Source organism: Oncorhynchus mykiss, chromosome 18, assembly GCF_057628025.1.
Source record: "Oncorhynchus mykiss isolate SJ-2025 chromosome 18, ASM5762802v1, whole genome shotgun sequence".
Lineage (NCBI taxonomy): Eukaryota > Metazoa > Chordata > Actinopteri > Salmoniformes > Salmonidae > Oncorhynchus > Oncorhynchus mykiss.
The window spans coordinates 48828091-49116448 of record NC_143039.1 but is presented as its reverse complement, the minus strand read 5'-3'; the positions used below and the strand labels follow the sequence as shown (position 1 = coordinate 49116448).

General features: G+C 43.7%; 8 protein-coding genes across 28 annotated transcripts; 2 read left to right on the top strand and 6 right to left on the bottom strand.

Moving 5' to 3' along the window:
- The first annotated feature begins 13878 nt into the window (after positions 1-13878).
- LOC110496267 (semaphorin-6D) lies at positions 13879-109949 on the top strand. 4 transcript variants are annotated; one of them, XM_090208687.1, is made up of 20 exons: positions 13879-14110; positions 31072-31242; positions 66109-66251; positions 80427-80630; positions 82283-82397; positions 82609-82666; positions 83243-83299; positions 83493-83594; positions 85247-85337; positions 85675-85797; positions 87584-87672; positions 89742-89959; positions 91952-92083; positions 92262-92417; positions 93764-93937; positions 94566-94706; positions 95914-95991; positions 99327-99385; positions 100066-100116; positions 107336-109949. In XM_090208687.1, the coding sequence occupies exons 4-20, from the start codon at positions 80501-80503 to the stop codon at positions 108658-108660; spliced, it is 3099 nt and encodes a 1032-aa protein (XP_090064813.1). In that variant the 5' UTR covers positions 13879-14110; positions 31072-31242; positions 66109-66251; positions 80427-80500; the 3' UTR covers positions 108661-109949. The 4 variants fall into 4 exon arrangements, with proteins under 4 accessions (XP_090064813.1, XP_036808734.1, XP_036808736.1 ...); XM_036952839.2 differs by having other exon boundaries at positions 100063-100116; XM_036952841.2 differs by having other exon boundaries at positions 80423-80630.
- Positions 109950-130265: 20316 nt separating this feature from the next.
- Positions 130266-151932, bottom strand: tmem65 (transmembrane protein 65). 5 transcript variants are annotated; one of them, XR_016488511.1, is made up of 9 exons: positions 151551-151897; positions 151021-151258; positions 142620-142694; positions 138668-138712; positions 136686-136760; positions 136127-136181; positions 134416-134458; positions 132962-133067; positions 130266-132730 (listed from the first exon to the last, which is right to left on the bottom strand). XR_016488511.1 is itself a non-coding variant. In XM_021572059.3 (9 exons), the coding sequence occupies exons 1-9, from the start codon at positions 151569-151571 to the stop codon at positions 132611-132613; spliced, it is 771 nt and encodes a 256-aa protein (XP_021427734.1). In that variant the 5' UTR covers positions 151572-151897; the 3' UTR covers positions 130266-132610. The 5 variants fall into 5 exon arrangements, 3 of the variants coding, with proteins under 3 accessions (XP_021427734.1, XP_021427735.1, XP_090064811.1); XM_021572059.3 differs by having other exon boundaries at positions 136693-136760; XR_016488512.1 differs by lacking the exon at positions 142620-142694.
- Positions 151933-157019: 5087 nt separating this feature from the next.
- On the bottom strand, positions 157020-161901 carry rnf139 (ring finger protein 139). The gene is made up of 2 exons (XM_021572054.3): positions 161433-161901; positions 157020-159859 (listed from the first exon to the last, which is right to left on the bottom strand). The coding sequence occupies exons 1-2, from the start codon at positions 161593-161595 to the stop codon at positions 158010-158012; spliced, it is 2013 nt and encodes a 670-aa protein (XP_021427729.1). The 5' UTR covers positions 161596-161901; the 3' UTR covers positions 157020-158009.
- A 1087-nt stretch (positions 161902-162988) lies between these two features.
- tatdn1 (TatD DNase domain containing 1) lies at positions 162989-166315 on the bottom strand. 2 transcript variants are annotated; one of them, XM_021572055.3, is made up of 12 exons: positions 166204-166315; positions 165651-165716; positions 165399-165448; positions 165063-165126; positions 164794-164937; positions 164597-164639; positions 164379-164464; positions 164247-164287; positions 164045-164121; positions 163870-163940; positions 163640-163766; positions 162989-163417 (listed from the first exon to the last, which is right to left on the bottom strand). In XM_021572055.3, exons 1-12 carry the CDS (start codon positions 166268-166270, stop codon positions 163315-163317), a joined length of 939 nt encoding a protein of 312 aa, XP_021427730.1. In that variant the 5' UTR covers positions 166271-166315; the 3' UTR covers positions 162989-163314. The 2 variants fall into 2 exon arrangements, with proteins under 2 accessions (XP_021427730.1, XP_021427731.1); XM_021572056.3 differs by having other exon boundaries at positions 166111-166227.
- A 189-nt stretch (positions 166316-166504) lies between these two features.
- Positions 166505-170091, top strand: ndufb9 (NADH:ubiquinone oxidoreductase subunit B9). Its single transcript, XM_021572058.3, has 4 exons — positions 166505-166658; positions 167025-167217; positions 168966-169079; positions 169711-170091. Exons 1-4 carry the CDS (start codon positions 166570-166572, stop codon positions 169840-169842), a joined length of 528 nt encoding a protein of 175 aa, XP_021427733.1. The 5' UTR covers positions 166505-166569; the 3' UTR covers positions 169843-170091.
- Positions 170092-170220: 129 nt separating this feature from the next.
- On the bottom strand, positions 170221-221500 carry LOC110496261 (MTSS I-BAR domain containing 1). 8 transcript variants are annotated; one of them, XM_021572049.3, is made up of 16 exons: positions 220965-221495; positions 215776-215837; positions 213467-213540; positions 186824-186908; positions 186470-186561; positions 185799-185873; positions 185251-185262; positions 180547-180704; positions 179626-179733; positions 179343-179440; positions 178615-178825; positions 175785-175913; positions 175168-175419; positions 174625-174780; positions 173255-173411; positions 170221-172969 (listed from the first exon to the last, which is right to left on the bottom strand). In XM_021572049.3, exons 1-16 carry the CDS (start codon positions 221034-221036, stop codon positions 172332-172334), a joined length of 2379 nt encoding a protein of 792 aa, XP_021427724.2. In that variant the 5' UTR covers positions 221037-221495; the 3' UTR covers positions 170221-172331. The 8 variants fall into 8 exon arrangements, with proteins under 8 accessions (XP_021427724.2, XP_021427727.2, XP_021427726.2 ...); XM_021572052.3 differs by lacking the exon at positions 175168-175419; XM_021572051.3 differs by lacking the exon at positions 175785-175913.
- Positions 221501-239321: 17821 nt separating this feature from the next.
- On the bottom strand, positions 239322-248376 carry LOC110496260 (secretagogin). The gene is made up of 11 exons (XM_036952835.2): positions 247889-248376; positions 247637-247707; positions 247206-247298; positions 246602-246691; positions 246382-246438; positions 242819-242896; positions 241740-241795; positions 241591-241636; positions 241377-241436; positions 240258-240326; positions 239322-239979 (listed from the first exon to the last, which is right to left on the bottom strand). The coding sequence occupies exons 1-11, from the start codon at positions 247956-247958 to the stop codon at positions 239851-239853; spliced, it is 819 nt and encodes a 272-aa protein (XP_036808730.2). The 5' UTR covers positions 247959-248376; the 3' UTR covers positions 239322-239850.
- A 1356-nt stretch (positions 248377-249732) lies between these two features.
- carmil1 (capping protein regulator and myosin 1 linker 1) lies at positions 249733-287086 on the bottom strand. Of its 6 annotated transcripts, XM_090208679.1 has the most exons (40): positions 286980-287086; positions 286806-286843; positions 286628-286657; positions 283044-283141; positions 278884-278934; positions 272450-272509; positions 272233-272354; positions 271087-271184; positions 270907-270977; positions 270570-270643; positions 270384-270459; positions 269718-269806; positions 268805-268899; positions 268502-268588; positions 268321-268424; positions 267945-268022; positions 267459-267535; positions 267196-267300; positions 265303-265372; positions 263408-263489; positions 263216-263315; positions 261642-261696; positions 261365-261537; positions 261180-261248; positions 260976-261069; positions 260723-260821; positions 259277-259405; positions 258682-258816; positions 258131-258306; positions 257604-257691; positions 257271-257423; positions 257087-257153; positions 256749-256939; positions 256474-256592; positions 252533-252923; positions 252069-252111; positions 251610-251762; positions 251323-251439; positions 250837-250989; positions 249733-250490 (listed from the first exon to the last, which is right to left on the bottom strand). In XM_090208679.1, the coding sequence occupies exons 8-40, from the start codon at positions 271175-271177 to the stop codon at positions 250306-250308; spliced, it is 3789 nt and encodes a 1262-aa protein (XP_090064805.1). In that variant the 5' UTR covers positions 271178-271184; positions 272233-272354; positions 272450-272509; positions 278884-278934; positions 283044-283141; positions 286628-286657; positions 286806-286843; positions 286980-287086; the 3' UTR covers positions 249733-250305. The 6 variants fall into 6 exon arrangements, with proteins under 6 accessions (XP_090064805.1, XP_090064804.1, XP_090064806.1 ...); XM_090208678.1 differs by having other exon boundaries at positions 286806-286999; XM_090208680.1 differs by having other exon boundaries at positions 267459-267557; positions 286806-286987.
- Positions 287087-288358: the final 1272 nt, after the last annotated feature.

Genomic DNA, 288358 nt, shown 5'->3' with positions numbered 1-288358 from the left:
GGCCTAAGCCAATTTGCGCTCACTAATAGCCTAAATTGACTATCCAATCTACTCATCACATTAGGAATAGTAGGCTTACATTAGTCTGCAAATGTGATGATAGATGTATGCAATCCTTTGATATAAAGGTGCATTTATTTATATGGTGAAAAAAATTGCTTCCCAAAACTTGAAACTCAAGCTACACATGCTGATAGCTAGACTACAAGCTATCTAGCTGGCTAATGTTGGCCACAAGCTATCTATCTGAATAATGTTGGCCACAAGCTTTCTAGCTAGCTAATGTTGGCGAACTTAGTCTTGTTGTTGACACCTGGTTAGCATAACAGCCAAACTAAACTCAACATCAATTAGACTTACCAGTGATGAAATGATCGGAGCAGACCCTGAACTGAAAGCTGTCTGGGTTCAGGTCTTGACGGAGCAGACCCTGAACTGAAAGCTGTCTGGGTTCAGGTCTTGACGGAGCAGACCTTGTACTGACAGCTGTCTGGGTTCAGGTCTTGACGGAGCAGACCCTGAACTGAAAGCTGTCTGGGTTCAGGTCTTGACGGAGCAGACCCTGAACTGAAAGCTGTCTGGGTTCAGGTCTTGACGGAGCAGACCCTGAACTGAAAGCTGTCTGGGTTCAGGTCTTGACGGAGCAGACATTGTACTGACAGCTGTCTGGGTTCAGGTCTTGACGGAGCAGACATTGTACTGACAGCTGTCTGGGTTCAGGTCTTGACGGAGCAGACATTGTACTGACAGCTGTCTGGGTTCAGGTCTTGACGCTCAAAAAGGTGTCTTCCCTTTTATGACAGTTCTTGAGTCTTATCTCCTTGGGGTTTCATGATTGCGGATAATCTGTAAAAATATACAGTTGTCTTTCCTGCCTTGTTAGAGCAACCAAATACAGCACAGAAATATACTGTGGTGATGAATCAACTAGTTTTAGGAACTGCTATCATGCAGCTTGGGGTAGCCACTCAGCTGTTGTTGTCTAAATAATTGCGGTGGTCTTCCAACATGGCTGCCAGGAGTCATCGTACATCAACTGGCAACCCTCTTTAATGCATGCCCAATACATTGTAACATTCTAAGTGGCATGTGTGGATATTGCAACATAGCCCTAGTTAAGCCATTTGCTACAATGACCCTTGCAATTTACCCCTTGAAATGGGTTACATTTGCACTATCCCCGGTAAAAATGTATGTAAAAAATGGAGGAGAATATTAAAGGAAGAAAGACACATTCCCCTCAGTGATACGCCCTTCAGTGTGTCCACCCAACTGATCCTGTCTCCGCATCACACCATATGGATAGCTGGTGGGCCGTAAGAAGAAGAGGAAGAAAGGGCCTGAGCCTTCCATTCTGCCTCACCTTGAAAAGTTCCTCTGTTTGAAGTTCACCCCCTCTGTCTGGTTATCATAGAAGCTAGCCATGTGGGGCCTCATTACTCTGAGAGCAGAAATGCAAAATAGGACTAATTATCATTCTTCTTACTGCTGAAATAATGATTCTCCTTATTACATGTCGTCCCTAATTAGGATCGAGTGAGTTCCCCGGCTTCACCGGTCTTATGTGATGGTATTGTTATGGCAGCGTCACACTGTTTTGAAACGACTTTCCACTAGTGATATTCCCCGAACTGTCCTCGTGTGTGTGTGTGTGTGTGTGTGTGTCTCATGCTACTGTAGCTGACATGGCAACACACCAAGAAGCCCTTATGATTATGGTTGTGCCTCATGTGAAGTTTGTAATCTCATGTAAGTCTTAATGGATAATATATGCTGATGTTACCAAACCTAATTTCTCCCTTTGGGTTCAGTTCCTAACCGACTCCCCCAAACTCTTTCTGATGTCTGCTATATGCTTCTCTCATCACCTTCACACGTCCCCTCTGTTCAGTAGTCATTAACTCCATTTCTCCTGGTTTCTGTATTCTGTAATGATTCTCTCTCTCTCTCTCTCTCTCTCTCCCACCCTCAGTTATTTCCTTCTTTATTCAGTCCAATCTGGCTCCCTACAGTGGCTCCTGTAAATGACCCATGAGTCCTGTGTCATTGTGGAGTAGGCCAGTCACATCCACAGTCAGCCACTGGAAGTTCGGTGAGGTTAACCTATAAATCCCACTCACTGCTACTCTCTCCCTCTTTAAAAAAACAAACATCAAGGGATGAAATGAATGAGGGATGAAAAGTAAATGAAAAAGGGACCAGGAGGACGATAGATAGGGCAGATAAAGAGAGGGGGTGAATGGTATAGCCTATCACTCTAATCCTAAACGCTGTTAAAAAACAGGGCACTTTAGAGCTATACAGCGTGTTTGGCTCTGATTATAATCCATTGTCAATACTCCCATCCTCCCAGAATTATGGTAGTTAGCGAGAGAGCATAGTGTAAATGTTTTGAAATGATTACTTACTGATACCAGAGGCTTATTTAAACCTTCGGTCATTAGTCCCCCGACCCATTTGTAAGCTCTGACCCATTGGTAACCTTTGACCCATTTGTAACCTCTGACCCATTGGTAACCTCTGACCCATTGGTAACCTCTGACCCATTTGTAACCTCTGACTGACCCTTTTAGCATAAAGTTCCCCAAACCCATATGCTTCAATGATTTATCTCCAAAACCAGGGTGGTTCTGTGCAAGATGTTTTCTGGAATTTTCTGGAGAAGTTAAGTACGATTTGGTCAGTTAAGCCTCATCCGGTCACCTGTGAAGCCTCAAAATGGTAGTGGGTGGTCACTGGTCAAGCGGTTGGCTGTGGTCTGGACAGGTATGGTGGATTATTGTGACATACTGTAACATCCAACATGATGTTGAAAGAGTGTGCAAAAGGAAAATAGGTTAATAGTGGGAGATAGAAAGTAATACTGCACGTTTGACCCCGAGCTAAAAAAAAAATATGCTGAGGTAGCTCCGTTGCTTGCCCTCTTGAACTTAAATCAAATGCACTGAAAGTGGCGAATCCCTTGAGCGACGCATCTCTGTGTGAATACTAAGGGGACTACTTTGGTCCGAAGAGTTTTACTTCTCTCCCGCCCTTTCTCACATAGAAACGCGTCACACACGAGTGCGTTTGAGTTCGTGGGGGTGTTGCATGTCTCTCCATTCTTAACGGTCATAGATCGGGAATGCCTTCAAATCCCCTCGTTTTCACTCTGTTGAGGTTTGGAGGGCAGGAAAACAGACACGCACACAGTCACACAGTCTCATACACACAGTCACACAGTCTCATACACACAGTCACACCGTTTCACACAGCCACACAAACAGATTCAGTATACAAATCTCCCTTAATTATTTTAGACATGTCCAGGCATTGGTTATATTTTGCTTCCTCTCCTGTACTGTCAGGGTGTCACGATCGTTTGTAGAAACGGACCAAGGCGCAGCGAATGTTGAGTTCCACATCATTTATTAATAGTGGAAACTTAACAAAAACAACAAACAATAAACGAACCGTGACTACAGAGTTGCTACATACACTTACTCAAAATACAAAAGCCCACAAACACAGGTGGGAACGAACACTACTTAAATATGATCCCCAATTAGAGACAACAATTACCTGCAGCCTCTAAATTGGGAATTATGCAAATCACCAACATAGAAACATGAAAACTAGAACACCCACATAAATAAACTAGACTAATCCCACAGTCACGCCCTGACCTACTGCACCATAGAAAATAAGGACTCTCTATGGTCAGGACGTGACACAGGGGCAGTGGTGGATTGAAGGATTGAAGGATTAGGTCAACACTAAGGGTCGGTAACAACAACCCTGGCCTCATTTACAACACCCCGCCCTAACCCCATTCCTGACCACCCCCCACTCTGTTGCCACCCCTCCCTAGACCTTAGCTAATCACAAGTAGAAACCATGTGTTTGATGTATTTGATACCATTCCACTTACTCCGTTCCAGACATTACCACAAGCTCCTCCTCCCCAATTAAGGTGCCACCAATCTCCTGTGCTAATCACGTAGGCCCCAATCCTAACTGGAGATCTGTCTGAGTAACTTGAGTTGTCGCACAGATCTTCCATTGACATCAATGCGTGATTTATGCTAAAATCCGAGTTAAACGCATGCATCTATAGCCTTTAGCCCATATGATATTGGCAGTGAGAGGGACATGCCCTCTTAGGAGAAACACTGAGACCCAGCTAAGAATCTTACAATACAAGTCTTGCATGGTGACCCTCTTTCAGAGGGCTTTGAGCTGTACTGTGTTTCATAATGTTGTTATAAAACCCCATCAACCTCCTCCACACCAAATGCAGATGGCAAACCCCAATTATCGTCACCTTAAATGTCATCGGAAAACCTTTCCTTTTGGTTGAGTGTTTGTTCCATTTGAGGCATGCTCTGGGTTCAAGGTGACCCCCCCACCCAGTACAAGTGCAGTGATTATGAGAAAGTCAGTAAATAGAGAAACTGATCTGGAATCTGATTGGAATTACAATAAAGAAGCAATAAAGGGGCCTTATTCGCATATGAACAGGGAGAACCTGGGGGGAAATGCGGGTTGGTTATTGCATATGAGCATCTGTGAGATATTAAAACAAAATAGGATTTGGGGGGGCGTGTGTGTGTGCGTGCATGTGCTTGTGAGTGCGAGAGCGAGACAGAGAGAGAAATAGCTGGGCTCTGTATATGTATGTGAAAGGGAGAGTGTGCATTAGAATACATATTGCCGTTGTCAACGATTAGGTGAATGGATAAGGCGGAGTCAGGCGCAGGACACAGGTATGAGTAATAATCAGAGAATTTACTCAAAATTGAAGCAATTTTCCAACAAGGAAATACACAAATATCCAGAGCACAAAATAACGAAACCACATGACAATGACAATCACACACAAAACAGAAAGGGAAGCCAGAGGGATAAATAAGGAACATTTGATTATGGAATGGAAACCAGGTGTGTATAATGAAGACAAAACAAAACGAAAATGAAACATGGATCGGTGGTGACTAGAAAGCCGGTGTCGTCGACCGCCGAACGCAGCGCAAACAAGGAGAGGGACCAACTTCGGAGGAAGTCATGACAGTACCCCCCCCTTGACGCGCAGCTCCAGCCGCGCGCCGACACCGGCCTCGGGGACGACCCAGAGGACAAGACGCAGGGCGATCCGGATGGAGACGGTGAAATTCCTGCAGTAAGGACGGATCCAGGATGTCCTCCACCGGCACCCAGCATCTCTCCTCCGGACCGTACCCCTCCCACTCCACGAAGCACTGAAGGCAATTCTCCCGACGCCGTGAGTCCATGATGGCTCGCACAGTATACGCCGGGGCCCCCTCGATGTCCAGAGGGGGCGGAGGAACCTCCCGCACCTCAGACTGCTGGAGTGGACCAGCCACCACCGGCCTGAGGAGAGACACATGGAACGAGGGGTTTATACGGTAATCACGGGGGAGTTGTAACCAATAACAAACCTCATTTAGTCTCCTCATGACTTTAAATGGCCCCACAAACCGCGGACCCAGCTTCCGATAGGGCAGGCGAAGGGGCAGGTTTGGGGTCGAGAGCCAGTGGAACGGGAAGGGGTTGTAATTTCCCTCTGGACAGGTGTCTAGGTGCCGTGCACTGTGCGCACACCGAGCAGGAGGAAACATAAACCCTCACATCCTTAGCTAACGTGGGCCACCAGTGCTTCCCAGCAAGACAGCGCACTGTCCGACCGATGCCAGGATGACCAGAGGAGGGTGACGTGTGGGCCCAACAGATCAACCGATCGCGGACATCAAACGGAACATAGAGACGCCCAACTGGACACTGTGTGGGAGTGGGCTCCACACGTAACACCCGCTCTATGTCCGCATCAACCTCCCATACCACCGGTGCCACCAGGCAAGAAGCTGGAATTATGGGAGTGGGATCAGCGGACCTCTCCTCTGTGTCATACATCCGGGACAGTGCGTCTGCCTTAACGTTCTGGGAACCTGGTCTGTAGGATAGGGTGAAAACAAAGCGGGTGAAAAACATGGCCCACCTCGCCTGGCGATGGTTCAGTCTCCTCGCTGCCCGAATGTACTCCAGATTGCGGTGGTCAGTCCAAATGAGGAAAGGGTGTCTAGCCCCCTCAAGCCAATGTCGCTACGCCTTCAGAGCCCCGACAACAGCCAACAGCTCCCGGTCCCCCACATCATAGTTTCGCTCCGCCGGGCTGAGCTTCTTTGAAAAGAAAGAGCTGGGGCAGAGTTTTAGTGGCGTACCTGAGCGCTGAGACAGCACAGCCCCCATCCCAGCCTCAGATGCGTCCACCTCAACTATGAAGGCTAAGGAGGGATCAGGATGAGCCAGCACGGGAGCCGAGGTAAACAGAGCCTTCAGGTGACTAAAAGCCCTGTCCACCCCAGCTGACCACTGCAGTCTCACCGGTAGTCAATACATGGGCGTAAACCTCCATCCTTCTTCTTCACAAAAAAAGAAACTCGAGGAGACAGGTGAAGTGGAAGGCCGAATGTATGTCTCTCCCAGAGATTTGGTGACATATGTTTCCATAGCCGCCGTCTCCTCCTGTGACAGAGGATATACGTGACTCCTGGGAAGTGCAGCGTCTACCAGGAGATTTATCGCACAATCCCCCCGTCAATGGGGTGGTAATTGAGTTGCCTTCTTTTTACAGAGTGCCTGATCGGCATATTCGGGGGGAATGTGCATGGTGGAGACCTTGTTTGGACTCTCCACCATAGTGGCACCTAAGGAAACACCTACACACCTCCCTGAGCACTGACGGGACCATCCCTTGAGAGCCCTCTGTTGCCACAAAATAGTGGGGTCATGAGTGGCCAACCAGGGATGGCCCAACACAACAGGAAACGCAGGAGAGTCGATCAGGAAGAGACTAATTCTCTCCTCATGACCCTCCTGCGTTATCATACAGAGTGGAGCTGTGACCTCCCTAATTAGCCCCGACCCCAAAGGACGACTATCTAAGGCATGTACAGGGAAGAGAACATCAACAGGAACAATAGGGATCCCTAATCTAAGTGCAAAGGAATAAAGTTCCCAGCTGCGCCTGAATTTACTAGCGCCTTATGCTGGGAATTCTATATATAACCACATGTGTGCAACAGGGAGCTCTGGGTGAGTTGTGTGCCTACTCACCTGGTATCCAGGTGAGTAGGCACACTGACGGACCCCGATTCGGACGGAACTGACGGACCCCGATCCGGACGTCCGCGGGAGGCCAACAGGTTATCCAGCCGGATGGATAGGTCCACCAGCTGATCAAGGCTCCCTACGAACGTCCTCGTGTAAACTACACATGTAGTGGTTGATCAGGGCCCGCTCATTCCATCCCGCGCCGGCGGCCAGAGTTCTAAAGTCCAGCGCAAACTCTTGAGCGTTCCTCATCCCCTGTCTTAGATGGTATAAGCATGTCCCTTCAGGTGGATGATCGAAAACCGCCTGGATACGGTGGGTGAAATCCTCGTAATTGTCCAACAATTTCCCTTCCCCAGATGGTGCTGGCCCATTCCAGTGCTTTACCAGTCAGACAAGAGATGAGGATGCTCACTCTCTCGCGTCCCGAAGGGGCTGGCTGAACAGCTGCCAGGTAGAGCTCCAGCTGGAGTAGGAACCCCTGGCACCCGAGAGTCGTTCTGTCATACTCACCCGGGAGAGAGAGCCGAATCCCACAGGATTCTGATGAAGGAAGTGTGGACATCTGGGTCGGTTGTTGTGGGAGCTGGAGAGGTGCTGATGGGTTGACCGGAAAGCCCCCTCTCTCCCATCGGTCCATGGTTTGCAGCATGCGATCCACGGCTGTACCGAGACTCTGTAAGATAGTCACGTGCTGCTGAACACGCTCCTCCAATGGGAGAGGAGGGCTGGCTGCACCTGCTGACTCCATTCTACAGTGCGCGATTCTGTCAGCGATTAGGTGAATGGATAAGGCGGAGTCAGGCGCAGGACACAGGTATGAGTAATAATCAGAGAATTGACACAAAATTTAAGCAATGTTCCAACAAGGAAAAACACAAATGTCCAGAGCACAAAATAACAAATCCACATGACAACGACAATCACGCACAAAACAGAAAGGGAAGCCAGAGGGTTAAATAAGGAACATTGATTATGGAATGGAAACCAGGTGTGTATAATGAAGACGAAACAAAACGAAAATGAAACATGGATCGGTGGTGACTAGAAAGCCGGTGACGTCGACCGACGAACGCCGCCCGAACAAGGAGAGGAACCAACTTCGGCAGAAGTCGTGACAGCCGTATACATGCAAGAAGAAGGAAGTGTGTGTCATTGTGCATGTGAGTAATGGCATTCCATGTCTGTGAGAGAGAAATGGTGTGCATGTGAGCAAGTATCTTTTTGGCTGGATATAGGGACCCATGTTTGTAACTACATGCAGGTCTCAAAGCATTAGATGGAGAGTCAACTGATCCACATCCAAGGGTTCTCACACACTGTGAATGTTGAAAAAGGGTCCACTAAGACACTTTTTTGTAACAGTTCCATGCATTTTGAAGTGATATGTTAAGTTTTTCACAGTTGGGATGTGGCAAATGGCATGGCTTGAAAGACAGTTTTAGTTCAGCTCAGACCTTTATGGTTCCATTTCTGGGCTACAACACTCCTGATGATATAGAGTACCAGTCAAAGGTTTGGACATGCCTACTCATTTAAGGTTTATTATTTTTACTATTTTCCGCATTGTAGAATAATAGTGAAGACATCAAAACTATGAAATAACACATATGGAATCATGTAGTAACCAAAAAAGTGTTAAACAAATGGTCCATATATTTTATATTTGAGATTCTTCAAAGTAGCCACCCTTTGCCTTGATGACAGCTTTGCAAACACTTGGCATTCTCTCAACTAGCTTCATGAGGTAGTCACCTGGAATGCATTTCAATTAACAAATGTTCCTTGTTAAAATTTAATTTGTGGAATTGATTTCCTTCTTATTGCGTTTGAGCGAATCAGTTGACAAGGGGTGGTAAACAGAACAAATCCCTATTTGGAAAAGATCAAAAGATCCATATTATGGCAAGAACAGCTCAAGAAGAGCTTCGTTAGCCTTATTTAGCTCAGGACGGCTAACGACACTCAAGCACACTGACATCTCTGCTAGGGTGACGGGGGGGGTGATCCTGTCCCTCTGATTTGTGGATAAGGGACTCAAGGGGGCCGTTGGCCAGCGTGATTTAATTCACACCGTGTCACCCTCCGCCTGTGGTCTGTCTGATGTTGTTATTCTGGGGAGCCCAATTCCCTTCTTCTCTCTAGTGTCTGACTGTGTCTTATTTACATTTTAGCCTACAAGTGAGAAGACATGAGGACTGTATTGGGTTAAAGTGGTTCTATAAGGGGTTGAGGTCAGTTACTGAACAAAGTAATGTCCACAGTCGGTCATGCACGGAAGTCTATGCAGGCTATAGATACTGTGTGTGTGTTTCTGTGTGTTTGCTCGTGCATTCCCTACTTGTATGTCTAAACGCATAAATGTGATGTGTGTAGATGTGCCTTCTAAAAAAAAAAATGACGTTTACGCCCTTGACTCCTCTCCACTACCTTTTTGGGTGGGACATGGGGCAAATCAATTTAAATTTCATTGTAATCCATCTGGGAGTTGTGTGTCGCTTCTCTTCTTCGGATTGTGTGACCCTCCCGAAAAATGAATTTGAACCTTCTCCCTGCCTTCTGTTCATGGCCTCCTCCCGCCTCCCACAGGACAAACAAAGGGACCCATTAAATATTTAGTGATTGCTTTCTTATAAACATATAAACACATAATTGAGAACATTAATTTCAATTTAGCAGGACCTCAAGGACAGTTGATGAAAATGGAAGTTCCTCTAGGTTCGTAGAGTTGGCTGTTATGTGCTTTAACTTGTGTTCTTCAACACTTAGTAACGTCATTCATTGGGAATAAAGTCAACTGCGTAAACCATAAACCATTGATCTGTTCCAAACCACGTTGATCATGTAGTCATCTATTAATCAATAAACGTACATGTATCTTGATTCATTATATTTATTGGCGGTTTCGCCCTTGTGAATTTAGATAGGAACACTGGTGATTGGTCGCTATCTTTAGGACAACTATAAGGAGGCAGATAATTTCCCCTTGAAAGATCCTCAGAGGGCAAGTGATGCCAGTCGGATGGCAGGGGGGCGGGGCAGATATGCTGTCAACTCCGATGCTCTTGGTCCAGAGAAGCGCTGACTGAGTGACCCACTGCTCAGGGAGAGACTCAGCGTAATTCAGTCTGTCTTCAAGTAATCACCATCTATTCCTACTTAACAATCCCAGAAGATACAGACAGGGAAGTTACCAAGTTGTTTGGCTCATGATGATCAAGTCCCTTTAGCTGTTTGGCTAAATGCAATGGGGATGTTATTTGTGCAGCTAGATTCTAGTGCCCAGTGTGTGGTGAACGTGAAACTCGCCTGTAGCATGTTTGGCTGGAGTATATCGGTGCTGTCACCTTCCTTGAGACCTACTGTACTGTCATTCATGGAGTGGCAGAATAGTCTCTTGCTCTGTTGGCTTAGATGGTTGGCTTGGAGTAGCCTGCACTGTTGTGCAGATGGCTCTGAGTTTGAGCATCACTTGATGCAGAACAGAATGCAGTCTATGCATGTTGAGGGCATTTAATTTACTTACTGAATCAACATAAATGATATAAGAAACATGGTCTAATGAGGCCAATGCACCACAAGGCTGTGTTAGCCTGCTGAGCTAAAGCTAAGGCATTAGCCCAGGGAGCTAACACAAGCCTTCTCATCAAGCAAGGTTACTCATCATCACATGAGCATAGTTCACCGAACCACCTCAGTTACACTAACCAGTAACCAATGTTCGATGCATCATTCACTCTTGGGGTGCTCTACATATGTGGGATGTATTTGTAATGCTTATTATAATATGAGGATGTATTTAGTATTCTTCTGCTTATGAGAATGTCCTGATTTTGTTTTAGGAGTGCCCAGCGGCTCCCCCAGGTAACTGTGCAATTATAACCCTGGTAATAGCTTCCCTCATAAAATAGTGCTTTTCTAAATAGACTTTGCAATTATGGCGCTTTAATTGTTAAAATACGGGCCAATTGTAAATACAAATGTACACTACAGGGTTTCAGTTTTTCATTTTCAGAATGCATTCAGATCATCAGATATTTACTCTCTTTCTCTGTCGCTCCCCCTTTCCGGCTGCTGCTGATAGTTTATGGTCTGGTGGCTTTGACGAAACACAGTAATTTCTCTCATGTCACTGATATCATTATTGCCGCCTGCAAATGGCTCTCCATCCTTAATGGCACTTGTGTTGAGTTTACACTCACAAACTTGTCCATCAGTCTGAATAACTCAATGATGAAATGGACGCCGATCCTACATGCTTGGGTTAACAAAGCAATGCAAAACACTGCATCGGTGTCCACATAACAACATGACCTTTTTATGAATAGGCAGCACCATGGCGAGAGGAAGGAAAAATAAACATCAGGCTACAGTATAATCATGTAACAGTAGCTTTGACTTTGACAACAAAAAACAATTTCCCATGATGCAACAATTCTCATAACAAATAGGCCTATAATTTAAAGAATGTGGCTCATGTTAATAAAAAATAAAAAAATAGGTATTTTTCTCACTCTGGATAAACCCATTGTGTCTTTACTCCTAATTACCCTGTATAAAACGGCATCTAATTTGAATGAATAACTTTTGTTGAAAATAAACGGCCGACTTTGAATGACACAAAGTGGGTTCAGCACGCGGCTATTTCTTGCTGTTTCACCAGAGGTTGTTGTGAAATGGAAAACGGCGGTTGCAGGAAAATTCACCGGGGATGTTGGGACATTGATCCCCGAGATTGAAATGTGAGTTGAGCGGTGTGCTCGAAATGCTTTGATTGCTGGCAAAGCAATGTTTGGACTATAGCTTAAAATGTAGAATAATACCACTTAATGACTTAGTTCGCAAGGTGAGTGCCTAAGTGTTTGATCAGAACCCTCCAAGTGAGACTGTGTAATGTCTCACATATATTACTGATATAGGGAGAGAACGCGTTATGGTCAAAGTAGACCGGATTTGTATTTGATCCATAGAGAAGTGAGAAAGCCATGGCAAACTCTATGCAATGCACAACTAGGCATTTTTCTTTTCCCTAATATTGTTGCTGGTTATTCCTACTTGCTTGTGACTATGCTTATACTTATATCAAAATAAGATGATATGGTATATCATAAACTCAGAAAAAAAAGAAACGTCCCTATTTCAGGACCTTGTCTTTCAAAGAGAATTAGTAAAAATCCAAATAACTTCACAGATCTTCATTGTAAAGGGTTTAAACACTGTTTCCCATGCTTAAGACACTAACAGCTTACAGACGGCAGGCAATTAAGGTCACCGTTATGAAAACCTAGGACACTAAAGAGGCCTTTCTACTGACTTTGAAAAACACCAAAAGAAAGATGCCCAGGGTCCCTGCTCATCTGCGTGAATGTGCCTTAGGCATGCTGCAAGCAGGCATGAGGACTGCAGATGTGGGCAGGGCAATAAATTGCCATTTCGGTACTGTGAGACGCCTAAGACAGCGCTACAGGGAGACATGATGGACAGCTGATCGTCCTCGCAGTGGCAGACCAAATGTAACAACACCTGCACAGGATTGGTACATCTGAACATCACACCTGCGGGACAGGTACAGGATGGCAACAACAACTGCCCAAGTTACTGGACTGAGGGCTTGTAGGCCTGTTGTAATGCAGGTCCTCACCAGACATCACCGCCAACAACGTCGCCTATGGGCACAAACCCACCATCGCTGGACGAGACAGGACTGGCAAAAAGTACTCTTCACTGACGAGTCGCAGTTTTGTCCCACCATGGTCAGATTCACGTTTATCATCGAGGAATGAGCGTTACACCGAGGCCTGTACTCTGGAGCGGGATCGATTTGGAGGTGGAGAGTTCGTCATGGTCTGGGCCAGTGTGTCACAGCATCATCGGACAGAGCTTGTTGCCATTGCAGACAATCTCAACGCTGTGCATTACAGGGAAGACATCCTCCTCCCTCATGTGGTAGCCTTCCTGCAGGCTCATCCTGACATGACCCTCCAGCATGACAATGCCACCAGCCATACTGCTTGTTCTGTGCATGATTTCCTGCAAGACAGGAATGTCAGTGTTCTGCCATGGCCATGGAAGATTCCGGATCTCAATCCCATTGAGCACGTCTGGGACCTGTTGGATCGGAGGGTGAGGGCTAGGGCCATTCCCCCCAGAAATGTCTGGGAACTTGCAGGTGCCTTGGTGGAAGAGTGGGGTAACATCTCACAGCAATAACTGGCAAATCTGGTGCAGTCCATGAGGACGAGATGCACTGCAGTTATTAATGCAGCTGGTGGCCACACCAGATACTGACTGTTGCTATTTTGACCCCCCTTTGTTCAGGGACACATTATTCCATTTCTGTTAGTCGCACGTCTCTGAAACTTGTTCAGTTTATGTCTCAGTTGTTGAATCTTGTTATGTTCATACAAATATTTACACGTTAAGTTTGATGAAAATAAACGCAGTTGACAGTGAGTGGAAGTTTATTTTTTTGCTAAGTTTAGTTTATAGTACATAGTATTTATAGTACTTATCTATAATAAGATGCTTCATGTTTGCCTTAATATTTGACTTAATTCTTACCAAACGTTGCTTTTTTTGTGCGTCAACAATTAGACATTTTAATTAAGTGTTAAAAAGAAAAGTGGGGTGGAAAAAGCTCAGAATATTTTTATGCTTACAGTCTGGACTGGAGTCCAAAATCTGGACCATGGTTTGAACGGGGTGGGAGGTGCCACCTGCATCGTCTACCGTGCTGCGCCCCCTAATTGGTCGTAAAGGTTCTTTCATGCAAACGAGGAGGGTGTGTCCTGGGCGAGACAACAGCAGCGCGTCTGGGAAGGTCTTCCGCTGCTTTAGTGTATGTAGTGAATGCAAACACAACAGCGTGCGTTCTGGGAATTACGACGTTCTATGAGTGAAATAGTGATTATTTTCTGACTGTTCCCTCTTCGTCGATACACTTGCTGGAATTTTGGATTATTTCTCTCGGAAATATTTTGCGGGATTAATTTGTGAGAAGGTAAATTCTGTGTTGTCGCCCCTGTGCGGTGTGTGTCGCTGACAATCTGTGTCTGCTCCCTCTGTACATTTCGCTTGGTTCAAATGTTTGAACGATCGGTCCTCGTGCAGAACATATGTTGTGGGTTCTGTGTTTTCTGTCTTTGCAAACCCACTGAACTGAATTTACGAACTAAAATTTTGAAAACCTTCAACCCACGGCGCTCTGGTTTGACACGTCTGACATATCAATCCAAGTGAGACTGTCACACAAGGTGTCAAACATTTGAATGAGAAAAACATTGCATTTATTCTAGTGTCCGGTTTTTGTAGCTTGCAACCTTTCATTTTAGGCTATATGACAGCCTATTTTATTAGGTTTGTGTTTTCCAAGTAGTCTACATCTTTATTATAGGGCACTTGATGACTTTCCAGATTGATGGTCACTCTCTTGTAGTTTGTGATTATAATGTATGTACAATTCTTTGCCCAGCTATTCAAGTTTTATAGGGTGCGGGGTCGTCAATGAAGTCATCAATGAATATCGCTGGGGACAACTTCTAAGGATTGTCAGTGTATGACAAACTATTTACAAAAATATCGAATGCTTCAGGGATGTAAAGTTGCCAAGCCTATAAAGTCGTCAACTTGAAGTGACATATCATCCTACATATAATTGGTGTGTATTGTAGCCAATAATCATTAATTATATTGAGGCTTTCAAAGTTATCATATCAGTTACGAAATGCTTTGTTCAGGCTGTGTAAATTGTGTACCTGTTTCTTCAACAAAAAACAAATGTCATGATCTAATCATAGAATACCATTTAGAATAATCTTTTCACTTAATTTTTGTAATAAAAATCATGTTTCAACACAGGGGGCGTTGTAAAAATGATATTACATGACGATCATTGAAATATTTTCTGCTAAACCCACGGTTGTCATTGCCTGTTATTTCCCCTGAAATCTCTGCCGCGGGACTCGCCTTTTGTCCTAATCCGTTTCCCTCACCGTACTGGTTTACAATCAAAACCCGGATTTAGCGATTTAAATCCAGTCTGGCCATCTGCAGTTGCCTGCGAAAACAGTCTAAATTAGCTCGTTTTATGCTTTTATTCAAACAAAGCCTTTACGCAATAACAGATTGTATGACACACGTTTTGGCAGATATAGGGCAATATAATCGAAGTTGCTTGCTCTCTTCAGGTGGTTAATTGCCTTGCGCATTGTCTTTTCCTCAAATCTTTTGTCCGTCTTTTGTTATCGTGCAATTATGCCAATGCTTCAAGTCCTCCCTCTTTGTATTTGGGAATAGGCCTATATAGATCTTATGCAATTGTAACATGGAAAGACTTGTTACAAGCTCAACGAAGTTATGTGAAAATGAAGTAGGCAGCAGGCTGTTAACGGAATGCTCACTCGCACAGAATTCTGCAGTTGGCAACTTGAAGTGCAAGAGAAACGTTCTCTATTGACAGAGCTATCTGAAACATTTATGCACTGTTAAAATTGTATAAGATATTTAAGGCTTCAATGCACACAGTGTATAGGACAGGCTACTGTAATCGACCACACTGCCCCACTCTCTGGAGAAGAGAGCTATCGTGTGTCAACCCCACGTTTTTCCATCATCTCACCTCAGTTTAGCCATCATATATCTCACCTCAGCAGGATGTTGTTGGAGCCTGCAGACTGATGTGTATGTGCGACTTATACAGTGACATTTCGGGGTCTCTATTTTTGAATGGGACCATCCCATCTGGGCCTAATAGTAAAGGTAAACTGTAAAAACGTGGCATAAACACAACCAGTCATGTTTTCATCTGATTGTCAAACAAATCCCTTCAACAAACAAGTTACCTGTGCAAGTTCGTCCACTCAAATAATTCAAGCATGCAAACAGTACTCTCTGTGCACACGCCTTTTGTTAAATGAAAAGAGGCACCGTTTAACAGAACACAGTGACATTCGGCGAGTATCTCGTAGCCCGAATTAATTGACGCGTCTTGCTGACACGTTGACCTTTTTTGTAAAAACCTGAAAAGGGACTGAAATACGGGACCGGGATGATGGGTGCAGCCACATGGAAATAATAAAAATATAAAAACTGACTGATGTGGGGGTGTTAGTTTCATTTGGAATAAGATTTTTATTTTTATTTTTTTACCGCTGTTGCAGTAAATTGCATTATTTAGAAGTTTGACTTTTCTTGCATTTAGGGGAGGGTCATATTTCATTCAAGGGGGGTTTAGACCCCCTGCCCCCTGGTAATTCGCACTGTGTGTGTATGTCAATGTAAGCACACGTTCACTTTTTGCATGCATATGCATTCGCTGTGGGCGTGTGTCACGTGTTTCATGACTGACGAAGTCACTGATGCTGTGAATAGGTGACCTCGCTCTAGGAAGATCACTCCCTCCCTGCCACATCCTACCACACACGTCTTTCTCTCTAGGCCTCTCTCTACCCACCATTACAGTAGACCTCAGGTGCCCAAAAGGGTGTGTGTGTGTGTCAACCAGGCAGTTGATTTGTAGATCACTGAATCCGTGTTACAAACAGCTGATCTATCTGAACTGAAGCCAGTTTTCTGGTATGCGCTCTCGGTTTTGGAGACAGCCTTAATTGGCTAACTGATAATAACGAGTTTGGGTTCACAACCTAAAGGGCATCGTTAGCTGGCGCCACAACAAAAGCCTCGGTGTCATCGGCCCACATCTCTTTTAACGATTTTATTTTTTTTATTTATTTTTACAAAAGAAAACGAGCCTCATTGTTTTGCCTCACTTAAAATAGAACTCAAACGTGAGCGCTGTCTTTAGTCGGTGTTATGTTGATGCCTTTCCCCCTTAGTGAGAGTCGTATCTTTAGCCTGTTGGCTTCATTAATTTCAACACCTATCTATCTCGCTGGGAATTGTTCGTTTTTTTTTTCTTGAACTATGACACATCTGCTTGTGTATAATGTTTAAATCTATTCAGTGGGCTTCTGTTGACATACGTTTTCATATCGTTGGACCGGGTTGTGTATGTGGCTGGACTTGAGCACACAGATCATGCCGTATTCTGTCTATGCTGAAACATGGCTTCGACAAAGTTTGAAAAACATCAGCACTGCATTGAATGCGTTTGCACGTACACAAAGTCTAGTCCTAATCAGCATGGAACCCTACAGTGTTTTGTCCATGTGGTTATAAAAGCATTAACATGCACAGTTGTATCTGCCAGCTTGAATTTCCAGCACACAACTCCCAACAGGTTTATCTCAGCTTGGATGTGAAACCACCCCTCTGTGCTGAGTGCAACAGTCTGCACATCACCTTGGGATGTCATCGCTGTTTTAATAGTGGCACTATTGTCTGTACAGTGCAGTGTCTTTTTATTTTGGTTGGGACATCTACACTTGTGGACATTAGCTCTCTGACACACCATCTGTCTCCCCGACCACTGGGATGCACTGCCGTCTCCCCGTCGCTCTGCTGTGACTGAGGGTGACACAGTGGGAATGGTGAGGTCATGGTTGGAGAACCGTAGCACCATGACAGGGGAACTGTCTCTAGCCAGTTTTGAGATGAGGGAATTAGAAGAGCAGGATGTGGGAAGTTCTCAGTGGGAAGCTGAGGATGCTTCTGATGAGATTGAGGGGGGAGGGAATGGGTGTGTGTGTGTGTTCTTGAGGGTGAAAGAGAGAGCAATGCTTGTGTTGGATTTGATTCATGGCGTGGGTAGTTTGGGTGAGTAGCCAGTGTGGTCACTAACAAGTGAACATATGCCTGTGTGATTGTCATTCTGCCTGATGTGTGGTTGCTTTGTGTGCATGTGTCTTTTTGGCCTAATATTTGTATCAGTCTAACGTCTAGTCTGTTGCTCCACTCTGTAGCTCCAGAGGGTCTGGAAAAGATCCACTTCCTTTGTTTGTCAATACTAATCTCTCCATTCACCAGCCGGGTTGGGTTCTGCTTGCCAGCTGTGATGGCTTCAATTGACCCTGCCCTCGTAGCTTTTTTTATTTTGCCCAAAGATTGTGTCCCGCTCACTGATGGGCCTGCAGATGCTGAAGCACCCTGGGAAATGGTCAGTTTTGTCCAGGGTGTGATTATCCCCCCCCCCCCCCCCGGCTGTCTCTGTCCAAACGTTGGCTGCTGAATTATGTGTCGCCGGTGGAGAGGTCCTCAAAGGTCTGTTGCGCCTAATGCCCCCAGAGGTAATGAGCGCTGAAATTGCCTTCCCCCTCAGGTGCCTCTAGTCTCTGCGCCACATTCCTTATTACTTCATGTTTTCTCCTCTGTCTCCTTTCCTCTCTTCTCAAATGATGGGGGGAAAATAGATAGTTACAGTGCCTTCAGAAAGTATTCATACCCCTTGACTTATTCTACATTTTGTTACAGCCTGAATTAAAAATTGATTTAAATATTTTTTATCCATCTACACACAAAACCCCATAATGAAAACATGTTTTTAGAAATGTTTTCAAATGTATCTTGGGTATCAGCTTTGCTCATTTGGATTTGGGGAGTTTTTCTCTATTTCTTTGCAGATTTTCTCAAGCTCTGTTAAATTAGATGGGGAGCGGTGGTGAACAGCAATCTTCAAGTCTTTCCACAGATTTTTGATGCGATTCATATCTGGGCTTTGGCTGGGCCGCTCAAGGACTTTCACATTCTTGTTCTGAAGCCATTCCAGCTTTGCTTTGGCAGTTTGGTTGGGGTCATTGTCCTGTTGGAATGTAAATCTTTGCCACAGTCTTAAGTTTGTTTGCACTCTGAAGCAGGTTCTCATCAAGGCCTGTTTGGTTCCATTCATTGTTCCCTGTCTTACCAGTCTCCTAGTCCCTGCCACTGAAAAGCATCCCCATAGCACAAAACTAATTTGAATTCAGGCAGTAACACAACAACATCTGGAATAAGTCAAGAGGTACGAATAGGTTATGAAGGCACTTTACATTGCAATATTATTTTGGACAATATTATAAAGATACTTTGACTCCAAGTACCGATTTTGTAAAATACATAGTTTTTTTATAGCTAGGAAGCTTTAGCTAGCGCTAGTTGGCTGTACTTGCGCTAAAACAGCGGTATTTTTCATCCTAAAGCTTGTTCGCCATCTTATTAAATAGTGATCCAACATGTTTTCCATGACTGACCAGAACACATTTTCTCATGCTTTCTGCAGCAGACATGTAATGAGCAACGTTTGGAACATCAAATTGCAGTATCAAATTGCAATACATGTTGCTTATCGTGAATTCCCTGGTATTTCCCAGCCCTACTCTTCTCACCCATATACTTTTCTCTCTCCTCTCTTCCCCTCACCTCTTTTCTCCTCGTCTCTTCTCATCTTTTCTTCTCTCTTGTACCTCCAGCTTTTCAAACGTTCTCCCACATTTTCCTCATCTTTTCACTCTCCCCTATTGCCCTGTTGTTGGTTCTATCCACACAGTTTCATAACACTATCTTTACTGCATCACGTGGGAGCAACATAAAACCAGGTCTTTTATGATGTTTTGCTTTTTTAGGGCTGTATTTGGTAAGAGACTATGTTGAGGCGAGGTGATTAGTTTTCCCAATTCGGAAGCAACGGGTCTCTTATGCCCAGTCATGTCTGAGTATATAAAAACCACAAAGCAATTGCCTCCTGTGCAAATGAAGGATCTGTGAAATGCTGTAGCAGTCGTCATTGTCGGGGGGGGGGGGGGTTGACGCCTCGTATTGTAGCTCAGCGGTAATCCCAGCATGCTCGTGTAGACTCCCCATGATCCTCCCTGCTGCTCCTGATTAAAAAAATGTCAGCAAATCTATCGGAAAGACTCCTTTCACAGTTTCCGGCTCAGTAACTAGCTTTGGCCTAATGTCACCATCCATGAACCCAGCACACTCTCCCCAAATGACTTAATTGTCAACACATCCCCTCCATACAAGCTCTTATTTGCTGAGCGCCTTTAGAAACCGTCAGACTTTTGAAGCTGTGTCCAGTTTTTCATTATGAATGAGGTTCAAAGGGGCTTGGGGCTGCTTGTGCCAAATTTATCGCTATCCCATTCACTTAATGATAGTGCATGTCTTTCCTCCTTCCATTGATTAGATGTTGGCATATAAAATGGCTGAAGAGTCCTTTCTGCGGCTGGCCTGCTTCACAGGGAGATTGGGGTGTCGCTAAATCAGGTTAATGGTTGATGGTGTCTGCCGATATGCAGCACAGAGACTGTTTTATGAGCTTGTTTGGTAAGGCGTGGCGATAAAACAAGACATTGCTTGGAGGAACGCATTTTCTGTAGGGGTGTTTTTGTTCTGTGCATGCCCTGTCACTACGCTGGTACTCGCTTAAAGCTGCAATATGTTACTTTTTGGGTGACCTGAGCAAATTCACATAGAGATGTGTGTTATAGATCTCGCAATCTGTTTTGAAAGCAAGTCTAAGAAGCGGTAGATCTGTTCTGTGTGCTATTTCTACGCATCCCGTTCTTAAGTTTTGCTTTTGCATATTTTACTTTTGGTTTTGTACACTTGGGCCAGTAATCGAATCCCCGAGCTGACGAGGTAAAAAACTGTTGTGGTTAAACCCACTGTTCCCCGGGCGCCGAAGACGTGGATGTCGATTAAGGCAGCCCCCCCCCCGCACCTCTGATTCAGAGGGGTTGGGTTAAATACGGAAGAAACATTTCAGTTGAAGGTATTCAGTTGTACAACTGACTAGGTATCCCCCTTTCCCTTTACCGGCTGAAAATACAATCTTTTTGGTTATGGAAAATATATCAGTGGTTTAGATGGTACAATGATTATCTACACTATACTTTCTTGTTTTGTCACAAACTGAAATTAGACTAACTATTCAAATTGTATTAACCAGAAAATGGCGGAGCCATTTCTGTATAGTGCATCTTTTAAAAATCATTTCCGCTGAGATTTGTAGACGTAGGCTGCCAGAGTTGTCAACTTCTTTCTTCTTGCGAGCCCTCTTTCTTTCCCCCACCTTCTTTCTCCTGTTTTATTTTTCTTGCCACATTGCTTGTTTGCTTGCTTGAAGTTGAAGTGCAGGTGCTGGCAAACACAACAGTCAAAATTCCTTAGCGCAAGCGTCCCAGGAATGTAAAAGTATAAGGAAGCAAAGTGGGGTGAAGGGAGTTTGGGGAAGAAAGATCCCGCAGAATTCCTAAGTGTGCCAAAATGGGTCTGTTTGACAGAGGGGGGAGAGAGGGGGAGGAAGAGAGGGAAAGGGAGGGAGGGGAGGAGCCACGCTGAAGAAGGCTTGAGAGGCCACGGACGCTCAAGATCTTTAACTTTGTCCCAGTCCGATGAGGCTGGAGAGAAGTCCAAAAAAGGAGAAGAAAGAGCTTTCCAAAACGTACAGCTGCAAGCTGTCTCTTCCAAGCACTTAAAACGTTGCTTGGCTTTGTGCAACACATGGAGCTGGGTGAAAAATCTGGTCTCTGTAATTGTTCCAAGGGCTCTCTATGGCAATTAATGGAACAATAATTACAGTAGCGCGGTTAGACAACGGGAGAAATTGATGATTTGGTGCTGCTAATTTGCCGGCTGAAGTCATTTTCGAAAATTATTTCTGTAATCAGGTTGAGAGATGAAATGAGGCAGAAAATGGAAGGAACCAGATATTGGATTTCAGAGCTGTTCATTGGGTTTCATATTCATTCATTGCTCCCCTATAGTATCTCCTCAACCCTTACCAGCATGTGTTGCACATCACCTCAAGGACTGTTTCATTCGCTGGTCCAGTTTCAAGCTATCTTTAGCAAATAATAGCGTCACCAGTAAGAGATGGAACGGCAGTTGAAAGCCTGGCGACTGGAAGGAAGACAGGAAGCAGGTGACAGATGGAGTGTTCCATGTCCTCTTCTCTCTCTCTAGCTCAGGCTGGACCAGAACCAAACATCTGGTTTGTCTCTTAGGACTTGGTGGTTTGGGCAGTGTGGGTTATATGCGGAGAGAGGAGACTGACTGGTGTTCAGGCTTTGGTTTGGAAAAAGGGTCTATATTTAAACCTGGGAGTGTGTGAAGGGGGACAAAGGTCAGGGGGTACAGGGCGGTTGCAAAGGGGGTTTGAAGCACTGCCTGTCCTCAAACCACCCCCCCCCCCTCCTAAACAATTTCCCCCTGTGTTCATGTTTGGGAAAAGACAAAGAGAAATAACCAAGGAGAGAGAGAGAGAGAGAGAGATGTAGAGTTTGTCAACGTCAGTGGTGTGCTGATGGACAAAGGGAGGCTCATTCTGTGAGAGATGATGACGCATAGCTGTAAGAGGGAGAAAGGGAGAGTGATTTTGCTAGCTCTGGATTTCAACGATGGTAAACATCATTGCCATTATTTCACCTGGAAGCAGGTTGCTTGTCGGTCTCAGGTTCAGACATTCACAACCGGTTTGTTAATGGTGTTTGCATGCTCAAATTGATGATGGTAATTTGCTGATTGACCTAATGTTTTTAACTTCACAGTATTCCCTAAATATCTATCTCTGGCTCTGTGATGTCACCCTTCTGGGCCTGACTGCAGTGAATAATGGGTTGATCATATCAGTAGAAGGGAAAACATTAAATAGAGGGCGAGATTGACAGAGCGAGAGAAGGGGGAGAAAGAGCGCTTTGAGGAGAAAGGGAGATTGGGGTGAAATAAGGAAGGAAGGACAGAGTGAGGAATTCGCATTGTTTTTGTTCTTAAGAGAGTATATTCAGAATAAACTCTCCCCTTTTACTATGCCAGGAAGTTGGCAGATGTAAATGTTGCCCTATGACCCAAAGGGTCAAAGTCTTTGTGTGTGGCACCTTTTAATACAATGTCTCGTCTTTAAAATTGTATGGAGGATGCATCCAGGAAATAATTTGAGCAAGGAGAAATACTACTCACGTCACAAGGAGCAGTACAAGGCCAGAAAAACGAACTAACCTTTGGGAAATGCAACAGGCAATCGAACAATAAGACTTGACTGGTTCGGTGAATGCTCTTTGAAGTGTCAAGGTGGGTATGGCAGTTACAACGTAGGGTTTAGCCCATCGGCCGTTGTCACGTTTTAATGTAAAACATATGACAAAACGTTAAAAGACAACTCAAATGTCTTGCGGGAAAATAATAGTCCTAATAAATTGCGACAGAATACACTTAATATAAATCATTAGTTTTAGAAGTAGTACTAAGTTCACTCCGGTTATTTTGCCGGACTCTAATGAAAATGATGGTCCAAATCATGGCTCCATCCTTCCATACACGGAGCGTAATGTTCTTAATTAACAGTTAGCGCTAACGTCTGTCTCTTTCCATACACTCTTGGCTGTTTCCGAGTCATTGGGGTAGATGGCTGTATTGGTTTAGCAGAGCTTTGATTTCCCTGCCAGTATGAAAATCAATGTTCGGCGGGGCCAGTGTCTTTTATGGCCTAGATTAGCATGCTAATGTCAGAGTAGCGGGAGTAGCTAATCAGATTCTCGTAGTGCTCGTGCAGCTAATATCGTATGAAACACACCATTAGTGGAGAATGATTTTCCGCCAATCCCCCACCCTTCAATTATTTTAACTAGCTTCTTGGAAAGATGTGCCAGAAATGGGAAACAGTATGGGGTAAGCCGAGATGGAGAGCTTATGGAAGACTGCCTCAAACCGCTATATGCTGTTACCCGCTGTGTTTTTCTATTACTCTAAACCTCTGTGGAGGCTGGTCGCTCAGGAGCACGTGGCGTGGGTCTGGGCTCATGTTTGTCTGGCTGAAGTGAGTCTGGTTTGGGCTAAAGTGAACCAGAATGGACAATACTCTACAGTGGCTTGTTCTTGTCCCATTCCTTCATCTGCACTGATCTGAAAAACAAAACAAGTCTGCCATTTTAGACTATTGAGGTACAACCATGGAGGCAGATGTGACTTCAAAAAAGCTCAGGTTTCTAGAAACAATCTGTTATTGGCCAAGTTAGTTTGATAGAGACTGTCCAGATATGAGCTTAGATGGCCTAAACGGACAAAGCTGACCTCTGATCTGACATGTTGGGGGAAAGATTACAGCGTACTTTGTGCCTTCTGTTGACTGATGGAGAAGAGTCACTTTGATTCCTTTCTGAGCAAGTTGTCAAGACAGTCTGATTGAGCTTCTCTGCTCTGACACACTAGCCAACCACACACACACACACACACACACACACACACACACACACACACACACACACACACACACACAAGAAAAATCCCTTTTCCACCATAGGGCATCCGCACCGTGCTGGGTCAGCTAGGTCATGAAGCAAGGAGGGGGGTCAAGTGATCTGTACATGGCCCAAATGGAATGTCGCGATTTTATCCACGTCCCACAGTGTTTCCAAAAACACGGAAGAGGGTCTTCTATGGCTCCCGCTGTGGTTTAGACGATACAAAGCAATATTTGATAGCAACTCCTTTTGGTGTGCGAAACGTTCTGATACGCTCATGGAATATGTTACTCTGTAGCTGTAGGAGCTCACTCGGTGCCCCTGGTTTGTAGCTGTAGGAGCTCACTCGGTGCCCCTGGTTTGTAGCTGTCCCTATTAGTGCCGCGCGGTAAACTGAAACTTCAGTACTTTTTCCGATACAAACGAAAAACACATTTGGTACCAGAATATTTGTTACGTTCGGTACTTCTATCAAATGTGCCTCGCGGGATGGAGAGGTTCAAGTCTAACAGCGCAGCCCCTTTTTTTATAGCGAGAAGAGCAAATAGCCTGATCCACTGACTCATTCATTGCTCGAGCTGTCGGGCCTGCATTGTTAGCTCCCCTCATACTGCACAGAGGTTAACACACCTGAATAATGCAACGCAGCACGTTGAAACGGTTCATTACTGTTCACAACACAATGTCCACAGAACACTTGCATCGCAAGACGATACCTGTAGATTCCAGCTTTAATTGTAGGCTAGCTTTTTTTGCCAGCTAACAGCTGAATTCACTACCCTCGCACTTTGTTTGTGACGCCATAATGAAAAATATGCACATTTCAGAAAATGTTACTTAATGTTCAAATTCGATGATATTGAACTCAAAAGATGACCTAATGATTGAACAGAGCAGTAGCTGTGTTTCTGTCTTGGTCAAGTGCAATTCTGTGACTTTGGCTAATATGTCTTTTTTTTTTTAGCTGTGGTATTGTTTGGGATTGAGTATACATTGTATTGTGATACTAAACCTGATATTGGTATCAAAGTCAAAATTCTAGTATCATGACAACATTTGGGAATATGGGTCCATTTCTGTCCAGAGGCGCTTGTCTGGCCCATGAGTCAACTGTGTGGGTTTATCGTCAGGCCCTGACGTCTCTTTGACGTCTCTCTCCTTTTCTGCCTCTTTCTACTTTCTCTGTTCTCTCTAGGCTTTTCTCTCTCTCTTTGCTTGTTTTTTTCCTTATTTCGCTCGCTCTCGCTCTCTCAGGGCATACCTAGGTAAACTCTTGTCTAGGCGAGAGGAGGTTGTGGTATGTTGAAAAGCTGAAGAGCCTCTCTGTCTGTAGTCAGGTGTTAGATTGGGCTGGTGATGAGGGAGTTGGATTGAGTTCACATGAGGCAAGGCTACGCTGTTCATTATCTCACAATCCTCTGGGATGGGGGTGGAGAAAGCGTCTGTAGAAAACAAGTTGCTTTGTCCTTCAGTCCAGCATAGCCAAGGCAAGGCATCTCTCTTTCTCTTTCGTTCTCTCTCTCTAAAATTCAATCTGCGTTTAATAGCATGAATGACGAGGCCGATGTTGCCAAAGAGAAGTGATATACAGTAAATGACAATTATAAAAACAGCGAGAGCAATAAGATTAGACGCTATAATGCTAAAGATATGAACAGTACCAGTTTCACCTGGAATGCTTTTCCAACAGTCTTGAAGAAGTTCCCACATGCTGAGCACTTGTTGGCTGCTTTTCCTTCACTCTGCCGTCCAACTCATCCCAAACCATCTCAGTTGGGTTGAGGTCGGGTGATTGTGGAGGCCAGGTCATCTGATGCAGCACTCCATCACTCTCCTTCTTGGTCAAATAGCCGTTACACAGCCTGGAGGTGTGTTGAGTCATTGTCCTATTAAAAAAACAAATGATAGTCCCACTAAGCGCAAACCAGATGGGATGGCGTATCGCTGTAGAATGCTGTGGTAGCCATGCTGGTTAAGTGTGCCTTGAATTCTAAATAAATCACTGACAACTTTACGGTGGGAACCACACATGCAAAGATCGTCCGTTCACTTACTCTACAATGTAGAAAATAGTACAAATAAAGAAAAACCCTTGAATGAGTAGGTGTGTCCAAAATGTTCACTGGTACTGTAGATGATCAAATAGATATCCAATACAGAAATGTAATAACGGTCTACCTTCAGAATCATTCTTTCTCTCATTCTCTCACAGTCTCTTTTTTTCCCCCTCTTGCTCTCCCTCCCCTCTGAATTTGAAATGCTACTGTTCAACCAGTGGCTCTCTGAAATGTCAAGGGGGTCATCGGCAAATTGTATCATGTAGCTGATGATGAAATTCCGAGATGAGGTCAACTGCAACCTTTTCCTGGCCTCTGGAACTTAAATTTCACACTTTCTAACCTATTCGATCTCGTTCGAGAGGTGTAAAGCTCATTTCCCCAACAGAAGTAGCCTATTATCACGTCAGTCAGATATAAAGGGCTAATTGGAATATTAGTTTGGTGGCTAATATTGTATTTTTGTCAAATAAAATGGGTTTGAGGTTCGATTTTTATTTTTTTCTCCCAAGATGAACAGGAATTTTCCTCACTTTGGGTTCATTCTGATTTTGAATGGGACACGCAAGACGTATTGGATCTTGAACATCCTTTCAAATGTTGCATTTAAGGCCATCTCATTCTTTGGTCGTCTGGGTTCCTAAGTCTGAAGCCTTTTTTGATGTCACTCTACACTAAGACCATCGGGGTCTTGTCGGGACACAGGTGGTCGACTATTCCTTTTCGCCAAGGTGATGTCAGAAATCACCCCTGGATACCCTGTCTTTCTCCCTCCCCCTCCCCCCAAGGTCAGCATCTGTTTGATTAATCGCTCATTCCCTAACGGGGACATCTTAGCTATTCATCATCTTGGATCAAGCACCAGGAGACTGGGTCAGGGTTGGGTATGAGAAGCAGGAATTCTGATAGTCACACGTAGGCCTACTCCCTGTACTCTCGGCTCTATTGAATGACGAGTACGTTTAAATGCAGTGTTGTGTTTGGCGGTTTCTTTCAGGATTTTAACGTGTTCCCTTAAGTTGTTTCCCTTAATTAGGAAGATGTTTATGGACTTCGTAGCTGCAAGTGCTAGTGAAAAGAATAGCTTTGGTTGGTATGACATGTCTCGCCACCTACTGGTGTTCCAATTTTTTTGAGATCCCACTCTCTGAACTAAAATGCACAATGGACTCTGATGCTTCTGGTGTTGTCTAAACCAGCATGATGTATTTTCATATTTTTGTCCCGTGTTATGTTTTGAGTGTCGTTTTTTCCCCCCATCACTATTTGTCCCATTCTAAGCCTAAGTCCACTTGGCGTCATGTGACTTGTGTTGGAATAGGAGTGGTTGCTGAACAGAATGTGAGATACTGTAAGCTTGAGAAAATAAAGCTTTTATTAGTAACTTGGACCTTTTGACGATTCACCCCGTGAGAAGCAGAGAAAATAGCCAACTAATTGTAGGAAGAAATCCCAATTCCAGCTTTATTTTAATGTTCATTAAATAATTTGCCATTATATTTGGCTTTGTAGCAATCCGAATCTTCAAGTATTTAATTAAAAAGGTTTGTCAAATACTTTCAAACTTGGTCCACAGAAATCTCTAATTTATCCTTCACTGTTCTGTTCTTTAACACTGAAATCCCACTCATTGTTGCAATCGTTTTTTTTGGCAAACATCTGACTAGTCCTAGTGTTATGAGTAGGCAATTCGGTCACGACCCAGATATGAAATGCTCTTAAACGCCGGACCCGCTTGGCTGACCTCCTGCCCAGTCAGCCTACAGCAAAACATGCTTTGATCGTATAGCGAGGGAGGAGGGGTCGGGTTTCGAGAATCATATTTTCTTGTTTTCTGTGCTGATCTGAGCCACAATGGACACACTTAGGACCCAGAACAAGTGCCAGATTCAGTTAAACTAGAAACGTCCTGCCCCAGGCTAATTCCCAATGACAGGTCCTTTGTTGACGGGCAAGCTACTTTTGGAGGGAAACACAAAACCCCCTCCTAACAAAGTAACAAGCCATGACAGAGGAGGAATGTTTTTTTGGGGGAAAAGGATTTAAGTTGACCTAGGAACAGATTAAAGGGGAAAAACAAGGACTTTGTGGAAATAGGATTCTTAAAGTCATGACAATAGCTAATTTCTCCTGCTAAAGGTTTTCTGTGTCTCCCCTTAACCTCAACCCTCCCCCAGTTTTAGAGGTTGAGGTTAGCTCAACTGTTAGCACAGAACACGAGGCCAGGGTTTTGATAAATCTCAGCTAAGCCCAAAGGCTCTGGTTTGTGTCTTGGGGCACAGGTTGCCAAATAAACTATTCAGGGACCACATGTTCAGCTGCCCTCACCCTCCTCAGCACAAATACAGTATTATTTTTTAAATCTCTCTCTGTACTCTACCACTTTGATTCCTCCGGCTGTGGCGTTTTCCAATTTCAGAGGATGCATTTCGGCCCCCACAAAGAACTTTCCAGTAGCTTTCCATTTTAGATCACATACCAACCTGTGGGCTAATAAGGCCTGACGTATAGACTCCCTAAAAGGGCCAGTTATCTGAATCATGGGTCCACCCTGAACACTGATGACACTATCAGTGCCACCCAATGTGTTCAGAATGTCCTTTCCAACATTTCCTCTTTGTACCAAACTCCCCCAGACCATGACATATTGGCTGGCTTCAACTCTTAACAGCCGTGCGTTGGGGCCAACCGCCTGATATCCGAGTCTGGCTGGGGTGCCCTGCTTGGGGAATAATTTCCTCTTGCGCTCAGTAAGTGTGTTCAAGGGAGCGAGGGGGGGGGGAAATCATCCCGAGCAGCTGTGCTGAAAGCCTGTGCTAAACACAATCAGGAAGTCGATGGGAAAGGCAGCGTGTTTCTGTCAGGGAGAGGGCAAACGCCACGGCACATTGAAAGGCCTCTGGAACTTCAAACGAGGACGCTCCTGCCCCCCTCTGAATCCAGATGGCAGTTAGCTGCGTTAGACTTGGCCCGGGCCGCACATGGAAAGAGGCCTCTGTTTCTGTATATATTATGTTAACTAGTGGCGGTTTAGCGAGGAAAAAGAGGCCCATGCTGTATAAAACAGATCTGGTTCACTTAGGAAAGACAACTAGTTGGTTGGATTCCAGCACAAACGCAACCGATCCAAAAGATACAGACCTGCTAATTGCCCCAATTTCCCCTCGTTCTCTTCAGAACATGGAGACATGTTCTGCATTTTTGGGCTGATATGTACATTACATGACCAAAAGTATGTGGACGCCTGCTCTTCAAACATCTCATTCCAAAATCATGGGCATTATTATGGAGTTGGGTCCCCCCTTTGCTGCTATAACAGCCCCCACTCTTCTGGGAAGCCTTTCCACTAGATGTTGGAACTTGCTTCCATTCAGCCACAAGAGCATTAGTGAGGTTGGGCACTGATGTTGGGCGATTAGTCCTGGCTAACAGTCGGCATTCCAATTCATCCCAAAGGTGTCCGATGGGGTTCAGGTCAGGGCTCTGTGCACGCCAGTCAAGTTCTTCCAAACCAATCTTGACAAACCATTTCTGTATGGACCTCGCTTTGTGCATGGGGGCATTGTCATGCTGAAACAGGAAAGGGCCTTCCCCAAACTGTTGCCACAAAGTTTGAAGCACAGAATCATCTAGAATGTCATTGTATGCTGTAACATTAAGATGTCCCTTCACTGGAACTAGGGGGCCTAGTCCAAACCATGAAAAACAGCCCCAGACCATTTTTCCTCCTCCACCAAACTTTACAGTGGGCACTATGCATTAGGGCAGGTAGCATTCTCTTGGCATCCGCCAAACCCAAATTTGTCAGTTGGACTGCCAGATGGTAAAGCGTGATTCATCACTCCAGAGAATGCGTTTCCACTGCTCCGTAGTCCAATTTCAGCGAGATTTACAACACTTCACCATGCGCAAGGGGCAGTGTTGTAGTGTGGGGCTGCTCGGCCATGGAAACCCATTTCATTAAGCTCCCAACGAATAGTTATTGTGCTGACGTTGCTTCCAGGGGCAGTTTGGAACTTTGTAGTGAGTGTTGCAACTGAGAACAGACTATTTTTACACGCTGCGTGCTTCAGCACTCACTCGGCGGTCCCGTTCTGCGAGCTTATGTTGCCTACCACTTTGAGGCCGAACTGTAGTTGCTCCTAGACATTTCAGCTTCACAATAACAGCACTTACTGTTGACCGGGCAGCTCTAGCAGGGCAGAAATTTGACAAACGGACTTGTTGGAAAGGTGGCATCCTATGACTGTGCCGCATTGAAAGTCACTGAGCTCTTCAGTAAGGTCATTCTACTGCCAATGTTTGTCTATGGAGATTGCATGGCGGTGTGCTCAATTTTAGCAATGGGTGTGTCTGAAATTTGACGGGGTGTCCACATACATTTGTGTATATATAGTGTAGCTGTGCTCCTGGGGAAGCTACTCTCAATATAGGAACTCCTTCGCCTACATCTTTGCAACTGACCTACGCAATCAATGAAGTGCTGAACTGATGGAAATAAAACAAGACAGGGACTCCATTCAGTGGCAGAATTTCCCACCTCTGAGCTGTGTTTATTTGGGCTGTGGTTCCTGAAGGAGTCAGGCTTTTTAGTAGGACGATGGTAAAGCTGACCGCTACTGTTCTCTGATATAAACAACCTCGGAGGAATCTGACTCCTCTCGAACAGGGCTACTGAAAAACTCTTAATGAGTTTGGATAAGGATTAATGTGGATGTGTCGCCTCTTGGCATGCTCAAGCCCTCTCTCTAATTTGCTCGCTCTCTTTTCTTTACTTTTGTTCCCCACAGGTACTCAGCCAGTTGGAAGGAAGAATTCAGCCCACACCACCTCCATCTCGGAACCATTCAGAATCTTGTTCTGATTTGGATTTCTACTCAATCTCCTGGTTTGGATGTTCACTCTGTACCGGTTTGGCTCATCGAATCCCACCGCCTTTGTTGGATGATTCAGAAGCTGAGGTAAGAGTGATTCTTTGTCCTCCTCTTTATGTGTTACTAACAGATCATTTTAAAGTTATGGAGAATGACAGAGAGAACGCTAATGTGATGGAAATCTGAGGAGATGCCTAAAGAATAGGCCTACAAATGGAGACTTGCGGCTTAGTGGACCAGAGGCCTCTGGGTTTCTTTGTACAAATGTGTCCTGTGACAGCCAGATTAATGAGTCCCAGTGCGAAGCTGGCCAATTTGTTTGATGCGGCCACCCAATAACGTGTGTTTTGATAAAAATGCTTGTCTCAACAAGCCTCTCTTTCTCCTGTTATTGGGTTGAAGATGTGCTGCGTCTCCGAGGTTGCCTCAGGGCGCCACAAGGATCCCATGGGAAAGGCTCTGACCTGTTTGAGTGACCGCATGGAACACATCCAGCAACATTTGTTGGTTGAGCAGGGCCGCTTATCTAGGGCATCACATTTCAGATCACATTTTTCTGCACGTTAGCCGTTTAGGCTGTGGGGGATTTCGACTGATGTGAACCGTGTTAGCCAGGTGAAGTACCTCTCAGGTGCGGTGTGTGGTCACATCAAGTCAAGCAACAATTCCCATATTGCAACCGTAAACTGTTCTAAATCTGTTACGGGTCGTTCCATTTCAATCATCTTTTGACCGAACCCATTTTAGATTTAAAAAAAACTTTCCAAAGGTATTTGCCCATGTTAGAAGGGTCAGAAAGGGAATTTTTGGACCTGAATGCCAAAACATTTATGCGAGAGAGTTGCTCAGAGTTGACTTATTTAGCATACCCCACCCTACCATGAGACCATGTCTTCATCACTGGAAAAGATGCATCGTTGAGTTTGAGATCGTTTAACAGGGTTGTCAAACTTTGTAATCATTTCTTGAAAAAAAGTTATATTTTTTTATCCTTTTAACGTCAATTATCTAAACGCATAAACTAAAAAAAAAAAAACGTTTTTGCATATGTTGCATATTTTTGTATATTTGACATAATCTGAGGTGTTGTACATTGGTTGAGACATTTCAATCAGAAATATAATTCATAGAATGAACATATCCCTTCAGACCACTGCGATTTAGCTGGTACATTCAAAGACAGTTTAATTTAATTGAAATTTTCACTTCTAGTTACTTCCACAAAATGGCTGCTGGTCCACCCACCATCGAATGTCTATTCTATTATCTATATTTCTATGATTTCAATAGGTTTCCTATTTTAAGTTTGACAGTATCATTTAATACAACTGATTATTCCCGTTCGTCAACAATCTCTGATGTGTGGACCTCCAACCATCTTTGTGCTACCATTTGAAAGCGAGTACATTTATCAGCCAAAACATGACACCCATCCTGTATTCAATAGCATGCTCTGTCTCAACCGATGGCGGGCACAACACAAACATCTCAGTTTATGGCAAATAATGGCAAAAAGCTACAACATATGCAAAAATGAAAAATTATCAGAGTTGACATGTTTTTAAATAATTTACATTAAAGGTTAAACAATTACATTTTTATTACAAAACTTTTTTTTTTAAATAAATTATTAAATACAGTACTTTTGACAATCCTGTCTGGGGGCTTTTAAATGATGTCCAACTCAACCGTTTCTCTTTTCCTGTGAGGGAGACATGGATGTCTCATGGTAGACTGGGGTGTGCAAAATGGCTCAACTTTGAGCACCTCTATCTCCTAAATGTTTTGACATTCAGGTCCAAAAAGTGACTTTGACTACTTCTAACATGGACAAATGATGAATAGAACATTTCATTCAAATCAAAAAAGTGACTGAAATCAAATAGAACTGCAATCCTTTTTTGGCGGAATTCGGGTTATTCTGAATGTACAAATTGTAGAATGTAGGCCTAATTGCTGTACACTTGATGATAATTGTGAAATAGCATAAGAACCAAAGTCACAGGGATCCTTTTGAACGGATTCCTTTGAATCTAACATGCCTAACTAGATGTCTTTTAGACCCATTACTTGTGGCATTTTATAGATGTTCTCTTATCCAGCAGCTCCTCAGGTAATGCTCCATTTCCTCATTTCCTCTCACAGATGAAAGGGCTGAAGCATTGTGGCTTTATGCTGTGGAGCTATTACCATCTGGAGCAATTACTGTCAATCGTTGCTGCCTATTTTACAGTTATTAGCACAAAATGTTCCTTTCTCCCTGTGTATCACTTTCCAAATGGGATTTGGATGGACTGCTCATTTCAAGATGTCCAAGGATTTCTTCAGTGAATTTCAGATTTACCTCAGATACTCCACATCATTTGAACCAAAACTCGGGACAAAACAAAATTGTCTGATGTTCTACTGTACCTCCATTCACAAACTTTTGATATTTTACATTTTAGGTATAAGTATTAATGAAATTGAATACCTGAAAGGGCACTTAATGTATTCAATATCTATAGGTCATTATAGTGCTAGCTTTTGCGCAGCAGTTGCATTTTTATAGGGACAGACATAATCAAGAACATGCCTTTATCACAGCTTAGAGACTGACAGGGGAAGGTGGGGATTGGGGGTACCAATGACTGTATATATGAATGGACAAAGCCATCGATCACGTGAAACCATTCATTCCTACGTGAAACCTCAACAGCGCATTGCAGCCAAATTTAAGTCGCTTAAGATGGTGTCTCATGGAGACATAACATGCAGAGTTTGTGCAATTTTTAAATAATTGATTCAAGGACATAAATCTGGTTTGTTAGACGCAATTATTGGTACCATGATTGTCTTCAAAATGTGTATTTGTTTACATGTAGATCGACAAGGATCGATTCACTATAATAGGGGATCCTGTTTTCTGCTAACAATGCCTGCAGTACCGCGGCAGGCCTTGAACCTCCGTGGCTTCAATGAGAGGGGGCCATCGTTCTCCCCGAGGGATGGGCAGTTAGTTCAAATGCTTTGACCTCCTGTCGCTCATCTCCTCCCTTTCTGTTCGGCACATTGCTCCCGTAATGTACAAGCAGGGAGTGGGGGTTAAGGGGGTGGATGCGCTTTGTTGACATTTTCAGACTAGTCATAGCCATCAAAATCATGGGCGGTGACACGTTAGTCCCACCCACTCTGCCCTAATCTGATTTAGCAGGGTCTAGGGAAGATGGAGTGAGTGGGGGGAAGGGAGGATGAGAGGGAGAGGCATGCACTGCATAGTTGGGGTGACTTGATGCTCACAAGGAAATGGAGAAACACTTCTAAGCCTTTTGAACTTTATTCAGGGGAAGATGGGTCTAATACTCCTTCTCCCTTAGACATCCATTTTGACCATTACTCAGTGGAGATGGAAGAAACCATTAACCTTATGGTTGTTGCTTGTGTTTCTTCAAATGTCAGTCCACAACTCTTTTCTTTCGTCTTTGTGTGCATTGCGTGCATCCTTCTGTGTACAGGGGTTTGTAGACTTTTGAAATATATCCTTTTGAGTGACAAGTTGGTAAGTTGTGGCTGACTCAGAAAGGAGTGTTTGGTGAAAATGCAACAAAAAATAATTATTTATTGTTTCTCTAACAAATGACTTGTTTAGATGGGTTGGAAGTGTAATTGAGGTAAAGGGTCAAGTCTGGGAGAGCCTGGCGTCCATGGCAACAAGACTTTTACCATGTCATGTGACCTCACCTGTGAGAAGGGGCTTTGGAGAATTGGGGGATTCTCAGTCTGAGGAGTCAGAGAGGACATTACACTTATTAAAAGCTTGCGTGGGTTTAACTGCAAGTAGTCAAGTTGTTTCTGGTGTGCCGCCTCATACTTCCTTATCAATTTACCATTCCTATTTGGTTAAAGTATATGTCTTACCAGAGGAAGCAATCAACCACCCATAGTCTCCATGTTTTTGCTCAGAACTTTTTAAAGCACATGGTGGGTTAAGATCTAAAAGTCTTTAAATGGTGGTATGGTAGAAGAAGGGGTTAAGCTGACAGTTCTGGCTCCCTGGGCAGGGCTGTACTTGGTAAAGGGGGAGATAGAAGCTTGAGCTGCTCAGTCCAGTTGTCAGGGAGGGTCTACATCCGTCTGTGGATTAAACCAGATCAGAACCCCCCCCCCCCCCCCCCTGTAAAGTGCTATAAGCCCCCCCCTCCTTGAGCCCAGAAGGGCAGATGAACTGCCATGTGAAGGTATTTCCCCTCAGTTAAATTGTCACTGCAGAGTTGTGGTGGCACAGATCAATGGGGTGGAGGGTATACTTGTCCTGATTTAGCCCTTAGAGACTGCCATGTTTGGTGGAAAGCGGGCTAGAGAGGGATACACGTTTTCTGAGGTATGTATGAAGGTCAAAGGTATGTTACCAGAGCATTGACCAGTTTTACTGTGTTCCAGAATGTTATCTTCGGCTATACCTTACACTATAGAACACCTTATTACTTTAATTTGCCCAAAAAAAGAAAGCAAACATGTCTTTGATCCCCCTACAAACCATTTTTAAGAAGCGTACTCCATTCCTCCAAGCTAGAACCCTTGATATGAAGCGTCAACAATTTTTAAATCTATTAGCAAAAACCCCAAATAACAATTTCCTCAAAGGCTCAGAGCGATGGAACCCCACTTGCAGCGCATGTAATATGATGACTCAGCTGAGAAATTAATCTCCACACCCTATATATCTACTAAATGACTCCAAATATAGCACTATTTTCTGGCTTTTACACCCTCAAGTAAGCCTCCCATTTAATCCTGTGTCACGTACCTTTTGCGTCCTTTAGCGATTCGATTCTAGTTCTTAATGTGCCATGGCATAGTGTAGTCTATGGCTCTTAGCTTCCTCTAGTACATATCACAGTGCTGTGCCAGATACTGTATCAAGCACCACAGAGTACCAGCTAGCATTTTCCCTCCAGTCTGAACATAGCCTAGACCTTCTTGATCCTGTGAACTTTAAACGTTTGGGGGTTTTTACTTTGGAGTTTTGGGACGACATTTTAACAGTGGAGGAAAAAGCACCGCAGATATCAAACTACACATGTTGCAATCTCTTTTTTTTTACTCCCAAAAACCGAAACTCCATTATTCAACCTGTAAGCTTTTACTATATTTTTGGGATTATGATGTGATCTTGAACCAATCTCCGTCTCATCGGACTCCTCAGACGTCATCTCATCAGACATCATCTCGTGTTTTCCTGGTTAGGGGAAATACCTTCACATGGCAACAATGCACCATGACCTCTAACCTATAGTCCTTGACATCTCACCATCCTTATTCTTGGAAGCTTTTCCCAGACAATTTGACATTTAGTTCCGGTAGTGTTCTCCTCCAATCAAGTAGAGCATGACTAAGACGAGACGAAGCACTGATTTGACGTCACCAGCGTAACTTATAGCGTAACCCTTGTTTTGTGACCCATAGGAGCTACAATATCCTCTGGGAATCTCTGCGCTGACACCTGGTGCTCTGCCATATCTGCCAAGATGTGCCAAGAGTCTCATGATTTAAGACATGCCAGAAGTGCCCTGGCTAAGCCTATGCAATATTCACACTCCACAGTTAACATGATTGGATTAGCATGTTTGGATCATGGCACAAAATGGCTGATGTCCAAACCTTGGTTCGTGCATATACAGTTCTCTCTCTTGACCTTGCCCAACGCCCAAACAAGAAATATCATAGGTCTGCCGAATGGCTGATTTTTGATAAAGCATCTCAATTTAGCATATGCAAATTACACAACATCAAGCGGTTGACTAAGACAAATTTGACTTCCAAGATTTCCAAGAAAAGCGGGTTCATGGATAGCCCTGCTCTCTTACCTGATCTCAGCCCTATTGGCCTGCTCCCCCTATAGCTTTTAGATCAGTTCTTTTAATTGAATACAGCTATTCTGTTTCCTGAGCACAAGCGATTGCTTGTTCATTAAAGAAATCCTGATTAGAATGAAAGAGTGATTACGGTGGGGTGGCCATTACTCCCCATGTGAAAGCTCCCTCCTGCTCATTTGTCTAATGGAAGACTGCTTAGAGCTCCCCCAAAAGCCATTAATTAGCTTAAGTGGACCCTCAGGGTTCCGGCCACTCTTACTCACCCCCCCTTCCTCCAGGAATGTGAGTGACCACATTGCTCGTTGTCTAGTTGTTCTCCTTTGGCTATAATGTTGTCAATGTTAATAATAGGTACAGTAGGGAGGCATAGTCATTTCAGTTGTGTTTTGTCTCCTTAGACTGTAGGTGCCCACAGGCATGTGTAGAGAGGAGAGAGAGACAAATTCATGAGGGATTTTACTTAATTGTATTGTCTTTAACACGAAACAATTGACATTTACAATGACCGAGCTTATTAAAAGCAGTTTCAGGGGAGTTTCTCTCAGTATGTCCCATATGATAGGGCACGATGGCACCAAAACAAATGTGAGATACTGTGCCATCTCTCGTTGGTTAATTCATATCTAAACATCCCTTATCTGTCTGTGTCCTGAGGGCCAACACTTCTGGGGTTCATTCCTCAGTGTCTCCGCGCACAAAGCTTCGACAGATGCAGGTTGAATGCAATTAGTGAAATAATTAACATACAAATAATGATAGCAAGCTTTCCTGGGGATATTCCTCAAGCTAATTGACATTCAAGGCAGAAATGAGGGTCTCCTACCTTCCCTTTCTTCTTCTCCATGCGTACACAATCCACTTGGCTACCATTTGTGAGGTCATATATAATATTCCCATGTCTCAAGGACAATGGAAGTGTATTGCCTCTGTGTGTGTTTCGTTTAACAACGGATTCCTGCACACATACAGGCGTGTGTAGGTCGGACGCGCGCGGACACGGGCCAAATCCCTTCGCAGTAGGGACCTGTTGGCTCTGCTGCAGTCGCAGTCTGACTGTGCAGTTTTAGCCGCCCAGTTCGCAGTGTTGAACCACCCGAGTTTCTAAACATCGTGAGACTCCTGGGAATGCTTGCGAAACGGACCAAACCGACCAGGCAGGGGGTTTGAGAAGTCAATGAGAGAAGTGAAAAATGTTTCCTTTTTAGTTGTTCATTTAATCTTGAAATCTACAGTCACAACCTAGATTGGAGACGACGTCTTTAAATAGTCGAGCATGTTATTACGACCAACCTCGTGAAAGTGACAAACCGACACGTTGACATTTTCATTAAAAAAAAACTTTGCCTTTTGATTTTACGGCCTGCACGTGAGCTTAGCTAGCCAACGACATCGCCTGCACGTGAGCTTAGCTAGCCAACGACATCGCCTGCACGTGAGCTTAGCTAGCCAACGACATTGTCTGCACGTGAGCTTAGCTAGCCAACGACATCGCCTGCACGTGAGCTTAGCTAGCCAACGACATCGCCTGCACGTGAGCTTAGCTAGCCAACGACATCGCCTGCACGTGAGCTTAGCTAGCCAACGACATCGCCTGCCCGTGAGCTTAGCTAGCCAACGACATCGCCTGCACGTGAGCTTAGCTAGCCAACGACATCGCCTGCACGTGAGCTTAGCTAGCCAACGACATCGCCTGCACGTGAGCTTAGCTAGCCAACGACATCGCCTGCACGTGTGCTTTTGCAGCGGCTAATGGGGATCCTAATAATAAATACCAAAAGTATGATCAGGGATTTCTATTGGAGAGGCAGTTTCTGCCCATCTTCATACTGTATTGTCTTTGGTTAAACTGTGGAACATTGTTACTAAACACCCACACTCACCTATTCTACAGCATCAGGGAACCTGTGCTGTTCACTCGCTATGCGTGTGGCTGGGACACATAAATCTTCATCTTCCTTCACAGTAGGGCCACCTTCGCTCCCTCTGTGTGTGTCTCTGTGTGTGTCTCTGTGTGTGTGTACGTCTCTGTGTGTGTGTGTGTGTGTGTGTGTGTGTGTGTTTGTCTGTGTGATTGTCTCCTTTGCGAGTGGAGCTGAAAGGACAGAGGGAAGGTAGAGAGGAAGGGGGTGGCGTTTTGGACAGGCACTGTGTTGGTGATTTACTGGGTTGAGCAGAACACAGCAAGAGCCCGTTTGTCCTTGTCACCTCCAAAGATCGTCCCTGTACCCCCACTCCCCTCCCACCTCCCCGTTTCACCTGTTCACTTCCTCTTTTCAGAGAGTAGCTCTTCCCTGCTCTTTCATTCTTCTCCATTTCTTCATCCCCCTTCTCTCATCGAAGAGGCCTCTTTAGCTCTCCTTTCTTTCCTCCTTTCCCTCCTGATGTCTGTTTATCATCCAAGTTGGTTCTGCTGACAATAATGCCTCTTCCTTGGCCTTTTTCGCTCCTCTTCATCTTTGGGTTCATTCTTAACTCGCTCTCTCTCTCTGGTCGTTCTCCTCTCTCTCTCTCTGGTCGTTCTTCTCTCTCTGGTCGTTCTCCTCTCTCCCTCTCTCTCTGGTCGTTCTCCCTCTCTCTCTCTCTCTCTCTCTCTCTCTCTCTCTCTCTCTCTGGTCGTTCTCCCTCTCTCTCTCTCTCCCTCTCTCTCTCTGGTCGTTCTCCCTCTCTCTCTCTCTCTGGTCGTTCTCCCTCTCTCTCTCTCTCTGGTCGTTCTCCCTCTCTCTCTCTCTCTGGTCGTTCTCCCTCTCTCTCTCTCTCTGGTCGTTCTCCCTCTCTCTCTCTCTGGTCGTTCTCCCTCTCTCTCTCTCTCTGGTCGTTCTCCCTCTCTCTCTCTCTCTGGTCGTTCTCCCTCTCTCTCTCTCTCTGGTCGTTCTCCCTCTCTCTCTCTCTCTCTGGTCGTTCTCCCTCTCTCTCTCTCTGGTCGTTCTCCCTCTCTCTCTCTCTCTCTCTCTGGTCGTTCTCCCTCTCTCTCTCTCTCTCTCTCTGGTCGTTCTCCCTCTCTCTCTCTCTCTCTCTCTGGTCGTTCTCCCTCTCTCTCTCTCTCTCTCTCTGGTCGTTCTCTCTCTCTCTCTCTCTGGTCGTTCTCCCTCTCTCTCTCTCTCTCTCTCTCTGGTCGTTCTCCCTCTCTCTCTCTCTCTCTGGTCGTTCTCTCTCTCTCTCTGGTCGTTCTCTCTCTCTCTCTGGTCGTTCTCCCTCTCTCTCTCGTCGTTCTCCCTCTCTCTCTCTCTCTGGTCATTCTCCTCTCTCTCTCTCTCTGGTCGTTCTCTCTCTCTCTCTCTCTCTCTCTTTCTGGTCGTTCTCCCTCTCTCTCTCTCTTTCTGGTCGTTCTCCCTCTCTGGTCGTTCTCCTCTCTCGCTCTCTCGCTCTCTCGCTCTCTCTCTCGCTCTACCTTTCCCTCCCTTTCCCAGTCCCATCTGACAGCCCATCATGACAGGTGTGATGGTTGCGGTCTTGTTTTCTACATCTTTTCTTCTCATTGTGCTTTTGTTAATTCTGTCTTATCAGCCTACGGTTAGGACGACATCTTGTCTAAACCAAGTCACCAATCCCTCACACAAACTGACATGTGAATGTACGTACACATTCACTGTATGTATGGAATGGATAGTAGCTTCCCATGCGCTTCCATTGCAGTCCCACGCATCACATCAGACATCTCAACAAGGATGTCAGAGAGAACCAGCGTGGTACACGGTCTGTAATATGATCTTGATAAGTCGATACAGCGCAGGAATCCCGAGGTAGGCGTCACTGTGGTTGCATAGCTGGATTCCAGACACTGTGCTTGTCTCCTCTATGGTAGAGATTAGAGAATAAAAAAAACTAGGACGCGTCTTCAAAAAGCATCTCCGAGTGTTGATCTAGGATCAGCTCCCTCCTGTCAATATCTCACTCATCATTAGGATCTAAAAGGCATGACTGATCCCTCCTGCTCTGAGGACTGTTGTAAGGCTGGCTGGTATTGACAAAAATCCGTACTTTACAGTAAAGTGACTATGATGTGTTAGAGCATTATACGACAACATCAATGCCCATGAAATATGTTATCAATACATAAATGTGCCTCGGACAATCTCCAGGTGCCACACCTTCTAATTTAGAAGCCATTGAACTTGTGGCTTTAGTTCACATGTCACCCCTGCAGAAATGTGCCAGTATCGTGCTGAAAACTGATGATATGCATATTGTGTCAGGCCTTTCAAATCACCCAGCCATAGAACATACTGTCGTCTTTGGAAATCAAAATAATACCTGGCTGTCACACTGATCATATCACCACCGATGTGGATTGATTCTATTGTGTCATGTCTACTAACTCTCTGAAAGTCTACCGTCTTTCCTTTCTGACCCATGTCTGTGGTGTAATGCCGAGGTGGGCGGTTGGTGATTGGTGGTGGGAGGAAGGTTCGGATGTGTGATAGCATTACACACACGGTAGGTGGCAGCTGAGAAAACAGGTGCTGCCCACAGATTCATCGTTGTTGGTCACGGTTCATTCATTTATCCATATCCTGATAAATGGACTGAATTATAACGATACGTTTAATGATATTAATGTGCACCGTAGTATTTAATTTAAAAATATATATATATATATTACCCTCAACTCCTACTACTTTGAATGTTGTAGCTATCCGTTGCCCCATTTAACAATTACCCATGTTGGCAAACTTCACACTTCTCTTGTAGGAACCTTTTTAGGGGATTTTATCGTACTGAATGATATCAGCAAAATGTCCACGGTAAGTGGTCGGTTTGGTCGTTGTCGACCATTTTCGGTTTATAGAACCAGCTCTACCAGGAAGTGCGGTTTGTTTGTTTTATGGAATGGTGGGAACAAGAGGACTTTGCTCTTGCCTACTGTCTGTAGGACTGCAGAGCACTGAGGACAGGTGAAAGTGTGTGGTGTGCTTGGGAAGGATATGAGTGTGGTTACAGTGTCTGGTGTGGTTACGCTCGCATGAATACACACACACACACACACACACACACAGTGCCCAACAAAACTAGGCTATAGCCCAGTCGCCTCAGGGGAAGAAATAAATAATAACGTTTTAATTGCTGGACTGTTCTGGGAATGAGTCTGAGAACCAACCATAACAACCCCTAGCCGTTGGGTCAGATACTTCCTCCCTCCCTGGTCCCTCCTCCAACGGTCTCTGCGTGTGAAACCGAGACGAAACTAACCAAATATGGCTGTCCATCCCAGCCTGGTCTCTGCAGCTGTGACAAAAAAATAAAAATCCAAAGTCTCCCGCTACGATGCGACAACGCAGAGGCGCATTTAGCCTTCCCTCACAGGGGCTGTTTCATAAACTTTTAAAAAGCACTTAAGAAACAAAGCTTCAAAAATAAAAACTCTGAGAGTGCTATGCTGGCAGAAATGGCTGTGCTTTGAGCACGAGAGAGAGCCATCAAAAGCTTTCTGCTGAGGCTCCCTACCAAGCACCCTAAACGTATCCTTCAGCAGAATTAGTACCCTCTATTCTTCTTTATAGGGGATCATTGTGAAGAGTGTCGATAATTTTCTGGGGAGGGGCAGGCTCCCAGGGACAGCCTTGGAAACCGGTGAGGGGGATAGGGAGTGGGAACCACCCCCAATTAATCTGCCCTCCAGCCGCTAGGCGAGATAATGGCCATCCAGATACCCAGCAACCCCCTCTCTAGTGTTCCTGAGGACCAGGGTAAAGAACAAACAAAACACAGATAGTCAACATCAAACATACTGCTCGGCTGCTCGTCTGTTTGTAGGGTTTTTCTCCTGTTTCGTCGACCAGCCTTTTATCAGCTTTCACAGTGGGTGTTAGCTGCACATTCCTCAGTAAAAACATTAAAAAGGACACTTTCTGGATCGGTTATAGTCCTGCCTCTTGTCTGTTGGGTATTTCTGGATGTATTTACCCATTTTGTCTTTGACATTTACAAAAAATGTTCTCCAATCTGTCAGTTCAAGGCCAATAAATGGTAGGGTGGGGCACAAACTGACAGCACCCTCGCCTGTTGTCAATGGACTGGACTCGAGTCAAGACCAAGCCTGCATCCCCTGTGTTTCCGAGTTTTAAGTGGAGCCACTCTCTTGTGGGACAGTGACTTCAAACACAAAACTACATCGCTAAAATGCTAGTTAAGCGCCGTGCGCATTCCTTTCATGTGGCCCGAGTACTGCCAGGCACTGTGACGTTTTTTGTTGTTGTGTATTATTCATATACGTCCCCTCAAGCTGTCTGTCAATTATTAATGCTGGGGGTTAACATAATTTTTTTGTTGTTGGCATGTACCACCAAGCGGGCAGCTTAGGAAGTGTGTGTGTGTGTGTGTGTGTGTGTGCACGTGCACGTGCGCGGGACTCTGTGTGTACATGTAGGCATGCTAGTGAGCCTGTGTATGTTTGGGTGATTGCCGCCTGCCTGCCTGTCAGGAAAAGCTTCTCTCTGGTGTTTAAAAAAACAACAATCTGCACGGCGGTGTCCGGTTCTGTCGTGATGTGTGTTTCTGATCCATTCTTCCCTCTATAATGAAGCTTCTCTATTCAGACCAACATTCATAAATACAGATACAGGATGCTTGTGTAGACGCGCGCACACACACACACCTGCATTCTCTCTCTCTCTGTCACTGTCTCACACACACACACACACACACACACACACACACACACACACACCTGCATTCTCTCTCTCTCTGTCACTGTCTCACACACACACACACACCTGCATTCTCTCTCTGTCACTGTCTCACACACACACACACACACACACACTCACTCAAACTCTCTCTCCCTCTGTCTCTCACACAGACCGACACACAAACTTGCACGCGCACAGTGTGAGAATTCAGATTCAGCCCTCATTATGCCTGCATGAATAAGTAAAACTGGATCAGTGGCCGTGGGACGACTGGCTTTGGATCACAGGGGGCCAACTACATAATGGGACTATTTGAATGTGGCGTTGAGAGACCACTTAGAGGACACCCTGTGGACCCACACGCCATCCTGTGACAGTCTGAACTGAGGTTCTGAAGAATGCCCCATGGCTGTGTGTCGGTTAGGGTTGATTTGATGATAAAGGTTTTTGTCATTTGAACTCGTGATTGTATTGATTTGAGTCCCTGGCCTGTGTAATGAGTCTCACTGTTGATTGCAGTCGCCACCCTGTCCATCGATCGCTCCCTTTCTCTTCCTCACTGTTCTCCCCCCACGCTCTCTCCCTTCTCTCGCTCTTTCTTCGTCCGTTCCTCTCTTCTCTCTTTGTCGTCATATGATCTTTCTTTGCCTCTCTGCCTCCCACTCTGCCCTCCATACTCCTTTCTCTGCCCCCCGCCCCGCCCCCCTTCCTAATTGACTTTTAATGACCGTTTTACATCATGTTTTGATATTCAAATTAGCCGTGTCAGCCGGGGTAGAGCGCAGGTCTTTTATTCCAACCCTCTTCTCTCCGTCTCCTTTTTTTTAAAAACAGGGGTTGTTACATGAGCACCTCACTATTAATTGCATGTTTAATGTGTCTGTTTATCTTCAGAGAGGCAGGAGTGCAGAAACAGCCTCGTTGAAACAGGCACGCACATGCAAGCGAGTCGATGGTTTTAATATTTTGGTCTTAACGGCCTCGTGGGAGAGCAACAGCAAGCGGCAACGCGAGTTCAAAGCGAAAATCTCCTGAATTAGCCAACTGCCTGCATTTCAAACTAACTTTTGCTGTCAAACTTTTGTCAGATCAGAAACCAGATAGAGAAAATGCATGTTAAGTGTAAGTATTTATGACAAAAAACAGTATATCGAAATACAGTATAGCCCATGATACACAATAAGAAAGCAAATGCTTGTTTCAACACTAAATGTTAGTTGGTTAACGGATGTATTATTAGACCACTGCTAGCATACTGGTTTAAGTAAGCGTGCTGGTTTAAGTAAGCGTGCTGGTTTAAGTAAGCGTGCTGGTTTAAGTAAGCGTGCTGGTTTTATTAAGCGTGCTGGTATTAGTAAGCGTGCTGGTTTAAGTAAACGTGCTGGTTTAAGTAAACGTGCTGGTTTAAGTAAGCGTGCTGGTTTAAGTAAACGTGCTGGTTTAAGTAAGCGTGCTGGTTTAAACATGCTCGCCACTCAGCTGATCTCCCATTATCAAGACTTCTCTCGTGACTCATTAGAGCCTGGTGTGACTGAAAGACGAGTCTCGCTGAGAGGAGAATTTCAGCTCTTTGATGGCCTGAATAGAGACGCCGCCACCGTATTTGTTTGTTAGCATTGCTAGTTGACTTGGCATAACATGTTATTTATTACATTATATTGCAGTTTAGGCAACTGACTGTACAAAACATTAGGAACACCTACAATACTTTGTCTTGTCCATTCACACACTGAATGGCTCACACACAATCCTTCTTTAACCTGTCTGCTCCCCTTCGTCTACACTGATTTTGAAGTGGGTTTAACAAGTGACATCAATACGGGATCATATCTTTTACTTGGGTTCCCCTGGTCAGTCTGTCATGGAATGAGCAGGCGTTCCTAATGTTTTGTGCACTCAGTGTATATCCAGAGGGAGACTCATTTCGACCATTTGAAAGTGACTTGAGAAGAAGAAAAAAAGCTGTGGGCGAGACTTTTTTGTAGTGTTTGATGATTGAAAGAAGCTGCATGGAGAGAGTGGTCTGAGAGAAACACTGCAGTAGTTTGGAATGACCAGGGGGTACAGTTGGAGCTTGTTGTGGCTGGCTACAGCGTGGGAGGGAGGCTCAGTCGTTGAAAGAGACCAAAGAAAAGACAAAGGAAGGGGGAGAGCAAAAGAAGATGGTTGAAAGAAACTTGAGGGAGGGAATATAGTGCATGATTTATAATTCAGAAGTTTCTGGATCGGAGGAGATCTGGGTGGGAGGTTGTTTAGGGAGGCCAGTGGTAGCGAGGGATGCGAGACAGTGGCTGGAGGGAGGGATGCTAGACTGTGGCTGGAGGGAGGGATGCTACTGTGGCTGGAGGGAGGGATGCTAGACTGTGGCTGGAGGGAGGGATGCTAGACTGTGGCTGGAGGGAGGGATGCCAGACTGTGGCTGGAGGGAGGGGATGCCAGACTGTGGCTGGAGGGAGGGGATGCCAGACTGTGGCTGGAGGGAGGGGATGCCAGACTGTGGCTGGAGGGAGGGGATGCCAGACTGTGGCTGGAGGGAGGGGATGCCAGACTGTGGCTGGAGGGAGGGGATGCGAGCCTGTGGCTGGAGGGAGGGGATGCGAGCCTGTGGCTGGAGGGAGGGGATGCGAGCCTGTGGCTGGAGGGAGGGGATGCTGTGCATGATTTATAATTCAGAAGGGAGACTGTGGCTGAGGGAGGGAGGGGATGTGAGACTGTGGCTGGAGGGAGGGGATGCGAGACTGTGGCTGGAGGGAGGGATGCTAGACTGTGGCTGGAGGGAGGGATGCGAGATTGGCTGGAGGGAGGGAGGCGAGAGATTTCTTATAGAAAGTTTTTATCTCCCTTTAACTTCTAGCTTCTGAAGTGTTAGGTTTTTTTCTTATCCCTTGGCTTTGTTGGGTGTGGCATGTCACTAGGCGGAATGGGAGGGATGTTACCCAGTTGCCACGAGCAACCCTGGAGTCGATAGAGTTCTGTGTGGCACTGCCCTTGGGCTTAGATCAGGGAATAGGGGTGAGGGCTAAGTGTATGTAAGGTGAATAAGGGTAATTTAGGAAGCCCCCATAGAGATATAAAATATTTTATTCTGGGGATGCCCCACTTTCTCTCTCTCTCTCTCACATGCACACACAGAGAAGAAAAAGAAATTAAACAAGTATGAAAGTTTAAAGACTGCAGGTGAGAGCCAATTATGAAAATGGTTGTTTTACCCATAGAAATTGTTTTACCCAGTTAGCTAAATGGTTAGTTGGGGACCTAGAGTTAGGGTGACTACATTTAAAATACCCAAATACAGGACAACAGGATGACAATTCCAGCTAAACTTGGAGGACAGTTACCTATAACTACTTGTGCATTGTGCCAACTGTAAAGTTTGGTGGAGGAGGAATAATGGTCTGGGACTATTTTTCATTGTTCGGCGCTAGGCCCCTTAGTTCCAGTGAAGGGAAAATCCGAACGCTACAGCATACAATGACATTCTAGACGATTCTGTGCTTCCAACTTTGTGGCAACAGTTTTGGGGATGAATTGGTACTCCGACTGGGAGCTGGGACTACTCGCCCAACATCCGTGCCCGACCTCACTAATGCTCTTGTGGCTAAATGGAAGCAAGTTCCCGTAGCAATGTTCCAACATCTAGTGGAAAGCCTTCCACAGAAGAGTGGAGGCTGTTTATTGTAGCAAAGGGGGGACCAACTCCATATTAATGCCCATGATTTTGGAATGAGATGTTTGATGAGCAGTCCACATACTTTTGGTCATGTCGTGAATATTGAATTTGCAACTAATAAGCATGGAGAGCCTCACAAGTTTGATGAAATTACCTTCTCTTTCAGTCTAATACTGTTATTTACTTACTTTTGTATATATTTGTCAGAAGCACAGTTTTTGTAAGTAGTTATAGGTAACTATCCTCCAAGTTTAGCTGGAATTTAGCCCGAAAGGTTATGAGAAATGTGATTGGTTGACGATCGGCCTACTGTACGCGCAGAATATCAGATCTCAACAACGATTGGAGATGTGTTCCACATCACCAGCACCACATCCTTCTATTCTACATCTATTCATAAGTGCAACGTGACTGCAAGGTTGGAATGTCTGACTGAAATATGTTTTTATTTTATTTTTTTAAGTTTGTGGTGTTTGAATCGGTGGATAAAATGCGGTACATGATTGTTTGGTTGCGGGACAAAGGGCCAAAATGCTGGACTGTGGTCACCCTACCTAGAGGTAAAGATATGTCTTTAGGTCTCAGACAAAGTGACCCAACGCTGAATGTTTCACAAAATCTCTACAGACATCCTGTTAAACCTACAACTGGCAGGACCTCCCTTTCTCCCTGCAGCTCGTCTTTCCTTCTCTCGTTTTACTCTGGCTCGCGTGGCTAGGTCCCTCCATTGTGGGAACTGCCATGCTTGTCCAGGGGCTGTTCTCATTCCCTATAGGGACGAGTGTGTCCGTGTGTGCGTCTCTTTTGTCACTCGTCTGACACTTCAAGCGTTGGGGCTGGGGCCGCCATTAGGGTTGGACATGTCTCATTAGCATAATGCCTTTTCTGTTGGAGGGTCATTATAGCGGACATTGATCAGTGGTACTCTGTAATGGGAGCCATTTGAGTAGCCTTTTCATTAATTGGGGGTTATTTAAAGAGACAGGGTCAGGAATGGGTTGACTTTGTAGATGTTGCCATAACCACTGATCTAGGATCAGATAATCCTACCCCCAATCTTAACCTAAACTATTAGGACACGAAAACGTATCTGACCCTGTAACTTTTTCCAATGTATTTTACATGTTTAGAAATAGGAAGCTGTCCTGTCTCTAACACTTTACTGATCAAACTCAGAGGTGTTGCTTTGTGTATCTGTAATAAGTGTCAGTTCAGTGTGCACAGGAGATACCATGCATTACACTGCATCCGTTGTGCCCCAATTATTTCCACTAAACGTGGTCTCTGAAGAGCAGCCTAGCCAGTTGTGGTTTACCCCCTGATCAGTGTCGGTGTGTTTTTGAACCAGCGACGTGACCAATGGATGGACAAGAATAAACAGTATGTTTTCATGTGAATGTCTATACAAGTATCAGGGAATTCTTTCTCTTGACTAATTTGGAATATTCTTTTTTTTCTTTTTTCCCCCATGAATCTTGGACTGGACTCTCCTCTGGCCCTGGTGTCTCGGTTCACAGGTATGTTAAAAATCCTCTCTACTTCACTTTCTGTACTATTAGTTTATTTTAGCATCCTGTGGGTCTGGCATGGTGTGTCAAGGTGGCATTTGCATGTACTCCAGGCACACTTGCCAGGGGGCCGCACTCACATAGTCCCCACGAGGGAAGTCTTGCGGAGAAGGAGCAGGTTCTCAATGGAGGGGGTGTGGCTCAGCAGCTTTTGCGGTTGCAGCTACCCACAAACCCTTTAAGCCATTTAAGGAAGAACAAATGCTAATTCACCGACTATCAAGGGCGTCGGAGAAAATGTGAAAGGTTTTTACTTGGTTGTATTTAGAGGGCACTTTTTGATGGCTGTCGAGGGCCGGCTAACTCAAATATTAAATGGCTGTGTTTATAGGGGGGGGGGGGGGGGGCTATTTATTTGGTGGCTGCCACAAACCTGCTAGCTAAGGCTAATCTGTCAGATGGAGCATCATACTGCAATTATGTCATGACTCACATGTTCTCTTTGAATGTCCTTTTCACTTGTTCAATAGATAGATGACTTGGACCGTTTAATTTATAAACTCTCTTTTGCAAGAGAGACTTGGAAAGCTGCAGGGTCAACAATATATGAATGTTCTGTAACGTTTTGCCCTACTGACCGAGGCCCAGAGAACACGTAATAGGTCTGTTACCTGAAGTACAGTATTGCGAAACCCCCGGCGCTAATGCTAATTGGCATACTAGTTCCCTTCTCTCTGGATAAAGTCTCAGTTCAGTCCAATTTCGCTGACTGTAGTTCAAGTTCAAGAAGTGTTCTAAACTGTTTGTGGTTGTCAAATATGCTGTCTGTGTATCTAGACCCCTGATTGTTTTTTGTCTAAAGCACCTGTGTCAAACTCATTCCACAGAGGGCCGAGTGTCTGCGGGTTTTTGCTCTTCCCTTGTACTTGAGTGATTTAATTAATGTCGCTGATTAGTAAGGAACTCCCCTGACCTGGTTTTCTTAATTGAAAGGAAAACCTCAAAACCAGCAGACACTAGGCCCACCATGGAATGAGTTTGACAGCCCTGGTCTAAGGCAATTAGAAAATGAAATAAAGCAATTAATAACACAAGGGACTAACAGAACTATTCTACAACAAAGCTCATTGCTTGGAATTGTCTTTGCACTCCTCTGTGTGTGTGTGTGTGTGTGTGTGTGTGTGGTCAATTTGAAACAGAAACCTGGTGACAGGTTGGGTAAACGGCAGCCGTGTGAGCCCTGAGAGTCTGGCTACTTATTCCTCCCGGATCTCAGAATTCCTGCCTAATCCCACATTGGGGAGATGGAGAGCAGATTAAGCGACGGGAAATATCCTTCCAAAAGGCCTATTCCCGCTGCTTTTCCGAGCCCTCGCAATCAGATTTCCGGGGATTTGGACGGTGTCTCCAACCTCATTTCCACCCTCTTGGCTCGTTCGTCTTCAGGGAGCGACGGGAGGGATGCTCCACACGAAGGCACACCCACACACATACTCCCTTGCATGCGCGCACACACACACACACTTGCACACTTACTTGCCCATGCACGCAAGCTTCATTAGTGGATTCAGATATTTCAAATTTGGTTATCAATGAACCTGTGAACTACTTTGTATGTGCAAACTGTACTTAGTTGGGCTTATCCAACTATACAAAATCACAGTTCCAAATGAACTTTGTTGCACAGAGAGTGGTGTCTGTAGGAATCATTTGAAGCGTCAGTCTTTGAGGCTCCCGAGTGGTGCAGCGATCTGAGGCACTGCATATCAGTGCTTTAGGCGTCACTGCAGACACCCCGGTTCGAATCCAGGCTGCATCACATCCGGCTGTGATTGGGAGTCCCATAGGGCGGCACACAATTGGCCCCGCGCCATCCGGGTTTGGCCGGTGTAGGCCGTCACTGTAAATAAGAATTTCTTATTAACTGACTTGCCTAGTTAAATAAAATAAAAAAATATATTGTAAATAAGGTGGCTGTGTGTAGTGCCCGAGGGCTTGTTTACAGCACAGGAGGTTGGTGGCAACTTAATTGGGGAGGATGGGCGCGTGGTAATGCCTGGAGCGGAATCAGTGGAATGGTGTCAAATAGGTCAAACACAAGAGCTGTGTTCGAATACTCATAGTAACTGTACTATTTGTGAGGTAAATTGAGTTTGTACTATGTTTATTGGTCATAGTGTAGATATAGTTAGTATGCCAAAAGTTCCCGGATGTCGTACTACATTCGACAAAATACAAAGTATACAAGCAATGGACTATTTCCGTGCTTTTAGTCCCCATAATGCAATTCTTCCGAAAATGGGCGTGGCTTCACGTTTTCAGATTTTAAGAAAATGGCGGAAAATATGCAGCCAAAGTCCGGCGAGAGCAGATACAAAATCGTTGCGTTAACTAATTATGACAAATGAAAATGTTGACCAATGTAATGACTTTTCAAATAAGTTAGGTTACACGTTATGTTGGCTGACAATTTGTTAGCTACACTATCCTTACGAACCGCATAGCATATCATTAAAGCAGTATGTTCCGGTATGTTAGCTACCTACTGTAACGATAGGTGGCTACTAATACATCAAACTTGCCAGTATATTTACTTCATGCTATCTAATTACCCAACGTTTATTGACTTGATTATTTAGGTTATTCATTGCTTAGCTAAGTGGAATAGTGGTTCGGGTGTGTTCGTAAATTCTCACTGGCTATCTACTGATTTCAGAGCACTCTCGTCTGACTGCCAGAGCACAGAATAACTGATGAATTTACAAACGCCCAACACACGTTGAATGTGGCCAGTCTCAGTAAACATTGGCAAAAAGCGTAATTAAATTGTTGCCAGCAGCACATTTACCAACACTCTGGATAACATGAAAACTGTCTAACCAGCTCTGCTAGGGCGAGTAAAATAGTCAGAGTGAGGTGTTCTCTCATTTGTGTCTCGAAGTAGCTAGCCAGTTAGCTTGGGTGCTTTACTGCCGTTGTGACGGTCAGAACGCTCAGCTCAACCCTACTTCTCGGCCACAGCGTCCAGTGTGTGCGCCGAGACTAGGGAAACGCTCTGAATTTATGAACGGACAATCTGACAATGCCCTTGAATTTATGAACCCCCAGAGCGCACTCTGGCACTCCAGATTAAATTTAATGCTAGCAGGAGGTTGCATAGCAACAGCATCAACCACTAGTTTTACCGCTAGTTTACAGTGTTCTAAAAGGAACTAATAGTATATACTAATTTAAGTATGTAGTATACAGAATGTTAGTATGGGTATTTGAACACACCTAAGGTTTCTGTGTGTTTGATACCATTCCATTTGCTCTGTTCCAGCCAGTATTAAGAGCCGTCCTCCCCTCAGCAGCCTCCACTGCTCTACAGTACTCAAGCCAAGGTACAGGACATTGATCCCCTGACGGGAACACAATGAGAACGTCGTTAAACACCAGGCTAGGTTATCGAGTGGATAGACAGAGGAAATATTTCCCTGCTAGAGGTTTCCCCACCAAAGGAGGTTGTGTGTGTGTGTGTGTGTGTGTGTCTTCATATGTGAGAGTGTGTTCATGAATGTACTTGTGCACATGCCCTTACATATCCTCCTCATCCCTCGCTCCTAAAAAAAACCCAGTCGCCGTCTGATTTAATCTTGAGCCGCTCGCCAAGCCTAATCAAGCTAACCGTCTAATCTCAATAAGAGATTTACTCCAGTCCAGATCAGACTATTCTAGTGCTGAGCAATTAGTGCTTTTTGAGGTCTGTTCGGTTTCTGTTATATACACATAATATATATAATTGTTTTTAATTAGCACTTTTTCGGTTTTAATCATTTTTTGTTAACATGAAATGCATTATGAAATTTAAAGTTTAGAGCGTTTAAATGGAAATTCCAAAGACAAAAATAGTGTACGTTCAATTGCCATAACATAGAAAATATTCCATTGTCTGTCTGTCATGTCCACATTGGGTAAACATCACTAGAAAAATAGGAAGTGACTATAAAATTGTATATGACTTTATTTGCTGACTTTATCATTTTTCATTACTTCGTCAACTCTTCTCTGCTCAGCCAGTAGCATCCAGACCACCATCTGACGTTATCTCTGCCACTACTCCCCATACTGTACTGTCTTTAGCCATCTTATTTAGCTAGCCATCTTATTTAGCTAGCCTCCCTAAGTGTAATGGAGAGCTGTCTGACAAAATCATTTGACTAGTTCTTCAAAGTAGATAAGGCATACTTTCATCAACTGTCTCTATCCCTCCCTCTCTTGTGCAGTCTGTGTGTGTCTAACCTAATGTAGCAGGTGAAAAAGTGGATCCGTCTTTGTCCGAGCCTGAAAGAACAGGTGCAATGGATTATGGTAAATGCAGTTGTTTACAACGTTTCTGAGCTGAACTATATTAGTTGAATATTTGCTTAGTGAAAACTGCAACTCCCTTCCGCCCAGCGCCATACATAGTTCTCGACTTGATTTCTCTCTAGATAAACGGCGCGTTGGGCTCTCAAAAAAAGAATAAATAGAACAAAGTATTTCAAGTAATTGAACCGATGCCGGTCAATTAGTTGTTTAATAACCACAAAAAATACCAGAAATGTTGGTGAATCACTCCGCACTAGACTATTCTAACGCTGTCTCGCCTGTGACTAATCCTGGACTAGAGGGAGCCAAATCAGGGCCTAGTGAGAAGCCCTTATCAGATCCATCCCATAGAGGCGTGTTGCCAGTCTTACCCCCATTCATCGTTACGGGGCTCAGCCTTATCTTTAGGACAGATGTGCCAACCATACAGACTACTGACAGGCCCTTTTTTTTTATGTGCGACAAGTGCAGATTCCAGATCAGATGGTAGCCGTGCCAGGTGAGTGGGTGGGTTAATGGATGGATGGATGAGGGCCAGGGTTAGAATGCACTTTCTCTGTATACAAAAACGGTAAAAACATAGACGGTAATCATAACTATCACTGCACTGTATGAATCCCACAGCATGGCATTGCCTCTTTTAGGAATGTACAACAATTGCATATACTTGCAATTTTTGAAACCTCTTGTAAGACTACCATATTTGGCCTTGACCCCTCCTACGCTGATCACTCATGGTCATGCATGTGCGAGTGTGTCCATGAGCGTGTTTGTGAGTATCTTCACAGACTAACACCAGAGCTTGCACAAGTCCTTTTGATGGTGCGACTGTGAATTCCAGGTTCTGAAAGATTGACACCGTATATTGCACTACTTCCGTGAACGATATAGCTTCCTTCGGGTGTGAGTGTGTGAATTCCTGCTTTTCAGATATCAATAACAGACATAGTGGAAATGTGTTAATGTTTTACGTTTACAACGTTTACACTAGTAGTGTATGTTGGTGTGACAAATACAGTGCATTCGGAATGTATTCAGACCCCTTTATCCACATGTTATGTTACAGCCTTATTCTAAAATGGATAAAACAATTTTTTCCTCCTCATCAATCTACACACAATACCCCACAATGACAAAGCGAAAACCGTAAAAAAAAATTTAAAAAATTGAACAAATACCTTATTTACATAAGTATTCAGACCCTTTGCTATGAGACTCAAAATTGAGATCAGGGGCATCCTGTTTCCATTAATCATCCTTAAAATGTTTCTACAACTTGGAGTCCACCTGTGGTAAATTCAATTGATTGGACATGATTTGGAAAGGCGCACACCTGTCTATGGTCCCATAGTTGACAGTACGTGTCAAAGCAAAAACCAAGCCATGAGGTCCAAGGAATTGTCCATAAAGCTCAGAGACAGGATTGTGTCAAGGCACAGATCTAGGGAAGGGTACTAAGACATTTCTGCAGCATTGAAGGTCCCCAAGAACACAGTGGCCTACATCATTCTTAAATGGAAGAAGTTTGGAACCACCAAAACTGTTTCTGGAGATGGCCGCCCGGCCAAACTGAGCAATTGAGGGGAAAGGGCCTTGGTCAGGGAGGTGACTAAGAATCCGATGGTCACTCTGACAGAGCTCAAGAGTTCCCCTGTGGAGATGGTTGCTCTTCTGGAAGGTTCTCCCATTTATGCAGCAGTCCAGCAATCAGGCCTTCATGGTATAGTGGCCAGATGGAAGCCACTCAGTAAAATGCATATGACAGCCTGCTTGGAGGTTGCCAAAAGGCACCTAAAGGACTCTCACACCATGAGAATCAAGATTCTCTGGTCTGATGAAACCAAGATTGAACTCTTTGGCCTGAATGCCAAGTGTCACGTCTAGAGGAAACCTGGCACCATCCCTACAGTGAAGCATGGTGTTGGCAGCATCATGCTGTAGGGATGTTCTTCAGTGGAAGGGACTGGGAGACTAGTCAGGATCGAGGAAAAGATTAACAGAGCAAAGTACAGAGATCCTTGATGAAAACCTGCTCCAGAGCGCTCAGAACCTCAGTCTGGGTCAAAGGTTCACCTAACAGGACAACGACCCTAAGCACACAGCCAAGACAATGCAGGAGTGGCTTCGGGACAAGTCTCTGAATGTCCTTGAGTGGCCCGGCCAAAGCCCCGAACCCGATCAAACATCTCTGGAGAGACCTGAAAATAGCTGTGCAGTGACACTCCCCATCCAACCTGACATGACTTAAGAGGAACTGCAGAGAAGAATGAGAAGAACTCCCCAAATACAGGTGCGCCCAACTTGTAGCGTCATTACCCAATAATATTTGAGGCTGTAATCGCTGCCAAAGGGGCTCCAACAAAGTACTGAGGAAAGGGTCTGAAAACTCAAGTAAATGTGATATTTCAGTGTTTTTTAAATTTGTATAATTTTTCAAAAATGTCTCAAAACCTGTTTTTGCTTTGTCATTATGGGGTATTGTGTGTAGATTGATGAGAGAAAAAACAATTGAATCATTTTTAGAATAAGGTTGTAACGTAACAAAATGTGGAAAAAGTCAAGGGGTCTGAGTACTTTCCGAATGTACTGTAGCTGGGCAGATTGGATTATTTTGTTAATGTCTGTTTGTGTGTGTGTGTTTGAATCTGTGATTGTGTGCGTATGTGTGTGGGTATGTCTACTGTGTATGCTTGCGTGCATATACAGTATTTATAACATATGATTACAGTATTTGTGTGGTATTAAGACAGGGTTATATATGGGCTAGTAGGACTTAACACTGCTGAGCTGTGTGCATTGTGTATAAGAGGCAGTAAAGCTGACATTATAAAAAGCTCAAAGTAATGGCGCTTAGACCAAATGTGGCCTCTGCTCGATGGTCGGCCGTTCGAGGCTTATTTAATGTAAAACAAGACTGGGAGCTGTGTTAAAGACAGATATCTTTGACGAAATGTTTAAAGAGTACTGGTGGCTGTCCTCCTCAACACTTGATCGCTCGACTAGTCGTTCAATGACAATGGAGCATTTGGCACCTGTTTTATTCCTACGTTGTGACGAACTACTCAATGGATGACACGGAGTTTGGACCACGCAGGATGTGATCCTTGTCACATGAACGTTGTGCGGTCATCGTATACTTTGAATCATCCCCTCGTGGACAGCGTAAAAAAAAGATCCCCACCGGCAAGTTTCTGCTCATCTCGGAGCATTTTATCCATGTCAAAATAGTGCCAGGCTCGTCGGTCCAAGACAACCAGCAGATAACATTTCATGGTCTGTCACACACACCGACACACACAAACAGGTTCTCAGTGTCAGTCCTGGGAGGGTTATGGTTGCCTAACCTCAACCATAAATTAGTCAGTTCCACTGAGCAGCAGAGGAGCAATTAGGTCCACATTCCAGGGTATCCTCGGTCATCCTGTAACCTTTGAACCTCTGGGCCTTGTAGAGACTTGCCAAGCCTGTTGGCATTTTTTGGCCACAGATACACATAGTAAAAAAACACGCACACACTAGGCCTCAGCCCGTGTACTGTAAGCCATCAGTGATTGTGAAAGTGAGGGTCTCCCATCTTAAATGCCTAAACAAGACAAACCATATCTACCACAAGGCAGCCAGTGTAGATGGAGAGGATTCTAGGTGTCTATGTCTCTGGCTCAGCCATGTTTACAGGGAGCATGGAGTGTGTCTACGTGGAAAGGTGGGTGTGGACTAGGGAGGGAACAGCAGGAAGGGAACGGAGAAATGGATAGAGATGTCAAGGTGAGTGGGAGGGCAAAGACGGACAGATGGGGAGGAGGAAAAGAAGCCGAGGCCAGTAGGAGAGGGGGAAGAGCGAGAGCGTTGCTTGTTTATGACATTTGTAGAGATGGAAGACGTGCCATGGGGAGATTAACTGTCTCAAGCCGAGGAATGTTGACTGCAGGAGTTTATTTCCACATATCTACCGATCTGTGTTTCTACACACACCGCCAACACACACACACATGTACTGCCTGAGATTGTTTTCGACCACTATCTTTGCTTTGTCTGGACAGAGAGAAGTACAGCGGGGATTGCGGAGTTGTTTTTAGGGAGGGAGCTATGGGGTAACGTGTTTTGAACAGGAACCTATACTTTAGGGGAGTTTTTACTTGTATTTTACTTCCATGTAAGACTTTCTCCTCAAGTTGGCCCCAGAATCAACATCTAGGCAAAATGTCCCGTTCAAACCAGGAGAAAGCAGTTGTACGGTCTATCCTACACCATGATGGAGGTTCGGATAAATGTTCAATTAAAACTGATTGGGAACTTCAGGTGGTCACAACGGTACATTTCGTCTTCTGCAGAATCCACTACACCTCCTAAGTGATGGGTTTGTGGAAAAAATATATAACTGCTGTCCACTGAAATCTATTGTGAATCTTTTGTGGCACTGTTGTGGATCAGAAGACTCTATAGGTTAGAGTGTGGTGCTAGCGCCAAGGGTGCTTAGTTTGATTCCCGCAAGGGTCACAAGAATAGTTCTAAATATATATTATCATCGTTTAGCAGATACTTTTGGATAAAAGTGTCTTAAATGACCTATTGTAATATGATATTGTATTCCAATGCGACTCAGTTCATCTCTGTTTTTGTGATGTAGCCCTGAGCTCTATGTACAGATAATGTGGATGGGTTTTTGTTGCTGTTGTGTGTGTGTGACTTTTTGTGCGTGTGTATGTAGTGTGTGTGTTTTGCGTTGACGCTGTGTGTTTATACAGGTGACAGCCGGGTGGTGGCGAGGGGCATTTTAGAAGGGTAATGGGATGCATCGGCAGGAGTTTGGGTAAATATCAACGCGTGGGTGTGAATATTCACAGTGGGCCTACAGTGAACGGACACACACACACACACACACACACACACACAGAGGGCTCTGGTTTGAATCTCGTATCTGTCATAGTGCGGAGAGAGCCCTCTTGAAAAAGCGAGCCATAAAGTGGACCCTGTCAACATGGCATGGTCTGAAAAGTGTCTTTGAGACACACTACTCATGATGTCAAGCAAAGTGGATGTTATTGTTTTTTTATCTTCTTTGTCCTATAACCTCCAGACACTGACAAACAAGCCTTGTCACCAGCAGTGGCAAGTTTTGTCAGTCGGCAGCATCTCTATAATGGGGTTGCTAGGAGGAGACCTACTACTCTCTCAGACAATTAGAGCGGTCCCAGGAACACCACAGGAGCCAATTAGAACATGCCTCAAACTCCTGAGGAGCCAACTAAAGGAGGGTGAGTTGTGTGGTGTTGGTGACAATTGTTTTGGTAGCAGTGAGGATTGAGGCAAAGTGTGTGTGTGTTCGAGCCTGCACATGTGTGTCAAGAGAGGACATTCTGATTTAGAGCTTCAGGCTAACCTTCGTTAAGGTTCTCTGTCATCACCTGTGGAAGATATGTCATGGTCTGTGCCAGATTTTTTATTTTTTTTATCTCTCCCAAGTGTGGCGTTCCTTTAAAGGTGCAAGACCAGTTGTCATTTTTATGGTTATATATTTACAATGTAGACAGGTGCACTTCTGCATGTAAATGTTCATTTGTTTGCTATGTCTTTTAATGCAGAACATGAATGTCCCTTGTAACAACGCATTCACAAATTAAGTATCATGATTAATTGTCAGTCATCATGACTAATTGCATGCCTAAACATCTCTGTATCCCTTTAAGAAACATCACAACAACATTAAATATAGGCTTTCTGAGGCACTCAACTCCCAGTGATAGTTTCCCCTCATCCCCTTTAACTCACTAGAGGCCATAATCTCTGCTATAGTCTTATACAGAGATTTACTAAAGCCTTGTAGAGGCTTAGTCGTTTACCAGTAAGTAGACCTAAATCTTTCACAGCATCGTAATAACAATAGGGAGTAGGAGTTAGTCATCCATACACTGATCTAAAGTCAGTTTTGCATGTGATCACTTAATTGTTCATATTTGGATGTGAACAATTTAAGCTGATCTTAGATCTGTGCCTATTGTACCCAGAGCTGATGATAACAATGTCATTTTGCATTTGTTAGTGTTAGGGCTTAGTGGGTTGAGTTGAAAAAAGGACACTATGTGAACGGTGTGATTTATTTAGAATTCAAGGCACACTTAACCAGCATGGCTACCACAGCATTCTGCAGCAATACACCATCTCATCTGATTTGCGCTTAGTGGGACTATCATTTGTTTTTCAACAGGACAATGACTCAACACACCTCCAGGCTGTGTAAGGGCTATTTGACCAAGAAGGAGAGTGATGGAGTGCTGCGTCAGATGACCTGGCCTCCACAATCGCCTGACCTCAACCCAATTGAGATGGTTTGGGATGAGTTGGACTGCAGAGAAGGAAGGAAAAGCAGCCAACAAGTGCTCAGCATATGTGGGAACTCCTTCAAGACTGTTGGAAAAGCATTCCAGGTGAAGCTGGTTGAGAGAATGCCTTGATGACAACTTTGCACAAAGGGTGGCTACTTTGAAGAATCTCAAATATAAAATATATTTTGATTTGTTGAACACTTTTTTTTTGGTTACTTTTTTTTGGTTACTACATGATTCCATTTGTGTTATTTCATTGTTTTGATGTCTTCACTATTATTCTACAATGTAGAAAATAGTAAAAATAAAGAAAAAACCTGGAATGAGTAGGTGTCAACTTTTGACTGTGTGTGTAGACACACATGCGTGTGTCCTCCCCACTTCTAAAATCAAAGTTGCGCCCCTGCTTTTACTCACTTCTTAATTCCCATGGACACATATCAAATTAGTGTAGTGGAGGAATACAACTTATTAATTATGTAGTACAATAGAGAAATCATGCAGAAAGTACCCTACACAATCGCAAAGCACCTGAAATATATTCACATGCGCGCCGCACACAGCCTAGTTTCAGCGGAATATCATCTGCAGGCAGCAAGAGCGCACAGCTCTCAACTGGTTTTGGCATGGCGCAGCTCACAGAAGAATGACATCGGTAGGGTAGGTAGGAAAGACATTTCAACTTAGCATTTACTGGTAGATATTATAACTAAGACAACAATGGGTATGCAAACAAGGCATTGAAAAGGTTTAGTCCAAGGTCTTAGTTAGTAGGCTATTTGTGATGCGCAATTCAGTCGTCATGCCCTGTTTGCATCAGGGACCCAGGCCACCCAATCAGATTGAACAAAGATGATACATTATTACCAAAATACTCCTCAGCACCCGCCCCCCCCCCCCCCCGACAGAACATCACATTTTTTGTTGTTTTTCTACAATAAAAAAAGTGTGATTTTGAGAGGGCAAAACTGAAAAATATATAGGAAAACAAATGTAAAAAATATATAGGAAAACACAGGATTCTTCAGGCCCGCCTTTCCTTCGCTGGGCAGGCCATTTTGGCAATTTTAATATACCCACTTCTCCAGACTCCACGACACCACTGCATAGGGCCGAATGAAAGACAGCAGCCACACACAGCATCGCTCAGACATAATAAGCCAGTAGGTCCTAATCTTAATCATAAGACTACAAAAACACAACCATTCGGCATTTCCCAATCGAAATGTAAAGCTATTACTTCCCGTTGAAAAAAAAAAAAACTTCACGTTGAGCACACAAGTTTACCGGTGACCTAAAGTGATGCGCTATGGAGTTTATACTTGAGCGTTCAATGAACTGTACGGTGAAACTCTAGGCATAATACGTTTTTCATAGGATATAAGTTGTGGACCAGCCCGCATGAATGTGTGTGAGCTATATACTCATAAGCATATTTGGTACACTAGTTATGCACGTCTACCCACGTACAAATATGCACAAATATTGCACGATACACATAAAATGGCCCTCTTGTGAGTGGTTGCATCTGAAACCGGTCTCTGGGAATTAGAAACACAATTCTCCATAAGTCACAAAAGCAACCATAGAGACACGTTCATAAAGACACACACACACCTACGCACAAACAGTTAGCCTGCGTCCTTAGACATCTGTAATCTGTCTGATCCAATTAGCCAATTCCATCAACAGCCGTAGAGAGAGAGGGGGAGGGTTCCTGGGCAACAACCGCCTTGAGCCTTCGCTCCAGGCAACACAGAGGCACCCACTCCACCTCACCAGTGGGTCTTCAATTAGTTCTGCCTGGCTACTCCCTTGCTCTGTTTCTTTATCTCTCTCGCTCCCTCTTCTTTCTCCCTCTTTCTCTCTCCCTCTCCCCTATCTCTGCTTCTCTGCCACTCTTCTTCATCTCTGTCTGCACTCTTCCACCGCTCTCTCGTTATTCTCTCCTCCTTTCCTTACACGCACTCTTCTCCTCGTCTCCCCTCTTCCTTCTTATGACGTCTTTGTTTATCCTCTCTTCACATCTTTTCCTGCCTCTCCCTCTCCACCCTCCCTCCTCTCCTTTAATTTTGACAATTTCCCTGCATCAAAAATACTGTCCCCCCCCCCCCTCTTTTGGACTGCAGTATATGAGAGTTATGGAGAGATGTGGCAACAAAAGAGCTTATGAGACCTTGCTTTGTTCATCCCCTTATCACAGTTTGCCCCATAATTGGGGTTAATTGCTCAGTCCCGATTTGACATCTTGTTCAAGCCCTTACTGTTGGAATGCATCCTCCCTTAAGTTTGTTCCATTGGAAGAAAAAACGTTATGTTTATACATTCGGAGATATGGATGAACTCTGAGTGTCTGCCTGCCTGCCTGTGTATGTCTATGACCATGTCCATTGTGTCTCTGTTCGCCCGGACATTGTTTGTCATCAGGCAGTAAGCCATTCTGATTACCCAGCTGACGATAGTGGGCAGTGAAAGCGCATGACGTCTTTGTCTCGTTGCTACCGTGTGTAGTCTCCTGCGTTGTCCCAAATGGCATATCCCAGAGTTAACACAGACAGACAAACCCATGGAAAACAGAGGGGTCCTGGGATTAACCCCTGTGGCACTCTGTTACTAAATTAACCCCTTGAATAACCCACCCACCATTGTAAAAACGTCAAAACCACCCCCAAAGGGTCTGTAGGGTTATCCTTGACCTTGCTGCACTCCACTTTACTACGGTTGTAATCCCAGCAGTGATTCAGCCAATCAGCTCCTTCCCTTCAGCTGACCCCCACGTCGTTGTAGTAGAAGTGCTCTGAGGGGAGTGGCTGTGATGGCTCTAGAGTGTGTGTGGGGGAGAGGGGCTTCTGGAACATGTGAAGCTCTGCTGTGTGTGTGTGTGTGTGTGTGTGGTGTGTCCGTTTCCCTCAAGTATGACTGGGGGGAGGGCGTTTCGCCTATTCTGCAGTGATGACATTGATTCTTATTAAACCCTGTTAAAGCAGAGGTCTCTCACTACCTGTTACCAAGGGCAACCAGCAAATGGCTTCCAGAGGGGCTGAAATGCGTAATCTCCGTCGGACACGTTCGCACATGCACGAAGGTGCATACACACAAACTCATTTCAATAGACGTTCTCTCCCCTCTGAGTCCCATCCGCAAAATATCAGCGGGGATCGTATCATTAGTGCTCTGTAGTGTGGAGTAGTAACGTTCCTCCTGTGATGAAACGCTCTTCGCCATGTTTTGTGAGTAATCGGGAATCGTTACGGTTATCCCACAAGGATGTTCAGCACTGTTCATTGGAACTGATGTCTTCTGTGACTCCGAACAGACTGGAAATCCCCTGACTGGTTGGGAGTCATTTTATTGATGTGCTCGTTTCAGAACAGGAAGTGAGGTCACGCCAATTGGTCACAAGTGACGGTTCCGACCTAACTGTCAGGCTGTTGGGCAGCCATGGAGGAGAAGTGATGAAAAAAGAAGACGAGACCGAATCGGAACAGAGGGGAATAAATGAGTGAAGGTATAGAACGCTGGAGAGAAAGTGAGACCGGGTTGAGACGGGGAGAAAGTCAGGAGTCCTAATACAAACCGAAGGACCGGCGAGGAGGGCCTGTTTGAGAAAGAGGGATGGACATTTAAAGGGGAGAAGTTGAGTGGAAAGGAAAAGAGAGGAGGAGGAAGGAGGAAGGAAGCAGAGGTTTTCATTAGGTGTGAGGGGGAGTGGAGTCAATGAATCATGGCCTAACGAGGATGAGCCTCATTACGACCCGGTGTTGCCACGGGGACAGATTGAGAAAATGGACTTGGTTAAGGCAGGCCGGGATACTCGTTAGAACTCATTAATCATTGGTCACAACCATGTCTGCTAGCTTCTTGAGGAACCATCTTTGTTCTTGAGGGGCACATTGAGAGAAGTGTAGCTGTAGTTTAAGTCAGATTGAAGAGGAGATGGGCTCGAATATAAATGAGAAAATGGGCACCACGGAATTAGAAACTAAAACAAGCGGGGGAAAAAATAGGTGCTCATACACCCAGCCACATCATTTCTGAACATTGGACTAATTCAGAGTAATGTTTCTGGGGCACTTATTTGTCTTTGCACTCGCGTTAGTGGAAGTCTGAGAGACTCCATTAAAAAGTCAAGGGTATACTCCGCATTGAGCCCTATCATTTCAAACTTGAAAAACTTTAATTGAATATGGATGAGCAAAGAAAGTTGAGCAAAGACACGGTCATCGCACAAGTTATTATCTGGATAGTCTTATTTAGTAAATAAACTTGTACTCATAGCTGATGAAAAATCAAACATGGCTCAGCTTAGTCAGCTAGAGTGTGTCCACCCGGAGAGATGCTGTGGACGTCTGTTTGTCAGGCTACGCTCTCTTTTTGCTGTTAGTTTGGGCTTAAAAAGCTGAAATCAGATGAACTCTCTGTAGTGACTTTGTAGCGAAGTATAAAATACACACACCTGTAACTGCATCAGCCAATTGGAAACCTCTTTTTGGGACTGCAGCCTCCTTTCTCAGAATCTTCTTGTACGTAGATTTGTCTGTCCGCCCTGTTTGAGCTTAACCTTTCTTCACCTGTTCTCCTTTTCCTGTCTCTCATAACCATTTTCCCCAGTCAATTATTCTCTTTATTGCGGATGTCTTTCTCTCTGCCACTTATTCATCCTTATTCACCCCCCCCCCACCCCCCCACCACCACCACCACACTTCTACATCATTCTTTCATATTTCCATTTTCTTTACCTCTGCATCACCCCATTTCTGCCTGCTCTCATTCTCTGCCTCTATCTCTCTGCCTCGCTCTCTCTGCCTCGCTCTCTCTGCCTCTCCCTTTATTTATTGGTCTTTGTCTCAGCTCATGGTTAAATCCAGATAGATTCCCTGTAGACATGCTGGCCATGAGAGGTAGCTGTCACAGGCACGCCCTTTTACGCAATCATTCTCTCAGATCGGTGTCCTTATTGTAGATTTATTTTTCACTGCCTTGCCTAGAGGGAAACTGGAATCAACTTGAAAAATGGCTCCATTACCCAAGCGTTCCAGGACCGGTAGTATGTCCAGTCTTTGGAAGGACTAGAGATATGGCCAAGCAAGCTGCATTGATCTTTGTCCTAACATACCATTATTTTCTCCCAAAGTCAAACCGCTCACAATAAATCACCAAAATGCATCAATGGAGTAATTCATTGTCCCCCCCCCCCCCCCCCCCAACTCCAGATAGCTGCCTGGTATCAGCCAAACATACAATGCATCCAGTAGTCAAACAACCTGACAGACAACTTGTTTAAGCATGCATCAAACAGTCAATGAGGTTTGTCAAATACAGTACAAACGACTCCCGTTGTGATGGATTATTTATTTATTTATTTATTTAATGACGGAGGGATTTTGTGACTTGATGTACAACATAAAATCAAACATTGGCAGTGTAAAAAGACCACACAGTGAACACCATTGTCGTGGAATAAGCGATATAAACAAAGGCATTTGTCTAAAATGAAAGGGCCAGCGGAATGAAGAGAGGGGCTGTACTTTGGGTAAAAGAGTGATGGATAAAGAGACTGTAGATCAACAGAAAGGCAACAACCGGGCTCGTTGTGGAATCTAAAAATGATCTGTATTACAAATCCTGACTCGGAGGAAGTCGAGCTGACGGACAGATTGAGAATGGGAAAGGCATCAGAGGGTGAAATGGGGGGGGGGGAAGCGGCATATCAGGATAAAACCCTCAAACATTGTTTTGTTGGAGAAAGGACAAGATAAAAAGGCAGCGACGGGGTAATACAGACAGATGATGGATCATAACAATAGGGCCATTACGAGGCCTGAGGGCCTAGAGCCTTTCCATTCGTCTCTTATTCAGCTTCCTATTGGCCAGGTGGTCTCTCTGGGTTGCCGTTGCCACGGTAGCAGGTTTGCGCTATGGCCTCACCTCAGTGGTCATGTTCCTCTCTGGTAAGATTAGATTAGAGTGCCTCAGCCAGTCTCCTGTGGGGCGCCGCTGTGTGTTTTAACTCTGGAGCTCACGCTCGTTAGTCAAGTTAAATTATAATTGGACCAAGGCTTCGTTTCAAACAAATCTGATTAGTAAAGGTTATTCAACAAAAATAAAACGTTCCCTCCAGTAAAAATGGTCAAATCCAGGAAATAGGCTACTTTTAACATGATTGTTTTTGTTTTAATAGTGATCTAATAGCACGGTAAGGAAGGATGCTATTCTAATGATAGTTATTTTTATATTTTTTGGGAATGAATGGTTAAATTTGCAGACAGGCAGATTGTGTCGTCATTTTATGATCGAGATCTGTTTACGTGGATGTCGTCAGTCAAACCTAATGCCACTGACCGACATTCCCCACTAATAGGGGACCATGTTGAGGTCACCATTGAAGTTGAGTCAACCACTCTTGCCCTCCATTGCGCCCCAAACAGATGGATTTGTCAATGTTTGTATGCTGATTACATTAGGAGGCCCTCTCTCTCCCACTCTGTCTCCCTAACGACAATCACAAACCCTGGATTGGACGGTCAGAGGGGTGAAGCGAAAATGAGACGGGGCCATTTTGTTGTGTGTTTAGAAAAGTCCACGTTTCTGATATAAATGTTGTTCTTCTTGTCATCACAGGACTTGGCTGAGGACCACTCTGCGGGGGTCCACCCCCACCTCCCTCTCTTCTTTCTGAACCATTGTTTCTTCTACTCCCTGTGAACTTCGACGACAGTGACTGATTGCACGCTGCATCTGCCAGTCTCCGCAGGTTCAAGACTGTGAGTATCAACGAGTTTCCCTCCTATTGCAGGACGGTTAGATTTCTCATTGAGCTCAGGGGAGCAGTAGGTAAAAGCAATAGCACCATGGGAGAGGGCGTCTTGGGTGATTGAATCTCTCAGCCCGGTGATTTTTGATTTCGTTATGTACTTTACTTGATCAGCAAAGTCCCAAAGTATTGTAAGCCCCCTATTGCAATGCCGATCACAACATTGATGCAGTTACTGGTGCAATATCTAAATTGGCAGCACTTGTATAAGCTCCGGAGACATATGGTTAGCCAAGTCAATTGTGTGTGGCCCTAACGATATTACTCTGATCTCTCTCTCTCTCTCTCAATGTTGTCACTAGGGCTGGGAATTGCCAGGGACCTCACAATACGTTTTTATCACGATACTTAGGGGCCGATACGATATGTATTGCGATTCGATACTGTGATTTTTATTTATTCATTGCGACTCGATGTTCCAAACATTATTGCTCAACGTACATGTGCTGCAGAGGGACAGGAGAGCCATGAGAAAACAGGTTAGCAAACAGGCTGTGGAGAGGTTCTAGTTTCGGACAGACGGGTCTCCTCGCGGATCTCGTACTCCCATCAGCCATGTTGGCAGAATCCTTTGTGTGGGAATGAATGGGACTGCTGCACTGTCAGGTGTGCCGAGGTTGGCTTTGTGCAGGGAAGGTTGCTGAGAGTAAAGGTGAAAATAGACATGGTAACAGTCAGAGGTACGGGTAGACCATTCAGCCCAGGTGTGAGGAAACCCTGTTAGTTTTGGGCCAGAGTGTTGACGAGTTGTCAGTCATTATTCCACAGCAATTCATTTTTAGTCAGTATTTGGATAGAATGTTGGCTCACCTGAATTTTCAGCTGGGCTTACGGTTTCTGACTAAATGGAAAAGCATGCTAGATGATTCTCAAATGTAATTGCAGGGGTAGTCTTTCCTCACTCACACCCAGCTGAGTGGTCAACATAGGGTCACTTTTAAATAATTTGATAATGGGGCACACCTTGAACAGAAAGGGAGGACGTTGACATTATTCTGACCCTGTATAGAATGTCCACTTTTTACTTTCTGAATATTGTGTTTGTTTGATTATGGGGTTTTCACATGCACTCTCCAAAGTTTTCTTTTTGTCACACAACACAATGCCACATATGTCTCCAAGTTTTGAGGGAGAGTGCAATTGGCATGCTGACTGCAGGAATGTCCACCAGAGCGGTTGCCAGAAAATTGAATGTCAATTTCTCTACCACAAGCCACCACCAATGTCGTTTTAGGGATTTTGGCAGTACATCCAACCAAATCAAATCAAATGTATTTATATAGCCCTTTGTACATCAGCTGATATCTCAAAGTGCTGTACAGAAACCCAGCCTAAAACCCCAAACAGCAAGCAATGCAGGTGTAGAAGCACGGTGGCTAGGAAAAACTCCCTAGAAAGGCCAAAACCTAGGAAGAAACCTAGAGAGGAACCAGGCTATGTGGGGTGGCCAGTCCTCTTCTGGCTGTGCCGTGTGGAGATTATAACAGAACATGGCCAAGATCTTCAAATGTTCATAAATGACCAGCATGGTCGAATAATAATGAGGCAGAACAGTTGAAACTGGAGCAGCAGCACGGCCAGGTGGACTGGGGACAGCAAGGAGTAATCATGTCATTCACAACCGCAGACCACGTGTAACCACGCCAGCCCAGGTCCTCCACAGCCAGCTTCTTCACCTGCGGGATCATCTGAGACCAGCGACCCGGACAGCAGGTGAAACTGAGGAGTATTTCTATCTGTAATAAAGCCCTTTTGTGGAAGGAAACTGATCTGATTGGCTGGGCCTGGCTCCCAAGTGGCTGGGCCTGGCTCCCAAGTGGGTGGGCCTGGCTCCCAAGTGGGTGGACCTATGTTCTCCCAGGCCCCACCCATGCCTGCTCCACTGCCCAGTCATGTGAAATCCATAGATTAGGTATTCATTAATATATTTCAATTGACTGATTTCTTTACATGGACTGTAAGTCAGTAAAATCATATTTCTTTGCATATATACAGTACCAGTCAAAAGTTAGGACACACCAACTCATTCCAGGGTGTTTCTTTATTTTTACTATTTTCCACATTGTAGAATAATAGTGAAGACATCAAAACTATGAAATAACACATATGGAATCATGTAGTAACCAAAAAAGTATTAAACAAATCAAAATATATTTGAGGTTCTTCAAAGCGGCCACCCTTTGCCTTGATAACAACTTTGCACCCTCTTGGCATTCTTTCAACCAGCTTCATGAGGTAGTCACCTGGAATGCATTTCAATTAACAGGTGTGCCTTGTTGAAAGTGAATTTCTGGAATTTATTTCCTTAATGCGTTTGAGCCAATCAGTTGGGTTGCCTCCTCAGTATGTAGCTACAGCAAGAAAGGTGGGTTCGGAGTCAGCTTCACGGCAAAAAATGTGACACGAATCGACGTTCCTACCTCCTCTCCACGGCTGCGATCGAAGAGTCAGGCAGGGGAAACCATGGGAACTGTCACCTCCTTATATCCCTCAGAGGAGGAGACGGTCACGGAGTCTTAGCACATCGATCCCCAGGTGACAGGCCAACCATTGGGCTTAATGACAAAATACTCACAAAGCCGCTACTGCTGTGTAGAGCGCTGTGTAGACTGCTGCATAGCTTTAAGTTACATTTTTATGTTTTTTTGTTGTTTTTTTCCCAATAACCCAAGGGGAGTTGCAACATCAATCCTCATTCATACTTGTTTCATGCTGGCCATATAATAGCACAGGTAGATGGAAAATGAGGAGACAGTATGAAAAGGACCAGCCTTTTGCCCAGGTTTCCATCTGGAGATTGTAAACGGAGTGCTTTGGATCATTTCTCAAGATGTCTTTCTACTGCAGTACAAGTGCCTGCCTTCTTGATAAGTGGCTAAGGCGCTGCTGCCGCTCGCAAGAAATGCCCAAGGACACTGACACCAGCTCTTAAAGACCATGGTTTCGCTTACTGCTCTTAAAATGGCGCGTTATGGATTTCTGAATAAACACCAGCCCACCTATTGAGGAGAGGCCACCGCTGAAGGTTAGAAGACATAAGCTCTGTCTAACACTCAAGTTGCCATAGAAACGTCAAACTCCATTTAAATCCAAAGAGAAAGAGTGGAGGGAGGGTGTAAGGGGGAGGATGAAGACATGGAGAGCGGAGAGAATGCAAAAGAGCAAATGGGAGAAAGAGGAGGACGACTTGGTGTGAAAGAGGGAAAGGCACTGTATAGCGATAAGGGGAAAGATGGCTTTCGATGCATGTGGCTAGATGAGATCTCGGGACAGCAATGGTGGTGATAACAGGCACTTAGCTCTCACACTCTAGCACCTGGAGCTGTCCAATAATGCACCTCTATGCTGACACAGAACAGCACTGGAGGTCAAAGTATCGATTCCCCAGCAGACGGCTGTCCAGGGAAAGAGTGACCGCAGAAACCCAGCTCTGGGATGTCCTCACCACGGGCGCGACATGACCTTTTTCTCAAAGTGCCGCAGAAGGGGAACTGAAGGTATCCAATTGCTTCACACACACATGCATACATCCACTTGCTCTGACACACACACACACTGTGAACACCAATCACTCTAAACCTTGCTAAAGTCTCACAGGGCTAGTTGTTAGGTGGCATGCCCACCAGGGAGCAGAGCCCAGAAAGAAAAGCACTTCTGTGATGCAAAGCCCTCTCGCTTGGTAATCACTCCCATGTCTCACTGTTGCTTTCAACACCCCCCAATTATCGCTGTGTCAGCCGGTCCGGTCGAGTATTAGGGACACTAAAGACTGGCCTATTTTTAGAAGAAAGGGGGCCACAGCTCCTGTCCCTATGGGCTCACAGACACACGCCGAGAAACAGTGAAAGGAGACTTAATAGGAAAATAGAGCAATCTATGGGCTCGCACGAACACACACTTGCTGGACACAAAGAGATACCGTTTGTGAGAAAGTGTGTGTAAGGCTCAGACGTGGACTCTCGGGAAGGTTGCAGATTCGGGTTGTTTCAGGAGAATGAGAGCTTGCGTTTATACCTGCGAGGACGGTCAATCCGTTTTATTTGTGATAGCTCTACTATCACCAACAGTGTTGTAGAAGCTTGGCTGCGTACAGAAAGACAATGTCATTCTTTGTTGACAAAGTTCATATGGCCTAGATGAGACTGGTACAGTAAGTAGCTGGCTGCTCGGAGGAGGATCAATGTGTTTGGAACTGTCCTGGGATCAGAAGCCAGGGTCGTATAACATTGTACGACATGCATGGTGTTATGTTGTTCTGAGTACAGGGCGATCAAAGAAGTGGACCAAAGCGGTAGGCCGAGGTGAGCGGGGAGGAAGCAAAGTGGCATGGGGAGAGAAACAATAGAAATACAATTTGAGTTCCAGACCGACGATTCGAGTTCCAGACCGACGATTCGAGTTCCAGACCGACGATTCGACTTCCAGACCGACGATTCGAGTTCCAGACCGACGATTCGAGTCCAACAGATCCAAATAAGAAAGCGTGATGATTGAAGATAGGGAAGCATAAGAAAGGGCATTGGAAGAGAGAGCGAGTGGGGATGGAGAAAGATTGCAGAGAGAAGGGAGGAAGTGGGAAAAAAAGAGGGAGGGAGAACGAGGGACCCTCCAGTCCTGCTTCTGATCTCTCCCTGAAGATGAGTGAGGGCCTATTTTAAACCCCTTCATCTGTCTAATCTGACGTTCATCTTTCGCCTCTTTTCTTTAGCCACCGTCGCTTATTGTTCAGCGTCCTTGATTTAATTGAGAATCTCTTTCAAACAGTTTAATAACAGCCTCTTGCCCTTCCCCTGTTTTCTCACTGACAATCGAATAGAATGACTTTGATGCGATTTGAAAACAGAGTACACCCCCCCCCCCTTTTATTTCCAATGTGGAATTAATTGTCTCTTCCCCAAACAATAAATCATAAAATGATAGCTCTGAATCATAGTGACTTGATAATTTCTTGAGCCCTGCTCTCTTAAAGCTGTATGTTCTTACATTTGCATGGAACACACTTTAGAGTTATGCCTCTAACTTGACCCTCTTGAGGGCAACCGGCACAGGCTTTCGACATATCAAACATATCAAATAAAAATAAACGTACCTCCTTCCTTCAGGCAACATTGGTTATTTCTTTCCGCTAGCTGTTCGTTTGATGCAACCCCCCCCCCCCCCCCCCCCCTGTCCCCAAAGTGGTTCTGGCCTTGGAGTCGCCTGGGGAAATTCCATAGATGACGGCCAAGAGAGACGAGAAGGGCAGAAATAGAGTTTGCGGAGGGCAAAGGAATGCGACGTTAAGCCCACAGTGTGTGTTTCTAAGGGGCTTGATAACACAGGGCTTATGTTACCACTCCACCTCCCCTCTCACTGTACCCTATTGCCCAAAAGGCTACGCCCTCCGTGCCAGAGAGAGAATATGAATGGGAGTCATTGATTGATATGAATAGTGTTGTGTTGGTCAAGTTGCACACAGATGGACACTCGCGCGCACCATACGCATGCACGCCGATATACACACACCTTCACACAGCCAATGGATCCCCCATCCTTCATGAGCGATGGCTCTGCAGCTCTCTACTGCACACAGAGTAATGAGAACTTCAGGTCTGTGGAGCCCAGTGCATTTATCACATGCTCACACTTAATGGTCCCTCTGCCAAGGCTTAGCACCACGCCTGCAAGCCGCCCGCTACAAACAGGACTGTTTGTCTCCCCCGTCTCTCTACAGCTGTGTGGACGTGTTTGTGTGTGTGGTTGGGAGTGTACTCTCACTGTTGATTAACACTTTCTCGCTCTTTCTCCTGTGGTCTCTCTCCAAAGCACTGCTTTCTTTCCTCATTTCATCCATCTCTCCATCCCTCCCTCTCTCTCTCCCCTCTGTGTCTCTTTTCTAGGAGAGAAGGCTCTTTTGGTGTTTGTCCTTCAGCATGACACCAGGCAATGAAAGATGGCTGCTGGATTAGCTGTCATGATGAAAGCTTATCCCAGTTTTTCTCTCACGGTCCAGTGCCTTGTTTCAAGGCACTCTCTCTATGCTGAACAAAAATATAAATGCAACAATTTCAACGGTTTTACTGAGTTACATATAAGGAAATCGGTCAATATAAATAAATGAAATGGACCCTAATCTATGGATTTCACATGACTGGGCAGGGGTGCAGTCATGGGTGGGCCTGGGAGGGCATAGGCCCACCCACTGGGGAGCAATCAAGAGTTTTTCCCAGCATAATGACTTTATTACAGATATAAACACTCAGTTTAGTCAGCTGTCCAGGTGGCTGGTCTCAGACGATCCCACAGGTGAAGAAGCTGGATGTGGAGGTCCTGGACTGGTGTGGTTACACGTGGTCTGCGGTTGTGAGGCGGGTTGGACGTACTGGCAAATTCTCTGCTTATGGTAGATAAATTAACATTCAATTCTCTGGCATCAACTCTGGTAGACATTTCTGCAAGTCAGCATTTTAATTGCACGCTCCCTCAACTTGAGACATCGTAGTATTGTGCTGTGACACAAAACTGCACATTTTAGTGGCCTTTTATTGTCCCCAGCACAAGGTGCACCTGTGTAATGATTGTGCTGTTTAATCAGCTTATTGATATGCCACACCTGTCCGGTGGATGGATTATCTTGGCAAAGGAGAAATACTCACTAACAGGGATGTAAACACATTTGTGCATACACCTCTCTCTGTGAAGGACTCTTAAGAGCAAGCATTCACACACAGTGAATTTCTTTGTTGTATATCAAGACAACTGAACAGAGATTTGTGTTATCTGTAGGCTGATCTCCACCAAATCCATTTTAGGCCTATTGAGCCAGAGGGATGATCTTGCTGAGGAACAGGCATTTTGACCTGGTTTTCCTCTCTCCTAGAAACCATTTGTGATAAGCAGCCTTTGTCTTGCCATGCGTTTCGGTTAATAACATGCCAGACGGTACCCTGTAATGTCTGTAAGGTGCCATTACAATGTAAGAGCATGCACAATGATTAAGTACTTCACCGTGGCGTAAAGCGTCAGGAAGCGAGTAGACGAGGTTGTGGCATTTTACGGTGCCTAGCGCTGTATTCAAAATGGAGGGCTTAAAAAGTGCACAGATAGATCCCATTGATTCATAACCTGTGAATTTACATAGGCTGCGTTTAAAATGGAAAATCACTCGTACAAAGTGATCGATCTATTGTGTCAGGAGGATATCGGGAAGCGGTGAGCTCAGCTTTGTACCAAACCCTCTCCTTTCTGCTTTACTACTTTATCCTGGAGGAAAGGATTCTCCAAAGCCTCTTTGTGGAAATACAGAACTCCAGACTCAGCAACGACTGGTCTTTGATTCCTTCATAACCCCCCCCCCCCCCCCCCCCCCGCTCTCATCATTCTGTTAGATCAGTGGTCAGGCCGTTTCTCTATTTTAATTTGTGGCAAAAAGTTAATATGTGTCTTTTGAAACAATGTATTTTCTGTGCTTCCCTCTTTCATCTCATGTTTACTAGATTTGGTTTCTTTGTACTGTCTCCAATTTTTTGATAAACAAGGCTATTTATTATCATCTTTGTGACAGAACAGGCAAATACCTCTGTTGCCAAGCACAAAAGCCTTCCGTTGTTAAGTGAGAAACACCAAGAAGCATGGCTGAGAGGGGAGAAACTGAGAAAATATGCATTTACAATCACTCAGTGTTTGTTTGAGCTTTGAGTGTTTATGAAAAACAGGGCGAGACAGGGAGAGAATGGAAGAAACCGATAGACCCGGTGAGAAAATAAAAACAAAGCCCTGTTGAGAAAAACAAAGAAATGGAGACCAAGGGAGAAAAACAAAGCAGGCGCACAAGACAAGACACAGACCTCACATTATCCTAAAACGATCCTGTCTGGGCCTGGCGGTTTCTGGTGTGCGTGGTAGAGCTGACGCTGTGATGCTCAGAGGAAAACGCTGGCACTCATCTTCAAAAGGCCTCCTAATGATCCCTGAGGGCTGTGAGAGGAAATGGAGGAATGAGCACAAAATGAGCCGCAGCCCACCAAAGCCGCTGACCACTGGGATATTCCCAGGTCGCGCCAGGGTTCCGTGACGGATCTTGTTTCTGCCGCCAAAGCCGATACTTGGATTTTGCCGGGTGGGTGGCAAGTGGCTAGGAAGAGATTGGCAGCTGACTTGCATAGCAAAGGGGCTAGCCGTGTCCCATGGATCATCAGAGCCCGGGGAAAGAGCAGTGCAAGACACACACACACAATTGAATACTGAGCTGTAACGCACACAGCTGCCAACTCCATCAATTCATACACGGCCACTGATCAAGCTTCATTCAGAAAGGTTACTCAAGTTCAACACGAGCAATGGCCAGTACCATCTAATCAGTAATCCTGTGGAAAAAAATATATGTTTTGTTTTACATAGAACACGCAGCCATTGATGTGTGCTACGGACAACATTGATTTCTCTGAGCCCAAACATCGTGCTCGTAAGCAGAAACGCATGCAATGCCACCAGTTATTTTAATGACCACTCGTAACGCAACTGACGATGTGCATTTAGATGACATCAGAGGGCATGTGCATTTAGATGACATCAGAGGGCATGTGCACTTGATTTGTTTCATTTTCAGGCTCAGGTTCGTTCAACCCATCGTAAAACGGACCCATGCAGTGTAGAAATGTTCAACCTGATTTTTATATGCCTGGATCTTTCAGTCAATATATCAATGCCACACTTGCTTTTTGGTGCACTTGGGGTTTACAGGTCCCAGTACAGTTGTAAAAGTGTATTTGAATGGTTGCCAAGCTCCACACACACATACAGCTCTTATTTGCTGTGTGCGTGTTTGATCAGCCCTGAGTGTGATATGTTAGTGCTTGCCTCAGATTGTTTCACTGATAATATTCTCAACTGTTCACAGGGCATTATGCTAATTTAGCGAAATGTTTCGACGTGCCCGCACATACAGGACGAGATAAGATTACTTGAAATCTTTGGGAACAGACTTAAACTCCTCTTCAGACTCTGCAAATACTGGAAATATAAGTTGAAAGTACAGCACTAGTTCTGTGTCATCAAGCTCCATTTCCTATTTGATGATGAAATGGTAGTAGATCATCATAGAGTCCACATACTCCGTAAGAGTTTGTTGCTAACATCGTCATGCCATTGCTATCCTTCCTGTCCCTTCATTCATGCTCTATGCCAGTTGATCTGGCCGTTCCAAGGCACATTTTTTTTGTTGCCTTCAACACACCCTGTCTCTGATCATCTGTGAGCCACGGTGTCTGCCAAGGTTCCGTAAAGTTCAGCCATGTTAGCGGCCACCAGCACCATTAGGGGCCAACCACCGCTTTTCACGGAACCTTTAGGCTGTTGAAAGATTTCCTTGGACAGGGACTGCCCACCACAAGGAACTAGAGGCAAGGGAAATCCACCGGTAGGTATTAGAAGATTACGTTGTCTTGTCACATGACACTGAGATTTGAATTTCCGCTTCATCCCAACTATTACTTCGTGAAAAAAACATTTATCTTGATCAGTGGTTGGAACAGAACTGAAAACCGGAAAATGACTAAATTGTTTGAGGAACAAAAGTGGTCTATACTGTTCTGGAGTAGAACCGTTATTTTAAAAGCATGGGAATCGGTTAAAAATGTTTTATCTTCCGGGCATTTATTTTTTATAGTCCCACAAAAAACATCTACGAAATGCCTATGCTAAACCCTCTGTCACCAAGAAACATGTTAACTGCCAGCCGGAAATCTTTGCTAGTGTGTGTATGCTACCTGCATGGATAAATGGATACACTTTTTAAATGCTAGTTAAGGATGCTATAGTTATTACGTTTCACATTGGATTTATTAACTACAAAAAGGTAAAATTATTTTTAATGATGTTGCCGCTCTGCACACACAAGCGTGTTAGCTAGCTAAGCCTCCTCCACCCTATCTCGCTCTCTCCTCACCCGCATTTTTTTTTTGCAACCGGAGCTGTACACTTGTGTGTCCATCACACATATAAACAACTAGGCTGTAGCTTACCCGCTTCATAGCAAGCTGCTCTATCCGCACTGATTGGTGAAGTAATTTAATGTAAAAAATATATATATATATTTGAGGTTTAAAAAGGAACAGAAAGCAATGATATTAAGCCAATTGAAAGCCAATGATTACTTTTAAGCCTCAAGATGGTCCTTCCAACCAGTGACAGGTATGCTGTTTACGGTACCCTCTAGCTGTCCCTCTCCCAGTTAAGATTACATACTTAAGCCCTGATCACCACAAATCGGCTGTAAGATTTACCTTACGCATGTAGCTTTTCCGCAAGGTCTATAAGCCAATATTGGCAAAGCCCCCCTTTATCCTTCCATTGCTCCTGCATTGTAAAAACATTTCACCCCCTCAACTCACTACAACCTAGAGTTCCCAGAAATTGTGTTACAAGATGCATTTTTCCCCAAGTCCACTCAAGCAGTGAAGAGTTAGTCTTGGTGTTGTACTTACAGAACCTCGTTGTGGACCCTCTAGGTGTAGAAAGCATTGCGTGTCCCGAGGGGGCTGTGTTTACGCTAGCTTAGATACGTGGGTTGTTCTCGAGCGTTTGTAGCGTTAGAAAAACTGCAGCTGAGGAATGAATAGCGATTAAGTAGGTACGTGGGAAATGAATGTTGGCTGTCCTAGCAGGGAGTCATCTAATGCAGTATGGAATGACACACCCGCCAGTGGCAAGCAAGTCAAATAGGAAGACTGCCTGTACCGAACCAAGTTTATTTTTGCCGGATGCATAGTTCAAACTCGTCTCTTCCGCTCTCTAACAGACTCACAAATGCTGTGAATCCTTCGTGTAGGGTTGTAAAGATGATGCCTTCCTCTACTATACATTTTTTGCCCTTGACTTCAAACCAGGGGTAACCCCCAGCCTTCGCAGTAACATGGGACGCAAATGAGAGGTTATTAAGCAATTCACTTAACTCTAAGTCTCTAGATCTAATAACAAACATGAGGGCAGCGACCCGTGTTGTAGTCTGTAGATTGAAGACTCTCTTGTTTGTCCGTAGGTCATTGTAACCCTTTTCAACCATGGCACCGGTGTAGTCTGTGGGAAACGATCCTTTATATATTCCCCAATTCCGTAGTTTTCTCACAGAGCCCGAGTACAGTCCAAAATAAATAAAAAAAATAAGAGTGAGGAAAAAGTTGGACTGGTCTCTCGATATAAATGGCACTCTGAGGATCCACATTGACACAAACCAAATGTGCAGAGGAGGTTTTGGAACTATGTAGTACATAACAGAGATTATGTGTTTAGGTAATTGTGGTGTAGAAACTGGCGGACGCGTGTGGAGTGATTTTCATGGACCGTAATCAGTCTCAGCTGAAGTGAGGTTTTCCCTGATCGCTCCAAAACCTCAGGCGTGCGCCGGTGACCGCAGAGAGAGGGTTGAGAAGTTAAACTGTACGGTGACTGACACCCACGCCTCTGGTGGAATTTTAGGGGGAGAGCTAGATCTCTTCTTTTAAAGCCTGAACATCTTTCTAGAATAGTTCATTCCTGCAGTTGTTCTCCTTTCCATTTAGGTGAGCTGTCTTCTTGCTTGAACAGAAGAACCTCAAGTTACACTCCCCTCATGTATTTAGTCAGTGAAGCTAACAATGTGACTTTATACTCCAACATTTATACTCGCGGCAGTGCAGAATGTCACTATTTTATTTGAGGGTATTTTCATACATACCTGTTTTACCGTTTTAGGAATGAAACCACTTTATGTATCTAGTGTCCCCATTTGTCATAAATATTTGGACAAATTGACTTAGTGTGTTAAAGTAATCAAAAGTTGCGAGTTTGATCCCATATTCTACATCAAGCTTGTGATTCTACAGACTCCAGACTCCAGGATGCCAGTTACTATTGAGAAAACAACCCAAAACACAACCAAAACAAACTGCAAATGGATCCAACGAGTCTGTAGAGTCACAAGGTTGATGTAGTCACTGCGTGCTAAGAATATGGGACCAAAACCTAAACATTTGATTGGATTTTTACATGTCTGGTGACTGGTCTTTATACATTTACAACACTTAGCATAGCAAACGGAGGCAAACCTCTTAAATCAATCCAAGATGGCTTCAGTCGCCTCCTGTTGCGGTTTCATACAGTACTTTTGATCTTTTGCCTCTTGACAGGAAATGTCCCCCACGGTTGTGACTACCACAACTCAGGCAGGCGCCACCACAATAGAGAACAAGTTGAAGAGTTAGAGTGAGTTTTTGTCTCCGGGGTCGTTGTCTCCCAGCTGGGAGCTCTTAGCAGCGCCGTAACAACCACTCTATTGGAGAAGATGGGAATGCATGTTCTCACTTTTAGCTCCTCAACTCACTAGTGAGTTAAGCTGAAGGTGGACTGAAAGCAGCTGGGCCTTAGCGCACAGTCATACAATATGACCTTGGTTTTCCCAGAAAAAAATATACATTGTTTCATTTGTTCTATTATGTTGTTCTGGAAACCAACCTTCCATACTGTACAGTTACAACATTACCCGTTTTCATGTGTCGTGCTGATTATGCTAGTCAGTGGGGGAAGTTTTGAACTCTTCCCCTCTTTGTGTAATATGATCACAAAAATTACCTCAGACTTTCCAATGTTACTTCCTCCAAACATTGATTGAATGACAACACAGGTTGCCTCATTCATGTATCTTAGAGGAGCAGTAGGTTGTGCGTGTCTGAGTGGGTGTAATCCTTTAGAGTAGAGGCTACCGCGAGCCACAACGTAAACACGACTAGACGCTAATGCTAATCCTTATCATTTATAGAGGGGGGGGCATGACTGGCTGACCTCGCGGCTAAGCACAGCACCTGCACGGAATCTAAACTAGGATGGCGTAGGCTAATTGATATTGATGGCGAGAGCTCCTGTTTGTTGACTTTGGAAGGGCAGTTAGTTAGCGCGGCAAGCTAACATCCTGTCTCTAACATAGCGTTTCCCAAACTCGGTCCTCAAGACCCCAAGGGGTGCTCATTTTGGTTACACGGCTGATTCAAATGATCAAGGCTTGATTATTTTTTAATCAGCTGTGTAGTGCTTGGGCAAAAACAATAAACATGCCCCCCTTGGGTTCCTGAGGACCGAGTGTTGGAAACCCTGCTTTAGCGAGTCAGTGGAGAGAGTCAGAGCGAGTCCAGAGGGTCAGGATTTTAGAATGTTAACCTAGTAATGTATGATGATGTAGTAAATCTAGATCTTGCTCTGTGCAATCCACTTGGTTTATCAACTTGATGCAGCCGTTTACAATGTGAAACGTTTCCTGTGAGCTAATGTGGGACATTATAAAATGAGTCAAACAACTTCAATGAAACAATATTAATTGACTCGTTCAAAATGTCGATCGACACGTCTCTATGGTCCATTGGACTGATCTGTATTGTATCTCAGACAGAATGACCTTTTCCCGCCAGCGGCTCCCTCTTGTCATCGCTCTGGCTGTGTGTGTTAGCGCTGTATGTTAGTACTCTAAGAGGCAGATGTTGAAGTTGGCAGCCGTTAAGACCATCTGGGTTCCAGCTCGGACCGTTCGTTCCTCATTGATATCGTTTTGACGAAAGCAGACAGCCTGAAGTCGGTCATTAATATTTCTGACCAAAACTGTCTGGTGTCAGTCTGACCTTGGAGAGAGAAAAAAAAAATGTATTCGTGATTATTAGTGTTTAACGTTTAGTTTTAGGAGTTTCTGGACTGCTGCCGGTGTCATGTGTTGATAGACCAGAACATGGAGACAATCACGTGAAACAATTGTCCTGTGATTTTTTTATTGTTGTGCATTTCTTTCAAATATTGTAATGAAGAATACATTTTGTTATGCTCGCAGATTTGTGTTGCCATTAGATGCCATCAGGCTATGATGAATCATAACTGTAGCTTTTTGTTTAGATAATACAAGCAAAAATGCCTCTTGTCCTGAAATTGTATCATTCAATTAATAGACATCGGCTCCTGAGTAAATGTTCTTTAAATCAAATCGATTTAAGTTGAGCAATTACAGATTTTGCATGACATGTCCGTCTCTGCTGCATGATCTGTGAAATCGTGTGTGTGCGTTCTATGGCCCCTTTTCGTCTGACTGAACTTAATTCCTCTCTTCTCTGTCCATATTTCCCTCCGCAGACAGGGCTCCCTTGGATCGGAGCCCCACACCATGACTTGCTGAAGCCGTCTTTGCTGCTACCCTTCTCCTCATTCAAGATGGTCCCTCCGAAACGGATGAGGAGGCGTCTCCTGCTGGCAGCCCTCGCACTCACTTCCTGTCTACTGTCCGCCATGGCCACGCCCTTCCCCAAGGACCTGGAGCCAATCAACGTTGTCGGATGGGAGCGTGAGTAGCCCCACCAGCTCCCTGATTGGCTTAGAGTGATTTAAAAGGGCAAGTGGTGCCATGTTGCATATTTTTCCTCTGTGATATAAGGGGATTAATTTAGTAGCACGGGACTGGTGGTTAGTGCACTAATATGATGTGACATATAAATCTACCCCAGAGTTAGGGGAGGAAGATTGCTGTGATATTTGTCACCAGCAGCACGCAAGGAACCGATACCCTATTTGCATGGCCTAAGGCTGGCTCAGAGCCCTAATGCTACCTTGTTAATACATTGATGAGCCGAAGTCAGGCTGTGGAGTTGTTCTGCACGAGAGATGAGTGTGGAGGGATGGTCTTGTGCAAATTAAACACAAGATTAGATTAACCAAAGATGTGCACTCAAAATGGCCATCATTGGATTTTGAGTGGGTGTTGGGCACAGTTTTCCCACAGTTCTCTAACTATACGTGGGGTCTATCGGCTCCAGGAGGTGTGGTTTACATGGGAGTTAATGAGCAGGACAGGTTCTATACATTATTGGTGTGAGAAAGGTGGATAAAGAGAGGCGAAGGAGAAAGTGTCGCTGAGGGGCTGTCATTGGGAGAGTGGCATTAGAAAGGAGTTGGTTTGCGCGGTCAACAGCTTCAAATCGCGGAAAGAGAGAGGGCAAAAAGAACGAGAGGGAGTTTAGTGCGCTTCCAGTATGCACAAATCAACGTTGAGGAGAAATGCTGAACATTTCCGACCGAGATCAGCTCTTATTTGCCGGATGTAGTAGCCTGACGCACCTTGAAACCGATTTGACTACGAATATATCTCCTGACATATTGGACAGTGTAAATGACAGCATCAGACCTATCTACACAAACTGGGAGTGAGAGTGGACTTCTCAAGGGCATTTTGTTTAGTGTTAGAGCATATTCGACTCTTCACCCCGCGTGTTGCGGGTTGGCGTCGTCTTTGCCATCGACGAAATGCCAACAGTCTTATCATTTAATGAACACTTCTGCCTCGTCATCATATTTGCTGTTGTGTTGTCCAAACAAAGCCTTTCGACAGAAGTTTAATCTTACGGCTACAGTATGTGCTTTAATAATTGCCATTTATGCAAATGACTTGCGCCAGAACTAGAGTAGCAGACACTTTATCTTGGCTCACTCATCCCGAGCCAAATAAACTATGGATCTATCAAACCTTCATCTACCCTTCAGCAGGGTTGTGTTCATTAGGCACCAAACGGAAGAAAACGGACAATAAAAACAGGGATTTGTCCAATAAGAAATGCTCATGTTTTCAAAAAATGTTATGTTCCGTGCCTTAATGAACAAGACTCAGGACTGGACACAAATGGCGAGAGCGGGGACTAGCAGAGGTTTCTGTTCATTACCTTCCCTCCAGTCTGACCTTTAGAAACAAGCAGGGCTCCTGAACCTGGATCCAGTCCACAGAAAGAATAGGACATGACTAGAATGGAAAGAGTCTGACCAGAGAGTGACTGGTTTAGTTTAGCTACGCCATATCCGTTTATTGCCACTAGCAACTGAAAAATCCAACAAATACTACATTATTAAAGATTTAAATACCATAGCAGTTGGGGTCATGAATTGGAAAAATCTTTATGTATGGGATAATTCAGCTATTCTTTATATTATCATTTTCTCTCTTTGTAGACTCCTACCTATGCCCAGGGTTCCAGGGGCTGGTGTCGGACAATGACACAGCCAGACTAGGCCTGGACTTCCAGAGGATGCTGAGGATCAATCACATACTCTACATTGCTGCCAGGTCAGTCAGCCAATCCACTGCCTCCGTTCTGGTCCACATGTTAACAATCGCAACCAATTAAACGTCACCAGACTAACCAGTCCTGGGTCTGTTTCCCGGACACTGTAGCATTTTCAATGGAGAATCCGGGAAACCGACCCTTGGTTTGGCCTTATATTTATGAGACTGTAACAGCACACCCTGACACTAAATCTTAGTCTTTACCCCGCAGGGACCATGTCTTTGCAGTTAACCTGACCACAGCTGGTGACGACTTCGTCCCCCAGCTGGTAAGTTACGTGAATCAAACAGTCAATCAAACCTCACATGGCTATGCAAGATGGAATACAACGTAAAAAACTAAAGGGGAAATAACATGGCCATGTGGTTTATTACGGCACACGTTTGATCTGCTTTTTCTCTTCTAAACACAAAGTACCCATAATTTATTTGCAACATCAATAATATTTGTTTGTAGAAGTACCACAGCCTGGCCCCTAGTGAGTTTCCCTCACTAATGGACTTGCCTGCAAACAATGGCCCTCAGCTTGGCTGCTCCCCCAGCTACCTCCCCCTCTGTTTGACATGAAAGACCACAGTGGAGAACCCTCGAGCGTAACCCCAATATGGCAGAGGTCCAGTAGTTATACCCAGAAGCCCCTTTTCATATCAGCTTTCCAGAATCCCCCGCTGTTGACGGGGCGGCGAAGTCGAGCGACGCTCTCGGCGGGCAGACCCCAAAGGTCACAGAGAGGCCTCTGACAGGCTATGGCCACACAAGCACATTCTGTGATTGCGTCCGGTCTCTTTTATTTAACTCTGGGTGTGGTGTCATATTAAGTCCCCACCCCTTTCATGTATTGCAGAAGCTCACATGGAGGTCCAAGGATGTGGCCAAGTGTACCGTGAGGGGTAGAAACAGTGTGAGTATCGATCACCATGTTCCTTGTGTGTCTACTTTGAGGTCAGGAGAGAAACTCTCCCTAGCAACATAAGTGCACCCTATAACATAATTGGATGGTTTCAAGGCTCCATAATTGTATTTGTGAATTGTTGTGATACCTAGTAATGCCTGAGTGCTATTTTAACTATCTATCCTGTGTTTTTCTTTTCCAGGATGAGTGCTACAACTATGTCAAAGTGCTGGTACCGCGGAACGATGAGACCCTGTTTGCTTGCGGCACCAATGCCTTCAACCCCACCTGCCGCAACTACAAGGTGTGTGTGTGTGTGAGTGAGAGTCTAGGTGGGGATGTGTGCTGTTCATTTCTTTCTTTCATCAAACCTTTAGATTCTAGAGAGCCATGATTGACGTTTGTTAATGTCACTCCAATTAGAAGGCTGTGATTGCTGATTTGCGGGCATGCAGAGACAACGAAGCTAGTCATTATCACAATGCCACAATTTGAGTCTTCGTTCACCCCCTTTTCTTTTGCTAAGCCTTTTGTGTGTTCAGTCCTCTTGCATTGACAAGGTATAATTGCTACCTGGGCAGTCGGTTTGCACTTCGAAATGATGTCAATGTAGACTGACTTAGTTTTCATCACTCATTACTTTAAAAAAATAATAGTCAGCGCCATGCTTAATTTTTCACTACTTTTTACAATATGGCCGTAAGAATTCATCTGTTTATTTTTATAAAATACAACTGGCATACATAACATAGTGAGATTGTTGAAAAGCCAAGAAAGATGACTTGTCTTGTCATTTAGCATTAGAAACTAGAGGTAATTACAGCTCATTGAAGGCAGTGAGGTGAAGCCAATCAGACAGATGTTGTTTTGTTTTCCCTAGCACTGTGTGTGTGTCTGTGTGTGTGTGTGTGTGTGTGTGTGTGTGTGTGTGTGTGTGTGTGCGCGCACTCCTGCTCCTGCTTTGCCACAAATAGGAGACTGTCCCCAGAGGGACTGGAGGGGCAGCCAGATCATTTATGAGTGCCAGCAAGGGGCTGAGCAACCACAGTCGTGCTAGCAAGGGGCTGAGCAACCACAGTCGTGCTAGCAAGGGGCTGAGCAACCACAGTCGTGCTAGCAAGGGGCTGAGCAACCACAGCCGTGCTAGCAAGGGGCTGAGCAACCACAGCCTTGCTAGCAAGGGGCTGAGCAACCACAGCCGTGCTAGCAAGGGGCTGAGCAACCACAGCCGTGCTAGCAAGGGGCTGATCAACCACAGCCGTGCTAGCAAGGGGCTGAGCAACCACAGCCGTGCCAGCAAGGGGCTGAGCAACCACAGCCGTGCCAGCAAGGGGCTGAGCAACCACAGCCGTGCCAGCAAGGGGCTGAGCAACCACAGCCGTGCCAGCAAGGGGCTGAGCAACCACAGCCGTGCCAGCAAGGGGCTGAGCAACCACAGCCGTGCCAGCAAGGGGCTGAGCAACCACAGCCGTGCCAGCAAGGGGCTGAGCAACCACAGCCGTGCCAGCAAGGGGCTGAGCAACCACAGCCGTGCCAGCAAGGGGCTGAGCAACCACAGCCGTGCCAGCAAGGGGCTGAGCAACCACAGCCGTGCCAGCAAGGGGCTGAGCAACAACAGCCGTGCCAGCAAGGGGCTGAGCAACAACAGCCGTGCCAGCAAGGGGCTGAGCAACCACAGCCGTGCCAGCAAGGGGCTGAGCAACCACAGCCGTGCCAGCAAGGGGCTGAGCAACCACAGCCGTGCCAGCAAGGGGCTGAGCAACCACAGCCGTGCCAGCAAGGGGCTGAGCAACCACAGCCGTGCCAGCAAGGGGCTGAGCAACCACAGCCGTGCTAGCAATTCCACTAATGTTGCAAAGGAAGTATTGGGGTTAAGGGGTTTGTGTAGTGCTAGTTTCAGTCCAGGCCCTAGGCCATAACGGCGACAGAGAACTAAGTTTCTTCTCGCTCACACAGATGACCACCCTGGAGCAGGTTGGCGAAGAGGTGTTGGGTCAGGCGCGCTGTCCCTTCGAGTCGGGCCAATCCAACCTTGGCCTCTTTGCTGGTGAGTGGCTGAATTGATACATTTAGAGTTTGAAATGTCAATGTTTTGCCCATAGTCCATTAGCAATAAAATGTTGTCCAAAGCCTAAGTGTTAGGCCTTTTAGGTAGGTCAAGACGGAAGCCTAGTTTTATGGCTAAATCGATTAGTCATAAAAAATCTGAGCATTCTTATAGCATAAATGTAAGTGTTTCATATATGAATTGGTAAATAGATATGACATGGACTTGTCTTTTATATAAAGCTTAATCATTTGAATTGTATTGTCTTACTATGACTTGCTTTTTTTTATACTATCTTATTAATTGCTATATTTACTATACTCACTTTATTTTCTAGGTGGTGATTTCTACTCTGCCACCATGACCGACTTCCTGGCCAGCGACGCTGTCATCTACCGTAGTCTTGGCGACGACAGCCCCGTCCTGCGGACCGTCAAGTACGACTCCAAGTGGCTCCGAGGTCGGTCACGTGAATGTCGTGTCTGTCATTGTCCTGGTTGGGGGTGTGTCGATTTTTCAGCCCAGTACCAGAACACCCATTTTAACTCACCACTGCATCATCAAGTCCTTACATACCCAGCCATCACAATGTCTTGAGACCTGTCTTAGCAAATGACGACACGTCTCTATAAACACGTATTGGAAATACCAAGACATTTTTTATAATTTGTTGTTTTCATTTTTTTAAATTCCATTATAAATACTAATCCCTCACTCTACGACTTTCGTGCACATCCATAGCCCCAATTGTGATGGACACCAAATCAAAGTAATCAAGATTTATTGACCAAAAATAAAAATTTTAGAAGCAACAAAATAACTGTAGCTGAAGGTGGCATAGAGCTCCAAACAACACCTGTCTTCAAGCCTTTACAGCCAGAGATAGTCTTCTCTTGTTTGGGGATCTCAGAGATGCTCTTCCTTAATCTGTAAGAAAATCAAATGTAATTAGGTATCATTAGGTACCCCGCTATTTTCTTGTACCTTATTTATGAACAGCTCACCTGAAGCGTAAAGCCCCATCGTCCAGGAGGTCTTACCGTTTGACACCAGATAGGACGCCAGCTTTTTCTATGTCCAGTCTGAAAATAGAATTAATCAGTTAAGCACTCCTGTTCCCATGGGAAGAAGTGACCGTTGCGTGTGTCCTGGTCCTTTTTTTTTTGCAATGCGGTGTTCTCACTTGTATTTGCTGGGTGACCGCTTACCTTCATTTAGTTGGGTGGCTGACATGTCTTCCATCCTCGTATCCTCACAAAAGAGACATGGGCCGTGTCCATTACACAATGACTACCAAAGCACATGTGAAAACAAGAAAGCAGATGCAAGCATCCGTCATAACGTACCTCGTCAGCCTAACCATGCATGAAGGTCACTATAAGTCCAGTCTACTCTGCAGCACGTGAGGTTGGCAGGGCTGATCAATAAAACAAGAAAAATCTATTTATTTGGGAGATGTTATTTAATGTAACATTTTGATGTAGTCTCTGTTTAATAAAACTGCACAGGAAAGACCAGAATTAGTCGCCCTGTTAAGGAGAGTAGGTCAGTTTTGTCTTGAGACATCTTAAGGTGATCGGTGGTGATGATCATCGAGGTTGAGACCTTTGACGTGATCCCGTCCCCTCTTTGTGCTCCCCCATGGACTCCATTGGGCAACTGAAAAAAAGAGATATGCATGAATTTAGAGATTTAACTATACTTGCTAGCTAATGACAGTTGTTAGCTCGCTAACCAGAGTCTGCACAATATCACATTTGGTAGTGCCAAAACAAGATGTCTAACATATTTCTTCATATTGAGTAAATATTATTTTGGCTAACGTACATTACATATTAAAATGCTTTGCTTGCTTTCCTCAAGTTGAAAAAAAACTACCATTTGAGTCTTATATCAACTGTCAGTAGAATGTTCCATGAATTTGAAATGTTAAACATTCCAAAATAAAGACTATATAAAGACTAAATATTTTACATTAGTGTCTTGAGATATGTCTTGACACCCATAACATGTCTGGAGAGATGGCATTGAGAGTTTCTTAAGACGTCTCAAGACGAAGGTGATGGCTGGGTATGTAATTAGTTGGATCTGGTGTTAGTACAGGGTTGGCGCAAATGCCTGAACAGCAAGGACTCCATCTCCGGCAGATACAGATAATCCCCAGAAAATGATGACTCCCCATAATGACTTTCATTCGATCTCACCTCTCACTTCTCCCCTCTTGTTGTGTCTGCTTGCCTCCCCAGAGCCCCATTTCCACCATGCGATCGAGTATGGGAATTATGTCTACTTCTTCCTCAGTGAGATTGCAGTGGAGTACACCACCCTGGGCAAGGTAAAAGGGTGTCAGTGATAGAACCACAAATGTATGTACAGTCGTGGCCAAAAGTTCTGAGAATGACGCAAATATTAATTTTCACAAAGCCTGCTGTCTCAGTTTGTATGATGGCAATTTGCATATACTCCAGAACGTTATGAAGAGTGATCAGATGAATTACAATTAATTGCAAAGTCCCTCTTTGCCATGCAAATTAACTGAATCCCCGCAAAAACATTTGCAGCGCATTTCAGCCCTGCCACACAAGGACCAGCTGACATCATGTCAGTGATTCTCTCATTAACACAGGTGTAAGTGTTGACGACGACAAGGCTGGAGATCACTCTGTCATGCTGATTGAGTTCGAATAACAGACTGGAAGCTTCAAAAGGAGGGCGGTGCATGGAATCTTTGTTCTTCCTCTCAGCCATGGTTACCGCAAGGAAACACGTGCCGTCATCATTGCTTTGCACAAAAAGGGCTTCACAGGCAAGGATATTGCTGCCAGTAAGATTGCATCTAAATCAACCTTTTATCGGATCATCAAGAACTTCAGGGAGAGCGGTTCAATTGTTGTGAAGAAGGCTTCAGGGTGCCCAAGAAAGTTCATCAAGCGCCAGGACTGTCTCCTAAAGTTGATTCAGCTGCGGGATCGGGCCACCACCAGTACAGAGCTTCCTCAGGAATGGCAGCAGGCAGGTGTGAGTGCATCTGCACGCACAGTGAGGCGAAGACTTTTGGAGGATGGCCTGGTGTCAAGAAGGGCAGCAAAGGAGCCACTTCTCTCCAGGAAAAACATCAGGGACAGACTGATATTCTGCAAAAGGTACAGGGATTGGACTGCTGAGGACTGGGGTAAAGTAATTGTCTCTGAATCCCCATTACGATTGTTTGGGGCATCCGGAAAAAAGCTTGTCCGGAGAAGACAAGGTGAGCGCTACCATCAGTCCTGTGTCATGCCAACAGTAAAGCATCCTGAGACCATTCATGTGTGGGGTTGCTTATCAACCAAGGGAGTGAGCTCACTCACAATTTTGCCTAAGAACACAGCCATGAATAAAGAATGGTACCAACACATCCTCCGAGAGCAACTTTTCCCAACCATCCAGGAACAGTTTGGTGACGAACAATGCCTTTTCCAGCATAAGGCAAAAGTGATAACTAAGTGGCTCAGGGAACAAAACATCGATATTTTGGGTCCATGGCCAGGAAACTCCCCAGACCTTAATCCCATTGAGAACTTGTGGTCAATCCTCAAGAGGCGGGTGGACAAACATAAACCCACACATTCTGACAAACTCCAAGCATGGATTATGCAAGAATGGGCTGACAGTCAGGATGTGGCCCAGAAGTTAATTGACAGCATTCCAGGGTGGATTGCAGAAGTCTTGAAATAGAAGGGTCAACACTGCAGATATTGACTCTTTGCATCAACTTCATGTAATTGTCAATAAAAGCCTTTGACACATATGAAATGCTTGTAATTATACTTCAGTATTCCATAGTAACATCTGACAAAAATATCTAAAGACACTGAAGCAGCAAACTTTGAAAATTTATATTTGTGTCATTCTCAAAACTTTTGGCCACGACTCTAATGTATGGACTGTGTTCTTCAGCTCTGTCCATTAGAGCAAGACGTGAGAATGTACTATGTTCCCTTATCAGATGTATCAAGACAAGCTGAGATGGGTGATCGATTCATTGTGAAAAATTAAAGCCACCATTATGGTCGGACATAGGAGATTAACTATAATGACAGGTCTGTAGCCTTCTGGACCAGATCCACTGAGCTATCATGAATGGGAAATGTGACATCCATCTGTGGGAGTTAGTCTGGTGTAACCAGCGGGTTGCTCCCAGGTGAGGGCAAGTTGAAAATGAAATGGTAACTGCTGGTGACAGAATCTCAAGTACCCGCTACTACCGGTGTGCCCTTCAGCAAGGCACTTGTTAACCCCAGACAGCTAGAACTGTGGCTGCTTCAAGCCTCTCAAGTCCCATGTCTCAGGGGGTCAGGAGAAGAGCGCCAAGGATAATAAAGCACTATTCTGTGATATTTAATTATTTTCTGGTTCGGCTCCAAGGTGGTGTTCTCTCGTGTGGCGCGGGTGTGTAAGAACGACAACGGCGGCTCTCCTCGGGTGCTGGAGCGCTACTGGACCTCCTTCCTGAAGGCGCGGCTCAACTGCTCGGTGCCCGGCGACTCCTTCTTCTACTTCGACGTGCTGCAGTCACTCACCAACGTGCTGCAGATCAACCAGCGCCCCGCAGTGGTGGGAGTGTTCACTACGCAAGCTAACAGGTTAGCCTAGCGATCAAGAAAGTAGTGGTGAATGAATGCTAAAGGACTGGGCACTAGTCCATCAAAGCCAATATCCATACGTTTCCTATACCCCTTTCATACAGACAGAATTCCTACTATTTTACTATGGATTCTCCCTTTTACCTGCTATTTTGTATATCTGAAAGGGGTCGGGGGGTAAAAAAAAAAACACGGACAAATAAAACCCACCTAAAGATCAAGTAATGTAACCAACATACAGGTATCGGGTCTGTGTGATTTGTTCTCTGCTTTATTAAAGGTAAATTCGTTAACACTTCCATTGTTCAACACCTCCCTAATTTGAAATGCAAAAACAGCCCCCGTGTACGGCTGGGCTAAAAATAATTGTTTATCTTTTTTTCAAACCTAACGGCGATTCACAATATACAAAATGTTTTCTCTAAATAGGCTTGCACAATTAAAGGTCAATAAAGAGCATTTCAAACAGTCAGGAATAATCTAATGAATTCAGGGCTTATGAAAGTATACCTAAGCTAAATAAAATCCTTCCACAAGCATGAGACCCATTAACAATTGAATTATTTTGCTTTTCTTTGCAATAATCACTGATCTGGCTTGCAATTAGTCCTAGAAAATACCTTTTTTTGTTACAAATTTTACCAGAAATATGCACGTCCACTCATAGTGACGAACTTCTTGTAGCAGGCATTATAGAAAATGAACACAGGTCTCGTAAACAATCTCTCAAGCACAAGCCCACATGCTAGCGAGTAGCCAGCTAATCTTTACATTTCAAATCTAGCCAACTTGGATCTATTTGCTTGCTAACAAGGTAGAACAATTGAACAATTGAACGCACCCTCCTGTCCAGCTGTTTGAATGACGTAGCCTGTTCACTGTAAGACTTGAAATCAAGTGGCCTACCTGGATAAGAAGAGGCTTATTATTTCACAGAAGGAGAACGAGTTTCCAATTCCTTATATAAACGTGTCTCTTTATGCTCATTGCACATTTATAAATTTGCACATTTATAAAACGCAGACTAGAAAGCTAGCACATGACAGTATGTGGCTAAAATGCTGCTATGCCGCACACGACAAACGGCTCATACGTTTTCCACAATCATGTTCATTGATACTCTCGTTTTCGTAGGGTCTACTCTGTTTCACATGTTGGGAGCTGAGAGCTAAAAAGGTTAAGTTCTCCCAGAGTGGCGCAGCGGCCTGAGGCACTGCATCGCAGTGTTGAGGCGTCACTACAAGCCTGGGGTTCGATCCCAAGCTGTGTCACAGCAGGCCGTGACCGGGAGTCCCGTATGGTGGCGCACCTTTGGCCCAGCAAGGGTTTGGCAGGGGCGCTTTCCTTGGCTCATCGTGCCTGCAAGCTGACTTCAGTTGAACAGTGTTTCCTCCGGCACATTGGTGCGGCAAGCTTCCAGGCGTTAAGATGCAGCGTGGCTTGGCGAGTCATGTTTCGGGAGGACGCGTGACTTGAACTTTGCCTCTCTGCCTCTTAATGTATAGCCCAGCCCTACCCCCATGGTTTAACTACACCCCGCCACCCTTCACAATTTGCCAGTTACCCACTATGTATAAAAGAGATACATGCAAGAAAGTAGTAAATAAGGGGCTGTTCGAAAGGGGGCCATATAAACATTGCCTTATACAGTATATTTTAGAGAAAATACCACATCTTCTATCTGAAATGGGTATTCCACTGCAAAAATATGCAACACCACTAAAACTGGAAAAACAGCGTGATAAATTCACTCACACTGGACCTCCTTCCTCGCAGCCCAGGACCATTTTAGTTTTACCACAGAAACATCTTGATATTGATTTTTAATTATACACAGAGCTGTACTCACCAGATACGAATCATGTCGCTTTTTTTTCACCTTGTTTGACCAGCCAACCATGTTTCAACAAACCTTTTCCACAGCTCAATCCCGCAAGGCTCTTTTTTATTTATTTTTTTGAACACACTCTTTGCGTCTGTCTCCCTCGTCAGTATCCCTGGCTCAGCAGTGTGTGCCTTCTACATGGACGACATAGAGAAGGCCTTCAATGGGAAGTTTAAGGAGCAGAAGACCAGTGACTCAGCCTGGACCCCGGTACCGGAGGAACAGGTGCCTAAGCCCAGGTATGAGACTGTCCTGAAGGGGCACTAGAATACATATGACCAGGCATGACAACAAACCTATGAGTTGGCTATACAGCACCAACAGATCTGGGACCAGATCTGGGACCATCACAGTACACACCTGTGATTTTGTTTAAATAAGACTTGCCAAATGTAATTTCTCTATTCTCTGCTTTAGGCCTGGTTCCTGTGCCGGGGATGGCCCGGCCTCGGCCTACAAGTCATCCATCAACTTCCCCGACGACACGCTGACATTCATCAAGTCTTACCCGCTGATGGACGAGGCGGTGCCCTCCGTCAACGACCGGCCCTGCTTCACCCGCACCACCAGCAGGTACAGTAGGGCAGTACCAAGCAATATAACCACTTCTCTTTGTGTGGACAGATGGAAACATAGACAAATATACAATAATGCAATGTAATATAACATTTGATCAAATTGAACATATATCAGTATTTCAGTGCAACCATAAATCTAATTAGTCAATGAATGACACTTTACTCAAACCAGATAATTGAAGTTCTCGCTCAGGAACAAAACCCAGAAATTGCCTCAGCCTACTGCTAGTGTATTTGACCGGAGACTGTGGCTTCATCCACAAAGTTTGACATTTACTGGCGGTGCAGAGGTGATATGAGCTGTTTGTGTCTGCCTGCCGTACCCTCTGGGTGACCCGCCTGCTGCTTCTCACTGCAGGAAGCTGATGTGATACTCTGGTAAATGACAACAAAAGTCAGGGGTGCATGGGGAACGTGTTATCTCACACTGCTCCCAAATCTAGAGACGAAACATCCTGGTGAAATGTCCCGAAGTCCTAGTGAAGTCATGGAAATATTGGAGATAAAATGGGGTTTAAATCATAAGATATTCTCATCGAGTGTGTTGAGTTCATGAACCCGAGGAAATAACATATTTTATAGCATAGTTGATGTTAATAAACTGAAAATGACATATGCAGTCTTCAGCAGCCAGTTGAGATGACTGGCGTTAGATATGCACGTGCAAACACACAAAGATAAGAACCTGCACATTCTGGAAGCAATCATGGTTCATTTACAAAACCTTCCTTGACAGCTGTTATCCTGCTAGGCAACCAACAGTAACCATTCGGGAAAGTGCCAAATTTCACCCAGAAAGTAGCCTAAAGCAGAAGTGAAATTTCAACGCAGCTGCAGTCTAGCACTTCTGTCTACCCCATTTGAGTGTGCTCTCCACTCCATCTTTTGGTGCACAGAAAATGACAGAATCACGTGGGTTAAAATCAGGAAAGCACAAAGGGTTGAAAAACCATATCCAACTGAAAGTCTCCTGAGTGGCCCAGCGGTCTAAAGCACTGCATCTCAGTGCTGGAGGCGTCACCACAGACGCCCTGGGTCGAATCCAGCCTCTATCAAAAACCCGGCCGTGATTGGGAGTCCCATAGAGCGGCGCACAATTGGCCCAGCGTTGGCTGGTTTTGGCCCGGGTAGGCCGACATTGTACATAAGAATTTGTTCTTAACTGACTTGCCAAGTTAAATTATTTTGAATTTTTATTTATTTATAACCCTATGTTGATCCGTATCTCCATGCCAGTCATGGCGGTGCACTTGTTCTGAATGACTGACACATTATGGCTGACTAGTTACCGTTGCCGGTAACTTGTACAATCAGCGCTAACTGTGTTTTTCCCTTCTCCAGGTACAAGCTGACTCAGATTGCGGTGGACACCTCTGCCGGGCCGTCTAAGGACCGCACTGTAGTCTTTCTGGGCTCTGAGGATGGCAGGGTCCTGAAGGTGTTGTCCAGCACTCATCCTAACGCCTCCTTTGGCTCCCAACTCTTGGAGGACATTGATGTCTATAACCCCTCTAAGTCAGTACAGAACCTCTATAAATCAGTCTATAACGGGTTTAGTAAAAGCAAAACTCGGTAATGGAATGAAAACCTGACTGTTATATAAGCACCCGTGTCTAATTTCAGCCGGGAACGTCTCCAAATGAATTAGTCTATACCTGATTTAAAGGAATACGGTATAAATACTGACCACGGCATCATAATGACGTAAAAAGCATAATAGGATGCAAAACGGTGAAAGTCCTATTTCTTGAAAACTTGATTTCTGACATGCAACAGTTTTTGGGACTATACCAGTGGACTAATGAAACAAATACCAAAAATAGTTTTTGAGCGGAGTATTCCTTTGAAGCTTGTAACCTACATTAAAATGGTATTACCCCTACCAAATGATCAAAATATTAACTAAGGTACTTCACAGGCAGAGTAATCGCATTTTCCACACTATATTGGGTGTTCAAATGGTATATAAACTTACTAAATGAACATTTATTACAGAGATAGAAATGGGAGCCCCGGAGGCTAAAGGCGACCTGTGACTAATGAATAGTACTGTGAGTCACGTGTCTGTGGTTCTAACTCTAATCCCTTAGTATGGCTGTGCTGTAAGGGTTCTCATGTGTCACGTGACCATATTTTGCCACAGGTGCAACGTTCAGGGGCAGGAGGACAGGAGGATTCTGGGAATGGAGCTGGATAAGGAGCATCATGCCTTGTTCGTGGCCTTCACCAGCTGTGTCATCAGAGTACCACTCAGCCGCTGCACCGAGCACGGCGCCTGCAAAAAGTGAGTTACAACAAGGCAGAGATGATTGTGCAAGAGTGCAAAGGGGGAGGATATGCAGTATTGCTAGGATTTAGTACTGCTTTTACACTGCTCAAAATGGTGTGCTCTGTGTTATAACAAATACTTAGTCTCTGGATACCAAGCTCGTTAGATGTCAATTTGTGGTCAAGTGATTTCAGTATAAACAAATATTTATATTTGTCCTAGTCATTTTGCCAATTAATGGGCAAGAAGAGTACAGGGAAAGCATGAGGAAATGACCAAATTCCCCAAATGTGTTTGGCACAGAGAGCATATTTTGGCAAACAACCAAAACATTGAAAAGGGCGGCTTAATTGCCCACATAATCAATATTTGAACAGCCTGTAAATGTTGGGGGAAATGTTTGCGATATCATTAGCACAGAATACCACATTCAGAATATCAGTATAGTTGACTGATCCTCCCATTGGAATAATTCAACATTAAAACACCCAACAAAAAAAAACAAATTTCCTCCTTCGTAGTCTGTCACACACACACACACTTGCACGTGCATGCACACAAACACAGTAGGTCAGCCCACAATGATGCCGTGTGCATCATCTCCTACTGGCGGGATGTGAGGGAGGCAGGGGTTCATGGAAACAGAGAACTGAGTGACAAGTGAGAGACCCAAAGAAGACAACCCTCTCTCCTCCTCCCATAGGCAAGTGAATGACAGACCCTCCCCTCTCCCTTCTTCCTCCCCGAGAGCTCCCCCTCAGTCCCCGTGGCCCTGGCTGTCAGTGTGTCACCACGGCTGGGGGAGAGAGACTGAGGACACCTGTCACTAAGATGACTGGCTTCACCCCTCCAGGCGGCCCGTAATGACACGCACACACAAATATTTAGAAACCGATGCACACACCTGTCCTCTAAGGTCTGTCACGGGCATACTTGTCATCTTGGAGAAAGAGCTAAAACACACACTGACACTGTCAGACACAATCACCTCTCCCGAGTTCACACGCAGGCCAGCCAGTCTCGCTCTGCAGAGCACCAGCTGGGGAATAGCCCCAACCGAATATGCTCCACTAGACCGCAGCAGTATCCTTGGCTCAAATGTGTGTGTGTGTGTGGCGTGTCACTGTGTCAAAGTAGACACAGTCGGGCGCCCATCGCCTGCACGCCAAGGAGCGATATCATACAGGGATTTTAACCGCCTCTTGCCTCGTAATTTTTCTAGGAGTTGTCTGTCGTCCCGCGACCCGTACTGCATCTGGCTCCGGACTGGGAGCTGTGCCAACATGGCGCCAGGGTTCAAGTAAGTGTCACTTTCCTTCCTGTCGGGCTGAAAGCCGTCAATCTGAAAGGTAATAAAGGTTTGAGAGTGTGATCGTATATCTATCATCGGTATTGGGCCCCATAAAAGGAGAGGAGATTAGAGAGTAGAAGATATGAGGGAAATAAATCTCAAACCCTGTGGAAGTCATATTAAAGAAGAATGTATTGAGTGAGTGACATCATTGTACTGCAGATAAGGGCCGCTCTTCAAAGATGCATTTTCTTGCGCTAGTCAGTTTCTTTATACCAGCAAGTTATACACTCTGGTGCACCGTATGCTAATATGCATTCATTTGTTTCATTATATCTGCTGGCCTTGGGCCAGTTTCCACTTGTGCAATGCACTTTAAGTGAAAGGAACGCTCAACCGCTTGAGCCACAATGGCTTGAGTTCATTGATTTATTTATGAGCTGACAGATACTGCAATCGTCAGGAATAAAACATGTTTTCACCCCGGACCTCCTGAAAATGAAAATAGTCTCTCTAATTATCTGGAACATAAGAAATGACTGAACAACTGATGGGTTGCCATCGATCAGTTCTCATGAACCGAAGAGGGGTCATTTGACACTGTGACTCATAATCGTTGATCTCCAGTGCCATCGGAAAAGCTGCTGTGTAAAAGGGCGATTATGGTGATTCACTTGGCCATGCCACCAGTTAACCTTGTTCCACAACACCACCCATTCCCTAGCAGTGATCCTGGTTTCTGTCCTGACCTAGTGCCATCGCACCCGATTTCAACTAATCAAACAAATTGCAAACACTTTGTTTCGCTGATATGAGACGATCCCCTTAAATATCCCAGTGTAGATTTTTCTTTTTTTTTTGTTTGTTACTTGGTCAGTAAAAAGTGAAGATTTTAGATGTGTGGGACCGAGTAGAAGAGCGGAAAGCACTCTGCCTGGTTTGACTGCTGAAGAATTGAGTTTCGACATGGCACTTCCAGGGTTGGCGGTTTAGCGCATTTTGTCATGTTGTGTCCGCAGTAAAAGCCTAGATTGAACCTTTTAGATGCTGAAAAAAAGGTCATTTAGCTTCTTAAATGTCGTAGTGCACCAACATGAATTCAATACCACACACTGTAATCTAATATTGGGATTTGTGGGAAAACGTTTCGTGACATTCCTCATTCCAGCAGCACAGGAATTGGCGGTTTAAGATGAGGTTTCATCAAACTTGAGACTATTGCAAGTTCCATGAAGTTCCACTCAAAAGTATCGGTCACAATTTTGGATAGAGAGTTGGAGTTCAGTGGGACGAGGAAAGTTTTCAGGGTTCTGGAAACACCTCATCCAGGACACTGTGGTTCCGCCACTTCCCTAAGATGAGCAGCAGATGGGCCTTGTTGTCGTGGCAGCGAGTCAGTGGTTTCCCTGGAGACTAATTGGGTTGATCCAGAGGTGAATGTGACAGCTGCTTTGGCAGACCAGGCCGTCTTTGCAAAACGCTCCAAAGAGCTCCCAAGTGAGGCAACCCGGGGAAAAACTAAATGGAGTGGAAGTCGGTCCTGAAGGAACTCTGCAGCCTGGCCCGCCACGGTTTAAAATATGTTGCTTGTTCTCCTAAACTTAAACTTCTATTGAGGCCAACTCCAACACTGAATCCTCTGTATTTGGTTGTGAGTGGGTGTCCCTACCTGTGACGGTTTTCTATGTTTTATTGGCAAACATTTCTATTAATATCCAGTGGTGGAAAAAGTACCCAATTGTCATACTTGAGTAAAAGTAAAGATATGCGTTGATAGAAAATAACTTGAGTAAAAGTGAAAGTCAACCAGTAAAACAGTACATGAGTAAAAGTATTTGGTTTTAAATGTACTTAAGTATCAAAAGTAAATGTAATTGACCAAAGTATGGATGACCAGGGATGTTCTGTTGATGAGCGCATGAATTGGACCATTTTCCTGTTCTGCTAAGCATTCAAAATTGAGCGAGTGCTTTTGGCTGTCAGGGAAAATGTATGGAGTAAAAAGTACATTATTTTCTTTAGGAATGTAGTGAAGTAAAAGTAAAAAAAATAAAAAGAATCAAGTACAGATACCAAAAAAACTACTTAAGTCGTACTTGAAAGTATTTTTACTTAAGTACTTTACACCACTGTAAATATCTACTTATATCTACTTATCACTGTGTCTGTATGCATCTCTGGTAGGTCGTTTTTTGCATGTATGCGTTGTCAGTCTTTTTTCTGAGAATTTGCATCTATTCATATGTATGTCTCCTAGTCCTTTGCCCTCCTTCATTACAAGCAAATAGAGCTTTAAAGTGTCAGCGAGGGAAATGAATAGCGCTCTCTCGCTCACGCATCCCACACTTCTTTTGAGAATGGATACATAGAGAGCGAGTGAACGAGAGCGAGAGAGGAGGGGGAAAAGCAAAAACAAACAAATGAACACAATGCAAGGACTCCGCAGCTCTGAGATGGAAAGGGCTGGAGGGTGAATGAGAATGTGCGCCCGTTGGTGTCAGAAGTAGGATCCAACCTAATCCTATTCATTCCCCTTCCCATAATGGACACTTGTGTGCTGCCTTCAAACCGCACATTCCATTAGCTTCCAGCCACTCTAAATGTATCTGGTTGTGTGTGGACCTTTTCTCTCATTCACAAGCACGCTAAATCTATCGATGGCTATCAGTGCAAGCGGCATGCACTGATTGAAAAATCCTAATGAGAATGAACACTCCGTGGGCAGGAGGGGAGAGAGTGGCCCCAAATACAGCGCTTAATAGTTCAAACCCGCACTCGTGTGTTTCACATCCCTCAAAAGTGTGCTGGAATATGCACAGGCAAGACACTGTGTCTGGCTACATATTTTGTTTGAATAGGGTCTGGATTATGACCTTGGCTTTAGTCATAGCTGCCTTTTTTCTCCTGACTGATGCAGGCTGTCCTTGCCAAATGAGGCCCGGCGACATCTGCTCCCCCTGTCACCTGATAGGAAGAGTTATTGTCATCTGACCTTTATCAGTCGTGGCGCTGGCTTCTAATTGGACAGCAAAAATGGATGTTCTCTCCGTTCGTGCCATTCTCCTGATTCACCCACCTTGTCTGTGGATGGTGAAGTCATAGGCATATGCAGGATGTCTCTCTGACACAGTGTACGGGCTACAGAAATTCTTCTCTCCTCCACGACTGGCAGGTCGGGCAAGTTCTCTGTGTCAGGATGGCGCTAAATGGGCTTCCAGCCTGGAGTGAATGACACGGGTCCCAATTACAGTTGGATAGGTGGCAGCAAACAGGAAAACAGGTGCTGAGCCTCCATTTTTACTCTCTCTCTCTCTCTCTCTTTCTCTCTCTCTCTCTCTCCCCAGGGCTGGCTTTGACCAGGACATCGAGGGAGACCACTCACTGTACCCTGAAAACTGCCACGGTGAGCTATCATCAAAGTCCCCATGGCAACAGGCCAATCACCTAAACATTAGCCCTGTAAGAAGAGGGTCTATTCCTTCATGGAAGAATGGGTTTCACAGGCTTCCATGGTGTTATATCAAATACCTCCTCCCCTTTTGTTATGGATTTAATTGATGATGTGGCAATTGAATTTGCTACCTGTCAATCTGCCAGCTAACATTGAAGTGGTACAGTATCAAATCAAATTGTATTTGTCACATGCGCCGAATTCAACAGGTGTAGTAGACCTTATAGTGAAATGCTTACTTACAAGCCCTTAACCAACAATGCAGTTTTAAGAAAATACCTACAAATATATATATTTTTTGAAGTATGTTCTTAGATACACACGGAAGTTCTATCAACAAGGCTACATACTGCAGACACATGCTACATGCTACACTGCATGTTTATACAAGGCAGACTAAAAGTACAAGAATATGAAGAGAAAAGTACGGTAGGGGAGAAAATGGCACATCTAAAAATTACTTTATGACACTTGAATCCACAACTGGGTCACAATTTGGAACCTACTACTTGTATTTCACGTCACGCCGCCGGGAGAACCCCATTTATTTTCTTATGTCTTTGTGAGCGGTATGTCATTCACTCCGTCTTTTCTCTCTCCATGTTAATGCTTTGTTTTGCTCCCATCAGCAGATGTGCTGGCGACCACACGAAACCAGAACTCCGCGGCAGACTCGGCCTACGGTCAGTTTCCATTTCTCCCAGTCTTTCGCCCTTTCTTTCTCCCTGTGTTGCTTTCCAATTCGTTTTATTGTAGTATGACTGAGCATAAACACTTTGAATTAAGTTACATGCAATGAGTTTGCTATAACTATTGGCAATTAGTAGTTTCACACCATGACGATGTGAACGCTTGACCCTTTGCTTCTTGTATGTCTAATATCTTGAAAACTTGACTGCTGACATGCAAAACCTTTTGGGACTGTATCAACAGTGGGACTAATGAAACAAACATTTTTTAAACAGTTTAAGTGTATTTTCCCTTTAAGGCTTCTCACTAGACAACTTGAAAATGAAAGAGTACCCCAAGCTTTTCCGTGTCTGTTAAACCTTTTGACTTAGAGACCATTATAGCTTTTTACTTGAAATTCAAAGTATTGTTTGATTTGAACAGGTTCAGTTCGCTCCTTCACAGGGCTACAAACATTGCTCTAGTTCCACATCTTGTAGAGAAGATTAAACACGTGTTGCTGCTTCTAGAAATTGGAGGCTGAGGAGTAAGATCAGATACACTTTTTAAACCAAGAGGATCTCCATGGGCAGCCGATAGATAATGTACTTTCAATCTCGCAATTCATAACTCGGCATGGCCCAAGTCAATAAACCCCTGGTAGGCCTAATATTACTTGAGCATGGTAATTGTAATTCACAGAGCGAGCCTCACACCAGAGAAGACCCTTGTGATGTAATAGAAGCCCAGCCTTTGCCATTCACTGTGATTAACCCAAGGAGTGAACGACGCTATTAGAGGCTAATGGAGAGACTAGCCTCGGCTGCCAACAGGCACGTTGGGCTTTAACCTCCTGGCCCTGGCGTAGCTCAGCCAAGCGTGAATGTCTGTCAGAGAAGTGATTTCTCGATTTGGGGAAGTCCAATTCTGACTGGAGTCTGTTTTTAAAAAATAATGCTATTTTGAGTGAACTTTGACTGGCCCCCAGGTGCAATCTGTGTATAAAATCATGGCGGTATCGCCTCATTAGCAGTCAATCCCATCATGCAGCAGCACACAGGGTTCAAGGTGGCCCTCCACGAGCACCGGGAACACAGCGAAGGTGGTTTTCAATCACTGAAACCCCCCAGAAACACTGGCAATGCCAAAGTCCTTGAAACGGTCTTGATGGCTATGCAGAAAACGTCCTGACTCCAATGATGGACTAGGCGTAGGGAGCATGCCAAAGTTTAGCCAGGTAATGGTCAGAGTGACTTCTGAATGCCTATGAAACAAATCAATTTAATGAAGGCAGTGCTTTACTGATCCTGGTTAAAACCAGAGGATGGAAATATGACATGAGAGCTTACCACTGCACTTGGAATATATTATCTTTATCGTGGCTTTACATACAACGATTATTGATATACCCGTAAGCCAGTTAGGATGAACTTTGTCCATAAATCCTGCCCAAATCTGACATATTAACTTTAGTTCTAAAGTGGATACGTTGTACATAATTTAGAGATGCATCAATAGGACATAGGGAATGCAGTTGGTTATTGAACTGCAGCTCCTATAGTAAATGACAGTGGCCTTGTGCCCATCTATGATTACTCCACAAAGCCTAAGTGGTCCGCAGTGTTCTAAGAGATTGGTCCTGCGGCTGTAGAACATTGGACAGACCTGTGTTGTGCCAGCTGGCTCGAACAATCCGGTCCAAAAATTGGCCTTGGTTTGTTCCGAAAGCTCTACAAGGTCTTTTAAAAGGAACAAGAGCCCCTTTTGAAAAAAGGTCTTGCGGGCGAACGCTGTGCAAATGATCATAATTACCGGCAATTTATGACTTATTTGGCAGTAACTGATGCTATAGACCTTCCCTTTTAATACAAGGAAGATAACACAGAGACACTCCATTTGTAAGTGCCTCAACTCATTAAAAAACACTTTAGGAACTCGGCGGTGGGTCGTCAGCTCGGGTGGAGGTATGCAATTATGGGGCCGAGACGGAGCAGAAATCACATCAGATTGTCTCATTTGCATGCGTTATGTGGACGTCCGCCTGGTATGCCGACCTCCTAATTACTTTTACGGCAGCTTAACGTATTTCCTATAGCCGTCCGCGGTTTATCACCTTGTAACAGTATGCACCACGCGGAGCCGCGGCCCGGGCCGTATCATTAACAAATGTACACGACACGCACGTCTTCACCTAGTGGAAATCCTTGGCATAAAGAGAGTCATATACTGTGGTAGGTGTAACGCCGTATTGAAACGCCTATGTGTAAATAAATGAAGAGGCTGGGGAAACGATTGAATTGTCAGTTGGTATTGACGTTCAGATTGAGTCCGACAAAGGGAAGATTGGTCTTTTGAGACCGGGCTGAATATCATTTCTCTCACCAGTGAGAACACCGCCAACCTCTATTATACCCTGAGAGTGAGTCACTGGAGCCGGTTATCATGCTCAGGTTTTCATGTATTCAGCTTCTCTTGGGGGTGCCTAGTGGCTTTACTTGTTGACGCAGTGATTTCCCAGGCACATTCATGCAGGAAACATCAATCCTGAAGGGAAGCGCTGTCATGTTAGGCTTGGCAGCATCCATTACAGCGGTGACGAGGGTGCTCCGCCTGAAACGAGCAAAACAAGATAATGAATTTACTGCCCGTCGAGCGACGTGTGCATATGGGAAAGCCAATGATTCCAGTGGCATCTATCCTAGAGGCAAGGCGTTGTACAGGCCTAACAGCAATGTGTCATACTTGTATTGTACATTTAATGGTCGGAAGCAGAGAGAGTTTGAACCTCCGGACTGGTGGTGAATTCACTTTAATGATGGGGTGGGGAAGATTTTACCTGAAAATATTTTCCTTTCTTTGGCTGGTGAAAAGGTGTGCCTGACCTTTCACCTTTTATTTAACTAGGCAAGTCAGTTAAGAACAAGTTCTTATTTACAATGACGGCCTACCACGGTCAAACCAGGACGACGCTGGGCCAATTGTGCGCCTCCCTATAGGACTCCCAATCACAGCCGGATGTGATACAGCCTGGATTCGAACCGGGGACTGTAGTGATGTCTCTTGCACTGAGATGCAGTGCCGTAGACCGCTGTGCCACTCGGGAGCCTGTACTATGTTGTTATGGTAATAAATACATTTTGTTTTATTGGCAATGAATGACTAAAGCTTTTCAGAATTCTGAGTAAAAGGCTTTACTGATCAGTGTTCGTAGAAGATTTATTAACTGTTAGACCTCTCACACAGTGACCAACCAGAAATTGAGCGAAGCCGTTTTTTACCATATATAAGCCGGTTTCGAAGCCGGTTGGATTATTTTAACCAATCACAAGCCTCTCCAGCATACATCATTTCACCTATTACTTAAACCTAACATTCCCATTGTCCTGGCTCAAGAGTGCTCAGGTTCAGAACATACATGTGTGACTATAAACTCAAGCAGAAATACATTACCCCGCAACCTGAAGTGGAGCTCTGCTGAACTTAAAGATCTGCTGAAAATACCAGATGCTCCCCCATTCAGTTGGATACGTGAAAATGCACCATTTTCTAGTTGTACAACTAGGAAACATATTATATTATGCAAACTGTTTGACAGCTCCGATTCTGTTCCCTGGCGGGCTCTAGTCATAATGCCTTTCCCCTCAACCACGAATCCCAAAAAGCCTTACATGTGTTAAGGTAACGTGCATATACACACTCATAAATAGTACTATTCTGAGTGTTATCTGGATTTCAGTTACCGGAGCGTTCACTGGGCACTCCAATTCCACCACTAAGTGCTAAATGTTATATTCATCTGTCAGAATTATCTCTTATCTGTTCTACTGTTAAATTACCATTTATGACCGAGAACAAAATGCACACAGTTCATTTTTTTTTTTTTGATTGGGATTTATACAAAATGGCCTACAAAAATATGTATATGCAGGTAACTGCCAAAATGAAAGGGACACCAACAAAGTGTCTGAATATAATTTTGGGCCACCATGAAGCCAGATCTGCTTCAATGCACCTTGACATAGATTCTACAGTGTCTGGAACTCTATTGGAGGGATGCGACCCCCTTCTTCCACAAGAAATTCCATCATTTGGTGTGTTGTCGTCTCGGGCGCCGCTCCAGAATCTCCTATAAGCGTTCAATTGGGTTGAGATCTGGTGACTGAGACTGCCATGGCATATGGTTTACATTTGTCTTTATGCTCATCAAACCATTCAGTGATCACTCGTACCCTGTAGATGGAGGGGGCATTGTCATGCAATGGGGGCATAGCCATGACAGACAAAATAATGGACTGCCCAGCATTTTTATACATGACCCTAAGCGTGATGGGATGTCGATTGCTTAACTAACTCACAAATCACACTTTTGTAGAAGCACCTGCTTTCAATATACTTTGTATCCCTCTTACCCATTATTTTGGCAGTTGCCTATATCTACCAGAGGACGTTTGTTCAGAATATCACCTCAAGGCAGGGTAGAGTTTCTGATGCTTGTTTTGCTCACCGGCAGTTCCGTAATCCTTCAAAAGGCACATCCTGCCAAGTCCTGAGGCCTGGTCTAGCCTCCATTGGCACTAAGCAGAGAAATCTGGATACCTCACACTCCCAGCAGATATCCATATGTCCTGTTCATTGAAGCCAAATAAAGAGGCACGATCACACCCTTTTATTAGCACGGGCCATAATGCTTACACTGCGCCGTATCGTGTCAAAATGACGCCAAGATGAATGCTTCGTCAACATCTCATTATCTGTCTTCACGTACAGTAGCATTGCTGTCCTGCCAACAGAAGTAGCACTGCTGTGAAGTATCAAACAGTCCCATTTTGATTGGTTGATATATTAACCGGTCTGTGCTTGACATTGCCAGAAGTGTCATGGAAAGTTATCAAATGTATTTATAAAGCCCTCAGCAGATGTCACTAAGTGCTATTCAGAAACCCAGACTAAAACCCCAAACAGCAAGCAGTGCAGGTGTAGAAAGGCACAATAAAGTGCAGGTTACTTGGGACTGTGTATCTATCAGACTTGACTAATGGCCAAGACCATTTGGTCGCTGAATGAAACGAGAGACAACAGTTTGTGTGTGTGTGCGTGTGCGAGCGCCACACTCTCTTAGGCCAAAGGTAACAGGGTTTCTAATGTTGGTCAGCAGTTTGTGACCTTTTAAGCAACACTATCAATGGACAGTGTGTGCTGCAACAAAGGCAACATCAACAAACCTTGTCTCACGCCGCGCGAATGCCACTGCATCGGCCTGTGAGTAGAATCTAATGCCAGTGCTGGAGTCCCTGTACCTACCGGCGTACTCAGACCCTGAATATTCCTTTCTCTGTTCTTGCCCCTGTCATAAAATGTCTGATTGTGCGATAGCTTGGTTTCTAATTGAAGTCATTTGTACTCTTATGACAAACGGAAGATGTTTGTTATACAGTATATTGACTTTTCTTTGTTGTCAAATGATAGCTGGAGCATATCCAAGCCAATCAATTTTCCGTGTCATAACTGTTTACTGGAGTTGGTAGATACCTCACACATTCAACAACTGTTTTGACAACAACAGAAGCCATGACTCTCTAAGCAGATCCCTACGTTTTAACCCTTGAATGCTACTCTAAAGTTGGTTGGCAGGCCGTGCCAGCATATCGCCCTGTGCACGGGATCTCAAACCGGTGCTAAAATCCGAGGCTTATCATGCATTTGGTTCCCATTAGAGGCGAGGAATCCTCTGAGAACATCACTCTTTCTGGAAATATGTGACCTACATAAGAGTCTATATGAGAACCACACGGGAAGGGCTTTGCTCGACAGGGCTTTCGAGAGAAAGACATTCGTTTTGGTTGAGTCTAATTACCATATCTGTCTCTCTCTCGCCCTGTCCTATTTTTAACTTTTGGAGGGGAAAAAAAGAGACAACGATGAGATGAAAGTCAGAGTGTTGGTACTCACCAGGGGGAGATGCTATTAGTGGTGGGCGGGATGTGTGTGTTCTGTTTCGGTATTCTTTTGCATAAAGGATGTCCTTATTGTGTATTCTTCTACCTCCAACTTTTAGTTCTAGAAATCTGTTCTGATTGCAAGACCACGGGGCCAAGCGCTGTTTCATACTTCACACTTTAACCATTACTCCCAAGATATCCACATCTTATGAAACTATATACATGGTAGTCTTTGTAATGAAAAATGTGATATATATTTTAAAAAATCCCAGGAAGTGACAAGCGACGCTTTCTTTTAGTTACCCCGGACCAGCATGCTCATCCACTCTTCCTGATCCCTCTGTTAGACCTTCATGAGTTACCCCGGTCCAGCATGCTCATCCACTCTTCCTAATCCCTCTGTTAGACCTTCACGAGTTACCCCGGTCCAGCATGCTCATCCACTCTTCCTGATCCCTCTGTTAGACCTTCATGACATTTTAATGGAGCTCCCCAGAGGACACAGACACCATTATCTTTCCTGGGCTAAACCCCACCCCAGCTGCTGCTCTGCTGGATAGGCTCGGGCACCATTCTCATTTAGCCTCCCCATAACCGAGCTGCAAATCCGTGGCTGCAGCCTGCCTGTTCGAGCCCCGATAAGCTTCTGGATATTGGGAGTGTTGATCTTGGCCAGTGCGAGGAGCCAGGTGCACCTGCAGTGAAGTATGAACTCAAATCAACTCTGCAGAGGGGGAGAAAAAACATGGCTTTCCTCCCAGGGTCCTCCTAAGCTTTGTGTGCTCTGTGTTTAGAGTCTGGTCTGATTTGGGTGTTTGTTATGATGAACGAGTAGACTGTCTGGAGGCTTCTCTGTTGTGGCCTCCTGAGACAGTGGCAGCAGAGTGCTTGGCAGGATAGCTCTCTGTGTTTGATGGAGGGAAGAATGAATGACTTGGGGGGCTTGATTCAATCCGTATTGCGGAAGTATAGCCTAAGATGCGCGTTGTAGCTCGATTTTAAATTTTAAAAGCAATGTTTCCGTTTTTGCAGACACTGCATTCACGGTAATGCTGTGTCGTCTCAATAGAAATTGCCTTCACATTTTAACGCAGATCTTCCGCGATACGGATTTGAATCCAGCCCTTGATTTAGGATGAGTCATGCTGTTACAGCCACACTGTGGCGGGGGGGAGAGAGAGACTGTGAAAGCCTTTTGATGTCATGACAGGACCTGACAAGGACGGTTTTATTTTCGTACGGGCTAAGTCATGACGTATTTTTCTTTCTTTTGTTCTTGCTTTTTCTCCTTTAGGTGTCCGAAGGCTCCCTGACATGGAGAAGTCCAGCCCCAGCGTCCACTACACCCTCCTGATCGCCTGCGTTCTGGTGGCCTTCTTCCTCGGCGCCATCCTCTCCGGCTTCCTGGTGTCATGCTACTGCAGTCACAACGCCCGCCGTGCCCACCGGCTTGGCAAGGACCCCGAGGCGTCCATCCACCCCGCCCTCTCGTTGCGCAGCCTGGCCAAGCTAAACGGCCTGCTGGACGGCCAGCCCAAAGAGGAGAAGCTGGACGTGTCCACGCCCAAGATGTACAGCTCCTTCATTCCCAGTGGGAAGGAGCACACTCCAGAGAGGCACGGGATGTCCCTGGGAGACCCGGACCTTAACCTCTCCCAAGGGGAGAACCTCTCGGGCCTGCCCACCCCAGACTCCACCCCGGAGCTGCCCATCAAGAACATGAAGGCCTTCCGGAACCAGTGGGAGAGAAACCAGAACTGCAACAACGCCAAGGAGTCCAAGGCATCCCCTGGCACTGGCTTCAGCCTGGGTTCGTCAAGGTCCGTCACCCAGCAGGTGTTCCCCTTCTCTCACAGCCTGACCAACGGCCAAGCCCTGGGGCACCTGCCTGAGGAGAGGAAGATCCCCAACGATGAGCGTGCGCAGGGGGCTTCGGCCTCCCACTCCTGCTGCCCGCAGACGGTGGTGGACGTGGCGGCCCTGGACGAGCTCCTCAAGCACATCTACGAGGTCAGCGCCTCGGGCAGCCGCAGCATCACTGTGCTGACCTCACCGTGTGCCCCCCTACCGGGTAGCTCCAGTTCCAGCCATAACCACAGCAGCTTCAGATCCCAGCCCCAGATCCCTGAGACGGAGTCAGCCACGTACTACAGCTCCTCCACCCTGCCCAGGGACAGTCTGACCCGCCGCCTGGACGTGCCCCCGGACACCGCCGCCTCCTCGGCCGGCGCCACCCCACTGCAGCAGCAGTCCATCCCCGAGCGAAGCGCAGTGACTCGTCACCACTCCCAGAGGCACTTAATGATCAAGATGGGCAACGGAGGGGCCGTCCCGCGCCAACACAGCTTCAGACAGGACGGGGGTGGGCCACCTCCCCACCAACTGCTCACCCGGATGAACTCGTCAGGTGGTGGTGGGGGAGGGGTCGGCTGTGAGGTCCACCAGCCGCTCATCCCCAGTGCCTGCCTGACACGGCAGCACAGCTACAGCGAACCACCCCACCTTCACCGCGCAGCCATCGTACGCCGCACGGCCTCCCTCAAGCCCCAAGTGCCCCCCAAGCCCCTCTTCCTGCCTGCCACTTCGCCCGTAAATGAGCAAGGCAAGTACAACTACTGAGCGCTAAGGAGTCGGACCTAAGAGGCTCCGAAACGACAGGCGATGTAACCGCGCTCCTCTGAGTTAGGGAAAGTGGAGCTCAAAGGGGGCAACTACTGGGACTGACACACCTTTTGGCGAGATGCCCGAGAATAGCCTCCACACCTGATGAATGTCTTTGTACCATATTGGTATTATTGCAATGCTCCTTGATCACAGAAGGGTGATGAATTCACAGAATATAGAAAATGTGGTGGTATTATTTTGAGGGGGGGGGGGGGGGGGCGGTTCTATATCCTTCAGTGAGGCCAAAGAATACATTAACAGGAGCCCCAGAACTCAATGTAAAGGACAGATCGCAAGTCGACCACCGACGCTATGGACAATGCCTGTTCTAGCTTGGACCCAAGCCCTCAACCTAAGAGAGCACCTCACGACACGAACGAACACCCTGCCTGTAATATGTGTATACTGTATGTGTGTGTATACAGGCATATGCACTGCACGTGAAGATACACACATGGCGTCGCCAGGAAGCAGCTACACGAACTGTGGTGAGACTCAACTCCTAGCCGTTTCTTAACCCTCTACGACATGGAGGCCCCACTCAGTACACACGTTCGGTATTACATCCCTCGGCGCGTGGGATTTAGCAATAACTTACCGTTGTGCAGCTAAGTGTCAACTGGACCCCTTGAGGTAAGGGTAGGTACTTTACTTCATACAGCATACCTTGTGAAATTACTCCTTTGATAATGCTTCAAGTGATTCATTCTGTGTTAATGGAATGATGCTACAGAACGAGACATGAGCGTCAGTATCGACCCAACATGCATCACAGATTTGCCATTATGTTTGTCACTGGTGGGGGGGGTTTCATTGTCATGATACCTAATACAATGAGAGGGGGGGGGGCTCTGCTGCACCGTGACAGGTGGCTGCCTCGGGGCCTGATGAGTTAGGAGAATCATTGACCTGGTAGTGCTATGATAACTCCAGAGGAATTGAATTTGCCCCCAATATGACTGTCGTTGAAGAAGAGTATAGGGGCGCAGTGCATTGCAACCTCAAAAACGAGTTTGTTTCATCCTTAACACTTGGTGAGAATTGGTTCCACGGTGAGGCGTAATCATTCAGGCTATTCAAGTGTCTTAAAGCAGGGTCCCGAGAAATCACTCACGGGCACATAGCGCCCCCTTATGGACAAGCCCTTAATAACTGTAATAGTCAGTACTTATGTTTACCATATTGCTATTAACATTGTGGATATTGGTGTAAATAAAGGCAACTGTGGAAGAATACTAGCCAAACTTTGATTTGTATGTGTTAATGTGTGCCTTCTTTAATAGCGTGGTGTGTTCAACAAAAAAAAAGAGGTAAAAAGTATTTGTCTGCATTCTCAGCCTGTTATTACAAATTAATATTCAGTCTTGCCTCCTGCACGGACTCCATACAGGTTCTGTTTTGACTGGCAGTGGAAGTCTGTCTACATTGTAGCTTGACAGATGTAAAAGAAAAAATGGCATTGTCTTTTTTTTTGTTCATGCTCTTCAAGCTTCTTTATATATATACTCCGTACCAGTCGAAAGATTTGGCATTTCCAGGTGAAGCTGGTTGACGGAATGCCAAGAGGGTGCAAAGCTGTCGTCAAGGCTAATGGTGGCTACTTTGAAGAATCTCAAATAAAATATATTTATTTGATTTGTTTAACAATTTTGGTTACTACATGATTCCATGTGTTATTTCATAGTTTTGATGTCTTCTCTATTATTCTACAATGTAGAAAATAGTAAAAAATAAAGAAAAACCCAGGAACGAGTAGGTGTCCAAACTTTTGACTGGTACTGTATATATTTTTACGGGGGGGGGGGGGGGGGGGGCTAGATGGATAAGATTGGAATAGACCCGAAAGTGTATCTGCAATGTTAGGTCTGTGCATCTGTGTCGTGTTTTTGAAAGTTCTCATATGTTTAACAAGGTATGGACATAGGGTGATGCCTAACTCTGCTTTTAAAAGACTGTATGTCTGTATTTAAGGGCTCCATTCAATCCGTAGATTCCCCAATAGAAATGCAAAGGTCATTTCCGATTTGCATTCGCGCTGCGCACGTCGGCTCAATCTCCGCTAAAGCAGGGACATTGCCGTTTACTTTTCGGTCATGCTATAGAATAGAGCCCCAGGTGTGTGGCGAAAGAAGCCAGCTGACGGGGTTGTAAATGAAAATGCTGCGAGAGGCACTGAAAGGCTGGATGGTTGATGACGGCCTGGTCCAACAAATATGCTATTCAAATGAAGTTCAGCATTATAGGACATGAATTAGGTGTGTCTGGAGATGCATGAAGCGATGCCTACAGTGAGATAAGTGCCCATTGGGTAGATATTTATTTGCTATTACTGTGTAAAAATTGTAAAACTCCACCCAACCTATATTGGTATTTGTTTCATGTTGGTACTATATCAACAATGGACTAATGAAACAAATACCGAAAGGTAGTTTTGGGGTGTAACTTTCCTTAATTAAATACAGTAATAGCATCTTGTGTGCGTGCGTGCAAGGAACCAAGACTTTAACAAGTGAGTTGATTGAGTGTGTGCTCAGCTCTGGCACCTTCTCTGCCTCAAGTTAAGCAGAAATACAGAATGAATATCATAATTCAATGCTAATGTCAATTTCAAGACACATAGGCATTTCATGACAACACTAAAACCACGTTATCTATAGCCCCGCTCCTCTGGCCACTTTGAGTCGGATGCTAGAAGAGATTTTCCAAGTCAGATGAATGTGAGCTGGTTCCATTGGAGTGCTTTCTGCCATGTATACCTTTTTAATTTGCTATAAATATCGCTTCAGAAGAATGCTCTGACATGCATCTAAAATGTATTTCATTTGACATCTTATGTATCATACCATACCACTCACTTGAGGTTTTGCTTTTTTGTTGTTGTAAATATAGCAAACCAGCGGTCACCTGCATCTCTGTGGTGAGTTCTTTTCACAGGCGAACTATGGCCCAGATGCTCCTGAGTTCTATTAAACACAGCTGTATGTCCCAATTTGAAAAGATATCTAATAAAATGCTCTTCAAATGCATGTTGTACATGTGTCAAATAGTTCATACAACTGAGCAGCACCCGTCTAAGCTGAACCAATAAGGGCCCAGTTCTGACCAGAGTTAAGTGAATGTGAATGGAAAGTAATTCCATTTTTAATTCCCACTGATCTCTCTCTCTGCACATTCTGACCTTGAACTTAAGCATGAGAATAGAGTGCTATTCACCTGCTATTTTTTTCAGGTGGAGATCGAAACAATTGAGGTGTGTCCTTATTCGGACCTTTTGAATTAATTCCACAACTTTTACACACGAGGAATCCATGAATATGATCGAGCAAACCTACTGGTTCCAAGTGGGAAAAGCATCTACTTCATTTTTTCTCTCACTATTTTCCACGCACTGTAATGTACATCTTCGTACGAGCTATTGATAAGAGCTAGGTAAATGAGTAATCCGTTTGGAAAAGGGAATTGTAAATATATGACAGTTTTTAAATATTTTCCCTTATCAACTGGAAACAAATGTGAAACCAGTCATATGGCAGCAAACAAGTATAACATCACCTTAACCACAGTAACGTTTCAGAAATGCTGTGCCATTATGCAGAATTTAAAATGTATGGCCTGTTAAGGTGCAGGGATGGGCACTCAAATGTCTTAATTATGGGCTACAGACTGTTTCCTATGATGTCAAATATTAGTCACTATCAGTATCGACCATCGGTAGGCCTAATGTGCTTAACAAGTCACGAGTTGCATGGATTCACTCGTGTGCAATAAGTGTTTAAAATGCTTTTTGAATGACTACCACATCTCTGTACCCCACACATACAATTATCTGTAAAGTCCCTCAGTCAAGCAGTGGATTTCGAACACGGATTCAACCACAAAGATCAGGGAGGTTTTCCAATGCCTCACGAAGAAATCTACCTACTGGTAGATGAGTAAAAATAAAATGTAAAAAATGACATTGAATATCGCTTTGAACATGGTGAAGTTATTTATTACACTTAGGGTGAATCAATACACCACCCTATCGCTACATAGACACAGACATCCTTCCTAACACAGTTGCCGGAGAGGAAGAAAACCATTCAGGGATTTCACCATGAGGCCAATGGTGACTTTAAAGCAGTTACCGGTTAGAGTTTAATGGCTGTGATAGGAGAACACTGAGGATGGATCAACATTGTAGTTACTCCACAATACTAACCTAATTGACAGTGAAAAGAAGGAAGCCTGCGCAGAATATAAATATTCCAAAACATGTATCCTGTTTGCCCCAAGGCACCTAAGTATTAATGCAAAAAAAATGTGGCAAAGCAATTAACTTTGTCCTGAATACAAAGTGTTATGTTTGGGGGAAATCCAATTGAACACATTATCGAGAACCACTCTCCATATTTTCAAGCATAGTGGCAGCTGTGTCATGTTATGGGTATGCTTGTTTTTTATTTTATTTTCCCTTTATTTATACAAGTTTTTCTCATTGAGATAACATATCTTTTCCAAGAGAGACCTGGTCCAATAGCAGCAGGGGGAACAATGTTTCAGACAAAACAACTTACATACACTAACACAACATTAAACAAAACTATAAACACACAGTACAACAAAAACATTTTACAAAAAAACACGAAAGTCTTGACAAAAAAACAGCTTTCCTAAAGACCATTATACTCTTCTATGATATATACACCGATCAAGTGTTTAAACTCCACCAACGAAACTAGATCATCAAATTTTTAAATGTTCAGGAGAGAATTCCAGGACCACGGAGCTAAGTAACTAAAACTATTTTTTACCATGACCTGTTCTATTGTTTGGTACTGTTAGAAGCAAATGAGAATGGGACTGTAATTTGATATTGATTTACTTGTAATCATTAAGGACTCCAAGATAAAAAAAGAAACGGAATGGAGCTAAGAACAGGCAAAATCCTAGAGGAAAACCTGGTTCAGTCGGCTTTCCACCAGACACTGGGAGACATTCCCCTTTCAGCAGGACAAAACATTTCCCAAGGCCAAATATACAGTGGCCGAGTTACAGTTTTGACTTAAAGACCTGAAAATGGTTGTCTAACAACGATCAACAACCAACTTGACAGAGCTTTGAAGTATTTTAAAAAGAATGTGCAAATATTGTACAATCCAGGTGTGCAAAGCTCTTAGAGACTTAGCCAGGAAGACTCTCAGCTGTAATCGCGGCCAAAGGTGCTTCTACAAAGTAGATAAGGGAACACAAAGTAGATAACTGAACACATTTCTCTATTGCTGTGTGCAAACATTTCTAAAAACATGTGTAAAATAAATCTATTTAATTTGAATTCAGGCTCTAACAACAAATTGTGGAATAAGTCAAGGGGTATTAATACTTTTTGAAGGCAGTGTAGGATAATTAAAACGTTATGGCACGCAGCACGCAGACCAAGCCCTAACCGTTTGAACTGGACGCATGGCGCAATACTTGGCTGTGTCTTCACACAGTTCCATAGTTAGTGCAGGCAATAAATGAAGGTAGCCAGCCTACTATTGTACACGATTCTCCCTATTATAAGTCGATGTACACTAATCTTCCAACATTACCGCGTGGTAATTGTCTGAATTCATCAAACCACCGCTTTTTTTTTTTCATGTGCAAAGGCTCTCAAAACCAGTTTAATGATTAATAAATACTTCCCTAGCCCTAAATAATCTACACGATCGGAGTATTTTTAAATCTACAAATTGCTGCTGAAACAGATATGAATATGCATATATTTAGATGGATTTCTTAGATTCTGAACCCGTTCTCTCAATATATTCTATTGAGTCTGTCAGCAAAATTCAAATTTAAAAAAGGCACACCGTATTTAAAGGGATGGCTTAAGATAAACGTGCTGAAACCCCTATTGAATGAAAACTCCAGGAGAAAATCTGTTGGCCAGCAAGTGGGAGGGTTTTCAGCGGTTGAAATACATGTATTCAGTGCGAGCAAGGGAACCACGCCTGCAAAGCCTGTTATACAACTTCATAAGGGAAGTCTGAATACCAACTACTGAGAATGTGTTTGAAAGATGTGTAAGAAAGGCCTAATTTCCTAAATCGGAATCGGCCCCTGGGTGAAGAGTAAGGTTATGAATAAATCACACTGCTCCAAGTGGACCATGTCCTCTGCATGTCCAGTCAATTGCGCTTTTTACTTGGTCTGATCAGACATTAAGATTGCTTTCTATTATAAGAATCGAAATCACTCATTTACATAGTTAATTTAGATTATAACCATTCCTTGCCTGTCAGATTCTGATGTTCCGAGCATGTTAATGTAAAGTTTCGAAAACATGTTTTAAAAATCAAATAATAAAATGTGAAGTCTGTCCTATGACATTTCCTGCCAAGAAATGTGGTATTCATATCACTTCAAATGCACATCTGGGTCATTTATCTTTAATGTAACATAAAATTGGAACAAGAACAGCTTGCAAAAGGTCAAGAATGTGATTTTATGATATACTTGGAGATGAATAAACCATATTTTGGGGGGTGGATTAAAAAGAAGAAACGGTTCAGGTTGCAGCCACATGCCCATCTAAAACTCAGATCTTTGGCACCCTCATGGGGTCTATTGCGCACTGTGCAGCGCAGAAGGAGATGGCAGCTTCTGCGTTGTTTATTGATGAGTAAGTGTAGAGCCGGGATTCAAGCCCACGGCGGGTTACAGGCATTGCATCTTTTAAAGGAAATTCCCGATAAGAGCCGACATATGCAGCATTCATGGTGAATGGGAACTCCACGAAAGCAGGAACATTGCCTTGAGAAATCGCAATGCCGATAACCTGCTCTCAAATTGAATCCCGGGCCCAGTGTTTTTATGCAGACACTTTTGTGTAGTAAATTGACCAAAGAGGAAACTTGAATTCAATGATTCATTTATTGATCATAGAGAAGAGAACATGTTCAATCAATAGACAAGGGAATCTCTCATAAGTGGCTGCATGGGACCCAAATAACATTTTAAACAGGTAAAAAAGACCAAACAATTAGTCATCAATGAATAGTGAAAGGAAGTAACATAATAAAATGTAACAACATCTATCCAATGATTAGAACAGTTATAATAGCCTCAAATCGTACTACAACCGTTGGTGATGTACTGCTCACAGGTGTGTTGACGAGCAACATGAACACTCTCTGGTTCTTTTGTAAGTAAATCCAAAACAAGAACACACAAAAAAAAAGCCAGGCCCCATTGACTAAGAACCGACTGATCAAACACCAGGTAGTACTGGATCCATTTTTCATTCAGACAAGTATAAGACACACGCGATAGGTTAAAGCCTCTCTGCTTGGCACTCAGCATTAAAGTGTAAGGTCCTGCGACAGACTAGCATCCTGTGGAGGGGGTGTACTTGTAGGCCTACATAAAGCTGCCTCACGCTACAGGGCCATTCTGGCTCGGACAGGTCTATATTGTTCAAGGGTTACTTACTTCCCCCTGGCTTCCTCATATTTAAAATACTCGGCTAACACAAGGTATTTTACACAACAAAATCGCTCCGATGCTTAACCAAACATTTTGTTACATCAGTAAGTAAACCTGTTAAAACCCACACATTAAGCTTTGTTTGGGCATAGCCTGCTCTGCTTGTGGTTGACAATTTATCGTGGCTGAGGTACAATTATTTGCTCCGAATAAAGTAGTTTCATAGGGGGCGCTGAATTCCATATTCTGTAGTACTCTACTTTCTACAGAAGGAAGGACATACATCCTTCATATGCACCAAAGTCCAGGTCATAGCCTAAGTGCTGTTGTCCATTAGTTTACACCAATTAGGGGAGGGGTGGTAGGGTTAGCAGAAAATAAAGGAATCCTAGTGTAATGCTGCATTCATAACCAAGTGGGAAGGTGGTAATTTCCAGCTTGCCAGTTTGTAGTATGAAAACCATGAAATTTGTTCTCTCTGGTTCATTTAGCCATTCTTATTGGAAAATGAAGGTCAAGTCTAGGTAGGACCCAGCTTTTGTCATATTTATATAAAGTAGATTTTTTTGTTTAGCATTTTAGTTGACCCTAACATAATTATCCTCACCTGCCACATTAATTCTCTTAACCTGCTGCATACGTTCTCCTCAACTTGCTACGAAACGTATATTCTGACAAAAGCTGGATCCCTTCTAGCCATAACCAAAAATGAATGGGGAAAAAATAAAGTTTAGGGATAAATGGCACCAAAAATAAAGTCTGAGGTTAATACAGGCTTAGGAGATCTTATACGTTTTGGTTCTAATATCAGTCAGTTAACATTGCCTTAATTATGAAACCTTTGTTCTTTCGGGTACTAGGGGGTAACTGCCCCCCCCTGTAATTCACATTAACACCACAAGATGTCACCAAATTATTGTCCCAACACTTTCCCTGGCTGCCACTGCTCTTGCTCAACAAAACTTTTCCTCTTTTTGAGATATTTCAACAAAATAGATTTTGTGGTAAGTTTATCTAATTACTAGGGGGTAACTGGCCCCTGAGGTGTATTTCTGTCTGTAATAAAGCCCTTTGTGGGGAAAAGCTCATTAATTCATTAACTCATTCACACATCGCTTCTGCCCTCCCATGTTTGCTCCACTGCCCAGTCATGTGAAATCCATAGATTAGGGCCTAATTTAATTGATTTCAATTGACTGATTTCCTTACATGAACTGTAACTCAACAAAATCTTTGAGTGTTGTGTTTATATTTTTGTTCAGTATTTTATTTTTAATTTAACTAGGCAAGTCAGTTAAGAACAACTTCTTATTTGCAATGACGGCCTAGGAACAGTGCGTTAACTGCCTTGTTCAGGGGCGGAACAGATTTCTATTTTTTTTACCTTGTCAGCTCTGGGATTCAACCCTGCAACCTTCGGTTACTAGTCCAACGCTCTAACCACTAGGCTACCTGCCGCCCCTAGTATAATAATGAGTAGTTATTTATGATACAAGGTTCATTGTAGATCAGTCAGTCAGCAGTCGCCTGCACTGTCAAACAAGCCCAAAGACTTCTTAAACCCCAAACCCCAGTCTGCTCTAGTTAGTCTGCCTCGCCCGTGTTCCCAGAAGTCTGGCGATGTTGGGTCTCTGGCTTTAGATAATATGTGGCGTTTGTTTCATAACAGGGCTCCCTGTCATTTCAAAACAAAGTGGCACATGGAGTAGTGAATAATGATTCTGAGTTTTCACCTAAATATATTTTCACATGCGTTTGCTTTGGAAAACGTTTTATGGAAAGATTACTTTTCGATTTGAGAAGGGTATTTTATTTACCTTTAGGCAAGTCAGTTAAGAACAAATTCCTATTTTCAATGACGGTCTAGGAACAGTGGGATAACTGCATTGTTCAGGGGCAGAACGACAGATTTGTACCTTGTCAGCTCGGGGGTTTGAACTTGCAACCTTCCGGTTACTCGTCCAATGCTCTAACCACTCGACTACCCTGACGCCCAATTTTACCTGGTCACATAACGGGCCATAGCCCTGTGCACCCCGGTTCAGCCTAATCAATCTCCCTCATTACCTGTCTGAAAGTGACTCACACCTGCACCCCTAGTCCCCCCCATGTGCTTTGACTGAACGGTCTGTACATGTGACACAATACAGCAGTTGCCTCAAGCTATTGAAAAAAGGGATTACCTGACATCACAACAGTGTTTGCGAAAGAATATACAAGATTCCCTTTGTGATCTAGCCCTTAAATGACCTGCCATTACATAGGCTCTACAGGAGGGCATTACACGATCGCTTTCCTTATCAATTCTAAACCTAGTTGATTTTATGAATATTACATAACAGTTGTATTTGATGTCATAAATGTATTCATTCCAAACATAAATTGACTTCAAAGTTACTTTACATTACTAACTTTGCAGCAGCCATGGGGTACACAACAAAGTGGGGACAGTCTGTTAGGTTTATTTTACCCAATGCAGTTGGCATTTTTCCTGTTTGTCCTTAAGAAAACAAAAACACATTTTTACACAGTAGAAAAGAGAGACTCGACAAATAATATACACGGTTGGTTCATCTTAGAGGTACATTTTGGCTCTTGTAGTAACTACTCTTCTTTTTTCGAGAATGACCCAGTAAAATGAAGTGAGAACCTGGGTTCTTTCGAGGTCGATTCTTTGACACAGCTGAAAATAGATTGTTGGTCATAGTAGCGTCCCCACATTATGAGCCACAGGGTTGCAATATACAGTATGTTTCAACTCCACATCATTGACCAGTAAATGTAGTTATTACATCAGTGGGAAAAAAGGGCAGACTATGTAATCTGACACAGATCAATTGTGATCTAACAGAAGGCAATAGTGTGAAGGTGAGGGCATACAGTCACGCAGGATTTTACAACATACTAGAATACCAGAACACAACATTGTTGAAGAAAAGCAGCACATGATTTAATAACAAGTTATTTACAAATATCACATTCCAAAAACCATATATCTGTAACTTTTTTCCTACTCGTTCAGACTTCACACCCGCTGCCGTGTCAATTTCAAATTGCAGAGGTACAGACTAACTTCTGCTCGGATACCACCATCTTGGAAAAACACAATGATTATTCATCATGTCAAAGTGGAAGATGAGAAAAATGTTGACAATCGCTTACAAAAAAGCTTTGAAATAGACAAATATTGCAATGAAGCACAGGCCTAACGGCACTTCTGATCTGTGACAGATAGGCAATACAGTACCTTCAGAAAGTATTCACACCCCTTCCACATTTTGTTGTGTTACAGCCTGAATTTAAAATGGATTCAATTGAGATTTTGTCTCACTGGCCTACACACAATATCCCCTAATGTCAAAGTGGAATTATGTTTGTAGACATTCTTCTAAATTAATTTTAAAAAATGAAAAGCTGAAATTACCAGAGTCAATAAGTATTCAATCCCTTTGTTAGGGCAAGCCTTAATATGTTCAGGAGTAAAGATGTGCATAATAAATTGCACGGACAATAACTACACTACCTCATCTCTGTACCCCACACATACAATTATCTGTAAGGTCCCTCAGTCAAGCAGTGAATTTCAAATACAGATTCAGCCACAAAGACCAGGGAGGTTTTACAATGCCTCGCAAAAAAGGGCACCTATTGGTAGATGAGTACATTTTTTAAAAAGGAGACATTGAATATCCCTTAATTACACTTTGGATGGTGTATCAATACACCCAGGAACTAAAAAGATACAGGCGTCCTTCCGAACACAGTTGCCGGAGAGGAAGGAAACCGCACAGGGATTTCACTTTGAGACCAATGGTGACTTTAAAACAATTACAGAGTTTAATGGCTGTGATAGGAGAAAATTGGAGAATAAATCAACAACATTGTACTTACTCCACAATATTAACCTAATTGACAGAGTGAAAAGAAGGAAGCATGTAGGGAAAAGACATTCCAAAACATGCATTCTGTTTGCAACAAGGCACTAAAGTAATACTGCAAAAAATGTGGCAAACCAATTAACACTTTGTATTCAGGACATATAGTTATGTTTGGGACAAATCCAGAGTACCACTCCCCATATTGTCATGCATAGTTGTGGCTGCGTCATGTAGTCAATAAAGACAGTGGAGTTAAGGATAAGAGAGAAAAGAAATGGAGCTAAGCACAGGTAAAATCCTAGAGGAAAACCTGGTTCAGTCTACTTTCCACCAGACACTAGGAGATGAATTCACCTTTCAGCAGGACAACAATCAAATATACACTAGAGTTGCTTACCAAGACAGGGAATGTTCCTGAGTGGCCGAGTTGCAGTTTGACTTAAATCTGCTTGACAAACTATGGCAAGACTTGAAAATGGTTGTCTAGCAATGATCAACAACCACTTTGGAAGAACTTGAAGAATTTTGCAAAGAATAATGGACATTTTACATCCAGGTGTGCAAAGCTCTTAGACTCAAGGGTGTGAACACTGCATTTCAAAACATTAGCAAAAATATGTTTTTACTTTGTCATTATGGGGTATTGTTTCTAGATGGGCGAGAAGAAATATATTGAATCCATTTTGAATTGCAGAATAAGTCCAGGGGTAGCTGCACAAGCCTTGCAACTTTACTCAGAGTCAGAAGACTGATACTCAACTGGGGCCATTCCCTCAAGGTTGTGCCAATCATGAAAGCAATTTCTGTCTGGAATGACAGAGAGCGCCACTCGACACTCATTGCACTTCCAGGGAGTGTCCTTGTCACTCCGACCTGATTTCTTGCCGAATTCGCAGCGCCTTCATCCTGCGGAGCTTCTCTTGCTTTTGTCTGCCACACGCTTGATCGGGACAGGTGTGTGTCTCATGTTCTTCGGCTTGGACCGAGACTCAATGGAAACCTGGCAAAGCTGGGCCACGAGCACTTGCGTGAATTCTTTGTGGGTCATGGGCTGCATCTTGTTCACTTTGCACAGATCCTTGTGAATGATGTAGCTGTTAGTAGTCGCTATGTCCACAAAATGGTAGAACAAAGTGCGGTACCACTTAATTGTTTTGCGTTGGGCAGAGAAGTACGTAATCAGTTGGTCAGATAAGTCAACAATGTTTTTATTATATTCTAGAATCGGGGTGGGTACTGGAATTGACTCATGAGACTTACCCTTGTGTTTCCTTTTTATTGTCTCCCCTCCATACGCTTGATGAATGGTGGAGCCCATCGATACTTCCCGGGCATCCTTCCACTTCACAAAGAGCAGGGAGCCATCCCTTATCCACCGTAGAGATCCTCCTGGGGATTTCTTGGTCAGTGCATTTTCTTCTGATCTTGGGAAGCCCAATCTGCCTTTCCTCAAGGTACCACACGCTCCCATTTCCATGTCAAATAAGTCCTTGAATCGTTTTGGGCTGGAGAAGTAGTTGTCAAGGTACACATGGTGACCTGAGCCAAGGATAGAGGGCCTTACGAGTGACATCACTGCATCGTAAGACATTCCAAAGCCAACGGGGAATGTGTTCTTGCCAATATACACAGCATAGTCCACTGTATAGCCATTGCTGGCGTCAGCTAACACAAAAATCTTGAAGCCATATTTAGTCAGCTTTGACATGATATATTCAATCAACCCATTTCTTAGTTTTGATGCCACCATCCGTTCATCTACAGCCAGGTTTCTATGTGGGTGGAAACAGGACAGGCAAGCATGACGGATGTCATTCATTAATGCTTTGAGTCGGAATAGCCTGTCATATTCAGGTGTGCCCTTTTTACTGTCATTGATAGCGTCCTCATCAGGATCCCTCATGTGAATGTTCCATGCTATGATTCTGTATCTATCCCTGTTCATCACAGTAGCTGGAAATGGAATCGAGAAGATGGAGTTTGTTTTCCAGTAATCACTGATGGCTCTGGTCTTAACCAGCGCAGTAAACAGGACCAATCCAATGAATTTGTAAAACTCATTCATTCATTCACAGTTATCCACTTAAACTTTTTTCCTCTACAAATGTTTCTAGCCACTTTTCTATTTGTATTGTCGCAGAGGGTTCTGACTGTGGCTTTGGTGAAAACCAAGTGGAATAGGTCTAGCGGTGAGTACATGGCTGAGGGATCTACTTGAGGTCCAGGAGGTCTGCTTGGACAAAATCTCATAGATTGAGGACCCTCGTCAGGTTCTTCCTCGGTTTTCCATGGCTGGGGTGGCTGATCTGACTCGGTTGTTCTGTGTGGTAAGCGAGCGGTTTCGCTTGGGGTTGAGAGCCGTGGTACTTTGGACTTGAGAGAGGGTGAGGCAACCACTCTTTTACGTGGGGAATGGGTCTTTGCTGACGGGCTATGCTGTTGGTCTGGATGTAAGGTCCTCGACAGATGAACTTCATCTTCGTCAGTTTAAACACTATGAAGACAAACAGTTATTATCAAATCAGTTACAAAACAACACTTCAGTTGAGCTGCAGCTGTGCAAAAGGCTTTATCAGTATTGGGACTTCAGTTCACTTTAAAACTTGAAGGTAAAAAAAAGAGCAGAACTAGCTCAGAGATCCTCGTGGGCCTAACCCTAACCCCCCCCCCCCCCATCCCAAGCAAACACAGTTGATTAAACTACACTGAACACAAATATAAAAGGCAACATGTAAAATGTTGGTCCTGTGTTTCATGAGCTTTTCCTTACGCACAAAAAGCTTATTTCTCAAAAAATGTTTGTTTACATCCCTGTTAATCAGTTGATTAAACTGCATGATCATTGCACAGGTGCACCTTGCTGGGGTCCTGGCTGGGGCTTCCTGTGTGGTTGCTGCCGCACAGCCTTTTTATGATTTCAGTTCCTTTTCCATCCTCATAGACAGACGGAGAAAGTAAAGGAGAACATATGCTGCTGTACCAGGCCTAGACAGCAGGATACAACTCATCTGCTTCATCCTACTGCTGTGTACATGGGTCCACATTCGACGTGGCCAACACCCACCGTCTCAGATAAATCTGAAACCAGATCTGAACTCAAGTTTACAAACTGAGGAAATGATGCCTGCCAAATAGTTTGTAAAAAAAAAATGTATTCAGACAAAAATGATACTTGGGAGCGAATTCATTTTCAAGTTGGTCATTTAGATTTCAGATCTTTCTTTTAACGGATTGGCTGCGGATCCGACATTTCCGGACCTTTCCTCCCGACTGCTTAAGGTCCCAAAGCCTCTGTGCATGTGGGGGACGCTCCACGAGGCCAAATATGGGCTTTGATCGAAACTAAATACAGGTAGGCTATGGTACAGTGTGTTAACGCCATCCGGTTGGTATGCAGATGCTGCATGGACGTTTCACCGGTAAAATCGTGAGAAGTACCATTCACGATTGACAGTGAGAAATGTAAAGGAAGATTCTCTGTGAGTAGAGGAGAGAATGTGTGAAAAGTAGAGAATCCTGCAAATGCGCAGAAGCCCCAGGACACTCAACCTGCATCAGTTTTAAAAACAGCAACTCAGTTATGGACATCACATTTATTTGAGAATGTGGCTACTTTGCATAATGAAAGGATTTGGAGGGGAAGGCATTCTCACCTGTGAATGGTGTTGTTTGGCCCCCAAAACCTTGTTTTACACATTCAAATGGAAAGTATGCAATAGAATTCCTTGTTTCACTAGTAGTAAACAGTGCCTTTCGAAAGTATTCAGACCCCCTGACTTTCCACATTTTCTTAAATTACAGCATTATTCTAAAATAGATTCAAAAGATAATCGTTAGCAATCTACACAATACCCTATATTGACAAAGTGAAAACCGGTTTATAAATGATTGCAAATCTATGAAAATGTTTAAAACAGAAATACCTTATTTACATCAGTATTCAGACCCTTTGCTGAGACTTGAAATTGAGCTCAGGTGCATCCTGTTTCCATAGATCATCCTTGAGATGTTTCTACAACTTGGAGTCCATCTGTGGCAAATTCAATTGATTGGACATGATTTGGAAAGACACACACCTGTCTATATAAGGTCCCACAGTTGAAGGTGCATGTCAGAGCAAAAACCAAGCCATGAGGTCCAAGGAATTGTCCGTAGAGCGCCGAGACAGGATCGTGTCAAGGCACAGATCTGGGGATAGGTACCAAAACATTTCTGTGGCATTGAATGTCCCCAAAAAACACAGTGGGCTTCATAATTCTTAAATGGAAGAAGTTTGGAACCACCACAACTCTTCCTTGGGCTGGCCACCCGTCCAAACTGAGCAATTCGGGGGAGAAGGGCCTTGGTCAGGGAGGTGACCAAGAACCCGATGGTCACTCTGATAGGGCTCTAGAGTTCCTCTGTGGAGATGGGGAGAACCTTTTAGATGGACGGCCATCTCTGCAGCACTCCACCAATCAGGCCGGGGGCCAGACGGAAGCCAACCCTCAGTAAAAGGCACATGACAGCCCGCTGGTGCGCCATCGCTCACATGTTGACTTTGTCCACCCACACCAGACGCGACCAGGACACGCAGGTTGTAATAGCAAAACGTTGACGCGAGCAAGCAGTGTGGGTTTAATCATTGAATAAGATGTATGTGTACGTTTATTTTGTAACACAAGCAGTGAGGTCGGAACGTAAAGGCTGTAAAGCAACAACACGTGGAATAAGTCAACGGGTCTGAATGCTTTCCGAAGGCACTGTATGCTGTCACTGTGAGTTGTGTGTTCTACACAACATGTACTGTACTTTACTTGTGTCGAAGATGGTGTATTTCCTCTGTCTAGACCATTGAGGTATAAAGGAACTGGAGATTGCTTCCGAGATGGACAGCCATCGTTTTCAGTGTAATCTACTCACATTTCATGGTCGCTGCCATCTGGTTTACAGAGCCAATAACGCCTGTGCACTAGCACTCAGCGCGCACTGGATCAAGCATGAGCAGCGCATCACATTATCCAGACGCATGACAGAAATTGTATGAAGATTAAAATGCCAATATCTTCGGCTGGGAGTGATGAAAAAAGAACGGCCTCTAAGACAATTACTGGACAAATGTAATGGATCATTTTGGCACAAAGATGATAACAAATGTGTATTTTTAGGAATTGGACTTCTCTATCGGGCATATCTATGGGAATTTTGCCAAGTGTGTAAAGGTGTCAAGGCAAAGGTGGGATACTTTGAAGAATCTCAAATATAAAATATTTTGATTTAACACTTTTTGGTTACTACATGATTCCATGTGTTATTTCATAGTTTTGATGTCTTCACTACTATTCTACAGTGTATAAAATAGTAAAAAATAACGAGTAGAATCTTTTGACTGGCACTGTGTGTCTGTATATATACATACATTTTCATAATGCTAATAATAGGCCTTTAATGTTACATGAACTGCTAAAATGAACAAAGATATTTTATGTTGAAAAAAATCAGCAACTTGGCGAATGGTGGTCCTCAAGACTAATGAAATAACGTTACCTACATTAAGTTTTTAGTCTAATTCAAAACACCGGTCCTACCCACCAGAGGGAGTCGTTCTACTGTCCTTACTCTGCCTCGACTTGCTGGCAAAGAACAAAATAACCTCACTGTTGTCTAAAAAAAACATGCACAAATCAAATGGAAGGTCTGCGGTGTCCTTAGGCTCTGGAAGTGATTCTTCATACTTAAAAACGAAACAAGCATTTGATATTTCACTGTGTTTTCTTCTGTGTTGTGCAGCTAAGCCACTCTGCTTTGCCACACATTAGACACTGGTAGGAGGGAGCATCAGCACTGGCAATGGACCCAGGAACAGGTGAGGAATGGATGACGGGGGGGGCGACACAGAGAGAGACACACACACATGGACGGGGTACATGAAGTGCTTTGAAAGGCTGGTCGTGGCTCACATCAACAGCATCCTCCCGGATACCCTAGACCCACTCCAATTCGCATACCACCCCAACAGACGCACAGATGACGCAATCTCAATCGCACTCTACACTGCCCTTTCCCACCTGGACAAAAGGAACGCCAATGTTCATTGACTACAGCTCATAGTGCCCACAAAGTTCATCACTAAGCTAAGGACAAAGTTCATCACTAAGCCATGGGACTAAACACAACTCTGCAACTGGATCCTGAACTTCCAGACGGGCCGCCCCCAGGTGGTAAGGGTAGGCAACAACACATCTGCCACGCTGATCCTAAACACGGGGGCCGCCCCCAGGTGGTAAGGGTAGGCAACAACACATCTGCCACGCTGATCCTAAACACGGGGGCCGCTCAGGGGTGTGTGCTTAGTCCCTTCCTGTACTCCCTGTTCACCCACTACTGCGTGGCCAAGCACGACTCCAACATCAACATTAAGTTTGTTGACGACACAATAGTGGTAGGCCTGATTACCGACAATGATGAGACAGCCTATAGGGAGATGGTCAGAGACCTGACAGTGTTGCCAGAACAACAACCTCTCCCTCAATGTGAGCAAGACAAAGGAGCTGATCGTGGACTAGAGGAAAAGGAGGGCCGAACACACCCCCACATCGACGGGGGTTGTAGTGGAGCGGGTCAAGAGTTAAGTTCCTTGGTGTCCACATCACCAAAAACGATCACCTTTTCCCCCTCAGGAGACTGAAAAGATTTGGCATGGGTTCCCAGATCCTCAAAATGTTAGCCAGCTGTACCATCGAGAGCATCCTGACCAGTTGCATCACCACCTGGTATGGAAACTGCTCAGCATTGACTGTTCTCTCTGCTACCACACGGCAAGCGGTACTGGAGCACCAAGTCTAGGTCCAAAAGGCTCCTTAACAGCTTCTACTCCCAAGCCATAAGAAAGACTGCTGAACAATTCATCACCACCCGGACTATTTACATTGACCCCCTCCCCCCTTTGTTTTTACACTGCTGCTACTTGCTGTTTATCATCATTGCATAGTCACTTTACCCCTAAGTACAAATTACCGACTAACCTGTACCTCCGCACATTGACTCGGTACCAGTACACCCTGTATATAGCCTCGTTATTGTTATTGTGTACTTTCTTTTATTTTTTACTTTATTTTATTTAGTAAATATTTTCTTAACTATTTCTTGAACTGCATTGTTGGTTAAGTAAACATTTCACGGTAAGGTGTTTATATTCGGCGCATGTGACAAATACAATTTCATTTGAATACGAGTTTGACTCTCCTTACTGGGAGGAAACTGGGACAATATCGTCGACCCAGGTACGCTAGTCCTCCACTCTCAGACGAGAGAGACATAAATCGTTGTGTCTCTCTCTTTGGTGATTTTTTAAACTAAATACTTTAGTGTCCACCTGATAGAGATAGACCCAAGGATACGCTACACTTGTGACCAGGCTCTTCAGTACACCTGGTACGGCGCACAGATGCGTGTACACACACCTCCTTTTTCCACCCCAACAGAACCTGGCCCTCAAGTTGCTCTCCCTCCCTCAGTACCTTAAAAACAAAGGTATGGGCGTGGATCAGAAAACCCATCAGTATCTGGTGTTACCATCATTTGCCTCGTGCAGCGCGACATCTCCTTCGCATAGAGTTGATCAGGCTGTTGATTGTGGCCTGTGGAAGTTGCTGGATATTGGCGAGAACTTCAACACGTTGTCGTACACGTTGATCCAGAGCATCCCAAACATGCTCAATGGGTGACATGCCGAGTGAATATGCAGACCATGGAAGAACGGTGACATTTTCAGCTTCCAGCAATTGTGTTCAGACATGTGGCTGGGAATTATCATGCTGAGACGAGGTGATGGAGGCGGATGAATGGCACAACAATGGGCCTCAGGATCTCTGCACGGTTGTTCTGTGCATTCAAAATGACATTGATAAAATAAAAATGTAATTGTGTTCGTTGTCCATAGCTTATGCTTGCCCAATACCATAACCCCACCGCCACCATGGGGTAACTCTGTTCACAACTTTGACATCAACAAACCGCTCACCACACAACGCCATAAATGTGGTCTGCGGTTGAGGCCGGTTAGCCATACTGCCAAGTTCTCTCAAACGACATTGGAATCTGCTTATGGAGAGAAATTAACATCAAATTCTCTGGCAACAGATTTGGTGGACACTCCTGCAGTCAGCATGCCAATTGCACGCCCCCTCAGTACATGAGACATACAGTGCACTCGTAAATTATTCAGACCCCTTGACTTATTCCACATATCGTTACAGCCTTATTCTAAAATAGATTAAATTGTTTTTTCCCCCCTCAATCTACACACAATACCCCATAATGACAAAGGAAATGTAGAAAACATTTAAATATCAAATGTTCATAAGTATTCAGATCCTTTACTCAGTACTTGAAGCACCTTTGACAGCGATTACAGGCTTGAATCTTCTTGTGTATGACACTACAAGCTTGGCACACCTGTATTTGGGGAGTTTCTCCCATTCTTCTCTGCAGATCCCGTCAGGTTGAATGGGGAGCATAGCTGCACAGCTATTTTCAGGTCTTTCCAGAGATGTTAGATCGGGTTCAAGTCCGGGCTCTGGCTGGGCCACTCAAGGACATTCAGAAACTTGTCCCGAGGCCACTCCTGCATTGTCTTGGCTGTGTGCTTAGGGTCATTGTCCTGTTGGAATGTGAACCTTCGCCCCCAGATCTCTCTGTACTTTGCTCGATTCATCTTTCCCTCGATCCTGACTAGTCTCCCAGTCCCTGCCGCTGAAAAACATCCTAACAGCAGGATGCTGCCACCACCATGCTTCACAGTAGGGATGGTGCCAGGTTTCCTCCAGACGTGACACTTGGCATTCAGGCCAAAGAGTTCAATCTTGGTTACATCAGACCAGAGAATCTTGTTTCTCATGGTCTGAGTCCTTTAAGTGCCTTTTGGCAACCTCCAAGCGGGCTGTCGTGCCTTTTACTGAGGAATGCCTTCTGTCTGGCCACTCTACCATAAAGGCCTGATTGGTGGAGTTGGTTGACCTTCTGGAAGTGTTCTTGGTCAAGAACCATCGGGTTCTTGGTTACCTCCCTGACCAAGGTCCTTCTCCCACCATTGCTCAGTTTGACTGTGTGGCCAGCTCTAGGAAGAGTCTTGTTGGTTCCAAACATCTCCCATTTAAAAATAATGGAGGCCACTGAGTTCTTGGGGACCTTCAATGCTGCAGACTTTTTTTGGTACCCTTTCCCAGATCTGTGCCTCGACACAATCCTGTATCATGGCTTGGTTTTTGCTCTGACATGCACTGTCAACAGTGGGACTTTCCAAATCATGTCCAGTCAATTGAATTTACCACAGGTGGACTCCAATCAAGTTGTAGAAACACCTGGTTGGATGGTCAATGGAAACAGGGGAGGACAGGGAGGAGGGACATGGAACTAATCTTTTTATAAAAAGTAATATACAGTTGAAGTTGGAAGTTTACATACACTTAGGTTGGAGTCATTAAAACTCGTTTTTCAACCACTCCTCACATTTCTTGTTAACAAACCATAGTTTTGGCAAGTTGGTTAGGACATTACTTTGTGAATGACAAGTAATTTTCCCAAGAATTGTTTACAGATTATTTCACTTGTAACTCACTGTATCACAATTCCAGTGGGTCAGAAGTTTACATACACTAAGTTGACTGTGCCTTTAAACAGCTTGGAAAATTCCAGAAATGATGTCATGGCTTTAGAAGCTTCTCATAGGCTAATTGACATAATTTCAGTCAATTGGAGGTGTACCTGTGGATGTATTTCAAGGCCTACCTTCAAACTCAGCACCTCTAAAAATCCTACAATGTGATTTTCTGGAGAAAAAAAAAACACTCATTTTGTCTGTCATAGTTGAAGTGTACCCATGATGAAAATGACAGGCCTCTCATCTTTTTATTTGGGAGAACTTGCACAATTGGTGGCTGACTAAATACTTTTTTGCCCCACTGTGTGTGTGTGTGTGTGTACATATACACACACACACATTGTGTGCAGGATTCATTCATCAGTATCACAATCCAATTCCATTTATTCAATACATAGGCTGGATACTCATTTCCATTGGTGCACAGAAACACAATGCCACAATAGAAACAAGGCAACAGTAAACATGTCATCCCCCACAAATGATGTAGCCCCACTCAGGCCAATTTAGCATGGGATTAACATATTTCAGTTGATTAGTATAGAGTACCACAGTATGAGTCATAATACCCATAAAGCCTAGAGGTCAAATGGTGAAATAGTTCAAATCGGTTTATTAAATCATTGCAAAATACAAGAGCGATCAAACAGTATTTTCTCTATTTTTGTTGGCATAAGTATGTAAACATGGCAGCATAGATACATTTTATGTGCCTGTCGTTTACATGAGAGTGGGGATGAGCATTAGATAAGTCCATGTTTGTTTAAATGAATAGTTCTTATTACCATGCCAGACTTTCTATCATGTCGTTAATGGTGACAAAGAGAAAAAAGAATCAGACGAGGTGTGCTTTGACATCATGGTGAGAGGACACCACTATCATGGTGGACCAATAGCCAAGAAGGGAGAGAAGAGTTGGAAAGCAATGACAGGGAGTGAGGTTCAGATACAGATGGCAAAACAGACAAACACAGAGAACCATACCACAGGAATCAAACTGGAGAACAGAACACCAAACAAGATTGAAGGAAACTTGATGTACATGTTTGGGATAGAGAAAGTGTTCAGGCGAAAGACAGAAGAAAGAGATGGAGACATCCCATGAAGGTTGCAGGAGAAAATTGGCAAGAGCCAAATACATCCCAGAGATGCAAGATGGCTTACCTTCCACATTAACATGTTCCAACATATGTCTGGGATTTCCGAGACTATAGAAGAGACCAATGGAGTGGAGTTAGACAAACACCAAATAGAAGAGGACAGAGCGTGTGGATCAAGGGTCTCTGGAGCCGTAGAGCCTAAAACAGCTGAAGGGCACATGTGACCAGGAGTCTCCAGCAAGCCCAGAACAGTGGCGCAACAAGCAAGAACAGAGGACGCCAGGAGGATAAGCAGTAGGGAGAACGAGTCGGGGCAGATAGAAAATGTCTCCGTCCACCAGAGGGCAGAGGAGGTGAGGAACAAGTGCATGGCTTCTATTAGCGCTGAAGAAAAGGATGGAGTGAGACCATGATCAAACTGCAGAAATACTAGTCACCCAGAACAGAACATTTCCATTGCTTTCAAACAAAACCCATCAAAGCATTTATGTTACACCTTGGTGCCCGTTTTCTTATCAGTCTGGTTGTGCTGAAATATGCAGGTTTTTTTTTACAGCCAAGTACTTGTGACAAAAAAAAAACTGCATTTGGCAGTAATAGTTTAAATAATAAGGGTCATTATGAACAGTTTAAGTACTGCATTTACTGTAATACGAAAAGGCAAACGGAAAAACGAACACCAATATTCATAGACAGAAAACACAAAGAAGATCCTTTCACACAATAAATGACTAGTTTGATTAGGCCACCATAAGCAAATGGTTGTCTATCAGTGAACAAACAGTAACTATCCTACAAAAAGTCAATCATAACGGCAACGGAATAGTAGGTGCTGTAATTGCATTTCAACAAACAGTGAGTGCGCAGTTTTACTCTGTTGTTCAGCTTACTTCGTTTCCTTAAATTTCTTTAAAATCAAGCATATTAACAATGACGTTCTTTCAAACATGAAGTTTAATACTTCACAAAATAAAATCTCCTACGTGCTGGTTTTTAAAAAGGTCATAAAAATACATTTGGTTAGAGTGATGTGAAGAAAATAAAGTGAGGCACTTCTATGGTATGGACTGTGAAAATTGGCTTTGCTAAAAAGAAATGTGAAAGCTAAGAGACATAGATCAGCAGTTAGAATAGATAGGCAACTTACGCCTGACATGCTAGGAACCCAAGGCATTACACCCACTCAATTTAGTGCGTGTATAGTAGAGGTATGTTTGTAATTATGCGTCTGAAAAACAGGGTTGGTAGTGCTAATAATCATAGCGTAATTGCTTTTTCCTTGTTTACAAACTAAATCAATAAAGTTCAATGCATAATATACTGTACAGAAATTCTTCAACAAAAAATACGTATCCTTGGAAAAAATATATATTGCACAAGCTAGTTCAACTCTTGCCGTTTCAAATCCCTAAAAATAAAATGCCATCGAGGTAGCAGTTCACACGTGTTCCTTTGTTTCACAATCTTAAAACATTGGTTTAAAGTCATCTCAAAGTCATTTTCAACTCCTAGGCAAATTCATCTACAAAATCCATCCTATGAAAATAACTTGCCATCAAATGCAACTACTTTGTAAGCCTAATGGCTCATAGTACATTTTTGGAAGGTTATTTGGTAGCTCAGCATGGCGCTTGCAATGCCAGCACAGTGGGTTCGATTACCGGGACCACCCGAAAGTAAAATGTGTGCACCCATGACTATGTCGCTTTGGATAAATTACATGTATTATATTATGAAATAGAGAAGAAAGGTTTTCCAGAGTTAGAGATTCATTTAAAATCATGCTGATGATGCAGCTTGCAATTGACCCTGAGACCAGAAAGCTGGTTCACATGCTGTTAAGAGTCTGTGGTGTTGGTGTGTGCTTCTTTTTTCTTGCTCTCATCCTCATCATCCCCTAGGAATAACAGGGGGAACATTCCGAGAATGCATCCGATTGTGACTCCAATGCCTTTTCCCTGCACACAACGGGAGAAAAATGCATGTCAAATGGAAGTTCAACAAGTTTGAGTTTTGTGCATGTTTCTCTTACTATTAAGGTTATCATAAATCTTTGAACGGATGGATCGCTAGTAACCCACCCATCTAAATATCTCAACCTTATAGGGCCAGTTTCCCCTAACCAGACTAAGATTTTTAGTACAGGAGTAGACCAGCCCATAAAAGGTAATCATTTCTAAATCACTCACCATGTGGGAGCTAACCCTGGTCTGCCACATGTCCGCCTGCTTGGGTGTGAGGTCAGGAACCTGCATCCCTAGCCTGGAGGCTAGGACCTCCACGTATCCGGCAAGACTGCCCACAGACAGACAATAAGAAACACAGCTGTGGTAGTCATGTAAAATTTGTATTACCATTCCATTTCAAGAAAGAAAAAATAATAATCACAATCATACAGTATGTGGACACCCCTTCAAATTAGTGGATTTGGCTATTCCAGCCACACCCGTTGCTGACAGGTGTATTAAAAAATACAAAATAAAAATTGAGCACAGAGCCATGCAATCTCCAGAGACAAAATATTGGCGGTAGAATAGCCCGTACTGAAGAGCTCAGTGATTTTCAACGTGGCACCGTCATAGGATGCCACCTTTCCAACAAGTCATTTCATAATATTTCTGCCCTGCTAGAGCTGCCCCAGTCAGTCAACTGTAAGTGCTGTTATTGTGAAGTGGGAAGTCTAGAAGCAACAATGGCTCAGCTGCAAAGTGGTAGGCCGCACAAGCTCACAGAATGGGTCCGCTGAGTGCTGAAGCGCGTAAAAATTGTCTGTCCTCGGTTGCAACATTCACTACCATGTTTCAAACTGACTCTGGCTGGAGTGGTGTAAAGCTTGCTGCCATTGGACTCTGGAGCAGTGGGTACGCGTTCTCTGGAGTGATGAATCACGATTCACCATCTGGCAGTCCGACAAACTAATCTGGGTTTGACGGATGCCAGGAGAACGCTACCTGCTGGAATGCATAGAGCCAACTGTAAAGTTTGGTGGAGGAGGAATAATGGTCTGGGGCTGTTTTTCATGGTTCGGCTAGGCCCCTTAGTTCCAGTGAAGGGAAATCTTAACGCTACAGCATACAATAACCTTTTATACGATTCTGTGCTTCCACTTTGTGGCAACAGTTTGGGGAAGGCCCTTTCCTGTTTCAGCATGACAATGCCCCTGTCCACAAAGCGAAGTCCATACAGAAATGGTTTGTCGAGATCGGTGTGGAAGAACTTGACTGGCCTTCCCCAAACAGAGCCCTGACCTCAACGCCATCGAACACCTTTGGGATGAATTGGAACGCAGACTGCGAGCCAGACCTAATCACCCAACATCAGTGCCTGACCTCACTAATGCTCGTGGCTGAATGGAAGCAAGTCCCTGCAGCAATGTTCCAACATGTAGTGGAAAACCTTCCCAGAAGAGTGGAGGCTGTTGTAGCAGCAAAGGGGGGACCAACTTAATATTAATGCCCATGATTTTGAAATTAGATGTTCGGCGAGCAGGCGTCCACATACTTTTGGTAATGTAGTGTATGTCAAAATCATACCAGTCTACCCAGTAACTTGTGATCCCCACCCCTGAAATACTTGCAAGGCTTTGAAAGTTATATAACTGACTAAATATTACACCGAATGGAGAAGTGGTTGGTGCTCTTACCCAAGTCCAGCCAGGTCTGACACTAGGTTCCCAAGAGCTGCAGCTGTAACAGAAGACGAATGAGATTTCAGTCTCTAAACCAAACGATTCTTAAAATCAGATCATTTTTCAATACAACTGCTCCTGATGCTTGTTTAAACATGTAAACAATGCTTAACAGCTGTTGCGGCATGTTGATTCCTTTTTCAAACGTTCAAAAAGGTCAGCCACTGTCTGCACAGTTTATAAAATCGGATCAGTGTACTGAATTGTATTATCACTTAATTTCATAAGCAGTCAGTCACAATATGAACCAGGCCCAAGGAACTGCATAGATCCAACTGCTATAAACCCTGAAAGCCTCATGAAAATGCTGCTTGTGCATCGCACTGGGATGAGGAGCGACTGTAAATTGCATTGTGGATGTATGGTGGCACTTGGTAAATCATGGATGAGACAAGCCAATATCAAGCACAGTTCATTCAAGTAGATCGATGTATATTAAATGTGTGCCAGCATTAGACAGCACTGATTATGAGGATTGGAATTGGCTAGCATATGTTCTTGTTTTCAATTATCAAACTGTTATTCATTTGACAGTGGTGATATTACAAAAATGATCCCCGAGGCACTAGATTGGTCCAGGGATTCTGTTCCACATACTAGTGTTGCATCTAGTGATATGGGGGGGGGGGGAAGATAAAAAATATGTAAATATTATTTTTACGCTAGTTTGCTGTACATGCACCAAAATTCCAGTATAGCTTGTTCTCCATCTTTTAAAAAAGGTGCAATATGCAGAAATCGCTCCTCCATTTCCTGGTTAATAAATGTGTAGTACTTTACATAATTTCAGTTTAGTGTAGAGAATCATTGTACCATCTAAACCACTTGATTCTCTTCAATAACAACAAATATTGTATTTTCAGTTGGTGTGCAAAACCAAAAGTAGAAGTAGCACACATCGAACATATACCTCTTCTTAAGACTTGATTTGGATGCAAATTATAGATCTATAACTCACATTTCTATGTAAATTTGGCCAATTCGCCCCAAAAAGATACATATTGCAGCTTTAAATAGGGAGCTCTTATTTCCATGACTCATCAAAACGTATTGTTTTCTCGTGGCTCTCTCATCCTTCTGCATCAATTTTTTTTGGAACGAATCGCAATTAGTGTCAAATCACAATACAAAGTATTGTGAGAATCGCAATACATAGACACCTAAGTATTGTGATAATATCGTATCGTATGGTCCTTGGCAATACTGACAAAGCAAAAACACTTAGCATTCAGGCCAAAGAGTTCAAACGTGGTTTCATCAGACCAGAGAATCTTGTTTCTCATGGTCAGAGAGTCTTTAGGTGCCTTTTGGGAAACTCCAAGCGGGCTGTCGGGCGTTTTACTGAGGAGTGGCTACCGTCTGGCATTTTCTGTCCACTCTAAACAAAAGTATATAGCCTAAACAAAACCATCCCACAATTATTGGGAGGGGCTTTGTCTAATGTGAATAGCTGCAGTAACCATCCATGGAACAAGCAGGGCTCAAATAGACAAAGTATGTTAGTTGAAGAGCTTCATAAAAATCAGGGACAGATGCCTACATGCTTCCAAAAACATAGCCTGAAAAATATTTGACCCCTGTAAGGTTGAGAAGTATTCTGACCAATGTTTATTGAAGGAGCTACTGCCAAATTTGAACATTTCAGATCACAATTGAACAGTCTTACCTGCCATGGTAGATAATCCAAAGGTGACACCTATAGACAACTCAATCTGGGTTCCCTAAAAGTCAAGAAAGCAGAAATATTACGTGGACATTTGTTTCTTGGTGGGCTAACAATCATGTTGACTTTCCCACCCAATGTTTTTTTGCAATGTTCCCTTTCATCCTCACAGTGGCAGTGGCCGAATACCCATACTAGTGTACTACATACTTAAACTGCATACTCATTTTGGTGTTAGATCTAATAGAATTCACTCGTCTCTTCTGATTTACATGTCTGACAACAGCTGATAATCAGATAAATTGACTGGTTGTACCAAAATGAACAAATGGCGGGAGTCAACGCAATCGCACATTAGATGACGCAGTCAGAGTATTATTTTTGAAATGTCACATACTATGTCACTTTCTTTTTTTGCATACTATGTAGTACGTGAAGGGTATGGGTATTCAGACACGGCCAGTATCTAAAGAAAACAACGTGAAATACAAAATACATTTTTAATGCTAGTTCAAATCAAACAATGAATTCAGGTACATTTAAATACCAGAAAAAGTCATACCACTTACTGCTGCAATCATGATGGCATTGTCCAGGAAGCCAAAACCAATAAAGGGGATCGCATTGTGTAGAAGCACTGCAAACAAGATAGAACCCCAATAAAAACAAACATTTTCTTATCATTTGCTGCTAAGATCAACTTGTCTTGGGAGTTAGGTCTCTGCATGTGAATATACATTTTTCCATTGAGTAATGGAATTGACTGGCAGCAGAACACACGTGCCACTAAGGGACTCACACATGCCTGCATGTTTGTGCCTGTGTGTACTGTAAGTTTATGGGGCAGTGTCCTACTGACATTGAGGAAAATCCAAATGTATTTACTGACAGACAGCATGCAGTAATTTTTCAATGGCTGACATGAACATTTCCCCTCATTATACACTTTCTAATGTAAACTCAGCAAAAAAGCAACGTCCCTTTTTCAGAACCCCGTCTTTCAAAGATAATTAGTAAAAATCCAAATAACTTCACAGATCTTCTTTGTAGAGGGTTTAAACACTGTTTCCCATGCTTGTTTAATGAACCATAAACAATTAATGAAAATGCAACTGTGGAATGGTCGTTAAGAACCAAACAGCTTACAGACGGTAGGCAATTAAGGTCACAGGTATGAAAACTGAGGACACTAAAAAGGCCTTTCTACTGACTCTGAAAAACACCAAAAGAAAGATGCCCAGGGTCCCTGCTCATCTGCGTGAACGTGCCTTAGGCATGCTGCAAGGGGGCATGAGGACTGTAGATGTGGCCAGGGCAATAAATTGCAATATCCGTACTGTGAGATGCCTAAGACAGCGCTACAGGGAGACAGGATGGCAAACTGATCGTCCTCGCAGTGGCAGACCACGTGTAACAACACCTGCACAGGATCGGTACATCCGAACAGCACACCTGCGGGACAGGTACAGGATGGCAACAATAACTGCCCGAGTTACACCAGGAACGCACAATCCCTCTATCAGTGCTCAGACTGTCCGCAATAGGCTGAGAGAGTCTGGACTGAGGGCTTGAAGGCCTGTTGGAAGGCAGGTCCTCACCGGCAACAATGTCGCCTATGGGCACAAACCCACCATCGCTGGACCAGACAGGACTGGCAAAAAGTGCTCTTCACTGACGAGTCGCGGTTTTGCCTCACCAGGGGTGATGGTCTGATTCGGGTTTATCGTCGATGGAATGAGCGTTACACCGAGGCCTGTACTCTGGAGCGGGATTAATTTGGAGGGTCCGTCATGGTCTGGGGCATTGTGTCACAGCATCATCGGATTGAGCTTGTTGTTATTGCAGGCAATCTCAACGCTGTGCGTTACAGGGAAGACATCCTCCTCCATGTGGTACCCTCCTGCAGGCTCATCCTGAAGAGCCCGGACCTCAATCCCATTGAGCACGTCTGGGACCTGTTGGATCGGAGGGTGAGGGCTAGGGCCATTCCCCCCCCAGACATGTCCGGGAACTTGCAGGTGCCTTGGTGGAAGAGTGGGGTAACATCTCACAGCAATAACTGGCAAATCTGGTGCAATCCATGAGGAGATGCACTGCAGTACTTATTGCAGCTGGTGGCCACACCAGATACTGACTGTTACTTTTGATGTTGATCCCTCCCTTTGTTCAGGAACACATTCCATTTCTGTTAGTCACATGTCTGTGGAACTTGTTCAGTTTGTCTCAGTTGTTGAATCTTAAGTTCATACAAATATTTACACATTAAGTTTGCTGAACATAAACGCAGTAGACAGTGAGATGACGTTTCTTCTTTTGCTAAGTTTATTTTGTGGGTTCATTAAGAGAAATAGCACGGGTAGAGCTGCTGGGAAACAAAAGCTGATAAGGCCATAATTCATTAGTTTTGAGAAACCGTTTTCAAAGGGGTATAACGTGACTACGGAAGCATAGACCCTTTTGATCCCACTGAGCACTTTTGAGCTATAAATCTCTATGGTATAAAGAAAATTACATTCATAATTTGAGAGACCACTTTTATCTTACCGTATTTGATCTGAGCTCGAGTAAGCGGTGAAGCCTCTTGAGTCTCTGAAAGACAAGATCAAAAACAAAGATTCATATCTGAAAAATGATGTGCACTGGGGTAGAAATTTCAGATTCTGATCAACCCTCATGCTTTCTCTCCCAAAAAGTTTGGCACAGAGGTGTAGACTGCAAACTCTTCAGCACAAATATAAACATGTTCACTGTATAATGCTGACTACTCAGCTCTGTCCAAGAGGCTCCGTATTCTATAGTCTTGTGAGAAACAGATTCCTGGTAGGATATTCATTGAGAACTAAAGGGGCATGTTCCAAGTGAATGTGTTAGTGTGTTTAAAAAGTCATAGGACTACTAGCCAGTCAACTTTTGTGGGAGTGAATTCAGACAGACATGAAAGTCTCCCATTACAGTTATCAAATTACGTAGTCTCTCATTCATTGAGAAAAACTAACACAAACCCCAGTGCTAAACAGATTCACACCTCTAACATGAATGCCGTTTGGAAAGGTCAAGGACCCTACCTTGAGACAAGAGGGGCTGGGGTGCTATTTCTGGAAAAGTGAACCCAAGATTAAGGCGAGGTGACCGCCAGCTGACGTTAATGAGAATGGAAATACTATTGACCGTCATGGAATACTAATTAATCAGAACAGCGGGTCAATATGCTCATGACTGCACAGCAGCTCATAGAAGAGAACAGGCTTTCAGTGTGGAGTGTAGAACCTCCCACTGAGGGAGAGTGTCGCTATAAAACCCATAATAAACTGCTTGCTAGTGACCGAGTAAACGAGTTGAGCAGGGGGCATGGTCAAAGTCTGTAGGTAACCCTAAGGCAACACAACGCCTTGCGGCACAAGGCCATGCAACACAACGCCTTGCGGCACAAGGCCATGCAACACAACGCCTTGCGGCACAAGGCCATGCAACACAACGCCTTGCGGCACAAGGCCATGCAACACAACGCCTTGCGGCACAAGGCCATGCAACACAACGCCTTGCGGCACAAGGCCATGCAACACAACGCCTTGCGGCACAAGGCCATGCAACACAACGCCTTGCGGCACAAGGCCATGCAACACAACGCCTTGCGGCACAAGGCCATGCAACACAACGCCTTGCGGCACAAGGCCATGCAACACAACGCCTTGCGGCACAACGCCATGCAACACAACGCCTTGCGGCACAACACCATGCTACACAACAAAAGCTTATTTAATTTCTGTTGACTCGAGGACACTTGGCTGATGGGAAAATATCAATAAACTTCTAGATGACAAAATTGATATCTGTGCAATCTGCAGCCACTAGACTTCCGGCAATGACTTCAGGCAATGTTCAATGAGATATAGCATAAGGCTACATATTTGTCATCGGTCACTCCAATGTCCAACCCCTCCCGCTATATTACCCTTCTAAACAATAACGGTCACAGCAGGCAGCAGCAGTGCTGATGAGTCATTTCCCTCAGAGCTTAGCTGAAGTGGTGCATGTGAAACTGCCTAATTACAGAAGTGTCTACTCCTGCTGTCTGTGGCAATAGTCACCACCATCTGCCCGCTGTCACAGTTCTGAGGAACTGGCACTCCAACACATTAGAAAGGCTTAACAGGGGAAGTGCAGGACTACCTGCTGCTAGGACGGAATTGGAGAGGAGATGTGTTCGTCTTTAGTCTGCTATTCTTTTGAGGGCCAATTAATTCTCCCCAATTAAAGTAGTGGATGTAAATATTTCCCAAATTAAATTGGAGCGGGACAGGGAGATGTGCCAATATGTGTTGTTTCCCAGTGAAGAAGTTAGGGCAGTGCACTCATTTTACAATCTCTATGGAATCTAACTACTATCTTGCTCAGACAACCTAAGGACCATAACAATATAAAAATAAAATGATGACTTTATAGCAACCACACAAGAACATCAAAATGCTCACCAAAGAGCTCTGAAAAGAAGAAACCCGTTTAATAAATCCCTCTCTAGAGTCTAAGCCATTACTAAGTTGGCGGCGGTGGGGGGGTGGTAATCATTTAGCTATTCTATTTTAAGACTCCTTAAGGTACTAAAAAAAAATCTATGGATGAAACGTTGAATTTAGACCATAAACGTTTATAAAAAAAAATTTAAAAAAAATAAATAAGTTTGTTGTGAAGTGTCTTGTATCTGAGCGATAAGAAAGATCACCTATTTAACCCCTTATTTTAGCCACTAAACTACTTCCATATTTACTTCCATTCATGTTTTATTTTTTACTTAGGCTTCTCTAGGCTACCTGCAGCTGTGGTTGTTATCAGTAAGCTACAGTTGATCAGACTGAAGCACAGACTAATTGTGCACATTGACAAATCATAAGGCAATTTATAAAAACTATTTTGGTAGTGGGCTTGGGCTTCCATATAAAACCGCTTGTCGCAGTGTATTCACTTATACCCACGTTTTCAGTTGCTATTTGCTTTTAGCACATGTAATGATTTGTATGATATTGATTAAAAACATGAAGCCTGGTTTGTTGTAAAGTAGGCCTACTGTACTTGAGAGGTTTAAAATCGTTAATTTTAGATAGGCTAACGTTACTTGATGAAGACATGCAGCTAGCAACTCTACAATTTAGCTTCAAGACAAATGAAATTACTGTAGCCTACAGACAAGAAAATAAACCCTTTGTCTGCACATGCTTGTAAATTGTCATATAGGTTGGTTGCATTATTCAATAGTGTAAAATGTTTTCAAAGAAAAGTTTGTCATTGTTGAATAGTTTGTGTTTACTGACTACTGTGATATTTAAGGTCAATTTGAGCTGCGGACCAAGAGTGTCGCATCGCCAGCCACAACGAAAGGTAAGGATGTAATGTGAATTGAAAAGTAGAAATCCTTCTTGCCACTCCGCTCCTCAGACTCTCCTTCATATCTCGTAGTGGGAATAGGGCCTTAAGGTTTGGTTCACAGGATTAACATATTAAATAGCCCATTACTGAAATGCCACAGTGCCCCTTGACATTCAGGGCAATTTCTGTGTTGACCGCTGTTTAGGCCGATGTTGTAATCACAAGCCTCACAACTAGTGACAAACAAGAATGTGAAAAAAGAAAAGAGTTACCTGAATCACTAAACTGACTCTCCTGGGGATTTCATGTTGAACACAGAGTAACATGGAACAAGGCAGCAGCATTGGATTGTCATGCCAGATGATAATGTAGCAACAGTATGGACAAACTTGAGTAACGTCAGTGTTTCCCCTATATTCATTTAGCTAAATGCTAAATCATTGCCGGAACAAAAATATTCCTGCAGACTAGAGTTTAAGATCAGAGTGACAAGTTACAACAACTTATCTTTGTCAGATTCTCATCAGATCGTCCGAGAAACCTCCAAGGTAACTAGTGTAGCCAACCCATAGAGATAATGTAGATAGAAGACTCTTGCCCAAAAGCCTGTTTTAGCATGGGCAGCGCCATTAAGGACTTTCACCATTTTTAAGGAGTCACTGGGTGGGCCTTCTTATTGGTTAAGGAAGGATCACATAATTCCATCCTGGTCATCAGGAGGGATCAGCCAATGAATTAGACTCGTGAGCAAACCTTCTATAACTGCAGGTGGCAGTAAATCAACAACCTAGGCTTTATACCGATTCAAACAACACACTCCAACTCATAGTAGTAGAAGAAAATGTACTCTCACAGACATGTGGCATCCTCTAACTATCTCCATGAACCAACCCTATTAATAGATGTACAGTATGTAATAATTGTTAGCTAAGTTACAGTAACATTACGTTAGCAAAACATCATTTGGGGTTAATATAGAATTGGCTGGTGATGTCATTGAGAGCAGGAGATAAAATGAAAACAACAATTCCTAAAAAGCCCAACCTGTGTTCTTAGGGGAAACACTGAATGTACACAAAGCAGGCAAGGGAAATGTTTTGCAGTCTGTCTGTGAGAAAAACACACATTGTTGTACCCTGTAACCCCACTTCTCCTTCAGGTGTCTCACTCTGGCCACGCAACTGGCTTGTGGAGCTGGACACCTCAGAGTCTGGAGGGGGGAAAAAGGGGGATACGGGGCACATAAAAAGAAGATTTGGGCATGACTGTGTGTGTAAAAGTAGTTTCACTGGGACCTTTATGGAAAAAGGGCTTCATCTACTGAGAGCTGAAGTACATTGTCACACTACAGTTTAACTCACCTGACTGGGTAGGTCTTCCTCAATTCCTCAAACATTAAATAATAAGCTGTGAGGTACGTTATGTACTGGATGTCAAAAGTTAACTCACCTGACTGGGTGGCTTTTATCATTTCAGTTCAAACAGCAAGAGAAAATGATCCTCATAATGCATTGACATTGGATGTACAATTAAAGAAGATAAACGCCTAGGTCTACCTCGTGAACCCTCTACAATTTCACTATAAAAATACAACTATAATGAGCACCAGTGCAAAACATTAGGCTCTTCTCATTAGCCACTGCAGTCATTCATATATAGAATGAACACTTCTGGGAAAAGGAGAACATGAATTGCATGATGGTTGTCCATTTAAAGCTCTGAATGCATGACCAAGGAGGCATCAGGGCTAACAGTACTCAAGTGGTTTCCTGGGTATTTACCAGAGGCTGGCATAACAGGGACATGGTGGAGAGAGCCCATCTGTCAGAGGCCTGCTCCAAGAGAGACCAGCTGGCATGAGGGAGGGTCAGGAATGAGCTCTGGAAAAGGTCACTGTACTTCAAGCTTACATATTTCTCCCAGGGTTAAAGTCGAGGATTTTGATTTATTAGGATCCCCATTAGCGACAGCTAGTCGTACTGGGGTCCGACACTACAAAAAATACAATAGAGACAAAAGACTTTACAATTTACATACATTTAAAAACATAAACATGTAGTGTGTGTGCGCATTTATGAGATACACACAACAAGAAGGTCACTGTTTAAAAAAAAAAAAAACAGGTTTGCTGTTCACTTCCGCTATTTAAGATGGGAGTTCCATGCACTCATGGCTCTGTATAATACTGTACGTTTCCTTGAATTTGTTCTGGACCTGGGGACTGTGAAAAGACATGTCTGGTAGGGTAAGTGGTGGGGTAAGTGTGCGTGTGTCAGTGTTGTGTGTAAGTTGACTATGCAAACAATTGGGAATTTCCAACACAATAATGTTTCTTATAAAAACAAGTGATGCAGTCAGTCTTTCCTCAACTCTTAGCCAATGAAGAGCCGCTCTGTTCTGGGCCAGCTGCAGCTTAACTAGGACTTTCTTTGCAGCACTTGACAATATGACTTAACAATAATCAAGATTAGATAAAACTAAAGCCTGCAGGATGTGCTCTGTGTGGTGTGGTGTCAAAAAAGCAGAGCATCTTTATTATGGACAAACCTCTCCCTATCTTAACAACATTGAATCTATAGGTTTTGACCATGACAGTTTACAAGGGATGCACGATATGATTTTAAATAAATAAAAATACATATATAATAATAAATCAAATTTAAAAAACATCGGTGAACATATCGGAATCGGACGATGTTAGCTAAAAATGACAATATCGGTATCGGCCCGATGTCTAGTTTAACGCCGATGTTAAAAACCGATGTCAAAGCTGACGTGCATACCTATATAACGTAGGTAGGTACATGACGTAATGGTGTCAACTAAAATGTTGCGCTACACGTGCAACACAGAATTCCTAAATTAGCCCACAATGTCTGCTGTGTGGATCGAGCAGTCAACAAGTCGAGCAGTCATTTGAAAGAGTAAGAACGTTTCAGCGAGACAACTCAAAGGTGAAATCCATTAATGCAAAGATAATGGAATTCATTGCCCTTGACAATCAACCGTTCTTTGTCAAGGGTGATTTTGGCTTTCGGCAACTGGTCGAGCACCAGTACACACTACCAAGAGCGCTATTTTTCAGATGTTGCCCTACCGGAGTTACACAGTAATGGCGTCACTGCTATTAGCTTCATGACATACTATGGAACGCCGTTTGGGTGTCAAAAAAAAGATACGTCAAATAACACTATTTGACGAGTTAAATAAGCTTAATTTCACACGTCAAATAACCCAGTTCTATTATAGAATGTTGTGTGTTCTGAATTTGCACATGCAAGCCAAGCTCCATCACTACAATCAGTAGCACTGTCAAAGCTGTACAAAAACGTCTGCAAACAAGCAAACACTGGCCACGAACGATGTGATTACAATACCGCGTTGGTAATAAAGCATTATTTGTTTGACCGCAACTTCTGAGGTAACTAGCTAGCTTTAGCTTGGTAACTAGCTTGCCCCAATACAATCAGCCTGAAAACAATGACCAGTAGAAATTGCAGTAATTTTCATTATTCTTAGCAACGATTCAGGAATCCTTATGAGTAAGTATTAGCTAGGTTACCTAATGAAATAAATAGCTAGCCAGCTACTTAACCCTGTTGCCCAAAGCTAACATTATAAGCAGCCAGATAGCTTCATCTGGCTAGTGAGGCTCAACCGGACCGGGTTATGTGTTATGAAGCTAGCCACACTAAGGATTAGGCACAATAGTGGAATTTGCGGTTTGCCTTCGAAATAAAAGTACCTCTTTGAAAGTGATACAGAAGGTTACAATTGGTGGAATCATGCCATATTTAGACTAGATAATGTTAAACAAGGTTGGAATGTGAAGCAATGAAATGGGGTATCAGTCTACTCAGTGACACCCACAGAACACAACTGTGTTCTGTGTAGCTCTTATCGCGGGACTGTGACTGTGTGAAATCACCTCCCCAGTCAGCCTATTGTGTGAATTGACATTCATATTGCACTGTACAGCTTTCCCTAAGGATTGGGGATCAATGAAGTGGGGTATCAGTCAACTCAATACGCAAGATATTTTTTCCAAAAGTCCTCCTCAGAGTTATTAGACTCCAAAACATCCACGCAGTATTGTTTTTGCTTAGGAATAGTGTTCAACACACATAGGTTGACAATAAATGTGGCTCAATTCACAGTTGTTTCAGAGTCCAGCAAAAAGGGCTATGGTGCTAATGTTCTCTGGGTGTCACTGAGTAGACTGATACCCCATGTCATTGATCCACAATCCATTGGTATGGCTGTACAATGAAATAAGTATGCCCCCAAAGCAATTCTAAAGTATAATACATCTAGTGTGATTTCAACAGATTGTCAAATTAACAAATTGTTGATTTTATATAACATTCCAACCATGTTTAGCATCTATTCAATTATGGCATAATTATACTATTTGTATTAATTTGCATCACTGTCAATGACATACTTTTATTTTGAAGGCTAACCGCAAAGTCAACTATTGTGGCTAGCGTCACATAGATGGGTCCGACCACCATTAATCAAGTAAGAACTGTCTTATAAATTAGGGTTATTTTAGATGATGACACCTAGCTATATAGTTAGCTAGCTAACTATAGCTACTGAAACAGATTGACGTTTTGCTATGTTTTTGGGGATGAACATTGTTTGCATCCATGAGCTAGCTAGCTTTTTTTTTAATGACCAGCATTGGTCATGAATCGTTGTGACATATGAAATACGAGTGAGTGTATTCAATGTGTAATAACGTTAAAAAAATGAATGAACGCGTTCAATTATTATGTGACGTGCAGTCGTATTCAGGTCCTGACGTGTCGAAGTGTTATTTGACGTGTAGAATAGTGTTATTTGACCTGTCGAATAGTGTTATTTGACGTGTCGAATAGTGTTATATGACGTGTCGAATAGTGTTATATGACGTGTCGAATAGTGTTATATGACGTGTCGAATAGTGTTATTTGACGTGTCGAATAGTGTTATTTGACGTGTCGCACAGCAAGTGAAAGAAATAGGTTTTGATTATGTTTTACTGGTAATGGGGACATACGTAATAGAGGTCGACCGATTAATCGGAATGGCCGATTAATTAGGGCCGATTTCAAGTTTTCATAACAATCGGAAATCTGTATTTTTGGGCGCCAATTTGCCGATATTTTAAATTTGATTATTATTTTTTATACTCTTATTTAGCTAGGCAAGTCAGTTAAGGCAAGTCAGACTCTTATTTTCAATGATGGCCTAGGAACGGTGGGTTAACTGCCTTGTTCAGGGGCAGAACGACAGATTTTCAGCTCGGGGGATTCAATCTTGCATCCTTACAGTTAACTTGTCCAACACAATAACGACCTGCCTCTCTCTCGTTGCACTCCACACAGAGACTGCCTGTTACGCGAATGCAGTAAGCCAAGGTAAGTTTCTAGCTAGCATTAAACTTATCTTATAAAAAACAATCAATCATAATCACTAGTTAACTACACATGGTTGATGATATTACTAGATATTTTCTAGCGTGTCCTGCGTTGCATATACTCTTACTGAGCATACAAGCATACAAGTATCTAAGTATCTGACTGAGTGGTGGTAGGCAGAAGCGGGCGCGTAAACATTCATTCAAACAGCACTTTTGTGCGTTTTGCCAGCAGCTCTTCGTTGTGCGTCAAGCATTGCGCTGTTTATGACTTCAAGCCTATCAACTCCCGAGATGAGGTTGGTGTAACCGAAGTGAAATGGCTAGCTAGTTACAATCGTTGCAATGTAATGGGCTTCAGCTATATTGCCCAGATCATCCAACATTGAGAATGCGCTGCTTTGGTGAAAATCTTAGCTTGTAGTTTATAACAGTTATTGAAATAGGTTATTCAGGCTATAGCAAAGGAATAGGCCACTTGGCATTGCCCTGCTGTAGGCTGCGTGGTGCCAGTCAAGTTGAAATCGTCTGTCACATCACGATAGCGGTAAATCATCTTCGATATCCGATACAATCATAATATCGCCCAACCCTACTGACAAGGATGAATGGAACAAGAAGTCCCCACCAGGGAGTTACATGGTATGGCAGTCATACATGACCCATAGGCTACATTGTCAAGTCTGATTTCATCCCTGAAGTAGGCCTATTGCTAATGTGTATGATGCGGCATACTTTGGAATGAGAAGACATTCAGCTGCAGAGACACCATAGCATAGTATGGTCCTCCAAATGCCGTCAGATACCACTGCAGCACCAAACACACAAAATGGCATAAGCATTTGGTAAGGTTGTGCAATGAACATGCACTGCATGGCTGCCATAACCGGTGGAAGTAACCATCCCTTCCTCTTTGCTTCCGTATCATGTCCCCCCAATCTTTCGAATGGGCTTCACGATTGTATCAAAAACAAATGCAGTATGAAAATAGGCAAAAACTTGTGATGTCATGGTGACATTGGCTAGCTAAGCTCATGTGCAGAAAAACAGTCCTGCGCCAAATTGCACATGTGCAAGCAGTCAAATCAATGCCAATCATACGATATAAAGTTGTTTTGGACGAAAATGAAAATGTGTCAGTTTCACAAGGTTTGATCAATAACATCTTCAACTAGGCTACTTAAAACGGTCCAATAAGGTCGTTATTAATATCATTTGCAATTTCTCAAACAAGAATGTTGCTAGGACTGTCTAGGAGTGGTCTGAGTGGGGAGGGGAAACCCGAAAACTAGCTGTTGTTGGCAGAGGGGAACTCTTTCCTATTGGTCTATTAACAAATGTTTGGCCTGGTGATGTCACCAGGCAGTCCAAAACTACACCTCACCAAAACAGGCTGAAATTTCAAACTGTCATTTCAAACAGCTCTTACACTAAAATGGGAATTCTCATCACTTTCACTGTATTATTCAAAACTCAGCGTGGAAATATACACTGCTCAAAAAAATAAAGGGAACACTTAAACAACACAATGTAACTCCAAGTCAATCACACTTCTGTGAAATCAAACTGTCCACTTAGGAAGCAACACTGATTGACAATACATTTCACATGCTGTTGTGCAAATGGAATAGACAACAGGTGGAAATTATAGGCAATTAGCAAGACACCCTCAATAAAGGAGTGGTTCTGCAGGGGATAACCACAGACCACTTCTCAGTTCCTATGCTTCCTGGCTGATGTTTTGGTCACTTTTGAATGCAGGCGGTGCTTTCACTCTAGTGGTAGCATGAGACGGAGTCTACAACCCACACAAGTGGCTCAGGTAGTGCAGCTCATCCAGGATGGCACATCAATGCGAGCTGTGGCTTTGCTGTGTTTGTCAGCGTAGTGTCCAGAGCATGGAGGCGCTACCAGGAGACAGGCCAGTACTTCAGGAGACGTGGAGGAGGCCGTAGAAGGGCAACAACCCAGCAGCAGGACCGCTACCTCCGCCTTTGTGCAAGGAGGAGCAGGAGGAGCACTGCCAGAGCCCTGCAAAAGGACCTCCAGCAGGCCACAAATGTGCATGTGTCTGCTCAAACGGTCAGAAACAGACTCCATGAGGGTGGTATGAGGGCCAGACGTCCACAGGTGGGGGTTGTGCTTACAGCCCAACACCGTGCAGGACGTTTGGCATTTGCCAGAGAACACCAAGATTGGCAAATTCGCCACTGGCGCCCTGTGCTCTTCACAGATGAAAGCAGGTTCACACTGAGCACGTGACAGACGTGACAGTCTGGAGACGCCGTGGAGAACGTTCTGCTGCCTGCAACATCCTCCAGCATGACCGGTTTGGCGGCGGGTCAGTCATGGTGTGGGGTGGCATTTATTTGGGGGGCCGCACAGCGGGGGGCCTCCATGTGCTCGCCAGAGGTAGCCTGACTGCCATTAGGTACCGAGATGAGATCCTCAGACCCTTTGTGAGACCATATGCTGGTGCGGTTGGCCCTGGGTTCCTCCTAATGCAAGACAATGCTAGACTTCATGTGGCTGGAGTGTGTCAGCAGTTCCTGCAAGAGGAAAGCATTGATGCTATGGACTGGCCCGCCCGTTCCCCAGACCTGAATCCAATTGAGCACATCTGGGATATCATGTCTCGCTCCATCCACCAACGCCACGTTGCACCACAGACTGTCCAGGAGTTGGCGGAGGCCATTCAATTCATCCAAAAGGTATGCAGGCCAGTCAAGTTCTTCCACACCGATCTACAAACAATCTGTGTGGACCTCACTTTGTGCTGAAACAGGAAAGGGCCTTCCCCAAACTGTTGCCACAAAGTTGCAAGCACAGAATAATCTAGAATGTCATTGTATGCTGTAGCGTTAAAACTTCCCTTCACTGGAACTAAGGGGCATAGCCCAAACCATGAAAAACAGCTACAGACAATTATTCCTCCTCCACCAAACTTTACAGTTAGCACTATACATTGGGGCAGGTAGTCTTCTCCTGGCATCTGCGAAGCATGATCCATCACTCCAGAGAACGTGTTTCCACTGCTCCAGAGTCCAATGGCAGCGAGCTTTACACCACTCCAGCCGAAGCTTGGTATTGCACATGGTGATCTTAGGCTTGTGTGGCTGGTGGGCCATGGAAACCCATTTCATTAAGTTTCAGCCACAGTTCTCATGCTGACGTTGCTTCCAGAGACAATTTGGAACTCGGTAGTAAGTGTTGCAAGCGAGGACAGACGATTTGTACACACTACGCACTTCAGCCCCGTTCTGGGAGCTTGTGTGGCCTACCACGTCACGGCTGAGCCGTTGTTGTTCTAAACGTTTTCACTTCACATAAACAGCACTTACAGTTGACCGGGGCAGCTCTAACAGTGCAGAAATTTGACGAACTGACTTGTTGGTGCCACGTTGAAAGTAACTGAGCTCTTCAGTAAGGCCATTCTACTGCCAATTGAGATTGCATGGCTGTGTGCTCGATTTTATACACATGTAAGCAACGGGTGTGGCTGAAATAGCCAAGTCCAATAATTCTAAGTGTTGTCAACATACGTGTGTGTATATATATATATATATATATATATATATTTTTTTTTATGTGTTTGTGGATGAAATTACATCTGCCACAACTTTGCAAGTGGGACACCTTCAAAGTTTTTGCACTTGAAGACCATTGCACTACGTTTTTCCCTATTGAAGGCCATTCAAAAAGGCTACAAATGTTAAACTACAAAGCTGAGGGACACTTTACACCGTATTAGGAACTTCTTCAGGATAAAAACAACAACAAAAAACACCCATAGTTGTGCTGGTCAAACACAAGTTAAGAAAAATGAAATTAATGAAATGGTAGCCTGTCAGTTGACTTGACAACAGCAATTACTTTATCCTAATAGTGACTATTGAAAATACAAAAATAAACAACAAATGTATGACTGAAATGTTGCCCAGAATATCCCAATAGATAAAAGTGGAGGACACTTGTTCCCACCACGATAGCGACTAACTTGGGGTGGGAAGTTTCAACATTCCTGACATCACTATAAGAATAGGAAACACACAGTCACCCTGCCTGCGGAGGGAGGGAATGTCAATCATTATAAAAATGGGAGAGGAACTTGCAAGATCTGTTATCATCTTACCTTGAGCGATAGCTATGGATTCAAAGCTCTGCAGTTCTTTCAGCAAGCATGTTCTTTCTTTGGGGTGAAGGCTGTAGATGAATTCTTTCGCTCTTTTCGGAGAGTTTAGGGGTTCCCGCGGCTCGTTGCGTCCGAGCGTTCCCATCCAACAACTTTGCAAGTGGGACACCTTCAAAACCTTTCTGACCGTGACACTTTCCAGCACTGCTCTTGTTGGGATGGTGGGTCGTAGAGCTATCTGAAGACAAAGCTTGAACATTGTGGCAAAATAGGGCAAATATGTTCGTACAAATAACTTAAAATAAGATGGCTAGGTTCGTTACCCGTTGAACGCTCAACGGCACTGCCAACCAGATAATTCAGCGAGCTAACTAACTTTAACTAAGGTGTTCGCTGTAGTAACATTAGTAGCTAATATTGCAAGTGTTAAGAGTAATGAGAGCTGTCAAAGTAGCGAACCCACACTAGTACGCTAGCAAGTAAAGCTAAACTAGGTAACGTTAACTATTATTGCCAAGTTGCAACGCTACCTTGTAGCTAATGCCCAACATGTAACGTTTAAGTCCTCTCTCTCTCTCTTCTATTATTTGGTAAGACTGGTTTTATGTAACGTTTGCTAGCAACTACAGTCGACTCCTGTTACATTTCTGCAATAATACATTAACGTTACTAAATATGCCTGGCAAGACAGAGCAGTTCACGAAAGGAAAACACAGCAGCTAGCTAACGTTAATTGCACAAAACCGCGTGTGACCAGACTCTGACATGCCTGCTACTATTGTGGAGTTAGCGGGTCCTCTTTCTTTTTGTCATGAGAAATAAGTCATTTGCAATGGCAAACGTCCGTGAAATTCATCAGAAAGTATTGATATCGACCAGAAAAAATAGAGCTCAACGTCATAAACTGTCGTCGACTGGAAGCGTTCCTCGATTACTTCCACATGCGACCAATGTAGTTTTTTTCTTCTCCCGAAAACATTATGGTTTCTCTCGTGTTTTTCCTCAATCTTAATTTAGTATATTGAGCTGACATATCATTTAGATGTATTCATCTAGATACACTATTTTTGCTCCTATCTACCACGTGTCCTGAGATACTTGTTGTTCCAAATTTGATCATGAGATTCGGCCCGAGTAGTAGTAAACCACATTTACCAAAATGCAACACAAAACGTATCCAATTAACATGTAATTCATTACAAATATAAAATATACATTATTCCAATGTACATACATTCGGCTAAAAGCGCAATCAGACAACTAGGAAATCATCCCGTGCTGTCTTTTTGTCAAACAAAGTTACTCAAACGGCTGTTATATTACCACCGTGTGGTTTTAAACAGCTAAAATGTATTGATTGACCAATGACCACTTAAAAACTGCTCAAAAGGTCTGAAAATTAGCCCTTTTTATACAATAAACCTTTTCCCATATTGTTATCGAGTCAACTAAGAAGGAATATCGTAGTAACGTATACCAACATTTGAAGCAAAATTCGGTTTCCCTCAAAATAATAATTGTTGCTAGCTATGACATGACATAATAAAATCATTTGACTATATCATAAGAGAAAAGATCATTTGCCTTTATTAAACTCACCAGATCATCTTCCATCAATGGCTGTTAATTTAACTCGTTTGACTGCTATAAAGGAAAAGGATCGGATCCTTTTTTTTTTTTCGCCTAAAATGACATACCCAAATGTAACTAACTGTCTGTAGCTCCGGACCTGAAGCAAGGATATGCATATTCTTGAAACACTTTGAAGTTTGTGGAAATGTGAAATTAAGTAGGAGAATATAGCACATTATATCTGGTAAAAGATAATACAAAGCAAAGGAAAAACGTGTATTTTTTTATTCATTTTTAATCATATTTGAAATTGAAGAGAAAGGCCACAATGTATTATTCCAGTTTAGGTTCAATTTAGACTTTGGCCAATAGATGGCAGTAATGTATGTGCAACGTTTTAGACTGATCCAATGAACCATTCCATTCTGTTCAACATATTGTATCAAGTCTGCCCAAATGTGCCTAATTGGTTTATTAATACACTGCTAATACAGTCATTAGTTGTGGTATATTGGCCATATAACACAACCCCCAGGGGTGCCTTATTGCTATGTAATTTGAACAGTAAAAAGTAAATGTCTGTCATACCGGTGGTATATGGTCTGATATATCAAGGCTTTCAGCCAAGCAGCATTCAGGGTTTGAACCAGGTTTATAATTGTAATTAAATCCCTTTTGTGCATGTGCATAAATATTGATAAATCAGACAGGAGATTTATTCAAGGTTTTTTCTTTATGTTTTACTATTTTCTACATCGTAGAATAATAGTGAAGACATCAAAACCTTGAATGAGTAGGTGTTCTAAAACGTTTGATGTTAGTGAATTAGGAACAGAATATGCTTGTCAACAACAGCTAGTTTTTTGGATATTTAAAAAAAAAACCTGTAGCCTAATCTGACTAGTTACCGTCAATCTAATGCGTTCTAACAATTGACCGGCAATTGCGATAGAGTTTAGATAACTTCAAATGTATTTAACTAAACATTCCCATTAATAATTGCATAATAACACAATGCTACAACAGTTATAGGCTATTTATTAAATTGGTTTGCCAGACCCATGTAGGCTACACAAGTGGCACATTGATTTGCAATGACTAAATGATATCATAATTTCAACATATTTATTGTATCAAATGGTAGTCTACAATGGTATACAAATTAATAGGCTACAACAGAGTCAAATGTATCATTCTCCACATAAAAGAACCACGCGAGGGAGTTCCCGAACTTCCATTTATAATTTCTACTCCGGGAGCCCCCGAGACCCAAGAACTGAGCACGCATAAAACACTTCGCTTGAAGGCAAAGTCTACATTAGAATATTGATGTAACGAGCTGTAGTGCGCCCAAAGTCGTTTTCCACTACTTTGCCTCCATTATTTCTTGATGTGCAGGAAAAAGTTTTGGAAATAGGTGTCCCCATAATTATTATCTAAATAGCCTACCTACAAATGGTAAAAACGTAGTCACGATGTGCACGCGTGCTACTCTTTCCTCAAGTTCAGTAATTGCGTCAATCACTGCCTGACGGTCAGCAGCAGGTCACAGTGAAATATATATTTTTTAAGAGAAATGCCATGGGGGCCGCGGTGCAATTTAGAAAATGCCCAAAAACACGCAACCCGCGACCAATAGATTTTCACCACTACGTTGTCAAAGTAGCCCTAAACTACAAACATGGCAACCCTGCACAGACAGAAGGGGTAACGCAGAACGTTCTCTCCACCAAATATGGTAGTGAGAGAAAGTCCAGTCGTGGATAGTGGGCGAGGATGGAACTATTTGAAACTGGGCCGCTAATTTTCTCATCGATGAAACATCTGATCTCAATAAATATGTCACGAACACAATGCACTACGTTTTATAGACTTGACGATTTGCCAAAGTTTTTTTTTAAATTACGTTGTTTAGAAGTGCCAGATCGAATTTAGTTTGTCAACACGCCCACTTCAGAGGAGGCGTTCCTTGACGGAAATAGCATCTTGCAAACTCGTGCTTGGCTTTGACCTTAACCCTAACCCTAACCCTTGCCTCTTCTGGCCACTGTGCTTAATTTGCTCCCACTATAAACGACACACATTAACTATGCAGGGTTAGTTATACTTATCTTTCTTATTACATTAGTATCCACGTGTGATGATAATAATAAGTACCTTTGTTTTGCAAAGTAATGTGTAGTAATTGCTGCATTGTCAAGCATCTACGCTACATGACCAAAAGTATGTGGAGACCTGCTCGTTGAGCATCTCATTCCAAAATGATGGGCATTAATATTGAGTTGTACCCCCTTTGCTGCTTTAACAGACTCCACTCTTCTGGGAAGGTTTTCCACTAGATGCTGGAACATTGCTGCAGGGACTTGCTTCCATTCAGTCACAAGAGCATTAGTGAGGTAGTACGCAGTTGGTGTTCTAATTCATGGAGTTGAAGTAAGGGCTCTGTGCAGGCCAGTCAAGTTCTTTCATACCGATCTCAACAAACCATTTCTGTATGGACCTCACTTTGTGCACGGGGAAATTGTCATGCTGAAACAGGAAAGGGCCAACCCAAAACTTTTGCCACAAAGTTGCAAGCACAGAATCGTCTAGAATGTCATTTTATGCTGCAGTGTTAAGATTTCCCTTCACTGGAACTAAGAGGCCTAGCCCAAACCATGAAAAACCATCCTAGACCATTGTTCCTCCACCACCAAACTTCACAGTTGGCACTATGCATTGGGTCAAGTAGCGTTCTCCTGGCATCCGCAAAAACAGATTAGTCTTTCGGACTGCAGTATGGTGAAGCCGTGATTCATCACTCCTGCTCCAGAGTCCAATGGCGGCGAGCTTTACACCACTCCAGCCAACACTTAGCATTGCGCATGGTGATCTTAGGCTTGTGTGCGGCTGTTCCGACATGGAAACACATTTCTTGAAGCTCCCGACTAACAGTTCTTGTGCTGATGTTGCTTCCAGAGGCACTTTGGAACTTGGTAGTGAGTGTTCCAACCAAGGAACGCGTATCGCGCTTCAGCACTCTGTGGTTTCATTCTGTGAGCTTGGTGGCCTACCACTTCATGGCTGTTGTTGCTCCTAGATGTTTCCACTTCACAATAACAGTACATACAGTTGACCGGGGCAGCTCTAGCAGGGCAGAAATTAGACAAACTGACTTGTTGGAAAGGTGGCATCCTGTGACGGTGCCACATTGAAAGTAACTTAGCTCTTCACTAAAGCAATTCTACTGCCAATATGTGTCTATGGAGATTGCATGGCTGTGTGCTCGATGTTATACACCTGTCAGCAACAGTTGTGGCTGAAGTAGCCAAATCCACTCATTCGAAGGTGTCCACATACTTTTGTATATATTGTGTGTGAGGATTTAGCATTTGTTTCACAAGGTTTACATTTGGTTTGTGTGTTGTAAGCAGGGTTGAGCGGGCAGGACTATGTTGTTCCCTAATCCCTGGTAGTTCTGCCTAGGTACTTATCAAAGAAACTCATGTTCATCATCAGTAACCAGGTCCATCCAGCCATTTCATGTGGATGAATTACCTGACGCATGAAAAAAGTCACATCCGACCGGTTGATGGAAACAGGATATGCCGGTACAATTTTATAAATGCCGAAAGACAATTTGTTCGTTCAACATGGTGGCATTTTTCCGTCTGTAAAATTAATTATGCGAGAAATTGCGGTGGAAACGCCTTTATGCGCAAATAATGATAAAATAACCATCACGCAATTATATGTTGTGTGTTCCTCACAGTACGACTCGTGAAACCATGCAGTTTATTAGGCTACAGATTAAATCAATTATGCATTTCACAGGTTGGTCAAAGTGCACGTGGATGAGTTTGACACTCCTTTCCAATACATGTAACGTTAGAGGGTCTTATTCTGATGACATGGTGATCGATGCTTTGCTGCCGTTTGACAAATACAAATATCGCTTTTATCCATAATAATCTCATGTAGGTATCCTACCTGCCTAGCTGCGAATTGATTTCTATATAACGTTAACCTTACAGTTTTTCTGAAAATGCGAAAAATCAAACTATTGATGATAAAAGTGTGTGCGTGATGACGTCGTGCACATACAAATAACGTTCGCTGTTAAAAACACCGAATGAAAAATACATTTTATGCAGATTTCAGAATATTCGCATGAAAATCTGATGCAAATTGGATGGAAATGTAGCTCATGTAGTGAGGTAGTACGCAGTTGGGTGTTCTAATTCATGGGGTTGAAGTAAGGGCTCTGTGCAGGCCAGTCAAGTTCTTTCATACCGATCTCAACAAACCATTTCTGTATGGACCTCACTTTGTGCACGGGGGAATTGTCATGCTGAAACAGGAAAGGTCGTTTATGCTGATATGAAAAGGTAACTCACTAGCGTGTACTACAGTGTTTGAAGTTATTCTTGAGCACTTATTGACCAAACCACTATTAAAGATGATTTTATTTACATGGATCTTTTTTTTTAATACAAAATGCAAAATGAACAGCTTTACCTGTCATTAAAAGCAAACAACTAAACCAATAATCAAAGTCCTTCATTGCTGAAATAAACTGAAAGCACGGCTTTTCAATTAAATAAGATGCCTCTCAATTCCTGATTAGGACAAGTGATACTTTCAGTAATTTCAATTCACCATGATTAATAATAACTACTATTGTATTTAAGATTACAATGTTATCTTTAGTTGCTCCGGAAGCTGTTGCCATTTCTAAAGAATGTCATTTCAGTTGTAAAATGTAAAATCAACTGCCCTTTTAAAAACTGCAAAAGTGCGGATAAGCATCACTAACAAAACTATTTCAACCAAGTGAGTTGAAGTGCAGAGATCTCTTAATGAACACATGGTCTGAGCAAAACATGGTGCAATGTTGCGGTTTCATTTCCAAGGTAAGACTCAAACATCTCTTGAAGTCGAGTAAAGTAGCATCTCTCAAAACACTCATTTGAATACAACCTTCTCTTTTCTAAGGGAAAGTGTATTTTTATTACATGTACAATAACGTACACAATTTAAGCAAGGTCACACAAGAGACCAGTAGTAATAATAAGAGGTATATCTGTGATTACAGTAGAACTTCACGTTTTAATTAAACCTCTTCTTGGCGCCGGAGCTCTTGGAGGCCCTCTCGGCTCCCTGCTTACTTTCTTTCAGCAAAACAGCAAACACACGACCAACAGCATCCCTACAAAACACAAGGAATGTGGGTCTCTCACACAGAACTGCACCTGTTGGGACACCCAACCACCTAGGCACACTTCATCATAGCAGCTACACCTCTGCAAGCCCTTGGAGGAGCTAACCCAAAGACAAACAAAAAAGGAAACAAATCTTAAGAGTGACAATGAGTGACATCCCTGATGTTGAGAACATGTACTTAAATATATATAATATATTTATCTCTATAGGGCTGATCAGTCCCCGTTAGAGTCTGTGTCATCATTAATATAGTCTTCCTCTATGGGCGTTTCACCGTTTTCTGTCCCCCACTCATCCTCGTCATACTCAATACTATCATTATCCTCCAGTAGTTCATTCTCATTCTCAGGCCCACCTGCGGCTGCTGCAGCCTCTGCCCCGCCGGGCTCTGCAAACTGGCCCAGGTCCCCGCCTGGCGCAACGTAGCCGTTGTTGTTGAAGGGCACCCTGTCCTGGGCCTCCTCCTCAATGTACACCTTCTGGTGGCACATGGGACACGTGTCCTGGATGTAGAGCCACTTACGGAGGCAGAGTGCGTGGAAGTAGTGTTGGCACGGCGTGATACGTGCCGACGTGGCAAACTCCTGGTAGCATATGGCGCAGACGTCCTCGATGACGCGCAGCTGGCCACCCTTCACCTCCGGCAGGGAGTTGATCTTCTTGACAGCCGTACGGCGGTTGATGAAGGTCTTCCAGCCGTTCTTGGCCTGCAGGTAGATGTTGAAGTAGGCATGGAGGCACATCATGCAGGCGCGGATCTTGCTGCCCGCCTCGAACATCATGGTGTAGGCGCCGTTTCCAAACATGATGACGCCAAAGACAAACTCGATGACGTTGCCCGTGGAGCGCACGCAGTAGACGTAGTCGTCCAGCTTCTCCCACAGCACGTTGTAGTAGCCATCCACCATAAACAGGGCGTAGACCGTCAGCGACACCACCACCTTGAGGCAGAGCTCCACGCAGAAGGCCGTGACAGCGAACAGCCAGGTGTTGAGGGCGTAGCGGTGCCACAGGGTGTAGCTGAGCACAACAGGCAGCACGAAGAGGCAGAGTGACACCAGCAGGACCGGGAAGTGGCGGCGGAAGGAGGAGACGTGCGAGGCACTCAGCGACATGAGCACGGGGTCCGTCATGCCATGGATGAAGTGGAGGATGGCAGTCAGCAGAAGGCACATGTTGCGGCTGAGCCGCACCAGCCGTTCCTCAGGGTCCAGACCACTCAGGCCCGTTTGCAGGGCCAGGATGAAGAAAAGAACGGGCGCCACGAAGCCCAGCCGCTTGTCCTCTTCCTCGGTGGAGCCGATGAATGCCAGGATGCTGAGGCCCAGGTAGTGGGCGATGGACGAGATGACGGCACTCATGCCCAACACGGTCAGTGTAGAGTCGCAGCCGCTGATGATAAGGTTGCTGAACAGGTCCCAGAAGACGTCCCACGTCAGGTAGCTGTGTTCGCCGCTCTCGTGCCGCACCACCTTGACTACGTAGACCAGGATGATGGCCTGCGCTGTCATGCGTGTGAGCCAGAAGACACGCAGCACGTCCGGGAAGCGGATCCTCTTCCAGGTGTCCTCCACCAGAAGCTGCAGCCCGTAGATGCGGTACATGTGGCGCACCAGCAGGTAGACGTAGCGGCAGGAGTAGTAGAACCACTTGAGCTTAAGGGCCAGGCACACAGCCGTGTTCAGAGCCAGAGCCAGGCCCGAGGCCACCGCTACCAGTTGCCGTACGTCCACGGGAAGCTCAATGATGAGCCCCCACAGCGGAATCATGACATCCAGGACCACAAGAGCAGCAAACACAGACTGAATGTTTAGCAGCACCACATAGCCCATGCCGAAAAGGAGTTGCACCACGGCCATGCCCAACCATAGGGTGGGCCCGTTTCGTGGTACGAGTCTAAAGCCCAGCGCTGCTTTGTAGTAGGCGCTGTAGAAGTCTATGTGAGATATGGCGTAGTAGTTGATAAGAACGGCCACCACTCCCAGGAGCACAGCGAAGAATAGCGTGTAGAACTTGAATAGGGCCTTCTGAGACAACACCAGGACCACACTGGAGACCACGATACCTGAAACAAATTCAAACCATAGTGTCAACATGACATCAAGTGAAACAGACGATCTACTGTACAAAAGGTCTTGATTTATGATAAGGTTTAGAACTACATTTAGCTGGAGAGGGATCAGTCATTTGGTAGTATCTTACTTTAGGCAAACTACCAACCCTACCGTTGAGCTTGATTACACTGAACTATACTGGGGTCGGAAAACTTACCTCAATGCAGGGATGGGATATGCCACTGTACTCCAAATTGTACCTTTATCCACACTGATGCATCGACAATATTGAAATACTGCTAGTTTTCCTGGAAAACAAACCTTTTTCGTCCTAATACGAGGTAGCCCTAGCAGCCATTATGAAATGGCACGTCACGTCGAACAATGGCGGACACTGCCATTTCAAATTTGGCTGCAGTGTTTACTGTTTGCTAATATGAGGATGAAAAGGGCAGTGTTCCAAGGAAAACTAACAGTATTTCAACATTCTCTATGTATCAGTGTGGATGAAGTGTAACTTGATATACAGTGGCATTTCCCTTCCCTGCATGGAGGTATGTTTTCAGACCCATATCTCACTTTGGCTCCACTGTGTCTTAATGTAACCATGATTGCATTCCGACCCCAGTGTAGTTCAGTGTAATCAAGCGCAAAGGTAGGGTCGGTATCTAAAACTGTCTGAAAACATGACATATGTCAATCGTTACACTTAGACCTGTTTGCAAGGAGAGAGTAGTATGGTAACTTGCAGGGTAGGTAGGCTGTTTGACAAGGGTCATGCAAACATAGTGTTGGACTTGAGGGCAGTAAGTATGGCCAAAAAGTAACTGATCAAACACACACCGAGGTCAGCAAACTACCTAGACGTGTTTGTTTGCCTGTGACAGTATTGACAGGCCAAAATGAAGGCCACAACATCAGTTATTTGTCCTGCATTGACAAAACAGGTTTACCCATACTTCATAACCTTACTTACTAGCTACTTGGCCAGAGGTAAATTATCCTACAACACCTGGCTGGTATTAATTTGTCTGATAGCCAATGTGTTGGTCATATGCCTGCCTAACGTTACTTGCCTGCCTAACACTGGCTAGCTAAATGTACTAGAAAGCCCAGGAGTAAGGGGTAGGGTTATTAGCTTCCTATCTGGCTAACAACTGCAAAGAACATGGTCTTCGTGTTGTTATCACTGGCTCCCGAGTGGCACAGACGCAGCGGTCAAAGGCACTGCATCTCAGTGCTAGAGCCGTTACAACAGAGCCTGGTTCGATTCCAGGCTGTATCACAACCGGCCGTGATTGGGAGTCCCATAATGTGGCGCACAGGAATTGGCCCAGCGTCTTCCAGGTTGAGGTTTGGCCGTCATTGTCAATAAGAATTTGTTCTTAGCTGATTTGCCTAGTTAAATAAAGGTCAAATAACAAAAATAAAACGGCTTTGGGAGGATTGGGCTGTGGTCCAGGCCCTTCGCGGTTGACAGGTGACACGAGTCAGCCACACTGACGTCTGCAATAGTAACTAGTTAGCTGTCAAGAGGGTGACAGCAGCTCGCATGTAGGGGTCCAAAACTACTAATAATCTTACCCATTACTCGGATTAAAATCTTGCCCGCTGTTCCGGCCCATCCTGACCCAGGATCATAGTAAGAGTTAAAAATGGCGTCGATAATAAAGATACAAGGGACTCGAAATGCCACATCCAGCACGGTCAAGGCTTGTTGGCCGATTCGGACATTAGCCGAGGCCATAGCTTAGGGCGTAAGTCCTGGAGGACTCGGTCACTCCGCTTAAAGAGTTAAAAACTCCAGCTTCTCGCTTCTTTTGGTGTCAACTTCCCACACGTTATTTAACGGGGTCCGTACAATCCGCCATATTCGCTGCCCTCCTGTTGCTATGCAAAGAACGCGGAAGTTGCTACTTTTTTTAAACCCTCGTGACGTTTTTGACGTCAAAAGGTGTAGTCTGTGACGTATCAACGTGCTTCATCAAAGATTTTTATAACTAACCCAAGATAGACCAGAGCCTGTCTTTTCCAAAGGGAGTGATTTTATCATAGTGGGTAGAGCAAGCAGGGAGATGATGGGCAGAGCCAAGCACCAGCTACTGAGATTCTATTGGCGCGTTGTAGCAATTATTTGCATATTTGCCTAATCTGTGAAGTGCGCATGTGTATTAACTCGCTCTTGCGCTCCTTCTAAACGCACATTTCAGAAACTTTGGCAAAGGGTGAAGTCTGCAAAACGCAGTCCACTATTTTTGTTACATATTTTAGTTTTTGGAAACAGAATACTGTATGTAGATCAAATGTTTTATTGATGAGAAAATCTGCAGAATGTTGGCCAAAATCCATCTCGCTCCATCTTTCCCGCTGCCGGCCACAGGGCTTCTTCCTCTCATCACCATATTTGGTAGTGAGTGGAAACGCCAACCGGATGCTTCACATTTAGACATCTGGTGAAATATCTGGCGCATTGTCCTATATGTGGCTTTATGGTGCTTTCTGCCGCGTTCACGTGCTAATCGGAAATAGGATACTTTATTACAATATTACATCAATACAAAAGGTACATGGGGAACACAAGGGGCAACAGGTAACCTAGTGGTTCGAGCGTTGGGCCAGTAACCTTTCGAATCCCTGAGCTGACAAAGTACAAATCTGTGGTTCGCCCCTGAACAAGGCAATTAATCTACTGTTCCCCAGTAGGCCATCATTGTATATAATAATTTGTTCTTAACTGACTTGCCTAGTTAAATAAAGGTTAAAATACTTATACTTAAGTGATAATGCCCTCGAATCCGGTGTTTGGAGGATATATTAGCATAGGTGTTGTTCAGGCTGGCTTCGAGGGCATTACCCCTTTTATACAACACATTAAAATAACGAATTAATTCATACTATTTCACACTTCCACAAGATAGTCCCGATACAAATCTAGGTTTGCTACCCAAGCCGGCTGGTCGTTCGATCTATTGGTTCGGTTGCCAGAGACCCGACCCAGTCATTCAGTCTTTTTGATCTGTATCTATGGACGTTACCCTGTTGTTCTTTCTAAATGTTCCATTGCCATAATGGCTGACAATGTTCTTATCCCTTGCTTTCCTCTGTTGAACACAAAATGTTAGTCTAAAATAAATGTGAGATAATGTCTAGATTATTTTTATTGTGGAGATCAAGTTTTTAACATCCCTCCCTGGGCTGATGAATCAGTGGATTGCATAGTCAGATGGAACAGAGCAAATAGGCATTTTAAGGCCATGCTAACTAAATTCTCCATGCAAAGTTAGTGATAAGGCATTTCTGAGGACTTCACTGATTGACACCAGCAAGTGCTAACATGAGCAGTTGGAGCCAGTTGGCAGATGGTGTAAACATAAACCACTCTTGAAGAGTAGCATGAAATGCTCTGCCTTAAGGGCAAAAGGCATTTTCAAATTAGGTCCGGGAAAATGTATTTTAGGAAAAGTAATCAGCTTCCAGTAAAGAACACTTTCATAGTGGTGTTGTAAATGATGTTTGCCATCTCCACAGGATCCTCATTCCTTGCAGCAGCCATGATTTCAAGCACTTGTCTGGAATAAAGGATAAAAAGCGATTCACATTACAAAAAGTCAGATATCATCCTGAACAACAACACAATGAGATCACAGGGCTAATCAATTCAGCTGGTAATGCTCAGATTAGCATGAATGAATGAACAAGTCCAAGTTGGGTCATCCCTGTAACATACTATATGCTAAGGAGACCCCCAGATTTTGTACAATCCCTTTCAACCTAGGAACCAACTGACATACATGATATGGCAAGGCTCGTTCCTGTCCTTCAAGCAGTGTCCTGCCTCCCATTTCTTCTTGGTGGGAAATGTGGTTTTGATGTGCTTGGCCCCCGCATGAGTGTTCTTCACCCCACACCATGGAGCATCTAGAAATGAGAGGAGAGCATTCACTCAAACTAGCATTCTCCCAATGTTCTGAATCAAAATTAGACAGATTAATATCAGCACTTTTTCTCAGCAGTCACAAACCTGTCTCAATCATCAGTCTTTCACTGGGAATGGACTTCATCGCTTCAATATTTGCTCCTGTTTTCAAAGAACTGAAATGGTAAGAGAACAAAAACAAAGATTTGGCATGAAATAGACAATATTTACACAGGTCACTATTCTCCATAATAACTTCTCAACGTCAAAATGATCTCACCAGCCGTTTATGCCAATATATAGATCCAGGTCAGTGAGGGCAGCAGCATCTTCTTTAGTTCCATCAAAAGAATGGACCTGGTAGAATTGAAAAGCATCCAATGACACTCTGATTTATAACTTTTCTACGGGTCAATGGGAAATAATTTATTCATTACATGAATGGTTCTACAAAATAGCATCTGATTGAGAAATTTCCTTACCACACCTCCGACACATCTGTCTCTGTTTCTCTTCATGATGTCTGCCAAGAAAACAAATTACAATATAAAACATTAGCCATTGTCATGGCATCAAGAGGCAGATGTTGTATATGTGTGAGACAACAAACATACCAAGGAAGTCCTTATGCGAGTTTCTGCAGTGAAGGAACATTGGCAGTTTGGTTTCCTCAGCCAAGTCAAACTGCTTCTCAAAATACCTGTCACAGGGAAAAAGTGGTTTGATGCACTTATAATCTTAACTTTGACATTTTTCCTTTCGTTAAGTGCAGTACATTATTTGTATTGGTGCAGTCTAGAAACATTATTCTAAAAGAAAAAAGGTAACTCACTTCATTTGAGTTTCTTTTGGACAGAATTCCAACCGGTCAAAATCTGTGATGTTGAGAGCAGAGGCATATAGTGGGCTAAAGAACTTGACCCATTTATTGTACATGTATGTTGAAACTGTAAACAACACTAAAACATACATGTATAACAGGGACTGTTAAGAGTTGGAGATGATGACAATATATGGCTGCCAACCTACCTAATCCACATTCTCCAATGGCCACCACCTTGCCCTTGTTTGATGTTGCCAACTCCCTCAGTGATGTGAAGTACTGATCTGGTCCACTCTGTTCAAACTCGCTGCAGCGTGTTGGATGACATCCAACCGTACTGTAAAATTCCTCTGTGCATAGAAACAAATTGGATGACCATAATGAAACTGTTATAACTCCGATAGCGCTGACAAAATCTATTAAACACGAGTGAATAATCATTTTAATCCTAGTCATTTTGATACATTATCATTACCTCTGGACTCTGCTAATTTGAGGGCCTCCTTGCTGTCTTCAAGATTTCCCCCCGTGATCATGAACTGTAAGCATTAAGGAACATGACCCAGGGTTCTCCAACCCGGTTCCTGGAGAGCTACGCTCCTGTAGGTTTTCACTCCAGCCCCAGTTGTAACTAACCTAAGTCGGTGTATCAACCAGCTAATTATTAGGATCAGGTGCCGTAGATTAGGGTTAGTGAAAACCAACAGGACAGTAGCTCTCCAGGAAAAGGGTTGGATAGCCCTGATATAGGCTATTCACATGATATCATATTTATGATATTGACATGAAATTAAACCGACACAAATCTTACCTTTTGGACTCCAACTTTGACAGCACGGTCAATTATCTGATCAAAGTCACCTGCAAATTATGTATTTTTTTAAATAAAAAAGTTGACCAATTTATGAGTATATCACTAGGCAACAATGAAGTACAGATATGTTAGAAATGCTTAATACATTCCCAATCAGCCTAGCAAATGTAACATATATTGCACATATCTGATCAGATGTTTCATTTGGCAGTGTTATGTAGCCCAAATGCATGTTCAACTCACACCTACCTTGGTGTTTTTGATTTCCTCTGTAAACTCCTCGAAACATAGGGTCTGTTAGGTTAATACCGATATCTGTGGAGCAGAATGGCATACATAATCATAACTCAGAAATCATATATATCCCCTGCTTTATAGGCATCCATGTCTATAGTAAGTACTAAGCAGCTTAGTACTTACATAATTCACACAAGACAACCTTACATCACGTTCAGCTTTACCACAAATAGGCAGCTCAACAGCAGTTTTGAACCGTGTATACAGTTAGGCTATTGTCAAGTGGCACAGTAACAATAGACCATCTCTGATTCTGTAGATGATTCCTGTACAAGCTTCCATGCACAGCTAATGTAATGTAATAATGTATTGTTACATCAAGGGGCATAGTTCAGAAAACTGGCTAGACTAGCTGTCGTTCCGCAGTTGTGGTGGGTTCTGTAAGCTAAAATAGCTATCAGTAGTACTGTACATTCAGCAACACCCACTTCTCTAATTTAGACAACGTATAGTTGCTTGTAGTATATGGCAGCACTGCTCAATCCGATCCCTGGTAACGTCTTACCTATAAATTGTAAGTGTGCCATCCTTGCCAGGCTGCTGAAAGAAACTCCACATGCAATTTTGAGCATTTCCCATTATTCTACAACCTCATACACAATTACCATGTCTAACCAAATAGATGCGCATATTTTATATTTACCTTTGTCTCAGGTGACGAAAAATGATAACAACAAAAGGAAATAGTATGTGTTGTGTATTATTACAGCCACTCTAGATCATTATCATATATTCTTTGCTATTATCAATATTGCTAAAATAGTAAAAATGTATATTACGCATCACGTAGGTGTAAACTGTAATGCCAAATCGCAGACATCCAATGTCCCACAATCCTCATCGCCGCCGAAGGTGACAGGGGACAGAAAAAATGGCAACTGCGTACCTTACTCACCACCAAAAAGTCTTGAGGCTGTACAAAAAATCCTTGAGGCACCTTGAATCATGGTGTATTTTTAGGTAAGCAAAGTAGTTCTAGTTATGGAGTCGTATTGAATAATGTGCAATGTTCTTATCGACTGCATGGAACCAACCAACTAGCTAGCTAGCACCGCGCAGGGTGCTAGCTAGCTAGCTAGGTCACCCTCTGTTTACCCCTGCGCGGTGCTAATGTAACGTAATAAGCTCTCTGACATGCTATAGTAACTAGCTGATGGATAAACAATACATTAGCTAGCTATCTGCTCGATTCAAGTTGGTGTTTGCCTCTGTACTATGATAGCTAATGTGTTTAGCTAGCTGTCCATCATACACGCACAGTCAGTGTAGCCTATTGTTGTTGACATCAACGTTGGCACCACCTAACAGTACTAATTTGGATTACAGGGATAAATACCGCTTTTACGCGTGTATGATGAGGGCACGCTTCGACGAGGCCAAGGATGAGAAGGACATGGTCAAAGCCACTATGATGCTGAAGGCAGGGGAGGAGGAATTCTGGTCTAACCAACACCCCCAGCCTTACCTATTCCCTGACTCTCCCGGAGGAACTTCATATGAAAGATATGAAATGTACAAGGTAACTAAATTAGGAGATTGTCCAACATCTGCATGTGCATTGTGTGTTACGGATTATGGTCCATCTTTTATCCTGGGATTTACGGTATTACTAGTTAAGTACACAAGGGGGCACCAAAAATATGCATAAAAGCCCATTGATTGGGCGTCTATTACCACAATGCAAACAAAATTAGCACAAGTAATAGCAAATCTCCATGGAGGCTGCTAGCTGAATATGATAACGAGCGCAAATGAAAATAAACAAATTACAAAGACAGACATTACAGCTCATTTAGTTACAGTACCAGTCAAATGTTTGGACACAGCTACTCATTCAAGAATATATCACAGACAGTGTCACCAGCAAAGCACCATCACACTTCCTCCTCCATGCTTCACGGTGGGAACCACACATGCGGAGATCATCCGTTCACCTACTCTGCGTCTCACAAAGACACAGCAGTTGGAATCAAAAATCTCAAATTTGGACTCATCAGACCAAAGGACAGATTTCCACTGGTCTAATGTCCATTGCTCGTGTTTCTTTGCCCAAGCAAGTCTCTTGGGCCAAGAAGAGAGGTTTTTGAGACTGCACTTGAAGAAACTTTTTAAAAGTTCTTGAAATGTTCTGGATTGACAGACCTGTGTGTCTTAAAGTAATTATGGACTGTCATTTCTCATTGCTTATTGGAGCTCTTCTTGCCAGAATATGGACTTGTTTTTTACCAAATAGGGCTATTTTCTGTGTACCTTGTCACAACAACTGATTGGCTCAAACGCATTAAGGAAAGAACATTGCATAACTTAACAAGGCACACCTGTTAATTGAAATGCATTCCAAGTGACTACCTCATGAAGCTGGTTGAGAGAATGCCAATAGTGTGCAAAGCTGTCAAGGTGGCTACTTTGAAGAATCTCAAATATTTTATATTTAAACTAATTAAATTTTGGCTGTGTTATCTCATAGTTTTGATGTCTTCACTACAATGTAGGAAATAGTCAAAATAAAGAAACTCTGGAATGAGTAGGTGTGTCCAAACTTTTGACTGGTACTGTAGGTAGGAGCTACTGAATGTCATTTTTGGTGACTTTGGACATTTACAAGCGAATGTGAACGAGAGACATTGTTCATTTGCACAAAGTTTTGTCGAAAGAAGAACAGTAAGGCTCTGAAGCAGCATGTGTACACGCTGTGCCTGTGCGGAGTCTGGAGTCGCTAGAGCAACGGTTAGTGCAACGGTCCTGCCTGCTTTGCTTAGAGAAGAGGTGGCAGGAGTAGACAGGGCTGAGAACGGACAGGACAAAAAACTCAAGGAAACCATGCAGTGGCAGCTGTACAGATAACTCATCCAAAGGGCATTGACTTCTCAAACACGGCCGATGCGAACACTGATGCCTTGTGACCTTATTAATTCAGCCACTTGTTTAGATAAACTTAGGGGTCGTGTTAACTTGCAAGTTTACACGGAATTCTTAGTTATTCATTTTCTCAATCTAAAGGTACAACCTAGATTTGAGCCAATATCTTAAGTAGCTGCTGCTGAACAGGTTATTATAGCTGACTCATTTTCAAAAAACGACTTCATATCGAAGGACTGCATTTGACGGCCTGCACATGCGCAGTTCGGCACGAGATGACCGTTAGAACCGATTACGTTTTTCTGTGCATGAGTTTAGCTAGCCAAAGTCGCCGTGACATCTCCAAGCTTGATCTGGGAATTCTATTGGAGAAGCAGTTTTCTGATTTCTTGTATTCTGTTTGTACAGGTCCCCGAATGGTGTCTAGATCACTGGCATCCGTCAGAGAAGGCCATGTATCCTGACTACTTTGCCAAGAGGGAGCAGTGGAAGAAGCTGCGAGAACAGAGCTGGGCAGGAGAGGTGAGTTAGGCTACAGTCCCTTTTCCATGAAGTGAAGAATTCTGTCCATTCTCTGTGCTAAACAAAGCATCAAAGTTAAAGAATGCATGGTTTGATGTTCACCAGTGGGTCTGTTTTTACATTTAGTAGTTTAGCACAAGCCCTTATCCATTGCGACTTAGTTAGTGCATTCATCTTAAGATAGCTATTTTAGAAGAAAAATGTACTTACTATGATTGTGATATGTGGTCGTATCACCTAGCTATCAGAAAAGTCACTGCTAGTAGGGGGGGAAAGCCAAGGGCAAGTGTTAGTTTACAAAAGGTACTTTTATGTTTTATTTTATATCTTTATATTTGCCGACAAGTACACTCCCCAACCTAAATCTTCCAAAAAGGGTCTGAGTTGGAAGTCTGGGAACATTTGATTTATGCAATGTTCGTTCAAGTCATAATCAGGGCCCTGGCATATTTTCTTTGGAGTTCTATAATTACTTCCCTCCTGTTGGATTAGAAATATGACATTATCAAACGTTCATATGAATTAAATAACCCAATTGATTATACTCACTTCAGACCGCCGTATCAATCTACATCAATTGTTGAAATTTGAACTGTTCTGAGTCTTAAGCTGGTGTCGTCTCTCGTTTCAGGTTCAGCAGCTGCAGGAAGAGACCCCTGCCATTGGGCCCAAGACCGAGGCCCTGCCCCCGGCCCGTAAGGACGGTGACCTCCCCCCTCTGTGGTGGCAGTACGTCACCCGCCCCAGGGAGCGCCCCGTCTAAGAGCCCCCGGATGACACTACCTGGTGATAACTCCATAGTGGCACATGGCAGCTCACCACGGTACCTACTACCACACAACAGCATGCAGATTCACCTCCTGGGGAATTACTATCCATCTGTAAAGATAATTATATAATGGAGTTGTTGCAGTATGTTTTGTCAAAAGATATTCCACCCTGCCTGAATGACTTTCAAATGTACTTATTTTCCTGTACAAGGACATCTGTTTAAATAAATATGAGTATCATTCATGTGTCTCTTGAGCAAGTGATACAAATTTTATGATCTCCACTTAGTCAGGAAATCATACTACAACAAAGATGAGACTTTCGATGTGAATTGTAGTAAGCAGAAAATCAAAGAAACACTTCTAGAACCTTTTTCAACAGACGCACATTCTGCTACATCTTTATTTTTAGCTGAAACAACTGTTACATAGAAAATAGGAGACAGAATTCCGGAACTGAACAATAATTATCTTAGACAACGTCAGTGGTACAGAAAGAGGTCAACTCTGTCCAAACATGTCTCTAGGTCATCAGCAACTGACTCACAAGGCTAAAGTACTAGTGTGTGTCAATCTAGACCACAATCTGCGTCCCAATGCCCCTTCATTTCCTTGCCTCTTTTCCCTCATGTCCGTGAACTTCAAGATGAACACATTAGATTAACATTATGTTTACATCATATTACTTTTACCTGTCACATGTAGGCTAAGTCCTCTTGAATCTGACCATGAAGAAAAGGAAATGAGAGAAGGAAACTATTGCAGACTATTGGGACAAAACCTCGTATTTGCAAGGTGTGAGTTTAACTTTGACTTCTAACCATTTAGCATACATTAGATTTAGCAACGTATCTTTACACCAACGGCTGTACTTTCGAAAAAAATACTACAGTATATTACAGCTAAGTTTTACATGGACAATATCAGACCATTTGTATAGAATAATTGAGTTGTGAGCCATACAGGATTTTCAGCTTCATATGCATGTCGTTGCATCGGCCACACTTTAGTTTCCCCTGCCTTACCTGTCTTGAATGGAAAAATAATCAGGCTGCAGTCACTATGCAGAAAGTCAAACTGCTCTCAAAATGGGGGAAATGTATTGGGATAAATAGGTTCAGTATAAAAATGAGCTTTAACACAGAGTAAAAAATAACAAAACATGCATTACTCGATCTCATTTAACGGGCTGTGTTTGACAGTGAAGCTGGTCTACAACACCACAAACTAAGGTATGGCATTCATGAAAAATTATAGTGGAAGATATGACAATGTTTAGAATATCTACACATATTAGGCCATGTCATTTTGTGAAATACTTTAGGTAGTCGCAATAGTGAATTCTGTCTTCAGTTCACGGTGCTTAACACAAGCTAACAAACTCCACTATGTTACCTTTCACTTTTTAATATTTTTTCTTTACATATTCTAATACTATTAGTTTGTTTTCGCGTTTCGAATGACTTCTAGTTGCCAGTGATCACCACTAGCTTTCACAGAGTCTACTAGTATTTTCACAGCAGGACAAGCACGTTTTCCAGTTATATTTGCGTATGAATCCTCTGTATGCCATTTAGCACAGCATCACTTGCATTGAAATAAATGATCAGTCTCAAGCGTAATGGAAACTCTCGGGCTCTAATTCTCGAGAAAAACAGGAAAGTAAATAAGCCTATCCTATAGCCACCAATCAATGAGTGCTTCCACTGACACCAGAGTTGCATTCAAGGTAGAAACCCTTTGAAACATATTTTACTATTTACAAATGATGTGAAACCAGTTGACAACCACTCCTTCGATTGTTAAGAATTGTTAGTGTGGCAAGTCTTTGCGTCCTTATTTGCTGACCAAGAAGCTGACTATTGACAGTGGGTTGTATTTATTCTCGCTCTGAATCTTTTGGCGGTCTAGTTTATTAGGGTTGCAATTATTTGGGGTAGAACATGCAATTTGATTTATTTTTCAATGGCAAAAGAAAAAAATAGATCAAACACTGGCTATTACAGGAAAGTAAAATGTTGCTCTCCATTGTGGTTATTTCCCTATGTACCCCTCTTCTCCACACAGTCTTACCTTCTATACCTTTCTCCCTCCAATCTTTTTTTTTGTTTTGTTACTGTGGATTCACAGAGAAGATGAATCATATTCAGTAAAATAAAGTCTTAAGTTAATTCAGCTCCAAGTCTTTTGGCACCTTTCATGACAATGGACGGGGTAAAACGTGAAAGTACGAAGAGGAGCATTGAACACGAAACATACAAACGCATCAAAATATAAATATGTACATACAAATAAAAGATTATATATTTTCCGTCATTTGAAAATAGTCAAAGCAGTTGTCGCTCCGTTTCCCTCCTCCCCAACTTTCCCGTGTCTAGACTCCCACCCTTTTCTTAAACCTATGGGTGAAGACACAGATACTGTATGTGATTAAATCTGCTACATTGAGGGGCAGTGGACATTGTACACTAAGCGAAGCATCTCACACTATTCGCGGCGCCGACCGGTCGTTGGATGCCGTCTTCTTCAGCTTGACCCCTCGCCGTATGGCCAAGAGCACGTCTTCCCCCTCGCCGCACCCGGGCTCCTCCTCCTGAACCTCTGGCAGGGCCTCGCGGTCCCACTCCGACAGCCTACTACCAGACTGAGGTGGGGAAGTGGGAGGATCGGAGGGGGCCTGAGTGTCCCAAGTTGCCTTGGGAGACACCAACAACCCGTTGTCACCCGCTGAAGAGAGTGGGCTCCGGGGGCTTAGTGGTCCCCCTCCCTCACTCTCTCCTCTGAAGAACACCCCGGGGTGCTCGGGCACAGTGGGCGTCTTGACGGGGATCATGGGGGGCTTGACAGGGATGGGGCCCAGACCCAAGCTTCCGGAGGGCCGGCGCAGGTTGGGCTTGGAGGAGGGCGTGCGGCGGATGGTGGCCACCCCGGGGGTGACAATGCTGGCGGGGGAGGGGGCTGTGGTGGGGATGCCCGCTGTGGAGGCCGGCCGCTTGGCATGGAACATGCGGCGGTAGGACTGGCTGATGTCACTGTTGCGGGGGATGGTGGAGGACTTGTCGAAATCGGGCTGGTCTGTCTCCTGGTCACCACCCACGGAGAAGTAGTCGTAGTCGGACACTGGCGGGAAGAGATAATATGTGGATGAGGATCATTGTCACCTACACACACAGTACACTTCAAATACACATTTTTCATCCGTATGGATATTAATAAGAAAATGCCATTAGACAGAGGTTCAGATCCTTATTCAAAACACGACTAACACCTACTATTGTTCACTATAATTCAAAGTGAGTGGATCCCTATCAAATATCCATACATTAACCTTCTATGGTACATATTAAGGACTGACGGCGATTACCCCTAACATGCAGCGAGAGAGACACATACACACTAAAGTACCTTGTGAGGGGATGGTGTCCTCAGAGCAGCAGGGCGTGGTGTTCTGGGTGCTGTAGCCACTGGAGCACTGCAGGGAGTCCCTGCTGGAGCGCTGGATATCCAGCTGCAACCCGCGGGCCAGAGCCAGGGCCAGCTCCTCATGGGCCTCCGCCTCCTCCTGCAGACACACACATATTAATACGTATAGCTTATACATACCTATGCAATACGGGCCCTATTCAGACTTGGGATAAGTTGACTTTAAGGACAATTCCAGCCACTTTTCAATCACATTTTCATTATCTCCAGCACCATACCAGTGTCTACAGATCTGAAAACAGCACGGTCTATGAGCTATGATCTGTGGTTAAGATGATAAGAAGAAAGGTCCTAAAAAAATATGCTTATCTGTGACATCACAGAGTAGGATTACAAGGGAGGATATTTTCGAGGGAGGATATTTTCTGGCTCCTCACACGTCACTGTGAATCTCATAGTGTTTGAAAATCACCGTTAATAAAATGTTGTAACATTTTGGTGATGTCATCGGGTATATTTTATTCTACAAAATGTAGAAATGTGCCGTTTTCACATACAGTATGTAGACAATGGTATTGTGATGGGGAAAATTAGATAGAAAAGTGGGTGAGTTTCCCTTTAATATCGACTTAAGTAAAAAAAAATAATAATAATGTTGACCTAAGTCCACATTTTATTAAGTCCATGTTATCTCAAGCATACAGCAAAATACATATTAAAACACAGATTTCACACCAAACAGACAACTGCATTAAACAGCCGCACAACAGACCTGGGTTAAATACTATGTCAAATACTTATAAAAACTTGAGCTGTGCTTGATTTAGTTTCCCTTATAGTATACAGTAAACAGGTCTTTCGTACAATAAAAATACACACATGGCATTCACATGGTCATAAAACACATTCATATACTGTACACCTCTACATTAAGGATATAGGTATTAGCATCCACGTGTTTCTGTAATTATGGGTGTAGCTGATTCATGATTTCACCCGCTGAGAAACGCTGCCTGCCTGCCTGCCTCGTCCCGACACCTACACGTTTATTACTAGGGGACAGCTGGAGATCGAATTTGAATATTGAAACAATGTTAAAAACAAATGTCAGAGAGACAGATAGCAAGGTTTATACAAATCTCCGCTTTGAAAACTACATGTTAGTCTTAAAGAAATGTGAGAATGTCTAGATGCTTTTTATAGTGGAGATCAAATGTTTAAATTGATTGGCTGAGCTGATGGAACAGAGTAAATAGGCATTTTAACTTCATAGATTTAGCCGGTGGTAACTTGTGGAATAGATACCGGCTGGAATGCGGTTTTAACCAATCAGCATTCAGGATTAGACCCACCCGTTGTATAACTGCATTGGTGCCCTTGGCTCTCTGGGGCTCATCCCCTGGTGTGGTGGCCTGGGGGCTGCTGGGATCTGGAGTCTCCCTCTTCTCCTTGGTCCTCCTCAAGGTGTTCACCATGGGCTGGTCGTAAGGCCCTGGCTTGGCCCAGTCCTACAAAACACAGAGAGACAAAGCTCTTGAGCAATGCCCACCAAAAATAGCTCAGCTCTGTTGTGTAGCTCTGATAGCTCTGTTGTGTTCATTACGCAAGAAACTGAAGAAAAAGGACTGAAACTGATTGGGTTTTTATAGCATTCATGCCTTTATGAATGACATTTATACTGTATGACTTCACATATAAAGACTTGCATAATGTAACCGGAGAGTGTTTGCAATCTCCCTGTGATTGTGAGAAGTGACTGTGAGAAGTGATTGTGAGACGTGATTGTGAGACGTGATTGTATCAGTGTCTGATCATCCACAGAGGAGACTGGAAGAGAAGGAGGAGAATAAGGAAGGAGGAAGAGGAGGAGGCGGTCGATGACAGAACGGACGCACCTTCCAGGTGAGGACCTTGGAGGAGGGGATCATGCCCGGTCCCAGGGCGCAATAGGGGGGGCTGTCCACCAGGAGGGCGGAACCTGGTCTCGACCATGCCCACTCGGGGGAGGTGGGAGAGTAGGAGGGCGAGGCGAGGGGGGTGGAGGGGGAGGATGGAGGGAGGTCGGGGTAGACCTCCTGCATGCCCCCGCCAGACAGACAGGGGGCTGCGGAGGGCCCCTGATGATGATGATCATACCCGTTTGACAGCTGAATGTGAGTGGAGGACAAAGTGACACAACAATGAGAAATCATAAGTCAAAATGGCAGCTGTTGGTGATGAAAAAGGAAGGTCAAAATGATGCACACGACTGACACCAGATGGAATCTAACAACATCAAATCCTGGTAGCAGACCTGTTTCATGTTCAGCAGGTACATTTAGAAACAAAAGATAAATGGAGAAGGTAGGCTACTACTTGTCCAATAAGAATGCTCCTGTATTTGAGGCCCACTGAACATGACGCTGTTGTCTATGTGACAGGAATGAGGGAGGTTTGATCAACCAGCGAAAGTGCACCTAATAACACTGCTCGTGTTTTGTACATGTCTATGAGTGTCTAAACGTGTGTTCACCTGTTCCACCCTAGTGCTGGAGCAGGTCTCCTTAGAGGAGGCAGGTGAGGAAGAGGAGGACGAGGAGGAGCTGCCCTCACTGACAGGCTGGCAAGTCTCAGAGATGGCCGAGGATGAAGAGGTAGAGGTCTGCAGCAAAAGCCGTGCAGCAGGACAGAAAGGCGCACACACACACACAAATATACATGAAAAGATTCAGACACACACACACACACACACACACACACACACACACAAAGAAGCAGTTCAAAACAAAGCAGCCACAAAGAGACACGTAAGAAAGACAAGACGCACAGACAGAAGTACAGAGAAAAAGAACAGGAGAAAAACATTCTGGGTTCGCAACATCGATAAGAAGAAAAAACATATGAAACATATCCTACAAAAGCTATAAGCACTACGGCGAAGCATGAAAGTTATGCAAATCAGCATGACTTGTCACACACTAAACAGCTGACAGTATGCAGACGCAGAGATTGCAATGGACCATATTAATAATAGTAGAGTCATACAGCAGGTGCTGAGTCTAAGGTGGGTGGGTGGGTGGGGGGGGGCTTATGTACACACCTCAGAAAACAGAGGAGCTGCTCAGCCACTAAAAGCCTTCCACATAGCACAGCCATTTCAGTGGTAATTGAGCAGCCACAACAAAGGCATATACAGTGCCTTGCGAAAGTATTCGGCCCCCTTGAACTTTGCGACCTTTTGCCACATTTCAGGCTTCAAACATAAAGATATAAAACTGTATTTTTTTGTGAAGAATCAACAACAAGTGGGACACAATCATGAAGTGGAACGACATTTATTGGATATTTCAAACTTTTTTAACAAATCAAAAACTGAAAAATTGGGCGTGCAAAATTATTCAGCCCCCTTAAGTTAATACTTTGTAGCGCCACCTTTTGCTGCGATTACAGCTGTAAGTCGCTTGGGGTATGTCTCTATCAGTTTTGCACATCGAGAGACTAAAATGTTTTCCCATTCCTCCTTGCAAAACAGCTCGAGCTCAGTGAGGTTGGATGGAGAGCATTTGTGAACAGCAGTTTTCAGTTCTTTCCACAGATTCTCGATTGGATTCAGGTCTGGACTTTGACTTGGCCATTCTAACACCTGGATATGTTTATTTTTGAACCATTCCATTGTAGATTTTGCTTTATGTTTTGGATCATTGTCTTGTTGGAAGACAAATCTCCGTCCCAGTCTCAGGTCTTTTGCAGACTCCATCAGGTTTTCTTCCAGAATGGTCCGGTATTTGGCTCCATCCATCTTCCCATCAATTTTAACCATCTTCCCTGTCCCTGCTGAAGAAAAGCAGGCCCAAACCATGATGCTGCCACCACCATGTTTGACAGTGGGGATGGTGTGTTCAGCTGTGTTGCTTTTACGCCAAACATAACGTTTTGCATTGTTGCCAAAAAGTTCAATTTTGGTTTCATCTGACCAGAGCACCTTCTTCCACATGTTTGGTGTGTCTCCCAGGTGGCTTGTGGCAAACTTTAAACAACACTTTTTATGGATATCTTTAATAAATGGCTTTCTTCTTGCCACTCTTCCATAAAGGCCAGATTTGTGCAATATATGACTGATTGTTGTCCTATGGACAGAGTTTCCCACCTCAGCTGTAGATCTCGGCAGTTCATCCAGAGTGATCATGGGCCTCTTGGCTGCATCTCTGATCAGTCTTCTCCTTGTATGAGCTGAAAGTTTAGAGGGACGGCCAGGTCTTGGTAGATTTGCAGTGGTCTGATACTCCTTCCATTTCAATATTATCGCTTGCACAGTGCTCCTTGGGATGTTTAAAGCTTGGGAAATCTTTTTGTATCCAAATCCGGCATTAAACTTCTTCACAACAGTATCTCGGACCTGCCTGGTGTGTTCCTTGTTCTTCATGATGCTCTCTGCGCTTTTAACGGACCTCTGAGACTATCACAGTGCAGGTGCATTTATACGGAGACTTGATTACACACAGGTGGATTGTATTTATCATCATTAGTCATTTAGGTCAACATTGGATCATTCAGAGATCCTCACTGAACTTCTGGAGAGAGTTTGCTGCACTGAAAGTAAAGGGGCTGAATAATTTTGCACGCCCAATTTTTCAGTTTTTGATTTGTTAAAAAAGTTTGAAATATCCAATAAATGTCGTTCCACTTCATGATTGTGTCCCACTTGTTGTTGATTCTTCACAAAAAAATACAGTTTTATATCTTTAAGTTTGAAGCCTGAAATGTGGCAAAAGGTTGCAAAGTTCAAGGGGGCCGAATACTTTCGCAAGGCACTGTACTTCCAGCCACCACTGAGACCCCACAAGCCTTATCTTGTATCTAAGCAACACTGTAGTTGTCATACAGGTATACAATACGTAATCTACATGATCTACGTGCAGTGACTAAACACACACTTTGTGTGTGTGTGTGTATGCGTGGGTGCGCAATCAATCAGACCCAGGTGTGTGTTGGGTCTGTGAGCAGGGTGCCTGGCTGGTTGGGCTGCTGCTCACCCCTGTGGCCCTACTGGTCTAATGTAATGTGGGTTTGAATGTGAGGGTGACTCATCGAGATCTATCTGCACCGTTTCTCACAGTGACGCCAACCTCTGCTGTCTAATGAGCCCCGTTACCTAGCAACCTGGGAGGATTGTCTCTCACCAGCAACAGAGCCCAGGTGGGGAGAGTGAAGTGTCGGGTGGAATACAATGCCACCGTTACTGTGTGTGTGCATATGTTTTAGTTCATAGAGTATGTTGCTGCTTCTTAGCGGTTTAGGGTTTGAGGGGTGTTGATAAAGCAGTCGTAAACCCACAAGTTCCTGTTCTCGTCTCTCCGCAGTACCTGTGGGTGGGTGTCAGGGGGCATGGGCGAGGGCGACTTGGACTGGTAGGCATCCTGGGAGATGAAGCCGGAGTCGTGGGAAGAGACACTAGAAAGGCGGGCGGGGCCTTGCTGAGGGAGGGCGGAGCTCCGGTAGCGGTAGTGGGAGGTGGGGGAGTGGCAGTGAGAGCCGCTGGAGCGAGAGTCGCTGCTGTTGACGCTGTTCAGACTACTACGAGAGACAATGAGAGAACACAGTCTTTTGGTTACTATGGATATTGGTAACTGGTTCTCAACTGAAATGCCTGGTTAAACTAAGCAAATAGATAAATAAATATTGATTCAAAACAATATTTACATGTTAAGGTTTTTAAAATAATGTTACTAGGTCATTGCAAACAGCTACAGTTTGAACAAGTTACAGCGCCAGCCACAAGCAGAGGTTGCTAACAATCTCGCCTAGAACACAAATATGATGGTTTCTTTGGCCCTAACGCCTCACACTTCACATAAATTATTGAGACAGTTAACTCATTCGTTATGGAGAAGTTCTGCGGCCTCACATTTGTAAACATTCAGATTATGGCAAAAATGTCAAAGCTACAGTACCACCTCCAATCCACAAGATGGAGTAGGAGGACTGAATGCTAGGCTGATTCGTCACTCCCAGTCCATACTATGTTCTCAACCAGCGGAGAGGTTTGGGTGTAGTGGTGTAGTAGTGGTGATTTGTGGGCATGCTCACTAACCTGCACATGCTGGACTTCCTGGATGCTGTGGTGCTGGGGGAGGAAGGAGGGGTCTGGTAGGACCAGCTGCTCTCAGATCCCTTCAGGTCCAGAATGACCTTGGAGGAAGAACATCAGAACAACAAGCCCTATTTCTAGAGGGAAATGGATTTCCTTACCATTGTACCTCCAATCGTGTGAATCAGTAACACAGAGACACTAACCGTTATCCAGGACATGAGTGTAACATGCAAAAAGAGGACTATTTAAGCCCTGTCCTGAGAGTGCGGACCAAATCACTGACCTGCTCGCTGGCAGGGGGCAGCTTGTGGGGGTCCATGGTCAGAGCCTTCAGGTCGTCAGTGAGGGTCTGCAGGTGAGTGATCTCCCCCAACATGGACATCTCCTCTTCCTGATGAACAAGAATGGCGGGTTGGTGTAAGGCAGGGATGTCCAACCCTGTTCCCGGAGAGCTGTCCAACCCTGTTCCTGTATGTTTTCACTCCAACCCCAGTTGTAACTAACCTGGTTCAGTTTATCAACCAGCTAATTATTAGAATCAGGTGTGCTAGATTAGGGTTGGAGTGAAAACCTACAGGACGGTAGCTCTCCAGGAACAGGGTTGGAGAGCCCTGGTGTAAGGGATTGGGCTAGCTTATGAATGTGGTATCCATTTCAAATGAGATCTTGTTCTCCATTAACTCAATACTTCTACTTTTAGACTGTGAATTGAAGCAGGTCATCCCTCTCTACTGGGATTTTCCAAATCTCTTTGGAGAGCAAGATACACTGGCAATAGAAACACTTAGAATAGATTACATTAATCACGTTCACAGGTGCATAGCAGAAGCAAAAACTAAAGTAAACTGACCAGCGTGGACTACCGCCGGCTGTGTCTACTTCCAGAATAAACATTCACTAACAAATGCAACATTTGAGTCACGTACACCTTCACCAAAATAAAATCGCCAAATAGTTCACTTTAAAAGGATGAGATGGTTGTTTGGACGCGCAAAGTGCACTGTATATTAACGTTCATAACAAAAAACGCTGTTGGTTGGGAACTCACTTTATTGAACAACGTGATTGGTTCTAATGTGTTGGAGCAATTGTGTACGCGGGGTCCGACTTCATTTCTACATGCTTTCTTCAGCCCAGAACCCCCCCCCCCCCCTTAACAAAATGATGTGTGTTTGACTACGCAGACTGTTGGTGGGGGACTCACCACGACGGGCCTCAGCATGGAGACTAAGGTGCAGAAGCGGCTCCGCTCCTCCACCAGGGCCTTCCTGACCGCCTGCTTCTCTGTCTCCTCCAGAAGCAGGTACTTATCACTGATGTCCTGCATGGCATTGTCCAGCTGGGGCTGGATGTCCCCCCGGCCTGCGGCACACACACACACACACACACACACACACGCACACAACAACCATCTTTTGTTAGTTTTATCCTAACTTAGGGTTTAGGAGGGACAAGGTCTTTCTGAGTACACAGCAACATAATCAATATTCAGTCTCAAACCAGACAAAGGGACTGTGGCCGTGTGAGGTGAAAACAGCACAAAAAGACACCAAAGTCTCTTAAAGGTATGTTTTAATTGAACTGTTGTGGTTTCCAGTCGTCATCGTCATCACCATTAGATATATGGTTATATAGATATAACCATCAATCCCGTGCACTACTTCACGCTTAATCTTTTGATCACTGTGTCTGTGTGATCATAGACAATTTATATCTATTAGTACAATCCTCACAGTGCTATCTCAAGCACCAATCAAATTATGTTGTGGAACCGGTTGATGTTTACATCGGGGTCACACCCTCACAATATTAGACAAACTTAGGATTCGGGAACACACTGAAGAACCATCGCCTTAGGAGATGGGAGTGCATTTATGTAATCGCTCTTCACAAAATGGAGCATTGTTCTGATTTGGACATTTTACCCTCTCAAATTCAACCACTTAATCGTATCAAATCAGTGTCTTTGGTTTTACTGACATTCAAAAATTCGAGCCGTGTTTTAATATAAAAAGTGTGACTTTTTTATTTAAAGGTCCAATGCAGCCATTTTTGTCTCAATATCTAATTATTTCTGGGTAACAATTAAGTAACTTACTGTGATTGTTTTCAACTAAAATGGTCAAAAACTAACAAAAATAGCTTCTTAGCAAAGATCAATTTCTCAAGCAAGAGTTTTGCTAGGACTGTCTGGGAGTGGTCTGGGTGGGGAAAACTAAAAACTAGCTGTTAGTGGCACAGAGGTTTGGAACCAGAGTGGGAAATCAACTTTCTTGTCCACCAGCTACCGTCCGTGGCAGGTAAATAAAACAAATCTACCAGCCATTCAGATTTTTTACCAATTAAAAAAAAAATTTGTTGCCATAATTACACCAAAAAATTTTACATATAAACGGATGAGCATGATTTATGTTTTTCTAAAAAAGAATGTATGTATTACTAGTAAGAAGTAATGGGGTCTATTGCTTAATTTAATGTGTGACCTGCATCTTTAAACCAATGTTCAAATAAATAATTTACCCTGAACTAAAATATAAACGCAACATGCAACAATTTCAAAGATTGTACAGAGTTACAGTTCATATAAGGAAATCAGTCAATTTAAATAAATTCATTAGGCCCTAATCTATGGATTTCACATGACTGGGAATACAGATCTGCATCTGTTGGTCACAGATACCTTTAAAAAAAGGTAGTTAAATGGATCAGAAAACCAGTCAGTATCTGGTGTGACCACCATTTGCCTCATGCAGCGCGACACATCTCCTTCGCATAGAGTTGATCAGGCTGTTGATTGTGGCCTATGGAAGGTTGTCCCACACCTCTTTAATGGCTGTTCGAAGTTGCTGAATATTGTCGGGAACTGCATAACGCTGTTGTACAACATCAATCCAGAGCATCCCAAACATGCTCAATTTGTGACGTCTGGTGAGTATGCAGGCCATGGAAGAACCTTGAAATGTTCCGTTTACAGGAATTGTGTACAGATTCTTGCGTCATGGGGCCATGCATTATCATGCTGAAACATGATCTGATGGCGGTGGATGAATGGCACGACAAAGGGCCCCAGGATGTCGTCACGGTATCTCTGTGCGATCAAATTGCCATTGATAAAATGTGTTCATAGTCTGTATAAACCAATTTGTGTGTAACATTTGAGAGAAATAAGCTTTTGTGCATATGGAACATTTATGGGATCTTTAATTTCAGGTCATCAAACATGGGACCAACACCTATATTTTTGTTCAGTATAGATACAATAGTAAAAACAGATTGACAGCTCTAAAACCGAACATCAAGAATCAACAGAGTGCCAACCCTGCCACAAAAGGCTGATTGATATGGCTTATTCATTATTATTATTGTTCAGGGCTCTACAGTCTACGGCTATGCGGACAGTTTTTTTTACAAGGACTACGTCAGTAACTAGAAATGTAAAAGAACACAAATAAGTCTAGGAGAACAATTTACATATGAGTGTTTTAATTATAAGAAATTACAAAACGTTTTTAGGACTGATCCATGCTCAATCAAGCACAATCAGTAGGTGAGACAAAAATGTCTAGGGACAAGCCTTTACCGTGACAACTTGGGCACTTGCATGTCTGTGATGAAAAAATATCTGACTGTGACACCTTCCTAGCATCAGACAGTTGCAGCAACTAACCTAGCCTGTGAACAAAACAATGTAACTGGCCAAGAAACACGAGGGCAAAGTCACACTTTAATAGCCATTTTTTTGTCAATTCGACCAACTTCTAAATGTGGCCTTTGAAAAAATATATATCCCGAATCCTTTGTGTGACCACCCTCCAACATGGCTGGTGAAATAGACATTCTTACTCGCCAATGAAAAAAATCTACCCGCATTTGGCAGGTAGCAGGTGAACTCTTTCTTATTGGTCTATTAACTAATTGACCACCTGGTGATGCCACCCAGGCAGGCCAAAACTCCATCCCACAAAACAGGCTGAAATTTTAGTTTGGCCTTTTCAAACAGCTCTTACACTGAAAGGGCATTAAGAACACAACCTAAGTAGATTAAGTATCAAGACATTGTGTGCTAAAATGATAAAACTCTAGTCTGAACTTGTAGAGAAAGGTTCAATAATCTCCTCTGTAGGCTTTAATGACGTAAACATGCAATTAAAGTTTTACATTTCTTAGAAGAGCCAGTACTAGTTATGTGGTTAAGGCTTGATAGATGGAGGCCCTTCTTATTTTCCAGGGAAAGCACTGCAGAGGAATTCCTTCACAGGACACAGAATGCAACGTTTGGTTTCCCACAGTATTTACTGTGTGCTGAAGGATCACATTCGGGCATGTTGCTGCTCTCTATTTCACTCATAGAAATGCACCGGGGGAGTTTCCCTGTGCTATATAACAGGCTAGGGAGACTATTGAACCAGAGAGCTCTGACCACATCTGAGGTTCCTCAGGGGTCAGTTATCGGTCCTGTTTGTTTTGTCTTACATGTGAGATTGAAGCTGGAAATCAAACTCTTTTGACGGTCAGGATAATATGGCCTTGTTTGTAATCACAATAGGCCTTTTATGCTACTAAAACAGACAAACAGACTGGTTCAAAAGGCAAATGTCTTGTTTTTCGTTGTAATTGCAAATTATTTGTGTTTGGTGAATGTATGCAAAGGAGTATCATTCAAAATGTTGAATCATTCTCTCACATTGAATATTACAACATTCCAAACCTCTACAAACAAGAATGATATACGCCTAAACTCTACAAATGATGTAAACACGTATATCACAATACAAGATACAAACTAAGCTGTACTTGGTTTCATAACAGGCAGAATACGGTCAGGGTGAGACAGTGCAGGAGTCAGGTCAAAACATAACTCTAAACAACAAGCGATTTTCTTGACAAGCTTCTCACAAATCTATATAATGTCATAGCTGTCAAAGAAGAGGCCCTGATTGTTGGCTGTGACTGGGTTTCAGAGGAGATCTACATGTAACTGCCAAAAAAAGCAAACACTTGCGTAATTGAGGGATACAACATATATTGAAAGCAGGTGCTTCCACACAGGTGTGGTTGCTGAGTTGTATAAAATTTATAAAAATGCCCAGTTGCCAAAATGTTTGGCTACCATAGCTAGAAGAGATCTCAGTGACTTTTAAGGAGGGATCTCAAAAGAGCATTGTGTGTGTGTGTGTGTGTGTGTGTGTGTGTGTGTGTGTGTGTGTGTGTGTGTGTGTGTGTGTGTGTGTGTGTGTGTGTGTGTGTGTGAACAAAAACAAATACTTACAGGAGATTCTGGAGCAGCGCCTGAGACAGTTTTTCCACCACCATCTACAAAAAAACTAATGATGGAATTTATTGTGGAAGAATGGTGTCGCATCCTCCAATAGAGTTCCAGACATTTGTAGAATCTATGCCAAGGCACATTGAAGCTGTTCGGGCAGCTTGTGGTGGCCCAACGCCCTATTAAGACATTTTATGTTGGTGTTTCCTTTATTTTGGCATTTACCTGTATATTGGAGCCAGACAAATAATGAACTCCACAATTATTTACTGACTTTGCCGCAGTCCCGATCTCCCCTGATGATACAAAATTAAGCCACAGCCAAAAGCCCAAGGGAGTCAGTGAGGTATATTTGGAAGCAGACCAAACTCATGACACAGTGAGGGTAGTGGGTGGGGGAGGGGACCTCAGGGGAGACCGGAAGAGTAAGAGAAGCAGGGAGATTAACTATTTTGGGCATTCAGGAGATTTTTAACCCTTGAGTGAGGAATGTGACCGCACAATATGAAACAGACCAGTAGACAATGTGACAGGGTACATGGAGTGGGGGGACAGGGACGAGACCACACACAGGTGGGAAAGGTCAACGGAGGTCAACAGAGAACCGTGACACAAAGGGAGCTAGAGGGGGCAGCGACTTACCGAACACGTCAGCTGGAAAGAACAGGGGCGTGATCGGATGCAACATGGCAGTTGTTGGAGCAGAGAGGAGAAATCTCAGTCAGTTTAGACCCAGGAGAAGGGGACCGGTTCTTCAATGGGTACAGGTTGCAGAATTGTCACAGATCCTTATCATCTTGCCCAGTACATTAGACTTTGGCCCAAAATTGTAAAGATATAAGGTCTGTAATAAAATCCAAAGGATTTGCCAAGATGCAGCAAGGATTAGTGACTTGAGTACTATTCTATCCTATCCTGTTATTTGCACAATATAGTCCCTCCTAAATCCAGACACATAACTTCCCAAAATGATGTGTCTCAGCTGCCTCTCATCCCATTACTATTCTGACCCTTTGACAAGTCACCTGGGACAGTATGAGATGTATCTTGGTAGAATTCAGTATCAACACTTTAGTTTCCTTCCGCCACCCCCCAAAATCGGATTTAGCTTCAAAAGTCAAAGTCGTAAGTTCTAGTTCCAGTCGTAAGCAGTCCAAACCCGACACCAGGCATCCTCAGAGTCACCCTACCTTTCTTAGCCTTCTTCTGCAGCTTGAGAGTGTCGGAGGATTTCTTTTTGATCTCCTGACGGGCTTTCTTGTACTCTGCGGAAGGAAGGGAAACACAGTGGACACAACGTGTCGCACGTTGCCATTGTCAGTGCTTTGAAGTGCGGCAGCACACCCAAAACGTGGGCGACTCTTAAAAAGGAATAATATCTGATTGATCTTTGTTCTGAGCGACGCGCTTTCCATCCTACTGTAACTTCGTTATGATAAGCAGTGGCTGGAATCAAACCCTGCAACGAGGGAGCACCCTGTTTCTCTAAGGGGGAGAACTGAACTCCTAGGTTGGGGATTATTGAGCGGAGATGGGGATTGGGTTCGAGGTGGTTAGCTGAAGCACATAAAAGCACTATTTTAGTGTTAACTAAGCAAAGTAATGCCTTTAAACACAAAGAGGCTATTTCTAGTGATAAACGACTCCAGCATCTTTGTGATTTGATTGTTCTGACATACATGGATTATAAAGGGAGATATCTAGCTAACCATTATACTGTAGCACTGCAGGCAATAATGGGGTGAAGGAGTATAGACTGTAAATGGAGAGGTTTGAGAAAGTGTGTGTTGTAGTGGTAGGAGGTAGTACACTGTGTGTGTGTGTGTGTGTGTGTGTGTGTGTGTGTGTGTGTAGCCCCTACCTTTGGCGTGGTCCTTGTCCAGCGTGTTGGCCACTCTCTTCCACTCCTCCATCTGGTCTTGCAGAGGGTTAATCAGGCAGTCGATGAAAACCCTTGGGTGGGGATTTACAACTCAAGTCAAACAGAGCAGAGAATAACGATCTGTAGCAGCGAAAAATTGCTACAAGGCTACTTTTGGGGGGGGGGCATTCCTCTAGGTGTGTGGTGTGTAGACACTGTACGCAATTTCATCTCCATCATCTCTGCCTATTTCACCCTCTCCACAAAACGAGCTAAATGGGGCCCGTTCAGACAGAAGGATGGAAAAGAGAGAGAGAAAAAGGGCTGAATGAAGAGGAGGAGATGGGGGCTCACATGGAGAACTGCCTGAGCTTGGCCTCGATGCTCCGGTGCCTCATACACATCCTGGTGAGGGCTGAACCGATGTCTCTGGTGCCACCTGAAACCAGACCAACAACACAAGCTGTCAGGCAGAGTCTGTTGAAGAAGGATCTCGTCTCATAATATGTTATGACGATTTGTAATTCCCCTGTACAAATGATGGAAGGTTGTCGAAATCGCCGAACGGGTTCACGAGCCAAATCACAAACAGCCAGAGCATGCATAGAAGTGCTTTCGCGTTCAACTGGAATATCAACATGAATTTCAAGCCCAATCACTGATATGATCATTTACAGCCGATTCCAGTTTCAACCGCTTTGTGTTACAGCGTCAACAAACTGATAAGCAGTAAGAGTGCTACTGTGAAAAATACTGTAAGTGAAACCTAAGTATCTCATAACGTACAGTAGTTGGATGCTGTATCCCTGAGCAGCGGAGGCCAACATAACGGTACGCCGTCAATGACTCATACAGTGTCCAAATATGTACACGAACAGGAGAGTTAGTTCCACAGTGGAAGGCTGAAGCAACAGAGGCAGTGATTGGTCCTTTGGACAGGGGTCAAAAGACAGTCAAGCACACATCACTTAGCTGACTTGGTGGTTTCTCAAAATGCTACTACTTGTAACACACCCGTTCCATTTGGCCTGGTCTGTCTAAGTCTAGAACTATCAGGAGGAGCTTGCTAGGGGAGAGGTAGAACACGGTTCATTCCATCACTCACTGACACACACACACACACACACACACACACACACACACACACACACACACACACACACACACACACACAGAGCCGTAATCACTTAAGTGTGACCGTTAGGGTTTCTAGTGAAAAGCAAACAAAGCCTCTGACCTCACCTCTCTAGAAAAACAGGAGGGAGTAGAGGAGAGTGTGAAGTGTTGAAAAATTCCTTGCCAGAAGAAAAAGTTGTGTAATCCTCCACAAAGCCCCCCCTGGTTTCCCTGGGACAGTAAAAAAGCCACACCCCCTCCTGACCCCCCCCTGTGCTGACTGACTAGCACTCAACAGTAGCAGACTAGGAGTGGCTAATAGCTATGCAGGCACCATGGGACAGATGGCCACTCTCTCCCCCAGACAGAGACTCCCTCCTGGGCTGTTGTTCCTCGGACTTCAAGCCTCATCAGTAAAGACCCAGGCTGCTCTATGGAGGAGGAAGTTCTTCAAAAACATCCCATTATAACAAGTGGGTGTGTGATTCAATGGTGCAGTGGACAATGGAATGGCCAGATCCACTGTAACTAATCTATTTGGGTTTCATATTGCACTTCTGCACTTGCAACCACGGCTGATGACCATCATTTCAAACTGTGGGGATTACAGAAATCAGCTTGTGCATTTAGTCATTACTGTAAAAACAAATGAGTTTTTCTACAGTATTTTACCCAATTCAGTACAAGCTCGGATGATGTTTCTCAAACCAGATCCATTTCGTGCTCAAAATCCATGTCATCGCACTTGTCACTGATCTCCTAGGAAGTACCGTGATGCATTTCAATATCCATAGCCAGGGTTAAGTCGATGAATTATTAAAAAGACCATTCTTGTCAATTCATCCAACCAGGAACTGGAAGCTCATCAGCCACGGTTCACATTCTCCCTTCTCAAGTTCCCAGCTCCCAGCTTTTCATATCATCCTCATCCATCATTCACTAGGTTTCTGTGTATTGGCTGTCTGACTGTCATCACTCTGTTTGCATGACCCCTCTGTCATCCATCTACTATTGCATTAACAGATATATAATCATGTGCTGTGGTATGATATTTCCATATGTTATTGCACGGTATTTCTAACCGTTATTTCCATCTGCAGAGATTGGCCATGTAAAGCTATTGAAAATGAACCCTGGAGTTACATTATTTTAAAGGGCGGTTGGGGGTATTGTGTGACAGTATCATGCGCAGCTGTAGGATCTTAATATGATCAGCCTGTTGCAGGAGAACTCTTAAAAAGGCTTCTGAAGTTTGTCATTTCAAATTGGAAATGTCAAAACTTGATTTTCCCTTACCAAGAAAATGCACCGACCCCTACAATAAATGTCCACTGATTTTACAATCCACGTCATAATTCACTTCTCCTGTTGCAGCAGGATTATTTTCCTGCTGTAGAAAACGGGTTCAAATTAAGATCCTACATCTGTAAAGTGCTCCTTTAGCTCAACATTTGTTAGGGGGATTTCTGTTCACCACTCTCCTATTATGTGTCGTCCATGTCTGTGTGTAACACGGGGCTCTTTATTCTCAAGTACCCACTGGACAGTCAGATCTATAACTGTAAGGTTTTTCTCGTATAGGCACTTTACGCTGGCAAACTCAGAAGTTAGCTGCCGATGGATTAATACAGTTCTATCCTGGCAACTTGCTCCACTGCCATTCAAATCTCTACATTGTTGTAGAAGCAGTGAAAAGCTGTTTCTTTTCTAACGTAAGCGCCTCAGCGCCTTGTCAATGTGACAAGTCTCCTGCAAGTGACAACAACGAGAAGGGGGGGAAAATACAATGTTCCGCCCCATGATGCTCGAGGGTTGCCATGGAGACAGCAGCAGTCAACATAAATCTCAATCTCTCTCTCTCTCTCTCTCGCTCTCCGTCCTCATCCCTCTCGACATACAGAACAAATGCATCTGACTCCCTCTGCTGAATGGCATCCGTCTGTAATAAATCTCCAGCTCTTCCCCAATTATTATACCAGTCGTTACAATTCAACTCTTTCTCTACACTGTCCTTCGCTCACTATCTTACATAAGGAGTCGTGTTTATATGCTACAATACTTTGGTGGTGGTGTGTTTACATCTAATTGAAGTCCAGAAGAGGTTTGGAAAATTCCGGACATACTTCCTGCTCTACACACACACACACACACACACAGGCACGCGCACACACGCATACCAATCTCCTCACACCCCCACCACACGCGCACATACACACTGTCTCCTACTCCTAGTATGTGAAGTCCCGCCCCTACAATGCCAGTCTCAAAAAAAAATCTCCTGACCCCCAAATCTATAAATAACCCGATTGGTTGGCGCGGGGGGCTCTGGTTGCCAGGATCCCTCCTGAATAGCTGATGTATGGAATAGCACTCCTTATTAATAGCTGTGACATGGGGGCCCTGTGGCATGGTGAGCACTGCATTGCACCAACACCTCCCTTCTTTCTCACCCTCTCCTCACGCCCTCGCTCACCCTCCCCTTCCCTCTCCCCTTCACTCGCCTTCTGTGAGTTACCTCTTCTCTCCTCTTCTCTCCACCTCTTTGATGCAAGAGGAAGACTGCCTCTGGTATCTCCATCTGTCAGTCTGGTCTTTGTAGAATGACCTAGCATTTCAATAGAAACATGTAGACATAGCCTGTTCCTACTGAAGACAAAGGGTCACTGTGTATGCTGATGTATCATTTGTAGATGACAAATGATTCACCGACTGCGAATAAACTTAATAGGCAGACACTAACAACAAGCTTAAAATGCAAAGCTTTTTTTATGAGCTTTGTCGTAAAATATCGTAAAATAAGGAAGGGTCTGATCTAGTTGCGGAACAGTCGGCCCAGATTAGTTTGAAAGGGACCTACATAAAGTAATATATTACAAACCATAGAGACCTGCATAAAGTAATATATCACAACCCAGAAAGAGACCTGCATAAAGTAATATATTACAACCCAGAAAGAGACCTACATAAAGTAATATATTACAAACCAGAAAGAGACCTATATAGCTACAGTATAGGCTCTCAGAGGGCTAGAAATATACAGAGCAATGGAAGCTGGTAGAGTTTGTGTGAAATGGCACCCTATTCCCTATATAGTGCACTACTTTTGACCAGAGCCCTGTGGAAAGTAGTGCACTATAGAGGGAATAGGGTGCCATTTTGCAGTTTAGTGTTGCCAAGTTGTACTGACTTTGCAGGCTGGCCAACGCCCTCTGGCCAACCAGGCTACAGCTGTCACACACGTATTGACCATAGCAGAGTTGATGGCATTTTAATGACAATCAGCCTGATCGATTCACCTCTTTGTCCAGACCAGCGCTAACAGTCCAGTGTGTTTACCAACGTGTGTCGCCATAATTCTGTCTGGTCTAGACAAGTCAGCAAAATGTAGCTAGACATGTATGTTGTTTGCCCAGTGACCAAATATGTTTAGCGTGATATCTAGCCATCTGTAAAGCAACAGACAGTTCCTTCTTATCTTTTTGACAACAGAATGTAGAAAATGTCCGTTTTCACATGTCGACACTGGTGTGGGGCTGGAGATAATGAATACGATGTTGAAAACGGTGAAGTGCACTTATAATGAGGCTAATCTCCATACTACTTACCATAAAATTGCAGTATGTCACCGACTACTTTATCAAGATCCGTGGGACAATCAGAGAGAGTGATGCTTCAAGGCACATCCTTCTTCTAGTTATTACCAATGTTGTTCTACAGTATCTGCGGTGTATTTCTTTAGGTCACTCTGAAAGCCCATTCAGCCACTTGTCTCTGTATGTCAGTGCATCAGACTTCCCCTGAGTAGGTAGAAGAGATGGAGCTGTCCTTTCCATCTCCCACTGCTCACACAATGTGACAGGGCATGAGGAATGTGTGGCGTCTCTCTGGGATGCTGTGGTGTGGAGAGAGAGTGTGTGTGTGTGTGTGGGGGGGGGGGTATGGGTAAGGGCAGGGCACCACAAACAAGCGCAGAACGCAGGGATGAAGACTCAGCATACTACTACTGGCAGTCAGAGGCCCACTCAGGGGGGAAGATGCAGAGTCAAGAGCATATTGTAGATGAGAAACAGCCATGTAGACTTTGTTTTGTCTGTGGTTTGTTTTGAATGGATTGTTGTGGCTGTCAGTGGGTGTAAAAGTGGGAAGGCTCTTATTGGAGGGAAACTGAAGCTGAAGACTAAATCCATTTCCTTGTTGAGCACCACATTTCAGCTACCATCAACCAAGCTTTTCTTATGATAGTGAAACATAACACTGCCTATATATCTGCTTAGATACAGCAGTGTCCTACAATCACACTTTACTGAGACAAGAGTCTGGGAAGGCAGGCAGAACTGTCCCTGTCCCTCTGTGTTAGCCTGTGTTAGCGTGTGACGCTACGCTAGTGCTAGCACCATCCCAGCCATGCCGCCACAGGGGCCTGTGGTGGAGGGAGAGAACCGGGACGGGGAATTAGAGCAGATGAGGACGAGGACATGGCCGAGGCTGAGAGATGGGGCCAGACAGAGCCAAAGACCCAATGCATACAGTGGAAATGATGAGGATGGTTCAGCGTGGCAACGGTTGGATTCAGTGCACCACCACGAAGCGAACTCTTTTAGATTGTGTGTCTGGGCTTTGACTTTTTTTGTTTCTTCTTAAATTTTTTGGGGGGAGTCAATTAATCAAGTCAATTGTCATGAGTCCTATTGTAGCCAGGGTAATGGATAGAGCACTGAGGTACTAAGCCCTTCCTCCTCAGAATCGGACATTTAATTAACTTTATTAACTGGGGCATGACAAAGTAAGGAATATGAGCAGATGCCTTCCTTGAAATAGAGAAAAGTCCCACAAGGTTTGAGGACAAAAAAAAGAGGACAAAAAACAGGCTCTAAGTTCTTAGCTAAACAGAACTATTTTTCCAAAAGAAGTTCACATTAGAGGAAAAGGATGTGGTTCAATTTAGCAAATTCTACTGCAAAATTGCCAATGGACACCACTACGCTGTTGTGACAACCTGTGAAGTCAACAAAAACACCCCATTGTGATCATGTCACAATTACTGCTGAGGAAGCTCTGATTGGCTGAGGGACGATGGACAGGCCCAGTCATGAGACAGGAGTATCTAAAAGCTGTCGATATCAAATCACAGTTTTGCAGGGTGTTACATCAGTTCTTTACAGCCCTCAAGATCAACTTAACCCCTTTTTTAAATTCCTTACCCAGGGTGTTCCTCCTCAAAACAGTGAGGGCGGAAACTAATGAACTACACATTCCAAATAGCTTCAAGGGTGGGGGCACAGTCTTCACATTCCTCCAAGATTCCTTAAATAAGACCCAGAGAACCCCCTAACCTCCTTCCCTCCCACTCATCCTATCACCCCATTAGCCCAGCTTATAGCCCCGTAGAGCCTTGTCAATCTTCATGCCATAGACATATGGTGTTTGTATGATGGGGCAGACTCTACAAGACAGACTGGGTTCAAATAATACAACTAATCCATAAAATACTTAAGCTGAGCTTGATTGAGCTCACCTGGCGCAAGGGAACCAACGGTACTTAGTCCCAAAAGTTCAAAATTGCAAACCGAAGGCTCAATCCAACGCCCCAATAAAACAAATGGTAGGTTATTTGAACCAGGTTTTGGCGTCTATGCAACTGTGCAGACTATCAGATTGAAGAAGGCTCTCCCTTCTATATTAGGTACGTTGGCGGTCCTATAGCTGCCTGGGGCTGGGGGGGGGGGGGGGGCATGGAGACTGGATTACTACTGACAGCTGAGAGTAGGGGTGGTAGACAGGGCGGCTATGGGAATGCAGGCAGACAGACAGCCCTAGAATACGGGTAGGGTTTGAGAGACATCCCAGCCCCTTGGTATTTCCTCATAAGGGCTTTTGAGGATGGCTCACGACTATGAGACGACTGGGAGACAGAACAGGCCTCGCAAACTGTGAGCGTAAGACAAAAACTGTGAGGGCACGGCTTGTGAAAACCAAAGCAGGCCGTTTGGGAGACCGTGGGACTAATATGATATTCCATCTGTACGTTAAGTGCAGCGGTTAGGGTGTGGTTTAAAATAACGTTCAGGTTGACAGGATTGTGTTGACCTTTTCCGAATTGCAGTATATAACGATGCGGGTCAACCAATGAAGACAGCATCATTTATTGATCCAGTTCATCCCTCCCATCATGTTATTTCACTCGTATTCACGGTCATATTCATTACGCACCAAATAGAAGAAAACGGACCGAAACAGGGAGCAATTACCTGAATAAGAAATACTCATTTTTGTTTTGCTAAGGCTTGCCCTGATGAATATGACCTAGTTCTCGTGACCAGTCTCTAAGCAAAATCATTTCCCTCAATAGAGCAGTAATCTGTAGCTAAAGCCCCAGTGAGGACAGGAAAACACTTTTCCACTGGCAGCCTCAGTCACTACTACCCATTGGCATTACATTCATGGCTCTGTTTCCTGTATGTGTATTGCAGCTGAATGCTAAACGAATAAGCCCCAGAGTATCCAACACACACACACACACACACACACACACACACACACTTATATCTCTTCATTAGTTTCCCACTCCATTTGTCGTCTTCCAAGACCCTGCCACAGAGGCCTAGTTCTCTTCTTTTCATCCCTTTGACACACATATCTGGATCTGGGATTATTCACCGGACTTAATGCGCGACAACGTGACACCGTTTAGTCCTAGTTGCGAGCTGACCCGTGCCGCGGCTGAAAGGCCTCCGAGGCTAAAATAAGTTTCCCCCTAATCCCCGTCTTTGCTCAAGTGTTTGACGGCCTTCCCATATTACCAGGCCATCTCTGAAACAGAAGGGACACCGTTATGATGATAAGCCTACTCTCAGCTATAGCCAGATAAAAGTCAATGGGCTGTGAATGAGAAAACGGAGACGTGATGAAATAAGGGAGAAAATAAAGGAGACGGAGGCTGCAGTCTGGAAGATTGTGAAGTAATGGAGGTTGGAAGGGAGAGCATTTAAACGTAAATTGTTCTTTTTACTACCGAGACAACTCCACTGTACTGTATCGAGCCTTCGTAATCAGCTGTGATTAGCATAGTTATTTGGTGAGGCGCACGAGGGGCTGGTGCGTGGCGTGCTTATTTTGGGGTGTTAATTGGCATGTTTGTTCACTTTGAAACGTGAGTGAGGCGGTGGCGGTACCAGTGGGTCCGCTTCCCGAACGCCGCTCGCCTTTAATTAGCTTTAATTTATTGAAAAAACCTTGAGGTGATTCTCAGAGAGGTAGAAATTAAAAGGGAAAGACACTATGAAGACACCAGCCAAATCGTTTCACGTCGAAAATCCCCCAATAGAAACAGCTCTATTAGAGGATCCATTGAAAAATGTGCCACTATCTTCGTTCTCCTCCATCCTCTAGTGCAGCCAGATATCTCCCTGTCTGTTTCATGAATTCTGTTGGGGCTTTGAAATTAGACAGAGAACCAGAATGAGGGGGGGGGGGGGGTGTAGGACATTCTCCCTCCCTCCCCGCATGTGTGTTTCCAAGCATGTGCATGAGTGTGTCTATGCCCACATGTGTGTCTGATATGGAAATATCAGGCTGGCGCATCAGGGGTGATCGTGCCCTCGGGGTAGCATGGATTTAACGAGACCCAATTTCCGGAGTGGAACACACTTCTGACCGGTCGGCTTTTGGATGGCTGGCTAGCCACGAAAGCAAAACGCCTACTAAGCAAACCAACCAAAAATTCATCATATCAAACCAGACAGAGAGAAAGAAAGGGGGGGGGGGGGGGTTAACTGCTTTTATGTCTATTAAGAGAATTGGGCCACAGCCAAAGTGTGTGTGGTCTGTGGGGTTGAAGCCTGTTGAGGCCAAGCTCGGTAACGCTTTCAGAAACATTAGCAGATAAAACCTGGAAGTTAGGAACATTGGGAGCATGACAGGGAGGCAAAGAGCAACATGTACGCCCTGATAGGCACGGCTACTCCCAGGATCAAAGGAACTCAGTAACTCTTATACTCTGTAGCCAATTCACCCTACTGCAGCATTCCTAAAGCAATATACAGTGCGTTCGGAAAGTATTCAGACCCCTTGACTTTTTCCACATTTTGTTATGTTTTTACAGCCTTATTCTAAAATGGATAAACAAAAAAAATCCTAAGCAATATACATGCAATACCCCATAATGACAACGCAAAAATAAGTGTTTAGACATTTTTTGAAAAAAAAAAACGCATTGCTATGAGACTTGAAATTGAGGCCAGGTGCATCCTGTTTCCATTGATCATCCTTGAGGTCAGGTGCATCCTGTTTCCATTGATCATCCTTGAGATGTTTATACAACTTGACTGGAGTTCACCTGTGGTAAAATCAATTGATTGGACATGATTTGGAAAGGCACATCTACCTATGTAAGGTCACACAGTTGACAGTGCATGTCAGAGTAAAAACCAAGCCATGAGGTCGAAGGAATTGTCCGTAGAGCTCCGAGACAGAATTGTGTTGAGGAACAGATCTGGGGAAGGGTACCAAAACATTTCTGCAGCATTGAAGGTCCCCAAGAACACAGTGGCCTACATCATTCGTAAATGTAAGAAGATTGGAACCACCAAGACTCTTCCTAGAGCTGACCACCCAGCCAAACTGAGCAATCTGGGGAGAAGGGCCTTGGTCAGGGAGGTGACCAAGAACCCGATGGTCACTCTGAAAGAGCTCTAGAGTTCCTCTGTGGAGATGGGAGAACCTTCCAGAAGGACAACCATCTCTGCAGCCCTCCACCAATTAGGCCTTTATGGTAGAGTGGCCAGATGGAAGCTACTCCTCAGTAAAAGGCACATGACAGCCCACTTGGAGTTTGCCAAGAGGCACCTAAAGACTCGCATACCATGAGAAACAAGATTCTCTGGTCTGAAGAAACCAAGATTGAACTCTTTGGCTTGAATGCCAAGCGTCACATCTGGAGGAAACCTGGCACCATCCCTACGGCGAAGCATGGTGGTGGCAGCATCATACTGTGGGGATGTTTTTCAGCTATAGGGACTGGGAGACTAGTTAGGATGGAGGCAAAGATGTACGCAGCAAAGTACAGAGAAATCCTTGATGAAAACCTGCTCCAGAGTGCTCAGGACCTCAGACTGGGGCAGGACAGGACAACGACCCTAAGCACACAGCCAAGACAATGCAGGAGTGGCATTGGGTCAAGTCTCTGAATGTCCTTGAGTGGCCCAGCCAGAGCCCGGACTTGAACCCGATCGAACATCTTTGGAGAGACCTGAAAATAGCTGTGCAGCAACGCTCCCCATCCAACCTGACAGAGCCTGAGGGGATCTGCAGAGAATGGGAGAAACTCCCCAAATACAGGTGTGCCAAGCTTGTAGAGTCATACCCAAGAAGACTCGAGGCTGTAATCACTGTCAAAATTTATTCAACAAAGTACTAAGTAAAGGGTCTGAATAATTATGTAAATGTGATATTTAAAAAAACATTTTTTTAAATAAATTCGCAAACATTTCTAAAATAAGTGTTTGCTTTGTCATTATGGGGTATTGTGTGTAGATGATGGAAAACATATATTTAATACATTTTTGAATAAGGCTGTAACCTCATTCTCTTGGTTGAAAAAGTCAAGGGGTCTGAATACTTTTCGAAGGCACTGTACTATGTTTTCCCTGCGTGTCGTCCCATCAAATAAGAAATGCAGACAAAGTGACTTCTGTGGGTCACTCTGGATGGAGTCTGTTAGGTGATTGCATGTGATGTCGATGTTGAGCGGCTTCACTGCAAGTAGATTGTATGTTTTCATATTTTAAAAAAAATTTAATAATAAAATAAAGTTCCATGTGTTGTATTGAGTATAGGTGGGAATATCACATATTAGCCAAGCTATCGTTTCTCATTGTGTTTTTATTTATTATTACGCATTTTACTTTTCTATTCATTCTTTATTTTCTCTTTCTCTGCACTGTTGGGGAGGGCCCGAAAACAAGAATCCCCCCGTTAGTCTACACCTGATGTTCACGAAGCATGTGAAAAATAAAATTGTATTTTATTTATAGAAAAAAAAAGTTACTCAACTGATTTTCTGAATTCCCAGTACCCAGACAAAAGCACTTGGATAATACTGTGGCGGCAGAACTTGGGATGAGCTGTTGCAACTTCTCAAGGGATACGTTCTGTGTTGGACTATGCCTTTCATAGACTCCTAGTATGTCTGCACCCTAACACAAGGACATTGTGTTCCGGGGCTGTTGCTTGTATTGAAAGAACTGTTGTGTAAACAATATGATTGTACTATCACCTCCCACTATACAGTATAAAGAGGCATGTAACCATATATTATTTGAGTTCTTCCCTGTGAAATCAGAGATAGATCTCCCTTGTAGCTGCTTCTAACTAAAGATTTGTCTATTATATCATTCAATAATCTCTGCCTTAGTCTTTGGATCGAATTTTCCACAACACACACACACACACACACACACAAAACTGTCTGGGAGGCCTAGGTTTACACCGTGATGCATATTACCGTTGCGTAATGTTTACCACAGCTGGCTTTGGGCACCGCTTCACTCTCTGTTTGGGCCTCCACTGCCAAACCTATGGCTTTGATCTGCCGATAGCATCTAGTATAGCTATCTAGTATATCTTGGATTTAGGGCAATCTGCAGTATCCATAGAATCAAAAAGTGACTATGCACAGAAAATAGAGAGTAGAAGCAGTGTAAAAGAGGGGTCCGGGTAGCCATTTGATTAGCTGTTCAGGAGTCTTATGGCTTGGGGTTAGAAGCTGTTAAGAAGCCTTTTGGACCTAGACTTGGCGATCCAGTACCGCTTGCCGTGCGGTTGCAGAGAGAACAGTCCATGACTAGGGTGGCTGGAGTCTTTGCCAATTCTTAGGACCTTCCTCTGACACTGCCTGGTATTGAGGTTCTGGATGGCAGGAAGCTTGGCCTCAGTGATGTACTGGGCCACACAAACGATCTGAGGACCGATGCCAAATCTTTTCAGTCTCCTGAGAGGAATAGTCTTTGTCGTGGCCTCTTCACGACTGTCTTAGTGTGTTTGGACCATGATAGTTTGTTGGTGATGTCCACACCAAGGAACTTGAAGCACTCAACCTGCTCCACTGCAGCCCCGTCGATGAGAAAGGGGGCGTGGTCGGTCCTCCTTTTTCTGTAGTCCACAATCATCTCCTTTGTCTTGATCACGTTGAGGTAAAGGTTGTTGTCCTGGCACAATACAGCTTGGTCTCTGACCTCCTCCCTATAGGCTGTCTCATCATTGATGATGATCAGGCCTACCACTGTTGTGTCATCGGCAAATTTAATGATGGTGTTGGAGTTGTGCCTGGCCATGCAGTCATGAGTGAACAGGGAGTACAGGAGGGGACTGAGCACGCACCCCTGAGGGGCCCCCGTGTTGAGGATCAGTCTGGCGGATGTGTTGTTACCTACCCTTACCACCTGGGGGGCGTCCCGTCAGGAAGTCCAAGATCCAGTTGCAGAGGGAGGTGTTTAGTCCCAGGATCCTTAGATTAGTGATGAGCTTTGAGGGCACTATGGTGTTGAACGCTGAGCTGTAGTCAATGAATAGCATTCTCATATAGATACTTTTTTTTGTTCAGGTGGGAAAAGGCTGTGTGGAGTGCAATAGAGATTGCATAATTTGTGGATCTGTTGGGGCGGCAAATTGGACGGGGTCTAGGGTTTCTGAGATAATGGTGTTGATGTGAGTCACTACCAGCCTTTGAAAGCACTTCATGGCTACAGACGTGAGTGCTACGGGTCTGTAGTCATTTAGGGAGGTTAGTGCTTAGTGTTCGCTTTTTTGATGGTTCGTTGGAAGGAATAGCGGGATTTCTTATAAGCTTCCGGGTTAGAGTCCCACTCCTTGAAAGCAGCAGCTCTACCCTTTAGCTCAGTGCGGATGTTGCCTGTAATCTATGGCTTCTGGTTGTGGTACGTACGGTCACGGTGGGGACAATGTCATCAATGCACTTATTGATGAAGCCAGTGACTGATGTGGTGTAGTCCTCAATGCCATCTAAAGAATCCCAGAACATATTCCATTCTGTGCTAGCAAAACAGTCCTGTAGCTTAGCATCTGCTTCATCTGACAACTTTCTTATTGACCGAGTCACTGGTGCTTTCTGCTTTAATTTTTGCTTGTAAGCTGGAATCAGGAGGATACAATTATGGTCAGATTTGCCAAATGGAGGGGGAGGGAGAGCTTTGTACATGTCACTGTGTGTGGAGTAAAGGTGGTCTAGAGTTGTTTTCCCTCTGGTTGCAAATTTAACATGCTGGTAGAAATGATGTAAAACAGATTTGAGTTTCCCTGCATTAAAGTCCCTGGCCACTAGATTCATGATCTCTCTAGCTAGCTGCCTGAAGGTTAGCAACATGTGAGTGGTGCCGTTGGTGGAAATTGTGTCGGATGAGGTATGTGCTGTTTGTGCGCCAAAGTACCACAAAAGCAGTAAATGGTTGAATTATTATGTACTGTGGTGTGCAACAAAGCACTGAGAAAAGGTAGTCAGACAACCCTACCCCCCTCCCATACAGTAACTGTGTCCCTTCCTGAGGTATTCTCATTTTAAAATACTATGAAGCATTGTTCTAGGCCCATTGTGCATTTAGGCTAATGTGAGACAACAACAGTGCATTTCAAGGAAATGGTACACCGTGAGAGTTAACACAAACACTGTACTGAGTTTACTGTCAACAGTCCCAATGTGGGATTTGAATCCCACATATTATAGGCCGTCAATGTAAATAAGAATTTGTTCTTAACTTACTTGTCTAGTTAAATAAAGGTTACATTTAAAAAATAAATAAAATAATAAAATATATATAGAATTATAAATAGAACATAATGGTTTCTGAGTTAGAAGAGGGTAGCCTCTCTCTTTTACATGCCACCCAAGCACAATGTTCATTGGATAGCAGTGCATCCGTTTCACGTTCAATGACAACATGTTACAGCAAAACGATTGATGAAACAGAGTCAATCAAGAGATCAGTGACCTACTATCAACTTTGTTTGGACCTACATTCAACATTAGACCACTTGTGCTTTGCGAGTCTTTGTGAGTCAGTCTTGCAGCATGAAATGACTGAATTATTGAATACCTGTTCAACCTTTACAAAATGTGCTGCTCCCCTGGTGACCACTAAGCTTTCCCTTAGGATCCTCTGGCATCTCACCTCTCTGTGGGCTGTGTCACGATAGGACTCCACCAGTAGACTGCCACTTTGTGTGACGACATGCTTTAGACAATGAACAATCGTGTATAAGCAAGTAGTAGTATCTCATAATGTGGGCTGCATATTTCATGGCAGGTGCCAATGGCGATTGTGAGGGCTTGTATTGTTATTGCATCTTTAATGACCTCAGAGAGTCAGGACACCCGTTTAACGTCCCATCCGAGAGACGGCACCCTACACAGGGCAGTGTCCCCAATCACTGCCCTGGGGCATTGGGATATTTTTTAGACCAGTGGAAAGAGTGCCTCCTACTGGCCCTCCAACACCACTTCCAGCAGCATCTGGTCTCCCATCCAAGGACTGACCAGGACCAACCCTGCTTAGCTTCAGAAGCAAGCCAGCAGTGGTACGCAGGGTGGTATGCTGCTGGCAACTATCATTGTAGCATTTACATTTTAGTAATTTAGAGACAGCTGGGTGAGCCAACCACATATCACAGTCATAGTAAGTACAATTACCTTCAATAAAGTAGTTATCAACAGACGCACGGGCGGTAAATTATGCTGTTTGATTCACGCTAACGAGCGGAGACGAGCAGGGCTTCATAACTAATTAAAAGGGTGGGGGGGGGGGGGGGGGGGTTGGGCGTTGTGAAGCACATGAAAGAACAGACTCACCTGCTGGGTGATCTTAGTCAATAATTCAAACATGTCCTCTGGCTGTACGGTCAGCTGGGGGAGAACATGGTCATACACTCTACAGGGGAAAGGGCAACGTTGAATAGTTGAGGTGTTCAGCTATTTTCACTATCGGCTTGGTTACAAAGACAAAATGACAGCCGCTGTTTCGTTACACATATTGCGCGTTCTTCGCCAGCTACCAAAAATCACACACTGCTTTCATGGGAATTAGATAGCAAAATGTTTAGGATCTCAATTGAGGGTATTGAATGATAACTGGATTCGACTAAATGCATGGATGGATGAGAGAGAAAGACAGAGTGTTATACCCCTCTCTTACAGTTATTATGGTGCCACAAGCTATGGGTTTATGTCAACACTCCGGTCCTTCATATAGGCTACCGATGGCCACTTCTAACATCACAGGCAGTCTGAGAAGACTTGTCCTTTATGTCTCAGATCTCCACTACCACCCCTCCCTCGACTAGCCCAGCTAACCGTGTAAATTGCGTCGTACGCAGAGCACTGAATCTACGGGAGGCTTTTCATGTATGCATCTAGAGAGGCAGAGCATGCACCCTCTCCTCCAAAAACACACCGACAGTGGATCAAGTGCACAGTGACGTCAGGAACTCCGCCGGCTGTTGCTATGCTGCATACCATGTCAGCCCGCTTGTAATTGTACTATTACACAATCAATTAATGCCAGTATAATCTATATGGAGAGGGACAGGTGGGGATCGGTGACCTATTAACTGCCAGACCACACACACACAACTTTCTTTCCTCATCTCCTTTCCTTTGTGGCCTCCGACATGTGAATGCATGGAATATGATTTTGCCTTGATGCTTTCACCCATCAAGTCCTTTCAGATCAGTAGGTGTGAAGGAGAGGAGATGACGGAAGGAGGATATTTGAGACTGTTTGGAACAAGTCCTTTCAGAACAGCAGCGCTGAAGGCGAGGAGACAAAGTTAGGAGGATATGTGAGATTGTTGGAACGTAGCCACCGAGTTGAGAGTAGAGTAGACACATAGAGGTCTCGTATTTCCCAGAGTACCTTATTGGACATGAATTCAGGGGGGAACGAGCCAGCCATGACACTATAGGGCTGTTTAGGCACGCAACAGGAAGAGACCTGGCCACACCATCGCCACAAAAATACTTTTCAGTTAACTGCAGGGAGAATGGACTTGTAGGTCGAGTGCAACGCCTAGGATTAAAGCTAAAAAGGTTTCAGGCATAGTTCGTGGGCTTAGAAAAAGAGACTGCGGGGACTATGGGGAGGTTTACTTTGAGGGTGCTGCTAGGTTCGTCGGCATTGACTGTTGATAAAATTGGACAGTGGCCAAAGTACCAGGCAAGTCTCTGTCTAACAGGCCCAGCTGTCAGTGGTATGAAGTACTTAAGTAAAAATACTTGAAAGTACTACTTAAGTTGTTTTTGTTGGGGTATCTGTACTTTACTATTTATATTTTTGACAACTTTTACTACAACTTCACTACATTCCTGAAGGAAATGATGTACTTGACACCCAAAAGTACTTGTTACATTTTGAATGCTTAGCAAGACATGACAATGGTCTAATTCACTTATCAGGAGAACATCCCTGGTCATTCCTACTGCCTTTGATCTGGACTCACTAAACACATGCTTCATTTGAAATGATGTCTGAGTGTCGGAGTGTGCCCCTGGCTATCTGTAAATGATGTCTGAGTTTTGGAGCGTGCCCCTGGCTATCTGTAAATTATGTCTGAGTGTTGGAGTGTGGCCCTGGCTATCTGTAAATGATGTTGGAGTGTTCCCCTGGCTATCTGTAAATTATGTCTGAGTGTTGGAGTGTGCCCCTGGCTATGTGGAAATGATGTCTGAGTGTTGGAGCGTTCCCCTGGCTATCAGGAAATGATGTCTGAGTGTTGGAGTGTTCCCCTGGCTATCTGTAAATGTTGTCTGAGTGTTGGAGTGTTCCCCTGGCTATCTGTAAATGTTGTCTGAGTGTTGGAGTGTGGCCCTGGCTATCTGTAAATTATGTCTGAGTGTTGGAGTGTGCCCCTAGCTATCTGTAAATGATGTCTGAGTGTTGGAGTGTTCCCCTGGCTATCTGTAAATTATGTCTGAGTGTTGGAGTGTTCCCCTGGCTATCTGTAAATGATGTCTGAGTGTTGGAGTGTTCCCCTGGCTATCTGTAAATTATGTCTGAGTGTTGGAGTGTTCCCCTGGCTATCTGTAAATGTTGTCTGAGTGTTGGAGTGTGGCCCTGGCTATCTGTAAATTATGTCTGAGTGTTGGAGTGTTCCCCTGGCTATCTGTAAATTATGTCTGAGTGTTGGAGTGTGCCCCTAGCTATCTGTAAATGATGTCTGAGTGTTGGAGTGTTCCCCTGGCTATCTGTAAATGATGTCTGAGTGTTGGAGTGTTCCCCTGGCTATCTGTAAATTATGTCTGAGTGTTGGAGTGTTCCCCTGGCTATCTGTAAATGATGTCTGAGTGTTGGAGTGTGCCCCTGGCTATCTGTAAATGATGTCTGAGTGTTGGAGTGTTCCCCTGGCTATCTGTAAATTATGTCTGAGTGTTGGAGTGTGCCCCTGGCTATCAGGAAATAAAAAAACAAGAAAATGGTGCCTTCTGTTTTGCTTAATATAAGGAATTTGAAATTATGTATACTTTTGATACTAAAGTATATAATTGCAATTACATTTACTTTTGCTACTTAAGTGTATTTAAAACCAAATACTTAGACTTTTACTCAAGTGAGATTTTACTGGGTGACTTTCACTTTTACTTGAGTCATTTTCTATTATGGTACCTTTACTCAAAAGTATGACAATTGGATACTTTTTCCACCACTGCTAGCTACTAAGGAAAGTGGATTCAGCAAAAGAAACCCACAAATTGAATTCATCCACAAAATGTGATTTGCTAGTTTGCACTGATATCAAAGAACCTAACAAAAACAATTCCACAAATCTACCCCTTTAGTGTGAAAAGTAGCACTGAAAATCCCTTGAAATGATAAAAATGCCCTGTCTTGCGCAATGCAGTAAATATGATTTCTCCCTTTTGCAGAGATGAGATCATAAAAGCAGAAGCTGCCAAAGGAGTCCATCTGTACAGTTGATGGCACTGAGGCTTTTCCCCCTGACTGGCATGCCTGTCCTTCTGTCTGTATGGGGACCACTCACTGTGCATCCTCTAGTGATTTGCCCACATAAACAAAAAGGCCTTGGCCGGCCACATCAAATCGGCTCGTGGACCGGTTTTGAAACCGTGGGCCACCAATTGATCTACCTAATAACTACATATCATCTGACGTAAAGTTTTAGGTACGTTGTAGTACATTTTACAATCATCAAGTAGCATATGTGGATATTCACATTTTCTAATTTTCATATTCTCAGACGGACTTGTTTTTCAATGACCATTTTTAACGGTTGTCTCTAAACCTAAGAAGGTAGACCTCCAGTCCCTCCAATCTGAACCACTGCATGTGACGTTAATGCTAGTCCTGATGCATCTACCTTCTATTGTTAATGCCAGTCATTTCTCCGTACCGCTTGACCTTACAGTATATCTTAGTAATTCTCCAAACCCTTTCACCTCTGTCACCTACATTCAGGCTCTTTCTTACCCTGGTCCTGGATCTGTTTGTGCACCTGCGTAGCACACACACCCTTGCAGCCCACGCAAGCCCACGAGCTTTGGGGGCCCCCAATGCTAGAATAGCAGGAGATTACCTCAAAGATTCTTGAAAGTCGGGACAATCCTTGTCTAGCAGGGAAAATTATGTTTATAGTTGAAAATAATGGATTTTGTTACATTAGAAAATTGACATTTAAGGGAATTTTATTATGGAAAAGATTTGTTTTGAGAATTTTCAAAATACTTTCAATATTATTAATGTCGGCTCAATGTCTGGCGCAAAGGATCCCATTTTCAAACTCCCAAAAAAGCTATATATATATATATATATATATATTTTTTATCTTAAGGTAGTTTCTTGCAATAGCGCTTTGTGACTTTAAAGAATATGTATCTCAAAACTGTGATTCCTAAAAGATGTGTTTGGAGATTTGGTCAACTGTGTCAGATTTGTCTAAAATCCTAAATGAATCAGGAATGAGCAGGGACAGCTATACCCTTATTCATGTCCTCATTACATGTAGTGCAACAAGACCACTCATGGTCTGTAAAGTTCTCCAATTTTTATATATTTAAACAAACAATATTGGAATCACCACGATCACAACCATAAACTGTCAACTCCTGCCTGATAGAATATGACTTTTGGTTCAAATATGTTACATTTAATTTGTTTTTTTATAGTCCTAAAGCAACTGATGAAAAACAAAATGTTTGTCAACTCTGTAAAACATCAACTCCGTCAGATTTTTGTCTGACATCAACTCCGTCAGAGTGCTGAAAGATCTGATAAAATGGTTGTGTTTTTATTGGTGATTTTCAAATGAATCATTTTCCATATTTTACAGATGTTTGTATTGAACTTGAACTTTTAGAGGCAAAAATGTCTGTTGTGAGTATATGTTGTCAACTACGTCAGAGCTTGTCAACTGCATCACTGATGGAGTCCAATAGTTTTTTTTTTTCATATTCTGAAAAAATATTATAATCACAGATCTGCAACATATGCTTAAACAATTTGCTGTGCTGGACCTAATGGATAATGTTTGCTTTATAAATGTAGTTTCATGTTCTAAATCTAATTAGCCCTGGAGCTTTTAATAGTGCTATAAAATAAAACAAAAAGACGTTTGGTGATTTGTATTCTTTATTTTAATAATCTAATGTTAGAATTAAACAATCAAGGCCTTTAAACACTTTTTGGACAATAATCGGACTTTGTGGGAGGCCCCGCGAAACTCCACTACGCCACTATTTGTGCTGTCTTGACAACTCCTATACTCATCGTCACGTGAGTGAGCTGGCAAGGCAGCACAAACAGATCTGGGACCAGGCTAGCCCTTTTTACCTGCAGGATCTAATTCTCTCAAAGGCAACACAGAAGGGTTGCTGACATCTGCCACAACACCCCGAGCTCTTAAAAAAAGGAATCATTCCTGGCAGTGGGGCGCCATGGCAACCACAGCCACCCAATACAGAGCAAATAGGTGCTGGATGTAGAAATAGAGCAGACAGAATGACTGCGTCTCCTAGTTTTCATATAAAGACCTTAACGGTGCTGTGTCAGAGGAAGTAGGCCGGATTTAGCTGTTGAATGCTTGTTGCATACAAACTGAGACTTCAATGTGAGTGTAGCAAACATGTGTTTACCACATGCTTTTGGCAGTGATGACTGTTCTGTAATTTCTAGTTCTATGATGCATGTAGCCGTAGAGTTGAGTGCCAAATGGCCATTAATTAACACAAAGGGCTGCTCACATGATCCGATGCAAGCAAACCTCATTGAGACTGTACCTATGTTCATATCCATTGGAAATTGAAATCAAACTCCCATCACACTGAACAAGGGTGCATCAACATGAACAAAGTCCTATGTCAGGTGTCTTCACAATGGTCTACCTTCTATTGTTTATGCCGTCTCCCACCGTTGAGGTGCTAAGGACTCCTACAGCATGGCTCCAGAGGCGGGACCAGCCCTCCTGATTTCCATACTTGTTGCCATGAGCACCGGTCTGGCTGTGACTAGTTGCTGTGTGGAAGGACAGGACAGGAGCCAAGCACTTATGGCCATCCGTTCGAGACGGACTCTTTGAGAGGCAGATAAATATGAAAATGAGGTGGGGGGGGGGGGGGGGTTTAGCGTAGCCTACTGAAGGACTGTTTATCCTGGATCAACGGTAAAGGACAGGGGTGCGGACTGGAGTAGTGTGGCTGTCTTAGTTCAAACAATCTGGGAGGTGCACTGACAATTGTAGGCCTGTCCTTTAGAAACCTCGAGGTTCCTCAAAAGGCTGTGCGATTGCGTAAGTGGATAATACTGTATGCAACACGCATTGGAACAAAAGACAAGGCACAAACAAAGGGCACAAAAGAAACAAACCTTAGTGGCCTTGTGTGTTGCATAAACAAAACCGTGACTGGACGTTGTGCTGGGCCCTGACCTTACATGGTCATCATACGGGCTGCCTCACACCACACCCAGACAGTCAGACCGAGTAATGAAAGGGAAGAATGAAAAGAGGGCAAAGCACTGCTATTTTCGGCGTACTCCACTTTAGATTGAGAAATGGGCCTCCCTACACTCAGTCAATCTCCCCAGTCTAGGGACTAGCACACAAAAACAGCCAATGGCTAATCATGGTGCAGTGTGGCTAACTACGGAACCTCCCATAATGACGTTTTCATGTCTATATGACAATGTATGTTGACATGGAGAAAAGACGGTCCTATCGTACAACAAAAACATCTGCAAACATACATACACTGTGGCAGACAATCTCATTCGTCAACCTCCTCTCCTTGGCCTGTGGTTCTCAACTGGTTTTGCCTCGGGACCCAAATGGAACCAGGTTGTCTCAGTTGCGACGCAATGCTAGCATTACGAAAAACAATCGCCAAAATACAATCTGGAAAACTATTTTTGAATGCTATATTGATATTAAATTGTAGCAATTATATAACAAGGGAACAACATTCCCACCTATTTCATTGTCAATAAAAACATTTTGCCCACATTGTTGATGAAGAAAGTTAAACTCACTGGTTTGAGACCAAAAAAAATCTACCCAAATAGCGTTTCTAAACTCTATATTGAAAACACTGGGATTGAAGAAATATTGTTCAGAGATTAAAATATTTAAAAATGTAAGTACACTGAAATGTCAACACACTTTCTACCTGGTTTAAGTCATTTTTTTTTTACTCAGATACCCATGACCCATTCAAAACCTCACGACCTACCAGTTGAGAATCGCTGTCCTCGGCCATATTATATAATAGCCTATTCAAAAACTGGTATTGAAAGAAATGACATAGACAAACTGGATTGCGGTGCTCAGCATAAGAAAATTATTTTATTTACCACAGGTGGCTATTTCCACTGTGTTGGGTTGATATTCCCATACACCTACACGGTAGAAAAGGTATTGTCAAATGTTGACCTTTCATCCTTTGTGTTGAAAGGCCTCCCACTGTGGCCTTTGAGTTGTGAGCGTCTGATTGTCTAGCTGCAATAATTTACAGCAGAGGATATGAATATACAGAAATGTATAAATAGGGTTATGTAGCTTACGTAATGATTGAACTGAACCTATGGCAGCCAGATTCAATAGCCATTACTGGATTGAATAAAAACATGTGGCATTACAATATGTCATTACTGAGGTATTGAAAAATGGAAAACATATTACTGAAGAATCAGAGGGGTTTTATAATGAAAGCCAAGGGAGATTCTTTTTTAAATGCCGATTTTTTTTGCTTACATTTTACATATTGATAATAAAGGCCCTATATGGGCTTCCTTTGTTATGTCATAAAACCTTGGAAATCATTGTGGGTAGTAGCCTACATATTAGAAAGGAGGGAGAAAAGAAGGAGAGGAGAGGAAAAGGAAGTCACCATTCTCACTTCACTCTGTCCACTGCCGTGGTATCCCGCCTTACCACTTAATTAAAGTGACAAAAGTCTCCAAATGAAGTCCATTCTGTTCAGGACATGCCCTGCCTGTGAACTTCAACAGTAAACCCTCAGAGGTGCCCAGTCTCGCCCCAAAACAAAGCTGCACCGTCACAGGCGCGAACACAACCACGGTTCAACCGCCCAGGATGGTGTGACCGTGTTCTTGAACCATGTTCTCATGTTAACACTTTAAACACTTTTTAAAAAGTGTTTGACTGAACATGACAGTTCTTTAAGATGTGACACCCCTCACATTAAATGAAAAAAGCTCCACTGACCTACTAACCCTTAAATTAGCCAAGCGAAGAGTGACTGCCTGGTCGTGGCTCGCTCTGTCACCGTGACAGTCAGTGGCCATGACAGCGCTCTGTAGTGGGCAGACAGACCAACCTCGACCTGACCACAAACCCACTCTTCCTGCATCTCACAACCACTCTGTCAACAACATTAGGACCACAAATCCTGCTGATGGAAGCTTGACGTTGCATTAGATTGACAGTTCCGATTGTTGAGGGCGAGGGTGTCACACCCTGACCATAGTTTACTTTGTATATTTCTATGTTGTGGTTGGTCAGGGTGTGATCTGAGTGGGCATTCTATGTTACATGTCTAGTTTGTCTAGTTCTATGTTCAGCCTGATATGGTTCTCAATCAGAGGCAGGTGTTCGTCATTGTCTCTGATTGGGAACCATATTTAGGTAGCCTGGGTTTCACTGTGTGTTTGTGGGTGATTGTTCCTGTCTATGTGTTTTCACCAGATAGGCTGTTTAGGTTTTCGTTACGTTTATTGTTTTTGTAGTGTTTGTGTTTAGTGTGTTTTTTCATTAAACATGAATCGCAATCGACACGCTGCATTTTGGTCCGACTCTCCTTCACATACAGAAAACCGTTACAGAATCACCCACCACCAACGGACCAAGCAGCGTGTCAACAGGCAGCAGCAGCAGCGTAAAGAGGAATGGACATGGGAGGACGTTTTGGATGGCAAGGGCTGTTACACTTGGGAGGAGATACTGGCTGGAAGAGATCGCCTCCCATGGGAACAGGTGGAGGCACTTAGGAGAGCAGAGGCAGCCGGAGAGAGGAGCCGGCGATATGAGGGAACACGGCTGGCAAGGAAGCCCGAGAGGCAGCCCCAAAAATTTCTTGGGGGGGGGGCTAACAGGGAGTATGGCTACGCCAGGTAGGAGACCTGGGCAGACTCCCTGTGCTTACCGGGGGGGCTAGAGAGACCGGACAGGCACCGTGTTATGCAGTGGTGCGCACGGTGTCTCCAGTGCGGGTGCATAGCCCGGTGCGGTATATTCCAGCTCCGCGTGTCGGCCGGGCTAGATTGAGCGTCGAGCCTAATGCCATGAAGCCGGCTCTACGCAGCTGGTCCCCAGTGCGTCTCCTTGGGCCGGCTTACATGGCACCAGCCTTGCGCTCGGTGTCTCCGGTTCGCCTGCATAGCCCAGTGCGGGCTATTCCACCTCGCCGCACTGGCAGGGCGACCGTGAGCATTCAACCAGGTAAGGTTGGGCAGGCTCGGTGCTCAAGAGCTCCAGTGCGCCTGCACGGTCCGGTTTTTCCAGTACCACCTCCACACCCCAGCCCTCCGGTAGCAGCTCCCCGCACCAGGCTTCCTGTACGTGTCCTCGGCCCAGTACCACCAGTGCCAGCACCACGCATCAGGCCTATAGTGCGCCTCGCCTGTCCAGCGCTGTCGGAGCCCTCCTCCTCTCCAGCGCTGTCGGAGTCTCCCGCCTGTTTAGCGCTGTTAGAGCCTTCCTTCTCTACAGCGCTGCCGGAGTCTCCCGCCTGTTTAGAACTGCCAGTTAGCATAGAGCTGCCAGTTAGCATAGAGCTGCCAGTTAGCATAGAGCTGCCAGTTAGCATAGAGCTGCCAGTCTGCAAGGAGCTGCCAGTCTGCAAGGAGCTGCCAGTCTGCAAGGAGCTGCCAGTCTGCAAGGAGCTGCCAGTCTGCATAGAGCTGCCAGTCTGCATAGAGCTGCCAGTCTGCAAGGAGCCGCCAGAGCTGCCAGTTAGCATGGAGCAGCCAGGGCCGCCAGTCAGCATGGAGCAGCCAGGGCCGCCAGTCAGCATGGAGCAGCCAGGGCCGCCAGTCAGCATGGAGCAGCCAGTCAGCATGGAGCAGCCAGTCAGCATGGAGCAGCCAGAGCAGCCAGTCAGCATGGAGCAGCCAGAGCTGCCAGTCAGCATGGAGCAGCCAGTCAGCATGGAGCAGCCAGAGCTGCCAGTCAGCATGGAGCAGCCAGTCAGCATGGAGCAGCCAGAGCTGCCAGTCATCATGGAGCAGCCAGTCAGCATGGAGCAGCCAGATCTGCCAGTCGACCAGACTCTCCCAGATCTGCCAGTCGACCAGACTCTTCCAGATCTGCCAGTCGACCAGACTCTTCCAGATCTGCCAGTCGACCAGACTCTTCCAGATCTGCCAGTCGACCAGACTCTTCCAGATCTGCCAGTCGACCAGACTCTTCCAGATCTGCCAGTCGACCAGACTCTTCCAGATCCGCCAGTCGACCAGACTCTTCCGGATCCGCCAGTCGACCAGACTCTTCCGGATCCGCCAGTCAGCCAGGATCTTCCGGATCCGCCAGTCAGCCAGGATCTTCCGGATCCGCCAGTCAGCCAGGATCTTCCGGATCCGCCAGTCAGCCAGGATCTTCCGGATCCGCCAGTCAGCCAGGATCTTCCGGATCCGCCAGTCAGCCAGGATCTTCCGGATCCGCCAGTCAGCCAGGATCTTCCGGATCCGCCAGTCAGCCAGGATCTTCCGGATCCGCCAGTCAGCCAGGATCTTCCGGATCCGCCAGTCAGCCAGGATCTTCCGGATCCGCCAGTCAGCCAGGATCTTCCGGATCCGCCAGTCAGCCAGGATCTTCCGGATCCGCCAGTCAGCCAGGATCTTCCGGATCCGCCAGTCAGCCAGGATCTTCCGGATCCGCCAGTCAGCCAGGATCTTCCGGATCCGCCAGTCAGCCAGGATCTTCCGGATCCGCCAGTCAGCCAGGATCTTCCGGATCCGCCAGTCAGCCAGGATCTTCCGGATCCGCCAGTCAGCCAGGATCTTCCGGATCCGCCAGTCAGCCAGGATCTTCCAGAACCGCCAGCCAGCCAGGATCTGCCGGATCCAACCACCTGCCTGAGCTTCCTCTCAGTGCTGAGCTACCCATCAGTCCCGAGCTACCTCTGTCCCGAGCTGTCCTTCTGTTCCGAGCTTCCCCTCTGTCCCGAGCTGTCTCTTAGGAGGGTCACCTATCTAGGGACGCTAAGGAGGTGGACAAAGACTATTATGGAGTGGGGTCCACGTCCAGCGCCAGAGCCGCCTCCGCGGACAGATGCCCACCCAGACCCTCCCCTATAGGTTCAGGTTTTGCGGCCGGAGTCCGCACCTTGGGGGGGGGGTACTGTCACACCCTGACCATAGTTTACTTTGTATATTTCCATGTTGTGGTTGGTCAGGGTGTGATCTGAGTGGGCATTCTATGTTACATGTCTAGTTTGTCTAGTTCTATGTTCGGCCTGATATGGTTCTCAATCAGAGGCAGGTGTTCGTCATTGTCTCTGATTGGGAACCATATTTAGGTAGCCTGGGTTTCACTGTGTGTTTGTGGGTGATTGTTCCTGTCTATGTGTTTTCACCAGATAGGCTGTTTAGGTTTTCGTTACGTTTATTGTTTTTGTAGTGTTTGTGTTTAGTGTGTTTTTTCATTAAACATGAATCGCAATCGACACGCTGCATTTTGGTCCGACTCTCCTTCACATACAGAAAACCGTTACAGAGGGAGACTACTCCTTCAGAAAACATTCATATAGCATTACATAAATGTAATACTCACTATTACCACATAAAAGTGTGTATGGCAAAAATATTCCCCACATCGTCAGTTAGGTAGTGTCATGCCTTCAGAAATGACAAGGCAGCTCCAGTTATGTTGACGAAAACACTATCATAGTGTATTAGGATAGTGGGTATGAGGAAAACATAGTTTCCAAGACATAAACATACTGTACATGCATCCATCAATGAGGTGGACAGCTCAGTGCTCAAGTGTCTGCCAGAAAGGCAGGTTAGAGGTTAACAGGAGGGTGACTGAGCATGACTATTAGTGGCTCTTTGAAGTCCAAATGAAAGGTTAAGCAGAGAGCTGGCTAAAGAGGGGAACATACATTATTACAATGTGGGTCTTTGTAAATCATTCTAAATGATTATGACAAGTCTTATCCAGGTATTTGAACATGAAAGATTGCAACAACAACCAGGAGAAAACGTGATTTCCTCTGTCAATATGTGTCCTTAGCATCACGACCAGGCCCCACAATACTCCACTGCCATTTGTCCTCCAAACCACACACACCTACACACCACACACACACACACACACTTCATAGCCCCCCGACTATGAGGTACATCTGCTTACCTCTGCTGCCGGTTGCCAGATCAGCCACTTTCTGAAAGGCGTCCAGGAAGGCGGCTACCGCGACAACTGTCGTCCTGGGAGATGAGAAAGACACAGCTGGTCACCATTCGGATTATTATTGGCAGCAGAACATACAGTATGTACAACATCGGCCTACAACCATACAACACCCATATTCACCATGGTTTGAATCACTTTACCAGTAGCACCATATGCTTTGGGAAAGGGGTGGACAGAGTTAGTAGTCTGGTCAAGGTTGGGTCAGTGTTTACCCTGCAATTGTATACGTGCGGTGGGTCCCTCCATCTAGCTCTAATGCGCCCCTCCCCCCTAAACATGTTATAGGCTTCTATTGGTTTCAATTGACAATTTGATGCCAGAGGGCCCGGATGGGTGATGGATGTTGCTTAAGGGGCCTTTGCACCCCACATGGAAATTGAATTTGGGGAAAGACTGGGGTTGCATCCAACTAGATTTCCATTTTTTTTGCATGACCTTTCATGAGTATTCACCATCTAACTATATGAAGATGTTAACCTTCAACCATCCCCGTATTTACACAATTTCAAACCCCCTTAGGTGGTAACCATAAGCAACCACACTGCATGGGGGTACAAAACTATGGATAAAGAGGTCACGGTAGATTTAATCTGGATTATTGTTGAGGCTTTTTTTTTTTTTTTACCTCTATGCTCTTGCATTTTAAGATTACCATGCAGCCAGAGAAACAAATCCATTACTAAATTGTCTGTTCCAGCCCTCCCTGAAATTGTATAAAGTAGAGACTGACCTTTGTTGACAAGAAACTGAGCTGAAATTGAAGTCAGTAGGTAGGCAAGGTATCATCAACCAATTTGATGTCATAAATCATTTCAGGATAGGGAATTCAACTGAGCCACATGCTGCATGATGGTAGTCTGTTGTACAATGTGCAATCCAAAGGGTTGCTTTTCTCTCATTCTTAATGAAGTAACGACTATTCATTTGAGCTCAGAAAAACACAAGGCTAAGTGGATGCACGCATTCTTCGTTATTTAAAGCAGAGCATGGTTTCTTAAAGAGTGTCTACTCTAAATTCAGATGAGATATTTAAAAGGAGAATTTGGCCGTTTTATACCCCATTTTTTATTTTGGATGTGAATGGCAAGTTGTAGAAGGGTCCAGACACATTATTTTTTATAGCAATTTCACTTACCCCAACCAGCGATTCACTTCCTCATCCTCGTTGTGCAGTATGGGGGTTCTAAAAGGACTTACTTGGCTGTTTTCGGAGCATTAATTCATGTTTTTTTTCCAGAGCTGCACAACGAGGATGAGGAAATCGCAAAAAAAATAAATAAAAAAAGAAGGGTCTGGACCCTTCTATAAAATGCAATTTTAAAAAGCTAAATTCTCCTTTAAAATGGTGTTTGGAAAACACCCGGACTAGGTCGCACACAATTGGCACTGCAGAGGTTATGTGTCTCTGCCCTTTGGCACTCTGGAACTCCCTCCCTATAGCATGTAGTTGGTGCACCGTGCCACTGCTCCTGTTCTAGATTACAGAGGTGTGTGTCACGTAAGCACGTACATGCACAGTGCTGTACACAGATGCAACAAAAAAAATAAAAACTAATTTGCTTCACACAACATGCTATTGTAGACACACCATTTACCATGTGGTGAGAAAGAGCTGCAAAAATAGAAAACTAGAAAAATGCATGTGCTGTTTGTAATGTTCGCATGTTTCGCTTTCCCTGCGGAGAGTAAAAGGCGAGACTATAGAGCTATGGATGCAAGACGACTTGTTGAATGAGAAAAAGGCCAAGAGGCTAGGAGGACATTTCCAGCTGGCTTCCGTCACATCAGTGGCAGGATTTCTCAGGAACCCTTTTCCTCCACAAACCTCAGCGGGACAAGGAAGTAGAGATGTTTTTCAGCGGGTTAACCCGGTGTAACCCTTGGCCTGAAATAAAAGCGTCTGGCGCGCTGCGCTGATCCACCACGCTGAGATAATGACTTTATGATTTGATCGTTAATCTCAGTTGATGATAGGTTCATTAAGTTTTTCCCTTTTTTTTTCATTTTCTTCCTTCCCTCATGACCTTCAGCTGTGACTGTGTGCAACTGTGATCCAGAAACACGCTCACCAGACCTAGGGCAGTGTGTGTGTGAAATTCTAGACAGATAACAAGGAACATTTGAAGAAGAAGGATTTTTTGTTTTTGTTTCTATGAGGTTGGGCAAATGGAGTGTGCCTGTGTGTGTAGAGATGTGCAGTAAGTCCCGTGTTTCTTTGTTGTGTTGTTTTGCTTTGTTTGTTTGTTTACCTGAGCTGTGATTGTAGCTTCCCGGCCTTGCTGATGAAGTCATCCCACACTGGGTAACTGCTCTGAGGACATAAAAGAGAAACATGTGAGGACGAGGAGTACACACAAAAACATTTCTAATGCAACATGTCCGCAAGCTCATGTCTGAAAAATCTCACATATACAAGAGCAACAATGGGAGAGATCAATAAAGTAAATCCATAGACCCATACTGAGATTGTAGACCCCGCTCTCACTTTCAGTGTATGTAAAACAATAGCCCACAGGCAATATGGATACAGTTAGGATCAAATTGGGTTCAATTCAAAGTCCCAATAGTGCATTGCGGTATCTCTGTTGAGAATGTAGGCTACCATGACTGAAGTTGAACTACACTAAACCGAAGAGTTCTAAAAAGTGGATTATAGACCATATACCAATTTAGTTGGTAATCAGATTATAATAGGGCACCTCGGGGGGGGGGGGGGGGCAGGCACTATGTGGTAGGAACTATGCATTGCGTCGTGCTTAAGAAGAGCCCTTAACCGTGGTATATTGGTCATATACCACCCCCCCCCCCCCAGGCCTTATTGCTTAAATAGACTTCAAACATCATAGGAATGCTGAGACCTTGAAGGCTTATTCAGTATGAGGTGCAAGAACATTGCAAATGTACATTTTTGTCAAATGTACATTTTTGACACTCTCATCCAGAGCAGTTATGATTAAGTGCCTTGCTCAAAGGCACATTGACAGATTTTTCACCCAGTCAGTTCATGGATTCAAACCAGCAACCTTTCAGTTATTGTCCCAGTGCTCTTAACCACTAGGCTACCTGCCTCCCGAAATATTTTTACTTTACATTTGAGTCATTTTTAGCAGACGCTCTTAACCAGAGCACATACATGTTCTTACTGGTCCACCGTGGGAATCGAACCCACAACCCTGGGGTTGCAAGCGCCATGCTCTTGGCAACTGAGCCACACGGGACCTGAGATGTACCATATAGGACTGACACTCGTCTTAGAAGCAGGTGACTGTAGGTTAGCCTGCCTGTCTAATGACATGTTGGCCTCTGGTTGAAGCACCTTGTCCTCCCTCTCAGGCCTCTAATGTCTAAATTCAGGGCTGTGGTGGTGAAAGGCCAAAGTGGTAGATAGCCAGCTATAGTCTGGGGGACATGCAGTAAACATCTGTCACCAGAGCAGTCTGGGTGAAGCTAACAAGGCCTCACCACAGCTGGAAGGCAAGAGACCGTGGAAGTCAACAGGGAACGGCCTCTAGCTGGGGGTGACATGCTCGCTGAGTGGACAAACACAAGTGTCTTCTTAGTGGTGTGTGTGTGTGTGTGTGTGTGTGTGTGTAAAAGTTCATAAGTGTATCCACGACTGATGAGGAGACCTGCACAGGAAGACAGACAGGGGTTAAACTACTTCGGTGGGTCAATTCAATTCCAGCTCAACTTCCTCCACTCTGAGTAAATATGTAATAATACATGAACATGGTGTATTTGAGATACAAGATGTGCATTTCAATTCACTCTCTGAATAGACTACTCAATTCAAATAACTACCCACAACTCCATTGTTTTGAACATAGAAAACACCATAGAAAATATACACCGTAAGCCTTTTTACTGTGATAGCAATGGATCACAGCCATGAGTTGATAATGGGGCCGAACAATCACATTACGGGGCGGTGGGGTTAACGAGATAGCACACTGTCAGACTTGTCGTTGTCAAGGTGATGTGTCTTGAGTGATTGATTAGTGCCCTAGCCGCACTCCCCTGAGAGGAGGAATACATGTGAAGTCTGCCGTCTCTCAGTGCCTCACTCAGGCATCCTTTTGTTCATCCACGGCACCAGCCCTCCACATTGGTTACCGTGACAACACGATCGAGGCAGTGACGCTGCACTTCAATCTCCCTGGCACCCATCCTTTACGTCGCTGGGCGAGGAATTACATGAAATATGCACTGCTTGAATTCACCACGCCACTCACTTATATGGCTTCTGTGCGTTGATTTCCTACTGAGAGATCATTTTAGCATCGCAAACGGCATTTCAAATTCAATGCAGTGACTGAATAAATGCAGATCATTTAAAATGCATTGAATCAGGCAAACAAAAAGATCAGGCTTTGACTCAGGCAATTCTAACGCATGGTGCTCATCTCAGAAATGAAAATGGGTAAAAAGAACATGGCTCTATGCTCAACAAGACTTCGCATGGATCCATCAATTTATGGTCATAAACCCTAGAGCTCTGCTTTGTATCTGGTTATCTTTTCCATCCATTTCAGTTCTATGGTTCATCTAGTAATTTCACCCCAACCCCCCAGTGAGAGGATTATTTTAGCCAGAGTGATGATCCACTCTGATTTAATATAAATACTTATTAATAAACCAAAGTAGGCCTACATCCAATGCCCTCGATAGCATTACCTTCAACCTCGAGCCAACAGATTAATAATGTAATGGTGCTCAAACACATATACATTTGAAGGGGTAATAGAATAAATAGAATAAAGCATTATGGGCCGGTTTCCCAGACACATACAGTATTAGGCCTAGACTAAAAATAGTCCTAGACTCACCATTGAGTAGCCTGTGTTTTATTTCAGGACTAGGCTTAATGTATCCAGAAAACAGATCCAGGAAGTAGCACAACTCACAAATAAAACCTAAAAGTACACCTCTATAGAACCAATTCTGAAATGATTCAATTACCACTGAATTCCATGATTTCTTTGTCATTCATACTGCAGTATTTATACACAGTTTAAAGAACGCTTGGAGCTCAGGAAAGGCATGTAGGATTGGTTCCAGTTAAACAGATGAATGGTAATATGTCTGTTAAAGACAATAAGGGATGTGTGAACAGTATCTAAATGAATGATGTATTAACACACACACACACACACACACACACACACACACCATCCAGCACGCTGATTCAATTTAAGCACAAACATTGGCGAGCAAATATAGGCACACAGAAAATCCCCACCCACACATGTACACATCCGCCAGCAAACCAGAGTGTAATTCCTGGTGCCCTTTGGAAAAGCCCTCCACCTACGAAAATGGTTTATTACACAGGTCTAGTAAAACCTGTCTGAAATGGCTGTAGAAGGCTATCATCAATAAACATATTTCTGCCTAATGTTAGACCACTGGAAAGCATTTGTCGTCATCAGAATCTACAAACGTTGCCCATTTCTCTGAAATAGTTTATAGTTAAGCAGAGTTGATCACATGGCTTTGCAAAAGTTTCTCAAACCAGATCATGGACATCGCGGTTTTCATTTGTTTGGAATCTCAATCTCTATTCTCCTACATCAAATGTTTATCCACCACCAGTGGCTGTATTCATGGATGCCAAAGGAAGCCTGGCTTCCCAAAACAACTGACCAATATTTTGTATTATTATTTTTTTTTATCTTTCGCCTCTCTGTGTTTCATAATTTTCCTACAATTTGCAAAAGGCTGAATGTATTTCACCGGAGAAAGCACGAAACAGAGCCCCTCGGTATGTGCAGGCCCTCTATCTTACGCTGTCTGGTCAAAACGAGTATGACATTGTTGCCGCCGGTAGCATTGAAGGCAAGGAAAGCCAGCGAGCATCGGCCTCCCTTGACAAAAGATTTGACCTAAAACTTTAATTGTTGCATTTCGTTGTGTTGTTGTCCTCTGGTGGCTAAAATTGTTCCTTTCCTACATAAGCCATGGCTGGAGATTTGGACTTGTAGTTTTACTTAATTCTCCAGTACTGGCCAATGATTATAAAGGCGATTCTGATCCAACCATACATACATTGTTGTGCCCCTGGCCTGAGAGGATGGAAGTTCAATAAGTAGCTAGATGTAGAAGGCTAATGTTAACTAGGCTAGCGAGTAAGCATTTTAGCTAGGTAGCCTAGGACAACAAAAAAATAAAAGTGTGTACTGTATGACAGAGTGATAGACCGTTTCGTCAAGAGAGGAGGATGGCGTTGGCGTTTCTCTACAAGTAGGGTGAGTCGACATGTTTTTCTACTTGCACGAACACAAATCAGAACCATGGCGAGCCACATATTTAGCTTACGTTGATTGCACTAAATTGTTTTTGGTATCTTTTAGTTGTCACTGTATTAGACTAGGCAGAGGTGATTTTATGATGTTGAAATATTGAAGTTGGAAACATTAACTTGCTTGACCATGCTGTAGGTCATGTAACAACTGTCTGTTACTGTACATGCAATATGCTTTGTGGACTTCACTGGAAATAGGTTGTTATCTGGTTTTGTGATAAAACAAAGGTGTGGTTGAATTTATACTTCCACTGTGTCCTTTTATTGTCTCGGCCCTTTACGCCTATATATCACGGTCGCAAGGCATATGAAATAACAAACAACGCAATTATTACAACACATTGTAGGTTGTAATATGAGGGGGGGGGGGGGGGGGGGGAGGGGGGTAATGCATTCAGTTGTCAGAGGAACAGGTGGGAACGTGTAAGAATAGGCGCGCCAACACTTTCGGGCAGACTGGAGCGTGCGACAATATTATATTTTATATTATTTTATCTCTCTCTGCTTGTTAGGCTAAGCATAGAAAATACACACTGTCATGCTTCCTTCGGAGATGACATTGTGCAAAAATAGCATTTCTTTCATTTCCAACTGTTGAGTGTAAGATAAAAGCAAAATAAAAACAGATGCGTAGCCTAAATGAGTTTCACATCTCAACAGTGACATTTTATTGCTCTCCTCAGAACAAAAGTCAAGGGGAAACCTTCAGGACATGCATTTACTGCTACTTGATTGACGTGGTTTTAGAACATTCTATTCTAATCCATATCCTGGATCATTTAGCCTTTTATATGCGTCCGTTTGTTGTCAACGAATCAGAACACACGTATCTCGATTCTAGGCAGTCCCTCCGTGAGCGCAATTTAGTAACCTAGGCTGTACACAATAATTTGCCTACCAGCCACTCTTAATTTTTTTATCGTATTCTGCAAAATCAAATATAATTGCATGCCCTTTATCTATCACAGTCAATGTCACATCGATTAGGTATAAACATATAAGGGTATGTATAATATAATATACTGCCATATCAATAAAACGTATTATTCTATTAAAAATTAAAATGAAGATAATATTTATTTAGGTTACGTAGGGTATTAAGATAAACAATGAATACATGAGTCCCCGAAGTGTTACCTTCATGTCGCCTATCACTGTTTGAAAAAGTCCTCCGAGCGCACTGCATTCTCTTTCAATGACAGTCTCCATTTTCAGCAATGTATTATCTTGCCAAAACTGTAGTAAAAATGTGTATTCTGTCCTCCAAAACTGACTGAAAAAAGAAACTCAATAGTAAAGTATATTTTAAGGGCAAATATCCTTTCAAAGACTTGCTGCAGTATCCTGTAGGCAGCACTCCCGAACGATGGAAAGCAAAACAACCGTGAGATTTAAACCCCACGTTAGTTTCCACACAGATATACATTCCATGTTTTTGCGTTTAAGACCATACTGAAAGAAGAATACAAATAGGAAATCCTAGAGGAAATACCACTTGTTTAAAAACGTGTGACAAAAAAACGAAAACAATTCGAGTACTATCACGGCATAGTCGAGGTTTAATGAAGTTTCTTGCCACAGCTGACATGCGAACTGCAAGTGTTTTACCCACGCGCGCCAGCATGCAAACCTTGAGCGCGCGTCCGCGTCGCCCCTCCTTTTGAGGCTAGTACAAGGATACTGTAGGCCTACCTCTATGCATCGCGGTGCTTGGATCATAATACATTACAAAGGGTTTGGGAAAAAATAAACTTTTTTATATCACATTTTATACAGTAGACCTAATCCTTAGATGTCATGTGATATTTAGATTTCACATCATTTATCGACTGCAAATTGACTACAAGAAGCCCAAACATACATATTATTTGACTAAAACATAATAATCCCAAATCTTGCTTACATTTGTATACTATCACATATCTCTCTATATTATGAGTGGGAAAACTATTCCATGCGAGAAATTGCCAAGATACTGACACTGTGCACTGGGGCCTCCCACTCCTCTTTCTATTCTGGTTAGAGCCAGTTTGCGCTGTTCTGTGAAGGGAGTAGTACACAGCGTAGTACGAGATCTTCAGTTTCTTGGCAATTTCTCGCATGGAATAGCCTTCATTTCTCAGAACAAGAATAGACTGACAAGTTTCAGAAGAAAGTCTTTGTTTCTAGTCATTTTGAGCCTGTAATTGAATCCACAAATGCTATGCTCCAGATACACAACTATTCTAAAGAAGGCCAGATTTGTTGCTTCTTTAATTAGCACAACAGTTTTCGGTTGTGCTAACATAATTGGGTTTTCAAATTGTCACGCCCTGACCTTAGATATCTCTGTTTTTCTATATATTTTGGTTAGGTCAGGGTGTGACTAGGGTGGCTACTCTAGTTTTGTACAGTCTATGTTGTGTACATTCTATGTTGTCTATTTCTTTGTTTGTGGCCGAGTGTGGTTCCCAATCAGAGGCAGCTGTCTATCGTTGTCTCTGATTGGGAATCATACTTAGACAGCCCTTTTTCCCACTTTCTGTTGTGGGATCTTGTCTATGTATTGCCTTAGTGCACATCAGTATCTTCACGTTTCATTTGTTTGTTTTGTTCAGTGAGTTTCGATTTATTAAATTTATGTGGAACTCTACTCATGCTGCGCCTTGGTCCGATCCTTACAACGAATGTGACACTAATGATCAATTAGCCTTTTAAAATTATAATCTTGGATTAGCTAACACAATGTGTCATTAGAACACAGGAGTGATGGTTGCTGATAGTGGGCCTCTGTACACCTATGTAGATATTCCAATCACAAATCTGCCGTTTCCAGCTACAATAGTCATTTACAACATTAACAATGTCAACACTCTATTTCTGATCAATTTGATGTTATTTTAATGGACAAAAAAATAGGTTTTCTTTCAAAAACAAGGACATTTCTAAGTGACCCCAAACTTTTGAACGGTAGAATACGTATTCAGACCCTTTGCTATGAGACTCGAAATTGAGCTCAGGTGCATCCTGTTACCATTGATTGTACTTGAGATGTTTTTACAACTTGGAGTCCAACTGTGTTACATTCAATTGATTGGACATGATTTAGAAAGGCACTCACACATGTCTATATAAGGTCCCAAGAGGTCTAAGGAATTGTCTGTAGAGCTTCGAGACAGGATTGTGTCAAGGCACAGATCTCGGAAAGCGTAGGAAAAAATGTGTGCATCATTGAAGGTCCCTAAGAACACAGTGGCCTCCATCATTCTTAAATGGAAGAAGTTTGGAACCACCAAGACTATTCCTAAAGCTGGCTGCCCGGCAAAACTGAGCAATCGGGGGAGAAGGGCCTTGGTCAGGGAGGTGACCAAAAAACCCAATGGCCACTCTGACAGAGCTCAAGCATTCCTCTGTGGAGATTGGAGAACCTTCCAGAAGGACAACCATCTCTGCAGCTCTCAGTAAAAGGCGCATGACAGCCCACTAGGAGTTTGCTAAAAAGCACCCAAAGGACTCTCAGGCCATGAGAAACAAGATTCTCTGGTCTGACGAAACCAAGATTGAACTCTTTGACCTGAAAGCCAAGTGTCACGTCTGGAGGAAACCTGGCACAATCCCTACAGTGAAGCATGATGGTGGCAGCATCATGCTGTGGGGATGTTTTTCAGAGGCAGGGACTGGCAGACTAGTCAGGATTGAGGGGACAGATAAACAGAACAAAGCACATCCTTGATGAAAACCTGCTTCAGAGCGCTCAGGACCTCAGACTGAGGTGAAGGTTCACCTTCCAATAGGACAACGACCCAAAGCACAAAGCCAAGACAACGCAGGAGTGGCTTCGGGTCAAGTCTCTGAATATCCTTGAGTGACCCAGCCAGAGCACAGACTTAAATCCGATTGAACATCTCTGGAAAGACCTGAAAATAGCTGTGCAGCGACGCTCCCCATCCAACCTGACAGAGCTTGAGAGGATCTGCAGAGAAGAATGGGAGAAACTCCCCAAATACAGGTGTGCCAAGCTTGTAGCGTCATACCCAAGAAGACTCGAGGCTGTAATCGCTGCCAAAGGTACTTCAACAAAGTGTTGAGTAAAGGGCCTGAATACTTATGTAAATGTAATATTTCAGTTTATTATATTTAATACATTTGCAAAAATTTCTCCAAACCTGTTTTTGCTTTGTCATTATGGGGTATTGTGTGTAGATTTATGAGGGAAAAAATATATATTTAATCCATTTTAGAATAAGGCTGTAACGTAACAAAATGTGTGTCTGAATCCTGTCTGAATGCACTGTATTTACAGTGGCTTGCGAAAGTATTCAACCCCCTTGGCATTTTTCCTATTTTGTTGCTTTACAACCTGAAATTAAAATGAATTTTTGGGGGGTTTGTATCATTTGATTTACACAACATGCCTACCACTTTGAAGATGCAAAACATTTTTTTGTGTAACAAACAAGAAATAAGACAAAAAAAACAGAACTTGAGCGTGCATTACTATTCACCCCCCAAAGTCAATACTTTGTAGAGCCACCTTTTGCAGCAATTTCAGCCGCAAGCCTCTTGGGGTATGTCTCTATAAGCTTTGCACATCTATCCACTGGGATTTTTGCCCATTCTTCAAGGCAAAACTGCTCCAGCTCCTTCAAGTTGGAGGGGTTCTGCAATCTTTAAGTCATGTCACAGATTCTCAATTGGATTGAGGTCTGAGCTTTGACTAGGCCATTCCAAGACATTTAAATGTTTCCCCTTAAACTATTTTAGTGTTGCTTCAGCAGTATGCTTAGGGTCATTGTCCTGCTGAAAGGTGAACCTCTGTCCCAGTCTCAAATCTCTGGAAGACTGAAAAAGGTTTCCCTCAATAATTTCCCTGTATTTAGTGCCATCCATCATTCCTTCAATTCTGACCAGTTTCCCAGTCCCTGCCGATGAAAAACATCCCCACAGCATGATGCTGCCACCACCATGCTTCACTGTGGGGATGGTGTTCTTGGGGTGATGAGAGGTGTTGAGTTTGCACCAGAAATAGCATTTTCCTTGATGGCCAAAAATCTCAATTTTAGTCTCATCTAACCAGAGTACCTCCTCCATATGTTTGGGGAGTCTCCCACATGCCTTTTGGCAAACACCAAACTTGTTTGCTTATTTTGTTCTTTAAGCAATGGCTTTTTTTCTGGCCACTCTTCCGTAAAGCCCAGCTCTGTGAAGTGTACTGCTTAAAGTGGTCCTATGGACAGATAATCCAATCTCCACTGTGGAGCTTTGCAGCTTCTTCCCGGTTATCGTTGGTCCCTTTGTTGCCTCTCTGATTAATGCCCTCATTGCCTGGTCCGTGAGTTTTGGTGGGTGGCCCTCTCTTGGCAGGTTTGTTGTGGTGCCATAATGGATTTAATGGTGCTCCGTGGGATGTTCAAAGTTTCTGATATTTTTTTTATAACCCAACCATCTGTACTTCTCCACAACTTTGTCCCTGACCTGTTTGGAGAGCTCCTTGGTATTCATGGTGCCACTTGCTTAGTTGTGCCCCTTGCTTAGCGGTGTTGCAGACTCTGGGGTCTTTCAGAACAGGTGTATATATACTGAGATCATGTGACAGATCATGTGACACTGAAATTGCACACAGGTGGACTTCATTTAACTAATTATGTGACTTCTGAAGGTAATTGGTTGCACGAGATCTTATTTAGTGGCTTCACAGCAAAGGGGGTGAATATATACAGTGCCTTGCGAAAGTATTCGGCCCCCTTGAACTTTGCAACATTTTGCCACATTTCAGGCTTCAAACATAAAGATATAAAACTGTATTTTTTTGTGAAGAATCAACAACAAGTGGGACACAATCATGAAGTGGAACGACATTTATTGGATATTTCAAACCTTTTTAACAAATCAAAAACTGAAAAATTGGGCGTGCAAAATTATTCAGCCCCCTTAAGTTAATACTTTGTAGCGCCACCTTTTGCTGCGATTACAGCTGTAAGTCGCTTGGGGTATGTCTCTATCAGTTTTGCACATCGAGAGACTAAAATGTTTTCCCATTCCTCCTTGCAAAACAGCTCGAGCTCAGTGAGGTTGGATGGAGAGCATTTGTGAACAGCAGTTTTCAGTTCTTTCCACAGATTCTCGATTGGATTCAGGTCTGGACTTTGACTTGGCCATTCTAACACCTGGATATGTTTATTTTTGAACCATTCCATTGTAGATTTTGCTTTATGTTTTGGATCATTGTCTTGTTGGAAGACAAATCTCCGTCCCAGTCTCAGGTCTTTTGCAGACTCCATCAGGTTTTCTTCCAGAATGGTCCTGTATTTGGCTCCATCCATCTTCCCATCAATTTTAACCATCTTCCCTGTCCCTGCTGAAGAAAAGCAGGCCCAAACCATGATGCTGCCACCACCATGTTTGACAGTGGGGATGGTGTGTTCAGCTGTGTTGCTTTTACGCCAAACATAACGTTTTGCATTGTTGCCAAAAAGTTCCATTTTGGTTTCATCTGACCAGAGCACCTTCTTCCACATGTTTGGTGTGTCTCCCAGGTGGCTTGTGGCAAACTTTAAACAACACTTTTTATGGATATCTTTAAGAAATGGCTTTCTTCTTGCCACTCTTCCATAAAGGCCAGATTTGTGCAATATACGACTGATTGTTGTCCTATGGACAGAGTCTCCCACCTCAGCTGTAGATCTCTGCAGTTCATCCAGAGTGATCATGGGCCTCTTGGCTGCATCTCTGATGAGTCTTCTCCTTGTATGAGCTGAAAGTTTAGAGGGACGGCCAGGTCTTGGTAGATTTGCAGTGGTCTGATACTCCTTCCATTTCAATATTATCGCTTGCACAGTGCTCCTTGGGATGTTTAAAGCTTGGGAAATCTTTTTGTATCCAAATCCGGCTTTAAACTTCTTCACAACAGTATCTCGGACCTGCCTGGTGTGTTCCTTGTTCTTCATGATGCTCTCTGCGCGTTTAACGGACCTCTGAGACTATCACAGTGCAGGTGCATTTATACGGAGACTTGATTACACACAGGTGGATTGTATTTATCATCATTAGTCATTTAGGTCAACATTGGATCATTCAGAGATCCTCACTGAACTTCTGGAGAGAGTTTGCTGCACTGAAAGTAAAGGGGCTGAATAATTTTGCACGCCCAATTTTTCAGTTTTTGATTTGTTAAAAAAGTTTGAAATGTCCAATAAATGTCGTTCCACTTCATGATTGTGTCCCACTTGTTGTTGATTCTTCACAAAAAAATACAGTTCTATATTTTTATGTTTGAAGCCTGAAATGTGGCAAAAGGTCGCAAAGTTCAAGGGGGCCGAATACTTTCGCAAGGCACTCAATGCACTCAATGCACACACCACTTTCCGTTTTTTATTTTTCAGAATTTTTTAAACAAGTTATTTTTTCCATTTCACTTCACCAATTTAAACTGTTTTGGGTATGTCCATTACATTACATCCAAATAAAAATGAATTTAAATTACAGGTTGTATTGCAACAACATAGGAAAAACGCCAAACTCGATGAATACTTTTGCAAGGCACTGTATATACACAGTACCAGTCAAATGTTTGAACACACCTATTCATTCAAGGTTTTTTCTTTATTTGTACTATTTTCTACATTGTAGAATAATAGTGAAGACATCAAAACTATGAAATAACACACATGAAATCATGTAGTAACTGTAACGATCGTTGTTGCAAGGATGGTCAGAACAAGATGCAGAGTGGGGTAGGTTAATAATTTTTATTTATGATAACCGGCACAAAACAAGAAAGAGTAACAAACGAAACGTACAGCTTTGTAGGGCTAAAAAGCAACAATACACAATCAAGATCCCACAAACAACAGGTTGGAAAAGGCTGCCTAAATATGATCCCCAATCAGAGACAATGATAGATAGCTGCCTCTGATTGGGAACCATACCAGGCCAACATAGAAAATAAAAAACTAGACTACCCACCCTAGTCACACCCTGACCTAACCAAAATAGAGAAATAAAAGTTATCTAAGGTCAGGGCGTGACAGTAACCAAAAAAGTGTTAAACAAAATATAATATATTTGAGATTCTTCAAAGTAGCCACCCTTTGCCTTGATGACAGCTTTGCACACGCTTGGCCTTCTCTCAACCAGCTTCACCTGGAATGCTTTTCCAACAGTCTTATTTATATATAATATATATATATATATATATATATATATATATATATATATATATATATATATATAAATTGGTCAGAAAACTTGCGGGGAACCCTGGCCTACATCATGTCCAACAACAATGTGTATTGTGATTCAGCCAGTGACAACTCTGTCAAACAGCCATAAACCTCTAGCCATTGTCAGCAACCTAATTTGTAAAACTAGTAGGCTCATTTGAAATATGCGATCACCTATTAACTCCCTGTTGAAGACCATGCAGATGAAACGCATCGGAATGTTTAAACATTGTTTCCATTGAACATGCCATACAAATTAAGGCATTTTAATTAATGATATGAAGAGTGCCTTGGTCCTCCTTTCTTTTTGATGACCAATTTACCCCTTTTACCAAAGAGCACCTTCTGTCTATCAAATCCTACTATTTTGTACCTTAGCAGCGCTTCCCTTCCTCCTTTTTTTCTACATGTGATCAATTATACTTGTAATACTGTAACCTAAGTAATGTGAAGCCTATGAAACAATGGTATTAATGCATGTTATTCTTGTGAGATTTTAGAAGTAGAAGATGATGAGCAGATCAAGAGGAACATGTGAGAAGGGATAGCTATGGGGGGGGGGGGGGGGGGGGCAGTGTTTCCCAACCATGGTCCTTGAGTAACCCCAACAGTACACATTTTTATTGTAACCCTGGACAAGCACACGTGATTCAACTGGTCAATTAATCATCAAGCCCTGAATGAGTTGAATGCGACCTTGAATACAACTGCGACCTGGCCAAGATAAAGCAAAGCAGTGTGACACAAACAACACAGAGTTACACGTGGGATAAACAAAAGTACAGTCAAGAACACAATAGAAAAATCTATAGACAGTGTGTGCAAAAGGAGTAAGGAGGTAAGGCAATAAATAGGCCATAGTAGCGAAGTAATTACAATTTAGCAAATGAACACTGGAGACATAGATGTGAGGATGATGATGTGCAAGTAGAACTACTGGTGTACAAAAGAGCAAAAAAGTAAATAAAAACAATATGGGGATGAGGTAGGTAGTTGGATGGGCTATTTACAGATGGGCTGTGTACAGTTGCAGTGATTGGTAAGCTGCTCAGATAGCTGATGCTTAAAGTTAGTGAGGGAGATATAAGCCTCCAACTTCAGCGATTTGTGCAATTTGTTCCAGTCATTGGCAGCAGAGAACTGGAAGGAAAGGCCGGCCAAAGGAGGTGTTGGCTTTGGGAATAACCAGTTAGATATACCTGCTGAAGCGCGTGCTATGGGTGGGTGTTGTTATGGTGACCAGTGAGCTGAGATAAGGTGGAGCTTTACCTAGCAAAGACTTATAGATGACCTGGAGCCAGTGGGTCTGGCGACGAATATGTAGCGAGGGCCAGCCAACGAGAGCGTACAGGTCGCAGTGGTGGGTGGTATATGGGACTTTGGTGACAAAATGGCACTGTGATAGACTGCATCCAGTTTGCTGAGTAGAGTGTTGGAGGATATTTTGTAAATGACATCGCCAAAGTTGAGGATCGGTAGGATAGTCAGCTTTACAAGGGTATGTTTGGCAATGTGAGTGAAGGAGGCTTTGTTGCGTAATAGGAAGCCGATTCTAGATTTAATTTTGGATTGGAGATGTTTATTATGAGTCTGGAAGGAGAGTTTACAGTCTAGCCAGACACCTAGGCATTTGTAGATGTCCACCTATTCTAAGTCAGAACCATCCAGAGTAGTGATGCTAGTTGGGCGGGCTGGTGCGGGTGCGGGCAGCAATCGGTTGAAGAGCATGCATTTAGTTTTACTAGCGTTTAAGAGCAGTTGGAGGCCATTGAAGGAGTGTTGTATGGCATTGAAGCTCATTTGGAGGTTAGTTAACACAGTGTCCAAAGAAGGACCAGAAGTATACAGAATGGTGTCATCTGCGTAGAGGTGGATCAGAGAATCACCAGCAGCAAGAGCGACATCATTGATATATACAGAGAAAACATTCAGCCCGAGAATTAAACCCTGTGGCACCCCCATGGAGACTGCCAGAGGTCCGGACAACAGGCCCTCCAATATGACACACGGAACTCTATCTGAGAAGTAGTTGGTGAACCAGGCGAGGCAGTCATTCGAGAAACCATGGCTGTTGAGTCTGCCAATAGGAATACGGTGATTGACAGAGTCAAAAGCCTTGGCCAGGTCGATGAAGACGGCTGCACAGTATTGTCTCTAATCAATGGCGGTTATGATATCGTTTAGTACCTTGAGCGTGGCTGAGGTGCACCTGTGATCAGCTCGGAAACCGGATTGCACAGCGGAGAAGGCACGGTGGGATTCGAAATAGTCAGTGATCTGTTTGTTAACTTGCCTTTTGAAGACTTTAGAAAGGCAGGGCAGGATGGATATAGGTCTGTAACAGTTTGGGTCTAGAGTGTCACCCCCTTTGAAGAAGGGGGTGACGGCGGCAGCTTTCCAATGTTTAGGAAATGTCAATAAATATAATTCCATCTCCTTTCTAGCCATAATACTTTATCATAGTAAATTGACACAAAGCTGAACCAGGCCTTATTACCCATTACAGTGGTAAGCCAAGATGGGCAAAGTTTTCATTATCCTATTTATGTTGAAATGTACTGTACTGTCTGACCAATGCAGCTATGGCCACCTAGTGGTTATTTTACTGACACTATCGCCATCAAGTTTCAAGTTTAATTAGGCGTACTGTATGTGGAGGGTACACATCTTATACACGCACCAATGTATTGTCCAATGTATTGTCCAACGAAATGGATCATCCTCGACAATGCAGCAACAGTACGAACATAAAGTAAATGGCTCAATAGAATCCAAAAAACATTTTAGCATACGTACAATACAAAAAGGCACAATTTATTGTCCAATATTGACACTTGTTTTGGGGAAGGGTGGATTGGGGGGCAAGTGTTTAAATGGTGCTCTATTTTGCAATAACACTAAGAGTCTGGTAGACTTGTGATGTGTGTGTAGCATAAATGTATATGTGTGGGTGGATGGGTGGATGAGTGGATGGGTGGATGAGTGTATGTGTGTGAGTGGATGGGTGGAGGAGTGTATGCATGTGCTTGAGTGAGTGCATGTGTGCTAAGGAGCGGAGAGTGCCATGTTTCCATAACAAAATAAGAATAAGCTTAAGTCCCCAGAAAGGTTTTCACTGAACTGATGTAACTGAGCCAGAGCCAGCCAGAGCTACCCAGAGCTACCCAGAGCTGACCTCCTGCACCAAGTGCCAAAGGGAGAGCCAGGTAGAGCTGAGCTTTAGCACCTTACAGGCCCAAAGAGAAAAGTAGGATACAATGTAGAATAAAGTAGGATAAACCAAAATGAAGTAGAATAAACCAAGGTTAAGGTTGGGGTTGTGGTTGAGGGTTAGGATTGAACCGGAATGTGGACATGAAGCTAAGGTTAGGGTTAGGGTTGTGGTTGAGGGTTAGGGTTGAACTGGGATGTGGACATGAAGCTAGTGTTAGGGGTAGGGTTGTGGTTGATGCTAGGGTTAGGGTTGAACTGGGATGTGGACATGAAGCTAGGGTTAAGTTTAGGGTTAGGATTGTGGTTCTAATTGGTTATGAATGAGGGAAGGTACTAATTGTACTGTACTACAGACTACCTACCACAAGAGGTCCTCACATGACCACAAAAATGGCATAGGCTGCAAGAGATACTTTATTTTCCTCACAATAAATCAGGCATGCAATATTGACAATGAAAACACATTGCGGCTGAGAGATCAGAAATCAGACATTTGGAAAATGCAATTGAATAAGAAAAGTATATAACCAATTCCCTCAGGAATATGTATTTCAATAAAATTAACACATGTGGAACACCTCACACTCTCTACCTAGTAGTCGGCTATTTACGGCATCTTAGCCTCAAGGCCTGATGGATATTCTGATATTTGCAGTCAAGTTCTGTGACTAGAAAATAACACGTTGAATTTCTTACTGGATGTAGCATGTTTCATATCATCAAGCCAGGTGTGATAACATTTATTTACTCCATTTTGTACCTGATTATATTTTCACTCACAGCTTTAAAAAATATTATTAGTACATTCAGGTACTACACTGAGTGTAAAAAACATCAGAACAGCCTCAATTCGTCGGGGCATGGACTCTACAAGGTGTTGAAAGCGTTCCACAGGGATGCTGGCCCATGTTGACTCCCTATCCCAGTCTGCTGTCCCCACATGCTTCAAGATGGCCACCCATTGTTCCTGTACCCAAGAATGCAAAGGTAACTGAACTAAATGACTACCCTCCAAGCTCATCATTAAGCTTGAGGACCTGGGTCTGAACTCCGCCCTGTGCAATTGGGTCCTGGACTTCCTGCCGGGCTGCCCCCAGGTGGTGAAACTAGGAAACAACATCTCCACTTTGCTGATCCTCAACACTGGGGCCCCACAAGGGTGCGTGCTCAACCCCCTCCTGTACTCCCTGTTCACCCATGACTGTGTGGTCCTGTACGCCTCCACCTCAATCATCAAGTTTGCAGACGACACAACAGTAGTAGGCTTGATTACCAACAATGACGAGACAGCCTACAGTGAGGAGGTGAGGGCTCTCTGAGTGTGGTGTCAGGAAAATAACCTCTCACTCAACGTGAACAAAATGAAGGAGATAATCGTGGACTTCAGGGAACAGCAGAGGGAGCACCCCCCTATCCACATCAACAGGACAGCAGTGGAGAAGTTGGAAAGTTTTAAGTTCCTCAGGCGTACATATCACGCACAAATTGAAATGGTCCACCCACACAGACAGTGTGGAGAAGAAGGCACAACAGCGCCTCTTCAACCTCAGAAGGCTGAATAAATTTGACTTGTCACCTAAAACCCTCACAAATTTTTGATATCACCACCTGGTACGGCAACTGCACCACCCACAACCACAGGGCTCTCCAGAGGGTGGTGCGGTCGGCACAACGCATCACCGGGGGCAAACTACCTGCCCTCCAGGCCACCTACAGCACCTGATGTCACAGGAAGTCCAAAAAGACCATCAAGGACAACTACCACCCGAGCCACTGCCTGTTCACCCCACTATCATCCAGAAGGCGAGTTCAGTACAGGTGCATCAAAGCTGGAACAGAGAGACTGAAAAACAGCTTCTATCTCAAGGCCATCAGACTGTTAAATAGCCATTACTAGCAGAGAGGCTACTGCCTACATTTTTTTTATTTTTTTATTTCACCTTTATTTAACCAGGTAGGCAAGTTGTGAACAAGTTCTCATTTACAATTGCGACCTGGCCAAGCAAAGCAGTTCGACACATACAACAACACAGAGTTACACATGGAGTAAAACAAACATACAATCAATAATACAGTACAAAAATGAGTCTATATACAATGTCAGCAAATGAGGTGAGATAAGGGAGGTAAAGGCAAAAAAAGGCCATGGTGGCAAAGTAAATACAATATAGGAAGTAAAACACTGGAATGGTAGATTTGCAGTAGAAGAATGTGCAAAGTAGAAATATAAATAATGGGGTGCAAACGAGTAAAATAAATAAATAAATACAGTAGGGGAAGGGGTAGTTGTTTGGGCTAAATTATAGATGGGCTATGTACAGGTGCAGTAATCTGTGAGCTGCTCTGACAGCTGGTGCTTAAAGCTAGTGAGGGAGATAAGTGTTTAAAGTTTCAGAGATTTTTGTAGATCGTTCCAGTCATTGGCAGCAGAGAACTTGAAGGAGAGGCGGCCAAAGGAAGAATTGGTTTTGGGGGTGACCAGAGAGACATACCTGCTGGAACACGTGCTACAGGTGGGTGCTGCTATGGTGACCAGCGAGCTGAGATAAGGGGGGACTTTACCTAGCAGGGTCTTGTAGATGACCTGGAGCCAGTGGGTTTGGCAACGAGTATGAAGTGAGGGCCAGCCAACGAGAGCGTACAGGTCGCAGTGGTGGGTAGTATATGGGGCTTTGGTGACAAAACGGATGGCACTGTGATAGACTGCATCCAATTTATTGAGAAGGGTATTGGAGCATATTTTGTAAATGACATCGCCGAAGATATCGTTTAGGAACTGGAGCGTGGCTGAGGTGCACCCATGACCAGCTGTGAAACCAGATTGCATAGCGGAGAAGGTATGGTGGGATTCGAAATGGTCGGTAATCTGTGTGTTGACTTGGCTTTCGAAGACCTAAGAAAGGCAAGGTAGGATAGATATAGGTCTGTAGCAGTTTGGGTCAAGAGTGTCACCCCCTTTAAAGAGGGGGATGACCACAGCTGCTTTCCAATATTTGGGAATCTGAAACAACACGAAAGAGAGGTTGAACAGGCTAGTAATAGGGGTTGCAACAGTTTCGGCAGATAATTTGAGAAAGAAAGGGTCCAGATTGTCTAGCCCGGCTGATTTGTAAGGGTCCAGATTTTGCAGCTCTTTCAGAACATCAGCTGACTGGATTTGGGAGAAGGGGAAATGGGGAAGGCTTGGGCGAGTTGATATGGGGGGTGCAGTGCTGTAGAAAAATGCTTATTGAAAATGTCAATTAAAATGGATTTATCGGTGGTGACAGTGTTTCCTAGCCTCAGTGCAGTGGGCAGCTGGGAGGTGTTCTATTTTCTCCATGGGCTTTACAGTGTCCCAGAACCTTAATGAGCTTGTGTTGCAGGAAGCAAATTTCTGCTTGAAAAAGCTAGCCTTGGCTTTTCTAACTGCCTGTGTATATTGGTTTCTAGCTTCCCTGAAAAGTTGCATATTAAGGGGGCTGTTTGATGCTAATGCAGAACGCCATAGGATGTTTTTGTGTTGGTCAAGGGCAGTCAGGTCTGGAGAGAACCATATATGTTCCTGGTTCTACATTTCTTGAATGGGGCATGCTTTTTTAAGATGGTGAGGAAGGCATTTTAAAAAAATAACCAGGCATCCTCTACTGATGGGATGAGATCAATATCCTACCAGGATACACCGGCCAGGTCGATTAGAAAGGCCTGCTCGCTGAAATGTTTCAGGGAGCGTTTGACATCAAAAGAGAGCCCCTGGGGAATAGGAGTGGAGCTAGGCACTGCAGGGCCTGTATTCATCTCTACATCACCAGAGGAACAGAGGAGGAGTAGAATAAGGGTACGGCTAAAAGCTATGAGAATTGGTTGTCTAGAACGTCCGGAACAGAGAGTAAAAGGAGGTTTCTGGGGACGATAAAATAGCTTCAAGGTATAATGTACAGACAAAGTTATGGTAGGATGTGAATACAGTGGAGGTAAATCTAGGTATTGAGTGATGATGAGAGAGATATTGTCTCTAGAAACATCATTGAAACCAGGTGATGTCATCGCATGTGTGGGTGGTGGAACTGAAAGGTTGGATAAGGTATAATGAGCAGGGCTAGAGGCTCTACAGTGAAATAAGCCAATTAACACTAACCAGAACAGCAATGGACAAGGCATAATGACTTTAAGGAGAGGCATGCTTAGTCGAGTGATCATAAGGGTCCAGTGAGTAGTTGGGTTGGTTGGGGTCACGGCGATTCAGACAGCTAGCCGGGCCATCGGTAGCAAGCTAGCATAGGATGGAGGTCTGTTTTTAGCCACCTTGTGCGTTTCCGTCGGTAGATTAGTGGGGTTTCGTGTGGTAGAGGGGATCAATCCAATTGGCAAAATAGTTATAGTTATAGTGACCCAAGAAGAATTGTCCGATAGACCTATTCAGATAGCAGCCGATAAGACAGCTAATGATTAGCGGGCCGCAGATGGGCATTCAGGAAACGTCGCAACGGAGGGGCCAGTTGGATAACTCCCTTGGGCAGATTACATCGGTAGTCCAGTCGTGAAGGCCCGGTGGGGCTCCGCATTGGCAGTAAAACAGCTGAATAGTTCCATCAGCCACTCCTGGGCTACAATCACGGATAGGCTAGGCTGGCTAGCTCCGGAATAATTTATGTTTGCTCCGGGAACGACGTAAGCCAATAGTCACACGGATAGCAGCTAGCTAGCTGTGAGATCCAGGTGTAAATGTCCAGAGCTTGCGGTTGAAATCCGGGGATATGGAGAGAAAAATAGATCCGGTATGTTCTGGTCTGAGTCACGTTGTACAAAACTGGCGATAGCTTTTCGAGCTAAAGGATAGCTGATGACCACAAACTGTGGTTAGCTGAATACTAACGTTAGCTTCTGTCTAGCTCCTGGTTAGCTTCTGGTTAGCTTCTGGCTAGCTTCTGGTTAGCTTCTGGTTAGCTTCTGGCTAGCTTCTATTGTGGATTTCATATTTGAGGTAAATAATATATTTTTTTTAAATTGATGACAGAGTTTTGAAGTTGAGTTTTTGGAAAAGAAAATCTATAAAAGATATGCGAAATTTTTTAAAATATATATATTTGGTACACGGGACACGACAAGACGAGGACAAAGGACGTCTGACTGCTATGCCATCTTGGTATGACAAGATGGTACATACACAGACTTGAAATCATTGGCCACTTTAATAAACTGAACACTAGTCACTTTAATAATGTTTACATATCTTGCATTAATCATTTCATATGTATACACTGTATTCTATACTATCTACTGTATCTTAGTCTATGCCGTTCTGACATTGCTCGTCCAAATATTTATATATTCTTAATTCCATTCCTTTACTTAGATTTGTGTGTATTAGGTATTTGTTGTGAAATTGTTAGATATTACTTAGATATTGCTGCACTGCCGGAATTAGATGTACAAGCATTTCGCTACACTCGCAATAACATCTGCTGAACACGTGTATGTGACCAATTGGCTGGATATCCTATGGGCGGTGGACCATTCTTAATACACATGGGAAACTGCTGAGCATGAAAAACTCAGCAGCGTTGCAGTTCTTGACACAAACTGGTGCGCCTGGCACCTACTACCATACCCAATTCAAAGGCACTTAAATATTTTTTATCTTGCCCATTCACCTTCTGAATGGCACACACACACAATCCATGTCTCAATTATTTCAAGGCTTACAAATCATTTTTTAACCTGCCCCCTCCCTTTCCTCTACACTGATTGAAGTGGATCTAACAAGTGACATCAATAAGGGGTCATAGCTTTCACCTGGACTCACCTGGTTCTGTTTATTAATCCACACTGTAGCAAAAATGTTTTGCTACATGAAACACTTCTTATTGGACAGGTTTGAACCGTTTTGGAGTATCTTCACATATAAACAGGAGCCTGGCAAGAGGTCGACAATCATGTGTCAAGGAGGGGTTTGATTATGAACCCCAGAGAACCTAAGGGCACATTATTAGCTCCAGGCTATAGGCTATCAGCAAGTATTACATAGTCTTTAATTTAGCCATCAGACCTCACCAACTCTGTCTTCTGTGGCTCAGCTGCAGAGCCTGCAACCAGCAAGCCTCTTTTGGCATCCCCCTCTTTCCTGTCAACTCCAAATCCGGCCCAATAATCCTCCCATCATCCCTTGATACAGACATCTTGATTAGAGGCAGTCTTCATTTCCTCTATGGCTGATTTGTGATGGCACAGGCTTCCGATACATTGGAGAATGGCTTAGTCTGAAGGGGAGGCACCGGGAGAGGGAGCACACAGTGTCATTACCCTCAGTGCCGGCTGGGCTGGAGGAAATAACAGGAATCAGGTGGCCGTATGGGGAAATCACCTGTAATGACAACGGGGGAGAGAGAATGGACTGACTGAGGCTGGAGGGCGCAACGGGGGAGAGACAACGGACTGACTGAGGCTGGAGGGAGCAACGGGGGAGAGAGAATGGACTGACTGAGGCTGGAGGGCGCAACGGGGGAGAGACAATGGACTGACTGAGGCTAGAGGGCGCAACAGGGGAGAGAATGGACTGACTGAGGCTGGAGGGTGCAACGGGGGGGAGAGAATGGACTGACTGAGGCTGGAGGGCGCAACGGGGGAGAGACAATGGACTGACTGAGGCTGGAGGGCGCAACGGGGGAGAGAGAATGGACTGACTGAGGCTGGAGGGCGCAACGGGGGAGAGACAATGGACTGACTGAGGCTGGAGGGCGCAACGGGGGAGAGAGAATGGACTGACTGAGGCTGGAGGGCGCAACAGGGAGGACGGGCTCATTGTAATGGCTGGAATGGAATGAATAGAACAGTATCAAGCGCATGCAAATTAAAGTTGTGTGTTCATTTTTCTAGTGTGGAAAAACAATTATGAACACAACTTTTGGTTGTACAGTACATGTTTGCTCAACTCCATTGATTACATTCCACCCATTCCAATCTATTAATATCTTGTCTAGCAACGTGGTGGAAGATCCATCCAAGGAATGGGTTGTGACATGATATTTTCAGGTTTCAATCTATGGTCGCACATGCCAAACCGCTATAGGTCACCTTAAGAACAGGGCATAACCACAATGTGATTAACCAGGAGATAATGAATGAATACATCTCAAATATCTGAACTGGATTTTTTTTCTCTCAATTGCTGGCCTCTTCTCTAACAATGGCAAGGCCAGGTAACTGACTAGTTAAATAGCAGTCTATGTACCTTGATTTATATATTTTAGGAGGAAGTATCTCTATGACCGATATCTATTTTTTGACATTTTTCTTTTAAGTGCCTCGAAAGCTTCAACTTCACTCAGGACAAGCACTGATTTAAGACAAGAGACTAAATACATGTATTGTTGAGTACCATGACTAATGTATTCCTACTGAATTAAGAGAAAAAAATACATACTGTGGTTGGGAATTTTAGAGGGCACAGCAAGTTTCAAAGAGGGCACAGCAAGTGGCACAATAATTATTCTCTTGACCGCAGTCCTCTGTAATTGTCCTGCTGGTGAGCGGCTGTTAAGTTAGAGACACTTCACTTGCCATAATCAGGCAGGCATCTGGTGGGGCTTTTAGCAATGACATCAGCCTACAACTAGACACAAATAACAGTGTACTATGGTTTCACAGAATAACACAGTGCCCAGTGAACTCATGAAAAGCTTTTAAAGCCATACTGGTCTACTTACTACCGACCATGTTTGCTTTGTATATCTCTTTAATGGGTGCTTGGAGTTGCTGTTCAATCAGTTTCCATAGCATTTTGTGTGTTGTGCTTTTGAAATGCTCTGGTTACCAAGCATTAAAGCAATGAAACTCTGTGAAAATCCATTATTGCACGAAAGAACTGAGTTCATGGAGAATGGAAGCCCGGACATCATCACGGTTGCGGGTCAATATTTCCTTTGTGCCCAAGGCTCACAGCATTGTCTGCTCTGATTCAATGGGTATACACCAGACATGTACTACTAATTGAGTTATGGTTATATAAATAGTTTGTTCATTAACAGAGCTGTATGTGCTTATGATTGTAGACTGTTCTTACAGAATGGAGAAACATGCAGATGCCCAGGGACACAGAGACTGTGGCTCATATCATACACTGTATTGCATTACATGTTGTCTACCAATACTATTTAAACTAGGAGGTGAAATGTCAAACCATTTTGACAGTTATTTTCATCATATTTTCTTGCACATCAAAAACAGCACAGTTCTGAAAAGTAAATGCAGCCGTCATGGTAATAAAGTCAACATACATCCCACAAATATCCCAATACAACTTCCGTCCCAAAACACTTACATCACCACTACATGTCTGCAAGTTATAGGCATATGCAACGTGCATGGATCACACACACAACACTCTCAAAGCTAATCATAATTGTCATCAAAACAGATACAGTCAAACAAAATGAAGGATCACAAAACCAATTCCCCAATGGGTCTACTCTATGCAACAACTTCCTTTCAACCAGCCATCATGCAATGCTCTTGGGTTGTCCAAAAGGTATTAGCTATGGCATTGCGACATGCTATCAGTGAGTTAGCGGTTAGCCTGTGGTGCTAACTAGGGCAATGAAAATGTCTGTCATTCTTCCCGTGGAGGACTACTAACAGGAGTATTTCAGGCCGAGGCACAGTGCCAGTTCATTCTTCTGGATCTTTCCATCACCGTTCATGTCACAGTGACCCAGGAGCAGCTTGCGGAACTTGTCCAGGTCTGTTCCACTAATGATAGGCTGTGTTGGGTATATAGAAAGCATATTCAAACCATTAGTTCAAGATCAATCACAGTTCAAACCCTTCACAGTCTAATACAGTTGGACCCACTGTTAACTTGACTCAATTCTCGTTGCTTCACCCATATAAATATAAAGTAACATGGTGTCAGAAGTGGGAGACCTTAACTTACAATAATGCAGAATCAATATAACAGCATCAGATATCTTAGTTAATACATGATAAGTTTATATAACTACATTTGTAGAATAGGATATAGCAAAAAAACATTTTTTACTTTGACCAGTTCCATCATGTCTTTGACAAAGCCGTCCACCTCCGGACCCTCCAAAGCACCCGTCTTACTCTAAACAACAAAATGGCTGACTTCAGAAAGAGCAATGAAATCTACCACCTGGTGTGCCTTGGGAGATTATAAAGAGGACAGCATATAAATTCTGTTTAGAATTCAGATTTTTTTTTTAAATGGGACAATGTACTACATCACACATCCACAATCACGAAGCAGAGAGGAGCATGGCACTGCAACAGGACCACCACTACATTAAGTACTGTGAATACATCTTAGTACTGATCCAGTGGTGTATCCAGGAATTCGTTGGTGGGTGGACCTGCAGAAATGTATAGCTAATTTCATGCTATTCTACACATTTTGCCATGAGGCTGAGAATTTTTTTTTCTGTTTTAAAAGGTAATTTCCTGCAATTATACACATTTTTCCATGGGGCAGAGAGGAAAATGTGCAGTTTTATAGCTCATCTCATGCTATTCTACATATTTTGCCAAAAGGCTGAGAGAAAATCTAGCATGTGTTGACTGTGAATAAGGCACTACATGAGCTGTCTTGTTTGCCAAATGACCAAATGAAACAGGCAGTGCCATGGTGCATGTATCCACACAAGCACAGTGACATATTATGCCTCAATTCAGTAATATTCATGGTTTATTGGGGGTGTGGCTTTCAGTTAGTTGTTTTTGGCAACCCCTCCCGTGAGCGTGAATGTCATGCCAGGTCATCTATTCTGTTATATTTAAATAAACTCTGACTAACCCAGTGCACTGCTTGCTATCAATTCTATCTGATGGTGTTTGCATGTTTAGGTAAAAAGATAAGATTTAAAAAAAATAATTCCTCAATCTGAGTGGGTGGGCACCCAAGTCCACCCGTGATTATGCCCTTGTACTGATCCACTTTCAATCCAGCTGTTTATTCTCTCTCATTCATACTGATATTATATTTTATAATTAAGGCCAATGAAGCATCAGTAAAATCACAACAAGTCATTATAAGCAGCATTGTAATTTAATGAAATATGCTTATCACAATGAACCATACAATTCCAATTGAAGTTGAAGGCAATTATGTTGTGGCTAAACGTACTGTATAATGACTTACCACATCATAGTGAGCAAATATCTTCTCAAAGTCCCTCTTCCGGTCCTCTTGACTGCAAGCCTGAAACAGAGTGGTACCACAGCACCTAAAATTTAGTTCCTCTAATTAAAGCCAATGAGAACGACAGTAAGTAATTGAAGACGGAGTGTGAATTGACAACGTCTTATCTGACTGAAAGTTATCAGTGAAATTCATCAAACATTTTTATACTTACATTCATGTCAAACTTCAGCAAGAAGTTATCTTTTAGAGCCAAGATTCTGGGAGAAGGAAAACAGTTCGGCTCCGTGACTCACAAACAATTGGACATACAGTAAGAGCCACCAAGCAATGTGGGGAATACAATTGCTTGATAATTAGTACCTGGCTAGGTCATTCAAATCCAGCCTGCCATCGTTGTTTTTGTCAAACATCTCCATCTGTTGGGAAAATAAACATAATAAAGCATCAGATTCATTAGCCATTTTGTTAAAGCACAGAAACATTAGAATCAGAATCACCTTTCTTCGCCAGGTACATTTACACATACTCAGAATTTTACTTGATGTGATTATTTTATTTGGGGACAACAGTACTGAAAGAGCTGATCACCCTCCAGCACAGTCTAGTACCATCCAATTACTAATACTATTGAGGGGATTCATAGGCAAGACTATTACAGCCAATGACATACTTCAATGAGAAATAACTAATTTAGTGCACTCCTTATCTACACTGAATGGTATAGTAGCATTACAATATACCCCGAGTGCACAAAATATTAGGAACACCTTCCTAATATTGAGTTGCATCCCCTTTTTGCCCTCAGAACAGACTCAATTCATTGGGGCATGGACTCTACAAGGCTGTCCAAAGCTGACCCATGTTGATTCCACTGCTTCACACAGTTGTGTCAAGTTGGCTAGATGTCCTTTGGGTGGTGGACCATTCTTGGTACACGCAGGAAACTGCTGAGCGTGAAAAACACAGCAGCGTTGCAGTTCTTGACACAAACTGGTTCGTCTGGCTACTACTACCATGCCTACCTACTACCATACCCTGTTCAAAGGCACTTAAATATTTTTGTCTTGCCCGTTCACCCTTTAAAAATGGTACACATACGCAACGTCTCAAATTGTCTCAAGGCATAAAAATCCTTCTTTAACCTGTCTCCTCCCCTTTCTCTACACCGAGTGAAGTGGATTTAACAGGTGACATCAATAAGGGGCCGTTGCTTTCAGCTGCATTCACCTGGTCAGTCTATGTTCCTAATGTTTTGTACACTCAGTGTACAGCCCTCTACCAATCATCCTTTTAGAGGAAATAAACTTAAATTACAAAATCAGTTTTACATACAAATTTAATTGCCCATTGAACAAGGTAGCATATACTCATTTGAGAGACAACAGTTCAAGAGTCCTCAGATTGAGGCACAGAGTAAAGGAGCTGGGGCTTGTTGTTACCATGGTGTTGGTGTACTCCTCCAGTTTGTTGGGGGATATGGTCTTTTTGTGCTGGAGGAACAGGTCCTGCAGGAAACCCTGTTAGGAGGACACAGAGGAAGACAGCCGATAAGATGAGGTGGGCCCATATTTATCAAGTGTCTCAGAGTAGGAGTGCTGATCTAGGATAGGCACAGTTGAAGTCAGAAGTTTACATACATTTAGGTTGGAGTTATTAAAACTCGTTTTTCAACCACTCCACACATTTCTTGTTAACAAACTATAGTTTTGGCAAGTCGGTCAGGACATCTACTTTGTGCATGACACAAGTAATTTTTCCAACAATTGTTTACAAATTATTTCACTTATAATTCACTGTATCAATTCCAATGGGTCAGAAGTTTACTCACACACTAAGTTGACTCTGCCTTTAAACAGCTTGTAAAATTCCAGATAATGATGTCATGGCTTTAGAAGCTTCTGATAGTCAGTTTATTTCAAAGCCTACCTTCAAACTCAGTGCCTCTTTGCTTGACACCATGGGAAAATCAGAAGAAATCTGTCAAGACCGCAGAAAAATAATGGTAGACCTCCACAAGTCTGGTTCATCCTTGGGAGCAATTTCCAAATGCCTGAAGGTACAAATTCGTCTGTACAAACAATAGTGCGCAAGTATAAACACCATGGGACCATGCAGCCATCATACCGCTTAGGAAGGAGACGCATTCTGTCTCCTAGAGATAAACGTACTTTGGTGAGAAAATAGCAAATCAATCCCAGAACAGCAGCAAAGGACCTTGTGAAGATGATGGAGGAAACGGGTACAAAAGTATCTATCTGTCACGCCCTGGCCATAGAGGCTTTAATTCTCTATTTTGGTTAGGCCAGGGTGTGACTAGGGTGGGCATTATAGTTTATTTCTATGTTTTCTATTTCTTTGTTTTTTGCCGAGTGGTTCCCGATCAGAGGCAGCTGTTTATCGTTGTCTTTGATTGGGGATCACATATAAGTTGTCATTCCCCTTTTGGTGTTTGTGGGATCTTGTTTTTTGTTAGCGCTGTGAAGCCTGCAGAACGTGACATTCATTATTTTGTTTGGTGTTTTGAGTAGTTAAAGTATCATGAACACTTAACATGCTGCACCTTGGTCTCCTTCCGATGACAAACGTTACTATATCCACAGTAAATCAAGTCCTATATCGACATAACCTGAAAGGCCCCTCAGCAAGGAAGAAGCCACTGCTTCAAAACCGCCATATAAAAGCCAGTCTATGGTTTGCAACTGCACATGGGGAAAAATAATGTACTTTTTGGATAAATGTCCTCTGGTCTGATGAAACAAAAACATAACAGTTTGCCCATAATGACCACCGTTATGTTTGGAGGAAAAAGGGGGAGGCTTGCAAGCCGAAGAACACCATCCCAACCGTGAAGCACGGGGGTGGAAGCATCATGTTGTGGGGGTGCTTTGCTGCAGGTGGGACTGGTGCACTTCACAAAATAGATGGCTCATGAGGAAGTAAAATTATGTGGATATATTAAAGCAACATCTCAAGACATCAGTCAGGAAGATAAATCTTGGTCGCAAATGGTTCTTCCAAATGGACAATGACCCCAAGCATACTTCCAAAGTTGTGGCAAAATGGCTTAAGTCCAACAAAGTCTAGGTATTGGAGTGGCCATCACAAAGCCCTGACCTCAATCATATAGAAAATTTGTAAGCAGAACTGAAAAAAAACGTGTGCGAGCAAGGAGGCCTACAAACCCGTCTCAGTTACACCAGCTCTGTCAAGAGGAATGGGCCAAAATTTACCAACTTATTGTGGGAAGCTTGTGGAAGGCTACCCGAAACGTTTGACCCAAGTTAAACAATTGTAAAGGCAATGCTACCAAATACTAATTGAGTGTAACTTCTGACCCACTGGGAATGTGATGAAAGAAATAAAAGCTGAAATAAATAATTCTCTCTGCTATTATTCTGACAATTCACATTCCTAAAATAAAGAGATGATCCTAACTGACCTAAGACAGGGAATTTTTACTAGGATTAAATGTAAGGAATTGTGAAAAACTGAGTTTAAATGTATTTGGCTAAGGTGTATGTAAACGTCCGATTTCAACTGTATAGTATCCTGATCTAGGATTCATTCATTATAATCTAAAAGACAAAACCGATCCTGGATACTGTAAGTAGTCCTACTAGTCTGAGACACTTGGTATACATGGCCTTGGTCTCATGTGAAAAAGGTGGTTTCTCAACTTGACGTCCCCCGGTCAAATAAAGGATAAATAGATACAAAATAAAAAAAAGTCAGAAGTTGCAAATCCGTAGGTAACCGCCCCGTCCTGCCCCCTGGAACCCTTGTCCCCAGAGCTGAAGATTTGAATTACATTCTGCTCAAGTGTTTCTTTACCTCTACTTCACGTACAAATGTAGTATACCTGTGTTTAGTTTAAATCAAAACACATGTTTTGACTAGTGTCGTACACTGTTGAGTTTTGGCCACACGAGAGAATAATGTGACGGTTCACACAAATCTCATAAGAAATTAGGTGGTGTTTATTTTATTTTTTTACTTACAGTAATGTTATACTATGCTATTATATTCAGTTCTGTTATGTAGAATAGTATCATTACGTGATTTTGCAGACATTGATTCAGCTTTGATCTAACTTTATTAAACGAGCAGAGTGGAGACTATGCGTAAAGTAGAGAATCCTGCAATGCGTAGAAGCTTCTGACCTTTAGCTGTCGGGAAGAGGGGTCCAGAGAAGTCGGATCTGCAGACACTCCGAATAAATAAAGGGGAGAAATGTGTGCCACAACACTTTTGTCTGTTATTCTGAATCAAAGTGTTCACAAATAGTATCATGTACTGTATGTACATCCTGTCCATTTACTCTTCAGAAAATGTACTGTGGATTATAAACCATGTGTTTGTTTGGAAATTCTAAGAAAAGTACTTGTGCCTTGCCTTGTGGGGTTGGTACAATATTTGGGGAGAGCTCTACTACGATATGCTACTCCAAATATCGTGATATGCTACTCCAAATATCGCGGTATCCAATATAATGGTTTCGCGTCGATAATTGCTAGATTATTCCAGACTGTGCAGTATTTGTGCTTATTTACGATATTATGGTCACATTCTAATGAAATAACCTTAGTGTGGCGAACAATAAGTTCATTCATTTAGACTTTATTTTCAACATATTGATATAAACTAACTGATAAAACTGCACTGTTTTGATTAGAAAAGTTCAAATAGATTAGTCTTGCACATCACAATATACTGTCAATGTCAAATATCACGATATTCGATTGAATCGTATATTGGCCCGGCCCTATTGCCTTGTCCACATAAGAGGACAGGGGGCATCCTTCTGAAAGACCCTTAAAGCAAAACGTGTCAACATAGACCTAGAGCAACTGTGTAAACATGAACATGAACAACTCTGGCCACTCATTGATGTTTACTTAGAAAGTGGACAACAACTAGCTAAGACAATGTCTCTGAGAGGGCCATGGCAAGGGTCTCTCACTGAACGCATGGAAATTAGGAGAAGGGCATTCTTCAACTGTACCTTGAGTTCTATAGCTGATATGTATCCACTGCTGTCAGTGTCATAGTTTCTCCAGATCTGTGGGGGGGGGGGGGGGGGGGGGGGGGGGGGGAGTGAGAGGCAGATTTAGTTTTGATGAAAGTGTTCTAGAGAATACAGGACACACTACCCAACCAATAATAGGTTGTATTTTTTGTGCATTTATGTTGAAGGTTTTTGGACCGAAACACTTTGACCTTACCCTCATGAACTCCACACTGTTGTCCAATGGCGTCTCTCTGTGGAACAGTAGGAGGAAGTTCTCCTCCTCCGGTAGCATCATGGTGGCCAACTGGAACATTTATGTTCAATCAAATAAGTCATCAACATTCACAGGCAGGCATTATTCGGTCACTGATGGGAAATGTTTTGTCAAACTAAATCTTGTGTATTTTCTTCCTACAAATTGAAATTGAATTAAGGTGGTGCATGTCCATTCAGCTTCAAGGGGCATTTACTCCTCTGTCAACATAACATTGAGCAAACGAAATGTGAAAGATGAAATGAGATGCAATTCAATTACATTTTCGACATAAACTCATTCTAATTCATTGCATGCTGTTAGATGAAGCAAGGCAATAACATGATGCAAATGACAGAGCAATTATGTAATTTCAAGGCTGCTTCACACACAGAAGGTGTTGTTAGGGCATTTTGATTACAATCCAATTACCACTTGTTGTTTGATCAGTTTCTCTCTCTCTCTCTCTCTCTGACACAAACACACCTGCAGGGTTCTAAGTATACTTAATACTAAATGCACTATATAGACAAATAAAGGTTTGAGGAAATACAAGTAAACGCACCTCTTGGATTTGCAGGCGACCATCAGCTGTGGTGTCATAAGCTGACATGAACCTTTCTTTCATTCTTCCAACTTTGTCATCCGTTATTTCATCCTTTAGGAACAACACAGTGACTTTTGAACATATTCGTTACTTATTTGTGTCTTTCATTCAGTGTTACCTGTGCAAAATCCCTTTCGGGAATTCATTCCATTTCAATCAAAGACAAAACGTGACTAATGATTGGATTCAGAGAGGTTATCTAATTTTGACACCGGTTGAATGCCGTCAACAAAGGTCAGCAAAGTAGGTCTGATTAGAAGATTCTAGAATGTTACTTGCCTAAGCCTACTGTAATATATATATTTTTTGTGTGTGGGGGGGGGGGGGGGGTCTGAAAGTACACATTATGCATTAGCCATGACAAGGTAAAGGAATAGTAGCCTACTTACACTCATCCCAAGTTTTTTCATCATGTGTCTGAAAAAGTCGTCCAACTCCTTTCCTTCAATATAACCATTATCTATAAACAAACAAATGCATAACATAAAATAAAAAAATGGCCGTATTGTTTTATCTTCAAGACATGGTGCAAAGTTCAGTCTGAATTTCGATGAAAGCATTGCCTGATAAACTAACACAGATTAATATGAATAGTAATCAAAAGGCAACATAGTTATAACTATTCAAGAGTAAGATCTTACTGTCAACATCGAAATGTTGCCATATGTGTAGGAAGCCTGTAGCATCCAGGTTGTCAAAAGCGCTGTCCATGGTGCCCAAAAGATAGTTTTATCCGTATGCATAAGTCTATTTCTCGCAGAGACTGATGATGTTTCCTTCCCTGTAGTTCAGTTTAAACTCCACCAAACGCAAACAAGGGAGACCAACTTGACTACGATGCTCAAGTAGGTGTGCAACAGCAAAGGCTCCTCAGAGGAGGAAGGGGAGGACCATCCTCCTCAGTTAATTTCATAAAAAATTAAAATAGATAACTTTTTAAATGTTTATCATTTTTAGATAAAACTATACAAAATATATTCACGTCACCAAATAATTTATTAAAACACACTGTATTGTAATGAAGGTCTACAGTAGCCTCAACAGCACTCTGTAAGGTAGCACCATGTTGTAGCCGGAGAACAGCTAGCTTCCGTCCTCCTCTAGGTACATTGACTTCATTACAAAATCTAAGAGGTTCATGGTTCTCACATCCTTTAATAGACTTAACACAGGTATTATGACAACTTCCAGAGCACATCCTCTAACCTATCAGAGCTCTTGCAACATGAACTGACATGTTGTCCACCCAATCAAAGAATTACAGAATTAGTCTAGTACTGAAAGGATAAACTACAGCTTACTAGGACTGCAGTGCATAAAATGTGGTGAGTGGGCGATGCAAAGAGAGAATGACAATAATTGAACAGTTTTGAACAAATTCATTTCTTTAAAAAATGAAATAGGAGCGAGAGAGAGAAAGGGCGAGCTACAGTATATTTTGTCATTTCACTTACTTACCTAGCAAATGCAGATAGCTAGTTTAGTCTACTCAAACACCCGGCTCAAATAGAGGGATTATATGTTAGCTAGCTGGCTATGACTATCCAACACTGGAACTCTTCCAAGTCAAGGTAAGCTTTTGGTTTTATTAATTTATTGCCACCGGGTCTGCCGGTATAGATGCTAAACTGCTTGCTGACTGTACACTGTACTGCATGATTGTAGCTGGTTTACTAACGCGTTAGTTCTATTAGCTATGATGTTACTTTAGTTAATATGGTAACAAGGATGTAGGCTGTGTGTAGCGGTTATGATATGGTTTGGATTGGAGCGTTTTTTTCACCTGGTCACATAAATGCAAAACCCATCAGCTGTAAGTCCACAATCGAAGGGAAAAGGTGAGAGGAGAGTGCGCAGAGATGAGAAGGAATACAACGAGCTGTTTGTATGTGGCTTTGAAAGTGTTTGTGTATGATCAGGGGTGTATTCATTCCGCCGATTCTGTTGAAAAAGTTTCTTAAAACGGAAGTAAATGGAACAAAACTGGGATAACGTACCTGAATTTGCCCAATAGAAACTCTGGTTTGCAACTGTTGGACTAATGATTACACCCTAGATCAGGAAAGAGTGTGCAAGGCGGTATTGAATGTGTCACTGTCTATCCCCGGGTCACCTCAAATATTTCTATCGACCTGTGTGCATTTACTTTGTAAACTTTCATCCATAGGCTAGGTTGTAGCAACCTCATTATTGGGAAAATTTGAGTATCATGTAGTAGGCCAAATCTATAAATGTTTATCGGAGTAGTAGTTACAATCCGGTACATAGCGCAAAACCATCCGTGCTTCTGATCGACAGAGACTTAAGGTTAGCTAGTTTGCTAGTACAAAGGCCAGGGAGAGGGGGCGAATATATTGATAAAATGTTATTGTGACCGAGAGAGATTTGCACGGTTAAAATGTCACGCAAGGGTAAGCCTATGCAAAACACATACCTTTTATGAAGTAGGTCTATATGAAGGCAAAATAGATCATACATGGCAGTATACCAGTAGAAATATTTTTTATTGTTACAAATATACAAATACAGGATTATTGACAACTTGATGTTACATGTAAAGGATTGTTACAATGCATGCATTGTAAAAAAAAAAATGAAAAAAAAGTGTATTTTCAGCATAAATCAATTTAGCCAATAAAACTAACACTATATGGAAACCATCACCAAGCCCCTCAATAAATGTATTTCATATAAATCAAAGTTATTATGCCTATCATTAATAAGGTTTACTTGATCAATTTGCCCATGGTACAATGTAAATCCCATACATATTTGTCAACGCATCCATATATCTCTTTCAGTGTGTTAATAGATATTGACAAATATACATTACATGCACATTAGACATAGGAACACAACACTGCTTATTGGTTGATTGAATAAGCCAATCAACGGTCTTTGTTTAGACTAAGATATTAGCAAGGTTTTGTCCATAAGCTTTTTTTGTTCTTTGCTATGTGTCTGCATTACGATTCTCCACAATTCTCCCGAAGTGTGCACTTGGACACTCCATGGAACACTGAGTAAAGTATGGAGAAGATTGATGTATCTATTCTCTCTACACTGGGACGATGTCATTGATGGTGTCCTCTTCCTCCTCCTCATCCTCCATGTTGTCAGGCATAAGGTCCTGTCTTTGGTCCGTGTCAGGGGGAGGAGGGAAGTCTTTCTCCGTGTTGTCGTCTTTATCAAACACTCCAGGGCTTTGGCAGTGGGCAGCGTCCACCATGGACGAAGGTCTCTCTGTAAGGACAGTGACACAAGACAGCGGTGTGTTAGCTGATATGGTACAAAACAACGAGGAAGCTACAACTGGTAGCCTACAACCATAACTACTGGTACTACTGAGACTACAAACACAACGTCACAGTTGTGTGAGTACTAAAAGCAACAACAAGAGCTCCTGGAGAAACCCATACAACTACTATTACTGAGAATTGCATGTTATTCAAAAGGTACGGCCACAATTGGACCTGCCAAAACTTACATTACTGCCATTGGTTGTTGCTAGATGCAAAACTACACCTCAACACTGTACATGTCTTACGTTTTTTTTAAGACCTGAAGTAGAGAAGGTAATTGGTCTAACCAGATGCAGGGAGGGACTTGGTGCGCTCTCGACCCTCTACTTCCTGTACCACAGAAGTGGAACTCTTCAGGGAGGACCACTGTCTCCCGCCAATAACAGACCTGTCCGTCTCATGGTCTAAGTCAAATGGGCTAGAGTCTCCTGTGAGTTCAACTGACAGACAGAGAGAGATTGCATTACATTTCACATTTTAGTAATTTAGCAGACACTTTTATCCAGAGGGACTTGCAGTAGACAGTGGATCCATTTTCATACTGAGGGTGAAAGATGCTTTTATGGTTCAATTCTACCAAACTCACACAGTGACAATTTGTATAGCATACTATGTTCTCAGTTAATTGAAATGAATGCCTTTGTCTTTACGTGAAGCAAAATAGCTTTGATTATTCCTCTACTCTCAATATCAACATTTTGGACTGTCGTGAGCTGTTCCTAAGACAGTTCTTCTGGGTGGAGGGTACATGGGTAATAGATACATAAACCTACCATTAATGGGGCTTGTCTCCCCCTCCCGCTCACAGTCTGACGGCGCCCTCTTCAGGCGAGGGGCGGGCAGAGGTCCTTTTGGGGATAAGTTTCCAAGAGGGGAGTCAGGGGTGTCACCTAAGGGTGAATTCATTAACAAATAAAGAGTGGTTACAGACAACAGGACAAATTAAGACAAAAATCACAATAAACAAAGTCCTCTTCTTCTTGATCCATTTTTTATTCTGATGGCCTTATTTCCCATCTCCATATCACTATCAGTAAAGTATACTTATTCATATGCCTACCTGGGCTGTGGCTGCTGCTGGTGCGAGGGCTCAGAAGTCCCAAACTGTGTGGTCCCAGGTGGGGCTTGGTGCCCGGGGGTGCTGGGGGTCTGGGTGTAACACTGGTGGGCTTAGACTTTGGCGATATCGACGATGTTTGACTCTCTGGCTTTCCTACAGAGAGAGACATAACAAAGACGACCCATATCGGACACTTCTTAGAAACAGAATGCACAGCAAACGTGTGGATGGTTCATAGAGCTTTTACAAGAGACTGTCTGAACAAAATGTTACCTAGCACTGTAATGTAATTCAACATTTTGTTCATTTTATTGTACCACATGGCAGCTGGCAAGATGAACAGTGAGACAGACGTTGTGGCATAATTGAGTTGCGCCATCTTTGAGTACATAAAGATTAAATATCACTAAATGGAATAAAACGTCTAATTATCTGATTGGGATCTCGAGGCCAACTCACCTTGTTTACCGTCTGCCTTGTCTGAAGAGGAAGATGAGTCAGACTGTCAAAAGAACAAACAAACATCTTTTCAGTATGGACAATGTCTTCAGTTTGTCCTAAACCTGCTTTTATAGGCACCATTGTGTTTTCCATTGCATGGCTCTATGAGGGCACTCGTGCATGACCGTATTCAACAGTCTGAACCATGCAGAGACATGGATGTTCCATACAGAGCCACCATAGGGCAACACCTTCACACAGTTATCCACTCACGATGATCTATAGCCTTCCAAATGATTGGCAGATCAAAGGTTGAAGACAGCAAAAACAGTGTACATTCAACTTTAAAATAAACTTTTTCAGAGGTGGTTGTGTGTTACCCTGTAAGAAAGTAATTATTCAGTAGTTCAGTGATGCTAGGGGGTTCTACTGGCTCATAGATTTAGCTGTCAAAAGCAGCAAAAACTGGTCAGTTTACCCACCTTATGGGCGGCCATTTTCTCATGCATTTTTCTCATCTCCGCCAGGAGGTCCATGCCCATTACGGGGACCCCAAAGTGCCAGCCACCGTGAGGACCCCCCTTACTGTCACTCTCCGAGTGCTGTTCCGTAGTGGGTTCATGGGTTGGCAGCTTTTCTGAGCGGTCAGGGGAGATTTCCGAGTGGTCCCGCAACGGAGCCTTGGGGGATAGAAGCTCCTCGGTTACAGTGCTGACAGTCGCAGAAGCCGGGGTGGTGATGGCGGCTGCTCCATGGCTCTTCTCGGACTTGGAGGTGCGAGACTTGATGAGGTTAAGGAAGCCGCTTTTCCGGGATTCCCGTTTCTTCTCCGAACCCTCCTGGATGTTGGAGGAGCCCCTCAGGGTGGGTCGTCTGGAAATGTTAGAGAATGATTTTGCTGTAGAGTACACACTCAACTTCTATAATTAACAACTTCTAAATACGTAAATAAAAGATACATGTAACTGCCCAAATAAAGAGAACACTTGAGTAAATTAGGGATACAAAGTATATTGAAAGCAGATGCTTTCATACAGGTGTGGTTCCTTAGTTAATTAAGCAATTATTATCCCATCATGCTTAGGGCCCAATTGCCCATTATTTTTGGCTACCATGGTTAGAAGAAGAGATCTCAGTGACTTTGAAAGAGGGACCTCAAAGGAGCATAGGGGGTTTAAAGGGTGTGTGTATGTGTGCGTGTCTGCTTCACCAGATTTCAACCCAATTAAACACTTATGGGAGATTCTGGAGCGGTGCCGGAGACCGGGTTTTGCACCACCAACAAAACACCAAATTATGGAATTACTCTACTCATAAGAATGGTGTCGCCTCCCTCCAGTGGCATTCCAAACCTGCGATCAAGATTATCCTACCTAATGGACTTTAAAAACTAACATCTTATGTTTAACCGAGACGTGGCTGAATGAAGACACGGACAATATAGAGCCAGCGGGATTTTCCATGCACCGGCAGAGCAGAGACGCTACCTCTGGTAAGACGAGGGGTGGGTGGGGTGTGTGTCTTTTTGTCAATAACAGCTGGTGCGCGATGTCTAATATTAAAGAAGTCTTGAGGTATTGCTCACATGAGGTATAGTACCTTATAATAAGATATAGACCACACTATCTACCAAGAGGGTTCTCATCTGTATTATTTGTAGCCGTCTATTTACCACCACAAAGCGAAGCTGTCACTAAGACCGCTCTCAACCAACTCTATAAAGGCCATAAGAAAATAATATTCTCACCCAGAAGCGGCGCTCCTAGTGGCTGGGGACTTTAATGCGAGCAAACTTAAATCAGTTTCACCACATTTTTACCTGCATGCCACATGTGCAACCAGGGAAAAAAGACCACCTTTACTCCACACACAGAGATGCATACAAAGCTCTCTATATATCCTCCTGATTCCTGCTTACAAGCAAAAACTAAAGCAGGATGTACCAGTGACTCACTCAATACGGAAGTGGTCAGATGATGCGGATGCTACACTACAGGACTGTTTTGCTAGCACGGACTGGAATATGTTCTGGGATTCATCCAATGGCATTGAGGAATTCACCATCTCAGTGACCGGCTTCATTAATAAGTGCTTCGATGACGTCGTCCCCACAGTGGCTGTACGTACATATCCCAACCAGAAGCCATGGATTACAGGCAACATCCGCATTGAGCTAAAGGCTAGAGCTGCCGCTTTCAAGGAGTAGGAGACTAATCCGGACGCTTATTAGAAATCCTGCTCTGCCCTCAGATGAACCAACAAACAAGCAAAGCGTCAATACAGGATTAAGATTGAATCCTACTACACCGGCTCTGACGCTCGTCGGATATGGCAGAGCTTAAACTATTACGGACTACAAAGGGAAACCCAGATGGGAGCTGCCCAGTGATGTGAGCCTACCAGACGAGCTAAATGCCTTTTATGCTTGCTTTGAGGCAAGCAACACCGAAGCATGCAGGAGCGCACCAGCTGTTCTGGATGACTGTGTGATAACGCTCTCGGTAGCTGATGTGAACAATACCTTTAAAACAGGTCAACATTCAAAGCCGCTGGGCCAGACGGATTACCAGGACACGTACTCAAAGCACGCATGGATCAACTGTCAAGTGTCTTCACTGACATTTTCAACGGCTCCCTGAAAGAGTCTGCAATACCTACATGTTTCAAGCAGACCAGCATAGTCTCTGTGCTCAAGGAAGCGAAGGTAACCTGAATAAATGATTACCGCCCCGTGGCACTCACGTCGGTAGCCATGAAGTGCTTTGAAAGGCTGGTCATGGCTCATTTCAACAGCATCCTCCTGGACACCCTATACCCACTCCAATTCGCACACCGCCCCAACAGATCCACAGATGACGCAATCTCAATCACACTCCACACTGCCCTTTCTCACCTGGACAAAAGGAACACCTATGTGAGAATGCTGTTCATTGACTACAGCTCAGCATTCAACAACATAGTGCCCACAAAGCTCATCACTAAGCTAAGGACTTTGGGACTGAACACCTCCCTCTGCAACTGGATCCTGGACATCCTGACGGGCCGCCCCCAGGTGGTAAGAGTAGGCAACAACACGTCTGCCACACTGATCCTTAACACTGGGGCCCCTCAGGGGTGTGTACTTAGTCACCTCCTGTATTCCCTGTTCAGCCACGACTGTGTGGCCAAACACGACTCCAACGCCATCATTAAGTTTGCTGAAAACACAACAGTGGTAGGCCTGATCCCCGAAAACGATGAGGCGGACTATAGGAAGGAGGTCAGAGAACTGGCAGTGTGGTGCCAGGACAACGACCCCTCCCCGAATGTGAGCAAGACTAAGGAGCCGATCATGGACTACAGGAAATGGCGGGCCGAATAGGCCCCCATTAACATCGACGGGGCTGAAGTGGAGCGGGTTGAGAGTTAAGTTCCCTGGTGTCCACATCACTAACAAACTATCATGGTCCAAACATACCAAGACAGTCATGAAGAGGGCACGACCAAACCTTTCCCCCTCGGGAGACTGTAAAAGATTTGGCATGGGTCCCCAGATCCTCAAAAGGTTCTACAGCTGCACCATCGAGAGTATCCTGACAGGTTGCATCACCGCCTGGTATGGCAACTGCTCGGCATCTGACCGTAAGGCGCTGCACAGGGTAGTGCGAACGGCCCAATACATCACTGGGGCAATCCAGGACCTATATAATAGGCGGTGTCAGGGGAAAGCCCATAAAGTTGTCAGAAACTCCAGTCACCCGAGTTATAGACCGTTTTATCTGCTACCGCACGGCAAGCGGTACCGGAGCACCAAGTCTTGGACCAAAAGGCTCCTCAACAGCGTCTACCCCCAAGCTATAAGACTACTTAACAATTCATAAAATCGCCACCCGACAATTTTGTAGACTCGCTGTTTGTTACCTATGCCTAGTCACTTCGCCCCCACCTACATGTACAGATTACCTCAACTAGCCTGTACCCCGCACACTGACTCGGTACCAGTGCCCCCTGTATATAGCCTCGTTATTGTGTTACTTGTATAATTACTTTATATTTTAGTCTACTTGATAAATATTTTCTTATTCTTGAACTGCACTCTTGGTTAAGGGCATGTAAGTAAGCATTTCACGGTAAAGTCTACACTTGTTGTATTCTGTGCATGTGACAAATAAAATTGGATTTGAAACACTTGTAGAATCTATGCCAATGCGCACCGAAGCTCTTCTGGTGGCTCGTGGTGGCCCAACACCCTATTAAAAGACACTTTATGTAAATGTTTTAGCATTTACATGTAGGTAGTTAGACATTGTAGGTAGTTACACATAGCTTACTGCTGCATGTTTGTGATTTAAATCTTGTGGAAACTAGAGTCATTTATTCTAAACGTCAAGTAATTCCGTTTACTTTTTGGAAAGAGTTCACCATGAAAGGAATTAGGACTCACTTAAAACTAAGTTGGGTGATTTTCTTGTAAAAGAATTCATCAACACCCTCATCCACTTTTCCCAGCAGGCCGTTCTGCTCCACTTCTTCTGGTGGTGGAGAGGTGCAGATTGAATCCCGCTGAGAACACCAAAAAATATGTAGGCCTACGTCAAGACACTCAATATCATAGAGTATAGTAGCTAGACGTAGAAATAGAGAAAGAAGGCAGAAAGAGAGTGGAAGAGGGAGAAATAAATGGGGAATAGGAGAGAGGGGGCAGGTGGAAGGCCTTACTTGTGCTCGGCTAGGCTTGGTCCTCTTTTTTGGTTTGGGGCGGAGCTTGGTGTGGTGCTCTAGCTTCCGGGCCTCCATAGTGGGCAGTTCGCCAAAGTACGTTGGCATCTTGTCCGATAGGGGAGGAGGGGGCGAGTCTTCCTCGTGTATAGGCACTTCTTCCAGGGCCTTGTCCAAGTCAAACTCCATTTCTGACGGACAAGAACAACCATCAATAGACGAGGTAAAACCAAAACCCCTCTCATGCCGAGAGGCTGAAATACTACATTACTACTGTATTGTAGTTTAAATCTATTTGACCAGATCTACGGTACCCGGGATGTAGAACATCAACTCACCAAACGCCACAGAGACAGGCCGCAGCATCCTGCAGAGAATGCTCTTCCTCTTGGACTTGGGTGTCATCTGCAGGTCACAAATACAGTCAAGAGAAAAACAGTCAGCCAGTGAGTCATGCTTCAGTACAGCAGATCAGGATCACAAACCCAAACCCTCAAAGCAGAAGGGACTAGTCTTAGTTACCACACAGGTGTCCATCTCCTCCAGACTCTCAGCAGGCTGCTGCCTCTGCCCCTGGGTCTGGGCCTCAGGCTGGAGGACCGTCTCATCCAGCACCTCTGTCTCTTTTGAGTCCTGGTGGAGAAGAGGCTGCGCTTTCCTGGTCAGGTGTTCTGCCTGGTGTGGGAAGGGAGGAAAAGGCATATAGTGGCAGTGTTCCTTCACCAGTATTTGTTTTTTATGTGGTGCAGAAGTGCTCTAAATCAGCATTACAATCAATTGAAGCAAAAATGCATTATTGTGTGTGTGAAAGAGAAATACAGAGTGAAAGAGTCTGTTGTAGTATACAGTACTGACCAGAGTGTTTTGGGAACGGGACAGAGATTCCAAGATCTCATCCACGATACGGTCTGAGAGGAAGGACGCCACACTGAGCTTCACTTCACTGTGTGACAGAGAGGAGAACATGAGCCAGAGGCTACCTCTCTACTATCTGAACTGTATCAAGACCGGGCTGCATATATATGTTACAGCAGTTTTCTGAGAGTGAAGTTAGCAGCTGAGGCTATGTGACCTAATCCTAATCAATTATTTCACAGATCACAATGAACGATTCAGTTTGAATTCACATGATCAACTGATAACGTCTGTATTTGAAATAATTGACTGATTAGGTCTCAAAAGTGCTCCTCAAATCCAGCCCCCCCCCCCAGGACTCCCATTGGACCAGCATGAATCTTTGAACTTTGTTTTTGGAGATACTTTTGTTTTGTCGTCGTTTTCCTTTCCTTAGTTGAATGCACTTGTTGTAAGTCACTCTGGAAGAGAACGTCAGCTAGCTATCTTGACCAAGCCAGGCTTGACCAGGCCCATGCGGTGATTACCTGATCTTGTTGATGATGTCGACTCCTGACTGCTCCAGTAGTGTGGTGGTGATGAAGCTATGGGGGACGGTCATCCTGCCTGCACTGTCCTTCATCAGCTCCTGGTGCAGGTTGCTCCTCTTCATCACGTGGGGACAGAGGCCCTCAGCGGTGTCAACCATAGATTGTAACAACGTCTGGACCAAAGAGAGCGAGAGAAAGAGGGGTAGGCAAGAGCATTGCACTAGCTTCTTATTTTGTCTTGTTGTTATTCAAATTTACAGTTGCTGAAAGGACTAGGGCAGTTTTTTTCAACTTGCACAGTTTTGTTCAAGGCCAAGCACACCGGATTCAACTACTCAATGAATAATCATCAAGCTCATGATCAGTTTAATCATGTGTGCCTGTGCGGGATGAAAACAAAAACATCCAACTTCGAGGACTGGAGTTGAGAAACACTAGACTATGTAATTCACAGAGATACATCAACATTAAACATATCTGGTTCAAAAAATACTGTTAAAATACAGTAAATACATCATGCATTTACTGCTGTGTTGACTGTTGTGTACCTTTAGCTGCTCATCCATGACACTGGCCATCTCTCCAGCCATGGACTCCAGCTTGTCCTGAATGGGGCCGCCCATGTCAGGGGGGCCGCCCATGCCACCAAGAGATCCCCTCAGGTGGTACAGGTTGGGCAGTAGCTAGATAGATGAGCAGGGTATGGAAGGTGGACAGACAGAGAAAGAGAAAAAAGGGAAGAGGAAAAAAATTGGAGAAAAGATTAGACTGTGCTCTTTTCTCATCTAACTTCAATTCAAATTAATTTATCTAGCCCTTCGTACATCAGCTGATATCTCAAAGTGCTGTACAGAAACTCAGCCTAAAACCCCAAACAGCAAGCAATGCAGGTGTAGAAGCACGGTGGCTAGGAAAAACTCCCTAGAAAGGCCAAAACCTAACCATTTAAGTTGGAGGTTCTCCCTTTCTGCATTAATGTTATTCAAAATGTTATTTAACCAGGAAGTCCCATGTAGAATTTGAGGTTAATGTTGATCACTTTTTGTCTCCCTAGCACAGAGTTTGACATCCACAGTCTATATTTTCTAAGTTAAATTTGTTCTAGCGGTTCTATGAGAACAATATGTTTGGTTCTCAGCTCACTCTTTTGGAGTTCCTGGCGTCCTTCATGAGGTTCTTGGCCACCTTCATGTCCTCCTGGACGACAGCGGTCTCCGTATACCGCAGGGAGTTTAGGTGGTCCTGCACCTTTACACAGATCCTGTCCATCATCTGAGCAGCAGAAGGCAGGAGGGGTCAGAGGTCATCAGAAGACATTGAGCGGTCGTTCACCATTCAATGGGAGAGGTCATGTAATGGTTTATGGTCATTCAACACTTAAAAGATGTGGTACAGTGCCTCTGGAAAATATTCAGAGCCCTTGACTTTTTCCACATTTTGTTACATAACAGCCTTATTCTAAAAATGGGTTTATTGAAATAAAAAATATCCGAAATCTACACAATACCTATTAATGACAACTAAAAAACATGTTTAAAATACTGAAATACTTTCTTTACATAAGTATTCAGCCCCTTTGCTATGAGACTCGAAATTGAGCTCATGTGCATCCCTGTGTCCATTGATCATGCTTGAGATGATCAGATCGGTGGAAGGGTACTTTGGTCAGGGAGGTGATCAAGAACATGATGGTCACTCTGACAGAGCTCCAGAATTCCTCTGTGGAGATGGGAGAACCTTCAAGAAGGACAACCATCTCTGCTGCACTCCACCAATCAGGCCTTTGGGTAGAGTTGCCAGACGGAAGCCACTTCTCAGTAAAAGGCACATGACAGCCCGCATGGAGTTTGCCAAAAGGCACCTTAAGACTCTCAGACCATGAGAAACAAGATTCTTTGGTTTGATGAAACTAAGATTGAACTCTTTGGCCTGAATGCCAAGAGTCACATCTGGAGGAAACCTGGCACCATCCCTATGGTGAAGCATGGTGGTGACAGCATCATGCTGTGGGGATGTTTTCCAGGGGCAGGGAGACTAGTCTGGATCAAGGCAAAGATGAACGGAGCAAAGTACAGAGAGATCCTTGAGTGACCCAGCCAGAGCCCGGACTTGAACCCGATCAAACATCTCTGGAGAGACCTGAAAATAGCTGTGCCGCAACTCTCCCCATCCAACCGGACAGAGCTCTGCAGAGAAGAATGGGAAAAACTCCCCAAATACAGGTGTGCCAAGCTTGTAGTGTCATACCTACGAAGACTCTATGCTGTAATCACTGCCAAAGGCGCTTCAACAAAGTACCGAGTACAGGGTCAGAATACTTATGTAAATGTGATATTTCTGTTTTTGCTTTGTCATTACGGGGTATTGTGTGTACATTGATGAGGGGAAAAAACTATTTAAATCAATTTTAGAATAAGGCTGTAACGTCACACAATGTGGAAAAGGTCAAGGGGTCTGAATACTTTCCGAAGACACTGTGTAACTTTCACTTCCCCAGGGGAAACTCAAGGTACTACTAACATTTATCCAAACAAGTGCCGATACATGAAAATGAAAGTTACAGGTCAAACATTTAAACAGACGGGTCACCTGTTGTGTGGTGGTCGTGACAATGCCTTGCTGGAGACGGTAAGCTTGCTCTTGGAGGTATTTTCGAGTCTCGTGGTTCCTTAGTAGATACCGCTCCATCTGTAGAGATTGATAAAAAAAATGTTAAAGTTTATACAGGAAATGTGACGTTTTTTGCATTCAACCCTGCTATCGATGCATTGTTATCAGTGAGAATTGATCTCAATTCTGTCATCAGTTAATATCTACCATGCAGCCAAATGTGAACTTTGACCTTTAGTAGGGCATCCTCTGTTTTCTCAGGGCTGGCCTTGAGTGCCTGGGCAGCATCGATGATGGGGATAGGCATGAAGCGGATGGTCTGGTTCCTGAAAGAGACACATGTGGCTAAGTATATGCCTACTCACATATCCTAACCAAAATATCCATGTGAAGAAGAGTATGAATAGAATGAATTGTGACACACACAGATACATACTTTTCTAAAGCAGATGCCACATCCTGGAGGCCTTGTAGGCTGACATTGTTTTTGTCCCACATAACCGTCCTGTACAAACGCATGACAATAAAGAGCAATAGAACACAGTAGAATCAATATTGAAACAATATTGAAACATGAGCTGTTGAACCTAGTGGGCCTCTTCTTGAGCCTTGACCTCTTACCTGAGCTTGGTGTTGATCTGCAGGGCCTTGGCCAGCATCTTGGCCCCCATGTCTCCCATGCCGTTGCCGCTGATGTCCACCCGGGTCAGGCTGGCGTTGCTGCCCAGTGCATTCAGTACGATGGACAGATCCCCCTTGAGCTTGGAGTCGGCCAGGGAGATGGACGTCAGGGGCTACGTGAAAAACAGGTTCGTTGAACAATGATAATGAATGGTTTAGACACATTGTGTTTATGCTAAGCTGTTATGGCTAAGTGTCACCGTAACAGCCGACTCACCGATTCCTCCTCCTGTATCATGTGCACCAGGTTGTCCAAGACTTGAGACAAATTTCTGTGGAAAGACGTGCACACTTCATTACATTCCAGACAGAGAGAAGGATACAAGCATGAGGATATGGTTAATTTACATTTTTTCTAATTACAAGTTTCATGACGTTGGCCTGGGGGGTAGGTTTATGAAAGTCATAAACACCTTTTTCCTCTCTCTACCCTACTGATGTTACATTTGCAAAACCCTTGATTAACAGAGATTCTGGGAACATCCGAAGGTTCGGGGAAATTAACTATATTCTGGTAATCCGACCAATGGAACATATGCGGTGGTACTTAATGAATATGATGTCAGTTCGGTTGTCATCTGAGACATTCTCATCAATGATAAGATGGCATAAACTCTACAGTGGAAAGTCTACACATCAGAGATATCGGATTCACATGGAATTGTTGTTCAATTTAAATGTTTGAATATGAAATTATTTGTGATGGGATGAAATGTGATTTTAGCTTCTAAAATATGAGATGTGGGTTTTCATAAGATAGGGCTGCTCAATCAGTGGCCCGCCCCTGTGAAGTGACATGGGCTATAAAACGTTTCAAACGCGCCCTCCTCTCCCTTCCTATATAAGCCCTTGACGACAATGTAACTTTCTGTTCCGATGATGTGAGGACGACGGTCCTATGTCAGAATGGTTCAGATAACTACAGAACGAAGCCAACATCAGCGTGAGCTTGGTTGCGAATGGTATGAACTTTGAACTCTTATTCACTACAGAATTGATACTTCCTAGCTGTTGAGTTAGCAACAGCAGATACAAACAAGGGTTAGGAAGGAACAGACAGAGTATCCCGTCTATCACACAACGACGTTACTACAACATATCCAATTGACCACCAGACATTCTTCAAAGGACTCGGTTGGGCAACACAGCCTTCCATCTACCACCAACCTACCGAAGCGCAGCTCAGAGTAAATATTTATTGCATTTTCCTTTTCCAAATGGGCTGTAATTTAGAATGCATAAGATACTGTATTTACGATAGCACAGCTTCGCCTTTGTTCCTCAGTCTTCCCGCTCTTTCACTCAAACCCAGGCCCTTTTCTTTTGTGTAACAAGCTGTTATATCTGTTCCGCCCGCTAGGGACGTTTTCCTTTATGACGTAATTTGTAATCAAGTTATGATTTAATGATGTGTATATGTAACTCTGTGTGATTAGTTAGGTATTTAGTAAATAAATAATTAAACCCAATTTTGTATTGCTGATTCAACTTGTTAGCCACGGTTCGTGCAGATAACCAAGAATTTACAACTTTCAGATGAGACTGAATTAAGATGACAATTGATATTGACTGCTAATTGATGTAAAATATTACTAGGTCTTTAAGAGTTTATTCGGAAGATAACAGCCCTATAAATATTATTTTGTGGTGCCCAACTCTAGTTAATTACATTTACATGATTATCTCAATCAGGTAATATTAATTACGGATAAATTATTTTACAGAATAGCATGTCATATCACTTAATCCGGCATAGCCAAAGACACGACACAAGGTAAGTAAGTCCCGTACTTGGACTTGATGTTATTGAAGTTCTTGCCCAGTGAGAGGTGGCGGATGGAGCGATTTTTGGCCAGCCACACCAAGAGAGTGGTCAGGTCTGAATCCAAACCTGAGCATAAAATATAAAACACAACATCAAGTCAAAATCAAGGTATACAATGTTCAAAATCACTGTAAAAACAGTGTCTACTCGGGCCTCACCGTTGTCTGAGATGTCCAGGCTGGAGATGTTGGGAATCTCAGCTATGCAGCCCTCCAGAATCTGAGCACCTCCAGATCTTAGCTGAAGTAAAAGAGAGAAATAAAAACAAAAACAAAACATATAGAGAAAGGATAGCAATTGCAATCCAGGATAATATCCATACATGTATTTTGGTGATATATTTGATTGCCATTCAGGGTACATAAGTAAAGCTAAGTAATTAAAATCAGTATATTCAGAACATCTACCCAAATAATAAAGGGGTGTCAAGACATCTTATTTTAGAATTTTATTTCAGCGTATAGTCGTGGCCAAAAGTTGAGAATGACAAATATACATTTTCACAAAGTCTGCTGCCTCAGTTTGCATGATGGCAATTTGCATTTACTCCAGAATGCTATGACGAGTGATCAGATAAATTGCAATTAATTGTAAAGTCCCTCTGCCATGCAAATGAACTGAAAAAACATTTCCACTGCATTTCAGCCCTGCCACAAAAGGACCAGCTGACATCATGTCAGTGATTCTCTCGTTAACACAGGAGTGAGTGTTGACGACGACAAGGCTGGAGATCACTCTGTCATGCTGATTGAGTTCGAATAACAGACTGGAAGCTTCAAAAGGAGGGTGGTGCTTAGAATCATTGTTCTTCCTCTGTCAGCCATGGTTACCGCAAGGAAAAAGTGCCGTCATCATTGCTTTGCACAAAAAGGGCTTCACAGGCAAGGATATTGCTGCCAGTAAGATTGATCCAATAAATTGTTAATTTAGGTGCATCAAGAACTTCAAGGAGAGTGGTTCAATTGTTGTGAAGAAGGCTTCAGGGCGCCCAAGAAAGTCCAGCAAGCGCCAGGACCGTCTCCGAAAGTTTATTCAGCTGCGGTATCGGGGCACCACCAGTACAGAGCTTGCTCAGGAATGGCAGCAGGCAGGTGTGAGTGCATCTGCACGCACAGTGAGGTGAAGATTTCTGGAGGATGGCCTGGTGTCAAGAAGGGCAGCAAAGAAGCCACTTCTCTCCTAGAAAAACATCAGGGACAGATTGATATTCTGCAAAAGGTACAGGGATTGGACTGCTGAGGACTGGGGTAAAGTTATTTTCTCTGATGAATCCCCTTTCCAATTGTTTGGGTCATACGGAAAAAAGCTTGTCCGGAGAAGACAAGGTGAGCGCTACCATCAGTCCTGTGTCATGCCAACAGTAAAGCATCCTGAGACCATTCATGGGTGGGGTTGCTTCTCAGCCAAGGGAGTGGGCGCACTCACAATTTTGCCTAAGAACACTTCCTCCGAGAGCAACTTTTCCCAACCATCCAGGTACAGTTTGGTGACGAACAATGCCTTTTCCAGCATAATGGAGCACCTTGCCATAAGGAAAAAGTGATAACTAAGTGGCTCGGGGAACAAAACATTGATATCTAGGGTCCATGGCCAGGAAATTAATTAATCCCATTGGTAACTTGTGGTCAATCCTCAAGAGGCGGGTGGACAAACAAAAACCCACAAATTCTGACAAACTCCAAGCATTGATTATGCAAGAATGGCTTGCCATCAGTCAGGATGTGGCCCAGAAGTTAACTGACAGCATGCCAGGGCGGATTGCAGAGGTCTTGAAAAAGAAGGGTCAACACTGCAAATATTGACTCTTTGCATCAACTTCATGTAATTGTCAATAAAAGCCTTTGACACTTATGAAATGCTTGTAATTATAATTCAGTATTCCATAGTAACATCTGACAAACATATCTAAAGACACTGAAGCAGCAAATATTGGATATTCATATTTGTGTCATTCTCAAAACCTTTGGCCACGACTGTAGACTTCCCCTTTAAATTTCTCCCTCAGAGATTCAGGTAAGTGTGCCAGGATCTAGGCAGTAGTTCAGTCTCTTACCTCACAGCTGCTGAGATCCAGTGAAACTTCACTTAGATTAGGATTGCAGCCAAGACCTAGTAAAAGTGCCCTGAAGGGGAAAACAGTCATTAAAGCTTATTTTCTATTCAGTTAAATGAACAAAGCAAACTGAAGTATGCAGGCAGTAAAGAGTTGGTGTGGTTAGATTACTTAAATATACTGTGAACAAGAAAGCAATGTTTCTATAACTACTTAATTTTTCTTTTTCAAATTAAGCAAAAAAAAAAAAAAAAAACTGGACTATGACATCCTGTCTAAAATATACTTCACCATTTATAGATATGTACAGTACCAGTCTGAAGTTTAGACACACTTACTCATTCAAGGGTATTTCTTTATTTGTATTATTTTCTACATTGTAGAATAGTGAAGACATCAAAACAATGAAATAACCAAAAAAGTGTTTAACAAATCAACATGTGTTTTATATTTTAGATTCTTCAAAGTAGCCAACCTTTGCCTTGATGACAGCTTTGCACATTCCTGGCATTCTCTCAACCAGCTTCACCTGGAATGCTTTTCCAACAGTCTTGAAGGAGTTGATGAGCACTTGTTGGCTGCTTTTCCTTCACTCTGCGGTCTAACTCATCCCAAACCATCTCAGTTGGGTTGAGGTTGGGTGATTGTGGAGGCCAGGTCATCTGATGGGGCACTCCATCACTCTTCATCTTGGTCAAATAGCCCTTACACAGCCTGGAGGTGTGTTGGGTCATTGTCCTGTTGAAAAACAAATAATAGTCCCACTAAGTGAAAACCAGATGGGATGGTGTATCGCTTCAGAATGCTGTGGTAGCCATGCTGGCTAAGTGTGCCTTGAATTCTAAATAAATCAGTGTCACCAGCAAAGCACCCCCACGCCGCCTCCTCCATGCTTCACGGTGGGACCCACACATGCGGAGATCATCCATTCGTCTACTCTGCGTCTTACAGAGACACGGTGGTTGTAACCAAAAATCTCAAATTTGGACTCATCAGACCAAACGACAGATTTCTACCAGCTTAACATCCATTGCTCGTGTTTCTTGGCCCAAGTTTCTTGACCCTCTTCTTATTATTGGTGTCCTTTATTAGTGGTTTCTTTCTGTGAATCAGGCCTTTATGGTCTAATTGCTGCAGTCTCCTCTGAACAGTCTATGTTGAGATGGGTCTGTTACTTGATCTCTGTGAAGCATTAATTTGGGCTGCAATTTCTGAGGCTGGTAACTCTAATAAACGTATCCTCTGCAGCAGAGAACTCTGGGTCATTCATTCCTGTGGCGGTCCTCATGAAAGCCAGTTTCATCATAGCGCTTGATGGTTTTTGCGACTGCACTTGAAGAAACTTTCAAAGTTCTTGAAATGTTCCGTATTGACTGACCTTCATGTCTTAAAGTAATGATGGACTGTCGTTTCTCTTCACTTATTTGAGCCGTTCTTGCCATAATACGGACTTGGTATTTTACCAAATAGAGCTGTCTTCTGTATACCACCCCTAACAAGGCACACCTGTTAATTTAAATGCATTCAGGGTGACTATCTCAAAGCCGGTCGAGAGAATGCCAAGAGGGTGCAAAGCTGTCATCAAGGCAAAGGGTGGCTACTTTGAAGAATCTCATATAAAATATATTTGGATTTGTTTTACATTTCTTTGGTTACTACATGATTCCATATGTCTTATTTCATAGTTTCGATGCATTTACTCTTATTCTACAATTGAGAAAATAGTACAAATAAAGACAAACCCTGGAACTAGTCGGTGTGTGCAAACTTTGGATTGGCACTGCACATTTTCTACAGGAATATTCTCCAGTTTTCCATATCATCTTTTCATTCTAGGTTTTAATACAGTTAAATTGGAACAAATGCCACGGATGGAGTAGACTGCAAGCTCACTTGAGCGCCTCCAGGGGGAGCTTGGTTCCAGACAGGTTGACACTGCTCAGAGCCAAGGCAGTGCCAAAGAACTGCTTGAAGGAATGCGGCACATCTTTACATCTCCTGTGGGTTTTAAAAGAATACCAGCACTTTGGTTATGCCTTCTGGAGTTATCAGGCGTTCTCACTCAGATACTTTGAGCGGGACATATAAATCAACAGCAACTATTGAGCCACAACTATTGAGCATAAGCAAGTGATTTTCGTCGCTGTATGGATCACCTGTGAGAGAAAACGCTCTTAGACATGTTGAGCACTGAGAGGTGCTTGAGAGAGCCTCGTAGAAGTGCAGTGCAGACCTTGAAGACAGGAGTTGAGCATCTGAATAACATAGGCCAGCCAAGTGACATCTCAGTCTAGAGAGCTACAGACAATATCTTATGAAAGGGGACTGGCCATTTGCGTAGCAACAACTATAATGACAAGCTCCACAAATATAACTGTATAAAAAGCTAATTCAAATGTTATTTCCCAATTGAATAATAGTGATATCAAAAGCAGACGGTATGCAACTCATAAAACAGCGCTCACATGATGTCCAGACATGACATGTTCACTTTCATTGCCTATTATTACAATTATACTAATCTAGTTATTGGTAAGGCTAAGAATAGCTGTATAATGTGCCCATCAAGAGGGTTAAAGTCCAATCAATGCCTAGCGATAGCAGTGTGAATTTGTCTTCGCATTGGATGAGGGTTCACTCACTTGGTCCAGACAGCAGTCGCTGTTGGACAGGTCCAGAGTTGCTAGACTGTTAGGTTGACCCAGGAAATTGTACAGATTCTGTGAACAGAGTCAGAGGAATTAGGGAGAACAACAGAAAACACGGAGTATAATGAAGGGGGAATTAGGTCTACGGATTTCAGTTAATATTTCAAATCCTACTTCACACTATTTCTGTGGCCTGTGTGAAACATATATGAAAGGCAGGACAGAATGTGTAAGAGTTTGATGTTGCAGCCAATACAACACCGATCTAAGATCAGTTTTGCACTCCCTCCCTTGATTAAGGTTAGGCTTTGTGGAGGGTTAGCTGATCCTAGATCTGTGCCTAGCAACTTCTACCAGAAGAGGTACATACTGAGAGGTCGTCTCCTCGGAGTGAGTTCCCACAGAGGTCCAGGTGTGCGAGGGTAGTGGGGACAGCAGGGTTGGCACTCAGCGCCTGGGCAAGACTGTTAACCCCTAACCACACAAACACAGGAAGTTCAGAGGAAGTGACATCACACATGGCAAGTAAATTGGTCATGAATTTACAATACCTTTTTGTGATATGGAGGTCTTTGACAGGTTCAAATACTTGAGACCCATTGGGAGTTTGGCTAGCTGTGCACTGAGAGCAGATACACCTAGAATAACAAAATGCATCACAAACTTATGAACAAACGTATAACCTCCCATGAACTTGAAGCTTTGAGACAAACATTTTACAATTGATAAAATCCATGCCAATGTAGGACAGAATACTAGATGCTAGAATTCTAGATTAGTGCAGTATCCTGTATCATTGAATATCACGGAATATCTTTAAATATATTTTTTTCAAAACAGGGAGTTTGTTGTACCCTTGTCCTCCAGGGAGTTGTTTGTGAGGTTGAGGGTGTGAAGTACAGAGGCAGGGTTGCAGGTCAGAGCGTTGGCTAACTTCTGTGCGAAATCACTGTGAAAATATCAAGAAAAGACACAGCTCTCAATAATCCCAAAAACATTCCTTACCGCAGGATACTCCAACTGCTAACTATTCGGCAGTGTAAAGAAAAAGGATCACTTTGTTGCTGCGTAAATCCAATAAGCCTGTTTCCTCTCTAGGTTTCTTCCTAGGTTCTGGCCTTTCTAGGGAGTTTTTCCTAGACACCATGCTTCTACATCTGCATTGCTTGCTGTTTGGGGTTTTAGGCTGGGTTTCTGTACAGCTGATGTAAGGGCTTTATAAATACATTTGGTTGATTTATTGACAGGACAAACAAATAGGCTTACATTTCAGCATGAATCCCCTCCCTCAGAGCCTATTGAAAGCCTTGTTAGGCCCATCAATAAATCAATCAGATTTACGCAGCAACAGAGCACTCCTTTTTCTTTACTCTGCCGGATAGTCACCAGTTGAAGTATCCTGGGGTAAGGAATGTTTTGGGGTCCCTCAGTTGAGCACCTGATCCACCCTTTTTTCAATTGGGCTGGGCTGAAGCGCGTTTTGGTATATATTTTTTCCACAGCTCTACTCAAGTTACCTCAGGATTTTCAACAGGAAGTGCATTTCTGATAATAGTCAGAGTCATGGGTTTAACTACCGCGCGAGCTTGCCCCCTTAATTTCACACTGGACAGCATGTATGGAATGTGGCTGCGGTTGAGAGCATAATTCATTATGAAACTGTATGTGTGTGTGTGTGTATGTGTGCGTGTGTGTGCACCCTCATCTGTGTGTGTGTGGTGGATAAGATAAAGCCAGTCTAACCTATTACCAGTGCTTAGTGCTCACCTTCGGAGACCTGCATTCTCTAAAACCATCTCCTCTAATCGACTAGAGCGGGCCACAACTCGCAGAATTTGTTCACACACATCTGTGGACTGTAAGCAAACACTTTAGTGTGAAAAGCAGCAAGCTCAGGCTTGTGTAAACACAGATGCATAACTTACTGTACAAAAAAAGTCAAACCTGTAAATGCATAAACACACACGGACACATGCCACATGTACACACACAGAACACACACACGACTAAGTATCAGCAGCAGTCACACCATCCCTGTTATTATAATACATCACCCCTGACTAATAAAGCACTTGTTGACATCTCATCCTCATGCCTCCGCTCTCCCTGCCACCACCAGAACACACACTCCTTTATACAAACACACAGCTGTCCTCTTCCTGCTGCGGCCAGTGTGCCCTTTACAAAGAGTGTTCGGTCACTCCTGGAGCACAGTGGAATTTATTTAATAAAAAATTGTTTCAAAGCATTATACCCACAGTACAGGTTTTAAGTTCCTACACTTTTCATCTAACTCATCCACCTTTCTCCACGATTGGCATGCATGCTTCTCCAATTCATTTATCTCAGTTAAACTGTGAGATTACAAATATTACTTCCCTTCACAAGTGTATCATAAAATGTGTCACCAGTATGGTTCAGAATGAAATGTACCAGTTTGTAGTCCTTTGTGGAGAGCTTGGTGAACCATTGGTTATATTCCAGGACCAGAATGATGGCCACCAAATCTCTGGAGGAGAAGTCAATAGCATTGGTTTATCAAAAACAGAATGGTATAAAGACACGATTGTTCACACAATTTGGAAATATGGAAACTGAAAAAAGGAAAAGTGAAGGTACCTGTTCTCAAGATGTACGAAATCCTGCAGGTTCAGTTCTCTGGTGTCCTGGGTTTGATAGATTGTGTCCACATCCTGTTGGGAAAGATGGAGAACCCAAGGTTGGAATGATTCAAACAATGGCAAAAGTAGAGCTGATATAGCTCAAGTAACCGGCATGATGTAAATCTAGGTCAACATATTTCAAGAAAGACCGTGTTAGGCATCTGAGCTAAAGATTCCGGTCTACACAAAAGGAAATTCAAGCTACTGTAGCTCTATGAACAACCCCTGCTACACTATAATCAATTTAGCAATATTAACTGAAATGGAAGGAGACTACATTTGTATATACTAACCCACTGCACCTCCTCTCTGAACGGCAGACCCAGCTGGTCGCAGAGACACCAGTACATATGGGAGAAACCACCTATGAGAGAATGAGAGAGATGAAGACAGAAAGTCAACTATGTTATCGATGGGATTTCTGTTCTGTGTTTTCTTTTGTGTGTGTAATATGCTCTTTATTGTAACGTCACCACATGGCCCTAGGTCTGTGGTGGCCTGGTCCTCCCAGAGAGACTGTAGGGCGGCCGTCCTCTCAGGAGGCATCAGGGTCAACTTCTTCATCGCCTTCCTTTCACAGTGCAGGGGACACACCACAAACTGTCACTTTACCAGGTCATCTTCGGCCACTATCGTGTCAGCCCAGAGGACAAAGCACACGCTGTCACTTTATCATGTCGGACATGAGCAAAGTGAGAGGGAGTGACCGACTGAACAAGTGAATGAGTACACAAGTAAGTGAATGAGTACACAAGTGAGTGAACGAGTCAGTCACTAATACATGTGCGTGGATGAGTGAACGAATAAAGAACTGACAATAAATAAAGTACTGGTAACTAATACTGTTCCGTACACATTTTGCGTAACCGCGGCATTCAAACGAGGCTGCAACGAAAACTAAATGAGACTGTAGCGACCGTGTTGGCATCAAAATCCGGGGCGTGAACAAACGTTTCTATTCAAACGGTGATTGACATGGTAATGGACTAATCGTATTCGAGAAAACATTTTTTTTTAAAACTTGACCCCTCTGATGCGGTACGTTACATCGTGATGATGCAACTCATTGTGTGCCGTACAGCCTCTTTCCACCAGGGGTAGCGCTTCTCACGCCGATTAAAAACAAGTAATGATCGATGGTGAGTGCAACGGTGAGAGTGAAGTTAATTACTCGGGAGTTCATCAATAGTTCATTCAATCAATCGTTACATTTCTCGCGTCATCATTGCGAGCCATCGGGACTCTCAAAAGCCGTGACAGCAGCGGTTTACTTGTGAAGACAACTTTAGCGCCCCCCCTAAAACCCCTATTCAAATTCGGCACAAACCTTCAAAGAGGGATGTAGTAATGAGACATTATATAAACTCTTTATAGTGTTTTATTTACGTTTTAGAGGTGATAAGTTGGACAAATAGTGTGAAAAAGCCGTTTCCCCACACGACATATCTCCCCCTTTCACTATCACTCAGTAGCTTTCGTTTCCCGCTCCGCCATTTTTAAAATACCCTGAAATATTACATTTTATGGGGGCTAAAATAAGGTCAAGTGTAGAGAACACTGCAATGTACGGAAGTTCGCTAGCTACCGTTAACAAAGAGAGAGGGACAGAGGGGACCTACACTGGGGACAGGCCTGGATAGATCCTGTGTAGACAGGTCCCAATGTGGGCCACCACCTCATCCACGTCCTCCACAGAGCCAAGCTTCAGGGACAGCTGGCCTCGGTCATACTCCAACAACAACTGTAGGGGGCGCAACACAGTGACAACTGACACGGTCTGTAACATGTTTGGCTTGAACAGAGGTTGTTTCATGTTTAAAGCCAGGACTATCTTACCTGAGTGGGCTTGTTACTAGTGATCCCTTGTATATCCAAGTAATTGAAGGTCTGTTCAATCTGAAACGACACACAAAAACAAATATCTGCACAATACCAGAAATAGAAAAGGTATTGGATCATAAAACGGTGGACATCTTCGAATACAAATCTGAACGTGTTGGAAAACATACTGATAAAAAAAACTAAAAAAAGAGACACACAAGGACACATGGACACTCTGTCTTTCACAGCTATAACACAAAATCCCAAACAAGCCCTGCAATAGATGGACAAACCCCCAAAATAACCCAACACAAAAACACATACACAGCTGGCAGGATGACAAGGGAGTAAGGGTAAGGAGGTCAAACTAATCCAGAGCTGCTATCAACCCGATGCCAAAGGTCTCAGGGTTAAAGAGAAAACCTCCCCCTCCAGCTGTTGAATCCCTCCATTGTCTTCGCTCGGCACCCAGAACTCCACGGGCAACATTTACTCCCAGGAAAAACCGAGCCTCTTACACAGACCAGAGTGTATTATAATCTAAAAACACTTTCTTACATTGACTACACTATACAGGAACAATAATGGTTAACACTTTAGCCTGAAGGAATGCTTTATGATTAAGTATTTCACTTGAAATAAGCATGTAGCTTAGTGTTAGAAAAATCACCTCAGCGTTTTACCTTTCCAGAGGTTACGAGTGTAACACTCAAATCCAGCAGAAAGAGGAAATAACATAGTTTTAGGGCTCTGAAAATACTGTAACTTCTCTTTAAGTGCATGGGGTTTTAATGACAAGCAATTGAAGAAGTACAGTGCCTTCAGAAAGTATTCACACACCCTTTTAATTTTCCACATTTTGTTGTTACAGCCTGAATTTAAGATGTATTACATTTGGATTTGTCATCTCTGGCCGACACAGCTCATAATGTCAAAGGGGAATTGTTACGGCAAGCCTAGATAAGTTCAGGAGTAAACATTTGCATAAGAAGTCACGTAAGTTGCATGGACTCACTGCGTGTTTAACATGATTTTTGTACGACTGCCTCATCTCTGTACCCCACACGTATAAGGTCCATCAGTCAAGCAGTGAATTTCAAACACAGATTCAACCACAAAGACCAGGGAGTTTTTCCAATGCCTCGCAAAGAAGGGCACCTATTGGTAGATGGGGAAACATTTTAAAAAGCAGGCATTGAATATCCCTTTAAGCATGGTCAGGGATTTCACCATGAGGCCAATGATGACTTTAAAACAGTTAGAGTTGAATGGCTTTGATAGGAGAAAATGGAGGATGGGATCAACAACACTGTCAATTGTAGTTACTCCACAATACTAAACTAATTGATTGAGTAAAAATAAAAAAGCCTGTACAGAATAAAAAGATTCCAAAACATGCATCCTGTTTGCAAAAAGGCACTAAAGTAAGACTGCAAAAAATTCATTTCTTTGCCACATTTTATGTCCTGAATAGAAAGCATTATGTTTGGGGCAAATCCAACACATCTCCGAGTACCACTTTTCACGCAGTATTTTCAAGAATGGTGATGGCTGCATCATGTTATGAGTATGTTTGTCATCGCCAAGAACTAGGGAGTTCATGAAAAAAAATAAACCGAAGAGCTAAGCACAGGCAAAATTAAATTGAAAAATCTGGTTCAGTCTGTTTTCCAATAAACACTGGGAGACAAATTCACCTTTCAACAGGACAATAACCTAAAACACAGTTCTGCTTACCAAGATGACATTGAATGTTCCTGAGTGGCCTAGTTACAGTTTTGACTTAAAATCAGCTTGAAAATCTATGGCAAGACTTGAAAATGGATGTCTAGCAATGATCAACAACCAGCTTGATAGAGCTTGAATAATTTTTTAAAGAATAATGTGCAAATATTGCACAATCCTGGACACTTACCTGTAAATCCCTGCCAAAGGTGATTCTAACATGTATTGACTCAGGGAGTTGAATATATCACACACACACACACAAATAATGGGAAAAATCAAAAGAACTCAGACAAGACCTCAGAAAACTTTTTTTTAGACCTCCACAAGTCTGGTTCATCCTTGGGAGCAATTTCCAAACGCCTGAAGGTACAAATTCGTCTGTACAAACAATAGTACAAAAGTATAAACACCATGGGACCACGCAGCCGTCATACCGCTCAGGAAGGAGACGCGTTCTGTCTCCTAGAGATGAACGTACTTTGATGCGAAAAGTGCAAATCAACCCTTAGAACAACAACAAAGGACCTTGTGAAGATGCTGGAGGAAACGGGTACAAAAGTATCTATATCCACAGTAAAACGAGTCCTACATAACCTGAAAGGCCGCTCAGAAAGGAAGAAGCCACTGCTCCAAAACCGCCATAAAAAAGCCAGACTACGGTTTGCAACTGCACATGGGGACAAAGATCGTACTTTTTGGAGAAATGTCATTTGGGCTGATGAAACAAAAATAGAACTCTTTGGCCATAATGACCACCGTTATGTTTGGAGGGAAAAGGGGGGAGGCTTGCAAGCCGAAAAACATCATCCCAACCATGAAGCACGGGGTGGCACCATCATGTTGTGGGGGTGCTATGCTGCAGGAGAGACTGGTGCCCTTCACAAAATAGATGGCATCATGAGGCAGGAAAATTGTGGATATATTGAAGCAATATCTGAAGACATCAGTCAGGAAGTTGAAGCTTGGTCGCAAATGGGTCTTCCAAATGGACAATGACCCTAAGCATACTTCCAAAGTTGTGGCAAAATGGTTTAAAGACAACAAAGTCAAGGTATTGGAATGGCCATCACAAAGCCCTGACCTCAATCCTATAGACAATTTGTAGGCAGAACTGAAAAAGCATGTGTGAGCAAGGAGGCCTACAAACCTGACTCAGTTACACCAGCTCTGTCAGGAGGAATGGGCCAAAATTCCCCCAACTTAATGTGGGAAGCTTGTGGAAGGCTACCCGAAACATTTGACCAAATACTAATTGAGTGTATGTAAACTTCTGTCCCACTGGGAATGTGATGAAAGAAATAACAGCTGACATAAATCATTCTCTCCACTATTATTCTGACATTTCGCATTCTAAAAATCAAGTGGTGATCCTAACTGACCTAAGACAGGGAATTTTTACTCTGATTAAATGTCAGGAATTGTGGAAAAACTGAGTTTAAATGTACGTGGCTAAGATGTATGTAAACTTCCGACTTCAACTGTACACATACACCAACATTTTGGGGTCACTTAAAAATGTCCTTGTTTTTAAAAGAAAGCACATTTTTTGTCCATTAAAATATCAAAACAAACTGTTTTTCTGATCAATTTGATGTTATTTAAAAAATTGGCAAACAAAATAGCTTTTCTTTTCAAAAGTTATATATAAATATACTATATATATATATATATATATATATATATATATATATATATATATATATATATATATATATATATATATATATATATATATATACTTATATATATATATATATATATATATATATATATAAATATACTATATATATATATATATATATATATAAATATACTTATATATATATATATATATAAATATACTTATATATATATATATATAAATATACTTATATATATATATATATATAAATATACTTATATATATATATATATATACTTATATATATATAAATATACTTATATATATATATATATAAATATACTATATATATATATATATATATATATATATAAATATACTTATATATATATATATATATAAATATACTTATATATATATATATATAAATATACTTATATATATATATAAATATACTTATATATATATATATATATACACACACACACACACAAACTAGGCAAGTCAGTTAAGAACAAATTCTTATTTACAATGACAGCCTACCCTGGCCAAACCTGGATGACGCTGGGCCAATTGTGCGCCACCCTATGGGACTCCCAATCATGGCCGGATGTGATACAGCCTGGATTCGAATCAGGGACTGTAGTGACACCTCTTGCACTGAGATGCAGTGCCTTAGACCACTGCGCCACTCAAGAGCCCTATTAGTGTTTCATTTTTCCTAAATGCTTTACAAATGTTCAAATTTTTCTTCCACTTTGACATTTTGTGTAGATCGTTGACAAAACAATGACAACAACAAAATGCGGGAAAAAGTCAAGGGGTGTGAATACTTTCTGAAGTCACTATACATGTAAATCACCCCATTCATAAAATGTGCAGTCCAAAGCCTGCAGTGAAATAGTTGCAGTTACTGGTATTCATTTACCAGTACATTACCGTTTGGAAACAAGTGAGCAGATCCCACCATATGCCATGACATTTGATATTTCTACCCACAATGCAGCTGTGAACACACAGCCTGAAGGAAAGAAAAACAGTCAATACTTTCTGAAAAACCTAAACCTTGAGAGTTAGAGAGTCAAAAAAGTAAAACAGAAATAGGAGAGCGAAAGATCTGCTGTGACTTGCTCCTTGGGCCAGCCACTCTACCGGAAAGAATTCCAGAAGAGGTCCTCATAAATAAGCTGGGGCACGCCCGGAGATTGACTAAGCAAACATTCCCAAAGAGGACCATCTGGGATGACTGGGGGCAGTAGGAAGACAGTCAGTCTAATTAAGTTCTCAATACATCCAGACAGAAGTCATCCCACTCACTCAAACCTCTACTTTCTATGTGTTGTAATGGAGTGAATTCCCTGTACGTCATCATTACATTATTAGACCGCACATAAAAAGGGAGTAACAGTGACTGCAGTGATTTCAACTTCACAATAACTTAATTGTCCTTTAGTAATATTAGTATTAACAAATGTAGCAACATGCAGTACACTGGTAAACTAATCTCATTCCAAAATCACCCCTCTTCTGGGAAGGCTTTCCACTAGATGTTGGAACATTGCTGGGTGGACTTCTTCCGTTCAGCCACATGACCCGGACGACGCTGGGCCAATTGAGCATTTGTGAGGTGTGGTATTGATGTTGGGCGATTAGACCTGACCTGACTTTCCAATTCATCCCAAAGGTGTTTGATGGGGTTGAGGTCAGGGTTCTGTGCAGGGCAGTCAAGTTCTTCCACAACGATCTTGCTTTGTGCACGGGGGCATTGTCATGCTGAAACAGGAAAGGCCCTTCCCCAACTGTTGCCACAAAGTTGGAAGCACAGAATCATCTAGAATGTCATTGTACGCTGTAGAGTTTATTATACATTTGTTACTTTTCTCCCCAATTTCGTGGTATCCAAGTGGTAGTTACAGTCTTGTCTCATTGCTGCAACTCCTGTACGGACTCAGGAGAGGCGAAGGTCGAGAGCCATGCGTCCTCCGAAACACAACCCAACAAAGCCACACTGCTTCTTGACACAATATCCACTTAACCCGGAAGCCAGCCGCACCAATGTGTCGGACAAAACACTGTGCACCTGGTGACCATGTCAGCGTGCACTGCGCCCTGCCCGCCACAGGAGTTGATAGTGAGCGATGGGACAAGGACATCCCTGTCGGCCAAACCCTCCACTAACCCGGACGACGCTGGGCCATTGGTGTGCCGCCCCATGGGTTTTTAGTTGCGGCCAGCTGCGACATAACCTGGACTCGAACCCAGAATCTCTAGTGGCACAGCTAGCACTGCCTTAGACCACTGCGCCACTCGGGAGGCCTCACTGTGTAGAACTAAGATTTCCCTTCACTTGAACTAAGGGGCCTAGCCCGAACCATAAAAAACAGCCGCAGACTGTTCCGAACCATTCCTTTTCCACCAAAGTCTACAGTTGGCTCTATGCATCGAGGCATGTAGATTTCACCTTGCATCCGCCAAACCCAGATTCAGCCGATGCTTGGCATTGCGCATGGTGATCTTAGGCTTGTTTGCAGCTGCTCAGCCATGGAAACCCATTTCATGAAGCTCCAGAAGAAACAGTTATTGTGCTGACGTTGCTTCCAGAGGCAGTTTGGAACTTGGTAGCGAGTGTTGCAACTAAGGATAGACAATTTTTAAGGTCTACGCGCTTCAGCACTCGGCGGTCACGTTCTGCAAGCTTGTGTGGCCTACCACTTCGCGGCTTAGCCATTGTTGCCCCTAGACGTTTCCACCTCACAATAACAGCACTTACAGTTGACCGGGGCAGCTCTAGCAGGGCAGACATTTGACAAACTGACTTGTTGGAAAGGTGACATCCTACGACGGTGCCACGTTGAAAGTCACTGTTCAGTGAGGCCATTCTACTGCCAATGTTTGTCTATGGAGATTGCATGGCTGTGTGCTCTATTTTATACACCTGTCAGCAACGGGTGTTGCTGAAATAGCCGAGTCCACTAATTTGAAAGGTTTTCCACATACTTTTGTATATGTAGTACATTTGATTCATAGGAAGATCAAAATACACACTAGCACACACAAACATGTACACACACACGTGCGTGTACTCACTCTCACTTCTTACCTTGGTGGGGACCCTCGCAGTAAGCAGAAAGCCCCGATGGGATGCCAAAGCCTGTAGAGGAGAGCGACAGATCAGAGAGACATAATGGAAGTCAACAACTGTACTATGTATACTGAACAAAAATAAACCCAACACGCAACAATTTCAAAGATTTTACTGAGTTACAGTTCATAGAAGGAAAGCAGCCAATTGAAATAAATTCATTAGGGTCTAATCTATGAATTTCACATGACTGGGCAAGGGCGCAGCCATGCGTGGGGGAGCCAGGCCCAGCCAATGAGAATTTGTTTTTCCCCACAAAAGGGCTTTATTACAGACAAAAATACTCCTCTGCACCCCTCAGATCCCGCAGGTAAAGAAGCCGGATGTGGAGGTCCTGGGCTGCCGTTGATACACGTGGTCTGCGGTTGTTAGGCCGTTTGCATGTACTGCCAAATTCTCTAAAACAACGTTGGAGGCAGCTTATGGTAGTTGTGGCAACAGCTCTGTTGGACATTCCTGCAGTCAGCATGCCAGTTACACACTCCCTTCAAACTTGAGTAAATTGTGGCATGTTGTGAGACAAAATACGGCACATTTTAGAATGGCCTTTTATTGCACAAGGTGCACCTGTGTAATGATCATGCTGTTTAATCAAATTATTGATATGCCACACCTGTCAGGTTGATAGATTATCTTGGCAAAGGAGAAATGCTCACTAACAGGGATGTAAACAAATTTGTGCAGAACACTTGAGAAATTTGTGCATATGGAACATTTCTGGGATCTTTTATTTCAGGTCATGAAATATGGAACCAACACATTACATGTTGCATTTATATTTTTGTTCAGTGTAGGTCGATTTGGGCCCAAATCAAACTTGACAAAGTTACTAATCTGTTCCACCAGTGGTTTGCAGCTGTTATTGGTATGGAAGGAACATGAATGTGCTCCCGAGTGGCGCAGCGGTCTAAGGCAAGGCACTGCATCTCAATGCAAGACGCATCACTACAGTCCCTGGTTCGAATCCAGGCTGTATCACATCCGGCCGTGACTGGGAGTCCCATAGGGCGGCACACAATTGTCCCAGCGTCGTCCGGGGTAAGCCGTCATTGTAAATAAGTATTTGTTCTTAACTGACTTACCTAGTTAAATAAAATATATATTGCATGTGTAGAAAAGGTTTAGAGGTTTGCAGTGAAATTGTGTTATGAACATTGTTTAACGTCTTTGATTTCATTTATGCGTTTTAAACCTTTCTATTCTCAAAGACACAGGTGCAAACTCAATTGTAATCGCACAGTAGTAGCTAACTAATTTCTATGTAAAAAGAGACATGTAAAAGTACCATGGTGAGTACAGAGGAATACACAGTTATAGCTGGAAGGAGAAAGAGAGAACTGACTGTGGATCAGATAGCTGTGGTATGTGGGTTTTTTGGAGTGAGGTCACTCTTCAAGGCCAAATATGAGCGTCAACCAATGGCTAAGTCAACCAATGGCTGGGTGTGAGAGAGGAGACCCCACCCCTCTCTGCTCTGGACAATCTGTTCCTGCATTTTATAGTATCTCAGGTGTAAAGAGGGGAATGGGTATTGTATGTTCACACACACACACAGAAACAGACAGACATTTCACAATCCCATAATGGTTCCTACAGGTAAAGCCCACTTATCCATTGTGTCTTACGGATAAAGACTGCTTAACCAAATTTTGACTACTGAGTTTGGCCGATTAATATAGACGGATTACATCGCTACTCTAGCAAGGCCTAGGAATGTGCCAATGTGGTGGGCTGTATTTATCAGTGTCTGATGCTCTCAGTCAGTGCCCTGTGGGGAAGTGTTCTGTCAAGTCAAGAAAGGAGACAAGAGACAGTGAACATAAATACCACCAAATTGTGGAACTTTACAAAACAATAGGGGCCCAGAATCTACAGTGTGTCCAACAGGGCCCCAGAACGAACCTACAGCGTGTCCAACAGGGCCCCAGAACGAACCTACAGCGTGTCCAACAGGGCCCCAGAACGAACCTACAGCGTGTCCAACAGGGCCCCAGAACGAACCTACAGCGTGTCCAACAGGGCCCCAGAACGAACCTACAGCGTGTCCAACAGGGCCCCAGAACGAACCTACAGCGTGTCCAACAGGGCCCCAGAACGAACCTACAGCGTGTCCAACAGGGCCCCAGAACGAACCTACAGCGTGTCCAACAGGGCCCCAGAACGAACCTACAGCGTGTCCAACAGGGCCCCAGAACGAACCTACAGCGTGTCCAACAGGGCCCCAGAACGAACCTACAGCGTGTCCAACAGGGCCCCAGAACGAACCTACAGCGTGTCCAACAGGGCCCCAGAACGAACCTACAGCGTGTCCAACAGGGCCCCAGAACGAACCTACAGCGTGTCCAACAGGGCCCCAGAACGAACCTACAGTGTGTCCAATAGGGCCCCAGAACGAACCTACAGTGTGTCCAATAGGGCCCCAGAACGAACCTACAGTGTGTCCAATAGGGCCCCAGAACGAACCCACAGTGTGTCCAATAGGGCCCCAGAACCCACAGTGTGTCCAATAGGGCCCCAGAACCCACAGTGTGTCCAATAGGGCCCCAGAACCCACAGTGTGTCCAATAGGGCCCCAGAACCCACAGTGTGTCCAATAGGGCCCCAGAACCCACAGTGTGTCCAATAGGGCCCCAGAACCCACAGTGTGTCCAATAGGGCCCCAGAACCCACAGTGTGTCCAATAGGGCCCCAGAACCCACAGTGTGTCCAATAGGGCCCCAGAACCCACAGTGTGTCCAATAGGGCCCCAGAACCTACAGTGTGTCCAATAGGGGCCCAGAATCTACAGTGTGTCTAATAGGGCCCCAGAACCTAGTGTGTCCATTTCACACGGAACTCTAAGGAAGGACAACTTTCCTGAAAATGACATGCTTTCAAATGTGATGTGGAAAAATGTGTACCATTTCATGAGTTAAGGACGGGTATTTAAATTAACGGGTCAATTAGATCTTCATTAAATTATGTGTCAACAATTATCTTTTTATGAACTAGGAAATCCATACTGTAGGTAATTCAGAGTATCTTCCTAAGCTAGTCAGCTGCACACACACACACACACACACACACAGAGGGTTTAGAGACATGCAGTTACATGAAACAAGATCGGCCCATATCCAATAGTAGGCCTACTCCTACACCACCTTATCTATTGTTCTTCCTCTTACACAATAATACACAGAGACTGAGTGCTCAAATGTCTTTTGAAAGTTGGGTCTGAGGCTTTTCATGTCTTTGCTGGCCCAGGGCTTAGAGGAAAGGGTAAAGGATGATGAAGTTGCCGAGTATGAGGTAAGACTGAATAGCCTCTGTATACAGGGCTGTGTTAATTCGGCCATGCAATGGAAAAAGTTTTACAACGGAAAATTAAAAACAGTGTTTCTTATGCAAGTGTCCTTGGGTATCTTGAAAGGCACACAGCAAAATGTTTTATTATTATTATTATTGGACAAGTCCAGTTAGTCCCTCCCTGTTTCAGTCTGTTTTCTTCCATTCGATGCCTAATAAACACAGCTCAGGGCTCAGGGTTAAAGAAGAAGCAACACCGTATAAAGAAGTTTGTTTGGAAAATGTCTCTGGTCTTCCTTGATCCTCCAAAAATAGATTTGATTGGAGGCAACTGATATTCCAATTGAAACCCAATAAGTCTTGGCTACCTTTTGAAGGGGATCTGAGGCTGCTAACAAAATTAAGACAGTTGTGGAGGGTCACATTTTAAATGTTACAATATAACATTCAACAATCAAGATCTATTACTCTGCATACAAAGCAACAAGAATATTACTCAGCAGACAACAAATTGTTTCAGGAAGTGAATACATTTCAGTCTGTCAAGTAGGCAGAAAGTGGTGAGGCTGTGTTTCAAACTTTATATTGTCAACCCAGTCGACTGCAGGCTTCCTGTTATGAGAATGAGGCACAGAAACAAGGTTTTGCTGAGAAGCATGTGAACCTTGAGAGAATGAGGAAAATGACAAACACTGGGGTGCTCGGAATGACAAGTTGATTTTCTCCTAAATAAAAGGGTTGTGTTGTGTCTGCACATTTAAGGCTACATTTAGGGAACTGCACAATGAGAAACCAATTATATGAGTGCCAAGAAAGCAATCCTGATGTCTTACCAGGACTCGGTTCTCCAGTTTGTCACCTTTGACCTCCAGTTGCACCCTCTTCTTCAGGGTGAGCTTGATCTTCCCTCCCACGGCATCTCTTACACTCTCTAGGAGGAACAATTGGGAAGATTAGCACTGATACGAGTATGCTATCGTTTCATCTAGTGCATGTGCAGGGCTTGGATTATTGGAGGCCTTTACAATTCAAAACATAACCCATGTATGCCTGGCCTGGGACATCATGAAAAACAGAATAAGAACATTTGCTGAAATTCTATTTTGATAGGAAAACAACCCAACTTGGGATACATTTAGCCTGCTTTGGGGTGTTCTTCAAACAGTTGTTGCATCAAGTGTGGACCTAATGTCAGCTTTGTAACCACCACACTCAGAATCCTCATAAGTAGTCAAAATACCACACATTCCATAGGCAGTGGGTTTCCCCCTGGCCATATGGCAGTGTCAGGGTGGTTTGTAATCCAACATCGGTGCACTTTTTCTCCCATCTAGTAGCAGTCAGTGTAATATTATTGCTTAATTTCATGCCAAACACAGCTTTTGTCAGCTTCCGGACTCTTACAGTTTTCATGACTTGTCAAATTTATATTAAGAGGGAGGCCGGTTTGTTTGGGTGAGTCACTTCTAATTTGTGTAGTCTTTTTTTTTATGGAATCCTGGCAAGAGTGGGGCGAACTCTTGATCAATCTGGATCTCTCCACTCTCTGGACAACTGAGATCAAAACATTTACAGCGGGAGATTTCCAAATGTGTCCCAGACTGCTTTGAACAACATGTATTTATGTATCCACAGTTCTCTGAAATAATGATTTCTGAAAACAGTTTGTTGCAGTTATCGTTTTTGTGGTGGTTCCATAAATGTATCAGTGTACATTCTCAAAACAAAAATGCTACATTTTGAAAGAACTGCGATGAAAAAAATGAACATGTCTGTTTAAGCTCGTTGTACTGGGTATTACATAATATGACAATGGTCCATCCACACACTGGTCTATCCTAGAGGAGGCCCATTGAGTTGGTGCATTCAAGACAACTGGGAACTCTCAAATCATGACGTCAGTGATCTTCAGCTCGGAAAGTCAGGGCTCAAGAAAGAGGACCGAGTTAGAATTCCGAATTGGATGACCGTTCAAAACAATTTTTCCCCAGTCGGAGCTCGTTTCTTCCCAGTTGTCATTAACACACAGAAGTTGGAAATGTCTAAGTTCCGAGTTGGTTTGAACACAGCATTGATTGTCATCCCATTGGTTGTCATCACAGAGGGAATTCAGCAAGACACGCTTCCAGTTCTTCTCCCAAACTTTGTGTACAGAAGTATGTGGGTATAGAGTACGAGTCATTATACCCATAAACCCTAGCGGTCAAACACAGAAATGGTTTCAACGGTGATTCCACCATTCGTTTTTCCTATAGGAGATTTTGTTTTGTGTAGACTTACCCTGGTGTGATGTTTTGATAACCTTCTAAATTTCTCTACAAGGTGACTTATCATTTGGAAAGTATTCAGACGCCTTCCTTTTCCCCACATTTTGTTACATTACATTATTCTAAAATGGATTAAATTTAAAAAAGTCCTCATCAATCGACACACAATACCCCCTAATGACAAAGTAAAAAACCGTTTTTTTATACATTTTGGCAAATTGTCCACCTGTGGTAAATTCAACAGATTGGACTTAATTTGAAAAGGAACACATCTGTCTACAGTATATGCTGTGAGGTCCCACAGTGCATGTCAGAGCAAAAGCCAAGCCATGAGGTTGAAGAGGTTGTCTATAGAGCTCAGAGACAAGGTACCCAAACATGTCTGCATCATTGAAGGTCCCCAAGAACACAGTGGCCTCCATCATGCTTAAATGGAAGAAGTTTGGAACCACCAAGACTCTTCCTGGAGCTGGCCGCCCAGCCAAAACTGAGCAATCGTGGGAGAAGGGCCTTGGTGAGGGAAGTGACCAAAAACCCAATGTTCACTCTGACAGAGCTCCAGCACTCCAACAATCAGGTGTTTATGGTAGAGTGGCCAGGCGGAAGCCACTCTTCAGTAAAAGGCATGACAACCCGCTTGGAGTTTGCCAAAAGGCACCTAAAGGACTCAGAACCAGATTCTCTGGTCTGATGAAACCAAGATTGAACTCTTTGGCCTGAATGCCAAGCGTCATGTCTGGAGGAAACCAGGCACCATCCCTACGGTGAAGCAGGGTGGTGGCAGCATCATGTCAGGATTGAGGGAAAGATGAACGGAGCAAAGTACAGATGATGAAAACCTGCTCCAGAGTGCTCAGGACCTCAGACTGGGGCGAAGGTTCACCTTCCAACAAGACAAGGACCCTAGGCACATAGCAAAGACAATGCAGTACAACGCAGGAGTGGCTTTGGGACAAGTCTCTGAATGTCCTTGAGTGGCCCAGCCAGAGCCCTGACTTCAACCCGATCGAACATCTCTAGAGACCTGAAAATAGCTGTGCAGCGACACTCCCAATCCAACCTAACAGAGCTTGAAAAGATTTGCAGAGAAGAAAGGGAGAAACTCTCCAAATACAGGTGCGCCAAGCTTGTAGTGTCATACCCAAGAAGACTGTAATCGCACTCTGTTCAAAACTTTGACATCGGCAAACTGTTCGCCCACATGACGCCACACGTGTTCTGCGGTTGTGAGGCCGGTTGGATGTACTGCCAAATGCTCTAAAACGACGTTGGAGACAGCTTATGGTAGAGAATTGAACAATAAATGCTCTGGCAAGAGCTCTGGTGGACATTCCTGCAGTCAATATGCCAATTGCACACTTCCTCAAAACTTGAGACATCTGTGTTGTGTGACAAAACTGCACATTTTAGAGTGGCCTTTTATTGTCCCCAGCACAAGGTGCACCTGTGTAATGACCATGCTGTTTAATCAGATTCTTGATATTTCACACTTTTGAGGTGGATAGATTATCCTGGCAAATTATAAATGCTCACTAACAGAGACAAAAACAAATGTGTGCACAATATTTGAGAGAAATAAGCTTTGTGAATATGGAATATTTCTGGGAACTTTTATTTTCAGCTCATGAAACATGGAACCAACTATTTACATGTTGCGTTTATATATAATACTATCTTTTAAATTAACCCGATACCTGTTAGTAAAGGTGGCAGTTAGAGAAGATCTGCGGGAGCATGCAGCTATTTGTAGTTTTGCATGTCTACTTTGATGCTAATTAGCATTTTCGAATCAGAGTAAATCAAGCTGAATATATTGATAAAAGTCACCTTGCCTGAGAGAGATTTACATGGTTATGAAAATGTCACACCAGGGTAAGCCTACACAGCCCTTATTTTAAGTGCTTCTAAAATCCCCTGTGGGAAAAATGCATAGTGGATAAACGATTGGAACCATTTCCCTGTTTGACCGCTAGGTTTTATGGGTATTATGACACCTCCACTGTGGGGCTCTATCAGGTGCACCTCAAATTTGAGAAACAGTTGACACACGTTTTTCCAATAGTCATTAATCAATTTGAAATGAACAATTCCAATGCAAAAGTAGTCATTTTAGCCCAAATAAATAACATTACTGTTAAAACGTTTCTTACCCAGCAACTCGTTAGGAAAATCCGTATTTTCTTCAGTCATGTTTAAGAATTAGGAGAGTTGTGTAGAGTTCAAAAGGCACAACAACAAAGACATGGATTAAAATGTAATCCAGCGACGAGTAACCTAGTCCAAGTTCTACTTTCTCCATTCATCCTCGAGTGCGTCAGAGCAATGTACCTTTATCGACGCATCTCAACAGTCTTGGAGCTCAAACTCTGAAATGAACGAATAAACCATTTTTAAATGCTAAAACTAGCCCACTTTGCGAGTCTGATGCAGAAAAAAAGACACCGTTTTTAAATGCCAAGGACTAGCCTGCTCTGCGAGTCTGTTGCAGAAAGAAGCACATACCTTCAGTCAACTCGTCAATGATCACTCTCTCCCTCAAAAAAAGGTAGGCTACTCAACGAAGTCAAGTAAGAAACATGTGACACCTGGTGGCATTATACAACATCTGTGTTACTGTGCAGGTAAAGGACCACTCAAGAGTAGGCAACCACAAGTACAGTTAAATTGTTTACAGTAGGTTAATTAATACAACAGCGGATTACTACTAGAACAATTTCCATTAATGTTGTATTACGTTCAGTTATTACGTCGGTAATAATGTTCAAAACACAATATAGGACACCCTGTCATATGCAGCCGACATTTAAATACAACTTCGAAGTTGTAAGCTACAGTTGCAGGCTATACACAATGTTTGCCTCTTGGAGTGCTTTTGAGCCAAAACGGGTCCAAAATGGACAGAAATATTGTCCAGAAATGACATTGAATGGAAAGTGACACACCTTCCCACACCCATGAGCAAAAGCATATGATTACCTATGGATTTGTTTGTTTTTATTCGATTTTAAAAAATTATGAATATTATATATAACCATACAACAAACATTCAAGCGACATTTTTACATTTTTACTAATTTACAATTAGTAACTACACTTCCATAGTCCTTGGGGGATTCCATGCCACCGTAGCCGCCGGAAAATATGTTTGAAATCTCAGATTGTTCTGGCAATTCTCACATAGAAACTTAATTTGGAGGAAGGAAGTTTAATTAACATGCTTTTTACATTTGTATCACAATTTCTTAAAATGAAAATCATGATGAACGCTGACCCTCAACACATGGGCCTCTCAGGGCTGCATGCTTAGTCCCCTCCTGTACTCCTTGTTCACCCACGACTGTGTGGCCGCACACGACTCCAACACCATCATTAAGTTTGCTGACGACACAACAGTGGTAGGCCTGATCACAGACAGCGATGATACAGACTATAGGGAGGAGGTCAATGACCTGGCAGTGTTGTGCTAGGACAACAACCACTCCCTCAACGTCAGCAAGACAAAGGAGTTGATCGTGGACTGCAAGAAACAGAGGGCTGAGGACGCCCCCAACAACATCGACGGGGCTGTAGAGGGAGCGGGTCGAGAGTTTCAAGTTCCTCGGTGTCCACATCACTAAGGTATTAACATGGTCCACTCCACACACACCAACACAGTCGGGAAGAAGGCACGACAATGTGTCTTTCTCCTCAGGAGGCTGAAATGATTTGTCATGGGCCCTCAGATCCTCAACGTTCTAGAGCTGCACCATTGAGAGCATCTTGACTGGCTGCATCAGTGCTTGGTATGGTAACTGCTTGGCATCTGACCGCAAGGCCCTACAGAGGGTAGTGCGTACGGCCCAGTGCATCACTGGGGCCAAGCTCCCTGCTATCCAGGACCT

Coding starts and splice junctions, on each gene's coding strand:
- LOC110496267 (XM_036952839.2), top strand. CDS start 80,501: ATGGTCCCTCCGAAACGGATGAGGAGGCGTCTCCTGCTGGCAGCCCTC. Junction 85,338..85,674: donor CAACCTTGGCCTCTTTGCTG/GTGAGTGGCTGA, acceptor TTTATTTTCTAG/GTGGTGATTTCTACTCTGCC. Junction 95,992..99,326: donor AACATGGCGCCAGGGTTCAA/GTAAGTGTCACT, acceptor CTCTCTCCCCAG/GGCTGGCTTTGACCAGGACA.
- tmem65 (XM_021572059.3), bottom strand. CDS start 151,571: ATGTTGGGCATTAGCTACAAG. Junction 142,695..151,020: donor ATCCATAGCTATCGCTCAAG/GTAAGATGATAA, acceptor TCCCCCCTCCAG/ACTCTGAGGTGTCCAGCTCC. Junction 132,731..132,961: donor CCAGGGTTAGCTCCCACATG/GTGAGTGATTTA, acceptor CGTTGTGTGCAG/GGAAAAGGCATTGGAGTCAC.
- rnf139 (XM_021572054.3), bottom strand. CDS start 161,595: ATGGCCTCGGCTAATGTCCGAATCGGCCAACAAGCCTTGACCGTGCTG. Junction 159,860..161,432: donor GATTTTAATCCGAGTAATGG/GTAAGATTATTA, acceptor AATTTGTTTCAG/GTATCGTGGTCTCCAGTGTG.
- tatdn1 (XM_021572055.3), bottom strand. CDS start 166,270: ATGCTCAAAATTGCATGTGGAGTTTCTTTCAGCAGCCTGGCAAGGATG. Junction 164,288..164,378: donor CTCGCATAAGGACTTCCTTG/GTATGTTTGTTG, acceptor TTTTCTTGGCAG/ACATCATGAAGAGAAACAGA. Junction 163,418..163,639: donor AACGAGCCTTGCCATATCAT/GTATGTCAGTTG, acceptor CCTTTATTCCAG/ACAAGTGCTTGAAATCATGG.
- ndufb9 (XM_021572058.3), top strand. CDS start 166,570: ATGGCAACTGCGTACCTTACTCACCACCAAAAAGTCTTGAGGCTGTAC. Junction 166,659..167,024: donor GAATCATGGTGTATTTTTAG/GTAAGCAAAGTA, acceptor TTTGGATTACAG/GGATAAATACCGCTTTTACG. Junction 169,080..169,710: donor AACAGAGCTGGGCAGGAGAG/GTGAGTTAGGCT, acceptor CTCTCGTTTCAG/GTTCAGCAGCTGCAGGAAGA.
- LOC110496261 (XM_021572049.3), bottom strand. CDS start 221,036: ATGGAGACTGTCATTGAAAGAGAATGCAGTGCGCTCGGAGGACTTTTT. Junction 175,914..178,614: donor CCCCTGACACCCACCCACAG/GTACTGCGGAGA, acceptor CTTTTGCTGCAG/ACCTCTACCTCTTCATCCTC. Junction 174,781..175,167: donor CCAAGGTCCTCACCTGGAAG/GTGCGTCCGTTC, acceptor TGTGTTTTGTAG/GACTGGGCCAAGCCAGGGCC.
- LOC110496260 (XM_036952835.2), bottom strand. CDS start 247,958: ATGGACAGCGCTTTTGACAACCTGGATGCTACAGGCTTCCTACACATA. Junction 247,708..247,888: donor GCAACATTTCGATGTTGACA/GTAAGATCTTAC, acceptor GTTTGTTTATAG/ATAATGGTTATATTGAAGGA. Junction 241,796..242,818: donor AGGAGTACACCAACACCATG/GTAACAACAAGC, acceptor TTTTCCCAACAG/ATGGAGATGTTTGACAAAAA.
- carmil1 (XM_090208677.1), bottom strand. CDS start 286,667: ATGACTGAAGAAAATACGGATTTTCCTAACGAGTTGCTGG. Junction 269,807..270,383: donor CCACAAAGGACTACAAACTG/GTACATTTCATT, acceptor GTTTGCTTACAG/TCCACAGATGTGTGTGAACA. Junction 252,112..252,532: donor AGAAAATGGCCGCCCATAAG/GTGGGTAAACTG, acceptor TTCTTTTGACAG/TCTGACTCATCTTCCTCTTC.